Below are 244,037 nucleotides of genomic sequence, written 5' to 3'. Positions count from 1 at the left end.
TAATGAACCATTTAGTTATTCAACTAAATAATTTGGTACATCACCCTTTGTTTTTGGTGGGGTTAGTGTTGCTTATTCTTTAGTTTTATATGTTGTGTCATGTGTAAAATTGTGTGTCTGTTTATCTTTTTCATTTTAAGTCATCGCGATGTCAGTTTATTTTCGATTTATGAGTTTTACTGTCCCTCTCGTATCTTTCGTCCTCTTTTACTGAAAAATGCTAGTGAAAGAAATTTAGTAATACAAAGCACTTTCCATTCCACCTTAGATATGAATATTAAAGTAGTCAAAGTTGCTATTTTTCATTCATTCTTGAGTTTGATCTAATGAGTAGAATGTAACAACTGAAGATATCAAAGTTAGGAAAAATACATGTCATTGTCAATCTAAAAAAACCAAACAGAAATGTAACGACGCACATGATTTTGGATGATGCATACACATACATAGTATACTACCAGTGGCCAAAGTCAGAAATCAGTCAAATTGGACATAGGGTCTTGTTTAAAAAAAGTAAATTAAAGGGAAACAGTTTTTGAAATATTTTCCAATTTAATGCCGTTCGGTGAAAACGCCAAATGTTTTGTAAATGAGTGTCCTGAAGAGCCGTATTCGAATTGTCAAAGACTGACAATGCTTTAACAAAATTACAAAAAGACGAAAAGACGAAAAGACAACATTAACCACAACCAAAGGTTATCCGATCCGATCATGCTCCTCATGTGCCCCCCCCCCCCCCCCCGTGTTTCTCATGTAAGTACACCTTTGGCGATAAGTATCAACTCTCTAAATATACAAAGCATCTGTATTACGAATACACAAAACACAAAAGATTCAGGTGTATATTTTTTATTTTTGCCTTGAAACCATTACTTTCTATCTCATTTAGCTCTTAGTTAAAGTCAATTAGACAAAATATGTAAAACACACATTGATGTTTCTTTAGATTGATTAAAGACTAAATTATCCATAGATAACATTGGACATAACAATTGTATATTGTATATCACAGTGCATATATATACGATATATATGTACTAACACAAACACAATCTTACATCATGTTAAATGTCTCTGGTGTAGGTGATTTGTGGGTCAACGTTTTTACTGTCGTTAGATTATCGATTGGGTCAAATGAAATAAAGTAACCAGAGGGAATAATATGAAAATTATTATTTTCTCTCGCCGTTTCTTCAAGGCCCGGGTGACAACAGATCGCGATTTATGAATGTTAGACTAATAGAACGCTAAAAAGTCTTTGTATAAATAAGAATTAAGAAAATGGGACAGTCTATACCATACCATACTCATTGAAGTATTTCAGTATTCCGGCAACTTGTATGCTAATATGTCCCCTTTTCTGATAATCTAACAGATCACATTCAACCGATCATCTGTCAAATCAATTAGTGATAATCATATCTTAATCAGCTGGCAAAACTAAATTTGCGCATTAACACTAGCTAGCCAATGATCATGGAAATGTTCCAACTATGTCAAGGATTGTGTGAAAGAATTGCAGAGCAAGGAGGGCGATAGAGTGGAAATGTTCTTGTTATATTATTGCGTCATGAATTGTTGATAATGCGAACTTTATTTTATGATACTTGCACCGTATAGCTATAAATTTTGTGACCCCATCCCCCCTCCTCCACATAAAGACTGAGAATTTAAGCCATAAATACAGACTGTTGCATTTGCCAATAATTATAACTAAATCTAGGAGCTCCATGGATGTTGTTTGAATTTGTGTCATTCGACTTTTCTAAATATTCATTAACCAGGAACACAGAGATGTTGCGAATAAGGAATACATACTAATTAAGAATAAAGTAGATTGATAGAAGTTTTCAAACCTTTAAAAATACTGATCAATACTATTATTTCGAAATATGATAGTATTTATTCATTTATTATAAACCCGTCTCATTGTTTTATTTTACCATGTTGTGTTCTTTTTGACATGTAAGCCGGCCCACTAACGTTTCAATCTAGCCTTCGGCTCTTTTCACTAAAGAGTGATCACCATTTATAAAAAAAAAAGATATCAATGACTTTTTGGTGTGAAATGAACAGATGGCTTTCAAATGTCTGGATTTGAGCATTCCTAATACCTGTATTGATAAATCCAGAAATGCGCTCCGGCTGAATGAAATTTTGATAGCATCCTTATTTTCATTCCCTGCAATCTTCATTTTGAATTTTGCAACGAACATGAGATCTTAACAGTTGTTTAAAACGTCTCTTGTTATATTTTACCAGTATTACCATTGCAAAAGTTATCCTCGTCAACGAACCAGTGTCTCCATTTCTTTGCGTTTGAAATTTTAATACTAATACCAATTAACCAGTTATTATTTACGATAATAGGTTGCGAATTATTGCGTTTTAATTCTGGTAAATTGTACCATTTGCCATCTGCAAATAATTCTAGTGATAAATATTTTGGTCTTATTCCTCTAAATCTTTTTCTGACTAGACCAGAAAGATAAACCTGGTCATTCTGTTCTTCACTAATTGTCTTGTTTGATGGCATTGACGAAATCTTGTTATCTAGAGAACTTAACCTGTCATCCAGCATTGTCCATAATTCTTTAGTTCTTATTGTTGGAAACATATAGATAAACCCACCTGCAACAAGGTTTGGTCGGCTAGAAACATGAGATACCAGTATATCGTAGCCTTTTTCTTTGGACAACAGTGGTATTGGGTTATGAAACCATACTGCATCTACTTCAAACAACAGAAGCTCTATATTGTCGAATAGCAGCTTCAAAACAATATGTGACCGGAAGTTGAGTAGTCTGATATAGCCAGCATGACTGTATTCCTGTTCACCTTTAAAAGACTTGCTTGATATAGCAACTACTGTCACATCTGACCAAAGATTCTGAATTTTATTTCTTGTTTCCATATCGGTTGTGAGAATCAATACCTATAATTTTAAGAATTTGTACATTTTATTTTCACAGTAAATTAAACACTGAAGTATATAGATGAAATGTTGTTGTTCTCTAAACAACCAGTGATTGTCTCATTGAAAGGCTGTGTGTTTTTATATCAAGAAATCATATAGTTTTACTGAAACTACAGTATTAATTTGCAAAATTGACGTTTTATCAATATTGGTTAATATCTAGAATAGTTATTATATTGATCTTAAAAGAATAATCACAAAAAAAATAACTCCGAGGAAAATTCGAAACGGAAAGTCCCTAATCAAATGGCAAAATAGAAAGTTCAAACACATCAAACGAATGGATAACAACTGTCATATTTCTGACTTGGTGCAGGAAAATGACAGTAACTAAAACTTTTAAATATATCAGACATGTAACTTAATCAACTGTTAGAGGACGACTTTACAGCATATTACAATTTAATGTGTCTCGTCAATTTGAATGCTCTTGCATTACAATTTTGTTTAAAGGAAACCAGTATGACAATTATTGGACATGTAAACTTCAAAACATTCACCAAGCAAGGCATGCATAATGCATATCAAGCTGTATACGTATACTCACTTGTGAATGAATACCCATGTGTTTTGTATTACAAAGCCAACTACATACAAATGGAAAGAAAGCTTCATTAACTAAAGTCACCAAGAGGGGTTTGACATTCATACGATTGGCAATCCCTACAACTTCGTCCATTGTTTGGCTTCTTTGTTCCGTATATTCTTTTCTAGAGGGTAACTCTTTATTTCGGTTGATACTAAGGTTAAATGCAAATATCAGCAACAATACGGACATGTGAAAGATAGCGAAGTAAACCAAAACATTTGAAGAAATTTTCCGCATTTTTCTTTATCATCGTTAAGTCTGAAAAAAAATATCTCTCGTTGCTTTATTCAAGTCAAATATATTTGCTTTTTTATGAAGTTATATATTTTCTTTTAAATTCGTTCCTAAATTTATTTTTAAGATTGATGAAGAGAATTAATACAAATCAGGCATGTACTATTACATTGCATGATGATAAGTTGCATGTTTTGGATCGTAATCATACACATTTTTATTCATAACTTGCAAATGTCAGTGTAAAAATTGATTAATGGCTATTACTTTTTTTTAGTAACGTGCCAAATATGTTATGCATATTAGGAACGAGAAAATAATAACAATAAATACATTCAGAAGTTTGGAAAGTGAGTCAACCAGGATGAAGGAAGGATCATTTTCTAAAAACTTTACATTTTTTAAATACTAAGGCTTTTCTACTTTAGGCATAGATTACCTTATCCGTCTTTAGCACAACATTTTGGAATTTTTGGTCCTCAATGCTCTTCAACTTTGTAATTGTTTGGCTGTTTGACTATTTTGATCTGAGAGTCACTGGTAAGTCTTATGTAGACGAAACGAGCGTCTGGCGTATTATTCTATAAGCCTGGTACCTTTGATAACTATTATTGAACTGTCAGGAGGGAGGAAAATAACTATGTTTGATAGGACCAGACATTTTGCAAAATTGGCGAAGGGATTCAGCCCTTTGGTTTTGGTTCAATATATATATTGGCGCAATCAAACCGAAAAAAGAGACTAACTTAGGTTAGCGTCTTCTATATAAAACTCCTTTGAGATCAATTATTATAGAATTATTATTCGTTCCTTAAATAAATGAAAAGTTTGGATGCATAAAATCAATACTTACAGTTTGCAAATGGCCGACAAAAATAAGTGTGTAGCAAATAAGAAGATACAATATAAGTATTTTAAATGACTGCACACATTGTTTTAAACACATTAATTTAATATTAAATGTATCCGAGTGTTAGAAGTCATAGTTGCATGATATATATACATGTAATATGATGGACACACCAACCTTTAAAGATACATGCCCTTCTATGTTGTCTAATCCTTGGAAATCTTATATATCTTCTCATTATATAATGGTTTCCCCTAAAAACTCTGCCAAAAATTAAGATAGTTCTGTTTTAAAATTTTAACTAACTTTCTTATCATTTAAAATATTTAAAGGTTAAGCTTTTTGATGTCCACCGGCACATATCACAGTGTTTTTGGGATTCATCGGTACACGATGCGGGAAAAAATTCGATTGTCAAATTCAATTTCAAATAAATAGATGCGTGTTTAACAAAACTATGATCTGATGTTTTCATTAGTGGTCTTTAATGCCACTTTTATCATTATTTGTAATTTCATGGCGCCCAGCTGTTTCTGATTGTAGAAAGCTGACACGCCCGGAGAGAACCACTGACCTTCGGCAATGAAACTGTCAATCATAGTCGATTTAGATTGGAGTCGAACCAAGCTACTACGCGTGTAGGGTTCGAACTCTGAAATAAGCAGTAAAGCAGTAATTTTTACTAACGAAAGAAACTTGTTTTTCACTTTATTATCCAGTTTTCGTTTGATATATCGCTTTATTTTCTATTATTCAAAATGAGGAAACCAAGACGTTTTAAAAACGAATTGAAAAAAACAAGGTTGCCGAGAGCAGAGCTCTTTCAAACATATCCTTTTGTCGCTGGGAGGATGGGTCGCCGGTTGCGTTCATACTATCAAAAAAGTCAAGAAGTATGAAAAGACTAACTTTTGTATTAATAAGCATGGACAATTACTAGACATTCTCCAAAAGTAAGACTTGCGTCCTAATTGTTCTTGACCAAAAAATGTCATTTTTATAAATTTCCTGATTCCAAATTTAAAATCTAAAAATTTTCTTATCCCAGACATAGATTACCTTGGCCGTATTTAGCACAACTTTTTGGGAATTTTGAATCCTTAATGCTTTTCAACTGTGTACTTCTTTGGCTTTATAAATATTTTGATATGAGCGTCACTGATGAGTCTTATGTAGACGAAACGCGCGTCTGGCGTACTAAATTATAATCCTGGTATCTTTGATAACTATTATGTTAAAATTGTATGAAATTTACTCCACATATTCTCAATATTCTGAATATGGTCTTAAAATTTCCTGACAAATTCTTGACATTTGAATACAGTCTTGAAATTTCTCGACAGATTCTCGACATTCTTATTTTTTCTGAGTATGGCTTGATATATTCTGAACATTCTGGAATGTGTCTTAAATTTACTTGACAATTCTAAGTTTTACAAAGAACTTTTGAGATGGAAGTTTATGCACTGGTTTATATAAGCTCCTCCCGTTCTTTGCTATTCAAATCGGATAAGTCATCAAAGGCTGGATTAGAGAGTGAAATAACTAAAAAAATCATTCAGTTAACGCACTCCTCTAAAAATAACCGAATTAACTCACTAGAAGAATTTACCATTTATGTTACAAGTTTGGTTTAACGATAATAAAAATGAGTAGAGTTATATAACATCAAAGTGTTTTTTAAAACAGTGCGGGATGTGTCAATAACACAATTCATGCGAAATTGATACTGTTGAGATAGTGTCAAGACAGCTTTAAGACCGTCAAGAATGTGTTGAGATATATTCAGACAGCTTTAATTAAGACCGCCAAGAATGTGTCGAGATATATTCAGACAGCTTTAAGACTGTCAATAATGTGTCATGACATATTTAGTCATTATTAAGAATGTCAAGAATTGGTTGAGACTAATCAAGACTCTTATCAGACATGTCAGATGAAACAGAAAGAGCCGCATAGAGAAATTTTTACACAATGTTAGTACTGTCACGACATTTGACAAGAAAAATCAGATAAATTCAGAATTTTGAAAAGTAATTCAAACGAGGAAAGATTTTCGAGCAAAATTTCATGGAAATTCAGACAAAAATTGCTCTTTACAGATTTGTGTCTTTTGTAGTGTATTCCATCCCAAATCCCTTATCCCACATCCTAATCCTGTAACATATGACTTCGCATTCTTATTCAATTTTTAACGTTTTTTTACTGATATTTTCATTTTTTATTTTTTTTGAATGCACATCCCAGATCCCAGATCCAAATCCCATACTCCATATCCCAAAGTCCATATCCAATACACCATATATCATATCCCAATAATAAGACTTAATTTTCTTTAAGATAAACTTCGAAATAAAAATAATTTTTTTTTTTGGTTCGCAAAAAAGATCTTTCCAGTTTTACTTTTTTGTGTGTCGTATGTTCGGTATTTAATCAAATCTTCCCATTGTTTACATCCGGAATTTGATAATCACATGATTCCAACAACATGTTGCCAACCAATCTCAGGATGCTACTTCAAATACTAGCTGTTTTCATTGGAATTTCGCTATGTCAGGCAGCAGACAAAGTTGATTCACGCCCAAACATCATTTTCATATTGGCTGACGACTATGGCTTCAACGATGTTGGTTATCATGGGTCAGAAATCAAAACACCAAATCTTGATAAACTGGCCAGTGAGGGTGTAAAGTTAGAAAATTATTACGTGCAGCCAATATGTACACCCACCAGATCCCAGCTTCTATCTGGAAGGTATCAGGTGAGATTTTTTGAGCCCCAAGGTACCTAATGAAAGTATATTAGTTTTTATTGGAAATGCATACACCTTATCGCTATTCCCGGCTGACCCTTCCGCTTGAACTTTTGACGCAAACAACAATCACTTTTTCATTGTGGCGTCAGCTATTTTGTATTATGACGTCATAATTTTACGGGAACCTGTGTGATATCCAGTAATGGCGGACAAATAGCGATAAGGTGTATTACAGAGCTACACTTGAAGGGTATCAGGCCCTAATAACATGTTTGCCCTAGGTCAGTTCGTCTTTGGATCGTTTGCCTTACTTAAAAAAAAATTATCAAGAATTATATGAAGAGCATCATATTTAATATCTAATTTAGATATTTATATTGTATATATATTCTTGGAATTTCTAAAAACACATCAAAAGCTTGTTTAATGACATGGTAATTCTCACTGATTGTTGAAATACTTGTCTTTGATGGATTAATGATAATAAACAAAAACAATAGACCACTTTCGAGTTCATCCATCACCGGAAAAAAACCTCATCAATTATACGTACCTTTATGACGTCATTTACCAGATAGAGGGGGTCGCCTGTATCCCTGCACTATTTACGTTCATCAAGCGTCTTAGTGATCGTTATTGTGCAGGATAAACTAGAAATAATGGTTGTTCTGTAGGTACTTAATGACAATTCCCTAAAAACAGCAATGCTGATTGTCAATTTTGAAAATTCAATTTGCCGAAAATAATTCGTACATTTTGTACAATATAGAATTATAGTTTTCCAACCACTCACTCAACATTGGACGGAAATGCATCAAACTTGAAAGTTGTCTATTGTGTTCTGATAAAGTAGTCAACTTGACATTAATAAAAACAAAGATGTACGGTCGGAGTTGTAAATCATGAAAAGGATTTACAAGTTCATTTATTATTTTATTCTGAAACTACTTTAACACATGTGATTAGCAATCTCCAGATTACTGCTTAAATCGACTGAATATAGACTGGTTTGGCAACAAATACCTGGAAAAATTATACTATTAGTATAATAGTCCCAGCAAATACCAATATAAAGATAAATTGCACATTGTATTCCAGTATTTTATTATGTAAATCAACATGATCAAAAGGGAAACTTGGAAAATTTTTGACAAATTTTAACATATTCTGGTCAAATAATAAACATTCTGCAACTAGACAACAATAAAAAAAATTAATAATCAGGGCGAATGGACCCTGGGCGAAAAGGTATCAGGGCGAACAGGTACTAGAGTGGACAGGAATCAGGGCAAATGGACCCTTTCTAAATTGTAGGAAGGCGTCCCAGAATGCCAGACTGTATAATTATTTGAACTACATTTGAAAACTATTTGATTTCCTTTTGTGATTCTGTGTCCTGATGTTAAACAAATCAGAAATTCACTCTGAACATCTTAACAATATCAAAAGGAATCAGTAATCTAGAACTGTATTAGTCCGAAATATTATGATAAATTGAAATGTTTTATTTTGTTGCTGTGAAGCCTTCTATGTCATGTACATTTGTCTGTCTGTTTGTTTGTTTGTTTTGTTTTGATTTTGTATTGGTTTGATTTAGTAACAATCCTATTGTTTTGATTTTAAACTAATACAATTCTTATTCTTATTCGGTATTTATGTGTTGTAGGAGGTAGTTACTTAAAAATATTGAAATAGCTTTTCAAGACCTCATATGGTCTGACCGTCACACAATTTAGCGACAAGAATAATTTAGTGCGAAGAAGAGACAAGCAGAAAAAATAAATGACAAGTAGACAAATTTAAGGACAAAGAAAAAAGGTTTAAATACATGTACCATACAATACAGATCAAGTTTGAATTTTGTTGCTGTCACTCTAACCGTTATATAGTTATGCCCCTTTACACAGGGAAAACATGCTGAATTTTTTGTTTCCCTTCTCTAACTTTAGTTTGCCTCAACCAAATGGTATATGAAACTTTTACACATTGCTTAATACCTCAACAAACAGATCAAATTAGAATTTTGGTGGTGTCACTTTTTAAAAATAGCATTTGATCTCTGGCGTATAGTTGTCTCATTGTCAAATCATAAGCATCTCTATATTTTATACATTGAATTTGTTTTAAATTACATATACATGTACATATACCAGTAATGATAAAATTAAACAGTGAAAATGAATACACATGCATGCTTGATGAAAGATATGACAATAGACAATATTTTATTCCCACAAACACATTTACATTAAATGGTTATGGCATACAAAATTAAGACAATAAACTGACAATAGTTAAATTGATTATAATTATATTAGAGTGAGAGTGGTATTCACAGCGAAGAAGAGAAAGGCTATAAATATCAACAGTGAACAATTAAAAAAAGAACACCAACAAAAATTAGGTTGCATATTAAAAGAAATACAAGTTATACAGATGTTATGTGACCAATAAAAAGGTGAAAGTTCATGAACTTAAATACCAGGAAATTACTGTATTTTTTTCTTCTTCAGATTCATACTGGATTACAACATGGAATTATATGGCCACTACAACCAAGTGGTTTACCTTTAGACAGTCCAACCATAGCTGATAAAATGAAACAAGCTGGTTACTCTACTCATGCAGTTGGAAAATGGCATCTAGGATTTTATAAGAAGGAATATTTGCCTACAAGCAGAGGGTTTGACTCATATTATGGTGAGATTTGACTATGAGGTTTAAGTTCATATCTGATAGGCCAGTTAAATATTTTAGACTATTTTATAATTCTTTACTATTTTATTAGGATTAAAAAACAGGTGTGTTATGTTTTGTTTTGCAGTTATAAGAAATTTAATTGTTGTGGTCCCCAATGTATAATCAGCTTATGCTAAAGGCCATTTTTTAAGCGCTCTAAAATATTGAACTTGACCACAGTGACTCTGCCAGTTTGGTGATATATAGTTGCCTGGCAATATATTTATTAACTTAAATTAAACATTACATGCAGTTCAAATATATGATAAAACATGGTTTCATAACATCAAAAGCACATTAATTTTGTGTGCTAATGAGTTATGAAGTATTTCATGTGAAAGTAGGATCTGGGATTTATGTTGTGGACCTTTCAGTTTGAAGTGTCAAGGGTCCTGGACCTTTCGGCACCAAATGTTAGTTTGAACCCCTGAATGGTATTTTAAAAGGAAAATGCATTCATACATGTATTCATCATTTTATTTATATGTAAACTTTAAGTTTACTCTAAACATACATTTGTACAATGAATTTATTAAAAAAATATTTTTGAACTTAACTCACCATGAGCAGAAAAATCTTGTACAGAAAAGAAAAAAATACAAGTACATGTAGATCTGTTTTGCAGTTAGTTTGAATTTAAAACTAGCAGTGTCAGCAATTCATGGTATTACCTTGAACCTGAATTGCTGACCTTGATTTATTTTTGTCAAAACACCAAAAGAAACCAAGTAATCACATTTTGAACATATATGGCAAGTAAAAATAGATTTAATTAGTTCAGTTGGTCTCCATAAGAAGATCTGTAACAATTTGACCTCTCGTACCCCTTTTTGGCCCCTTGATGCCATATTAGACTTTTCATCAGGACCAATAGAAACACTTGATAAGTACCTGTCCTACAAGTGAAGATTTTGCATGTTTTGTTCCATAGATATGTACCTGCTCTTAAAAGGAAAAGCAAAATGTAATGTCTTATATGGTTTTGATGTAAACCTTTACATAATATGGGGGCCATTTTGAATTTGAGATTGGCTTCAAAGTAACAGTTTTTAGGAACCTATTCACAGGAACATGTCTGGCAATTTTTATTTCAGTTGTTAGGTAAACAGCAATTGAAAAACATCCTCAAAACAAATGTGTATTAAAAACAGCTACTTAAAGATACATGTACTTGGACATTACAATCCCTTATCCAGTGGGCAAATGCCATAATCAATGGAAAAGTGTTTATTATCTATTTAAGTCAAGAATTGATGTATTTAAGATACAGTTTTAAACACTGAAAATTCAAGATCTGGATAAAAAAACCAGTCTGTAAATAAATATAAAGGTGATCATGATATTAAACATTTTTGCTTTTGATATAGGACTGACAATAAACATCTAGACATCTTTTGGTATTTGTGTTCCTGGGTTTCTGTCTAATTAACATATTACCCACATCTCTTAATTTCGTATGTAATGATATAAGTTTGTTCTTATCTTTTCTAGGCTATCTCACTGGTTCAGAAGATTATTTTAAGCACTCAAGATGTTATGGTGGATTTTGTGGAATGGATCTCCGTGACAACACAAAACCTGCAAGTGCTGATGGGAAATACTCAACACACTTATTTAGTGAGAAAGTCATAGATATAGTGAATAATCATAATACTGAGAAGGTAACAGAAAAAGTAATGTTCATTAATAATTGAGGTAGAGAAAATTCCTTATATTTGTTTTTGAAGGGCTATATCAAATTTGAAAAAAAACTATTATAAATGAGATTTTTAACAGAGTTCCATATCTTCAGACAATGGAGAGATTTCAATAGGACGGACCTAAAATTAATAAGTTGTCATTTTGTAAAAGAAGAAATTTATAGTCTTAACACTTGATATGCTTTTCAGCATTTAAAGATACAAGTCTAAAATTTGCAAATTGATAATATCTTAGAAAAATTGTATTAATGCTGAAACACAAAAAAAACCATAAATGCAGGCGTTCGTTTTAACAAAACCATACAGAAAATAAGATGTCTTAAGGTAAAAATGCTATCTATATTTAAGCTTAATTCTATACATATTTCAGCCATTGTTTATTTACCTTCCATTCCAAGCCGTACATTCTCCCTTACAAGTACCAGACGAGTATGTTACTCCCTATAGTAACATTAAGGACAGAAACAGGAGATCATATGCAGGTACTGTAAATACAGAAATAATTACGATTTTTATAGAAAATTGCAAAAAATGCGACAGGGTAATAATCCTCATAATTTAAACTTGCATTTTGATGATTTTTCCAATTTGAGTTAAACAGGATTTTTCTCAAGATTTGCAAAGATTAAAATTGTATTTTAGTCCAAAATGACAAAATCGCAATAATAAATGCACACAATAATTTCTGAACTTACAGTTATTCAATAGAATTTCATTTTTTGGTGATTACTTTTCAGTCAAGATTTGGGTTAAGCATTTGTAAGTTTGAATTATGTTAATGTCAAGGTCTAGGTCAAAACTTTGTCCATGGCAAGTTATGCAATATGAATGTATGTCTGTTGAAGAAATTAGTACCTGGTCAACATATAAATAGACTGAATTTATAGACAACTTTCGAGTTCGATGCATTTCTGTCAAAAACTCTGGTTTTAGTGAATGTCATTTGTGCATTTAGGGACGTCGTCACTTCCATTCCAATGTTGAGCAAGTGGTTTGAAAACTAGAATTCTATGTTGTATGAATTATACGGCAAATTGAATTCTAAAACATTGACTATCAGCACTGCTGTCATTAGGGAATTGTCATTAAGTACCTACAGAACAACCATTATTTCTAGTTTATCCTGCACAATGACGATCACTACGACTCTTGATGAAAGTTTTAAAATAGTGCAGGGATACTGGCGAATCCCTCTATCTGGTAAATGACATCATAAAGGTGTGCACAATTGATGAGTTTTTTTCCAGTGACGGATGAACTAGAAAGTGGTCTATTCAGAAACACACACAAAAAAAGGGAAATTCCAGTATATGTTTGTTTTGATTTGTTAGTTAAAGATAAATAAATGAAAAAATTAAGATGAGAACATGTTAGCAAAATGTCATAAAATTGAGTATCTTATGACAAAGTCAAGGAACAGTAGTTGGGCTATGTAACAGATTTTGGTGAAATTATGCATACAACTTTGGCCAATATTGAAAAATGAAAATTGAATGTATATCTCTTATTATCAGAAATATTACTGATTGTATTCTTTCAGAATATGTGAATTTTTTATTTTTCTTAATATCCTATATGTTGATAATACATAATAATCTGATGTTTTAAGGATGTACAATAAGAGGGCAATACATTATATTATGTTATTTTATTATGTTATAGGTATGGTATCAGCAATGGATGAAGCTGTCGGTAATATAACTCAGACATTTAAACAGAAAGGGCTTTGGAACAACACACTACTTGTATTTTCAACTGGTATATATAACTTACATAGTTATCAATTTTTGTTGTTGTTGATATAGGACCTATGTCTGGAAATTATTATTTTTTAAGCCAATCATTATTTAAGGATGGAATATAAAAAATATGCTATAAATTTGAAAAATTTACTTAAACATTGTTATCAAAATCATTGAATTGCAAATGTTTCTAAAAAAAGATGTAAATAAATCTGAGTTTCTTCAACTGAAATTCCAAAATAATTTGCATCAATGCTTGGATTTTTTCATTTAAGTCTGTTTGAAATTTCCTTTAAGCTAGCTGCTTATAAGTTGGTAGGGATAGCACATATAAAATAGATACATGTCAAGTCATTTGATTTTCTACATGTTACATTTCCCCATTCAATACATATGTGTTCACGAAAATCATATCCAAGCATACAGGTTCTTACAAAACATCAATACCTCAGGGTTCATGATCAAAGCATCAATACCTATGGATTCATGATAAAAACAACAATACCTCTGTGTTTTCAAAAATGAAATTTTTCTAATATTCCCAATTAATATCACAAATGAATAATGTTCAAAGGGGGACTGGTCAATCTGATTTTTAGTGTTACATATCCTGTTGTGCAATCAGTAAACTTTTATGTAAATTAAGCTCAACTTTGGTAGAAATGGTTAATGTTTCTAAATACATGCCTGTCACACTTTCAAAATCTGTGTACAACTTAGAAAATGCAGACATTGTTCTCAGCCATGGGTACAGAGTTTCAAAGGTCACTCCATGAAATTCTGTTTAAGACCTGTTCTTCATTAAACAAAAAAGCAACAATTATATTTATTTTATTAGTAGATATAAGAAGATGTGGTATGAGTGTCAATGAGACAACTCTCCATCCAAATCACAATTTGTAAAAGTAGACCATTTTAGGTCAAAGTACTGTCTTCAACACAGAGCCTTGGCTCACACCGAAAGCAAACTATAAAAGGGCCCAAAAATTACTGGTGTAAAACCATTCAAACAGAAAAACTAATAGTCTAATCTATATAAAAATAATGAGAAAGGAAAAACATCTACAAACAACAACCACTGAACATCAGGTTCCTGACTTAGAACAGGTGCAAACAAATGCAGAGTGTTTAAAAAAAGTGTATTAAATTTAATTTCTTTTGACTTCATATTCAATAACTCTTTTCAATTATGATTAGACAATGGTGGACAAATCCTTTCTGGAGGAAACAATTGGCCATTGAGGGGATGGAAACACTCATTATGGGAGGGTGGAATGAGAGGGGTTGGATTCGTTCATGGCAATATGCTGAAAAATAAAGGGACCAGTACAAAAGAATTGATGCATGTAACAGACTGGTACCCAACACTGGTTGGTCTTGCTGGGGGAGATCTCAATGGAACAAAACCTCTGGATGGCTTTGATCAGTGGAAAACAATCAGGTTAGTCAAAGAATTAATGGCAAGTCAACAAAAAAAAATATAGGTGTTTCCTATTTCACTACATACCCTTTATTTTAAGCTCAGAAAAAGCTTACCTGAATGTCTTTTTGTCATTTTTCAATAAGCACTGTTAAAGTTAGAATTTCTCTCCTATAGACTCAATGTGAAAAGAAATTCAAAATAAAATAAAAATCTCTATCTACCTACCCTTTTTTTTTAAGATGTAATAGGAAACTCATATTATTTTATTTGGCTCATCTCAAAATTTCCTTATTATATAAAGACACTCCTGAACTGCCTTAACATTTGCATTTTAAAAAGGACCACTGTTACCATGGACATATGTGAGAAATTGAAAAGTGTTCCAAACTTATAGAATCTTTACAGCATTGTCACTAACTAGTTACTGTTAATTGTAGATGCGTATTTTGACTTGGGATTTTCAAAATGGCTTCTGCTTCCATAGTAAAACATTTTTTTTTTACATTTAATAGATATGTGACCTGTCATGTTCAGATGTCTCATCTGATTCCAGAATTTTTAAAATGGCTTCTGTTGTCTTGGAAATAATTAGGGGTTATTTCAATCTTTCTTGCAAAATGCAACCATTTTTGTTTTGTTTTGTAGAGAATAATTCTTTGAGTTGAAATGGATTAATCTGATGAATATTATTTTTGCTTTATCACCCTTGTGTGACATTCATTTGCTGTCTTAGCTTCACTAAAAAATGCAAGACTCTCGGCTGATTAGATTGCTACACTTTCCAAACATATCTTGTTGACATATTTAGAAATTAACTATATTATTTAAACAGAAATATACTTTCACAAAATAATATATTATGTGTTTATTTATTTCAGTGAAGGAGTTGAAGGTCCTAGAGAGGTTCTTCTCCATAATATAGACCCACTTTTTAAAACAATTGGTGAACCAGCATACAATGACACATTTGATAGTCGAGTAAGAGCTGCCATAAGATACAAAGATTGGAAGTTAATAACAGGAAATCCAGGTAACTAACATACAGTTTAAATTTGAATAACAAATCAAACTAAATTTTTGAGGGTTAAATTCCCTCTAAGATTATGGATCAAATAATTTAATTTTGCAGAAATTATACAAATTTTTCTGGTAAATAAAAATGTTAATTGCATGGTCAAAAAAGAATTAGAAAATTTAGGATATATTTTATAAGGTCAGAGATTAGTATTTTTTGTGGCTGTCTCTTTTTAAAAAGTGTTTTTAACTTCAATTTTACTGAGATTATTTTCAAAGGTTTAAAATATGGTTTTCATAATAAATAAATTTTGTGTATTTACTGTCTTCTGATTGGTTAAAATTATTAATTTTATTTTCAATGTTGTCAATTTTTATGGTGACACGCCCACTCTGACGTTGTGTATTCATACGCCAACATGTGTGAACGTTGTTATTGTCAAGGTAAATAATATAAAAAGTTCTTTGAGCCGTATTTTTGATAGAAATTTATTTATAATGAATGGCAATAATTTATTTTGATTTTATTGAACCATAAAACAAATTTTTGACTCTTCACATTTAACATAATCTGCTTCGCGGATTATTCAATGTGAAGAGTCAAAAATTAGTTTTATGGTTCAATAAATTCAAAATAAATGATAGCCATTCATTAAATAAAAGAAATCAACCTTGAATAATTATTTATCCATATCAGAAGCTACAGAGATGTTTCCCAATTTAATTGATTTATGGAATTCTAATGTATTTCCTAAATATTGTATAGTTACCAGTTTTGAGTGAAATTAAGTGTTTGAAAAAGAGAGCATTAATCAGTTTTTGGTAAAATATATTGGTTTATCTTGTTTTACCTGATAAACGGTTTAGTTAAGACACAGACCTTTCATCCTACTTAAAGGCATGTTTTTTTCCTGATGTTTTTTCCTTAAGTTATATTAAAAAATAAACTTTTATTAATGAGATACAGAAACAAAAAAAGTTGTCTCTATTTTTTCTAACTAAAATTTTCATCATAACAAACTGTTTTTTTAACCTCCCTTCTGAAACAAATGATTATATTCTCGCAATAAATTAAGAATCAAACAACATGAACAAGTAATTAAAAAACCCAAACTAATTGCGTCCTCCTATTACAAGAATGTTAGAAGGAAGATACAAAGCTGGTGCTGAGCATGAACGTTTTAATTACACAAGTCATCATTGGATATTCCATAGAACTTCAAGGTATTGAATCTTTAAAAACATTATGGAATTAAAAAAATAACCCAAATAACCACTTTATTTTTTGTTTTACATAGAAACACAAGCAGAATGACAAAAACTATATAAAATACATGCTACCTTTATCTTTTCAGGAAATGGTAGTTGGATACCTGAACCATCCTCACATCTGTCAGTAATAAACCAGTATGAAAGTGAAAAGAAAAATATCTGGCTGTTTGATATTGCTGAAGACCCAACTGAACATACTGATTTATCCAATAAATACCCAGAAATTGTAAAGACAATGTTAGACATGTTACAAGGGTTTAACCATAGTTCTGTCCCATGCTATTATCCTAAGGAAGATAAGAGAGGCAATCCTGAACTTCTTGGTGGCTACTGGGGTCCATGGATGTAATATCATAGCCTTGATATTGTGTGTTAAAAGTACCAGGACTTGTGCAATATGTTGCATTTACTCAAAAACAAAGTTTATATTGACTAATAAAGTTTGCAGTTCTAATTGACTGTAATGGTGTTTGCTATTCTAAATTACTTAACCTTACATTTTGTAGAATACTTTATGTGTGTGCTCATTGTATGACAGAGGAATGAAAATCTTGTAGTTATTTAATAGACTGTTTACGTCAATGAGGTGATGGTATTATTTTTGAAATTTTTGGAATTATTTCCTTTAAATGAATCTCACTTGTATTGTTTTTAAAAAACATTCCACATATATAACTATGCATTTTGTAGACGGAGCTTTATATAATATGTTTTCAATTATTTTTTATTAAAATATTTTTTATGTTACTTTACAATTTGTATATCATATGTTAGATTAAAAAAGTTATATAATCATTTTGTTATGTTGACAAATATTTTAGCCTATAATGAGAGATTGGTGCAACAGATGTCATCCTGAAACTCTAAAACACCATTTATTTTCTGAAAATATTTCAGATGTTCTACCAATAGAGAGAGAAAGAAACAATTTTTCTACTTCATTCTAAAAATTTGTTTAAACATGGTGTTAAAAGTGTACCCTGATTGTATCGCCAGCCCAGTAGTCAGCAATTCAGTGTTGACTTGAGTAATCATTGAAATATTCATAATTTAATTTAAAACTTTACTGTTTACAAAATTTTTGAAACACTTAAGCCTTTTTACCTTAGGAATAGATTACCTTTTAGGTATATTTGGTCCTCAATGCTCTTCAACCGGTACTTTGTTTGGCCTTTAACATTTTTTGATTCAAGCTTCACTAATTAGTCCTTTGTAGACAAAACGTGTGTCTGACATAAAAATTAAATTTCAATCCTGGTATCTATGATTAGTTTGTTTGTACCATCTTATTCTGTACTACAGGAGTGTTTTCTAAGCTAACTCCCTTGTAAAGTAGTTGAACACATTATGTGCAGGCACCTAATGAAAAATCTGGAAAGACAGGAAGTTTTTGTTTAAATCATGAAACCATGGTTTCAGATCTGGCTACTCATTCGAAACCTAATTACTATTCACACTATAAAACGACTTCATGAAAGCATATGACAGTCTCCATGAATATCAATAATGTGGTCATTTTTATAAATTTCCTCTTACCAAACTTTGAAGTTTTTGAAATACTTAGGATTTTCTTATTCCAGGCATAGATTACCTTAGTCGTATTTGGCACAACTTTTTGGAATTTTGAATCCTCAATGCTCTTCAACTTTGTACTACTTGTTTGGCTTTAAAATATTTAAATATGAGCGTCACTGATGAGTCTTATGTAAATGAAACGCGCGTCTGGCGTACTAAATTATAATCCTGGTACTTTGATAACTATTGAATACTTTGAGGATACCAATAATGGCTTTAATACAACGCCATCGATTAATTGACGTTACACAAGAGCAGTGTTGAAACTCTCAACGCTCGGTGTGCGCACTACAGTGTCTTAAAAGTATGTTTACTCGATCACTGCTTTTACGAGGAAAAAGTTGAAATAATGCTCGCTGGAGTATCAAAACCCTTTGAGTTGTTCGTGACTTAAAATTCCACAATATTCATTATATGGTAATTGAGAAATTTCTTGGCAGTCATAATTCTTTTGGAAAGTGCTTTTCTTAATATTTGTCTGGTTCTTTAGCAGTAACCAGCCCCTTAATCTCTTTGTACAAAAATATTATCTTCCGTCTTTAGCGACTTGTAATCCAGTTTGGCGAGCATATTAGAGACCCAACTATTTTCTCTGGATTTGTAGTCTCCTGTAATTAATCTCACAGTTTGTTGATGTTCGAGGTGTGAAGGGGTCACATACTATTGCTCCATACTCCATTGTTGACCTGACGGGTACAAGTCAAATCGGCACCTGGTAAAATTCCTACACAGGAAGCCTAGTGCTTAGTTTGCCGTCTTCGCTATGTTGGAAATATTGGTAGTTCGTTTCAAGTCATCTAGAATTTGTTGGCCCAAGAATGGTTTATTTTAGACTTGTTGTAGAATATGTCTGTTTAAACTGTAATTTTTGGCTCTTGTTTTTTCATGCTTAGAATGTAGCATTTCTTTGTGTTGAACCACTTACCTCAATTATTTGCCCATACTCTTAGGTTCTAAAGATCTTCTTGGAGTGTGTCATGGTTTGTCTGTCTTTATCGGTCTGTGTAGTAGGAAGTCATCTGGAAGGTCATTTATATGTCAAAAGAAGAGTAACGGTTCTAGGACTGTGCCTTATGATACACCAGACTCCACTGTTACTTCTTTAGATTGTTCTACTTCTACTTTCATCTCTGTTTGTAAAGAACATATTCGGACAGTTGTGTATTTGACCTATATATTTCATATATTCGTCAGTTTTTTTTTAAAGCGCTTCTTATTGGGTACTGTGTCGAAGACTTTGGAGAAGTTTAGGATGGCAATGTCAGTGTGGAGATAGTTATCAAAGGTACCAGGATTATAATTTAGTACGCCAGACGCGCGTTCCGTCTATATAAGACTCAACCATTGTTAAAATGTCCTCTACCAAGTCAGGAATGTGACAGTTTCTTTTTAAAATTGTTCGTTTCTACGTATGTTCGTGTTTGTTTGTGTAGCAGTTCAGTGTTTCTTTGTTTTTTTTCTTATAGTTGATGTGTTTCCCTCAGTTTTGGTTTTTGTCCCGGATTTATTTTCGCTTAATCGATCTATGTCTTCTTAACAGCAGTATACTATTGTCGTCCTTATGTGCACGTGTTTTACTTTCAATGTTTACATTATTTTCCTTTTAATAACTGAACACGCTTACTCCATGCGTTGATAAAGGCAACAGAAGTATACCACTGTTCAAATGCCATAAAATCGCTTGAGAGAAAACAAATCCGGCCGGTTACAAACTAAAACTGACGGAAACACTGTTTAAGGTTTTGCCAAAGTGTCTTGTCGCTGGCAAATTACCAAACAGTTAATCTAGGAGCTTTACAGTTAATGCAACAACATATATTATAACAGCTTCATGTTTTAGATTCATACAGGACTGCAACATGGTGTTATCCATCCTAGACAAGCAATGGCCTACCACTTGAAATTCAAACTATAGCTGATAAGATGAAGTCGGCAGGTAATGCCACTCATGCAGTTGACAAATGGCATCTTGGATTTCGCAAAGAAGAATATTTGCCAACAAACAGAGGCTTTGACACATTCTTTGGTGGGTGCATTATATCATAAGTATTACTGTAGATTCATTATTATTCGTTGTATACCAATTTTCGTGGATTTCGTGGATACAGGTGAAGCACGCATTCAAATGTTCAACGAATTACATATTTTCAAAAGTCTTTGTATACAGCGATATGCAATACCACGAAATCAAATATCCACGAATAGGAAACTTTTCAGCATTCCACGAAAATTGATTACAACGACAATAAATGAATAATGTGTTTTTATTTATCAGAATCCAAATAGGATTACTCGACTTTTCAATTCCATCCGACGGCTTAAGACTGTATCAATCTTCAACACCCTTGAGGGAACCCTTGGGGTTAGGAATTTGACAAAAGTATTCAAGCCGACGAATACAAATTACCATGCAAGGTTATAAGATTTATCAAATACGCAATAAATCCTTGGTAACGGTCTTTAGCGAATGGTTAACTTAAGGAGAGACCTTCTATGCAGGAAAACATCTGTAAAATTATTTTGTCATTCTTGATCCTAAATGACTCAGTCGAGTTCATATTAAGGTTATATACATTTCGACGGTGCCAAAATCTTTAAAAAATGTATATCGTTTTGGAGGTCACTCATCGTTCCTTTTGAAGTCTCATCTCATTCAATTTACTAGTAAACTTTATATCATATTCATTTCATGTTATGCAATTAACATGTATTTCTTATCGTCTTTCTTTTCTTTTCTGTAAGGGCGTTTAACACTCCTATAATCAAAATATAGATTGGTAATCTAGTTGATGAATGATCGAAAACATTGACAAATGGAACTTTTTAATGCTTGCTAAATAAAGGCAACAATATTATACCGCTGTTTGAAACTCATAAATCGATTAAGAACAAAACAAACCCGGGTTACAAACTAAAACTAAGGGAAACGCATCAATTGTAAGAGGAGAACAACGGCATATTAGAAATAACATTAAAATATTATACACACAGATACGTACTATAATATAACAATGGCCATTTTCCTGACTTGAATTGTTCTTCACAGAAGTGCAATTGATCATTAGTTAAAAAAAAGTAAGCAGTCTAGTTAATATTAATAATAAAAACATATTGAAAAATTAAAAGAGAATTTGATTATATATGTTATAATAACATTAACGGTACCAATATTCCTGCACCAGATGCACATTTCGACAATGCATGTCTCTTGAGTGATGCTCGTGTCCAAAATATTAAAAATCCAAAGCTTATACAAAAGACGAAGAGCTTTAATCCAAAAGTTCCAAAAAGTATAGTCAAATCCGTGAAAGGAATCAGTGCTTTGCATGAGGGAGATACATTCCTTAATTTATAATAATTTCTAACATTTTGTAACAGCACATTTTAATGACACAAAACCATCCGTATTTTCATACCAGTACCAAAGTTCTGGCTACCGGGCTGGTGATGCCCAAGTGGTAGTTTGACTTCTTAATATGTTAAGAGATGAGAACTCCTTGACGTACTAGTTTTATTTATTTTCTAAAACAGAGAGATGAAACGCAAGGAAATCATTATCATAGGCCAAACAAAATAAGTCAACTCCATAGTCAAATAAAAAAGAAAAAACAATAAGAAAACAAATAAGTTACATCAAAAGATGATTGAGGAACACACCATGCCATACACAGAGGGTTGAACATAGGTGCTCATGACGTCCTACCAGATTTCACTCCACTAGTGGACCTGTCTTGTTATTCACTTGGTCTGATAAACTTCCTGATAATCTGATTGATATCTTGATTATTTATATTTCAAAGGCTATTTACTTGGAGCAGAAGATTATTACAATCATACAAGATTTGACAATACTGTGGTATGGATCTTCGAAATAACACTAAACCTGCAAAGGCAAACGGGGTATACTCGACACACTAATTCACCGAGAAAGTCGAAGGAATAATAAATGACCATGAGTCTTCTAAGGTGAATAAATACACAAATATTTTTTTATATTCAAGAACGTGATACAATTGTTTTATAATTATTTAGTTTTATTTGAGGTGACTTATAGGTCCATTGGGCCGGGTGTATAAATATTTTTCATATATTGTATGTTTATATTTTGTACATATTTACACATGTCACTTTAATAAATGATTTACTTACTTACTTACTTAACGGAAACGTCAAATGAACACCATTCCGAAGATCAGTACTGCACGTGTACAAAAACCAAACATTTGTAAAACTTCGTACAGCCTACTACAATGTATTAAAACCTAGACCACAAGCAAGTTTAAATATTGCGATATATGAAAATTATTGCATACAGTCAAGCAAACATACCATGACGTAGATATCATATATTGTTACTGCTATTAAGCGATACACACTAAGTCTTGGCAAAAATTAAACACATATTTCCGGGAAGATTTTTTTGTAAACACAACAAATAAGAGTTAGTTCAGTATTACAGAAATATCCAGGAATTTGTTCTTTAACAGGATAATCATTTAAAATACCGTCATTATTTACAAAATCAAAACCTCTGATTTTAATAAAGTTTTTTTTAAATTATCTTCAGGGCAATCAATTTTTAGAAGCAGTTAACAATAACAATATGCAATTATAATGTGAACAATTTCATACTCAGGACTGTACTTTTATGGTTTATCTTTTTAGTTAAAAGATATTGTCAGCAAACAGAAATCAAGTGCGTGATGACAAATACCAATTCAGGAATAGGTTTTCCTTAATTCGACAAATTAAAAATATAAATCATTTTTTTGCATTTTAAAACCGAATGTTAAAGCGACAATTTGAACGCGAGAAAAATCAATACATACACATTGTCCCATATCTATACTGATTATGTATTTTTAGTTGATAAGCAATTAAATAAAAAAGCTCTGTAAGACTCACTTTTCTTACAAGTTCAAATAAATGTACACACATTGTATAAATATTGGAGACAACACATACTTGATATAAGTTTAACATTTACAATTAATTGTTAAGGTTATTGAACCGTAACAAAACACCAAGCGTTGACATATGTGCACATCGTGAGATACGATTTTCATAAATACTGAGAAATAATGCCGTGTCGACGGTATGAAAAAGTTAAATTATGATACGAATAGCTATTGCTATATTGTGCTTCACAACTACGGTAAGGACAAAACGACAACCAAATATTCTGTTCATAATAGCCGACGATTATGGATATAATGACATTGGGTATCATGGATCAGAAATTAAGACACCAGTTCTAGATAGGCTGGCAGGAGATGGTGTAAAACTAGAGAATTACTATGTCCAGCCGATATGTTCACCTTCAAGGTCACAATTAATGACCGGTAGATACCAGGTAAGATGTTATGACAACCTAAGCCACGTGTTAGTTTACCTGTGGTTTTTATACCAAAACATTACACATTGTTACAGTACACACTATATATATATATATATACATGTCAATATTAGTATATGAAATTTGTGTATTCTCAACATACATGTGCAGAACTAGTAAATTTACAAAAAGCATATTGAATATAACGTCCAGTCTATATATATTGTTAATATCAAAATGTTTGGAGAATAAATAGCCTTTTTGGTAATTTATATGCAAGTAATTATTTTCTCATCACATATTTCAATGCAAAATAACATGGAAATCGACAGTTATTTGATTTATTAAATTAAATCCATCAATACCTTATGTATACAAACGAATAATTTATAATAAAGAAAATAAAAGTGAGTGATAAAAATTTGCATTTATAAATGCAAGGCAAGTTTGCATATTTTAGGAATGGATTTCTGATGATATATCATAATAGTTCATCAAAAGTACCAGGATTATAATATAGTACGTCAGACGCGCGTTTCGTCTACATAAGACTCATCAGTGACGCTCATATCAAAATAATTATAAAGCCAAGCAAGTAAAAAGTTGAAGAGCATTGAGGATCAACAATTCCAAAGAGTTGTGTCAAGTACGGCTAAGGTAATCTATTCCTGGGACAAGAAAATTCTTACTTTTTCGAAAAATTCAAAGTTTTGTAAACAGGAAATTTATAAAAATGACCACATATTTGATATTCATGTCAACATCATATGTTGATTTAGTGAATATAAAAATAGGAAGATGTGGTATGAGTGCCAATGAGATATCTCTCCATCTATGTCACAATTTATAAAATTAAACCATTATAGGTCAAGGTACAGTCTTCAACACGGAGCCTTGGTTCACACCTAACAGAAAGCTATTAAGAGCCCTCAAATATTACTTAACTTAGTGTACAACCACTCAAACGAGAAAACCAACGGTCTAATCTATATAAAAAAACGAAAAACGAGAAAAACTTATGAACTACATTAACAAACGACATCTACTGAACATCAAAATACCTATTATATTATATTAGACAAAATCGATAGACCAAAGGACAACGGTTCTAAAAGTCAGCGTACGGCCTTAAAGATCCTTACATAATGGGTTTATCTCACTTCATTGTAAGCTATAATAGGCCCTGCTATACTCAAATGTGAAATAATTCTAAATAAAAAACAACCAACGCGGACACTCACTGGATTATAGGTATATGGTTTTAAACAGACACAAAGATTAATTCGAGGTTTAATATGTTTAGAGCTCTCCCCTCGCCTAACCTAGGCAAGTACTGAATCAACTCGACAAAAAAAACTGCATAAAAAGGTTGGAAGGGGGCTTGAGTTTTAAGATAGGAACACAAAACAAATAAATAAATAAAACATCTAGTAAAAAGACAAAAGACAAAATATTGGAAATTTGGTTTTATAGTACTCACAGAATAGAAATAAGCTTTCGTACAAAAGTAAACCGAAAAAGAAATTGTAAAAGGTCATTGAAAAAAATATTGATTGCAAAAAACTTGTCATTATAAACTCGTCATAGAAATAAATTTTAGCATAACCATATACTAGCAAAGGGACATAGAAAACATAAGTCGAAAAGACATTATCATGACTAAAACAAAAACAGAATCTACAAACGTCGGTCTACATTGCTTCACAGAAAATCTTGGGTAGAAGTAAGATCTGTCCGACTAAGAGCATTACTTTGCGTATCAGGACGTTAAACATCCCCAACTAACTTAAGTAACTAATTAAGAATTAGATAGAATAAAGTGTACACAAAAGAAAAAAGAGACTTGCTTCCACTTTAGTTGCACATATTTCATAATCGCTTATTAAAATTTATTAGCAATGCTTCCACTATGAATGCTTTCATATAGAATAAGCAACCAATCCGATTTTTCAGATACATACAGGAATACAACACGGCATATTTTGGCCATTGCAGCCAAACGGCCTTCCACTACAAGATCCAACCTTGGCAGATAAATTTAGAGAAGCAGGCTATTCCACTCATGCTGTAGGTAAATGGCATCTTGGATTCTTCAAAGAGGAATATTTACCAACAAACAGAGGATTTGACACATTTTTCGGTACGTAGTTAATATAAATATAATTTGTTTCTTTTCCCCTAGATCAAGCACTCTGCTTTACGAAGGCAGTATTTCAATTATGAAGTAACTGTGTTCATGCAAATATATGCAGCAACATTCTAGAAGTATTTGCATATGAAATATAATGTATCTCGGATACCACAAGATACGTTAAGAAGTTGTTTCCATAGAGAATATCTAGAATTGTCTTACTGTGGTAAGATGCCAAGAAGGAAAGTTTAGATGGTAAAACTTAAACCATCAAATGAAACGTCTAAGGTCTTTTTACCATCACGTAATATCTGTTTCCCTTCCAAGTTCTTGACTTGTTAAACATTTCAATTGCAATATCTATAATACTAAAATTACGAGGTCCAATTTGTCAGCCGTCATCACGTAAAAACGACGAATCAAAGAATTCAACTTTATATATAACTAATATAGTACAAAAGTGTAGATTAAAAGTTACACCACTCAAGGCCCTTTTGTTTTCCACGTAATTGATATTGCCAATAATTAAGAAGTTACGGGTCGAGTCCGATACCGATACCAATAGTATATTCACCTGTTACCTATTACCTTATCTGTATATTCCGCATCTGACAGGCGCACCAACAAACGGTGTATTCAGAATTAATATACTATATACACGGGTCATAATCATAGGGTTGACACTACTAAATTTTCAAATTGTAACCTATTGCAATATTTTTATCAGTTAGACTTTCTAAGATAACAATACGAATACTAAAAATCTGGACTAAAAATAAGGTGTATAAGTACATTTTCAATTTGTTAGCGGGCATGACGTAAAACAGCGAATCAAAGAATTCAACTTTATTTATAACTTATATAGGACATTGCTGTTGATTAAAAAATACTCCATTCCAGGACCTTTTGTTTTCCAAATAATTAATATTACCAATAATTGATAAGTTCCAGTTCGACGGGTTCAAACAGAAAGATTTGAAATCTTTATCAGATGATAATACTAATACTAAAATAAGGCTTGCGCATAGTTATATACTTTAATTCAGTCACGGACCCGCGATATCACGGGTGTGTTCTAGTTAATTCAAAAAAATCACGGAATTCTTATTTTTTTGAGAAACAAATTCGCGGTAAATAGTCTGCTCCTTTATGGCGTCTTACAAAAATCTCTCAAAAAGGACTGAAAAACAAAAATTACTGTTTCGATAACAATGTTGAATCTGCAATTTGATCGTTAAAAAAAGAACTTAATATAGCTTTGAACGCGAATCAATTCTTCCTTCTTCCATTGCGGACCCTATAAATAAATCTATGCTCTAGTGATCTTTTCTGTCTACGGACAGATGAATATCGAATATCACATTCAAATGAAAAGTTAATTAAGTTGTCACAAAACTACCTAGTATAATACTTTCAATTTCATGTTTTTCAACATTGTATGCGAAACTACTTCTATCACATAAGTAAGTAATACAAAATATCTTATTAATAAGATTCTTCGAATTGAAGGTATTCTTAATGGAAAAGCCGATCATTACCAGTACAATGACTCGGCAATGGGAATAAATGGACTGGATCTAAGGGATGGAATTCAGAGAGTAAATAATGAATATAGAGGACAATATTCTACTAATTTGTACACGAAGAAAGCTGTCGAAATTGTAGAAAAACATGATTCAGAAAAAGTACGTATTGTCCCTCTTAACCAGTCCTCTCCTGTCTATGTGGAAACTATTTCGTAACCTTTACTTATTATCCAGTGTTTTTTGATTTAAAACAATGGAAAGTAAAATATATATTAATTTCATTGTAACCATGGAAAACAAAAAGTAATAGCTTTCATTCAGTTTTTGATTTGTTAATAAAAGGCAATATCTCTACTATCATGTTAGAGTAAAATACATTCGAATTATTCTTGGGTCTTGTTTTGTATAAATAGCAATTACATGATGTTTAATCACACAGATGTTCTACAATTATTTCAAATAACTACTTACAAGTTCGTTTTACTTAACACATGTTCAACCCTGCATTTATAAAAGATATTCAGCAAATTGAAAGGATTGCTTTTATGGGGAAATAAAACACAATAATCTGTAAATCATTGCAAATTCGCATTATGGAGACAATTGTGAATTGGATTGGTTTTAAGGTTTTTGAATTACAAGTTTCAACTTTGTGTGAAAATAAGGTGCACTGTATCCTTTCATATGATGATATTGAAGTGTTCTTAGTTCAAGTGAACATGTAAAATAATTATAAAACAATAATTAATTTAGTGTTTATCATGTTTAAAATATCATTTTTGCTAGCCGTTATTTATGTACCTGTCATATCAAGCAGTTCATTTACCATTACAAGTTCCAGACAAGTATCTGAGACAGTACGGACATATCAAAGATATGGACAGAAAAATCTATGCAGGTAAACACTAATACTGGAGATAATTGTTGTTTTACATGCTTGTTGACCCTTTTATAGTTTGAAATTCCACATACAAACCTGTAAATATAGCTTTTGACTGATTTAATTCATCGTACGTGAACAAGCCTGCAATATTCAGATTCTTTTGCTGTATTTCATTTGACCTTTCTTTTAATATATTGGATACATTTGACCTTTTTAATATATTGGATACACAGTGCACTTTAAATGTATATAATAAAATTGTAATTTGTTGTGAAGTCGTGGTAAGTAAAATTAACTGAATTTACGACAAACAAAACACAGGTGGTCTACAAGGTTGGCCATTTAGCTTTGTCACCATGCAGACAAAACACAGGTGGTCTACAAGGTTAGCCATTTAGCTTTGACAGACAAAACACATGTAGTTTTTAAGGTTAGCCATTTAGCTCTGTCACCATACAGACAAAACACAGGTGGTCTACAAGGTTAGCCATTTAGCTCTGTCACCATACAGACAAAATACAGGTGGTCTACAAGGTTAGCCATTTAGCTCTGTCACCATACAGACAAAACAAAGGTGGTCTACAAGGTTAGCCATTTAGCTCTGTCACCATACGGACAAAACACAGGTAGTCTTCAAGGTTAGTCATTTAGCTCTGTCACCATACAGACAAAACACAGGTGGTCTACAAGGTTAGCCATATAGCTCTGTCACCATACAGACAAAACACCGGTGGTCTACAAGGTTAGCCATATAGCTATGTCACCATACAGACAAAACACAGGTGGTCTACAAGGTTAGCCGTTAAGCTCTGTCACCATACAGACAACACAGAGGTGGTCTACAAGGTTAGCCGTTAAGCTCTGTCACCATACAGACAAAACAGAGGTGGTCTACAAGGTTAGCCATTTAGCTCTGTCACCATACAGACAAAACACAGGTAGTCTTCAAGGTTAGCCATTTAGCTCTGTCACCATACATACAAAACACAGGTGGTCTACAAGGTTATCCATTTAGCTCTGTCACCATACAGACAAAACACAGGTGGTCTACAAGGTTAGCCATTTAGCTCTGTCACCATACAGACAAAACACAGGTAGTCTTCAAGGTTAGCCATTTAGCTCTGTCACCATACATACAAAACACAGGTGGTCTACAAGGTTATCCATTTAGCTCTGTCACCATACAGACAAAACACAGGTGGTCTACAAGGTTATCCATTTAGCTCTGTCACCATACAGACAAAACACAGGTAGCCTACAAGGTTAGCCATTTAGCTCTGTCACTATACAGACAAAACACAGGTGGTCTACAAGGTAAGCCATATAGCTCTGTCACCATACAGACAAAACACAGGTTGCCTACAAGGTTAGTCATTTAGCTCTGTCACCATACAGACAAAACACAGGTGGTCTACAAGGTTAGCCATATAGCTCTGTCACCATACAGACAAAACACCGGTGGTCTACAAGGTTAGCCATATAGCTATGTCACCATACAGACAAATTACAGGTGGTCTACAAGGTTAGCCGTTAAGCTCTGTCACCATACAGACAACACAGAGGTGGTCTACAAGGTAAGCCATATAGCTCTGTCACCATACAGACAAAACACAGGTGGTCTACAAGGTTAGCCATATAGCTCTGTCACCATACAGACAAAACACAGGTGGTCTACAAGGTTAGCCGTTAAGCTCTGTCACCATACAGACAAAACAGAGGTGGTCTACAAGGTTAGCCATTTAGCTCTGTCACCATACAGACAAAACACAGGTAGTCTTCAAGGTTAGCCATTTAGCTCTGTCACCATACATACAAAACACAGGTGGTCTACAAGGTTATCCATTTAGCTCTGTCACCATACAGACAAAACACAGGTGGTCTACAAGGTTATCCATTTAGCTCTGTCACCATACAGACAAAATACAGGTAGCCTTCAAGGTTAGCCATTTAGCTCTGTCACTATACAGACAAAACACAGGTGGCCTAGAAGGTAAGCCATATAGCTCTGTCACCATACAGACAAAACACAGGTGGTCTACAAGGTTAGCCATTTAGCTCTGTCACCATACAGACAAAACACAGGTGGTCTACAAGGTTAGCCATTTAGCTCTGTCACCATACAGACAAAACACAGGTAGTCTACAAGGTTAGCCATTTAGCTCTGTCACCATACAGACAAAACACATATAGTCTTCAAGGTAAGCCATTTAGCTCTGTCACCATACAGACAATACCGATAAATAAAAGCAATACTCGGCTAACGAAAGCTATATTTGTATAGCCTAGTTGTTCGAGTGGTAGTTGGATGGATACAGTGCAGGCGAATTCGCTCCGATAGGTCAGATGCATTGGTCGAATCCCGATGAGGGACACATCTTTTTTGTGTTTATCTTGCAATAAAAGTTAGAAAAAAGAAGACTCAATATTTAATGTTTCATGCAGCTGTACCATTTTGCAGTTAAAGTCAGTCAAATCAACCTGGTTTTAGATGGGCATGGCTAAAATAAAAAAAATGGTGTAATAACAATCAAAATAAAATCATATACTAGTACAAGTATATTGGATATTTTTATTTTAATTTTATACCGATTGTATATGAAAGGGGCGAATTGTATAATTTTATGCCATGATACAGCAACACATCAAAGTCCCTGAAATACGTCTACTCGTCTAAAAGCTGTCTCTTTCGTTATAGGTATGACATCGGCAATGGACGAGGGAATAGGCGATGTTGTGATGTCTTTCCAGTCCAAAGGGTTATGGCAAGACACATTGGTGGTCTTCACAACAGGTACACATAACGGCAAGAAGTTAAATGTGATATCGCCGACGGTGGAGATTGTGTCTTTAGTTTTATATGTTGTGTGTTGTGTTCTACTGTTTGCCTTTTGGTCTTTTCTTTTTTAGCCATGGCGTTGTTAGTTTATTTTCGACTTTAATATGACTAATTTTTTGGATAATATCTTTTCAAGGTATCTGAATTTTACAAATTTTTCAAATAAAAAAGATTGAAGGTCAAAGTCAAGGTAAACAATAAGCCTTGACCGTTAGGTCAACTTTCAGGTCATTGAATGGACAACATCTCCCACGTGATTTTTATTTTGTATCTGTCACTGTTTTAAAGCTATTTAAATAACAATGTCAAAATTCTATTACAAAATACAAAAAATGACGCTTTTATGTTTCCATAGCAACCGCCCTATCAACCGTTTTCCCATACCTTTATTGATAAATTATACATTTATTATACTTGTATCATTTGTTGTGGATGCAAAAGTGTAAAATTATGTCATGCAAAATGCCTATAATTTGCTTTCTTGAATTTATTGAAAACTCCACTCTTTAAATCAGTGCTGTTTCCTTCTTCCCCTTTTTTCAGATGATTTTTTATCTTTCATAAATAGTTTTATTTTATGTCAAACCAAAAGTCAAATATATTTTTAAAACTTGAAATGTGTGCTTGATAACTGCTCTAAATATATCAATTGTGTTTGTTAAAATGTGCATTTTTGAGGCAAATCCAAAGGGACCCGTTACCCTGGCAACGGGGGCGTAAACAAATTGTTTGTTAACATATTTCTTGTTTGTTTATCGATAGCTTCCAACAAACCAAATTTCAAGAAAATCTGAGTGTATGCGTGCCACAACTTGGTTGGTGGTAACAGAGAATTGATATTTATCAGACAAAGAGAAAGTCCAACTTGTAGTGGTTGGTGTGTTGTATAGTCCACTATTTGTTTTTTAAGATTCCGGTTACTTATTTCTGGTACATATGCGAGAATAGACTATTTATACAAATATATACATCAAGTGTTATATATGATTATTCAAAACGTTCGGAAATACAATAATACCCAAAAACTAACCACACGCACCATCGCATTTTCAAAAGTTATCTTCAGACTTGTACAGTATTTGTTTTTTGTTGCACTTGATATAATTTTTTATTATACTTCACGTTAAAATGCCATATTTTGATTGGCTAAGACGAGGGTGACAATTTTTTTGAATGTTACCCTCTCGTCTAAACCAATCAAAAATCGACAATTTAAAGGACAATGGATTGAATTTACATCAAGTTGTTCAATAAAATGCTTAAGTTTTACGTTTTGGATCAAATTTTACTATTTAACAGTAAAAATAAATTAAAAAACATCTTGTTGTTTATGTCTAATACTCGTAACGTTGTTATGTACATGACGTCATATAAAATCCTTTTGAAATAAAATTAATCTGTAAAAGACAAAAACGGTAGGACGTTCAGTATAATAAATTAAATAACACATATCTGAGAGGGTGATAGAGCAGATTGTTACCCCTCGAAAAGACATTGTCAACCTTGGCTTCGCCTCAGTTGACAATGTTTTCTCGGGGTACCAATCTGCTCTATCACCCTCTCAGCCATGTGTTATTTATATAATGTTTCACAGACAATGGAGGACAAGTGTTGTACGGTGGAGATAACTGGCCATTAAGGGGATGGAAAGGTTCCCTGTGGGAAGGAGGTGTCAAAGCTGTTGGATTTGTTCATGGTCAAATGATACAAAAGAAAGGCGCCATTTCAAAAGAACTAATCCATATTTCTGATTGGTTTCCAACTTTAATTAATCTCGCAAATGGATCATTGAAAAGAACGAATCCGCTTGACGGTGTGGACCAGTGGAGAACAATAAGGTATAGAGTATTTGTTAATGTGGCCATTTGTTTAACATATAACGCTTGTACCTCACCAACGCGTGTTAATATACTTTATCAAAATCACTGAAATGAGATTAGGATCTCTGAAAGAATTTTTTGTGTCTTTTAAACGACGAAAAACTCTGCTTTCACCTTCATTGAGACACGATATCATATTCCTACAATACATTCATCGGTTTCAGTCAATCATGGCAGCAGGCATACAATCTTTCAAATGTGAAATGTTTCCCTCCTACTTTGATATGTTAGTAAACCACATTTGAACAATATAAAATAAAAAAAACTAATGTATGATTGATAAGTAAGTGTCCGTCCCAAGTCAGGAGTCTGTAATTCAGTGGTTGTCGTTTGATTATGTGTTACATATTTGTTTTTCGTTCATTTTTTCAAGATAAATAAGGCCGTTAGTTTTCTCGTTTGAATTGTTTTACATTGTCATTTCGGGGCCTTTTATATCTGACTATAAGGTATGGACTTTGCTCATTGTTGAAGGCCGTACGGTGACCTTAAGTTTGTAATTTCTGTGTCTTTTTGGTCTCTTGTGGAGAGTTGTCTCATTGGTCACCGTAACACCTCAACAATGAGAAAAACCAATACCTATTGACATCCTATTTACAAGTGGTAGGGTATACAAATGAACAACTCTCCACCAGTGTTCAAATGACATAAAAGTTAAAGTTGACAACTAAAGGTCACCGTACGGCCTTCCGAAATTTGCCAAAATATGACTTATTGATATCCTATCTATATGTGCTTTATTACCGCTTTGTTTAGGAATTGATATGTCTCTGTCACATTTCTTCACAACTTTAAGTAATTAGGATTCAGAGCATTGATGTACTGGATAGTTATTCTAACTTATCTAAGTTGCTCATAGTAACTCACAAGTTGTAATATCAACAATATATGTCCCTTTGAAATCAATGATATAATGGTTTCGATACAAGGCGAATGAGTGAGTCTTAGTGAAGTTACAATCAAGCTTTTGTTTTGAATGAATGCATGAATTATTCTCGCTGCGTTGAATACCCGTAAGTGGCTTTTGGTTGATTTCTGCTCTTTGACAGGGTTGTCGTCTCTTTGAAACATTTTCCGTTCTAATTCTCTATTCCATAAAACTAGTAAATGAATTTGTTCTGAAGGATTAAATTTTGGTCACAATATGTACATATTTTTACAGGTCTTTATCCAAGCTAAATATGTTTGATGTGATTAAGTTATAAAAGGTGTTTTGATTGTGCTTCAAATTGTAAAATGTTATATGAAATCAAAATTAAAAGAAAAGAAGTTAGAAATCAAATAAACATACTATTCGCTTATCAATCTTTACCAAAAGTTAAAAATTTCCTTTGAATTTTGTCTAGGTTTTGCTATAGTTATTTTTACCATTTTTGTTTCAACCGATTGCCAATGTTAGTTTTAAGGTTTGTATTTTGATACTATTCTATTATGACTGAATAAATTTGCATTATATTTTGCAGTAAAACTAGTAACATTTAATGTTAAAAACTGAAAGACAGACTAGTGAATTAATTTTTATTATCAAAAATTATGATCAACAGATAACAATAGATTTATCTATTCTAGATCAAAATCGTTACAATTGGAATAGAATTGGATTAAATTGGTCGAGTTTTGTCATACTTTTAAATTGGTTTATTGGTATCCAGAATGCAATAACGTAGTGCATATGTTTATTTCTTTAAACTAGTTACGGTGAACAAAGTCAACGAAAGACTATTCTACACAACATTGATCCATTATTTTCCCATGCTGGAGAACGAAAATCTGATAATCAGTTCGATACCAGAGAAAGAGCAGCACTTCGACATAATGAATGGAAAATTATTACAGGCGATCCAGGTATGAACCTCGAAAAGTTCAATTTATTGATTTAGTCAACAATTTACCACAATTTTCGTCAATAGCCAGTTTTTATAAATTTATCATCATAGGCAATGTACAAACACACTGATAGAAAGGCACAATTCCACCAAAGTGGAAGGAAATCAAAAGTGGTGTCCATCGGATTCACATTTCTATGTAACTACTGTCTAGATAGGCCAATTAATAGTCTTACATATGATCTAATCACGAGTTCGAGGATATAACATTTTCTATGAGATGTACGCCCAGTCTTTGTCTTTTGTTGTTTCGACAGCATATGTTGACTGCACATTTTTTTATATGTTCAATAAATATTATAAAATACTTCTTTTTATTCAATTGTGTAAGACCATGCTTTTGATTTTATGTAATAAATTACTGTCTTCTTATACCAACAAAACCAAATAAAGAACAACAGAACATTTGTGTAATTTAATAAATAAGCCAGAGAAATTGAAGACTCCGAAGTTTGAATAAAAAAATAAGATTTTAACATTTCTCGATATATTGTAGGAAATGGATCGTGGATTTATACTTCAATTCGAGGACGGAACCAGAATAAACTATATGCAAGGCCAAATGATAAAAACGTTTGGCTTTTTAACATTGAGAATGACCCATATGAAAAGCATGACTTATCTACCAAAAGACCAGAGGTTGTGAGAGATTTACTTGAGATGTTGGCAAAATTCGCATTGACTTCGGTACCTTGCTTTTATCCTGAAAATGACTTCATGGCCGATCCGAAATACCATGAGGGATATTGGGGTCCCTGGATTCAAAGTCAAGAGATCACGGAAGAACTTAAACTTCCTTCTAACACGAAGATATTTAGATATTCATTTCTGTCGATTTTTATTCTTGTGCTATATTGTCTTTATTATCGATATAAGAAAAAGCGTTCACACAAATTAAATCCACATTAGATATGAAAAAGGTCGAAACGGAGTATTTGTGTGAGAGAGAAATGAGAAAATGTAATAAAAAATGTTTGAAATATTTTGGAAAATGTGTGCGAAAGTTTGATTTTCATGTGCGGGAACTATAGTTTTTAAGGTTCGAATGAATGTAAACAACTTCAACGTATAAATAAAGTTTTAAACCATTAAAACAAACTTATAAAAAGATGTGCTATGTCACTATTTTTGAGTGCTTTGTTAATCAATATATGACGTGTAGTCCGCAAGAGGCCAATCGCATTTAAAGCCTGAATTATGCTACTTTTGAGATAATAAAATCCAAAAGTATTCAAATAATGAGACAGTAGATTAACTTTGCCTGATGAAATTTTATATGCCCTGAACCTCTCAGGGTTTAAACTAACATCGAATGAAAGGTTACCACATATTTCAATGTAAACAATATGCGCATGTAAATTTACTGGTAACATACCCAAGTTGTGTCTCTGTGAGATGGAACAAAGAGAGCATAACTGGGAACCAGTATGTAAACAAAATTAATTTTCTATGAATATTCAACATCTCCCCAAAAGAGGCTGTATTTACAAAGTAAAACCTAAACGATTTTAGGTGTTCTGCATTAACTGACCATAGACGAATTTAGTTGTTCTCCATTTAATGGCCACAGACGATTTAAGTTGTTCTGCATTTACTGACCTGGACGGGTAAGACGTACTGCATTAACTGATATCAGACGGTTTGATAATTGATCTGGTATAAACTGACATAAGGCGGAATTAGCTGTTCCGTATTAAGTAACCTGTAACGTTTTAGTAATTCTACATAACCTGACTTGACTTATGTGGTTTGAGCTGATTTTCATTTTTTTTATGGTTTCGATCATTTTACGGATAAGACTACCCAAACAACTGTGGAGCAACATTAACTCTTTTTCATACATTCACGTTGTAAAATAAAGATCAACCGAAACATATTTAATAACTAAAACTTTTATACAGAGGTAGACTTGGATCCTCCCACCTGCAAAAACAAAATGTACAGAATAATTCGTTGATTACAGGTAGATATTCGTTTTTTCTTAGCTCTTAAAACGAGAATGAACAGAAGCTATTCACATTTTTAAACAGACTGAGAATATAACCGCTCGATACACAAAATGGTACAGCTATATATGTTTCCGCATATTCAAATGACAGAAAAAGAAATGATATGAATAGAAAAATAATTCGTAGATTTAAGAACTGAGTTAATTGAAACCGTTTTTCTTAAAGTGTTCTGTTCAGAGTCAGGAAAATAGCTATTGTTATCGTATAATTCATTTCTGTGTGTGTTGAATTTTAGTGTTTCTGTTGTGTCGTTGTTTTCTTGTTATATTTGATGTGTTTCCCTCGGTTTGAGTTTGTGACCAGAATTTGTTTTTCCTCAAACGATTGGAGAATTTCGAACAGCGGTACTACTGATACCTTTATGTAGATGGTTATTAATTGATCACATTTTAACTGATTACAATCGATAAACATACTTTTTAAGAACCAGATCAACAACTAAAGACTTCAACTATAATTATCGGATACATTAAGTGGCAAGTCATTTAATTGAAAATTTTAAAATCGAAGACATGTCATGTTTTTTTTTTTATATCAATTGGAAAAAGTAACGCTTAAATTACCTTATCTTCCATTATGGCCGTGAGGAATATGTCCAAGATGCTTCATTATCTACAGATGACAAACAATAAATAAATATAATCACATACTAGTAGATTTGTCAAACAAATAAAAAGTTTACTCAATACCATTTAGTAAAATCACAAAAATACTGAACTCCGAGGAAAATTTAAAACGGAAAGTTCCTTATCAAATAGCAAAATCAAATGATTAAAGCATCTTTTACTCTAAACTCTAATAAAAGTTCTAACATTAAATCCAAATGCTTTAATTCACTCAAATTCAAAATTATCACAAATTTAAAAAAAATACATGTGCAATTAATAGAAATAAATGTTGTATCGAACAATATGTGCTGCCAATGTAAATTATTTATACTTTACCTGTGTGTAATAATGTTCAAACTCGTGTTCATTCACAGTTCCATCACCTGTTAAAACAGATTTTGTTTATTTTTTTTTTTATTTCTTGAAGTATTTGTTTGCAATTTTGTCATCTAAGCATAGATTTGCTTCTTCGTTCCAATTTTGCCATTAAAGAAATAATTTGTGACAAAGCTTAGATGGCTCAACGGAAAATACATTTTGGTAACCTTTGTAGTGTCTTTACCGCACTTGGTTGAAAACTTGAATGCAACAAATGAGAGAATATTCTACTTATAAAGTTCATAACTACAGATATAAATATATCCGTTTTCTCTTTGCGTGAGAATTGTTATCAAATATTGGATTTGTAGACAAAGAAATTGGGAGAAACTGGAGAAAAAATATGGCGGAATAAAACGATAACAAATCAATTTAAAAAAATACAAGACGATTGCGAATAGCTTTTTACTTAAAATAATTTCGCATTTTGAACAGATATATTATGTTATGGAAGGGTATTTGCGAAAAATACCAGTCAAGGGACTGTAAAATTTTCATTGCAGCTAGTCGAGCTAGGGAAATTCAGTCCCAAGACGGGTAATACCTCTCCATAACATGATATATCTGTTTAATTACACCGAATAGATTTGGAATGAAACTCTTTGTAACGGTGAAGATATCTTTTACTAATTGAAAGCTATAATTCATTAACATGTTTATGCATAATTTTGAGGATAAGAGGAATTATCATAAAACCGCGGGAAATATACATGTACTATTACGCGTTAGCTCGCATTTTAATGTAAAGTTATCTCCGAAAATGTTTGGCGGGAAGATACTCGAGAGGGTAAAAAAAAGGATTATCCATGGTTTTTGAGACAAATTCTCCGGCAGTGGTGAAAAACAGGTAAATTTGTTTGAAATAAGGAACAAATATTAGAATATGCGAAAAATACTCTGGCTATCAACCAATCAAAATCTGGCTTTCTCATATAAGGTGTAAAATTAATACATAACTACCGTTTGAGTCGATTTGACGAAGTGTAGCCAATGCATCTGCATGACTCATGATACAATCTCCATCTTGATCATAATGGTGGAAAATCTCAAGTGCTAGAGCATGTGGCTGAGAAGTTGCAGCGGCATATTCAGCACAAGTTACGTTTCCATCACCTGTGAAATAATTTTAAATCTAATTTGATTTTAATATGCATAAGACTCATCGTTGTAGCGCGAATAAAATAAAGTAAAAATGACCAAATAAAGTACGAAGTTGAAAACTCCTGATCTTACATCCTGCCAATATATATAATGTAATAATATTTTGGCATTGTATTGCACAATGTCATGATTTTGTCAAAATTGTTGAATACGCCACTAATTAAACCCTTTACTGTGTACTAAATGATATTGGAGTCTTGTATATAAAAACATATTACATGTTCGGCAATTTAAAAACTTTAATAAGAAACTGCATGTCTTCGTGGGTTTAAAGAAGACATTTTAAGAGAAAGTTAAATGTTTCTATTATTTTCAAAGTTTATATATTCATTTGCAACTAACTAACCACTTTATTATACTTAAATAAACCTAAGAACTGTCAATGGTATTTAATTTTCGTAATTTTTCTGGTTTAAGCTTTTTTTGGGTCTTTTGTACAAAATTGTTATCATGATATCTATGATGAATTTATATTTTTCTTAATGTGTATTTTTTCCTGATTATAACCATAAATCAATTATTTCCTGAAAATTTTAAAGCTCGATATTCTCTAATATAAGACGTTTAAAAGTATGAATGAGCAAATGTGTAAAACAAAAATAAAAAGAAGTATTACTTGTGTATCTCAATGACCGCTGTCTTGTTAACATTTCACGGTTGATTTTTTTTAAATGAATTTATAGTATTTTGTCATTTCAAAATTCACGAGACAATATTCCACAAATGATGTAAGAATACAAACCATTGGTGTCAGTGCCATGGACAGAAGCTTCAAATTCGTCCATCTCTAGAATACCATTGTGATTGTGATCAAAGCCATTAAACTGACTCTGAGCCAATACTTTCAGTTCATGACCATGGATAGTCTGACTGCAAAACAAAAACAAAAGGAAGTAAAATCACAAAAATACCGAACTCCGCGGTAAAATTTGAAACGGAAACTCCCTAATCAAGTGGCAAAATAAATGATAAAACACATCAAACGAACGGACAACAACTGTCATATTTCTGACTTTGGTACAGGCATTTTCAAATGTAGAACATTGGTAAATTTAATAGCGCTAAACCTCCTCTCAACTGATTTGAACGGGCTAATTGTAAATCCTTTGAAACAAATTCGGAAACACATAATTTAACAAACTGCAAGGCTTGGACTCAAAGGGTTAGGCTTAGTTAGACTACTAATAAAACGCAGATAAAAATACCCAGATTTTTATCCATTCGTTTGGTGTGTGTAAGCCTTTGATTTTGCCATTTGATTAGGGAATTTTTCGTTTTCAATTTATCTACTTTTCTACTTTTTACTAAGTCGTCTTATTCTGATTAATAAAAACCTTGCAATGATTTTAAATATAGTATTATTCAGTTTGATGTAATAGGGAAACATAATTATAAAAAATATAGATGCTCTCGTCAATTATATGCATTGTAATCAATTTTTCTGCGCTTCTTTGTTGAAAAAATTGTAACAACCTAACATATTTTACTTGCATTCGACATGTTATCTAGATCCAATAGCAGAATTTAGAAAAAAATAAATAAAATTACGCCGTACTAGATCTGTTAGTCTCTGAATTAATAACTAGCGCAATAGTCAGTGCTTGGGTACGGACACGATTTATAACATATAGATATAGGAAGATGTGGTGTGAGTGCCAATGAGACAACTCTCCATCCAAACAACAATTCAAAAATTAAACCATTATGTTTTAAAATTCCCTGTTAAAAATTTAAGGAACTACTGGGAATCTCAGGTTAAATCGTCCATAAAAGAATTTTGGCTCTTCTTTTAATGCCGTGTATGTTATACGCTTTTACATGTCTTTGCCTGTTTAAATAATTGGCTTTTAAATGTTCCGGTTTGAGCGTTCCTGGTTAAGCTTAGTCTCAAAAAGTACTTCGTACGTTCACAATTTATAAAGCATAATTTTTTCATCATACATACCAAGTGACATATCCAAGAAACAGAGACAAAGCAAGTATCAGTTTCATTCTGATCTGTGAATATAAAAGTACATAATCTTCGGTTAAATCATTTACAAGGTAGTTATCAGTTATTTTGCTGTTAATCATTATTTATTTTTCGAAACACTCCGGATTTTCGACATAAGACAGGGATTTTCTTAGTCGTAATGGGCACGTCTTTTTGAAATTTTAGTTTTTTTTAATGCTCTTCAGCTTCGTATTTGAGTTGCTATACTAGTACGAAGCAGAAAACGAGCGTCTAACTTAATAATTTATTAGCTTAATGTCTTTCATGAGTAATCTACTTAATGAAATGAATGTATCTGGTAAAACGTAAAATATTCATAAAACTGAACAAAGCATAACATTTTGGTACTGCTATGTTATATGCAACAACTTATCAACATCGATTATAAAATATCAACAACACTGCTTAAATATGCTCATTTACGGAAAGTAGGAAATAACTTTTTTAAAACCAGGTATCACTTTATTAATCTACCATTATATAAACATACAAAAAAATACGTATACACTGTACTTGAACAAAAAGAACCATATCCTTTTCGAAATTATAATTCGTCTTCATAACTAGTGTCACTGGTATTTGTTTTACCAGTAAAACGACCAGTTGTGCCGAAATTCGTTTTTGGCAATGATATTATCTAAGATGCAAGTTCTCAGATTAAGACTGACAAATGTCCACATGTTTTATGGTATTTGGCAGTATGACTCTCGTATAAGCATTTGAGCGATACCGGTGATTATATGCGCACACGTTTTTTTTTGTAATGAACTTCTGCATGTCATCTCAAGAGTGTTAGGATAATAGCTCAAAGCCGATACCAAACAGCATGACGAATAGCCACACTTTTCCTATTTGGCACTTGTTTATAAAAATTATACCAACAGCATACACTAATTATGAAAATAATTTGAAACGATTCTGCAAAAACGATCTAAAATAAGCATAGAAAATAAATATATTCTTACTTTACAATATTCTCCTCTTTCTTAAAATATTGATCACAAATGGTTAATGTCACAATGGTTGAAGGTGTATTTATACTCTGTGATCGTGGACACCTTTAACCTTCAATCTTAAAAAGTCCGCTAAAGTACGCCAACATCGTGCTTTTATTTAAGGTAAATTTAAACTTTACAAGGAAATTGTACAACTCTCTGGTACAAATTCGAATACGGTAGTAACAATAAGATATCAGTATATTTTACTTAAATCTGAACTTATAAACCAAAACATTTCAAACCTAGGTTCATAAAACTTGGACATTTTAAACGTGACTTGATCCGACCTAAACAAGGACTATACAAATACTACTGAGGCATCAATGTCAACACTTCCTGCATAGAATCAATCATTGAAGCCTTAGCAACCACATCAACAACTAAATAATAAGACTTTTAACCACAAAGAATTTTATACTTTGTACTTGTTTGGTTTTATAAATATTTCGATATGAGCGTCACTAATGAGTCCTATGTAGACGAAAAGTGCGTCTGGCGTACTAAATTATATATTTCTGGTACCTTTGATAAATATAACATGTCAATCGATTTATTCAACACCATCGGTAAATGTTACAAACGTATGCCATGTCGATTTAACTCAATTCTCTTTTGAATAGATCATGCATGGATAACTGCACTCTAAATGATATGTTTTCTTACTATTTTGTGTATAATAAATAATAAAACATGTGTTGCAATTATAAGCATGGTAAATAGGTAGAACCGATTTGGCCTTTACAAAAGTATGAGTTTTTCGAAATAGTACAGATTTTCTTATTCCAGGCATAGATTACTTTCGATCTGAGCGTCACTGATGAGTATGATGCAGACGAAACGAGCGTCTGGCGTTTTAAATAATAACTCTGTTACCTTTAATAAATATTTACTCTTTCAAAATTATTTATCCCATAAGGTCGTCTCCAAAGTTTTACATCAGTGTTCCTTATTGAACTTCTAATTTATGTATTCGAATTTTGGTTCTACAAACGAAGATACACATATCTTGTTAAAAAGGACAAATCAAACTTTGACTGAACATATACATGAGATCCAATGCACAGTTGGCAGAGAAACATCAGCGCTATGCATGTTTTAACCAATATGCTGAACTCTAAGAAGACCATAATGTTCTCTCATGATGCCTGAAGTTTTATTAACACCAAAACTATAATGCGAGTTGGATCATGTATTTACCAAAAGATCGTCGGATTCCTATTGGAAACAACTAGGCTCTTCTTCTTATTGACTTGTTTTTTTACTCATATGAGGTAAACATTAACCATTTGCTTCTCAAAAGAATACAATAAGTATGTATTTATCTCGAGGTCCTGTCACTAGATTGGCAAAAGCTTTCTATATGTAATTATATTGATTACATCTATTGCAAACTTCCCTAAAACAGGGATACTACAGAAAGAACATGCGACTGATTTGAAGGGAATGCTGCAGTGCGATGATCTGTACTGAAGTGTGATGGTTATTTCGCTGAAGTGCAATGGTCAATATGACGCGTGGTGGCTAGTTTTAAATCTACAGATTTGCAATCATAATGGAAAGTATATTTGTTTTATGTTCGCATATTAATTTACATTCAGTATTGTCCATAAAAATTTAAGGCATTTCGATATCGATTATATATATTTTTATGGTTAAAATGATAGACTCGTAAAAAGAATTGCAACAATTTACCATACAAGTTTGGATCATGTGCAAATATGCTTCTAACAAACCATACACCTCAACGTTAAAATTAACGCACTTCGGCAATACGATAGCATCACAATCCCACGGTACCATCGCCCTTCAGACTTTTCTTGAGCGCACATCAGCGTCAAACCATCTTACTTCATGACCATTGTCAGTCGGATTTCCATCGCGTTTTCAGAGTCGTATATGTATACTGTAAGCCATCGTTTCGTTATGTTTGTACACAATTGAGGGTTTTCAAATATGTTTACACTCGAGCATCACTGAACAAACATTACTTCTTGAAATACTTATTTACTGTAATACAATTGGTAACGTTTATCGTATCACTACCACTGGGTCTATACCTATAGTGAACTGTGAGTTTCAAAGGGTATTACCAGCATGATATATTATATTGACAACTTCGTATCGTCTCCTGTTTTTTCCATTATCTTTCTACCTGTACCTAGAAATATGATTTCGCCAGCTGGAATTTTAAATGGGAAAAAACTATAATTATTCTCCCTATATTATCACCTGTTAGAGAAATGCAACTTTTAATTTTGTACCAATACATGTATTATTTCTAAATATGTGTCAATGTCCCTGAACTCAGCCTACATATCAATCCTAGCCGTTATCTAATTTAAACGTGACACTTATATTACAGGCTGTCGAATTTCCAATGCAGAATTTGATCTTTTGCTAAAGTCAACAATGCATAGCAAAATTGATCTTCTCTCTTAAAATGTAGTCATCTATTTTAAGGTACGTATGTAAATTGCTACTGGCATTTTGCTGTAAAACTATCTTACATGTCGAGCTAAAATAGCATAAATATGAAGAAAACAAAATATAACAACAGAATAAAAGCAATGTTTGTCCATAAGACTATCAATCCAAAATACTTTGGTCTATTTATCTAAATCAACACTTGCAGGTGTTATAATCAAATGGGAGGTGGTTTAAAGGAAATAGTTGTGAAATTTTCTTGAATGTATGAGCAAAAACCCCAATGTGTTTATTCTGTTAAAAGAAGAATGATTGTAAAGATCTGAATTATGAATGATATGGGGGAAGTTTGAAGATTTGTTTTCGCAAAGCTCTTTGCAAACATTCAACGCAGTCAGGGATTCTTCTCGCTGATGAAATACATATTGTGAATGCACGTTGTTATTCATTATCTGTATTTAAATTTTAATTGGCAATTGACACGTGATTTTAGAACAATCATATTGAACTAAAAGTAAAAGGTGACTTATTGGTCCCTTGGGCCGGGTGTATTATATATGTAACTATATTTTGTACACATTTATATATTTATGCTGACTTACACATGTCACTATAAAAAACAATTTACTTACTTGATTACTTACTTTATACATTGAGATATTCTTTATTGATGCAAAGGTATGTTTAAAAATAAGGATGTACAAAGAGATTCCATTGAATCAAATCTCCAAAACCGACAACTATGTTGCTAGACAAAACTGAAAAACATCTACCGGGTTGATATCCGTATAAATTAATACATAATAATATGTTGCAAGATATACAACAGTATTTAGAGTCTGCGATTTCCGTTTTTTTTTGTGTAGAAAAATCATTGTTAAATGCAAAGATTGATCAGTTGAGCCTGAGGAATGGTAGTGTTATGTAAACAATGTTTTGATATCATTGGAAATCTACAATTGTCGTATTTGAAGATGTATATATGATTCTTAATAATTCACATCTGATTGCTTATAAAATCACTATAAAATAAAAGCCATATCTTTCCAATGGATTGAAAAATGTAAAATACTTTGGTCTATTGATCTGGATTACCAATTGCAGGTGTTGCTATCAAATAGGACGAGGTTTATTCTGAGCAACAACCGCGTTGCGCTTATCCTGTTTCAAAAAATGATTGCTAGTAAAATCGTCTTCAGGGTTAAAATCAGTGTGAAGTAATACAGAATAATATTTTGCAAGTTATAAAACAATATATTAGATCTTGCGATTGCCCTTTTTTGTAGAAAAATCACCCTTGAATTTTTCAATTTAGCATAGGGAATGGAAGTGTTGTGTAAATGATATTTTGATATGCAATGATCGTAATTGAACATGTCTCATCGGATTTTGTCTAATGTTTAGTTCATCTCTATGTGTGTTACATTTTAATGTTGTGTTTCTGTTGTGTCGATGTTCTCATCTTATATTTAATGCGTTTCCCTCAGTTTTAGTTTGTAACCCGGTTTGGTTTCTATCAATTTATGAGTTTAAAACAGCGTAATACTACTGTTGCCTTCTTAATTATCCACTTTTGTTATAAAATACAAAAGAAATAGAAAAGAGTTGTGATTTATTTAACATTTCCCTTAAAATGAATAATGTAAGTGTTTTAAAAGTAGGATTCTAATAATAGAAATGAATCCCAATTTATTTTGTTCAGCAATCTAAAAACAGGATTTTTCATTTGCCTTCTGGAATAGAAAAATAATTGTTATAACAGAGAATACGCATATTTAATCTCAACCGTTTTAAAATACAGTCAGAGAGTTTGGACTGCAGTTTGAAATGCAAACCCGAACAACTTTTTATATATTCAGGTGTTTGCTTTATTCCCATTTTGCTCGCGTTCAGATGTTTCTGACATATTCATCGGTTGCACCAATCAGTAACTTTATTTTTCCACTGGATAGGCTGGGGAATGTAGCAGGTTTAGTTCTTGATTGACAACTTCTACAGTTGTATTCTTGTTTACGATTGCCCCGGTACCCGGATAATTGGTACCCGGATAATTACATGACAAGTATGAAAACATTTGTATGGGGAGGTCTTAGGGCAACAGTAGTTTACCGTTCTTTAATTCTCTTGAAGCAGATGAATCTCATGAATCGAAAACACACACTCAAAATCGCAATAAAACGGAGGGAATCGCATGAACTTACCCCTTCCGGAGCACCTGAGATCATCTCTTGTTTTTAATGGGGTTCATGTTCAAGTCTTTAGTTTTCTATGTTGTGTCTTGTGTACTATTATTTATTTGTCTGTTTGTCTTTTTCATTTGTCCTTTTCGTTTTAGCCATGACATTGTCAGAATTGTTTTATTTATGAGTTTGAAATTGTGTAAAGGAGACAATCGGTGAGATAACAGAGCAGACCACTATCCTTTTATCTAAATATCTAAGCTCGCAAAAACAGGTCATGTCGCTAGTGAGTTGTTACACAGAATATCGCATTGATAAACTAATTTTTGCTAGTGACCGTAAATTTATGTCGTGTCGATTTAAATCGTTCTTCCACGTATGTTAGATAAGGAGCACTGCCTTGGTAATGAAATTCTTATAGTGTGAACATACAAAATCGTATTGTATATTAATTTAGATATCTAAGCGCTATAAGAAGAGGCAAATTTTGTGATACCGATAGGAAATTACTTGATAAATAAGATATATATATATATATTGATAGATTTTTATTTTGTAATACTTCCCATAGGTTAAATTTCTGCTAATACATCCGGAGCACCTGAGATCACCCCAAGTTTGTGGTGGGGTTCATGTTGCTTAGTCTTTAGTTTTGTATGTTGTGTTATCTGTACTAATATTTGTCTGTTAATATTTTATTTTTAGTCATGGCATTGTCAGTTTATTCTCTATCTATGAGTTTGCTATCTTTCGTCCCTCTTTTTTACCTTTTGCATTGAAATGTCTAAGATGCAGTGGGTTTGGTTTTGATATAACAAATGACAGGTGAAGTTTTATCTTTGAAGAAATTATGTATTACTTGTACATACTTTGGTAAAAAATATTACTTATATGTATCATCAAACTAATCAGTGAATTCTACTTTAAACATAAATAGGTTTTCGTCATCTTTTGAAATAGATTGACGGATTTGAATAGTCTGCGATTAGCAAAATCTATTAGCAAAATTCTGTGTCAAAAAAAGTTTTTGTTTGCCTCTTGAAATAGTTAATTGAGCTTTGATAACTTTACATATGACACTCTGTACTTATACATACCGTCATTGTGCTATTTAGCCATCGTTAATGTTTGTTATCATATTTGTTTATTTTAGAGTGATTAAGATAATAACACAATGTTGAATGCTGCACCCCTATTATTAACATTTTTATCTATTATGTATTGTGGTTTTGTTTACACATCGTTGTCAATATAACGAAATTTTATGCGACTGTCATACAAGTGAGAGATTAAGCTACCTATAAAACCAGGTTTAATCCACAATTTTCTACATAAGAAAATGCCTGAACCAAGTTAGGAATATGCCACTTTTGATCCATTCCATTCGTTTGATGTGAATGAACTTTTGAGTTTGCCATTTGCTTAAGGATATTTCTTTTTAAATATTCCTCGGAGTTCAGTAATTTTGTAATTTTACATTTTTTAATAATTGAAGGAAAACAATTTGAAACGAAAATGTTTATAGACACTGGACAATAGATTATCCATTACACGGTGCGAGACTCAGGTGGCGTGTAGTAATAGCTCTGGCCGCTTGTGATATTATCCAGTATACGGTACGAGACTCAGGTGATGTGTATTAATGGCCGTGACCGCTTGTGAAATTATCCTTTACACGATATGAGACTCAGTTGTGTATTAATGGCCGTGACTGTTTATGATATCACTGCATTTGACAAAATATCTGAACCATCAAGTTCATTAGTTCATTTTATAATTACAGATAACAACTTTTTACTAATTCTCGAATCCATTTTCCCTCTCGTATCATGTGTACTATAATATTTATTTGTCTTTTTGTCTGTTTCGTTTTAAGCAAAGGCGTTGTCAGTTTGTTTTCGATCTATGAGTTTGACTCTGGTATCTTTCGCCCCCTTCTTTTTAAGTCATCATGCTATTAAAATCGAAAGAACAAATCTAAGGATATAATGCTAGTCCTTTATTAAAACTTGGTCTGACTCCTATTTGGTATCATGTCGCTTTAGTAAGGAGAGCTGAAATATGAAATGTTGAATATCGTGCGTTTGTTATTATTATATCATATGAAAAAAAGGTGATATGAAATAGTATTTGACAAACAAAACAAATACAATCGTCCATTTTATGTTTATTTAAACCTTTACAACATTGAAAAATGAAATTCTAATAAGTGGACGAAAAAGAAACACCAAAAACAGATCTAGAGGAATAGAGGAAGAAAAGGTATGAATATTGCTTCTACAACGAATGCAGCTTCTACTTGTACTGCAACTGTTACCACTTCTCTGGTACTGCTACTGTTACTTTTTATTCTAATTTACCGCTATTTTCTAAGCTTCTGTTATATTATTGCAGTTTAATTATCTAATTTATGATCCTTATATAGCACAGCTATTTCTCGAATGACTTTGACTATGTTATACCACGGTTCTTTTGGTAAATATTCTTCTTGTTTTGTCTTTCAGTAGTCCAAACAACAAACAACATCCCCATGCGGAGTATACATAATATTAATATTGCTATTTGCTGATGTCATGTTTGGTAATAAAGCTTTCCAACTGATTAGGTTCTTAAATATCCTTGGTTTTCAAATGCTTGAAATTTGTATCGTGTAGCTTCATTTATTACAGAACCATCAGTCCCCATGATATTATCAGCTTGTACTTATTCATCTTATCTTATAAGAAAACATTTAAAAATTGTTCGTTTATAAGTTTTGAAATTATAAGTAACTAAGGTTTCAACTCCCTCAGCCAAAGTTGCATTTAGATTGAAAAAAGTATTTGGTGAGGCCGATTTTCCGTCTGTAGTGCATTTCAAATAAAATGTTTTAAGGGGCTAAAAAGTCTACGAACGGTTAAAGTAGGACAATATCTTATACATTCTGTGTGATAAAGTTTTTATGGTAATAGTATCTTTTTGTGTTCAGAAATAAATATAATACAAGAAAACAACATTGAATAATGTTAATAATCATAATCAACATAGAACTTACAGATCAACCCACTACTTGGTGACCATGGTCCACGTGACCGAGGTGTTTCAAGATCTGAAAAAAAAACATATAATATAATTTTGTTTCGATCTTGAACAATTATAAACAACGCTAGATTAAATCAACGAACAAAGTCATTACATGTAAATCTACCCCCGAAAGCTATATTTTTTTATGTAGCCAAAGTGGTCCAAAAGTAGGGCGTTGATAACGGTTCAGGAAATATTGCAACAATGTCACAGACGGAAATGTCCGAACCCCGCTGAGGGAAAAACAAAACTTTCTAACACAAAGTAAGTGATCTTAGTACAATGTTTGGTTAAATTTGAGATGAAACATCTAGGTCTATAGAAAATAACCGAACAACAAATTTAATATGTACAGGACGATGCTGCGCAAATACGGAAAATGTTACAAAGTTTAAAAAATTGCGCAACGGTATTCAAATAAATGATAATATATGAAGATAACGTAATAAAATCGTTTTGACAAATAATTCAGCTGAACAAATAGCCTTCGGCAGGCCATATGTAAATAGAATAATTTTCATAATAACGTGGACAAGATTTTTTTTGGCGCGCTCCGGTTATCAATTGACTGGGTCAGATTGGGTGAACATTCGTCTGTAACACCCACTTTTCATATCGAACGTGTTACAGACATTTAAACTGTGGGGTTGCTACTAAAGGTTATAAACGCCTAAATCAAATCATACGAATAACGTGCAGAGGACTAAACCTTGTGTGTTGATTTAAATGTTGCATCCTTAAACTTTCATTTTTTTCTCGTTCATTTGCATGTACTTTACTCTTTTATTCTATTTTAATCACTATTTGAAGCTCTGACACACTGAATGAGCGTAAATTACTGTTAAAGATAGATAAAGGCAACAGTAGTATACCGCTGTTCAAAACTCATAAATCCATGGACAAAAAACAAAATCGGGGTAACAAACTAAAACCGAGGGAAACGCATTAAGTATAAGAGGAGAACAACGACACAACACCGAAACGGACCAAGCATCAGACAAAACACCACGAGAATAACAAATATAACATTAAAACCAAATACATGAATTTGGGAGAGACAAGTACCGTGCCACGTCTTATCTCAATATCTCAAAAATAAGAGAAAACACAAACGACTCAACGTTAAAATGCAACACACACAGAAACGAACAATAATATAACAATGGCCATCTTCCTGACTTGGTACAGGACATTTTTAAAGGGGAATAAAAGTGATGGGTTGAACCTGGTTTTGTGGCATGCCAAACCTCGCACTTTAATGGCAAAGTTAAATAAAACATTGAAATGACAACATAATATTACAGGACTACAATAAAAATACATAGGAGAACATATTAGACAAAGAAAAACATGATTAATAGATAACAAAAGCATCAGGTTTAAAATTCAATACGCCAAAAACGCGCCTTGTCCACACAAGACTCACCATAGATAGCCGATGACAAAAGAGTTACAGGTAAATGATTCAGTATCATTTAAAATAAAAAAAAAAGTAATGCGGTTGTCCACGCTGCTATACAAACGATTATATATATATATATATAAGTGTGTGTCTGTGTGTGAGTGTTGAAAGAAAGTATTTCGATAAGAATACTAATACTATTTTAACAATATGTATTCACTACTGGGACTTAAAAGTCGGAAAGAAGCCGCTATAAATTTGATCCTGCGATGCGGTTTCCACGAACCCACAGACATCCTTAAAAACATTTCCAATAACAAACAAAAGTCATGACATTATTGTACTAAAAAATGATATTTTCATAAAGGGAGCTACAATTTCATTTTCTTGATTTTTTTGTGAGGGAGGCGGGTGATCTAGGATGAAAATTTCTGCCCTGTATTTTTGAAATTGTTATCTCTGTCCTGCCTTATTATGTGTTGCTTTGGTCAGTCCCGCCTATGTTCATTCTGACTTTTAACATAAATTGTCATCCTGTCGTTTTTTGGAAAAGTTGCTCCCTCTGCATTTTTTTACTCAAAACTCCTGTTCTGTTTTTTACATTACTCAAAACTCCTGTCCTGTCTTACGTTCAAGCATGATTAAAAATACTCAAACATTGGGAGAATACTATTGTTGTCAAATCTGTTTTATATGTATAAATTAGTTATTTTAAAGATTAATGCTGATGTTTCTGCCATACAAAAAAAAGTAAAATCACAAAATTACTGAACTCCGAGGAAAATTCAATCGAAAAGTCCCTAATCACATGGCAAAATCAAATGAAAAAAACCCCACATCAAACATATGGACAACAACTGTCATATTCCTGACTTGGTACAGACATTTTCAAATGTAGAAAATGGTGGAATGAACCTGGTTTTATAGAGCTAACCCTCTCACTTGTACGACAGTTTCGTCAAATTCCGTTATATTTACAACGCTGCGTGAACAAAACAGACATAATAAATAAAATAGTCAAAATATGGGTACGGCAGTCATCCCTGTGTTAAAATCATAAAACATTTTTTTTTTACAAAAATTACTAAAGCATCTATTAAATTAACACCTGTTTGTTATCTTTGTCATTAGGTGGCTAGTTCATTGACGTTGTATCCAAAATATACTGTTATGTACAGTTGTATTTGATTATGTCTGTAAACATATGACTGTTAAGATATGACAGACATAAACAAATACAACTGTACATAACTATATTTTGGGTACAACGTCAATGAGTAAGCCGCCCAATGACAAAGATAACCACACAGATGTCAAGAGGACGACACCACTTTGTAGTAGGCACGGTATATAGTCGTATACAAAAGCAACCGTAAATAGCAATTTATAGAGGTATCAAAATGCAATTTACAGACGTATTCAAAAGAGATATTCAAATTTTATGTTCCATATATGGGCATTATGTTTTCTGGTCTGTGCGTCCGTCTGTTCGTTCGTTCGTCTGTTCGTCCGTCTGTCCCTCTTCAGTTTAAAGTTTTTGGTCGAGGTCAGGTTATAGTTTTTGATCGATGTAGTTTGTGATGATTTTGAAGTCCAATCAACTTGACACTTCGCACACATATTTCCTATGATATGATCATTGTAATTTCAATGCCAAATTAGAGTTTTTACCCCATTTTTAAGGTCCACGGAACATAGAATATGATAATGTGGATTGGGCATCCATGTACTTGGGACACATTCTTGTTATTAATGACATACATAATCGAAGCAATATGTTGCTTTTGGTATTTTTTTGAATTTGAAAGAAATGCATACATGGCCAGTATCTTGAGCACTGGAAGTTGCCATTATAGTCTTACCTGAACGTAAAAATGTTCAAACTCATGTTCGCTGACCTGTCCATCTCCTGAAAATATGAAATATATTCATGAAAATAAATACACCAAATCAACAAGCACATTTGGTTACCATAGTAATTATCATAACTATATTTTAGGCATAGAAACTCCTTGATCAGTGATGGCGTTGATCACGGGTTCCTAGATAATGTAGGTGTCAGTTTTTGCCTTTGTTTGGTCTTTTTTTCATCTACTATATATGTATTTTCTGTATAAAAATTCATTGTAAATATGTTGTTTTAATTCGTGTAACATTTGTCTGGAATAAAAAAAAATTATTGGACTTCCAAATGCGTGAGATAAGTAACGTTGTATTTCTGATTTCAGTAGTGCTTCTGCTGTTCATTTACCAATGTGTATGTGAACATCTTTTCTATTCATTTGTCAAAATGAAGGGTATAAATAAACAACATTTCCAACCGTTAAATGTGAGACATGATACATGATGTCGATATCACATAAAACAGTCATAGTACGCATCTCCAAGATTATTCAATACTTGTATTAGACTTTTCTATGATCTGTAAATAAACAAATACCTGTTTGGTCCATTTTTGTAAGTAAGCTCAAAGCTTCTGCATGAGTAAGAGAACAGTCATGATCAGGGTCAACTGCCGTAAATATTTGTAAAGCAAGTGCCTTTGGCGCAGACGAGTGAGCTACGTATTCATCACAGGTAATCGTTCCGTCACCTTTAATAATAGAAACATTATAACTGTACAAATACAATGTAACGATGTCTTAAGGTTTACATCCCAGCTCCTTTGTCCTAACATGGGTGATCTGAGCCGAATCACCCCTGCCAGATCACCGCAGTTTGTGTTTCTTTGTTATGCATGCATTCCTTTGTTCTGTAGCATTTTGGCGGGAATGTCAAATCCACTATAAAACTTATAATTAATATACAATTATACGGAAAAGACTATCTATCAAAATTCACGTAGAAAAAAATCCAGTGTATATAATAGGATTCGAATTCAAGACCTTTAGCATATCAAGCCACGACACAACCACTACACCAGGACGACTGGATACAAACTGTCAGTAAGGAGTAGGTCCGATAAGGGTCGAATTTGGCCTCAAATTTCAGGTTCTTCTAACGAAAGATTTTGGACACTTTTTAAACACTTAAGTGTCTATTTAAATTGATTCCATTTGTTTATGTGAAATATTTTAACTAATTAAGTCATTAAAAACTCTCAGATTCAAGCTTAAATATGAAAAATCTATCTAAGCCAAAAAACGTCACTTTTTAGTTGGTTTTTGTTAAAAATAAAAGTGGCCTCATCCGTGTTCATCCTCAACCTTCATATATGTTATGTATTATCATCAAATACAACTAACATCTCAATATTATAGATAAACACAAATGCCGCAACTTTCATTTAAGACGGAAACCGTCTAAAATTTAACTAAAATGCTTAAATTGTGAAGATTTCAGTAATTTAGCATGACTTTATGATGCTAGTATCCGATATATGCGCATGATATGGTCAAAACAGTCCATATTTATGAAGCAGAAGCATTCTTCTTTCCAATAAATAAATAGCTAAAAGATTATATTTTCACAATTTTGTAAAACTGTTCTATTTTGGGGCCAAAAAAGGGCCTTACTGAACCTACTCCTTTAACATACTTAAAGGAAGCAATATATTTTAAATAAGTGGGGCGAGTTGGCAGACCTTTATTCAGTGGGGTTTAAACCCTTTTCGTTAATAAGTGAGTTGTCAGTGATTTTTCAGTTTATTTTACACTTTTTCAAAAGTGGGGCGAGTCGGTAAACAAGAGTGGGGCGATTTTTTTCATAAAGTGGCGATATAGGTTGGAGCGAGTTGACATTGTTTGATATCTACTCATCTTGTTCGGGTGTCAAAAAGGGTATACATCATACAGTAATGTATAAAGTATATTATAATGGTTGTGTGGCGTTCTAAACTAGATTTTATGAATTGTAAATGATGTTTCGTCTAATCTAAAACAGCTGGGATGTAAAATAGTTATCACACTCGGACTTGGTGTGTCAATGTTAGATCAGCTTCTTGCCTCCGGCCATCGGGATGATCTTACACTGACACACCGCGTCATCGTGGGATAACTATTAAACATCCATGGTATACCGCCATCTTGGATTGTACAATCGCAGTATAATTTGGCAAAGTATAAGAAAATTCTATCTAAAATATTATATACTTATGATCTACTTTAAAATAAAATCTTGTATTTAAAAAAAGTTTTTGATCGGTTTCAAATAAACGCACAATTGGAAATTAATGACGCCAATAAATATTGTTCATTCTCTTATCATAATCAACTATGACGTCATGTATTACAATTACAAAAAGATGTCCAATCGGTTATAGACTATTGGGTTCTCCCCTAATCGATGAATTATATATGATATAATAATTCGTTTTATTTACAGTTTAGTCTTTACTAATTTCTTTTGTATTCATTGTTTTGTTTTTGAAGTTGTGTCGCCTAAAACGGCATATATATATACAAATCATACTAACGTATTTGACTTATGAAAAATGAACAACACAGGACAGATTCCCGTCCCAAAGAGTCAATTAAGGAAGTTTGTTACTCATTTTCAAAATAACAATCTTTTCATATTATCAGTATATATTTACGTTGATTAATAAAGGAATCAAATGAGCGAAAATAAAATATAGGTAAATGTACTTGTTCTCGATATATTAGCCATTGTTCTCTCTTAATTTTGATAGCTTTATCATTGACCTTTATCATTGACACCTTTGATAACTATTTACACCACTGGGTCGATGCCACTGCTGGTGGACGTTTCGTCCCCGAGGGTATCACCAGCCCAGTAGTATGAATATCATTAATGTGGTAATTTTTATAAATTTCCTGTTTACAAAACTTTGAATTTTCGAAAAACTAAGGATTTTCTTATTCCAGGTATAGATTACCTTAGTCGTATTTGGCACAATTTTTTGGAATTTTGGATCCTCAATGCTCTTCAATTTTGTGCTTGTTTGGCTTCATAAAAATTTTGATTTGAGTGTCACTGATGAGTCTTATGAAGACGAAACGCGCGTCTGGCGTACTAAATTATAATCCTGGTACCTTTGATAACTAATTAAGAGGGTGTCCATGGAAAACCCGGGCAGTGGATGGCACATGACATATTTTGTTTTAAAAATTTGTTCATCTATTTCATATCAAAAATTCATTCTTTCTCAAAGTTATTTTTTTTTATTTTATTAAGTGCAAAAAATAAAGAGAAAAAAAAATACATAGAAAGCACTGAAAATTCATTAAAAGGGGAGATAACTCTTCATTTTGTAAAAAATTTGGTTGCATTGTTAGTGAACTTTAAAATCATTTTCAGAGCCATCCACTGTTGATTCAAAAATATCTTTCACATACATATCCTCTGTATGATATAAAAATTGCATTGGAACCAAAAACTCAGTGGGGAAAAAATTATGTTGTGCCACCCATATCATAGGATTTGCCTGATATTTACATGGACAGCCACTTAAGTTCTCAAAAACTGTTAAAAAATAACAAAAGTGTTATAAGACTTTTACAGATGGCTTATAAGTATACATGTAAAAGATTCATAAAAAGAAAAATGGGGGTCAATGGGCGAATTGTTTTAAGGCATTAAAATAGATAAAAACAGGGGATTTCGAAAATTTGACAAAAATCCAAAATATGACAAGCGAACTTCCTTAAACAAGATAAAAGAACAAACATGGGTTATGAAAACGACAACATGACAATGAATGACAACATACTATTAATTTGATTAAATAACATTCTATCATGTTTGTTTCACCTTTTATTTTTCAGAGTCGTGAGTCAAAGATTTGGACGTCAATTTGTGATTTGAAAAAAAAACCTTTGATTAGAGGGGTATAAAATCGGCCATCGATTTGGGAGTCCTATCGAATTATGTATTATATATTATCACAAACCATTAGTGTCGTCAACCTTTAAAACAGCCTCATATTCGTTGGCTTCCAAAATTCCGTCTTTATTCGTGTCAAGACGAGCAAACCCTTTAGCTACCAATACATTCAAATCATGTCCATGGACTTGGATCTGACTGTGAAAAAAAGCAATGCATTTGCAAGAACATGTGATTTTCTCATGGGTTAGTTTCCCTGATATAACTTCATTAAAGGCAACAGTTGTATACCGATGTTCAATAGTTATAAATCGATCAAGCGAAAACAATTCCGGTTCACAAATCATAACAAAAGAAACCACATCTACTTAAAGAGGAAAACAACAGAACATCAGATTATTAATTTGAAATCAACAAATTGAAAAAAAACAAAAAACTTTATAATCTATATATCAATATATATGATCTAAATATATTACATTTTCACGAGACATACCACATCTTCTTTTTTATATTAGAAAGAAAATTCATTATGAATATAACTTAACATGTGCAACTGCTTAATAAATAATGAATTGTCAAATTAACAGGGTAGTAATCATTTAAAAAGAGAAAATTCGTGAGAATATACACTGCAGAATATATAGACTTTCAAATCTTAAGTATTCAAATAGGTGTGTATTTTCGTTAAGAAAATGTTATGTATTCTAGGAAAATGAAGTAGGAGTCGTTTGATACTCAATCAAACGACTCCTGCTACAGGTATTGTTTTACTGATCATAGTCGCTTTTTCAATTTAGGCTATATTTCGGTTGATTTTGTTTAGTTCACAAAATTGACTCATTGGCAATCCTACCACATCTTCATTCTTATAAATAACTATATACCTTTTTTCAATGTTAACTTTGTTTATTTGAAAATCTTGAGGTTTAACTATAAAGAGTCTATTGACAATATCTATTAGATTGACCTTTTAGTAAATCTTATGCTTTTGAAGTGTTTTGCTGTAAAATGCATCTGTTTATCTATCATATTTTACTAGGTCGATGCCACTGCTGTTGGGCGTTTCGTCCCTCAGGGTATCACCAGCCCAGTAGTCAACACTTCGGTGTTGACATTAATATCAAAAATATTGTCATTTTCATAAATTTCCTGTTAACAAAAATTAGAATTTTTCGAAAAACTAAGGATTTTCTTATTCCAGACATAGATAACCGTAGCCTTATTAGGCACAACTTTTAAGAATTTTGGATCCTCAATGCTCTTTAACTTAGTACTTGTTTGGCTTTATTTTTTTTTGAGCGTCACTGATGAGTCTTATGTAGACGAAACGCGCATCTGGCGTACTAAATTATAATCCTGGTTCAGTGCATGAAAAGTCGCCTATCAATTTTGTTCTACATAGATAAAAGTTGATCTAGTCAACGAGTTTAGTTTTTCAAGAATTTCAAGGCAGTATATAAAAATACGATTATGACTTACCAATAAGCATATCCAAAAAGAAGGGATAATACGACGAGCAACTGCATGATGATCTGAAACAAAATGTCAAACAAGTCTTTAGTGCTTGAATATTTCCCTGACAACATTAGATTGAGAAAGGAAATGGGGAATGTGTCCAAGAGAAAACAATCCGACCAGATAGCAGAAAATAGTCAATATGTCGTCGCTGGGCTTCCAAAATGTCGTATATGACTTTTTTGGCTAAAAATACTTTTTGATACCAATGGTCTGGGCGGGAGGAAATCTTTGGTATTACAAAATAAGACCTATTACAAAATTGCCAATGCCAGTGTTTTGTAAAGTTTTCTTCCAAAATGTTGTATGAAAACTTGAAAATCGTTGTGTCATGGCTTTGGGAACAATATAGTTATACATTTCTTTATTTCTGTTAAAATAATTTAAGTTCTTCTAAGTAATTCTAAGTATATTTATAGGTTATCGCTGATCATTTCAACGAGATTGATGTTCTCGCTTGAGCCGGGACGGCGAAATCGAGAAATGCAATCGAGTTGAGATGACCGATGACAATCTTTTTATCGCTATTTCACCTATGATGACGATGTCAATATCATGTCAATGTCCTTAGTAACGCCACGTGCCTCCTTAGTTTCTAGCGATAATTTTCCATCTCAAGCGAGTAGCATGATATGAAAAATTATCACAAAACAAGATCAAAGGAAAATGCACAAAATACCAATAAGAACGTATATTTACGTCTACATGAACGTATTTCCAAGTCTACATGAACGTATTTCTATGTTGAAATATACGTCTTTCTAAGTCTACATAAACTTATTTATAAGTCTACAATACAAATTCTTTCATTTATAAGTGTTTATTCTAAGAATAAATGTGCATGTTGATGTTGTCTCAGTCAGAAGTATAAATGGACACGATAGTAAGGTTATAGGGGCGTTTTCCTAAGTCTTTATACCTATATAATTCAAGTGGTCGGGCAGTTCGTATTCCTATTGAACTAGTTGTCCTCATGATCCAGTTGTTGATTGCACATGTATTCATGTATTGCAGGAATTGCCCAAGTAACTTTTAATCTGTTGTATTCTAAGGTCAGGGAATATATGTATATATGCATTACCGTCGTCTTTTATTATAGTAATACGTTTAATTTTATTTACTTTTTTTCTATTCTAGAAAGAAATGTTTATTTACAAAAATCAGACTGAACCAAATTCTTTAATAATTTTCTCATATTTTGAAGAAAGACACACAAAAAAAGCCAGCAAAATCCTATCGTATAGAAATTTAAAATTTGATGAAATTAAAATCTCGAAAGAGACAGTAAAATTTGAAGTACACATACACATTACTGGTAGTATAAGTTTTACTATAAATTTGAAGGTATCTAGAACGATATAAATTTAGGACTCACCTTGATCCAAAGAGCAGACTTACAAAGACTAGACTAGACTGGTATTCAAAGCTAAGTAATTATTCTTATCTGTATACAGGTATTGACAAATCACGTTTTCTTTAGTTTGCCTGACCTTAGTTATACTTGAAATTCCATATTTAGAAATAGTTTTCATTATTTCAAGTCATGATGTCGTTGATGCTATTTGTGTTGTAATTTATTTTGTCTCCACAGATTAATCTTGTGAGCTAAAACGAAAATCAATTACAGGCAAAATAGCATGCGTTATCCTTTTTTTGGTCAATCATATGGCAGATTAAAAAGAATCCGTACCAACCATACGAAATTATCACTGTTATTACAATTGTTAATTGTCTAATAGTTATATTTTCAGAAGATGACAGTGCACATGTCAACCAGAAACCATATCAACTGCTTTTAAAGATCAGAAAGAGCGAAGGCAAAACAGAAAAATTGAAAAATTGAACAGTCAAGTCCAGACTTGACAGTAAAATATAACGAAGCCGGTATATTGTTGAGGATATATCTCAAATGATAATATTGCTAGCATTCGGAAGCTATTGTATTTCAGACAGCAGACAGTCAAGTGGAAAGAACACTTTACATCAACATTATTTTCTATACATCACAAATATGCTTAAAAATGATAAATCCTATTTTTCTATGTCAAAATATAGATATTGATATACATAATTGGATTACTAATAAAGTATTTCTATTTCAAATTTTATGTCTATGCATGATCTCTATTATCTGTAATGCCTTTTATTTGTACAAACCATATATAAGTAGGTGAAAATTGATGATCAGTTCATATGGGGAATTGTTTTTATGTTTACCAGTTCAATCACAGGTCATTGTCCACTGTTCAACAAAACAATGGAAATATTGGGTGGGAAAACATTTAACGACTGGCCGATTATATTGAAATATGTTCAAATGAATATTTATATTGTCGGGTTTTTTTCTCGATTTTTGCTTAGTCAAATCATCTTTTAAATAAAAAAAAAGTTGAATATGTTATATCTAATGACTAAGGTTTTAATTACTATGAAACACGCTTATAAGGCATGACCTTTAATGTCTTTGGCGCAAATACAAAATTTCAATATTGGTATCTATGATTTGTTTGTTTAAATGAAAATCTTTGATATTATCAAAATCTACAGAAATAAACTACTAAATTATTGTCTTTCCGTACTGCCACTTCGTCGAAAATAGTTCAATATGCAGTGACCTCTCTTTTGAACTTCGGCAAAACCAATGTTTTCAATCACCAATAGTTGAATGAATTTTTTTTGTTGATTATAATAATACTTCATTGATTCGTTATAAATTTTATGAAAAAGCGCGCATAGAGGACTTCGTTTAGTACATATGAATACATTGGTTCAATAATTTACTTAAACGAACTAGTTTAACATTGTCGCATAAGCGGGCGATTTGGCTAGCCATAAAACCAGGTTCAACTCACTAATTTTGTCTTATAATTACATGTACCAAGTCACAAATATGGCATTTGTTATCTAATAGTTTGTTCTTTGTATGTTGTCTTTTGTTTTTGTCGCACTTCAGTATTTTTGTTGTTCCTCTGTTTTCCTCTCTCAGTTGGTGAGTTTCCCTGGCTTTTAAGTTTGATACCCATTTTTTTTTCTCTCAATCGATTTATGACTTTTGTACACCGGTATACTACTGTTGCCTTTCTTTATTCATATTACTTTAAGAGTTGAATCATAGCCATACGTACATTAACAGTGATATATAGTACAGCCCTTTTATTTAAACCCCACAAAAAAATCTTTTTATACCTGTCAACGATTCGTGCCATACTGATCTTAAACATATTATAAACCCACATAAACCATCTAAAAATATAACACAAAAGTATAAGATGTAAATTGTTGTGAATATGAAAACAAAGACATAAAAAGTCATGTAGTATTACTAATGCATCGATGTTTTCGTTACAATGACTGGTAAATACTTTTGAAGTTTTAACTATGACGCCATTTTCGTTATATCCGTTTTTGGAGATGTTTTGCAAACATGCATGCAGAAGGAACAAGAAAAACACTGAAAAATAATACATTGCTAAAAATCAGACAGTAATACATGTATTTATCAAAGTTGTACAAAATCGAACATGTAAAATGTTGTTTGTTTATAGTTAACACGTGTTTGTTCGGATCGATTGGGATATTGGGTTCATGCACGAGTGAACTCGGGTGGTTTAAGGTTCATCACAACCTTTTGGCTAAAATGGCCGTATTTACACCCCAAATTTTACTCTAAGTACAGACTAACCTATGCACCTGCAGCAGTTTTAAGGTATGGCAGGAACTAGATATATAAATTTTAAATGCATTTTATGTTTTAGAAAATTATAAACTTTTCTAGATTTTGTCTTCCAGTTTTTTCGTGCCTGTAGAAGGTGCAAAAATTAACTAAGTAGTGAAAACGATTGAGAAGCTCCCCTCATATAATCAATGTTGTGAGTAGCTATATTGATTTAAATGGACAATGGTTGGACAATACACACCTGTAAACAATAGGTGATTTAAACTGTGTAACTGAGTGGACCGTATCAAATGAAACTCAGGTGTTTGTTTATTTTGCTATCTTCTGCAGACTGAAAAAAACTGGACATGAAAATCCAGGTAAGTTTTTAATTTTCTGAAACATAGACTTCGTATAACTTTTATATATCTAGTTCCTGCCATGCCTTAAAACTTTCCTGGATGTACCAGTTTGTCTGTACTCATAGTAATTTTTGAGGTGTAAACACGGCCATATTTTTCAATTCCTTATGATGAACCTTAAAGTCATTCGAGCCATTGCAGTCAAAGTGTACAGTAGCATTTTATAAGTTTCTCTCCACTTTGTACTTTTCGTAATACGGCAAGTTATGAACGTGAAGAAAGTCACATCTATGACATTATGATACTGACATAACAGATAGGGACATATTAACCAAAGTTGCCGACAATCTTTGAACAATTTCTTAAGCGGAACAAGTTTATTACGGTTGCTGATAAGTCACCAGCAGGATGGGATACAGTTGAAAAATACCTGTCAGACGAGCTTGCTTAGTTTTCCGATGATAAGAAGATTGGGTCCGCTGTAACACGGACTTTGACGCACCAAGTAAAACAAGTAACAAGAGCGTTTTAAAGATCAAGGTGACAAGTATTGTTAACATAATGTATGGATTTTCATCATATTGAATATAAAATTTTATTATATAAAATGAACATTTAGATACAATTCAGTACATGTCATTTGAATATAAAAAAAACCAAGAACTGTATAAAAATGCTGAATATGTTTCAGAAGCTATTCCAGAGAAAGGATTTGTAAAAGGGGACCATTTTTTACCTACATGTAGTTAAACAACACGTTTGGTAATAAATTCATTCAGTTCTAAGACCTTTTTCCGTGGTATCCAGTTCAGTATACATCAGATTTTTAATAAGTACTAACTCACTGGGCAAGTTGTTATGGACGCCTGTTGGCGTGTCATTGACGCCACTTTGCAGGTTGTTATCGACACCATTGTGCGTGTTGTCATTGACACCTCTGGGCGTAATGTTATAAACGCCACTGGGCAGGTTGTTATTGACGCCACTGGGCGTGTTGTTATCAAAGCCACTTGGCAGGTTGATATTGAAGCCACTGGGCAATATGCTGTTGAAGCCACTGGGCAGTTTGTTATTGACACCTCTTGGCGTATTATTGACGCCACTGGGCGTGTTGTTATTTAACGCCACCGGGCAAGTTGTTGGTGACTCCACTGGGCACATTGTTATTAAAGCCACTGGGCAGGTTGACATTGAAGCAACTGGGCAAGATGATGTTAAAGCCACTGGGCAAGATGCTGTTGAAGCCACGGGACAGGTTGTTTTTGACGCCTCTTGGCTTGTTATTGACATTACTGGGCGTATTGTTATTGACACCACTGTTGTTATTGACGTGATGTTATAAACGCCACTTGACAGGTTGTTATTGACGCCACTGGGCAGGTTGTTATTGACGCCACTGGGCAAGATGCTGTTGAAGCCACTGGACAGGTTGTTATTGGCGCCTATTGGTTTGTTATTGACGCGACAGGGCGTGTTGTTATTGACGCCACTGGGCGTTGTTATTAAAGCCACTGGGCAGGTTGACATTGAAGCCACTGAGCATGTTGTTATTCAAGCCATGGGCTACAAGTTATCTAAGCCATCAGACAGGTTATTATTGATGCCGATGGACAGGTTGTTGTTGACGCCACTTCGCAATTAGGTATTGAAGCCATTGGGTAGGTTGTTTGTAAAGTCAATGAACAGGTTAATATAGGCTCCACTTGGCATGTTGGTATTGGAGACAGTGGGCTGGTTGTTTGTAAAACCACTTGGCAAGTTGTTGTTGAAAACACTTGGCTGGTTATTGTTGAAGCCACTAGACTGGTTGTTATTGATGCCGATGGACAAGTTGTAGACGTAGCTGGGTGTGTTGTTATTCAGGCCACTGGGTAGGTTGTTATAGACGCCACTGGGCGGATTGGTATTGAAGCCGCTTGAAAGGTTGTTTTTAAAGCCTGTGGGCAGTCTGTTGGTGAAAACTCTTGCCTTGTTCTTATTGACTCCAATATATGGGCAGGTCTTTGTTTATGCCACTAGGCAGGTTGTTGAAGCTCGGGCGTGTTGTTATTGAAGAAACTGTAGCAATTTGTAATTAAAGCTAATGGACTGAAAGTAATTAACCACCAACTGGACATGTTTTTATTGAAGATACTGCACTTGTAGTTATTGAAGACTCTTGGTACGTAGTTGTTGTTGACGACACTGGGCTTGATGTTGAGGACATTCGGTTGGTAGATATTGAAGACACTAGGATTGGTGTTGAGGACATTGGGTTGGTAGATGTTGTAGGCAGTTGGCTTGGTGTTAAGGACATCGGGTTGGTAGATATTGAAGACACTGAGCTTGGTGTTGAGGACATTGGGTTGATAAATGTTGAATACACTGGGCTTGGTGTTGATGACATTGGTTTGGTAGATGTTGAAGACATTTGCAGTGACTTGGCTGGTTGTTGTTGAAGCCACTGGGCAGGTTGTCATTACAAACACTTGACTGATAGTTAATCAAGACACTGGACATGTTGATGTTGAAAACACTGGGTAGGTTGTTATAACAAACTCTTGGCTGGTAGTTATTCAAGACACTGGGCATGTTGATGTTAAAAAGACTAGTGAGGTTGTTGTTGAAAACACTGTGTATGTTGTTATTGAATACACTGCTGATTGTTGTTGAAGACTTTCGACAGGTTGTTTAGTTATTGAAGACAATGGGTTTGTTGTTATTGAAAACACTGAGCTGGTTGTTGAAATTCTCTGCTGGTTGTTAAAGATATTGGACTGGTTGTTGTTAAAAACACTGGATCAGTTTTTTGTATACGCCACTGGAGATGTTATTAAGGGTATACGATACAGTTTTGATCCTGTATTTACAAGTTCGTGAAAATTTGCATATAGGCTGTTTTTTACATAATTAAGTCAAATATGTAATAAAAAATGTACCTTAATGTGCTACTTTTTGAATAAAATGAGGTCGAAATTTGGTATATTTGCTCAAAATTCAGATTTGTGGCCGTAATTTCTTTTTCGAAAGAAAGACATAACTTTTTTGTTATAAAGGATAAACACAAATTATTTTTTGTTAAATAATTGGTCATTTCTGTATTTTATAAGTATCATAAAACATTATGCATTTTTTATTCAGAAATAACTCATATTTATCAAATGTTCTTCAATTGTTGAAAAATACGTAATTTTTTGCTGCATGTTTATCAAAAATTAAAAAAATCCTCTATTTACAGTTTTTTAAAATTTGGGTCACATAATCGCAAAATGAAACAAATTGCTGGTTTGAAAAATAGGGGTCCATGAACTCGTTTTCAAATTAAATCAGTTTGAATGATAAAAATCAGTCGAAACATGCATCTTTTCCCGATATGTCATAGTTTGACGTCGCGAAAATAACATTTGACCTTAGCAACGTCATTACCTCCCCTGTAACTGTGTCGTATGCCCTTAAGACACTGAGGTTGTTGTCGTTGAAAACACTGGGCAAGTTAAATTAAAGGCACTTGGCTGGTTGTTGTTGGAGACACTGGGTATGTTGTTATTGAAGACACTGAACTGTTTGTTGTTGGAAAACACTGGACATGTTGGTTTTACAGATGTAACAGTTATTATTGACGACATTATGCAGGTGGCTACTAGACTATTTAATTGTTTAAGTAACTTAGCATATTATTATCTAAGTCACTAGGGCGAAAGTTTACACAATGCGAATTGTTACTGAAGCTATTAGGCTGAATTTCAGACATGTATATTGGTTTAGTATTTAACTAAATAAATTTCTTTAAATAGTCATATTTAAGATGCTGACATACACCTTGATCAATATATAATCTAAAATAAAATTCACCAAGTAGTCAAATGTTCATAAGTTTTCAAAATGATTCGTCTTTCGTATTCAAGAGCAAGAGCTAACACCTGTACTTCTGATAAGATTTTTCTGAAGCATAACAGGTTAAAATCGGACAGAGGAAAGGATGGTTACGTTAGAAAAGACTTTCCAGCACAGTTATCTGTTCATCGAAATTAAGAAATTAAAACAAATATCCAATGCTATTTCCCCCGTTCTTTGTGTTTCGAGAGCACTTGTCTCTGCACGCGGCGTCTCCCATGTAAGAGTTTGTGGTTATTTGATAAATATTTTATGTTCGTTTGAGTTTACGAATTAGAATTTAAATGCATTTATCAAAGTTGTACAAAATCGAACATGTAAAATGTTGTTTGTATATAGTTAAGGTTTATGTACCCTTCTGTAGCCATTTTTGTACGAACTTTTTAAACTTCAATTGTATCAAAACTACGAGATATAATGAATAATAGAGATAGGCCATTGTGTACATATTCAAAGGGAAAACTTGATGCAAAGAATTATTTTTTACTGTTTAATTGCATTTAATTGAAAAAGAGGACTTTGTGGCAAATAAATCAAGATTTTTATAGAAAATCCACAGCCTTTAATACAGAGATTTTTGTTATAAAATTTGAAACATAAATTACTCACTTGATTTTCTATGATGTGCTAGTGTTTATATTTTACAAAAAGTTCTAAACAACCTGTAAATTCCAAAACACCTCGTGCTAAGTCACTAAAGTAAAGCGCACCCTAAAAGGTGTACTTGATTTTGGCCATATTTATATTTGTTTTAACCAATAACTACATTTATAAACTTGTTTTAAGGAAATCAATGCTAGCACTGCATGCAATAATCCTATAATAATACTACAATAAAGGATTTCTGAAATTATATAAGTCAGCTATAACGTGTGATGCGTTTTCAGATTCATCACTCGACAACTTCCAGTTTACCGAACACTTGCATATTTTTACACTATTAATATTATCCACTTGCGGCAGGGGTATCATCAGTGAGCAGTAGCTCGCAGTTTCACTTGTTAATCATATTATTTATTTTCAGATTTGTGGACCAGAAGTATGGGGAAACCAGTACAAGCGACTTAATAGCTATATATACATGTATATATATGAACTTTCAACAATATTAATACGGTTTATCGCTTTTATAAGATAAACCAATTTAATTAAAGAGAAATGATTATTGCCTCATTCGGATCCGGTTCTTGTTTCCCGCCAATCAACGTCACATGACTCGTCAGCATTACATTGCACTAGCCAATCTTGTAGATATGTAAAAGTTTCAAAAAATGCAATCGTAAAAAATCTTTGACATCCGCATATCATGTTCTAATATTTTGAAATGAAACTATCGTAGAGACCAGACAATTCTCCAAGAAAGGATTTTCATTTGCAAGGGTCAGCAAACGACGATATTGAAAGGTAAACCGAACTTTCACCACACATCCGATGCCACCAACCGAGCCATCAACACGAGGAACACATCCAGCTTCTTTCGACATGTTAATGTTTGTGAGATTATTAGAACATTTTAATAATGTATCTTCGCCATAAAAGTTATACAATGCTCGAATGACAGGGACAGCTTCCAATTTGTCAGTGGCTCATTGACCGGTGATCAATTTAATGGCAGAACAAAATCTTCACACCAGGAGCCCCCGTTTAGAATATCACACAGCACAAGATGCACTTGTAAGGAAAACACGATTTAAAAGAAGGAAAACCACTGATCCAAAGAATTCACTACCTGCATGTTCCAGCGGTTTGCAGATTTCGTCAAGCTTTAACCTCGGTATGTTGAATTTATATATAAAAAAGAAAAAAAAAAAAAAAAAAGTTGATGTTTTGTGGTGTATAATTATTCTAAATTAATTGATATTTATCTCATTAGGAATGAGATAATCTGATGGTGATAAGATAAGATTACAGAAAGAATTATTTATTATTATAATTTGATGTCATATATTTAATTCGTGGACTTTTTTACATGTCTGCTTTAATGTACATAAATTATATAACCATGCAGTCGTTTTGAAGACGCACATAGCGTTATTACACAAAAGATACACACACGAGGGCAATAAGTGCAAATTCCTCATCTTTATTTACTTTATAGATTCTACCACTATTATACACAATTTTACACTATGTGTTAGATGGCTAAGCTGACGTGTAATAGATGAAATACACTATTTGAGAGTTAGAAGACAAATTTTGTGGCGGATGACGCGATAGCTTTAGATTAAATCCATCAGAGTCGATGGCTTAGATTAAAATATTTACAAGTGGAAATCCTTTGAACATGTACAGTCTTAAATATTTCCTAAACTGTTTGATACACTTAAATCGGCATTACTATATAAAAAAAAAAATGTACATACATTATGCCTACTGTTTTCTCGTTTGACTTGTTTAACATTCTTTCTTTTTGGTTTTTAATTACTCTTTAATGCAGTATCATGGGCTCTGCTCATTGTTGAATGCAGGACAATGACTTCGTTTAATGCAGTATGGACACTGCTCATTGTTGTAGGCAGAAAAGTTACTAAATGTTATTAATGCGACTTGGGCTCTGCTCATTGTTGACGGCAGTACACAGACTTATTGATATTAATGCAGTATGGGCCCTGTTCATAAATGAAGGCAGATAAGTGACTAATTATAGTTAATGTGGCATGGGCTCTGCTCAAAAATGAAGGCAGAAAAGTGACTACTAATAATTATAGTTAATGTGGCATGGTCTCTGCTCAGTGTTGAAGGCAGTAAAATGACTTTTTGTTATTATTTTATTTGCCGTTTGTTCTACTGTGAAGAGTTGTCTAATTGAATCATACCACTTCTATTTACACGAGTGAGCTTGTTATGTATATATTTATACTTTTCAATTTGCGTTATTTTCTTGTTAGCTTGCTTGTTTTAATTTTTGCATGTTTGCCTAGCTATTTTCCTTATGCATGTGTTCCTGTTGTAAATATGCTTATATTAAATTTGATATATGATTTTGATTTGAAATATCACGTCAGTTGAACTTGTGAGAGATTTGCAGAGCTCATGTTTACGTTGTTGAATCCTACATACCAAGCCCGACCCTAAATTTTCTGACTTGCGTAAATATAATTCATATAGTGATACAAGCAAATATAGTTATACAAGCAATAGTCTGTACAGGTTTCAAATAGCTTACTTATGCTCATGGACAGGACAATAAGTTTACCAACAAGTCAACTTAGAGCAAATAAGAGAATTATGTGCACTATTCACACAATTATCAAATTACTTTATAACTCACGAAGCAGCAGACAGAGCATGGTACACAACATCCTCTATACTTTGAAGTGCGATAACGTTATTGTATATATACCACATGATACATGTACATGTATTGTTTAGATTATTTTTGATTGTCTTATCTAACTCAGATATGTGAACATTGATGTTTTAATACGTTTGTATTTTACTATCATATTTATTTTACATGCCGGCACGAACTATAGGCTTCCCCACATCTATTTTTAGAAACAAAACAAATATGCGGTATATAAGTTACTGTTAAGGACTTTTACAAACGAACACGCATATTATCCAGATGGGAAACTCGATGAAGTTTTAAATTTATTTCAAATACTCTTGATTCTATCAAAAGGAACAGTTAGCATTCTTATCTAGAAGCTGATGGACACAATCTTTTTAATTCTAGTCGGAATAAATCAACTATCCATTACTTAAAGTAATACCATGGAATTTTACTTTAACACCTCGTTCTTTTAGGTCACAAAAAATATTCGACGCAAAACTATTCAAGATAGAACTTTCCGAAAACATGTATTCGAATTTTTAAGTACTACTAGGAATGCATAGGGTAGCCAATTTAGTATAGGAAACGCCTAGTTCTTTTAGGTCACAAAATATATTCGACGTAAAACTATTCAAGTTTGAACTTTCCAAAAAAGCGGCACATACTGCTTAGTTGTATCCGAATTTTAAGTACTACTAGGAATGCATGTGATTGCCAATTTAGTCATGTTAGTACATGATATGTGGTACTTTCTATGTATTGATTGATATGATTTTTTTTTTTTTTTTTTGTGTACGTTCTACTCCCTTGGTTTCTAAAATATTGGTCACGTTACTTGTTTAAATTAATATATAGATTAGCCTATACAAATGTACACGACTTTGAAGGAGTGCCTAGGATATAGCACTTATTATATATACAGGTAATGTATTTTCGTAAACTTTGTAGAGGACAATAAAATTGAAAATGGAAAACTAAATTATTAGTGCATATTACAGATTAACAAAGCAATTGAGTAGATTCATGGCATACCACCATCTTGCATTGTACTTTTGCAGTGACCAATCAGTCTAGTTATTACCCAAATCTCCGAATGTGTACACACTAACACAGATGTTCAGTTTTATTGATTATACATGTACTGTTTATTTTTATGAAGAAACTTCCTGATTTATCGCATTATATCTCTTAGAAATATTTTACAAGTTCCAAACATATATGTGCTTCAGAATACATTTTGTTCAACTAAGCCGGTTAAGGCGAGATAACTCTTTTAGTAAACCCATTTGTTATTCATGATCGGTTTATCAGTGGATGTATTACTGATAAAATAAATTAATGCGTTTTATGATGATAAATATATATATATATATATAACATGGATAATACAACGAAAGAAGTGATATCTTCAAAAACAGCACCTTTATAACAAAGCTATTACAAAAGGAAAAATATGATTGTCTAAGATTCAAACATATTAACAAAGAATAATGCCTTCTTAGCTAGTTCACCTAAATGGACCTTTAGGTTGTAGGAAAAGGGGGGGGGGGGGGTTCTTGTGAGTGTGTATAGACACACTCAAGTGGCAAGATTAAGGGGTTATGATCGTTTCCCGTAATTGTACGTCGGATCATATTAGGTTTTTACTTTCCTGCGGTACCGCAGGAAGTTCTGTTGAGACCATCTCATGTCTACCCTGAGTGGCCGGTTCTGAATTGGTACCAGTTCGAGATTGACTGTTAATGATACATAGTATGGCCTATGTATTCAGTGTTTTATAATATAAAAAATGTTAATCTTTACTCCCCTGAAACCAGGGGGTGATGCGAATAAGACCCGACGTATTTGGGGATCATAACCCTCGTTCTCTTTAGAATTTAACCTGGAGGAACTTGAGCATCCATTGCTACCAATGGTGCACAGATTTGTCAGTTAAAACTAGCATGTCGGCATTCTGTAATCATGTCAGACCTCGTCATTCTAAGTGAACTGTGGCCGTTATTTCCACAATAGTTATTTGTTTGTTATGTTTCTGCCTAAAAATGGATTCTGTGATTAATACGGTTTATCGCTTTTATAAGATAAACCAAAAGTTTCAAAAACCCACCCACCTCCCCTTGCAATCTGCCATCTTATAACAATTCTTGTGTCTGTTGCTGTTTTATTTATCTTTTCAGAATGACCAGAACATGCCGGATTCATAACTTTTTGGACAAAAAAGAGGAGACAATCAAGCCGATGGATTTGCTAGCTGAACCATACGCTCGAGAACTATAATAATTATGTCAATGCTAATTTTCATGAATGGCTACCACCTTTATCTAAACATTTAGACACATTCAGTGCGAAAATGGAATTACCAATACCTGGTATTAGTTCTTCGCCTAGATGCATTTAACTTTTGACTTTATTTGGATAAAAATCATGCAGCATTTATTTTAATTACTCGATTCTAATTGTTCATTGTTTTGTAATAAAATCATTCGTCACAGTCAAAAAGGATGTCGGGATCTGGCAAGATTAAGGGGTTATGATCGTTTCCCGTAATTGTACGTCGGATCATATTAGGTTTTTACTTTCCTGCGGTACCGCAGGAAGTTCTGTTGAGACCATCTCATGTCTACCCTGAGTGGCCGGTTCTGAATTGGTACCAGTTCGAGCTTGACTGTTAATGATACATAGTATGGCCTATGTATTCAGTGTTTTATAATATAAAAAATGTTAATCTTTACTCCCCTGAAACCAGGGGGTGATGCGAATAAGACCCGACGTATTTGGGGATCATAACCCTCGTTCTCTTTAGAATTTAACCTGGAGGAACTTGAGCATCCATTGCTACCAATGGTGCACAGATTTGTCAGTTAAAACTAGCATGTCGGCATTCTGTAATCATGTCAGACCTCGTCATTCTAAGTGAACTGTGGCCGTTATTTCCACAATAGTTATTTGTTTGTTATGTTTCTGCCTAAAAATGGATTCTGTGATTAAACTCATATTTATAATAAAATGTGCGCTTGTCTCTGCAAGTGGCGTCTCCCATGTAAGAGTTTGTGGTTATTTGATAAATATTTTATGTTCGTTTGAGTTTACGAATTAGAATTTAAATGCATTATATTGATAAGGCACGACAATCGCCATTGGAGCAACGTCAGTCTGATTTATTTCGAAATCTCTATGTACTACGGCCTAATAATATCCACTGCACGAAAACGTCTCAATAATTAAAAGCTTACTCTGACACAGAAGATCATATGTCAAGGTCAACGTGTGACAATGACATAAGTGTATATGTATAAGCACCTCACCTCATTAACAATATGATCCCAAAATATGTCTTGTTCCAAAGTAGATTAATTCTTTTACTTTTTCCTTTTTTTTTTTTCAAGTATTTTAATATGACGAAAGAAACAAACATATTTTTAAAGATTTACAGTTGATAATAAATGAATTATTTATACCGTCTTAATAATGTTTTAAATGCATCTGCAATTGCTCAACAACAATATAAATTTGCATTCGTTGCTGACGGAATATTTCAGCTAATAGTTATTTTTATAATCTTTGTCAATCGATTTCCACTTTCGGTAAAACTTCGGTCTTTTACACTTTTGTAGGAAATGACATTTGGTCGAATTTATTTACCATAAGCTAACAAGGTTAATATGTTTGTGCCAACTACAGATATTGTAATTTATGTTATCTGAGACTTCCTCGCTACCTTTCTCTTCTAAAAAAGGATAAATATAACATATTTTGAAGTAAGTTTTGTGTGTAATGCTAGTTTCTATACACTCTGAAATTCTTATAAGTCTTATAAGTAGAGAGTCGAGATACAGTAGGGGAGTCGATGGCACAGAATAGAAAGAAAGAAAAAAACGTACACATCTTCATATTATTTATATAGTTTATTGGTTCAATCATGCATAAGGCTTTTCATATGTATCTTTTGTTATACATTCATTTGGTTGAAACAAACGAATGTTTATCTTGTAATATTCACTTTCCAGCAACTTTGACTTTCATTTCACTGAAACATTTATATGGACGATTTAACAATTCAATTCAAATGGTCATTATTTACTTGGGACCACGATGTAGCACCAAACAATAATACCAGATTTCAACTAGATTTCAACCAGATAGTGATAGTGATATTTCAAGTGAGACCTGTATAATTGAGAAAAGACAGAGAAAATATACCCATTATGTAAATCAAAAGTCCTATAATAGAAGACAACACCAGAACCAAAAAGAAAACTACAAAAAATCAAACATTACAATAAGCTACACGAACCACAACCAAAACTACGAGTAAACTCATGTTCTCCATTATGGTTTGTAGTTTCTGCTTCATTGGTGGCACCCGTTGTTTCCCTCTCGTCATGAATAATTATCACATTATAAAATAAAATTTTATGGTCAACCTGAGGTCGTAGTAAACTTTCATAGCATTAACAATATCGACATGATAGTAAAACCAATGACCATTACATGTAACAATGACATGGTTTAATCAAAATATCTTTTATTCAAGTGCTCTTTGTTGTTTGTCCATGATCAGTAAGTCCAAGATTTTTCAAAACCTGAAATAAAAAGAAATATGATGTGTTAAGATATTTGGAAACCGTAACCCAACGACGAAAAATAATCAAAAGACACTACACAAATATCGACACAACATGTATACCGTTGATTTGTTTATTTAAGTGGGTACCAATTTTCGTCGATATAAGGGAAAACGCATTTTTATGTTTTTTTATTTTCTGCTTTTGGCAACAGTCGGCATTTACAAGCCTATGAACAATTTGTAATTCGTTGAATATTCAAATCTTTGGTTCACCTATACCAACAAAACCAACCAAAATTGGTATCCAACATACAACAAGATGGTGATGACTGATTTAAAACAAACAAAACAAGGACAAAATTATTTCCATTTCAATCTGTATATAAAACTTCATAGTGACGATTCATGTCTTTTTGTTTTGAAGGTGTTAATAATGATAAATAACAATACATTTATTAAATTTTATAAAAATAATAGAATATAAACACATTAATTGGTATGCTGAATGAGCAATAAAACTATGAACAGTTTTAAAGTTCTCAAGAAAATTTACCTGAATGTAGAAATTTATAAACTCAATCTCTTGAAGAATCCCATCCCCTGAAATAAATAAAAAAATTGTATATTCTTTTCTTAAAGCACCATTTAAACAAGATTAAAAAAAAATCTAAATTTATAAAGAGGGATCATTCCAGCTTTGATAATGACCTAACACATAACTTTGCGTCAAGAAATACGATTTTAGTTATTCTATTATTAGGAATTTTCCATGTCTATGCAACAACATACTAACAGAACCTAAATATGAAGTAAATATTTCCCTATAAGTAGTTCTATAATACAAGACTTTCCTACAATGATTATTTTGAGAGGAGATTAATGTTTAGTACATTGAAAACTTTACATCAGGGGCTCTGAAGAGTAAGTTAGAGTCATTAACATTTGTATGACTGGTGTTAATAATTTCACAGACGTTTTTAAAAGATTCTTTTGATTGTGACCCATCAGACAGGAATTTATTACAGTACTTTACCTTCCCATGAACAACACAACAAGTGTCATTATTCGAGTAGGAGCGTCTGAAGAATCTGAGTATCTGCCATATGTACTTTGGTGGGCTCGAGTTGCCTGATATTGTAGCCTGTGTAGTTTTTTGTGGACTTTTCGTATTCTTTTTATGCCATGGTGTGTTTTCTTTTAAATGTTACCTTAGAGTTACTTGTTTCTCTTTTCGTGTATCTGAACTTCATTGGCTTTTAAATATTTGGTTCTGAGCGTTCCTGATGGAGATCATCCAAAAAGAATGCTCTGGGCGCATATAATTTATTAAGTCTTATTTTACATTTATATCCTGATTTTCATCCCTTTTCATAATAATACTAATTGAAATAAAAGTTTATTGTACTTTAACAATAAAAATTTAATAGATGATAATGCTTAACCTACTACAACACTGAGTCAAAGGCGCATCACCTGGCTTACACTCAAAATATAAGTTAAAATTTACCGTTTCCGTCCATGTGGTGATATGGAACCAGTCCTTCATCGTGCGTTAACTTACAATCGCCGCCATTGAATTGGTTCAGTACTCCCAAAGCAATGTCATGTGGTGATGTGGAATGACGAACATACTCGTCGCAAGTTATGATTCCGTCACCTGTTGGGAAAATGCAATTTTGTTGGCGTAGAAATAATATCAAGTATCCAACCAAAATTATCTCTTTCAGGGCATGCAATTATGAAAATATTCATACAGAAAATAAGACATACGGGGAAATAAATATTCAAATTATTTTACTATTTCGGAATATTATTATTTTTAAAATATTTTATAGAATAACAAATGTGTAATACATTACATGATGGACAGTGTGTATAAATAATAAGCTATCATTGAAAACTGTACTTGCCAATAAAGTTAAGTCGTCAATAACAAACAAAAAACCCCAACTCACACAGTGACAAAGATGTATTAGTAACATAGAGGTTGGCTAAATTTAATTAATTACGTCACAAACGTTTTTTTTAACCGAAATCTATTAAATTAGCTATAAAGATCACGTCTAAGTTACTAAAATGGAAATCTTGCCTTCTCATTATCTCTTCTGCATATTCTGTCAACGTCAACTTTACTTAGCCAATTTTGTACCTAACGTCATCCTTGTCTCCTCTGAGCACATACTTTATCTCAAAAGTCTCCTCTGAGCAAAGACTACATATATAAAACATCGTCGTTTCCTCTGAACATATATCGTACCTATTGTCATCGTCTTTACTGAGAACTTGCTGTACCTACCGTCATCTATCGTCTCTTGTGAGAAAATTCTGTACATTCAGACATTGTCGTCTCCTATGAGCATAAACTGTATCTACCATTACCATCGTCCCTTTTGAGCACATACCGTACCTACCAACATCACCGTTTCCACTGAGCATTTAATTGACTTACCATTATCATCGTCTCCTCTTAGAACACTTTCCCATTCGCTTAAAGTAATGGTTCCATCATGATTGCCATCAAACCGTAAAAACTCCTTGACGCTCAAAGCTTTCAGATTGTACCCTTGTGTCGTTTGGCTAAAATGAAATACATATATTACTTCTTATACTTGACTGACTTTGAGTAATTTGTAATTTTTAAAAGAAAAATGGGTTTTGGTGAGTCTTTCTTTTTAAATCTGAACTCAGCTCCCTAACAGCTGACCCCGATAACACTTAAAAGACACGCGTTTAAATTTTTCGATTGCATAAGACAATCTTGACGCTTTCCAATTGCTCATGTACCAGAAAAGATTTAAATTTTCTTGGCAATTCATGAAAACGTGGATAACCATTAAAATATTGTTCTAACTGACACTTTTCATTCTCGATGTTTATTGATTTTCAGCACGTCTCTTCCCATGGTCAGATATTCCTTCTCTCGGAGACAGAAAATTGCCAGAAATATATTTAAGGCGGTCAAAAAGATGCATTTTAATGTTATAAATTGAAACTTAAAACCGCTCATGTAACCTTATGACTATTAAATCAATGATAACTCCCTATTGGTGCATACGCAATTTATTCTGTCGTTTATTTCTTTTTGTGTAAGTCAAAGTGAATATATATTACATACATGTACTGACCTGTTAACATACACTAAATCTGCAGTGAGCAAAATCAAAATAAATAAGTGCATTTTGGTACAGCCTGCACGAAACATAGACAAAATGATCGTGCATCTTCTTTCACAATCATTGTTCTGTAAGTAAAAAGATAAGATAGCAATTATTCTCAAGTTTTTATGTTCCCATATTTTTATAATTGTCAAACTCAGGCACTTGTCTCAGAATTTTTTTTCTTATTTACCTTAATATACTGCGAGACGTTTCTTTCCAACTTTTCAGCGGTTGGCAAAATTATTATGATTGACATACTTAGGTATGACTGCTACGAATGATTCCGACAACAAAATTTAATGTAGGCGTGTTATGCACCATTGTAAAGATAAATCAATTTAGATTAACGATATAACAAGTTTTAGCAGGGTTGACAGTCAAGTAAGAGGCATATAACGGAATTTCGTCTTATCGAACTTATTTGTCAAAATGTGGCCTCTGTTCGGCTGTGTGGGATGTAAAGATACGCAGCAATGTCATGTTATAATGTGGATATATTTAATCAGATACCTCCTGTAGGGAGATTCCCTACTCTTTACATATTCAAATCCTTGTAACAATCTCTCAAGGTGCCATCGGTGGTATGCTGAATTGTAACATTTTTGTCCCTTTTCATAAATCCTTATTATCTAGTGGAAGTTAGAATTTCCCCGACTTTTATTTCAAACAACCACGATCATATTAAGAGGAATGAAGGAGTCATACTGAAGTCCTGAAAAAAAAGCGGTAATTCACCGTTTCCAAAAAGTAATTTTAAATTCCGAGTCCCGATTATTGTAAATTTGTACTAACCGTACAAATTTAGGCCTAATCCCAAATTCCCGGAAAAATTAACTTTTTTAAGGTACAATGCAAAATTTCCGGAAAATATTCTTCCGCTTCTCATTATAGAACTTATCTATTGTATTTATTATTAGTATGTTGTTGTCCTGGTAATGTATGAAATACTTAACACTGGACTTATTGCCTCTGGTTTGTGTGTTTTTAAGTGATACTCGAAACCCAAAATTTATAATGAAAAACCTGAATGTCAGTTTTCAATTTCAAAAACTTTTAGAACTGTTTTTTTTTTAAATGTAAACAACTCTGCAGGAAGCCGGTCGTGCACTGTCCTCATACACGATTAATATAGTAATCCTGCACCACTGCAGTTTATTAATACAAAATAAATCACTTGAAAAAAGTAAACGATTTATTTAAATGTACTATAAACTCCTTTTTTTATGTTCGATATGCATGAAGTAATTGATACTATTTTTTGTGGCATGGGATTCCAATTTATAACTGTACGTGGATAAAATGGATATTTATAACTGTCTTTAGATGTTTGTATTTGCCTAAATGAGTGTGGATTGCTATGTCTGGTTCTATTGTATAGTGGGATCTAAAAGTTATTTGTAGGGACTGCAACAACTTCATGCATAATTTTGTAAAAGACAACATGTCTGTATCGTAAACACCTAATGTCAAGTGGGTACCAATTTAGGTCTGCCGTCATTGCAGTAACTGAGCGTGTGTTATGGAAGCGGTTGCATGAGAAGCGTGCTGCTCTTCTCTGAACTTTTTCAATTTGTGAAATTTGCTGTTTTTGAGAGCGTGAGCTTTGACTTTTGGTGAGGCTTTTTTTTTTTAAAGATTTCTACGAATAAATTTAAATGATTGATTTGCTTTTGATGTCATGTTATCGATATGTTTGTCCCATTTTAAATTTGATTGAAGAGATAGGCCTAAATATTTTGTAGAGTCGACTTTTCGTAGAGAGTGATTATGTAATTTATAAGTGAAGTCTAAAGGTTTGCGTTTTTGAGTTACACTGATAATAATGCATGAGCCAGTCCTGCTCAAATTTGCCAGCCGCTTCTAAGTCAGACTGTATATGTGTCATCTGGTCAAGTTTTTTTTTAATTTCCCTATGAATAATACTATCATCTGCGAATAATCTTAAACCTACTATGTCGCCAAAGAGGTTCTCGAGGCTGATTCAGGATAAAAACCGTTAAATGATAGACAACATGATCAGGTTTTGTAGGAACATATCAGAAACTAGAGGCTATTAATAGCATGTATCGCTCACTATGGTCTATATGCATATTAAACGGTAAGGACACAGATCATGGATTTATGACAAAATTGTGTTTTGGTGATGGTGATGTCTTTGTCGAATTTACTTTACTGAACATTCTTGCTACTTACAATTTTCTCTATCTATAATGAACTTGGCCTTTTAGTTACAGAGGAAATGTTTAAAGATTTTGTAAAAAATTACAAAAATTTACCAAATTAATGAAAATTGTTAAAAATTGACTATAAAGGGCAAATGCCAATACTTCCTTAAGGGGTCAACTGACCATTTCGGTCATGATACTAATTTGTAGATCTTACTTTGCTGAATATAATTGCTGTTTACAGTTTATCTCTATCTATAATAATATTCAAGATAATAACCCAAAACGGCAAAATTTACTTAAAAATACCAATTGGGGGGCAGCAACCTACCAAACAGTGGTCCAGTTCATCTGAAAATACTTTGCATGTTCTTCATATAAATGATATCATTTTATACGCTATGAAAATACACTTGGTTAAAAAAATAATGTATAATCCATAACTGAAGAAAGAACGTCCAATACAAAATAAATTGAATTAAAAATTTCCGCATGTTAATCACCATTATTTAGTTCAGATTTTATTAAACATCCGGTTCATTATTTAGCACGTTGTCAGTGTTAACATTGGACTATTCACGAAATGTCAAGTGTTCGTTTTATTACAACTGCCAGCCTTTGTGGAGCTTCTATGGGAATTGGTTTATTTTTTGGTACCAAATATGAAAGGCTGAAGAAGGGAAATAAAGATCACCTAACTCATCTGTTACACTTGACCGACACCAAAGCATTATTCGTTCCGTCAGTTTTTGCCTCGTCGTCTATTCCTGCCACTACAAGTACAAGTATGCCTGCAACTTTTCCACAATCACAGCCTGTAAATCGCGTGTCAGAAATCATGAAGTTTGGCTTTCCAAGTTTGGATCAAGTTCGATCATTTGACAATTTTGTACTGTCTTATGACAGAAGGAATAGGAATGCACAATGGGTATTTGAACACATTAAACCAGAACATGTTATGAAGAATGAAAACATCAAGAGAGGTAAATCAGAATTCCTGGAAGACAACATCATCCACACATTCTTTCGGGCTACAAAAAATGACTTCAAAAACAGTGGCTATGATCGAGGACATCTTGCAGCGGCAGCTAACCATCGCCACACACAGAAAGCTATGGACCAGACTTTTACTCTCAGCAATGTATCACCACAGGTATTTATATTAGTTTCAGTGTTTTCGCATTTCACACATAGATAAAGGCAGGATTTGGGAAACACAAAAGGGTTCTGGTGTAATATACAATAAAAAATAGGTGTAATATACAACAAAAAATAATCTGGGCAAGCTTTTTAGGTTGACTAAAAATGTATCTTGCATGCAATTGAACATGTATGGAAGTCATCAAGCATTGTCAAGCAAAATGGTTTCTTTATTTATCATAGCTTGATATATTTTAAATAAGAGCATACACGTACAGTTCTGCATGTACATTGTAGTACTATATTTTACAGGTCCAAATATTTTATTAATTTTAATTTTTGCTTAAAAAATAATAAAAATTCAGTTTACCATATCCAAAAAAAAAATTCCAGATTTTCTTAGAACAATGTACAATTAATTATAGATATAAATACACAAAAAGAACAGTTAAAGATAAATTAGGTGAAACTTAACCGAATTATAATATATAATTATGTGTGAAAAAGATAGCTCAACTCATTTGTCAATGATACATGTATATGTAAGCGATAAATTTGTCCTTGTAAAATATGTCCGGGCGGACCCAAATTCCTAGTATAAAATGTCCATGGTTACAAATTTTACTAGTAAATATAGTCTGATGTTAGTAAATTTTGTCCCCAGACTAATTTTCCTAGGAATTTAAGTCCATGTCATTAATAATCCTAGGTAAAAATGTCCATGTCCTTTTTTTTTTAAATCTGAAACATAATTCATTTACATAATTGAACATTTTTTTAAGAGTTATTATTTTTTGATAAAATGTAAGTAACCAGACTAACTTTCCTAGGAAATCATGTCCGTGGTATTAATATTAATAGGGCAAAACGTCCATGGTTTTTATAATTTAAATTAAAGGTTAAAACTTATTTTTAACCAAACTAACTTTTTCCAGTACCTTTCATATTTGATTTTGTTAAAGAGTTATGTAATAATATATATGAAAAAAAATATGTACCCAGACAAATGTTCCTAGGAAATCATGTCCATGTTATAATTATTCCTAGATAAAAACATCCATATCATTGTATTTCAAAGGTTTATTTACATAAATGGTTTTAATATTGTTTTAGAGTTATGTATTAATATTTTTTAAATTTATGTCCCCAGACTAATTTTCCTAGGAAATCATGTTAATGTCATTATTATTCCTGGATAAAGATTAAAGACACCCATATCAATTATGTTTAAAGGTTAATTAACATGGCTTGTGTTGTTTTAATATTGTTTTAGAATTGTGTATTGATAATATGAAGAAAGAAAAAAATACCCAGACTAATATTTCTAGGAAATCATGTCCATGTTCTTATTATTCCTAGGTAGAAACGTCCATGTTTGTTATTTTTAAGTGTTGTTTTGATATTGTTAAAGAGTTATGTATTTAGATTTAAAATAAAATAATTCCTAAGACTAATTTTCCTAGGAAATTTGGTCCACTTTCTTTATGTTAATTGGAAATTATTATCAAAACTTTCAATTCTTAACTAAGATGGGGTTGTTTATTCAATAGTTTTCATCATTTAATTGTTTCTAGTAGAGATTTTTGTTTTTAAGATAACCAATGTTTAAATCACCAGTCATGATTTACTGTTTATGTTAATCTATTGCATTGTACTTATCCATTTATCCGGTAAAAAGTGTTCATTTTCTTTTGCTTCCAGAATGTAATTTGCTAACAGACATTTTTTCTAGGTAAACAAGTCCATGATCATAATTTTACTAGAAAAAACATGTATTAGGACAAATTTTCCTAGGAAAATAAATGCCAGACTTATTTTACTAGCTATGGACTTATTTTCCTAGGAGAATTTGTCCTAGGACTTATTTTCCTAGTAAAATTATGGCCATGGACTTGATTACCTAGGGGAAAATGTCCGGCGGACAAATTTTCCTACCGGACCAAATTTACTGTTACATATACAGGAATTATTTTATTAGAAAACTCAATATTGTATATATCCCCCCCCCCCCCCCCCCCCCATTTTTTTAATGGAATTAAACAGCTATTTTGTAAATTCGCTTGGTTCTAAAACATTTTGTTTTAAGAAATTTCGAATCACATCAATGAAAACCTGCAGCCAAAAACGACCTATCATCTCCAACATAAGCTATATCAGTTATAATCTGAAACTACATTTGTAAAACAATTAATTATGACGATAATATTTCGTGTTTGTTTTACTTACAATAATTTTGTATTTTAGTCAAATTTTAATGAACCCCAATTAATAATCTTTAATACTAGTAACTAAAATAATAATCACAGTTACTTAACTATTCAACCTGCTTATATACAATCATGCCGTCCTACATCAGTTTTTGTACATTCTAATATTGTTCACTGAATTACCAAATAAAACGGATTGGTATCTGTTATCCCAGATGCTTAGTAAGACCAAACAACAAATTGGCAGTATTTGGCCACAGCCTTTAATATTATTATTCTCATAATTTATACATGTTGTATATAACTGAAAAATGAGGTTACCCGCATATTGCTGATTATGGCAACCGTACTGTCATATATAATATATATCACAGGCACTTGTCTCAGAAAAAAAATCACCTCTATACCTTAATATAACACAAGGTACTTAACTAATTTTTTTGAAAAATGACACCCAGTCCCGAATTCACGTTATTTTTTTATTTCTCGGTTGTCAAACCTACTTAAACTTTATATGCCGTAAATCTAAATTGATTTATCTACACAATGGTGTATGACACGGCTATCATTGTTGTCGGGATCATTAGTAGCAGGCCTCACAAGTCGGTCAACGGGATGTTTCTTTGCCTTCGTCTAATTTTTTGGCAACACCCAGTCCGCATGTAATTTTATACTTGTTTCTCATTGGTCAATCGTCTGGCTAAAAATAAAAGTGGGAAATTTTGGTCAATTTATAACTCTACATTAGTGTCGTTGTGTACAGAGTCGTGTACACGCGTGTTTCATAACAAAATGAATGTTAAACAGCTAATAGCATTAAATGAGGTAAAAAATGGTCATAACCTTTTGGTTTTGGGGTAAAGTGGAACGGGGAAGAGCCATTTGGTCGCAGTCACAGGAGCAACAGGAGTGGCTTCCTTGAATATAGGTGGGATTACTGTCAATTCCTGGTCCGGTATAGCAGATGGTCATTATTCTAACGACAAACTATTACAAAAGTTGACTATTGATGAACATTTTCAAAAATACAAATTGAACATCAAGCAAACAGATGTTTTAATTCTACACTGCTACTTTTGCATAGGTACTTTTTCTGTACAAAAAGTCTGTGGTACTGGAAAATTACTTTTAAAATATAGTACTTTTTTAGTACTTTAAATTTATTGTAATATTTAGGTACCTGTTTTTTACAGTACTTGATTTGTACTTAAAATTTAAGTACATATCAAGCACTTTAAAATAAAGGTACAAAATGAGTACCTAATATTTGAGGTACACATTTAGTACTACACAATTAAAGTACAAATTGAGTACTTAAAATTTGAAGTACAAATCAAGTACTGTAAATATTACAATAAATTTAAAGTACTAAAAAAGTACTATATTTTAAAAGTAATTTTCCAGTACTACAGATTTTTTGTACAGAAAAAGTACCTATGCAAAATTAGCAGTGTAGATGAAATATCAATGCTTTCTGCAAAAATGTTTAATCAGATTGAATTTATATGTAGAAATATCAGCGATAGTGATCTTTATTTTGGAGGTATACAAATAATTGGGTCAGGAGATTTTTTTCAGCTCCCCCCAGTTCCAGATTTACTTAACAGAGACCCTGGAGAATTCTGTTTTAAGTCTGATGTTTTTAAAAATGTATTTAGACATAAATTTGGTGCAATTATCCTCAATTGATCAGTTACATCTGTTTTTTGCTGGGTTGCTGGATTAACATTTTCCTTGTCAGAGTTTTTTTTATCTTTGACTGATCATATTTTTTATGACGCTTGTGCTCCGAACATTTAATACAAGTATGAGATTGAGAATTTATTTGGACAGTTCTCAAACACTCTACATGTCTTATTACAGTCTTAGACTTGGTGTCTGTTAAGCAGATTTCTTTAACACACAGTTTGCTCGAAGAAAATATATCAGAATCATTTGTTTCAAGAGTAGCACCATAACATAAACCAACTGTTCTTAAACTTTTAAATAGACCCTTTAACGATTTTAGAGTGAATGTGATACTTTTGCCAATGAAAAAGTCAGAAAGATTTATGGCTTTCCCAGCCACAAAAAGCCCAATTAGTCTATCACTTCCTATTTTCAACTTCATAAGAACTGAATTTCCATTGAATTTTTCAATAGAAAGATATCCTAACGTTAGTGTAGTGGTTGTATTTTCTAAAACATTCCATTGCTGGGGAACATATTTGTTAATATCTGCAAATCTGATATTTTCACTAGGCTGTAAATCAAATTGGAAAAAATGGAAAAATAGCTTTAAGCAATTTGAATATGCAGTTCTGATTGCAAATTTCCTTTACATTTGGGATATCACTGGATGCTTTGCTGTATATGCTCTCTATGGATATGTTGGGACTTCTCAGTAGTTTATTTTCATCAATATCCAGATTTTCAGATAGCCTACAAAATGTTTGTTATTTGTAAAAGACAAGGCTAAAATATGTCTTGGTTAAATATAACCTCAGAATAGGTGTTACATATTACATGCATAGTCAGGAAAAATTGAAATGAATGGTTTTCCATGAAATTTTATTAAAGGGAACATGTCAGGCTCTGATAACTAGTTGACTGTTTTAAAACCCGGTTCAAATATTTCATGCAAATTCAAGACAAGAGATTGGTTATAACACAAAGGTTATAATTCAGTTAATATAATGAGGCTCTAATGGAATTTGTAGCAGTGGAAATTGCATCAGATATCATATGCCCCACAAAGCAAAAACATCATGCAACCAAATGTCAAGGATGGAATTATAGATCATTGTATCAGTGCCACTGTTGGACCACATCCATAGTTATATGTCCACTTGATTTGAAGGCAGCTGCTAGAGAGTGGCATCAATTGCAATTATACCATATCCCCTTAATTTGTGGGATTAGAATGTATATAGAATATAACCATACTCATTTGATTTTCCAGCTCCAAGGGGTTGTGCAAGTTTAGGATTTTAAAAATGTCAATTACCATTCAAATAAGAATTGACATATGTTTTTGTTTTGTTTTCCCTACTCAAAATGATATTAAAGTGTTAATAAAAATATACAAACCATGAACAAATAGCATTATTAGCTAAATACATCTTTTCATTCAGTTCCATACTTCAAAATTTCCCGCTTTTAAAACCCTTTGGAGTTATCTCAATATCTTATGTAAAATCCAGAGAGAGTCTGAATGATATCAATAAAATGGGAAAATCTGAGTTCTAAAATTAGAAACTCCTGACACATTTGACAGACCTAAAAAAACACTTATTTGGGTTTGTTTCACATAATCTGTAAAGAATTTACAATAAAGATAATAATTGATAGTCAGAGGGAAGCTGACAGTTTTTATTTTAATATTTTTTATAATAATTCAATCACTGCGGGCTGGGTGTTGCCAAAAAATTAGACGAAGGCAAAGAAACATCCCGTTGACCGACTTGTGAGGCCTGCTACTAATGATCCCGACAACAATGATAGCCGTGTCATACACCATTGTGTAGATAAATCAATTTAGATTTACGGCATATAAAGTTTAAGTAGGTTTGACAACCGAGAAATAAAAAAATAACGTGAATTCGGGACTGGGTGTCATTTTTCAAAAAAATTAGTTAAGTACCTTGTGTTATATTAAGGTATAGAGGTGATTTTTTTTCTGAGACAAGTGCCTGTGATATATATATATAAATTACTACCACAGATAATGGTAACTGAAGATAGGATTAAAACAATTTGGAAATCACCGTGGGAACACAGGTGATGGATCGAAACCCTTACATTGTTCATCTAGATCTGTAGTAAATGATCCTATTCATAAAACAAAATGTTTTTTGATGCAGAGAATTATGCAAATCACAGGCCTAATAAATTCAAAGTCTTTGTTGGAAGGTTTGATAACTTCAATAGACTTCTTCTCAGGTCCTGTCTGTCCAAATGGCCAAATACATATACAAGTAGGTGTTCAAACAATTGACGACTGAAACATCACCTGAAATTATAAATTACAACACAGGCAGTATCTTATTCTAATACATTGTATTTACAATAAATATACATTTTGGGAGGAGGGAGGGATTTTGAATAAAATTTTCCTCTGATAAAAACAAGTTATTTTAAAAGCAGCCTCTCCTGTTGGACCCGAATTAAAAAAGGATCGTGACGTCAAATTGTATGGTTCACTAACCACCAATGAAATTTGAGTTTTCTTAAACTCACTAATAACCAACCAATGTAATAGTACAGCGCACCGTGATAACTGAATTTAAGTACAGGACTTAAATTCTATTAATTTACAAGTAACACACGTAAACACAAATGTAAGGTAACACCCAATGTATTTTTTATATATAGGAAGGTTGGAACACAGGCACTTGTCTCAGAAAAAAAATCACCTCTATACCTTAATATAACACAAGGTACTTAACTAATTTTTTTGAAAAATGACACCCAGTCCCGAATTCACGTTATTTTTTTATTTCTCGGTTGTCAAACCTACTTAAACTTTATATGCCGTAAATCTAAATTGATTTATCTACACAATGGTGTATGACACGGCTATCATTGTTGTCGGGATCATTAGTAGCAGGCCTCACAAGTCGGTCAACGGGATGTTTCTTTGCCTTCGTCTAATTTTTTGGCAACACCCAGCCCGCAGTGATTGAATTATTATAAAAAATATTAAAATAAAAACTGTCAGCTTCCCTCTGACTATCAATTATTATCTTTATTGTAAATTCTTTACAGATTATGTGAAACAAACCCAAATAAGTGTTTTTTTAGGTCTGTCAAATGTGTCAGGAGTTTCTAATTTTAGAACTCAGATTTTCCCATTTTATTGATATCATTCAGACTCTCTCTGGATTTTACATAAGATATTGAGATAACTCCAAAGGGTTTTAAAAGCGGGAAATTTTGAAGTATGGAACTGAATGAAAAGATGTATTTAGCTAATAATGCTATTTGTTCATGGTTTGTATATTTTTATTAACACTTTAATATCATTTTGAGTAGGGAAAACAAAACAAAAACATATGTCAATTCTTATTTGAATGGTAATTGACATTTTTAAAATCCTAAACTTGCACAACCCCTTGGAGCTGGAAAATCAAATGAGTATGGTTATATTCTATATACATTCTAATCCCACAAATTAAGGGGATATGGTATAATTGCAATTGATGCCACTCTCTAGCAGCTGCCTTCAAATCAAGTGGACATATAACTATGGATGTGGTCCAACAGTGGCACTGATACAATGATCTATAATTCCATCCTTGACATTTGGTTGCATGATGTTTTTGCTTTGTGGGGCATATGATATCTGATGCAATTTCCACTGCTACAAATTCCATTAGAGCCTCATTATATTAACTGAATTATAACCTTTGTGTTATAACCAATCTCTTGTCTTGAATTTGCATGAAATATTTGAACCGGGTTTTAAAACAGTCAACTAGTTATCAGAGCCTGACATGTTCCCTTTAATAAAATTTCATGGAAAACCATTCATTTCAATTTTTCCTGACTATGCATGTAATATGTAACACCTATTCTGAGGTTATATTTAACCAAGACATATTTTAGCCTTGTCTTTTACAAATAACAAACATTTTGTAGGCTATCTGAAAATCTGGATATTGATGAAAATAAACTACTGAGAAGTCCCAACATATCCATAGAGAGCATATACAGCAAAGCATCCAGTGATATCCCAAATGTAAAGGAAATTTGCAATCAGAACTGCATATTCAAATTGCTTAAAGCTATTTTTCCATTTTTTCCAATTTGATTTACAGCCTAGTGAAAATATCAGATTTGCAGATATTAACAAATATGTTCCCCAGCAATGGAATGTTTTAGAAAATACAACCACTACACTAACGTTAGGATATCTTTCTATTGAAAAATTCAATGGAAATTCAGTTCTTATGAAGTTGAAAATAGGAAGTGATAGACTAATTGGGCTTTTTGTGGCTGGGAAAGCCATAAATCTTTCTGACTTTTTCATTGGCAAAAGTATCACATTCACTCTAAAATCGTTAAAGGGTCTATTTAAAAGTTTAAGAACAGTTGGTTTATGTTATGGTGCTACTCTTGAAACAAATGATTCTGATATATTTTCTTCGAGCAAACTGTGTGTTAAAGAAATCTGCTTAACAGACACCAAGTCTAAGACTGTAATAAGACATGTAGATTGTTTGAGAACTGTCCAAATAAATTCTCAATCTCATACTTGTATTAAATGTTCGGAGCACAAGCGTCATAAAAAATATGATCAGTCAAAGATAAAAAAAACTCTGACAAGGAAAATGTTAATCCAGCAACCCAGCAAAAAACAGATGTAACTGATCAATTGAGGATAATTGCACCAAATTTATGTCTAAATACATTTTTAAAAACATCAGACTTAAAACAGAATTCTCCAGGGTCTCTGTTAAGTAAATCTGGAACTGGGGGGAGCTGAAAAAAATCTCCTGACCCAATTATTTGTATACCTCCAAAATAAAGATCACTATCGCTGATATTTCTACATATAAATTCAATCTGATTAAACATTTTTGCAGAAAGCATTGATATTTCATCTAAACTGCTAATTTTGCATAGGTACTTTTTCTGTACAAAAAATCTGTAGTACTGGAAAATTACTTTTAAAATATAGTACTTTTTTAGTACTTTAAATTTATTGTAATATTTACAGTACTTGATTTGTACTTCAAATTTTAAGTACTCAATTTGTACTTTAATTGTGTAGTACTAAATGTGTACCTCAAATATTAGGTACTCATTTTGTACCTTTATTTTAAAGTGCTTGATATGTACTTAAATTTTAAGTACAAATCAAGTACTGTAAAAAACAGGTACCTAAATATTACAATAAATTTAAAGTACTAAAAAAGTACTATATTTTAAAAGTAATTTTCCAGTACCACAGACTTTTTGTACAGAAAAAGTACCTATGCAAAAGTAGCAGTGTAGAATTAAAACATCTGTTTGCTTGATGTTCAATTTGTATTTTTGAAAATGTTCATCAATAGTCAACTTTTGTAATAGTTTGTCGTTAGAATAATGACCATCTGCTATACCGGACCAGGAATTGACAGTAATCCCACCTATATTCAAGGAAGCCACTCCTGTTGCTCCTGTGACTGCGACCAAATGGCTCTTCCCCGTTCCACTTTACCCCAAAACCAAAAGGTTATGACCATTTTTTACCTCATTTAATGCTATTAGCTGTTTAACATTCATTTTGTTATGAAACACGCGTGTACACGACTCTGTACACAACGACACTAATGTAGAGTTATAAATTGACCAAAATTTCCCACTTTTATTTTTAGCCAGACGATTGACCAATGAGAAACAAGTATAAAATTACATGCGGACTGGGTGTTGCCAAAAAATTAGACGAAGGCAAAGAAACATCCCGTTGACCGACTTGTGAGGCCTGCTACTAATGATCCCGACAACAATGATAGCCGTGTCATACACCATTGTGTAGATAAATCAATTTAGATTTACGGCATATAAAGTTTAAGTAGGTTTGACAACCGAGAAATAAAAAAATAACGTGAATTCGGGACTGGGTGTCATTTTTCAAAAAAATTAGTTAAGTACCTTGTGTTATATTAAGGTATAGAGGTGATTTTTTTTCTGAGACAAGTGCCTGTGGGTTGGAAGTAAACAAAAAACTATAATTTATTGATATTTCTAAAGGATTTGATAACGTTTTTGATGTTTTTTGGCAAATGAAAACTGATGGGTGATAGGTATGCCGCGAATGGCTATAAAACTACAAGGACACGCTATTTGCTCTGGAAATGCAAATGAAAATAAAGTATTCCAGGTACTTTACAGTTTAGTTTTAATATAATTCATCTCTGACTAACTTTTGCCAGAGTTATAAAATTAAAGCTAATTCCTTTACGGAACTATATATGCTTAAGGTGTCATACCACCAATTACTCCCTCAAATTTAGAACGTATGTGAAAGTAGGCCTACTCGGACAAAAAATAGTGCATTTGATGTCATTGTTTACTTAAACTAACCAACAAATTGGCAGAAATGAAACTTTTGGTGAAAGAGAAATATGTTAAGACCATTTTGAGCTAAAATTTACTTGTTTATGAGTTTGCATTCAAAATTGAGGATTAATGCACTCCATAGTATACTAATTTAAGATTTCCAGAAAACCAGGGGTTATTTTTAGCGGTACTTCTATTCGGAAGACCTTTTCTTTTTTATATGATTTTAAACACCTGTTGAAAATTGGCATGTAGAAAGCTGATACATGTGCGATTCAGGATATACCTGGTTTCTACGAAGTTAAACTTAAGGTAAAATATTTAGAAAGCTGTGAAAATTGTAAAATTTGGTTGAACAGATAGGGACTTTTAATTGGTGGTATGACACCTTAAGTACCCGGCCACGTCCACTTCCACTTGTATGTTTTGTCTATCAGATGAGTTAAGCCTTTTTCAACTGATTTTGATTGTTCGTTCTTATGTTGTACTGATATAACACTGTCCCAGGTTATGGGGGAGGGTTGGGATCCCGCTAACATTTTTAACCCGTAACATTATTTATGTATGTGCCTGTCCCAAATTAGGAGCCTGTAATTCAGTGGTTGTCGTTTGTTTATGTGTTACATATTTGTTTTTCGTTCATTTTATTACATAAATAAGGTCGTTAGTTTTCTCGTTTGAATAGACCACTTTCGAGTTCATCCGTCACCGGCAAAAACTCGTCAATTATACACGCCTTTATGACGTCATTTACCAGATAGAGGGGCTCGCCTGTATCCCTGCACTATTTGGAAGGAAGTGACGACGCCCCTAAACGCACAAATGACGATGATAAAGGCGCGTATAATTGACGAGTTTTTTCCGGTGACGGATGAACTCGAAAGTGGTCTATTGTTTTACATTGTCTTATCGGGGCCTTTTATAGCTGACTATGCAGTATGGGCTTTGCTCATTGTTGAATTCCGTACGCCACGGTGACTTATAGTTGTTAATGTTTGTTTCATTTTGTTTTTTTGTGGATAGTTGTCTCATTGGCAATCATACCACATCTTCTTTTTTATATGACAGTATAGTGTAAATCGACTATTGCCTTCTCGTGAAACATGTATTTTTATCCAAAATCGACTGTTGATTTCTCATGACACACCAGTTTTTATCCAAAATCGACTGTTGCCTTCTCGTGAAACACCATTTTTTTCCCTCCAAAATCGACTGTTGCCTTCTCATGACATACCCTTTTTTTTAAATCCAAAAGCGACTGTTGCCTTCTCATGAAACACCATTTTTTTTTTATCTATATAGAAAGTGTGTATTGTCATGATTATAGAAATCGGGATTTAAAGTCGCAGCCAGGTCATATACTGAAACTTAGCTAAGAACTAAATGCTAAAATCATACCAAAAAATAGTAAAAGTGAGTTGCATTTTTTTTGCTTTGTCAAATTCTAGCACAATGTATGTTGTTGTACATGAATTTTCCTTCTAATTAATTTTCATTAATTTTGTCAACTTTTTTCAAATAGGTAGGAGAGGGGTTCAATAGAGATGCCTGGAATGATTTGGAAAAGTATGTCCGAGCGAAAGCCAGACAAAGCAGAAATGTGTATTGTTGTACAGGACCTCTCTATCTCCCAAGGTAATATGCAATACGTTTTTTTTAAAACCCCCTTTTTTATGATTTGTTATTTTTATATAAAGTACACATTTCTAAATATCAAATGATATCGGAAGAAAAAAAACACATATTGGTAATTTAATCCTTCCTTTGTCTAGGTTATACCTTTTAACTTTTAGAAATTGGATGAAAAGAGTTTCGGTTGCCTTTTGTCAACTCTTTATATGTACCCAGTTATAAAATTAAGATGGGAAATGGTCGATCATTGCCGTTGTAATTTTCTACACATGTCTATTTTAGATAGCTGTAGAAGTTAAATTATCATTCACACAAAGTAGCAGCAAGCAGTCTGTAATGAAAATTTAGAACATATGAACACAATCATAATATCTATACTGAAAACTTATACTTTTCCCGAAAACTATATAAAAAAAGCCAATAGTCAATAGATATAAAAAAAAAAAGGAAGATGTGGTATGATTGCCAATGAGACAAACGTCTCCACAAGAGACCACAATGAATCAGAAGTTAACAACTATAGGTCATCGTATGGCCTTCAACAATAAGCAAAGCCCATACCTCATAGTCAGCTTTAAACAGCCCCGAAAAGACCCTGGTTTGCAACATAATTGTTTCGTTTGAATTACAATAACGAAATGTCATTATGTGTTTTATTCGTTTCTTAGGAGTACATCTTTTTCGTATGCCTACATAGAGCTGGACAAGTAAAATCTGATTAAGTCTTGAAATTAAACTTTCCTAAATGATGCATAAATAAAAAACAAAACAAATGGGTGGGTATGTTTTTTTATCCTCGATTTCGGCGATACTCGGCTAAAAGTGTTTGTTCAATGTCGTTGTGTATGATAACATAGATATAGGAAGATGTGGTGTGAGTGCCAATAAGACAACTCTTCATCCAAATAACAATACATGTATTTCTACGTTCAAATGATTTTGGTTTAGTTTACCATAATACATAAAAGTGACATATGTGCAGAGTGGAGTTTTGTAATGAATTTGTTGGTTCTTCTCAATCTTTTAATGTGTTCATTTAGATAATAAAACTAACCCAAGTAAAAACCAGTAGAGACTTTTCACTTTTCCGTCACGGAGATCTTCATACGCACAAATTGAACAGAACGGAGAGGAATTTTGGCTCAAATTGTTTCATGTGTTTACGTAGTTGACAAAGATAGACTTTAAAGAAAAAAATAGTAGGGATCTACTACTTTTTCTGTCTTAAGATCTTCATTCGTTAAATTTACAAAGTCAATACAGCAGAACACAAACACAACCATACACTATAAATATACAAGTTTTGCTGAAAGTTTATAGAAATAAGAAAAAGACGTTAAGTATACATGATCATACAAAAGGAAAGCATCACAGCAACATAAACAGATTGATTGATTGGTGTTTACGCCACTTTTGTGACTTTTGAAAACAGCGGTTTACTACAGTTGCCTTTGTTTAGCACTATTGTGTCATTTCGTGGCGGTCAGTCTTTTAATGGAGGAAGCCGGATTGCCCGGAAAGGACTACAGACCTTCGTCAAGAACACTGACAATCCTAGTCATTTTAGATTGCAGTCGAACGTACCTGTCACTTGCCGTTTTCTAACTCAGTATTTGCAAGCTAGTTCAATAGTTCGGCTACATAGAGAATTCGGACAGTGAAAAAAATCATCCAGCCCCCTTCCCAAAAAATAAAAGAAAACCAGAAGATATTGACTTGGGGTCCTTTCATTTGGTAGGGTGTTGACATGCAATTGGATAGTTATTCAAATTCAGAAAATCACTTATATATGTCATTTTATTTTTGCAGACGTGAAAATGATGGCAAAGTGTATGTAAAGTATGAAGTTATTGGTAAAAATAACGTAGCCGTTCCAACACATTTTTTCAAGGTTTTGTTGATAGAAAACAATCAAGGACAGTTTGAACTTATGCCTTTTGTTATGCCGAACCAACCGTTACCAAAAGATGTTAAATTGAAGAAATATCTGGTACCTCTAGAATCGATAGAGAGGGCAGCAGGCTTTTTATTATTTGACAAGATTCCAAGAAACAATATTAAAATTATAAGTGGGTGATACATATGATGATTCCAAGTGAATAGACTTGTTTTGATAAATTTGAAAGATATAACGTGAAGAAAAGAGTTATAACTCAATGTTGACTGTTGTAAACGTATTTTTGAAATTTTTACTTACTATGTCTGTTTGTTTTGTTCCCACAACATTATGAATATGATGAAATTTTATGCGACAGTCATACAAGTGATAGGTTTAGCTCGCTATAAATCAAAGTTAAATCCACCAATTTCTATATATAAAAAATTCTGTACCCATTCAGAATTATGACAGCTGTTATTCATTCGTTTTATTTGTTTGTGCTTTTGATTTAGCCATTTGCGTAAGGACTTTCCGTTTAGAACCTTTCTCGGAGGTCGGTATGTTTGTTATTTTACTGTTTGATTATTTACAGAAAAGTAATATCACAAACACTGACAGTAAATTGTAATGTTTGATCAAATCAACATTTTAAGAAAAACTATTTTATCGAACTTTTATTTACAATAATATATGATATTGGTGCAAATTCATATAAGAAATTAACAAAATATATATAACAGAAATGGTGTTAAAGTTTTCTTTTTATAACTTTTGAATAATGACACAGTATAATATGGACCTGAATATTTATAATACTGACGAAAATTCAAAATGTATCATATCGTTTATGTAGTCAAAGTCTGATAACTCAGTTTATCGAGGATGAATATTTCTATACATCTTTCAAACAACGACATTAAGGAAAGTTTTTTTTCAATTTGCTGTATAAATGTACAAATTCAAACTTTTTAATATGGATTTTGTAACTGGCGTTTTCTACATTAGAAAATGTCTTCACTAAGTCAGGATTCTGATAGTTGTTTTCAATTCGTCTGATGTGTTTGAGCTTGAAATGTTGCTATTTTTATAAGGCCTATTTGATTTAATTTTCCGTTGGAGATTGGCACAGTTGTTATTTTCCTTTTTTAATAGATTTTTGTTATCGGATAAACATTTTCAAACGCATTTATTCTTTTTTTTTTCTTTTTTTTCATTTGATTGTTTATATTCCATTTACCGTTCATAATAATCATGTGAGACATATATTTTTATTCCAACTAATGTTTGGGTGTGTCCCATTTTGTAATAAAATACATTTTATGGTGGAGTTATGCCGCAATATTTATTTGAGAATAAATGTGGCATGTTGACTCTAGGTTATCATCGGTAAAAACGTACACAGTTTGGCCTTTATGCATTAAATGTTCAGTATTTTATAGTCACAGAAATCCTAACACACCATAATACTTAAAAGAAATCTATTAAAGAGAGACGAAAGATACCAGAAGGACAATCACACTCATAGATTGAAAATATAAGTCATGATTAATTTATATCGAATATATTTTTTGGAAAATTCAAAACCACTAAAAATAGCTTTTTAATTACATTAGAATATTATACACATAAATAATATTCTCTGTAGTATCTAATAAGATTGAACAAGTTTCAAAATACAGTATGTATAACGTAATTGCCAATTTCCTTTTCTTGTTTAAATGTGTGAACTTAAAAGGAATGATTCATTTAATAAATATTTTATTCTTAGCTTTAAATTTGTTCCTTTCGAACCGCTCTTGATGTAGTCTGCTTATCTTGCCTATGAGAGGGTTCAGAATGAAGTGTTTCCGCTTTGTTGTCGTAAAACGTGAACAATTGTAAAACACATAATAATGATATTAAGATTCACGAATCTTTTTATCGTGTTAGTATTTTAATCATTGGGACATTTCGAAATAAACTTATACAACAACATGTTTGAATAAATTCGAAAGGAATCATATGTCTTGCTATTTAAATTCAATATTTTTAAATAATTGAAGAGGTATTGGTTTATTTTCTGCCATTGTTCTTCACAAGTTGTCGATCGTTTCAAACCGATTGATTTTTTTCTCAATTGGTAAGTATGCTGCACTTGGTTGTTAAAAAAGGCATTGTTACACCTTTTTTTTTTTTAAAGCTTGAAGAAAAGATTTATTGACATGGCATTGATTTCCGTTTTATTTGTTTTTACCAAAAACTAGGATGTTTTTAAATTTGATTTCATCTTTTCGTAATACGAAAGAGTAGGTTGGTATCAGGGGTTCACTTTTGATTAAAAACTCATAACTAAGACTCAATGCATTAACTTCTACCTTATAATACAAACAAAAAAACAGGATGCTACATCACAAATCTGAATAATTACAAAAGTTCGGAAATTATAAATATTGTATACGCTGATGTATACGTCATATGACAAGAGAAATGGTTATGAATTATAACCATACAATAATAAATTAAATGTATATTCATTGTATCTTCATGGCCATTTATAAAGTTTAAAAGTTTGACATGTCAGGAACTGTGTTTTTCTTTAAGTCTATTTCTGGTAATGTTGTATCCCTAGGACCAAGAAGGTTAGACCGTTCACGTGGAAGCGTAATAAGGGTATCAGGAACGTCTTGAATGGTCCCAGGTAAACTTGTTTTTTCCTTTGACATGTTTAAAATGCCAGGTTGAGAATTGTTTGAATTTGAGGATGAATTTGAAGTTAAAGCGGGTTTATCAGGGGCAAAAGATACGGATTTTCTTAATTTTTCTTCCCGTTTATCTTCTTCTGTTGGTTGTGGATTCTGTTTTGGAAGTGTGGACTTTTCCTCTGTGTATGGATTTATTGTAGCAATTGTCGTCTTTTTCTCCGTAGGAACAGTTGAATCAGGCTTGTCATTCAACGCTTCACCGTCTTTAGTCGTAGGCTTCATGATGGATTTTTCTCTTCGGATTCCACTTGTACTATTATGCACGACTGCATTCGTCACTGATGTTGGCTGCCCAGAATTGACGGCTTGATTTGTCTTATCTCCTGGTGTATTTCCATTTGGAATATGTCCGTTTAGGTTTTGTCCCTTGCTAACTGGTTGTTTTGCCATATCTCCAGATACATGTCCATTTGGGATATGACCGTTCAAATCTGCAGCTGTTCTTGGCGTTTCATTCGAAGTTGTTCCTTGCATATTTGCCGAGAATCCAGAAGTTATCTTTGGTTTTTCTTTCGAGTTACCATTTTCTGGTACGGAATTAGGATCTGAAAAATCAGCATCGACACCACTAGGCGTTGCAGGGGTGGAAGTGCCAATAAAACTTGCACTAAGCTTCATATTATTGTTATGTTCCCGGAATTTATCGGGATTTATACCAGTTATGCTACCCTCTATCCCATCATCATCATCTATGTCTACCATATTTATCATATCAATCTTCTCTTTATGAATTCCTCCACCAATGCCAGAATCCACTGCTTTCCTCATCATTCCAATATGACTCCTAGGTTTCTTTTGCTCTGAAAGAAATTTTAGATTTATGTAAATATCAAATTTGATTACAGAGATAGACAAGAACAATAGATATCAAACTACGAAAGATGTGCGATGAGCAAAAACGCTTTACATAGTATCGGCGACTAATATTTTGTTATTATATTTGTACGTTCAAAAACGATAATCTTCTTGTAATGTTCGTCCGAAATGTAAGTTTGTTTCTTTGATTTCTACATGAGATATGCTATCAAAATCGTTAAAGGTACCAATTTTACATCACCAGATAACTGGCGGAAAGTTTCGTAACACGAAAATACACGAAAAGAGGAATGTTTATGCTTCATAATCTTAGTTTAATTTATTTACCTTCAATGAGTCTCTTCTTTTCATCTTGCTTTGGTTTATAATAAAACTTATAGAACAAGATTCCTGCTACAACAGCAATTATTAGCAGTAACAGTATAACAACAACAGCAATGATGACTCCAGTATTAGATGAGTCACTAGAATCAGTAGTGGGAACTTGAAAAAGAAAGGAAAAGTGTGATAGTATAAAATCATATTATACCCTGTTTTAAATGTGCTCACCTTCCTGCATGTATCTCTTTGCTTAAGTGTTCAGTGTGCATATACAGTATTTCTCAAGAAGAATTTAAAGAAGCTAGGATTATTTTGTAACTTTACGTACCACTATAGAGGCAATTTCGTCTCACTTAATAATAATTCCTTTGATGATGTTGATCGCGTCTATCCCATTACGAACTAGAAATAAAGGATATCGAATCCACAGTTGTATGGTTATGTCATCTTCATATTTGGCTCAAACTGTCTTTTAAGGATATAAACTTGGACAACAGATATGTTTCAGCTTTTTATTAATCTCGAAATTTCAATTCCTGAACATTTTTCCAGCTCTTTCAAATGAAGTACATATCTCCATAAGAGCGTGCATATTTTATCCTGATTTTCAAAATGGCAAGTTGGTCATTATTTCGAAAGTATCAACGGATAAAAGCTTGTGAAGCAGGATCTGATAATCCCCCGAGAGAAGCCAACTTCAACTCCAAATTTTGGTGTTTAATATTTGTAGAGTAACATTTCAATTTTGAATCTTATATTTCTTGCCATGGTATTTCGTATTTTTCTTCGATTTAAGATGGTATCCTTTGTTTCTTCTGCTTCTATTTTTAGATTGTAATACAGTAAACTTTTTATGACAACATTTTTTTTTGTGGCAAAAGTTTTATTGCTCGTTGTAAATTTGTAATGGAACATTCTTGTTTTTATTAATACAGTATCTTACCTCCTATATATTTCTAGGAATTTGATTGTTTAAAAGCGCCCTCGTGGAGGCCCTGTATATTTCATGTTAGATTAGTAGGGAGTCGGGGCTTATATCATACAGGTTAGTAGCGGTGTTACGTTCCTTTATATTCCTTATTAGGTAGTAAGGAGGCGGGGCTTATTTCATACACGGTATTGTGGTACGTTCCTTCATAAAAACAAAACGGTACATGAAAAAATCGTAAAGGTTTCAACAGACGAAGACGGTGATGATTAAGATTAAAATAAATTCATTAAACACATTTAAACCTAAAAAGTTGTTATTGTTGGTATCTGTTTTTGTAATATCAATGGAAGTAGTTTCATAATGCTAAATAAAGGAAATAGTAGTATACCGCTGTTCCAAACTCATAAATCCATGGACAAAAAACAAAATCGGGGTAACATACTAAAACTGAGGGAAATGCATTAAATATAAGAGGAGAACAACGACACAACATTAAAATGTAACACACACAGAAACGGACTAAGCATTAGACAAAATCCTATGAGAATAACAAATATAACATCAAAACCAAATACATGAATTTGGGATAGATAAGAACTGTGACACGTCTTATAGTAATGTGAGTTCACACTCAAAATTAAGAGAAACAAACGACACAATTGAAACACAACGTTAAATTGTAACACACACAGAAACGAACTATAATATAACAATTCAAACTCAACAAAACAGTCATTTTGGTCTTTTGTGGATAGTTGTCTCATTGGCAATCATACCACATCTTCTTTTTTATACAATCGGGAATAACACGTTTGGCTATTAAAAGATAAGACGACGTAATGACAAACCACAATCTATCATTTGGTAAAATTGTCCTAGTTTGGTCAAAGACACATCGTATGGATCCACCAATTCGTGATGGTGTCTATAAAATTTACGGAGTGTAAATTTTAATCTGTTCTCCTCATAACTTTGTTGGAGCAGTTTCTGCGTAAGGAACACACTCCTGTATACGAAGGCCGTATAGTGCGAGCAAGCACGAGAATAACGTATCAATTGTGAACAGTATTGAAGACATGCTCATTTTGATAGGTTACTAGTCTAAATTTTACACGTTAAGATAGTCGGTAATATACATTCGTTACATAGCGTGCTAGTGACTTAATACGGTATATATATACCATTTTAGGTCACTAGCACACTATGTAACTAATAATATTAGATTGTGGATTCCTGTACCATTTGCTATTTATATCCAAGGCTACGAAGATTTTTTTTGGGAGAATGTAGACCTTAACGTGACACCATTGATGACATAGGATCACATGAAATAATTTCCATAAAAATGTACGAAAAATCTGGTTCACGAAATGATTTTAATCCAGAAAATTGCACTCAAGTCTGAAAACGATGGAGAAATGATTGCGAGAAGGGGGCACTATGTACGCCTAGTTTTTATTGACAAAAAATTGGTACTGTCTGTGCAATATAGGATTTATTAAGAACTTTATATTGAAAACATGCACCATTCTGGACTCAATCGTCTGTTCTTTGCTTCGAAACCACCAACCCTTGTGACACATAACCAATACTCCACCTGCATGTGGCATTATAAACGGTGATTTTTGTTCAAATATTATATATATGAACTATTACAATTTCATGCTTTTGGTGATGTTTTTTATAATAGAATTTCCTGCACAAAATCAGCTCTAGTAATAAGATCTTCCGATTTACAGTGGTATACCACCATCATAATTACCCACGCAGACGTGTACTATTTATACTATATATATACGTGACTATTTAATGTCGTTGTCACTATTTCATAATTGATTTCTTCTTAAGTTTACTTACTGCATGTCACTGTAAAGAGAGAGAGAAAAAGAATAGGATTATTAGTATACAATATTTTGAATATATTTGAACATAAGTATGACATGACCGTTTTATATAGCGTCAACAAAACATAGAAATCAAGAAATATTTGTTGACCGTGGATATAAATATACAAATCCGTCTTGTTGTATATGTTTTATATACATTGATTTTATAATTTAAAAAAAAATATCAACTAGCGGGGGTTAAAATCAAGCTGTAGTAAATAAACCACTCTCCAGGTTAGATGATGTACTTACGATAAGGTGTCAGATGGAGAAAGCCACCTGATGTAATTGCTGTCTCAGGATGCAACGCTATGTCGCTTGTTGGTTTACCAGTAGCAGTTTGACCTTCATGGCACATTCGAATTCTCTGTGATGCTGTTACGTTAGTACTATCATATTGTGCTATCTAATTTAATAAAAATAATAACACTGATGCAGTATATAACAATTATTGATGTAGGAATGAAACATTAAAACAAAATTTAGGCGAATGTGTCTTTTATGATTTGTTTGAAATTTGGTTCCATGAAGAATAACATCATATTTTACCTAAATTTGGTTTTAAAATTGCCATGTTTAATTACAAAATATGATAACTAGTTGTATGTCTTCCTAAAAAGCAAACATCATAAGTGAGACACATTAAATAGTTTAAGTGGTCACCCAAAGATAAAAAATTAACATATGTCTATAAACAATGCCAAATATCCGATTCTAAAAGAATAATGAATAAATTTAACAGAGACTATTCTGACCTGGTATTGAAAAAAAACAAAAAAAACTCTCTTTCTTTAGCAGTGAATATAATTTTTTAATATATCAGGTATCAAAATTTAACGACTCAAACCGCAAAAAGAAAACAAAACATAAAAAAAGGAAAGTTTCCTGGATAGGCACAGTTCTACAGGGAGTATAATGAATAAAAAGCATGTAAATTCTTCAAATTTAACATCAACGTTTATATCCATATTAAACAACACTACATTATCAGACAATTTCGATACAATTTAGAAATCATTTTGTCATATGATGTAGAGTTACTGAATGTGTTGATTAACTATCATGAGTTCTTATCAATGGTGTGGCCAAGAGAAAAAGACAAGGCACACGAAGATCGGAAGTGTCAACTCCAATTGCTTGATATTACGTGTGTATTGCTTTTATGTAGGTAAACTGCTGCGTTCCATAGCGTTAGTACTCAAGATCCGTAAGCTAATGAAAATCAAGAATGCTGATATATTGTTTGATCCACATATTAGTAAAAACAATAGGATGAAATCGGCCTTACTGGTTCAGTATAGAAAATTGAACAAATCTACAAAAATCTTGAAATTAATTACAAGTGAACGTACAATCGAGTCTTTTTTCATTTATTTCGCTTCTTTTCTAAACGTACCATATAAAATTAACTTGTTTATTCTAATAAAGTAACAAAAAAGCAAAAATGCTTTACAAAGCGACTAGAGTTTTGTATTAATGTTTAAAAATCTTACCACGCATGCAAATCGGGGGTTGAATAAATTGGTTGTTGCTGCATCAAAGTTATACCATGATGAGTAGTATGTAGAACCAGACTCTATATTCACAACACATCCAAAATAACCACCGCCTGAAAAAGTATATACATATGATAACATGATTCTTCTAAGTATGAATTATACTATGAGGCTCTTTTTTTTCGCTTGTGAAAAAGTCGTGTTCTAAATCTTATTAGATGACGTTGATATTTGTCGTCAGAATTTAATTTACAACGTCAGATTTATTTTTATGAGCTGGATTTAAAAGTTATACATTTTGTGGGAGTTGCTGACCATGAAATGACATTTTTTTTTACTTAAAAGCATTTTTCTTATTTTCATCTTTGTACATAAATAGTGAATCTGTTGGTTGTTAAAGAGTATATTTGGAGAAAAAAACAGTACTTACATAAATGTATGTAAAGCATAGGTGCTTGAGGACAGGATCCTGTAATGAGCCCCCGATAGTCCCCCCCCCCTTTATTAGCATAAATCTCAAATTTTGAATACATATCACTTATTTGTACCACATATATACTAATATACCATATTTTTACTTTAAATATGCATGTTTACTATCAACGTGAATCTCGACTATAGAGCGAGGCGAAAGGTTGCCAACTTCGTTTCAAGAAATTGGGGCAATGGTCAGGAAAAATTGTTTTAAAATCTAATAAAAGGTCTCTTACCGGTCTAATCAACGAGTACTTGCTGTTCCAATATAATTATCCTTATCGAATATCAATATCCAGACATAATATATTACTGTTTAAACACTTTTAATTAGTTTTTTCGCTGGCGGTGTTGCTGTTTATTTGTCCATTCAACTTCGATCAACGGAAGTTACAAAACAACGACATTTGTGTGGTCTTCAGCTCAAGAAGGATAACTCCACCTGAAAACGCGAGATATTAGATGAGTTCCGGGGTAAATGCAGTGAAAGAAAACATACGAGAATTTCGAATGTATGCATTTCGAAAATATCTGTCTTTTTCTACCCCGGAACTTATCTAATTCTGCGTTTTCAGGTGGAGTTATCCTTCTTGTAAACTTACAGCTTGTTAAAAATAGCTAATACAATAATCATGTTTCTGAGACATAATACTTGTATCAATTTGTATCCTTTAACTCTACTTTCCGCTATATAGATGACGTTCTTTCACTAAACAATTCAAAATTTGGTGAATATGTGGAACGCATCTATCCCATCGAATTGGAGATAAAGGATACTACAGATACAGTACAGTCGGCTTCATATCTTGACTTACATCTAGAAATTTACAATGAGGGTCGGTTGAAGACAAAACTTTACGACAAAACAGATGATTTCAGCTTTCCAATTGTGAACTTTCCATTTCTAAGTAGCAACATTCCAGCAGCACCTGCATACGGGGTATATATCTCCCAATTGATATGATATTACTGTGCTTGCATTTCCTATCATTATTTTCTTGATAGAGGGTTACTGCTCACAAAGAAGCTTTTAAACCAAGAGTTCCAAATGGTGAAGTTAAAATCATCCCTTCGTAAATTTTACGGACGCCATCACGAGTTGGTTGACCGTTATGGAATAACCGTTTCACAAATGATATCGGATATATTCCTTACGTCGTAACTACAATCCCCTTCCCTTTCATAAATTTGACCTACCGAATTAGACTATTCACCGGATTTGTAATCACATAAGCAACACGTACGACGGGTGCCGCATGTGGAGCAGGATCTGCTTACCCTTCCGGAGCACCTGAGATCACCCTAGTTTTTGGTGGGGTTCGTGTTTTTTATTCTTTAGTTTTCTATGTTGTGTCATGTGTACTATAGTTTTTCTGTTTGTCTTTTTCAGTTTTAGCCATGGCCTTGTCAGTTTGTTTTAGATTTATGAGTTTGACTGTCCCTTTGGTATCTATTGTCCCTCTTTTCTTGTACACATTCAACGGATTAATTGAAAACGTTGCTCGTCTAAACTTACACGACCTTGTGCATTCCCAAAATATAAGTATCAACATAAAAACCATATTAACTCTTATTTTTCTCTTTCAGTCAGTTTGATTAAATTTCTGTCCAGTTATCTAGCTTTTGTTTTAAAATATTCAGCAATTTATTGTTACCGTATTTGTCCATCACTTTAAAACAATAGTTGTATGATTAGATAGAGTTGAACAGAGACAAGAGTGTCAAACACAATGGAAGATAAATCCTTGATAAACCGAGCATTACTTACTCACTAAGAAAGTTACTCCAGTGCGCGATAGCAAGGTGGAAAATTTTCAAAAAAAAACCCCAAGTTGAAGTGTATTGTTAAATACTGATCGATAAAATTTCGCATGTTTAAAAATGATATTTAAGAAATAATTCATGGAAGCCATAGATTTGTTGGACATTTACACATGGGCTAGGCTGTGATATTCGAATTTTATCGTGAATGTTAGGGAGGGATAAAATTAACGAGTTTCACTGCCCAGGCCATGTGAAAATTTTCAACAAGTCTATCGCTTCTATGAATTATTTCGATTCTAATAGGACGAATGAGTTCATTCAAATACTGAAGCGAGGATGGGTATGCCGTGTGTGTAGCTGTTCCTTTTTACTCTTGGTAAGATAAAGCGCAAATATTCTCATAAATCTTTAGCTTGCTTTGATTACTTCGTTAATAACCGATAGAAAAATATGTTTAATTCTCAAACACAATATTTGCGATTATTTTACATGTTTTCTAAAATTCTTTTGTTTTTATACTGCAACTTAAATTAGTATAGTTATTACATTGATAGCTTTTAAAGTCGTAACATAACTTTCAAGATCATTTTCATCCCTTAATGAACCCCTGATTTTGGAGAAAGTGTTCCATGATGAAATGACATTGCACATAATAAAGCTGTGTTACTTTATATAGTATGCACTCGAATAAAAATAAATATTCTTTTGTTTTCTGTTTTATTCAGTACAATTTCTAATACAATAAAATCGGCAATGCGTTTTCAAATAGGTTCAATTACATGTGGATTTACGTGGGAGGTAACATCCATTATTATGTATACTTCTGCGCTTAGAATAGATATATCGAGAACTTTCACACTGTGTTGTTTACAATGCGAAAGAAGCACGTCTTATTCGAATCTTAATTTTTAAATGCTTGATGACATATCATTAATTGAATCACATGTTAACGGTTCGAATGACCGCCTTCAGTCTTTTTCATTTATTTTTTAAATTTCTTTCACTTAATACAGATGACAAAACGGTGACATCCCATTAGTCCGACAACCATTATTCCGACAGCCCATTACTCCGACAGCCCACTATTCCGACAGCCCATTACTCCGACAGCCCACTATTCCGACAATCCATTACTCCGACAGCCCATTATTCCGACAATGCATTTTTCTTAGGTGTATGTATCCACAAAAGACCAAAATGACCAAAACATTAACAACTATAGGTCACAGTACGGCCTTCAACAATGAGCAAAGCCCATACCACATAGTCAGCTATAAAAGGCCCTGATAAGACAATGTAAAACAATTCAAACGAGAAAACTAACGGCCTTATTTATGTAAAAAAATTAACGAAAAACAAATATGTTACACATAATCAAACAACAAATACTGAATTACAGGCTCCTGACTTGGGACATGCACATACATCAATAATGTGGACACAGCGGGAACACCAAAAAAGTTGACAGTCAAAGAAGTTATGGGAACTTTAGTGTCCTTATCATATATATCTGATAGTTTTCTTAACTTTTTACTTATTTCAAGCTTAAAAAGGTCAACTATTCCAGAAGCACGTTCTATCACCTTGTAAATAAAAGTCCCCCCCTTTTCAACCCCAACCCCTACCTAAAACATAACTACTGTAATTGAAATACACGGACATTTAAAAACACCCTTTAATGCATGTGTCTGTATCTATTTATTCTAGATAATTGATATAAAGATTTCTTAGCGCTATATATGTGTTCTTGTCTTTATATTATTCTTTTTGTCGCTAATAAGTGAGACTCCACCCGGCACTAGATGCACAATCTGTATATATCAGCAATATAGGTGTTTTGTTTTGTTTGTTGATGTTTCAATATTGCTTTTCCCCTTAACATTTACTTTGGAGTTTTACAATTTGCATCTTAAATTGCATGTCTGTTGCAAAATATTTGAAATTAAATCTTGTAAAATAGAAAACAAATTGCAGTTGCTATGGGCACAGATGTGTTGCTAGGGAGAAACAATAGTGAATTTGGCAAAAATGTGCATTTAATTATGTAAAATGTACAAGTGTAAAGTTCACCACATGCTTAAAACAGGTTTAATTTCAAATATAGATATATTAAAGCTGTATAATAATCATATTTGATGAGTTTAACTCCGCCATTATATTGGTTGCTAGGCAACAGAATAAACGAGCTAGACCCAAAATTCAATTATTTTCAGAAGCTCTATGGTATAGACTTACAACATGACAAGTTAAATGAAATTTGGGGGTGGGGCCAAAAATGACCCTTATAGCCCCTACTCCTTTTCTCTAAAAAAAACAACTCCGTTCTCTGTGATATTTGTGGTTGACCGTTTTGATCCCAATTATTCTTTCCATGCGGGATATTAGTCTCAGTATATTGGAGTTGATACACATGCTTATTGCAACTGCACAGTCCTTACCATGGTCGCTCTTCCGTTTCACGTGTCTGGGTATTTTCTGTTTCTTTACATTGTCCACTGTCAGTCTGTGCTGTTCTAGTTCGCTGTGTTTTTTGTGTGTGTTTTGCTCTACTTTCTTTCATTAGATCTTCGGTTACCCCCTTTCGCGTATCAGGGGAGTGAGGTTCCATGCCGTCAGTCAAATTGAGAAAAACAAAGAGACAAATACATACCCAGATCCTTAAAAAACAAATGATGAATAGGACGAAATATGTGCTCAGAAAAGATAAGCAATTCCAATTACGATTACGGTATCATGTTCGGGAATGTGAATCCTCGAAATACGGATACAGCACACAGCACTTCCAATAGCTATGGTCCGAGACCACAATTGTCGTCCCTTGATTTTCGTTATAGTCCCTAGTGTTAACAGTGGGTTACTTGCCAATAATTTTTATACCCCTTCCAAATTTATTTCTCCATGTTTAATGCCTCAAATTGTAAGTAGGGGGGTGAAATTACACTGTAAAATAATTTGGGTCCAGAATTTTACAGGAAAGTAGTGATTTGGTCCAGCTGAAAAAGGTTAAAAATTAGCACTTCGGAAGCTGTCAAAAGATTTCAAGACACCCTAAACACAAAATTGTCCATATTTTGAGTTAGAGGCGATGAAGTTTTCTATAATTTTGATATAATTTGTCCCAAAAGTAGTACAACACACTGTAAATATTTCATTGAGAAAGCGCAGGTGGGATTTTTTTAATTTTCATTTATGTTCTAAAAGAAATGCACTACGAATTAATTGTGTTCTCGGACCTAAGCTATCTATCAGACATAGTCTGAGAGATGCCACTCAATTTATTTGTAGTGAGACCAATTTTATATCCCGATCTAATTTCAAAAAATCTAGAAAAATATGCCTCTTTTATAATGGTTGCAGGAAGTGCAGGACTGATGATTTACAACCAAACTTATTACGAAAAACAAAAATTAATATGACTGACATGAACATTTCGGCAACTTCTATTTTCAAAAATATTCATGAGGAAAAGTGATATCGGGTCGGTGATTGTTTATGACATAGAAATATACAGTCAACGTACTTTAACTGTTCAAATAGACCGAGTGCAGTATAAAAGCCAATAACAATTAGTAAGAAATCTAAGACATTGTGTGACATTCTCATCCTGCTTGTGTCTTTCTCAAATTGGCTAATTGTAAAAACTTACTACCTTATGTGTTTTGTGGCAAACTTGACATTTATTTTTCATTTAAAGATTGTTATCAAGCAGAAACATATTTAGATATCATTGATTTTAAGAAAGGAAGTTCATATGTTTTCTATTTTGTTTTGGCTCCGAATGTGACAGGCTTACGGTGTTATAAAGAAAATTATATAATATTAATATGATATCTGTATTGTAAAGTCTTAATGTTGACCCAATCATTATACCGCCGCTTCGCAAAAGTTGGAACACACGGTTTTACCTCTGTCTGTCCGTCGATTCAACCGTCAACTCGCCGTCAGTTCGTCCGTCCGTTCCATGAATATTTTCGTTGCATCTTTTTCAAGAACGACATTAATAGGATTCCTGAAAGGTTTATTGAAGTCGGCTACATCGTGTGATGCGTTTTCAGATTCATTATTCAACAAATTGTTTACCGAACACTTTTCGCACGACAGCCAAGTTGAAAATGTTCGTCACATATTTCGCAGGAACTACAATATAATGATTTCTGAAATTGGTTTCAATGTTTATTTAAGTTATCTATACGGTGTGAGGCTTTTTAGATTCACAACTCAACAACGAAGTATTTGTGCAGGGGCATCATCAGTAGCATCTTCGCTAGGCAAGAGTTACGATCCACTCCCGTTCTCTTCACAGCTGGCACCTTCACTGATTGTTCTTGATTTATATGCTGTTTATATACCCTTTAATTTGGAAAATGAAATAATATTTTCTGTTCTTTTTTATATACAGATTTCGAATTTAGTGTATAGAAAGTATTCGAAGTACCTCAGTCTTATGTTATATATACGAAGTTTTATTTCACCCTGATACCCTAATACTTGACTTTATAAGTGTCGGACTTATGGGTTGTCGGAGTATTGGGCTGTCGGAGCAATGGGTTGTCGGACTATTGGGTTGTCGGACTAATGGGTTGTCGGACCAATGGGCTGTCGGATTAATGGCGTGTAACCGACAAAACGATATCTATATTGAAAAGCTCACTTCAGTTTGCAAGTCATACAATGCATGAAACTACTTTCCGTGAAATGAATACAATTGTTAGACCATTAACTTTAATTCCCTTGTAGTAGAAGCATAATTTGTGACAGGGAAATGGTGTTTACATCATGTGTTTTTAAGTTCATAACAGTAATTTTGTTAGTTGAGTTTTGAGCTTTTGATTTTTCAATTTGATAAGGGGTTTTTGTTTTGAATTTTGCAAAATTTGGCATTTTTATTATTTTTCCTTTTTGGTCACTGCGCGATAAGGTTTTACTCTTCATCATGTAATTAAGCTAGAATTTGTTGAACTTAGATTATTCGCTGAAACAGCATATTTTGAATATTCATACTTACTAGAAAATGCTACATTTATTTGGTTTGTTGATCCTGTTGCAAATGATACATTGCCGGATTTGTGAGTATCACATGCAGTTAAGTTGCCAGTACTTTCTTGATTGTTTAACGTATCTTGGAAAAAGAACTTAAAATTACCAAGGAAAGGAGTACCACACTGTTGCAACGCACTGCTTGTATAACCTGAAAATGCATTAAATTTAGGCAGGTATAACAAATCATAGAGACAATGTATATACTGTAAACCAAATAAATCTCGGGCGCGATTTATGTTCACAACTCTCTAAAAAAAACCACCTCGAAATTAAATCGTCACGAAAACATGAAATTTGGATATCTAAATAAAAAAAGTCAGTATATAGAAAAAATTGCGGAAACAAATCGTCGCAAAGTGGCCTGGAAAGGGCTTAAAATGAAATAAAATTTCTTTGAAAAAGGTTGGTTTACAGTATATTCAGAAGCATATTCATACAATGTAAGCAACTCAATAAAATCATATTGAATTTTCGTAATCTTCCGCACGATTGGTGCCACTAGCAGGCCTTTTACTCTGTCAAAACCCCTGAGATCACACCCAGTTCTTGTATGGTGGTGTTTGTGTTGCTCTGTCATTATTATTTTTATGTAGAGTGTTTAAACTTTCCGACGTATGAGATTTGAATGTTCTATTAGTTTCTTCCTCCGCTTCTTTCTAACTTATTTCCTGCATTATATTTACAAAATATGACAATAGTTTTGCCGTTTAAAAATATATAAACATATTAGTTGCTCGCGTGATTTTTAGTTGTAATCTATGTCCTGCCTTTTTATTCATTATATATATATATACTATCTGGTCCTGCTTTTTGTTTAGGGTATCCCGACTTTTATTTGCAAGGCTCCCCTCCCCCATAAAAGTCTAATATTTGGTTGTATTCCTATGAATTAATGATGTTGGATGCACAGCGATCCAAATCCAAATTTTCAAAATATACTACATGTAGTAATGTAACTCAACGGACACTATTGAGGCAGTCTCTCGTAGTCAGCATTTTTGTGTTGATTAGTCCAGTCGATTTGTGCAGATTTTTGACAAAATTGCTCAGATTGTGGTAAAAGCAAGAAATTTGGAATACTGGTAGTATATGTCATGTACAACATTTTAAGCTATGGACCCACTCTGAAAGTCAACATTTGCGGAAGAGGCGGCCATTTTAAAATGGCGGCCGTTTAATCTCTATAAATTAATAAAAAAAAATCTAAAAAAAATATTAGAGAAGATATTGACATGAAACCTGGGTAATATAATAACAGTGCTGATTCAAATTGTCTTGTTGAACAAAGTTTTTGGACATATTACCCATATTTAATGGCGGCCATCTTGAAAAAACTTAGTTTTTTAAGCCAAAAAAGGTAGTCATTATTCGATGAAAATTTAAAAAAAAAATAATGTCGAAGATATACAAATGTTTTTGTTTGAGCTATATAACCAGGACGAAAAGCGAGCCTTTCAACCCCCCTCCCCGAGTTTTTCTTCTGCTTCGTAGAGGGTACAAACTACTTTATATTTTCCGACAATGTACATGTCTCTAATGTTCAAAAGTAATCGACATAGTTAAAACGCGACCACGAAGAAGATCATAAAATGAACTATTACTCTAAAAGCAATATTCCTGCCACCGCTTGTTCAACATAGAGTAACAGGAGAATTTTATTTTCCAAGTGTAAACAAAGCAAGAAAATATATGTATACCTGTCATTTATAATAGTTGGCTGATTACAGGATAATTCGTTTTGTTGATATTAAAATTGAGAAAGGAAATGGTGAATATGTCAAAGCGACAACCACCCGACCATAGAGCAGATAACAGCCGAAGGCAACCAATGGGTCTTCAATGTAGCGAGAATTCCCGCACCCGTAGGTGTCCTTCAGCTGGCCCCTTAAAAATATGCATAATAGTACAGTGATAATGGACGTCATACTAAACTCCGAATTATACACAAGAAACTAAAATTTAAAATCATACAAGACCAACAAAGGCCAGAGGCTCCTGACTTGGGACAGGCGCAAAATTGTTCATTTGAAACAACTTTCAAAAACCTTGATTGCAGACATAATGAATTGCATATCATACACGTAATTAATGTTATAGGAAGATCAACTGCTCAAATGTTCTCAATTATATTTAACAAAAATGAAATGTACATGACTTGTCAAACCTCACTCTGTCTATCATGTTCTATCACATTGTCCTCCACATTTACATACGTGATACACATTTGCATTTCCTTAGTAACCGTGTTCACTTTGACTTATCAGTTAAGCGCTTGCTGCAGGAAGTTAAAGTCATATGGTATATTCATCTCAGATGACAAGGACTGTCATCTGAGGACTTCATATGTATTGATTTTTTAGTAGCCATTTTGAATGATGGCCATTTTGAAAACATGAATATCCAATATAACATTCTTCGCTAATCTTATGTATTCACTGTTTGCATTCACACTTTTTTTTACTAATATGCATTACATATTTATAAAATGGTCAGAGAAGGCATGCACATGTTTACAAAATAAAGATATCAGTATAAGAATTTCTAACTGTTACTTACACGTTTGCCTAAGTAACTTTGTAAAACAGAAATTTTTGACTGAACGTTGTTGTTGGAAAATATCAAAATTGTAGATTTCCAAAAGACTGGAGCTAGATATCAGAAGAAAACAATGAGCGTTTAGACTAGAAGGAATGTGTGAAACGGCAAAAGAGGACATTTGGGGGTTTGCATGTAATGGCAAGCAGATCCAAACAGAACAGACATAGACATTTGAGCTGGCAATCACTCTTTTTGATGCAGGCATACAACAATGTTGGGTCTTGAATTTGTTTTTCTTCCGCTCAATTTGAAACAGTTGAATGAGGGTTATGGAACTGCAGAAGCAGTCCAGACGGCACAAATCCTGTCAAACAAATTTTCAGACCTCAAAATATTTCATCAGTGAAAGGGAAAACATACTTCTGATGTTGAAGATAAATTTCCAGTTGAAAGAAAACAAGAAGTATCTAGACACTGTTAAGTGATACTGAATCAACACAAACAATGACTGCAATGTTTGTTTTTTCTGTGGTGATGTATCTGAAGATCTCCATGATATTTCGAAATTTAAAAATCGACAAAAATGGGACATGACTGTGCACCTGTACTACAAGACATATTTCCTTAGCCAAAGTAAGAGCTGAAGATGTCAAATCACAAGTATCCTGCTTAATGATTGATATAACTTGAAATAGCAAATAGGCAGAATAAAAGACATAGAAAGAAAGCCAAGAATCTTTTATCCTTAGAGTTGTGCTTTTCAAAATAATAAAATAGATTGACGACACACGGTCTGGCAGAGGTATTGTACCAATCTCAAAGATTGCAGATCACGCTATATTGTACAATAAACGTCTTGAACAATTATAGTTATCATGGAAGGAAGGACTGATGCAACGCATCTAACAAAATAGGAATGTAACTAACAAAGGATATCTGCAAGCATACAAGGTTCCTTAGTATGAATGATACAGGATGGCCAACCATCGAGACACAATCCAGTAATATCAATGAGTGGAAGACGTCATCGAAGGGATGCAACTGCAACTGATCAGTCCTCCGATAGAGAGTAAGATGTCTCAAAGATTGTGGAACGGATTAATTTTGAAAGCCTACAATGAATGTCCCTGTAAACCTTTCTATAGTAGCAAGCCTAACCATGCTAACCCTTCAAACTATTCTAGTTACTTTGACTATGAAGAGGCATTCCCCATCACGACTTAAACATTTTGTAAAAGACATGGCCTGTTTCAGAACTCCCCCAACATATTCATTGAGAATCCAGAGAAAGACGCAACCTTTCATGTGTGCTTGCATATCATCTATGGTAGCTTGTATTCAATTTTTCATAAATGTTGTATTAATTATTCCTTCCATGACAACTAATATTTACTTAGGACGTTTACTGTACCATTTTTCCATATCATCAATTTCAAATATTAAAACAATATCTGTTCCTGACTGTGAGCCGTCTCTGTTTTTTTTTATTATTTTGGCAAGCCCCATTGCAATGGATAACAAATTTTTGACTTTCTTTCTGTGTCTCTAATTCTGTCGTATTGACTTGTTGTGCAATTTTAACACACATTAAGAGATCTACTCCTGAAATGTTAATCTTCAGCACTGTATCTGGCTAAAAGAACAATGGTTAGTAGTTCAAGTGACAGTCACATACCCTATTGTCAATCACAATTGTTGATGTTTCAAGAAGATAGTCAGATACCTCATCACGAAGAAATAAAGAAATATCTGCAATCATTGTTCTTGTTGATTCATCACAACTGTGGCTGGTTATTCTACTGGGTTTTTTAAACCTTGACTCATTTTGTTTTTCCTGACTATATATATTAAGATTTGCTTTGACAGGATTAGTACCTTTTGCCTTGTGATTCTTCCATTGTATGGCCTTCATCAACGTTGAACAGTTGTATGCTTACAAAAAATGACTGATTACCAGCTCAAATGTCTATGTCTGCTCTTTTTGTATTTGCTTGACATTGTAAATCATCACGTGTCCTCTCTTCCCGTTGCGGAATTCTTTATTTATTTATTAGATTTGTTCAACTCTAGTGATTTTGATACCTACGCATTTTTCCTGTTAAACATACAGTGCTCATATTTTATATACGGATTTTTTTAATGATAAAAAATTACCTAAGCCCTACATACTAAACTGCAATTAAAAGAATTTACGTATTTCATTTATTTGTTAACACAAGCATACCTATTTGAGCACTTGGTGAATATATCTTATATGAAAAGCAACAGTCATTAATAAATGATTAGCATAACTAGTTGTAAATGCATATAAAACTTAGTATTAATTCAAAAAACAATTTAGGATAGCGAATAATAATATATTGCAAATTTACGTTTTCAAAATGACCACCATTCAAGATGGCCACTAAATACTTCAATAGTCCTCAGTTTATATTCTTTGTCATAAGAAATACGAAAGTTTATCAAAATTAGTTAAGTAACATATTTTTCATAATTTTTCTAATAATTTTTATTGACTTTTTAGACATGATTTCAAAATGGCCGCCCAGAGCCGCCATTTTGATTTTCTGAATTGGGTCCATAGCTATAAATGTTAGTTATGACCCCAACTAACACTCTGCAAAGTTTGATGCTTTTACCACCTTCTGAGCAATTGTTTCACATTTCGACTGGACTAGATGTGTCAACTTTCTTTAATAGATTTATTGGTTATGAAATGTTGAACAATTTGAAATGCTGTGGGATTTCTTTTCCTATTAGTAGATTTAGTTAGCTGTTACGTGTATGGCACAACTTTTCTGGATTTTTTTCTGTTTCTAAAGCTCAACAATATTTTAATTGAGGTTGCACTCCAACTGTTAGTTTAATTATAATTTCGTGAAAATTATCATTCATTTATCATTTCATTTAAAAAAAAATTAAATCTTTTTTTAATGGTAAATGAAATAAAAACGTCATACGATTACAGGTGTCTGTCTGTGAATTTGTATTTTTGTTTTTGTCTTTGACACTGAGTCCTATAACAATCGGCATTCTCAGGTTGTCATCACGGTAGTTGATAAGATGGCTCTAATTCAATAATAAAACCAAATGGAAACAACAAGTTATAAATTTTATGTGTTCAAAGAGCTTTTCTGGATATACCTTCATCAGGAACGCTCAAATTCAAATGAAAGGCAAGACTGTATAAGGACCGGAAGCGTTGAAGAGCTTTAATCCAAAAGGACATGAAAAAGACAAATCAATCAAAGGTCTACTTTGTCCGAAATAAAGGCAACAGTAGTGTACCGCTATCCGAAATTCATAAATCGATTGAGAAAAAAACAAAACAAATTCGGGTAACAAACTGTAAAACTGAGGGAAACACATCAAATAAAAGAGGAGAACTACAATGCAACAGAAACACAATTTTAAATGTAACACCCACATAAACGACTACAATGAGTGAGTTGAGGCTTTAATTTCGGTGTAATTTCAAAATGAATACACGGGCAAGTTTAGATATAAAAAAGAAGATGTGGTATGATTGCCAATAAGACAACTCTCAACAACAGACCAAATGAAACAAAAATTAATAACGATAGACCACCGTACGGCCTGCAGCAATAAGCAATGCCTTTACAGACGGCATAGTCAGCTATAAAAGGCCCAGAAATAAAAATTGTAAAACAATTCAAACGAAAAAAACCAACGGCCTATTGTTTGTTAAAAAATGATCGAAAAACAAATATCAAGCTTATACAGAAACGATTTGGTCTGATTTAGAATAGTTTTACACAGAACATGATGACCCGTAATAACGAATCCATGCATTGCTAAGTACAAGTATTAGAGGTCGGTCATTTACAAACGTATCAGCCGTATCGTATACGTTGACGTATCCGCATCTGCAGATATATCAAAAAGTATTATGTGATCCCGAGCTTATTAATAAGACCATACTTCATTTAAAAAAAAATAATTGGAATCTTTTCGAAACGATCAAACATACACTTTTAATATTTGTAATGGTGGTGTTTTGTAAAACAAAAATAAGGGGTTCTAAAACTACTTTTACATGCCCTTAAAAAGAAGCCAATGTAGGGCTGGTACACGAATATCCTTTATTAATCTAGTTAAAAAATATTTCAAGATCGTAAATGAATAAACACAAAAAAATCAAATGTACTACTTATATAAATGTAAGGAACTTTGAATATTATTCATTCGATATTTTATCATAAAAGGTAATATAACGTACTGAGTATCACTTCATTAGAGCATTTGCATTATTCACGTATCAGGATACGTGCACGGATCGACGTAAACGTATCGGTTAGATTTGCTTACAATAATGATTTTACCCCGATCTCAATAAAATTTTAAGGCATTATAAAATGTTTTCATCGGGACCAGCTAGCCTTAATTTATTCTTTCTTCATATACGTGTTATACGATACGTCGATACGGATACGCCAGCAAATACTTGATTAATGCAAATGCTCTATTATACGATACGTCGATACGGATACGCCAGCAAATACTTGATTAATGCAAATGCTCTATTAGAGCATTTGCATTATTCACGTATCAGGATACGGACACGGATCGACGTATACGTATCGGGTAGATTTGCTTACAATAATGATTTTACCCCGATCTCAATAAAATTTTAAGGCATTATAAAAAATTTTCATCGGGACCAGCTAGCCTTAATTTATTCTTTCTTCATATACGTGTTATACGATACGTCGATACGGATACGCCAGCAAATACTTGATTAATGCAAATGCTCTATTATACGATACGTCGATACGGATACGCCAGCAAATACTTGATTAATGCAAATGCTCTATTAGAGCATTTGCATTATTCACGTATCAGGATACGGACACGGATCGACGTATACGTATCGGGTAGATTTGCTTACAATAATGATTTTACCCCGATCTCAATAAAATTTTAAGGCATTATGAAATATTTTCATCGGGACCAGCTAGCCTTAATTTATACTTTCCTCATATACGTGTTCTACGATACGTCGATACGGATACGCCAGCAAATACCTGATTAATGCACATTAATCAAGTATTTGCTGGAATAGAGCATTTGCATTAATCAGGTATTTGCTGGCGTATCCGTATCGACGTATCGTATAACACGTATATGAGGAAAGGATATATTAAGTCAAGTTGGTCCCGATGAAAATATTACAAAATGAATTTAATTTAAATTGAGATCGGGGTAAAATCATTATTGTAAACAAATCTGTTCGATACGTACACGTCGATCCGTGCACGTATCCTGATACGTGAATAATGCAAATGCTCTATTTGTCAATTAACAATTTGGTTCTACGTGAGCACAAGTTCATACCGGCACAAACAAACGATTTTACCGTATTCACTCTTATCATACCTGTAAACTGTTCAAACTATCCGGAATATCTTTAAAAGTAGGGTTACATATTCCACAAAAACTCGATATTTCCTTATTGTTTGTAAATTTCTACATTAAAAATTAATCAGTCGCCCATTTGAATTATTGAAAGTACATAAATCAAAGCTCGGGATCATATACTATGTAAATCTGCAGATGCGGATACGTCAACGTATATGATACGGTTGATACGTCTTTAAATAAGTTTGATATACGTTTAAGTATGCTATAATTCGATTATGAGAGTTCGAGTCTAATCGATGCATATTAATTTTACAGCTAATATCCCTTCAAAAATCAAGTAAGCGAATCAAATCCGGGTCACAAATCAAAACCGAGAGAAACACATCACTACAAGAGGAAACCAACGGAACAATAAAAATACTTAACTGCAACTAAAACAAATGCCAACATACAAAGAAACGAACTACTAGTATTTGATAGCAACTGTCATACTTCTGACTTTGTATCAAATTGATCATAAGTTTTACTTAGTGTTCAGGTCTGAACAGTATTCATTCGTGAAAATAGTAACTAGTTTTATAAAAAAGTTTGTACTCAGATCAAAAAGAAATCTAAAAGAGCCGGGGGAGGGTTGCAAAAAATATATATGGTATCTATGAATATCTATGACCTGTTGGACCATCGAAGAACAGCGATTGTTAATTGATATTTTACAATTCTTGTTAAGTAATAATAATTCTTATTTTGGCGTTAAGATTCTCATCATATCCTCAAACTATGGATTTAAAAAAAAGCTAAAAAAATTAAACACTACCTTGACGAACCATAACTTGAAACAGCTCTGTTGCTATAGTGGTCGTACAAATGTCGTTTACGCCTGGTGCATCAGTACTTATAATTGCTACTGTCCTTTCTCTATTGGTATCTTCATCTGTATAAAGAAATATATGTAAACAACATAAACAAAAATGGAAATTATCTCTTGACTTAATAACACACTTGGCAATAAATATACAGAGCAATTTGATTAATATTGACTCTTTACATTGCTTTATGCATATGACAATTGAGGGTCTGACTGTTAGACATATTCACTAGGATTATTTTGTCTATAAAATTGTTATATTGGCAACTGAATTACATCGTATCAATCATCCCAGACTGCAAATACTAGTATTTGCATCAGTTGGTTTGATACAAGTGACACCTTGTCGTGCCTCCCTCAACATGATGTAAATTGTCTGTATCATTGTCTCATATTGACAAGAAAGGATCATACAAATACCAAGCACATAATTTAGATCGGCGAACGCGAGATTTATGAGTGAGCATGTGGAACAGGATTTGTAAAATGTGCACTGGAGCACTAATATTACCCTTATTTTGATAGGGATCAGGTTACCCAGTCTTTAGTTTTCTGTATAGCGTTATTTAGATTTTCGTCGCTTTTCGATATTGTGCCATGATTTAGTCGGTTTTGATCAAGGAAAATTTTAAAATGATTGACTCGTTAATGTTGTCATTGATCTCACAGGTCAACATTGTCTATCTAACATACTAGTCCATCAGCTAGTTCTCAAAAGCGCGCTAGTTAAGGAGTTTGTGTTACACCCCAGGGTACCGCGATTTTTTTTGATAGAATTCAACTTCATTATCTTATTGATAAAATACAAGGTGTTAGACTAAAAGAAAAGTGTCCAAAAGAGGATTAAAAACGTCCCTTTCAATGGTCCCCTCATTTAGCAATCACGACTAAGTAATTTGTAATTAAATATTTTAATATAAAGCGATTAAGAAAAAATAAAGTATAGGTTTAAACAACTAAAGAGATACAAAACTTATCATATTAAATGTAACTCGGAAGATTTTTTGTTTAAAATGAAATGTTTTTTACATTACAAACAATCCGATTTTTAGGGTTCAAATTAAGGTATATTTTCACCTTTCATACAGAAATTCGTTATACAATTACCCGTTTTAGCTAATTAAACTTGAGAATTAATCATTATGCAATGTTTAAATCATTTGCAGTATTTATATATCGTCTAAAATATGAATTATTTAATAAAATATATGTACGTGCAAATACTCGTGAAATACCGGAAATCATCAAATTACCGTCTTTGATTCAGTATACAACATGTACAATGTATTCACACATAAGCATTATCAATTTGCAACTGAAAACAAACATTTAAGTGTCGGTTTATGATGTTTTTGTGAGACAAATTATTTTATAAAGTGAATGTGTAACGAAATATTTATGAAAGAAATACAAATTAAGGTGATTTTGTTTGCGTTCAGAAAAGGTGCACTCTATCGAACTCAATAAAGGTGTGCTTGATAACATTTTGTGTTGTAGCTTTGAAGTGATTGACTTACGATTGTTAAGTCATTCAATCGACAAACAACGCTTTGAACGAACGTCAAATAGTTAGTTGTGGGGTTTGGCAATACTTTTCTCTCTCTAAGGTTTCTTAGAGATACAAAAAAATGGCTTGGTTGGTTTCAGTTTAAATAAAGATTCTGATAAACGTTGGTTGCTTAATGAACATGAAAGAGCTTCAATATCATTAAAAGGTCGAGACTTGGTAGGAATGGTTAACCCCGAAACATCCGCCCAAAAAGAACTCAGAAAAACTCGAATGAAGCGAGACGAATCTGATGTTTTGAAATTGTTTCAGACACTGCAGAGCTGGCCAATTTCATTATAACATCTGAGCAGTAAAATGGCTTGTTCTCGAGTTCTGTTGCTTCTTCGGAATTAATATGCGACCTTCTTAACGCGTATGAAAAGGGAAAATTTGCTTCAGAAATTTTCATTATGGAACGGCTTATTCAAAAGTCAACCGATATATTCAAAACACTCAAAAGAAATCATTGCTTACATTTTAAAAAAAGGAAATAAAAGGTAAGCAGTAAATGGCTGATAAGAACAACAAAACATTGAGAGCAGATGAAAAAAATGTCGCCTGCTTGTCATAGCCCAGACAAGATAGTTGGTTAAGCGATAGGTTCTCCAGTTTGATTTAGGTCCTCTTCCAATGTCTCTTGCAAACTTTGATTGTACACAGGTAATGAAAAATTAAAACCTGTCCTGAGTGGACTTTTTGAAAAGGCTCATTCCTTAAGAAAGCATGTGGATAGTTGATGACATGGCAGTTTTTCAAACAATTACTATGATACCAAGCACTGTTTTCGATTTGGTAATTGTTATTTTAAAAACCATCCTTTTAGTTTCCAAAAGTGGTACTGCATTGATTTTGTCACTGAATAGTATCGCACAATATTCATAACGAAATTAGAACGGCAGGTCCTTGGGAGGGCAAATCATTACGATAAGTTCTAAACCATCAGTCACAATCGTGTTCTTGGGAATGGAAGAAATGTTTGTTAGTTGGGGGAAACAAAGTTGCTTTTGTTGAATTTTTTTGTTTTAAAAAAGTAAAGAATCCTATAGATTTACACTTGCATGTATTGATTTATTTGTATCACATGGAAGGATGTGCCACAAAATATATGTTGACAATGAAATAGCGTGAAATGGCTTTAGCTTATAATCAAACAGGAAGCAGCCGCTAAAATAATGTTTCTTAATAAAATGCAAAAACATGCAGCTGACAAAGGTTACGACTCCATAGTTAAAAAAAACCTTCTGACACTGTTGTGGAAGTATTGGCTACTATTTTCACAGTTGCATATCAATTCTAACATTGTAAGTCTGACATATACATCCTCCAAATGCAGATTATTAAATGTGCAATCAATGCGTGCAAACTTGGTGAGAATTTTTGTAGAAAACTGCCAGGATTTCGCGCAAAAACAGGTTGTGATTCAGTTAGTGTTTTGTCTGGTAAAGAAAAAAAGCAAAGCATTCGGCTTTTTGACACGTTATGTGGAGTTTTCAGAAGGTCTATTCCATCTTGTGAAACCTTGGAAGAGGTTGGCGAAGAGTTTTCAAAACACTCGAGAGGTTTTCGTGTTCTATATATGGCTACGAAATTAAAAATATCGATAAATAAAGATCAGAACGTTTTGAAAAGCAGAAGATGCAATGTTAAAGCACATTAAACAAGCCAACTTTCAGACGAAGATTTGGAAATCTGCTCTTAAACACAACACTGGTATGTTGCTAAACAACTATGATTGGATTGTTTAGAGCGCTATGATCAGTATCAATTTGCTAGACCAACTACCAGCGTTAGATGTTTTGGTAATTCTGATGTGCTGTTAATGTAAAGTTGGTTGTGCCAAAAAAAGATGTTCATGTGTTCAACAAGGTTTATCCTGAACAGATAGCTGTATGTTAATGCTCGAAAGATTGTAGATATAAGCATTATCAAATTGTTGATATTGCTAACGATGACGATGAAGATGATAGAAAAGATGATAATTCGGTAGATGCAGGTGACCAAACTGATGATGATTCTATTGATTGACCTTCTGCGTGACCTTAAAATGTGGTGATGCGGTTGTTAAATTAAAACAAAAAAAAAGAAACTTAGAAACCCTGACAGTTTTGTGTGTTTTAATATGTGAGTTAATTCATGAATGTGATGTATAAAGTGACAGAAAAGTGCATTTCTGGTTGCTTATGTTTGTGTTTGTCGTTGATTCTCGTTGTTTGTGTTTCTTATCTTTAATTTTTTTTTCAACAGCCTTTATATACTTTATGCTGTATGTTTCAATGTGAAACAATATACCATTTTATCAAGAATTAGTACGTATGCTTCTTTTCATTCAAAATCATGACTTTTGGAAATTGACCCTCCCCCTTTTTTTCTTGGTCCTCTACGATTTGAAAAATAATTAAAAATTAGCCTGCGTTTTAATAAGATATGATGTGTTCCATTTAATAAAAAGTAAAGTACTGAATACTTGGTTATTTTTAATTTTTTCTGTAATAGAGTGCAAAACAAAATTTTTGATATGCCCTGAAATAAGTCCCCTTTAACCCCTTTTGGACACTTTTTCAAAAGTCTAACACCTCTTAAAATATTCTTCAGATATTACTCTTTAAATGTATTCAAAAAAATTGCAGTACCCTGGGGTGTAACACAGACCTGAATTTTTACCCTACCAGCTGATGGACTATACGTGTTACCTTTTTCATCATTTTCTTTATGTAGGTTTTTAAGAATATTTTCTATTAGCGGATGTGGTAACCTTATCGTCAGTCTTTCTCCCTCAAAGCCTGTTAATTCCATCTGACAGCAGCGTTTACTTATTCACTTATCGAATGGTATGTTAACTCATAACAGTTGGAATGGGTTTCAATTCGACATTTCGTTTGGTCAGTTTAAATATTTACCCACATCCTTCAAGTACTAGTAATTACGAAAAAAAATGCTATGTTTAATCAAACGATATTCATATAATATCTATATTTATTGTTTACAGGCTATGTATTCAAACTTACCTGATTGTATGTAGTAGTAAAATGAATATTCTGTTATCTGAGTAACCTCCATACATAAATAATAGCTGTATTGTCCATTGACTCCTGAAATCTCTGCTGTAACTGTCTCAGTTTTTCTGTCGGAAAATGAACCAATTTATAATGATCATAATTTTTATCTAAATAATATTCATATAGAAAGAACATGCTCTATCCTTTAAATTAAGCTTCGGTTATTTCACACGAAGACTGTAATGTGTCAATATTTGTAGTTTAAACAAACGGACTGTATCGTAAATAAAAAATCCCGTCTATTTTTTTTCTCTTGCTGACTTCAATTAATGGCATAGGTATAGGAAGATGTTGTGTAAGTGCCAATGAGACAACTCTCCATCTAAATAACAATTTAAAAAAGTAAACCAATATAGGTCAATGTACGGTCTTCAACACGGAGCCTTGGCTCACACAGGCTATAAAGGGCCCCAAAATTAATAGTGTAAAACCATTTAAACGGGAAAACCAAAGGTCTAAAAAAAGAGAAACGAGAAACACGTAAACATTACATAAATAACCGACAACTAGTGTATATTAGATTCAGTATATGCATACTTTAAAAAAAACTTTTCAAATAATTCGGGATATCTAAAATTGAGAATGGAAATGGGTAATGTATTAAAGAGACAACAACCCGACCATAGAAAAAACAACAGCGGAAGGTCGCCAACAGGTCTTCAATGTAACGAGAAATTCCCGCACCCAGAGGTGTTCTTCAGCTGGCCCCTAAACAAATATATACCAATATACATGTAAAATTACAAGAATAACACTGAATACTTTGCTGCCTTTTATTGACATTTCTTGATATACCTTTATATGAAAATATTAGAGTAGTGTTAGTAAATATGATGAGTTACCTCCACAGATTGTCATAAAATCACAAAATTAAAAGTCAAATTTGCATGAAAAAAAACTGAAATCGTAATTTTGAAAAATGTTCTGAATTACAAAATGAGTTCAGCCTATGTAAAAATACGAATATAAATCAAACATTAGGAACCAGGGGGATTGTTAATACCAAACACAGTATACGTGGAAATTGTTAATATCAAACATAACACAGAGGGTAGAATTAACTTAATACAAGAACTTTAAGACGAATAATCTACAAAGTTTGACTAATCAACATTAACGAAAAAATTTCAGAACAAAATTTTGGGATATTTGTATATGACTTCTTTATAAAGGAAAGTAAAGTAATGTTAGTGTAAAAAGAGATACATCAATAAGATTGAAACAGAACAAACCGATAAAAGGGAACATAAAGGTCCACATATATAAGAATCTACAATAAATAACTGTATATATACCATATCTTGAGCTTTTAATTGTCCATGCAAAACTTGATACTGGTGATGTGCCAACTCAGTTCGTTAAAGGTTGGTTTGATTTATTCACTTGTGCACAACTAAATAATCTCATAAAGAATAATAAACAAAGCGTTCTAGCTAGCTTTTTGCTTCAAATGCATACCAACTTATATAAGAGGAATAACACACATTTAAATCAGTATATTTACAGGAGTAGATATCAGTATATCGATTGACAACAAAGATTTACGTTATATGAATTACTCATTTGAAAAAACCCATCACAACATCAAGACAAAAATCCAAAACCTTATCAATGAACGACGAATATTCATTGATACTGAAAAAAGATATAACTTAGAAATTTAAGCTACCAGTATATTGAAATACAATTAACGGTTCCAATTTTCTTGCACCAGATGCGCATTTCGACAATTCATGTCTCTTCAGTGATGCTCGTGGCCAAAATATTTGAAATCCAAACCTTATATAAAAGATGAAGAGCTATAATCCGAAAGGTCCAAAAAGTATAGCCAAATCCGTGAAAGGAAAGTAAAGTAATGTTAGTGTTCAGTAGAAATTCAGAATTCAGTAGAAATGTGAAAATTAACCTTTTGAATGAATCAATGCTATCGTGAGATAAAAAAAAAAGGTTGTAAACATATGTGATATTAGTCTGAACGCTACATACTTTTTCATATTGTACCCTCTGAACTATATGCAAAAGGCATTTTTCGCCGCCGTTTTAACTAAAAATTTCGTATGTATAGTTTCAACTAAAGAAATGAAATGATTCTTTTGAATTCACAATTACATCAAGAATACCATTAAACCTTACTTAAGTATATACTTGTTCCCACTATTCAAATAGCACGTGAGATTGGTTGTTGATCCTTTTCGAGTTATATCGTACTGGTTCAAATACATTACAGAAGAACTCGGAAACTCCACCTCTATAAATTTGTTATCATACCAATTCCCTGTCATATATGTAGGGAATGTACAATCTGCGTCTACAAATATAAATTAATAATTTCAAAATATAGGACACCTCATAAACATCTAAACTTTGCCTGTATTTTTCGACCTATAATGAATCAAGTCCTTAACTATGGGAACATATAGATATAGGAAGATGTGGTGTGAGTGCCAATGAGACAACTCTCCATCCAAATAACAATTTAAAAATTAAACCATTATTGGTTAAGGTACGGCCTTCAACACGGAGCCTTGACTCACACCGAACAACAAGCTATAAAGGGCCCCAAAATTACTAGTGTAAAACCATTCAAACGGGAAAACCAACGGTCTAATCTATATAAACAAAAATGTTCTTTTAATAATACTTAACATAAACGCACTGTGTAAATTGTAAATAAACTTTATATTGTTATGTGGTGGCAAATTCGGTTCTAGGAGTGAACACTGACTTTTTCCAAAAATCCGGAGGTCTGCAAGACGACTTTATTTCATTAAAATTGGTATAGACGAATACTGTAACATGTAACGTTGAGTCACGAATAAACTGTTCCTGATGCGTAGCACGTCGAGAAACGTTCTGAGTCCGATCTACTTTGTATATTTTACGTGCTACATTTATAACGACCGAATCTGTCTGGACAGCGTCTCAATTTGACCAAAAACCCGATCAAATTCGTCAAGATCTAGATGCAATCTGCACTCCAGTAGCAATTCAATATTTTTCCAGATTATAAGCGTGCCGCAAGATAACATCAAGACACCGACAATCCAACACGGGACGTATTCACGGTTTTGATCCGATACACCACACATATTCACGATTGAATTAAGAATAGACGTCGATAAAATCGGCCGAGATTCTCGAATGTAGTGGGAATCACCTACTGTCGGGATTGCTTGGTCGACTTTACCAGACCTTCCTGATCCAAACGGCACTGTGACGAGCGTTTACGACTGCATTCAAAAAAGGATATGAATACAAGATAACTTATACCATTTGATTCGGGACTTTCCGTTTTGAATTTTCCTTGGAGTTCAGTTATTTTTGTGATTTTACTTTTTTACGATAGTAATCTGTTGGATTTTTTTTTTACTTTTCGTGTTGTATCATTATCTTATCTGAAAAGGGAGCCATTATCGGCACTGTGTGAAAGCCAAATTATTTGTTCTTCTTGGAACTAGTATCAATTAATCTAAGATCTTTTTCAACATCACAATAACATTTATGTGACATCTCGTGTTGCGACTTGACTTTGTGCACGTTGTCTTTCTTCTACTATATGATAAAACTAAAAGGTTAAACATACAATTCTTGCTTTATTAATTAAAGTTTACAATTTATTCCACAAATCCTTGTTTGTGTTTTGATGACACTGAAAATGCTACAGTTACAGAGTTACATGTAGTACACGACCTTTTGTATTTGTAAGATATTATATTAAATCAAGTGACTTTGAGACCTTTCATATCATAACAATGTGTTTACTGACAAACGTTTTCGTCTAAACCACATACTCTCATACCGTTCATCAAAATTTAGAACGTTATTAGTAATTGATGTGGTGGTTAATTAACATGATGTTTCCATTGCTGTTTTTTTTTCCTAATTCCTTTGGTAACTGGCTTGTCTAATTACATTTGACTGCTTCCATTTGTTTCATAGTTACTGAATCGACACCAATATAATCGCTTTTAAGCCTCTGTGAAAACTCAACAAAAATACTAGTAAACATTTTCTTCATTTTCTATTTGTTAAACTGGGTTGCGTTCAATATCGTAGCAGCTACGTAGTGCTACGTAGATTTTGACTATTGAACGTGTAGCTATAGACTAGTTGTTATATATATACTGATAGCAGCTACGTAGCCGCTACGAAACAATTTCGTATTTCAAACTCCTGCTGAGTCATCTGAATACACATATAATGTAATGTTATACGAAAATATCAACAAAATTTCAGTCTGTTTCTATTAACTTCTTTTATCGAGACCAATCAAGTCAGTAAATACCCCCTTCTTGTGATCTTATGTAGACGAAAAGCACGTCTCGCGTACTAATTGTTATCAAGGGTAAATTATAATCCTGGTACCTTTGATAACTATTAGTCACTATCATTTTACTTGTCTTGTCTAGACTCTCACAGCTAGCTGTTGTGAAATAGTAAACCAAATATCAACACAATTTGTCATATTTGGCGTTTTTGTTCTGCATTCAGTCTGTTTCTATTAACTTCTTTTACCGAGACCAATCAAGTCAGTAAATAAGCCCTTCTTCAGATCAACACTTTGCAATTGCTTGATAGAATCATAATCATGTTTATCCTTCGTCAACATACATAAACTCCACAATATACTTCTAATAGTAACATAGATTATAATGGTTTAGATCTTTTTTTATCTTCATTATATTTCATGTTCTTGTTATTTAACTATTTTGAGCTTTTGATTTTGACATTTGATGAGGGACTTTCCTTTTTTTAATTTTCCTCAAAGTGCTGTATTTTTGTGATTTGACTTTTTTTTTAACCCTTTTAGTAATTGAAGTTTTGGATGCTCAATGTTCTTCAACTTTGTACTTGGGGGTCACTGGTGAGTCTTATGTAGACGAAACGCGCGTCTGACGTACTTGGCACAACTTTTTGAAATTTTGGATCCTCAATGCTCTTCAACTTTGTACTTGTTTGGGTTTATCAATATTTTGATATGAGCGTCATTGATGAGTCTTATGTAGACGAAAAGCGCGTCTCGCGTACTAATAGTTATCAAGGGTAATTATAATCCTGGTACCTTTGATAACTATTAGTCACTATCATTTTACTTGTCTTGTCTAGACTCTCACAGCTAGCTGTTGTGAAATAGTAAACCAAATCCTACACTGTGTTTTGAAATTCTCCAGGTCCACATTTTTACGGTAAATGCTATGATAAATCTTTAATTCTCCCTTTTGACACCCGTGCTGGCATTCACCTTTTCTCTCAATCAACTTGACTAAAATCTTTCTTCTTCTTTGAAATCATCACCGTAAGCCCTTATGGTTTGCTGAACGTTCTGCAGATTGTTTTTGTGAAAGGGGGGGGGGGGGGGGGGGGGAGGAGGTTCATCACTATTTCAAATGTTTAGGTTTGAGCGTCTCGGCGCATTAAATAGAAAATGAAGCGAGTTTTATACTAAAAATATTCGTATCAACACTTATAGCTAGAATGTTTAGGCTAAAATTTATGATCATCGTACAGAAAACTTTTTTGTTCCAAGTGTTTCTTCAGCTTTTACCTCTTAATTTGTTAGGGCAGCGTTTTTTTCCTATTCTGTTAAGGCTTAATTGTCTCTACTCATTTTATCGGTTTTTTTCCAAAGAATATCCGTTTAGTTTTTATAGAAAAATAATGATCAGAGGATCATTCATGTATCGGGTATGGTTAAAACTGCTTGATATAGGTCGATAAACCGCACAATATTTATTTCTAATTATCGTTCTGTGCAAAAATATAAATGGAAAAAAACTTTGTAGAAAGACAAAAAAAGGAGAAGTAAGCTAAGTTTTTGAAGACGAGGACTATTTGGGAACATTATTTATTACTTTATTAGAGGAATATTGAAAACTCACTGAATCTCTTCCCTCCTGCTTTAGAAACTTGTATAGAGTAACAGAAATGATATGATATGCGCATGTGTGTACAGAATGGACGTTATTTTTTTGGCTCGTTAAAAAATTAACGAAATTTATAGAAATGAACATTAAAATTATATTGTGAGAATTTATTCGTGTGAATATACGAATGAACTGACTTGTGTTACTGTATGAATCCAAAAAAGGATGGAAATTGGACTCGAAAAAGGAAGGATTCGAAGGATCAAAATATCAGCGGCGAGAAACCTCAAAAACAAAAGCAACAGTGTAGTGCTCACAACGTTAAAAATGTAAATAAACAATCGGCAGCAGTACAAAAACAAAATAGATCCTATATTACCTTCTACTTCTACTATGACCTCTTATGACTCTTTCAAATGATACAAGGAAAACAAACCATGAGGTACTTTACTCAGCTTCAACAAAATTTCGCCTCCCCGGTTTGACAGATGTCTCTTATGTCAGGATATTATCCCGTACCCTCTCAGAGCCCGAGTCACCCAATGCCCCCGCCATTTAGGCACTCTACTTTAAATTAAGACAGCAGATCCGGGGATAGAATAGATTTTTTTGGTTCTGACAGAGACACTTATATGAACAGACCAATAGTGTGCAGATTTAAAAATTTCAAAGATCGCGAACTAGTCAGATCTTTTGCGCGAAACCTCAAATATACTAAATTTGGGGGAATGAACAGTTCCCGAAAGAGGTTCATGACCGCCGTAAACTTCTCTGGCCATACTATAAGGAGGCAAAAAAAAAAACAAGGACAGAAGACGCACTTCAAACGAGACAAGCTGTTTATTAACGGCAAAGAAATTGGACCACCTATTGATCGTGACATGGAAACAGGCATAAGAAAACAACAAGAAACAGAAGGCGCACGACAGAAAGAACTATCCCGCAGAGGTCCTCAACAGAACAATGACCGTTACCGTGGAGTCCCTCGTAGACGTGGAAAACATAGCTAGGTAAACCGTAGAGGATTAACGGACACTTTAAATGACAGTTTAAATCATTCAGATGGAACTAACTCTCACATTAACAGACACTTTTATTCATGTAAATAAATATATATATTGATTATCTATTGTCATTAAATGTTTGTGGATTAAAACGGAAACTACTTTATCAAGAATTTAGAGATTTATTAAAATGTAATGATTTATTATGTCCTACTGAAACAAAATTGGACGATTTAGATGAAATTAGTTTTAAAGATTTTACATTTCATTATAAAAATTACTAGCTTTATATCAGGTGGATAGCTTTAGGCTATAGATCACAGTATGCAAAGTTTATTCATTGTATCGAAACAGATTGTCCTTTTGTTTTATGGTTTAGAGTAGATAGAATATCATTTAGAACTGAAAATGATATAATGATGGGTATAGTGTATATCCCACCTGAAACTACTCGTTATACGTCTGAAAATGCGATGTCAGAAATTGAAATAGAATTTCTTGAATTACAAAAGAATAGTAATTGTATTTTTCTTCTTGGTGATTTCAATAGTCGCACTGCATAGGAATTAATTCAATTTTGTAAAAAAAATAACATATATATTTTAAACGGAAGAGTCGGTAAATACCGAGTACTTGGTAAACAAGTCGATGTATTCGTGTAGTAGATTTTATACTGCACTCGTTCTATTTGAGCAGTCAAAATGCGTTGACCGTATATTTCTATGTCATATACAGTTACTGAAATTGTCGAAATTATATTTAATTATTCATACGACCTCTTCAACCTGTTCTTGTTTCCAATGTAAACAACAATGCGTTTAACGACTCAAACTTGTTTCTTTTACAATTTTTGTGAAAACATATTTCACTTATTAATACTTTTTGTTTGCAACCTTTAAATCATTATGTTTTATGTTTATTGTTGATATTTTAGGTAATGATGTACATTTCATCGTGTTGTATATTTCTCCGCCTGTGTGATATGAGGCATTTTTAAAGGGGTATTTTTTCCAATATTTAAATCAAATAAATAACATTAACACACTAAACAACAATTGTAAATGTGTTATTTTAGATTGCAGTATAAAGACAATAATAGTGCATTGACTTGACATATCAACGCTATAATGATTCGGCCCGAAACGCGGAAAATGCTCGGCACAGTCTCGCATTTTCCCGTTTCTAAGCCTCATCCTTATATCGTTGATATGTCAAGTCAATGCACTATTATTGTCTATATATTTTATGTACTGCTAATATTTTATGTAAAGTAGATAATTTTTGTAACTTATTCTCAGATATACACGCTCCTTTGTGCTTGTCTCTAACCGCAAATGGTTGTAATGAAACACAAGGTGAAAGCGAAGTAAATAATGACAAAAATGTACACATTGGTAAATGGAAACATGAAAAGACAATTATTGAATACAAAAACAACATTGATGTTGATAGAGTAAACGAATTATTGTTAAATGTTATGTCTAAATATGATGTTGTAAGTTCAGTTGATCAAGGTGTTGTAGATAGTATTTTAAATGATATTACGACTGTATGGAAAGCTGCAAAAGACACTTTTGGGGTATTTACTAAAAATTCAAAAAACCTTGGTCGGGAAGGGAATTTTTCAAACAAAGATTGGTTTAATAAAGAATGTACAAAAGCTAGACAAGAATTTCAAAAAAGCAGAAGACTATATAAACACTATGGCTCTAATTTATTTGAAGAAAAAAAATTCGACAGTCAGAAAAACATAACAAAAAAGTCATGGACGAGAATATTAAACTATATAACGAAAACTTGCGCACTAAGATGAGAAATATGCGATTCAGAAACCCCAGGGAATTTTGGAAAATGTGGAATAAAGTTAAACATAAAAACACTTGTAATATCACTACTGAGTCATTGGTTAATTTTTTTAAAGATATAAACAAAAATAAGTATGAAGGAGATACTTATGATATTAACAATGATGTTAGCCAAGAATCTTCAAATTCTATGTTAAATGAAAGTATTACAGCTGAAGAAATATTGAAAGCTACAAAACTTATAAAAAATAACAAATTGTAGGGTGACAATATGATTATAAATGAATACATTTCCTCGTCTATTTATTGTATGATTGATATTTATGTGTATATATATTTAATATTATTTTTTAATAATAATAATAATAATGAAAATTTATAAAGCGCCCTATATAAAAAATAAAAATTACTCTAAGGCGCTGTACATACACATGGTAATTAAAACAAATCAATGACAATAACATAAAACATAAAGAATACATCGTGTAAGATTCAAATACTGAAATAAATTTTTTCTTGATTCGGGTATTTTACCCGAAACATGGATCATAACCTGTAATGTCATACCAGTCTTTAAGAACAAAGGTAGCTCTGCCGAACCACAGAATGACCGTCCTATCACTCTTTTGTCCTGTCTTGGTAAGATTTTTACTTCTGATTATGTGATTAGATATCTTGATGAGTTCTCTATTTTACTAGAAAAAATTAAGCCGGTTTCAGACATGGATATTCAGATACTGATCTTTTATTTTCAGTATATGCACAATTCGAGTTACTAAGATTAAGGAAGAAGAAACTTTACTGTGCCTTTGTCGACTTTGAAAAGGCCTTTGATTTTATACCAAGACTTTTTTTTATTATTTAAACTTTAAGAGAATAATATAAATGACAAATTGACCGTATCATACAAAATATGTACGAAAATGTAAAATCACGCATTATATTTAATGGTGAAAAATCAGAGTATTTACTTGTGAAATGGGTGTAAGACAGGGAGACAATCTTTCCCCTGCTCTGTTTGCAATATTTTTAAATGATTTACAGCATTTTTTTTAAGGCAAAGATGTAGCCTGGATTTGAACCATATCGAGCATATATGGGACACTATTGAGCGTAAAGTGTGCGGAAGGACACCCTAGTTCAACCACATCATGAAATAAACAATGCTTTTTATCAGGAATGGTTGCTGCTACCTAAGCAACAAATTAATCGACTTATGGCAAGAATCAGAAGACGTTAAGAGGCGGTTATCCATTTGAATGGAGGCTGCACACAAAGTACTTATTCTTTGGCGTATAACGATCAACCATGATGTGAACAATCATCTTAAGATTAATTTTGGAATGTCTGACTTTGTAAAGTTCAACTACAGTAAAAGTTGTCAAATGCATTTTTTGTACAAAAAACACTTCATTTTGTTATCAAAATTGTGGTTAGATAAACACTTTTTTTCATACTTTTTTTGTTCGTTTTATTGCCAATGTTATCATTAACTATGTTTCAATATAAATTTACAAATATATTATTATATTCCATCCAAAATAAGAGGCTGTTTTTTCAAGTTTTAAAAATTCAAGGTGTTGCAATACTTTTTTTCATGTTTAAATGTGGCAACGAAAGTAAAATTTCGTGTCTTTTATATAAACTATTGTATATTAATTTTCATAATTATGGTCTTAACTGTAAATGTATATCATTTGTAAAAAATGATTTTGATACATGTGGAATGTAAAATATCTGGTTGAACCAAATGTTAGATAAATGGATAATTAAAAGTATTGAGTTGGAACTTAAAAGACCAGTTTTTGCAGAATTGCCTAAGCGAAATTAACACTACTCCTAAATGCTTATGTTATAGAATTTTTAAACTGATATTAAATTAGAAAGCTATTTTTTCCGAATTTTCAATATATAATCAATTTATATTGTGTAAATTTAGATGTGGAAGTCACCGATTACCTATCGAGACGGGAAGGTGGAATAACATATCAAGAAATGATAGGTTGTGCCATCTTTGCGAATCAAGAGACGTAGGTGATGAATATCATTATTATATGTCATGAAATGCTCTAAATCAAGAAAGAAAGAGGTTGTTACCATACTATTGTACGCTTCGTCCAAATATTTATAAACATCATCAATTGATGAGCTCTGATAATTATATTGTTCTTGAAAAACTTTGTAAATTTATAAAATGTTTATGTTTGTATTGTTCACATGTGCTTCAATATTTAATGTAATTGCTTATATACTCTCTGTAACTATGTAATTTGTAGTTTATGAGAAATAAAATTCATTCATTCAGAAATTCATTCAGAAACAGAAACAGGATATGAAAGACAATAAAGCTGTGTAATTGTTCATTTTCTAGATTTACGGTGTTGTCTGGAGGGTTTTGTGAAATTGAGGTTTTCACTTGGCTTCTCTGTCGTGTATTCATGGTTGACAATAATTTGTTTGCCAACATTTAAAGAGGTTTTTCACACATAATGATAATCTCTATAGCTCAAAAAAATAAAATAGAAGTCTTCTTTGATAATTTGACTTGTTGGTGTGCTGTATTTAAAAAGAATTACTCCAGTTTTTTTGTCTACACTTACCTATTCTAATAGGCAAAATGGACAAGCATCCAACATAAATTAGAATGTAAAAGTATATTCCCATGTTCCTCTTTTCCTGATGTATGTTTATACTGAAATAATCACATATAAGAAGTTATAATAGAACCAACATTTTTTATAATATTCGTTTTTCGGCTTAAATCTCACTTTATCGCATTATTTAAAAACACAGCAAGAAATTAAAACAAAAGAAATTAGTAAGCGGAAAGAAATCTTGTTATTTATTATAGCGTTGTTAAAACAATTGAATAGCTGTGTGCATTAAAACATGAAATGACTAAAAAGTGATTTACCAGCTTAAACGATATTTGATCTGATTATTTAAAAAAGAATTATTCATCTGTGCCATTTTTATTCACAATACAAATCAATAAGTGAAACATGTAGTCTAGTTTTCTGTTACAATAATTAGTGCCAATTTATGTTCACCTATCTTTTCCGAATGGACACAAAAGAGTTAATAACATTATTAAGTAAACGTCAAGATTTTATAGGAAGATCATTTGATGTGTATAATACAGTAAATTTTTAATTGTTTTCGAATTTACGTTTAAATAAATTATTTTCCAAGTGCAAATGTAGGTTATTATTATAGAATCATGTAATTTTGTTTTTCACATGACAATTTTAAGTAATGTTAGATTTTTCAACTGAACTTTGTATATTCTTTTAATTCCTTTGTATAACATTTCATTTATTTTTTTAAAAATAAATTAAACGTAAACAATTGATGGGAAGGTCATTTAATGTGTAAGACACAGTATATTCTAAATTGTTTTCAAAAATATTGAACTCCGAGGAAAATTCAAAACGGAAAGATCAAATGATAAAACAAATCAAACGAATGGACAACAACTGTCATATTCCTGATTTTGTACTGGCATTTTCAAATGTAGAAGATTGAACCTGGGTTTGTAGCGCTAAACCTCTCACTTGTATGACAGTCGCATATAATTTCATGATATTTACAACGATGCGTGGATAAAACAGACATAATAGGTAAAATTGTCAAAATATGGGTACAGCAGTCATCGCTGTGTCATAATCCCAAAACAAACAAATATTTAACAAACAAAAAAACACGTATCAAATTTAAAGAACACATTCATAACTTTGCTTGTTTTACGTCAGAAAGTGTATACGTCACATAGAAAGAAATATAAAATAATTTTGTCGTGCAAAGTATTTTCAAACAAAATAAAATTTCACATGGGGAATGATGGTGCATACAGGGTTTAAGCATCAAAAGTTATGTTGGAACTAATTTAAGAAACAGACTGAGATTTAAAATTATCAATAAGTTCTTTAGAAATTTTAAGAATCCACACTCGGTTAATACCACTACGCGAATAAAATAATTTGGTTGTTCATTTTTTTTTCAAATTAAGAAATAGTTCATGGGGATTGAATATATCGTGATTTTACCACGGGTTGGCCCTTTATCACAAATTACCCTGAGCGATAGCGAGGGGTAAAATATCGGCATAAAGGGAAAACCCATCGTAAAATCTAGATATATTCAAGTCCCCATGAATAATTAATCTAATAGGACAAACACGGCAATTCTTTTGGATCGAAGCGCTCCAGGTAAATATTTGACGTTCTCATAAATTAACGCACTTTTAGATTGGCGTAATAGAACGGAGCAAACAGAATAAGTGATATGCTCAAACTATTCACAGAACTTATTTAGATAGATTTGATGAATATTAATGATAACTTACTTATATGTCTTCTATGTAATAAAATAATGGGCTTATACCAAATTTTAGCATCGTTTATTTACGTTTCCTTGTTGTGATGATTTTCGGTATTAGAAGCGTGTATTTTCCCGTAATATAAATAGTTATCAAAGGTACCAGGATTATAATTCAGTGCGTCAGACGCGCGTTTCGTCTTCATAAGACTCATCAGTGACGCTCATATCAAAATATTTATAAAGCCAAACATGTACAAAGTTGAAGAGCATTGAGGATTCAAAATTCCAAAAGTTGTGCCAAATACGGTTAAGGTGATCTATGTCTGGTATAAGAAATTCCTTAGTTCTTCGAAAAATTCAAAGTTTTGTTGACAGAAAATTTATAAAAATGACCACATTATTGATATTCATTTTAACACCGAAGTGTTGACTACTGAGCTGGTGATACCCTCGGGGACGAAACGTCCACCAGCAGTGGCATCGACCCAGTGTTGTAAATAGTTATCGAAGGTACCAGGGTTATAATTCAGTACGCCAGACGCGCGTTTCGTCTACATAAGACTCATCAGAGACGCTCATATCAAAATATTTGTAAAGTAAAACATAAATAAAATGCTTGAATTATTACGTCATCATTCTATGACGTCGGGTACTTCATTCATAAAAAAACATATGACGTGGGAGTACGATCGGAACAGTTAATGCAATATATTCATATTTTACCACGGGTGTGTACTCGAAGCGTTTGAAGGAGGTCATGTTAGAATCTATAATTATAATAAAACAGAAAATAAAGTCAATGACAGTGCTCCTGTTCACAATTCAAAGTGTGATTACCTGGTTGTTAACAATTATTTATGTCTTAAAAAGAACAGTATAATAATTCACCCATCGTAGATACGGGGCGCCGAATGGGACTATCGTGATTTTGTACAAAATTCAATAGACCACTTTCGAGTTCATCCCTCACCGAAAAAAACTCGTCAATTATACGCGCCTTTATCACCGTCATTTGTGCGTTTAGGGGCATCGTCATTTCCCTTCCAATGTTGCGCGAGTGGTTGGAACACTTTAATTCTATATTGTAAGAATTATTCGGCAAATTGAATTCTCAAAATTGACAATCAACACTGCTGTCATTAGGGTATTGTCAGTAAGTACCTACAGAGCAACCATTATTTCTAGTTTATCCTGCACAAAGACGATCACTAAGACGCTTGATGAACGTAAATAGTGCAGGGATACAGGCGAGCCCCTCTATCTGGTAAATGACGTCATAAAGGCGTGCATAATTGACGAGTTTTTTGACGGTGACGGATGAACTCGAAAGTGGTCTATTCTGTCATAACAAAATCATTTATGTCTTAAAAACTAGATGTGATATAGACTTGTTCTATGAGAACTTCAATTTTGTGATGACAAAATTCATTTTTGTAGACAAAATTCATTTTTGTGATGACAAAGGTCAATTTTGTCAAAAAGGTATGCAAATTTAAACTTATTTGCACACAACATTGACTTTTGTTACCTGATATGGAAATTAAATCACAAAAGTCAATTGTGTGAGACAAGATTCAATTTTGTTAGACAAATTTCAATTTTGTCTATTATATTCAGTTTTGTCTATATTGACTCACAAAACTAAATTTTGTGATGAACATTTAATTTTATCTCACAAAACTCAATTTTGTCTCACGAAACTCAATTTTGTGACGAAAAAGTTCAATTTTGTCAATTTTGTCTGTCAAACTCAATTTTGTGAAGACAAAATTGAATTTCGTAAGACAAAATTGAATTTTGGTAATTTTGTCTCACAGAGGTCAATTTTGTCTCACAAAAGTCAATTTGTCTCACGAAAGTCAATTTTGTCAATTTTGTCTTATAATGGTCAACTTTGTGTTACAAAAGTCGATTGTGAATGCAAATTAGTTCACGGAATCAAACTAAACTAATTTGCATACAAAATTGACTTTTGTCACCCAATTTTCAAATTAGGTAACAAAAGTAAAGTCTGTGTTACAAAAATGAAATTTGTCATTACAAAAGAAACTTTTGTCCACTGAAAGATAATTTTGTATGACAAAATTTTCAATTTGTAGTATGCTACAAATTTTGTTAAACTAAACTCATATTAAATGAACAAAACTCACTTTTGTCCGTACAAAATTGAATTTTGAGTACAAAACCACAAGAGTCCTATTCGGCGCCCCGTAGAAGATACCATGAAAACATATATAGAATTTTCTTTCAAAGGATTTTGTTTAGGTCTATATAAAATTGCATATTTTGGGGAAAAAAAGCATATTTTATCGTTTTTCGTTGTTGAATTAGACGATTATTTACACTTCCTTTGTCCTCTTTGGCGTATTGTGACAAACACGAAATGAATATATAAAATAGAGTTATTAAATAATTTGACAAATAATATTCGTCATATTTTTGTTCAGTGGTTATATCTTCCAACTAAGGCGTATATCTGACCAGAGGCAACGTCATTTCTTCGCTGTGTCATCATCAACATAAATATTTTGTATACCCAACAGCATGTTGTTGTTATAAACACTAAGATTAATTATGTTTATTTCAAATCAATTTCAGTAACATACAGATGATGATCTTCATAAAGAACGCGTCAAAGCTATAAATATTACACTTTATCCGTGATATATGATAAACTGTCATATTGTGTATAGCTTTCATACATAGAAAAATAGTGAAAACATGCAGTCCTTATTATTTCTGGTGGTATTTTTACCATTTGTCAATGGATATTGCTATCAAAGTTCTGGTAGAGTCGATAAAACAGGTAAAGTTTAATCAAGATTTTTTTCTGCTTTTTTTTTTAACTCTTTATAAGAATACTATACTTGATATTGTTTTAAAACTTCAAAATAAATTGCATTGCATATTTTTCTATATATATAGCACAGCACTTTTCTACACCACAGCACATGTAATAGCAATATCAAAATATACTTTTATGTTTCCAGTGACTGGACGATTGATACCAGTATGTTCATACAAAGGACTCGATATATTAGATGGTTCCAGTTTTCGGACAGCAGATTGTATGGACTGTAAATGTAGAAATAGCGGACAACTATCTTGTTGTGGGCAAGTTAAATTACTTTTTATTTTTGTCAGGACATTTTATACCGAAGTCATACAGTGCAAGTGGCAGGGACAAATAGTGCTATTAATGTCCATCCAAGCGCCATTCCGAAAACGCATATATACATTATAAAATCATTAAGTACTTTTCGTAGACTAATTGTTTGCTTTGTATTAGGAAGCAAAAAAGAATGGGGAGGGGACAATTGCTTATGATAACAATCCACAACTATTTTGATCTGAGCGTCACTGATGAGTCTTATGTAGACGAAACGCGCGTCTGGCGTTTTAAATTATAATCCTGGTACCTTTGATTACTATTAACTCATCAGATCGATTCAAAGCAGAAAAACGTCTACCAAAAACACGGACCGGACGTGGCAGGGTACTTATCAACCCCTCATACACATCCAACATCCATAAGTTCTAACGACATTTTTTATATTTTTCAGATACGGAATCAACTCAGGAGTGTATCTAGCACCGGTCGGCTGTAAAGTAATTGCTGACGGTTGCGATCCAATTTTTGTACTACAATCAGACGAAACACGTGACTGTAAAACTGGTAAAAAGATAGATTTAACACTGAAGCCAGAAATAATTCAGCCATCTTTTCCTGGAGTGTATCCGAGTACTAATATGTTCCCTAACACGAGGCTGCCAGATTTAAGGGACATGATGAGAAAGGGAATGAATTACCAATACAACTATCATAGTAAAAATGTAAACCCGTTTGTTGGTGAAGATACTACCGGAAATTCATTGAGAGATTTTATGTTTAACAATGGCCTCTTCGTCTAGTAAAAACTAAACTGAACGTACTTATAACAACATTTATGAAAGAAATTGATTAAGTAAAGCTATATAACTATCATTATATGTTATTTTTTTTTGAATTGTAATAAAAGTGTTTCGTTACATTGCTTGAAGCAGTCTTCTTCTTTTTTTGGATTATAAATGTCCTTTTTATGTTTCGATAACATACATTCAAATGTTGTTGATGTGCAGCATAACATTAAACGTATTTTGAACGACTCCTGAACATCTTATCATGTAAGGAGCACCCATGTCACAGGTGACCACTGATATGTCCAATTGGTCGTGGTCTTTTTCTCGCTTTTTCTCTTTCTTTTTAAAGTTCATAATATATCAACAAATACCGTTTTACATGCCAGGAGCAAATTAATTGTCCAAATATTGAGCAGAAGCTGTTCGCCAATTTGGAAAATCTGTGAACATGTGTATGTTCTGTCGTGTAGCGTTCAATTGTATGTTATTCCGTGTTTCTTTTCTACTAACCATAATATTTTCTGCTCTTCGACTTTCATTCATTATCAATCTGAGTGACAATTCCAAGAGCATAGTACAATTTAAGAGATGTCGGTTGAAGGAATTTGACGAGTAACATTTTTGGTAAATAAATCAAACATGAACAAAACTATAACAATTCAACTGAAAGCCTATATATATTAGGCATGTTAGATTTAAGAACCCTACCCGCTCAAAATAATAATAAAATAGTCGTACATGTATGTACTCACAATATAAAATAAACAATAGCACCACAAATCGTTAAGTGGCCGAAGAATATGAAGAATCCTTCAATCTTACTGTTACTTTTATGTCGATTTATTAAGTAATTTGGTGTTGACGACTACATGTATAATCTTGTGTTGTCACTTTTTAACTCATTCACATTTTCTCTAAACAAATGAGCTTGACATACATTTGTACTTATGTTTATTCTACGTTATACACGAAAAACCACCTGACGTGTAAAACGGACGGCATACAATGGAAGAACATTCATCTTTCTTCTGTGCCAATGTTGTTTGCCAGAACTTTGAGCAACTCTTGCAGAACATTATTCACGTGATGTACGGTTTCATTTCCTGTTTCTTTACTTTAGCTGAATGATTTTTAGTGTTTACCTTAAAATGACATGTATGATATTTTAGTCTTACACATATGTTTTTATTAGTTGTCATTGGCTTTGAAATATAATTATAGCTGTAAGTAACTGTATTTTATGTCTTTTTTGGTTTAAGTGAATCCAGATGTATCTATACCTAGCCACGTCCGTTCTGTGGTTTTGATAGACATTTTTCAGCTAAGCTTTGTTCTGATGAGTATTAACCCTTTCAACTGGTTTTTATCGTGTGTTCTTATGTTGAACTGTTACGCCACAGTCCAAGATTTGAACAGGGTTAATCCGAACAATGTCATTATAAGTCATATATACAATTTTATGCTTTTCTATTAAACGGGCTTTTAATCACAATCCTAAGAATAGTAAACGTCTTACCACGGATCTTTTCTATTTGAATTTTTGTTTCTCGTCAGAAAAAAACAAACTTATGCCAACAATAAATTAATTTTCGATTAATAATAACTATAAATGGATACTAATTTTTAAAATACCATGGAGTTTTGTACATCTGTATATAATCTTATTATGTTAATCGCTATTCTTAGTATTAAACTAGTGAGCAACGGAACACACATTGATAGAGATGGGTAAAAAGTAAAATCACAAAAATACTGAACTCCGAGGAAAATTCCCCTATCAAAAGGAAAACCAAAGCCCAAACACATCAAACGAATGGGAAAACAAACTATCATATTACTGCCTTGGTACAAGGATTTCTGATGTAGAAAATGGTATACTGAACCTGGTTTTATAGCTAGTTAAACCTTTTACGTGTATGACACTCGCATCAAATTCCATTATATTGACAAGGATGCGAGAACAAAACAAACAAACACAGGTAAAAATGTCAAAAATACAGCAGTCAACATTGTGTTACAATCCCAATCACTAAAAACAAACGAAACAAATATGTAAAAAAAGAAGCACAAAAAGGCAAAAACCAAGCACACCAGCAAAAATTAAAGACAAGAATACACAAATTTACCATAGAAACGACAATAGGAAAATGTCAACCTAACACATACGATCCACTAGTAGATGAATATCATATTGCAACTTTGAAAGTTCCAAGACCTTTTTGGACAGACAGCTCCACATACTAGACTTTCGACATTCGAAAAGAGTGCCCTTGTAATTTTGTAATTTATTTCGTTGAATCAGTTCTTTCATAAAGATCCTCTTCCGGAAAATGTATGAAATACTTGCCACTAGACGATAAATTAAGCACTGATTAATCATAATTAAGATCTGCTGCTCACAGTTAGCCCGATAAAACAATTTAAAGATTATTGGGTTGAAATGTGTCATACGTTGTATGGAAAATGGCGACAAACATAAATAAGACATTAATACAGTATAAACAAAATAATGAACTCCAAGATATATTTAAATAAAGAGAGGTCAATAATAACTGACAAATTCAATTGGTCGTCTATATCGACCAACGAAACGAATGAAAATCAACTGTCATATTCCTTACTACAGACAGGCATATATATCGAAGGCCACATCGTGATTTTGAGCTGAGGGACAGCAAATAAAGCCCACTTTTTTGCTTTTTGTACGTTTCTGCTGTGCATCACGCATACTGATTCGTGTCATGGGTGGATGGATTCCTCGTATCCCTTTTTCCTCCTCTATTCTATCAAAACAAACCCTAATGAAATCGAGTATGCCAGTCTATAACTAACATCATGTCACAAAGAAAAGAAAACAAACCAACTGAGAAACCACACTTCATTCAATGTCATCAAATTCACCCAAAACCCCCAAATATATGTATTAAGGTATGACAAAACAACAACTGACGAGGTACTTTACTTTGGACAACATATTACAAACTATGGACTGAAAATGCAGTAACTGAAAATATTTCGAGGAAGCGAAATATCATTTAAATTCCATTTAACCTTTTTGCTATAAAGAAATGCATTTTAATCTTGAAATCTTGTAAAATAAACAAAAGTTTGTAGACTTCATTTCATTGATAAATAATATTCATTCAAAATAAATTCCCTTTTTAGTTTCAACATATTTGTTTAGTATAGTGGATTGGGACACAAGTAATGGCAACTTATATTTAATCCCTTTCAACTTTGAGGGTGAGAGTGCTGCCTTGTAGTGACAGAAGCTTGCCCTTTTTCGTAATCTGTAAGTGTGTCTTTTACGTGCAAGAGATACAATGTGTGGCTCTCTCTTAACAATCGTTTTTAGAGCACTTGGAAAATCGTGTGGACAAACGAGATTTACCTAGGAGACATCTTTTAATCGAATGGAATTGTATTTAATATGTACATCAAATTATTATAGATAAACAAATTATTATAGATAAACAAATTATTATAGATAAACAAATCTACGAAATATACGCATTCTGCTACAAATGACTCATAAATAACGCTCGAATAAAAAATAAAAGGCCAAATATAGTACGAAATTGAAAGTATTAAAAACTTAAACTCTGAAAGGGTTTGCCAAATCCATGATGTAATCTAATCCTGGGGTAGAAAATCTTGAGTTTTATGAATACTTCAAACCAATTTTACTCGTATGATGTGACCCAATTAGAATCTTCATCATATAATGCAATTGTGTGCTTCCTATTTTGTTTTTGGTCTTTATTATTCTGTCGTTTACCCTAAAAAGACGTGAACTATTGAACTTTGCAAGGTCGGTGGTATCATTTTGTTAGATTTGTTTACAGTGCCTCTAGATAAGACCCAAGCCTTTGTATATATATAAAACATTTCACTTAAACTACCTTACATAACACCCCCTTTTATTTTACATCTACACAGAAAAAAATACGCATTAAATAAACACATGCTTAGAGCTAACGTCATGTGCTATAGTCATATAGGAAAAGAATTATTATCAACAACTAGTAGGCTTGTTCTCTAACACGTCTTATAAATCAAATGAGTCCACATAAAAGATAAAAGATAAATAACCACATGAACTGCTAAAAGGGTTTTCTTCAGTTTTACTAAATTTTTATCAATTAATAAGCCATGCTTAAATTAACGACTGTGGACTTTCATTGACATTTCGACAGTGTAACGTTTTTCACAGTTATTCGAAAATGTTACTGATATTGTGTTTGGTTGTGTTTCTTCCTCTTATCGAAGGATCTTGCTCCACAGCTAAAGTCAAGACTCGACAATTAGGTAGAGTTTATTAATATTTCATTATTCCAGATATGTTTTTAAATTAGTAAGAATGGCAAAATTGGAAACTATTTGCACAAAAGGAAAAAAATAATTGCTGTTAGTTTTTTTCAAAAGCTTATGATAACGTTTTCTTTATGAGCATGATATAATAGTTAGTTGTCTTGACTTGACAATACCTGTCAATATTGAACCAAACTTAACAAATTTTATTTAACTATTATAACTAGTATTTATTTGTTAAAAAAAGCCTGTTTTCTCGGTTGAACTTTATCTTAATTTGTCAAATTTGATATTTTTTTCCTACCTTTCTTATCATTTGTTTGTATTGCTCTGCTCGAGAAACCAAATACGGATGTATGTGAAGAAATCTGATAAAACTTATTGCTTCGCATCACGGTGCGGAGCTATTAGTTTCAGTAGATATACACGCCATCTTGAAATAATTACTGATCTTTGATTGGTTACTTTATGATGTGACTGAGAATCAGCAACAGTCATTGGTTTAAATGAGATGAAGAATTAGACTTTTCTCGTTCAGGATATTTCATTAAAGTCATATGAAACGAGTGAGTGGTGAAAAATAATGTTTATCCAATTCTTGAACCAATGCATGTATATATCATAAACTTAGTCCTCGGTGCACGAATGTATCATTTTTTAAGCAAATATATCGTTTAACCGTCAATTTTTCTCTCTGTCTGTTATGATTTAACAAATATGGCTGCTCATTAAATGCCGTGTTTTGAAGCCGAAGTTTACCGATTGTGACCTTAGAGTAAACAAATAACAAAAAGTATGGGTATTGAGCACGTGTTTAACATGTACAATCAGATAATTGTTTATTTTAATTACAGATTCATGCGTATTGCGATCACCGAATCTTTACGATGAGGGTTACGCTCAGGTCACTATGAATACGGAAATTATGTCGGCGAGTTGAAGGAAGCAATTAAAAAAACGAAAACTTCTTCTAAATGTGGAAAAATTAAAGAATTTTCCTCAGAAAAAAGTATATGTACATAAGTTGTATAATGAAAACTATCTATGTAGTTACAAAAAACATATGCATATTTTTTTTTGAGGTTTCTTATGATTGTTAAAGCCATAAATTAACTATGTGATTGTATATCAGTTCCGATCTACTGTCATTAATTCATTTTCGTTTTATTATGCATATTATGCACACTGAAATACAATATTGAAATATCAATTATCAATACACGTTTATTTGATTTGTCAATCTGCAATATGCACGATTTGTTTTGCTAAAACAATGTTCTTAGATGTGTAACGTTTTCAAAAAGTCATTATCTCATGTATTTTACAACTTCTCCTAATCTAGGCAAACCTCAGAGAGACACACTCATAATGCACACTCTTAAAGTAAATCCATTTTATATCAATCAGCTATTATATAAAAATACCAGATGCACACAAAGTACATTAAATTAGGATAGAGCGAAGTAGTTCACAGCTTTTAAGAGAGCTAAATTGTATTTACTAGTAAGATATAAGAATATGGGGTATGAGTGCCAATGAGACAACTCTCTCATCCAAGTCACAATATGTAAAATCCATTAAATGTGAAAGTACGGTTTCCACACGGAACTTTGGCTAACACAGAACTTCAAGCTATAAGGGCATACGATGCAGTTTTGATTCCATATCGAAATTTTGTTGAAAGTATGTTATAGGCTATTTTGTACCTGATAAAATCAAATATGTAAAATAAAATATTCCTTTATGTGCTACATTTTGAGTAAATTGAGGTAGAAATTTCGGATATTTGCTCAAATTTCAAATTTGTGGACGTATATTTCCTTCCGACAAAAGTACATAACTTTTTTGTTTTAAAAGTTAAACACAAGCTAGAAAGTCCGGAGCGCTTTTCTTAATTTTGTCTATCAGGGACCTTAACGCCCAAACTTGCAAATGAGTTTACATGCGGATCATTTGAGGACACTACTTTTTTTCTCTCAAAAAACAACCCAATACTTAAATATATTACTTTTATTCTTAGAAAAATATCCTAAAATTCAGTACATGTTACTTATATGTTTTCAGCATCTGGACGTAATATTACTGTTTGTACTCTTGAAAATGGACTAGAAATCTTAAATGGATCTACTGTAAACCTAGCCAGTTGTGAAACATGTTCATGTGGAGAGAAGGAACTTTCATGTTGCGGGTAGTTATTCTTTGTCATTTGAAGTTTTTATGTTTTCTACATGTACATAACGCCTTTTTTACCATCTTTTCTTAGAAAGTACACACACATATAAAAATGGTTAAAGTAATTATTGTTTTTCTTTTTTTCATAAAATTATCATGCTTGCTTTAGTTTAAACATATTCATTTATAGTGGATTGGAAAACAAGTTTTACAACTTATTTTAATCCCTTTCCACTCTCCGGGTGCGAGTGCTGCCATGTAGCTGCACTTGGATAAATGATCGTAGAATTTCAAATATTTCTCCTTTTAAAACACTGGGCAAAAATCAGACAGCAATTTTTTTTCAAAGTTTAAATGAAAGAAAATTTTAGGCTTGACACCAATTTCAAGTATGGTCTTGATGGAACGTTGATAGTCCGTCGGAAAGGGACGATAAATGGCTGACCCGTATTAAAAGACAGCCATATCGCTTGCACGTTAAAGACACCCTCGCAGATTTCGAAAAAAAAGCAGGCTGGTTATGGAGCATTCTTCCTTATAACATGCAAAGCACTTAAACTGACCGGCTTTGACTTTATTTTGTCTTTATTTCTTTCTAACTCTTCATCCTTTTAATGAGCTGTTTTATTTAATGAATGGCTATTATTTATTTTGAATTTATTGAACCATAAAACTAATTTTTGACTCTGCCTAACATTGAATAATTATGTAAAATGTGAAGAGTCAAAAATTAGTTTTATGGTTCAATAAAATCAAAATAAATTATTACCATTCATTATAAATAAATTTCTATCAAAAATAAGGCTCAAAGAACTTTTTATATTTTTTATATTAAAATAATAACAACGTTCACACATGTTGGCGTATGAATACAAAACGTCAGGGTGGGCGTGTCGCCATCAAAATTGATAATATTGAAAATAAAACGAATAATTTTAACCAATCAGAAGACAGTAAAAACACCAAATTTATCTATTTCTAAATGTCCCCGAGCATCACCGAAGAGATACTGTTTACTAGTAACGAAATGCACATCTGGTGCACGAAAATTGGATACCGTTATGTTATTATTTAAAAGATTCTATAAGAAATTATTCTGATTTACTGTTCTGATACATTGTATATCATGATTTGTTTTTTGTTGTTGTTGATAAAAAAAAAAAAATCAACATAAAGAAAGAGTAATACTGTATTTTCTTTCAGAGTTGGTGCGTCAGCAGGTGTAGGTCCGACACCACCTGAGCATTGCAAAAATATTCGCGATGGATGCGAAGACGTCATGGTTTTAAAAGCCGATGAAACGCGGGATTGTTTCACGGGGAAAAGTATTCTTCTTCCCAGTCATCCACTGTATAGTTTACAAAACATGTATGATATGGCACAACAACAGTATATGGGATCAAATAATATGAACCAAGGAACACAAATGGCAAACATTGCACCCCAACAATTCTTCAGACCACAGCAAATCAACAGGAGTAATGCAGGCACCGGACACATGTTCGCCGGAAACATGATCCAGGCTAATAACTCCAAAGTGATAGGTGGTATAGCTCCACAAATGGGAGTAGGTATAGCTCCACAAATGGGAGTTGGTATAGCACCACAAATGACAGCTGGAATAGCACCACAAATGACAGCTGGTAATACGCAACACATGGCAGCTAATATAGCACGACAAATGGCAGCTGGAATAGCACCACAAATGGCAGCTGGTAATGCGCATCAAATGGCAGCTGGTATATCACAACAAATGTCAGCTGGCATGGCACCACAAAAGTCGCCAGTCGTCAAGCATTATTTTGATAGAGATTTTGTCTATCCACACAGTTATGACCGAAACTATAACTCCCTTGGAAATAGCCAGTACTATAATAAACTTGGAAATAACCAGTACTATAATTCACTTGGAAATGACCCGTACTCTAATGCACTTGGAAATATGCTATACTCCAACGCAATGTTTACCTAATTGGAATCTTGATAGAAGTAGGATGTAGTTTTATCTGCATTTGCCAAAAGAACCCACAAGAATATGAATATTTTAAATTAAAATTATGATGTAAAATGTACTTATATTCTTATTCGTCACCTCAAACGCATATAAAGTATTTATAAAATAAAAACAAACACTTGTTACATAGGAATAGCTCGCCAGCATGTGCAGCTATTTTAAAACACAAACCTGTTTATCCAATATAAACACCAATAGATGACCACTATGCGGACACACAATCACGTGTGATTGTTTACATAATATAAAACACGTGTATGCTCAACTTTAATAAAATACATTTATATTCTTATTCGTCACCTCAAACGCATATAAAGTATTTATAAAATAAAAACAAACACTTGTTACATAGGAATAGCTCGCCAGCATGTGCAGCTTACTGTTAAATTTTATTAAATAAAAAAAAAAAAGTCCCGATGTCATGATATCGGTCACACCGCTGCGTAGTACACGACAGCCTACAAAATAGAAAAACAAAATCAGAAATCATATATACATATAAATCTTAATAATCAAACAAACACTGTCCTACTGATAGTATAAATATCTTTCTATCTATGCGTGAAAACATTTCAAATATACAAGAATCTTAATCCGGGTGGGGGGTGGGGGTCTCTACCTAAACTAAGCTGCCTAACTGAACGGTATACGAACTTCGAATGACCATATATCTTAAATTACTTAAACAAGACAACTATTCGCGCTTTAAAAATCCCGTGCTATTTACATAACAAACATCATACTCAATATATTTACCCAATGCGACAAATATTGACCAATCCGAAATATCATATATTTAAAACACAAACCTGTTTATCCAATATAAACACCAATGGATGACCACTATGCGGACACACAATCACGTGTGATTGTTTACATAACATAAAACACGTGTATGCTCAACTTTAATAAATACATATGTTATGGTCTCAGTTGCTCGTAGTTGGACTTTTAAATACAAAACAAATCAACGGTATTTGGGTTTGTAGTTTATATGACCCCATATTAATGGTTCATTGGTCTATATTAGGTTTTTATGATTTTGTCTATTTCTTGTATTCTGTGAGTAAAAGGTCAACGATATATGGTTAATGAAATAAATGTAGCGTTTATATGTATGTCTGGCTTGATTTTTCTGACCTTGACCTCATTAATATTGATCTTTATTATTGCTAAGTTTATGTGATACTTTAAGTTAAACTCTGTTTTGACTATCAGAGAATTAAAACCAATCAAGTTCGATAAACCTTGTGAATTCTTGTTTGTGCTTATATGAATTTAAATTGAATGTTATAGCCATTTTCAGCTGATGTTAAAGTTGGTTCTAATTTTGTATTGTTACATCATTATCCTAGTTGAGAGGAAGGTTTGGCGCCAAATAAAATGTTTACCCCTTCCACATTATGTATGCATATGTGCTTGTCCCAAGTCAGAAGCATGTATTTCAGTGGTTGTCGTTTGTTGCTGTATATCATACTTGCTTTTTTAGTTTATTATTGTGCACGCAATCCAGGCCGTTAAATGGTTTTACGGTGTTATTTCTGTGCCTTTCATAGCTTGCCTTGCGTAATAGATTGTGTTCATTGACCTATAGTTATTAACTTCTGATTTGTCTCATTTGCAACCATACCACATCTTTTAATTCTTAGTTTATAGTGAATTGCATTCGTTTTAGTGCACATTTATGTTAAATAAAACGACCGGAAAGTAAAACTGCTAATCATTTAGATAATGTGACATACACGACTACATTTAGTATATATATAATAACATCTTCATGCCTTATATATCATGAACTGCAGTACGCCGTTATATTAAAACTGACGTGGACAGGTAACACACGGCCAGCGAAAGCTCTATTATTGTAGAGCCCAGGTGGTCGTGTGGTCTAGCGGGACGGCTCAGTGCAGGCGCTTTGGTGTCACGATATATATATATAAACGAGTCTAAATTGAAAACAACGTTCAAACCTATGATTGCGTTGGATAAAAACCGCAATTTTTATACGTGTGCATGTCAAACAAATTTCGTTGTAGAAACAGCGCAAATAACATTTTCCAAAAGACCAGAAAAGTGAAAAAGTATATTTGAACAAAACGCATTTGACTAACAGGTCGAACAACTGATGTTCCTTAACCCTGCTGACTGCCATTGGCGATTGCCAAATGAAATTGATCACAAGATGTAACAAAATGGATCTTAATATAAATTTTATACCAAACAGAAAAAAAAATTGTTAACCTGTGGCCACGATGTTGTGCCACAAACATTCTATGTCAATATTTCTATAGTACACCAGATCCGGATTTCGACAATACTTGAATGTCTCTTCAGTGATGTTAGGGATCGAAACGGTATTTGGAAGACCATATAAAAAGTACTCTCATTTTTAGAAAAAGTACCCTCAATTTTAGATCAACTCTTGAAATATAGGATGAACGGATCATATAAACCGGAGGGAAAATATGATACATGCCCAAACAAAAAATATAAACTAGTCTAAATTGAAAACAACGTTTAAACCTATGATTGCGTTGGATAAAAACCGCAATGTTTATACGTATGCATGTCAAACAAATTTCGTTGTAGAAGGGTCTAAAAACAGTACAAACAACATTTCCCAAAAGACCAAAACAGTGAAAAAGTATATTTAATCAAAACGCATTTGACTAACAGGTCGAACAACTGATGTTCTTTAACCCTGCTGACTGCAATTGGCGATTGCCAAATAAAATTGATCACAAGATGTAACAAAATGGATCTTAATATAAATATATATATATATACGAGTCTTAATTGAAAACTACGTTCAAACCTATGATTGCGTTGGATAAAAACCGCAGTTTTTATACGTGTGCATGTCAAACAAATTTCGTTGTAGATGGGTCTAAAAACAGCACAAACAACATTTTCCAAAAGACCAAAAAGGTGAAAAAGTATATTTAAACAAAACGCATTTGACTAACAGGTCGAACAACAGTTATTGATGTTCTTGGACCCTGCTGACTGCCATTGGCGATTGCCAAATAAAATTGATCACAAGATGTAACAAAATGGATCTTAATATAAATTTAATAATAAACAGAAGAAACAAAAAAAAATGTTAACTTGTGGCCACGATGTTGTGCTACAAACAAACGGTGTCAATATTTCTTTAGTACACTAGATCCGGATTTCGACAATAAATGTCTCTTCAGTGATGTTAGGGATCGAAACGGTATTTGGAAGACCATATAAAAAGTACCCTCATTTTTAGATAAACTCTTGAATTTTTAGTATAACTCGTCTAAACATCAACCCAACAATGTTAGATCTGTAAATTTGCTTTCGCAAAATTTTTGGTTCTCCCTCGCCGGGATTCGAACCCATGCTACTGTGATATCGTGACACCAAAGCGCCTGCACTGCAGCCGTATCGCTAGACCACACGACCACCTGGGCTCTACAATAATAGAGCTTTCGCTGGCCGTATGTTACCTTTCCACGTCAGTTTTAATCTAACGGCGTACTGCAGTTCATGATATATAAGGCATGAAGATGTTATTGTTACATCTGTTGTAGAGTTGTCACTGACTCAGACGTACTTACATATATATATAGTGTCTAAAAATAGCAACAATCAACATTCAATCTATCTAGGTGTGAATCAGTTTGTAAATAAACTGATGCAGTTACTAAATGGAATTATATAAGTGTCTAAGAATGTAACTTTAACACACTAATGAGTGTTATACAATTAGGTGTTAGATTTTATATATTATTCACGCAATATTTCGCTAAACAAATTAGCCTCATCGGGCGTGTGCATCTATCTAGTTGAAATCGGATGCATGACAAAAAATATCTTTGTAGCTTGAGCTACACAAAAGTTTAACATATTGATTGATGATCTGTATAAAACAAATTTTTACCGTTTATTGTACATTTAATGTTTATGTACAATAAACGGTAAAAATTTGTTTTATATATATTTGTTAAACCATGATTGTTCAAAATGTAGACATGAATTGCAAAACGGTAAACCTAATTTACTGTATTGTAGACAGCACTTGCAAGGAATGGTACATAGGACAAACTGGCAATTCAATTTGTCAAAGAGTTCGTGTTCACAGACAACAGATACGAGACCCATCCACACGAATGCAAGATGTGAGCAAACATTTCGAAACGAAACGAAACCGAACAAATATAAAAGACTGGCAAAGGAAGCACACTTTTTAAAGGACTTTCAGCCAAAATTAAACGGATCTACGTAAATACATTGGATTTATCTACCCTTATCGTTATTGTAACGTAATAAATAAAGGCAACAGTAGTATACCGCTGTTCAAAACTTATAAATGCATGGACAAAAAACAAAATCGGGGTAACAAACTAAAACCGAGGGAAACGCATTTAATATAAGAGGAGAACAACGACACAACACCGAAACGCAACACACACAGAAACGGACCAAGCATCAGACAAAACACCACGAGAATAACAAATATAACATGAAAACCAAATACATGAATTTGGGATAGACAAGTACCGTGCCACGTCTTATCTCAATATCTCAAAAATAAGAGAAAAAACAAACGACTCAACGTTAAAATGCAACACACACAAAAGCGAACAATAATATACCAATGGCCATCTTCCTGACTTGGTACAGGACACTTTTAAAGGGGAATAAAAGTGGTGGGTTGAACCTGGTTTTGTGGCATGCCAAACCTCTCACTTTAATGGCAAAGTTAAATATAACATTGAAATGACAACATAATATTACAGGACTACAATACAAATAAATAGGAGAACATATTAGACAAAGAAAACATGATTAATAGATAACAAAAAGCATCAGGTTTAAAATTCAATACGCCAAAAACGCGCCTTGTCCACACAAGACTCACCAGTGACGCCCAGATATAAAAGAACGAAAGTGATAAAAGTACAAAGTTGTACAGCACTGAAGATCAAAAGTTGAAAAGGTTTCGCCAAATACGGCATTGTTTTTATGCCCGGGATAAGAACATTCTTATTATCTAGAACAATTCATGCTATTGCAAACAGTAAATTTTAACAAATGCATATGAAAGAGATATACATAATGAAACTGAAGTATTAACTAATTACAGAAAACTAAACCCGAATACATAATGCTAACAAGTTTATCACAGAATAGACACACCCAAATCAGTCCAGGCGTCAACGTAATTAAAAAAATGTGACGTCACATACGATGGCAAAAAGGCACAACGTTATGCCACATTTGAATTTTATGAAATTTAAAAACAGCATGACGTCACATATGAAAAACTATCATTCGAAAGTGAGATAGAATTAGGATTGATTTAAGATTGCATTAGAACTAAATACTGATAATTCATTTAAACAAAATGCATATTGCAATACATATTAATAGCAATTAAATGTAATATATATATATGTCCAGTTTGTTATGAATCCAACTTCAAACGTAAATAATCGTACAAAATTTAATATAATTAATAAAGAGGCGGTGATTTATTTTTCTATCCGTAACACCTAAATATAACAAAAAGACGTCAACACATTTGACAAAATCCGATGAGAATTACAAATATAACATTAAACATGTAAACTAAATACATGAATTTGGGATAAACAAGTACAGAAACACGTCTTATAGTAATGCAAAAATTTAATAAACGTTACCAACGGCAGTGTCGTCAAGGACATTGTTAAAACGTCGCCTGAAGATTGCCAGAAGGCATGAATGCGCTAGTGACAATATTTTAGCGAACTGTTATTATTTGATGTGAAATGTAGTTTGCAAACTTAAAAAATTTATTATATATATATATATATATTATAAATTATAAGTACGTCTGAGTCAGTGACAACCCTACAACAGATGTATCCATCGGATCGCCATCAATGATGGTGATACAAGGCTGTGTACATAATGTATATACAACTCGTCTAAACATCAACCCAACAATGTTAGACCTGTAAATTTGCTTTCGCAAATTTTTGGTTCTTCCCTCGCCGGGATTCGAACCCATGCTACTGTGATATCGTGACACCAAATCGCCTGCACTGCAGCCGTCCCGCTAGACCACACGACCACCTGGGCTCTCAAAAAAAGAGCTTTCGGTGGCCATATGTTACCTTTCCACGTCAGTTTTAATCTAGCGGCGTACTACAGTACATGATATATAAGGCATGAAGATGTTATTGTTACAGATCAGCTAAATTATCTATAGTAAAGGATCCTACAAATTAATGTAAGATACAGTCACAGAAAATAATTATATTCATAAGTACGTCTGAGTCAGTGACAACCCTACAACAGATGTATCGGATCCGATGGATACATCTGTTGTAGGGTTGTCACTGACTCAGACGTACTTATGAATATAATTATTTTCTGTGACTGTATCTTACATTAATTTGTAGGATCTTTTACTATAGATAATTTAGCTGATCTGTAACAATAACATCTTCATGCCTTATATATCATGTACTGTAGTACGCCGCTAGATTAAAACTGACGTGGAAAGGTAACATATGGCCACCGAAAGCTCTTTTTTTGAGAGCCCAGGTGGTCGTGTGGTCTAGCGGGACGGCTGCAGTGCAGGCGATTTGGTGTCACGATATCACAGTAGCATGGGTTCGAATCCCGGCGAGGGAAGAACCAAAAATTTGCGAAAGCAAATTTACAGGTCTAACATTGTTGGGTTGATGTTTAGACGAGTATTATATATTATATATATATGTGGCCACAAGTTAACAATTTTTTTTTCTATGACGTATTAAATTTATATTAAGATCCAGTTTGTTACATCTTGTGATCAATTTTATTTGGCAGTCGCGAATGGCAGTCAGCAGGGTTAAAGAACATCAGTTGTTCGACCTGTTAGTCAAATGCGTTTTGTTTAAATATACTTTTTCACTTTGTTGGTCTTTTGGAAAATGTTGTTTGTGCTGTTTTTATACCCTTCTACAACGAAATTTGTTTGACATGCACACGTATAAAAATTGCGGTTTTTATCCAACGCAATCATAGATTTGAACGTAGTTTTCAATTTAGACTCGTTTATATATATATATATATATATATATATATATATATATATATCGCCAATGGCAGTCAGCAGGGTTAAAGAACATCAGTTGTTCGACCTGTTAGTCAAATGCGTTTTGTTTAAATATACTTTTTCACTTTGTTGGTCTTTTGGAAAATGTTGTTTGTGCTGTTTTTATACCCTTCTACAACGAAATTTGTTTGACATGCACACGTATAAAAATTGCGGTTTTTATCCAACGCAATCATAGATTTGAACGTAGTTTTCAATTTAGACTCGTTTATATATAATTTAGCTGATCTGTAACAATAACATCTTCATGCCTTATATATCATGTACTGTAGTACGCCGCTAGATTAAAACTGACGAGGAAAGGTAACATATGCCCACCGAAAGCTCTTTTTTTTTGAGAGCCCAGGTGGTCGTGTGGTCTAGCGGGACGGCTGCAGTGCAGGCGATTTGGTGTCACGATATCACAGTAGCATGGGTTCGAATCCCGGCGAGGGAAGAACCAAAAATTTGCGAAAGCAAATTTACAGATCTAACATTGTTGGGTTGATGTTTAGACGAGTTGTATATACATTATGTACACAGCCATGTATCACCATCATTGATGGCGATCCGATGGACACATCTGTTGTAGGGTTGTCACTGACTCAGACGTACTTATGAATATAATTATTTTCTGTGACTGTATCTTACATTAATTTGTAGGATCCTTTACTATAGATAATTTAGCTGATCTGTAACAATAACATCTTCATGCCTTATATATCATGTACTGTAGTACGCCGCTAGATTAAAACTGACGAGGAAAGGTAACATATGCCCACCGAAAGCTCTTTTTTTTGAGAGCCCAGGTGGTCGTGTGGTCTAGCGGGACGGCTGCAGTGCAGGCGATTTGGTGTCACGATATCACAGTAGCATGGGTTCGAATCCCGGCGAGGGAAGAACCAAAAATTTGCGAAAGCAAATTTACAGATCTAACATTGTTGGGTTGATGTTTAGACGAGTTGTATATACATTATGTACACAGCCATGTATCACCATCATTGATGGCGATCCGATGGACACATCTGTTGTAGGGTTGTCACTGACTCAGACGTACTTATGAATATAATTATTTTCTGTGACTGTATCTTACATTAATTTGTAGGATCCTTTACTATAGATAATTTAGCTGATCTGTAACAATAACATCTTCATGCCTTATATATCATGTACTGTAGTACGCCGCTAGATTAAAACTGACGAGGAAAGGTAACATATGCCCACCGAAAGCTCTTTTTTTTGAGAGCCCAGGTGGTCGTGTGGTCTAGCGGGACGGCTGCAGTGCAGGCGATTTGGTGTCACGATATCACAGTAGCATGGGTTCGAATCCCGGCGAGGGAAGAACCAAAAATTTGCGAAAGCAAATTTACAGATCTAACATTGTTGGGTTGATGTTTAGACGAGTTGTATATACATTATGTACACAGCCATGTATCACCATCATTGATGGCGATCCGATGGACACATCTGTTGTAGGGTTGTCACTGACTCAGACGTACTTATGAATATAATTATTTTCTGTGACTGTATCTTACATTAATTTGTAGGATCCTTTACTATAGATAATTTAGCTGATCTGTAACAATAACATCTTCATGCCTTATATATCATGTACTGTAGTACGCCGCTAGATTAAAACTGACGAGGAAAGGTAACATATGCCCACCGAAAGCTCTTTTTTTTGAGAGCCCAGGTGGTCGTGTGGTCTAGCGGGACGGCTGCAGTGCAGGCGATTTGGTGTCACGATATCACAGTAGCATGGGTTCGAATCCCGGCGAGGGAAGAACCAAAAATTTGCGAAAGCAAATTTACAGATCTAACATTGTTGGGTTGATGTTTAGACGAGTTGTATATACATTATGTACACAGCCATGTATCACCATCATTGATGGCGATCCGATGGACACATCTGTTGTAGGGTTGTCACTGACTCAGACGTACTTATGAATATAATTATTTTCTGTGACTGTATCTTACATTAATTTGTAGGATCCTTTACTATAGATAATTTAGCTGATCTGTAACAATAACATCTTCATGCCTTATATATCATGTACTGTAGTACGCCGCTAGATTAAAACTGACGAGGAAAGGTAACATATGCCCACCGAAAGCTCTTTTTTTTGAGAGCCCAGGTGGTCGTGTGGTCTAGCGGGACGGCTGCAGTGCAGGCGATTTGGTGTCACGATATCACAGTAGCATGGGTTCGAATCCCGGCGAGGGAAGAACCAAAAATTTGCGAAAGCAAATTTACAGATCTAACATTGTTGGGTTGATGTTTAGACGAGTTGTATATACATTATGTACACAGCCATGTATCACCATCATTGATGGCGATCCGATGGACACATCTGTTGTAGGGTTGTCACTGACTCAGACGTACTTATGAATATAATTATTTTCTGTGACTGTATCTTACATTAATTTGTAGGATCCTTTACTATAGATAATTTAGCTGATCTGTAACAATAACATCTTCATGCCTTATATATCATGTACTGTAGTACGCCGCTAGATTAAAACTGACGAGGAAAGGTAACATATGCCCACCGAAAGCTCTTTTTTTTGAGAGCCCAGGTGGTCGTGTGGTCTAGCGGGACGGCTGCAGTGCAGGCGATTTGGTGTCACGATATCACAGTAGCATGGGTTCGAATCCCGGCGAGGGAAGAACCAAAAATTTGCGAAAGCAAATTTACAGATCTAACATTGTTGGGTTGATGTTTAGACGAGTTGTATATACATTATGTACACAGCCATGTATCACCATCATTGATGGCGATCCGATGGACACATCTGTTGTAGGGTTGTCACTGACTCAGACGTACTTATGAATATAATTATTTTCTGTGACTGTATCTTACATTAATTTGTAGGATCCTTTACTATAGATAATTTAGCTGATCTGTAACAATAACATCTTCATGCCTTATATATCATGTACTGTAGTACGCCGCTAGATTAAAACTGACGAGGAAAGGTAACATATGCCCACCGAAAGCTCTTTTTTTTGAGAGCCCAGGTGGTCGTGTGGTCTAGCGGGACGGCTGCAGTGCAGGCGATTTGGTGTCACGATATCACAGTAGCATGGGTTCGAATCCCGGCGAGGGAAGAACCAAAAATTTGCGAAAGCAAATTTACAGATCTAACATTGTTGGGTTGATGTTTAGACGAGTTGTATATACATTATGTATACAGCCATGTATCACCATCATTGATGGCGATCCGATGGACACATCTGTTGTAGGGTTGTCACTGACTCAGACGTACTTATGAATATAATTATTTTCTGTGACTGTATCTTACATTAATTTGTAGGATCCTTTACTATAGATAATTTAGCTGATCTGTAACAATAACATCTTCATGCCTTATATATCATGTACTGTAGTACGCCGCTAGATTAAAACTGACGAGGAAAGGTAACATATGCCCACCGAAAGCTCTTTTTTTTGAGAGCCCAGGTGGTCGTGTGGTCTAGCGGGACGGCTGCAGTGCAGGCGATTTGGTGTCACGATATCACAGTAGCATGGGTTCGAATCCCGGCGAGGGAAGAACCAAAAATTTGCGAAAGCAAATTTACAGATCTAACATTGTTGGGTTGATGTTTAGACGAGTTGTATATACATTATGTACACAGCCATGTATCACCATCATTGATGGCGATCCGATGGACACATCTGTTGTAGGGTTGTCACTGACTCAGACGTACTTATGAATATAATTATTTTCTGTGACTGTATCTTACATTAATTTGTAGGATCCTTTACTATAGATAATTTAGCTGATCTGTAACAATAACATCTTCATGCCTTATATATCATGTACTGTAGTACGCCGCTAGATTAAAACTGACGAGGAAAGGTAACATATGCCCACCGAAAGCTCTTTTTTTTGAGAGCCCAGGTGGTCGTGTGGTCTAGCGGGACGGCTGCAGTGCAGGCGATTTGGTGTCACGATATCACAGTAGCATGGGTTCGAATCCCGGCGAGGGAAGAACCAAAAATTTGCGAAAGCAAATTTACAGATCTAACATTGTTGGGTTGATGTTTAGACGAGTTGTATATACATTATGTACACAGCCATGTATCACCATCATTGATGGCGATCCGATGGACACATCTGTTGTAGGGTTGTCACTGACTCAGACGTACTTATGAATATAATTATTTTCTGTGACTGTATCTTACATTAATTTGTAGGATCCTTTACTATAGATAATTTAGCTGATCTGTAACAATAACATCTTCATGCCTTATATATCATGTACTGTAGTACGCCGCTAGATTAAAACTGACGAGGAAAGGTAACATATGCCCACCGAAAGCTCTTTTTTTTGAGAGCCCAGGTGGTCGTGTGGTCTAGCGGGACGGCTGCAGTGCAGGCGATTTGGTGTCACGATATCACAGTAGCATGGGTTCGAATCCCGGCGAGGGAAGAACCAAAAATTTGCGAAAGCAAATTTACAGATCTAACATTGTTGGGTTGATGTTTAGACGAGTTGTATATACATTATGTACACAGCCATGTATCACCATCATTGATGGCGATCCGATGGACACATCTGTTGTAGGGTTGTCACTGACTCAGACGTACTTATGAATATAATTATTTTCTGTGACTGTATCTTACATTAATTTGTAGGATCCTTTACTATAGATAATTTAGCTGATCTGTAACAATAACATCTTCATGCCTTATATATCATGTACTGTAGTACGCCGCTAGATTAAAACTGACGAGGAAAGGTAACATATGCCCACCGAAAGCTCTTTTTTTTGAGAGCCCAGGTGGTCGTGTGGTCTAGCGGGACGGCTGCAGTGCAGGCGATTTGGTGTCACGATATCACAGTAGCATGGGTTCGAATCCCGGCGAGGGAAGAACCAAAAATTTGCGAAAGCAAATTTACAGATCTAACATTGTTGGGTTGATGTTTAGACGAGTTGTATATACATTATGTACACAGCCATGTATCACCATCATTGATGGCGATCCGATGGACACATCTGTTGTAGGGTTGTCACTGACTCAGACGTACTTATGAATATAATTATTTTCTGTGACTGTATCTTACATTAATTTGTAGGATCCTTTACTATAGATAATTTAGCTGATCTGTAACAATAACATCTTCATGCCTTATATATCATGTACTGTAGTACGCCGCTAGATTAAAACTGACGAGGAAAGGTAACATATGCCCACCGAAAGCTCTTTTTTTTGAGAGCCCAGGTGGTCGTGTGGTCTAGCGGGACGGCTGCAGTGCAGGCGATTTGGTGTCACGATATCACAGTAGCATGGGTTCGAATCCCGGCGAGGGAAGAACCAAAAATTTGCGAAAGCAAATTTACAGATCTAACATTGTTGGGTTGATGTTTAGACGAGTTGTATATACATTATGTACACAGCCATGTATCACCATCATTGATGGCGATCCGATGGACACATCTGTTGTAGGGTTGTCACTGACTCAGACGTACTTATGAATATAATTATTTTCTGTGACTGTATCTTACATTAATTTGTAGGATCCTTTACTATAGATAATTTAGCTGATCTGTAACAATAACATCTTCATGCCTTATATATCATGTACTGTAGTACGCCGCTAGATTAAAACTGACGAGGAAAGGTAACATATGCCCACCGAAAGCTCTTTTTTTTGAGAGCCCAGGTGGTCGTGTGGTCTAGCGGGACGGCTGCAGTGCAGGCGATTTGGTGTCACGATATCACAGTAGCATGGGTTCGAATCCCGGCGAGGGAAGAACCAAAAATTTGCGAAAGCAAATTTACAGATCTAACATTGTTGGGTTGATGTTTAGACGAGTTGTATATACATTATGTACACAGCCATGTATCACCATCATTGATGGCGATCCGATGGACACATCTGTTGTAGGGTTGTCACTGACTCAGACGTACTTATGAATATAATTATTTTCTGTGACTGTATCTTACATTAATTTGTAGGATCCTTTACTATAGATAATTTAGCTGATCTGTAACAATAACATCTTCATGCCTTATATATCATGTACTGTAGTACGCCGCTAGATTAAAACTGACGAGGAAAGGTAACATATGCCCACCGAAAGCTCTTTTTTTTGAGAGCCCAGGTGGTCGTGTGGTCTAGCGGGACGGCTGCAGTGCAGGCGATTTGGTGTCACGATATCACAGTAGCATGGGTTCGAATCCCGGCGAGGGAAGAACCAAAAATTTGCGAAAGCAAATTTACAGATCTAACATTGTTGGGTTGATGTTTAGACGAGTTGTATATATATATATATATATATATCGCCAATGGCAGTCAGCAGGGTTAAAGAACATCAGTTGTTCGACCTGTTAGTCAAATGCGTTTTGTTTAAATATACTTTTTCACTCTTTTGGTCTTTTGGAAAATGTTGTTTGTGCTGTTTTAAGACCCTTCTACAACGAAATTTGTTTGACATGCACACGTATAAAAACTGCGGTTTTTATCCAACGCAGTCATAGGTTTGAACGTAGTTTTCAATTTAGACTCGTTTATATTTTTTGTTTGGGCATGTATCATATTTTCCCTCCGGTTTATATGATCCGTTCATCCTATATATTGACTCTTAAAATTCAAGAGTTAATCTAAAAATGAGGGTACTTTCTCTAAAAATGAGGGTACTTTTTATATGGCCTTCCAAATACCGTTTCGATCCCTAACATCACTGAAGAGACATTTATTGTCGAAATCCGGATATGGTGTACTAAAGAAATATTGACACCGAATGTTTGTGGCACAACATCCTGTCCACAAGTTAACAATTTTTTTTTTCTGTGACGTATTAAATTTATATTAGGATCCATTTTGTTACATCTTGTGATCAATTTTATTTGGCAATCGCCAATGGCAGTCAGCAGGGTTAAAGAACATCAGTTGTTCGACCTGTTAGTCAAATGCGTTTTGTTTAAATATACTTTTTCACTCTTTTGGTCTTTTGGAAAATGTTGTTTGTGCTGTTTTAGACCCTTCTACAACGAAATTTGTTTGACATGCACACGTATAAAAACTGCGGTTTTTATCCAACGCAGTCATAGGTTTGAACGTAGTTTTCAATTTAGACTCGTATATATATATATATATATATATACAACTCGTCTAAACATCAACCCAACAATGTTAGATCTGTAAATTTGCTTTCGCAAATTTTTGGTTCTTCCCTCGCCGGGATTCGAACCCATGCTACTGTGATATCGTGACACCAAATCGCCTGCACTGCAGCCGTCCCGCTAGACCACACGACCACCTGGGCTCTCAAAAAAAAGAGCTTTCGGTGGCCATATGTTACCTTTCCACGTCAGTTTTATATATATATATATAGAACTCGTCTAAACATCAACCCAACAATGTTAGATCTGTAAATTTGCTTTCGCAAATTTTTGGTTCTTCCCTCGCCGGGATTCGAACCCATGCTACTGTGATATCGTGACACCAAATCGCCTGCACTATATATATATATACAACTCGTCTAAACATCAACCCAACAATGTTAGATCTTCGCCGGGATTCGAACCCATGCTACTGTCATATCGTGACACCAGCTAGACCACACGACCACCTGGGCTCTACAATAATAGAGCTTTCGCTGTTATTGTTACAGATCAGGTAAATTATCTATAGTAAATGATCCTACAAATTAATTTTTAAAAGATACAGTCACAGAAAATAATTATATTTATAAGTACGTCTGATTCAGTGACAACTCTACAACAGATTGATCCATCGGATCGCCATCAACGATGGTGATACATGGCTGTGTACATAATGCACATACAACTCGTCTAAACATCAACCCAACAATGTTAGATCTGTAAATTTGCTTTCGCAAATTTTTTGTTCTTCCCTCGCCGGGATTCGAACCCATGCTACGGTGATATCGTGACACCAAATTGCCTGCCCTGCAGCCGTGCCGTGTAAACAAACTCATCACAGTAAGCATTTCCTGCTTGAGTGTCAGTCTTGTAATACTATTTTTTCATATTCCCGAACTTTTATTTTCCATTTAACTAGATCACATCACTGTTTGGTCTGTATTGACGACCTCAATATCTTAGAATTGAGAGGGACAGCCTTGATCATAACATGCGTCGCCGGTAGGATCAAAACGATTTATGACATGTTCGTAACTTTTATTTTAAATAAAGAGTTATTTCCTTTTTTATTTAAAACAAAAGAAATGGAACTTTTTGTTCGAGAAGGTGAAAAAGGCGAAGTTAGTAAATTTTTATTGTATACATATGTTTCTCTAGGCTTCAAAAATTTAATGAATGTGCCTTATTTAGGATTTTATGCATCTTATGTATGTTTTTACTTAACTTATTGAATTGAGCTTCGAGATATTTGTTAAATTCAAATTTATAGACAATTGTTTTACAATACAGTCGATAGTGGTAGATGCAAATTCATGAGGATCTTTTTTGTGCATAAGCATAAATTCGACTTGAAAATCATTCTAAAGAAAGAGAACAGAAATACCTTTTTAAAGGATCAGTTTTCATCTCTGCCCCCAGTGATATTTGTTTTTAGAAAAAAATCCCCAAAATAGTCAATAATTTCATCGAAAAGAGAAAATCGAGTACCCCTTTTTAGGTTCAGGCGTGTTTAAACCTAAATAATTCTACAGTAAGCAAGCGATATGCAGTCAATAAAATATATAACATTAAGATAATGAATTTATCTGAATTTCTACTAGGATAACGGCTTCGAAACTTTCAGACAGGTAGGGCTAGATATCAGGAAAAAAAACCATGAATGTGTAAATTATAATAGCAACAACTGTTTTTGCAATGTTTGTTTGTGTGTTCGAATAACAAATGTTTCATAAAAGTATTTGACGACAAGCTTTTCTGGTGGATCTTAAAATGTATATTTTGTCCATCTGATGAGTAATCCTTTTTCAACTGATTTTTATAGTTCTTTCTTGTGTTGTACTGTACACCTGTCCCAGTTTAGGGAGAGGGTTGGGACCCTGCTAACATGTTTAACCCCGCCACATTATTTATGTATGTGCCTGTCCCAAGTCAGGAGCCTGTAATTCAGTGGTTGTCGTTTGTTTATGTGTTACATATTATTTGTTTTTCTTTCTTTCTTTTTTTTTACATAAATAAGGCCGTTAGTTTTTCTAGTTTTAATTGTTATACATTGTCTTATCGGGCCCTTTTATAGATGACTATGCAGTATGGGCTTTGCTCATTGTTGAAGGCCGTACGGTGACCTATAGTTGTTAATGTCTCTGTCATTTTGGTCTTTTGTTGATAGTTGTCTCATTGGCAATCATATCACATCTTCTTTTTTTATATAACTAAAGCAAAATCCATTTATCGTATGTTTTATTTATTATAGTACTTATGATTGTAGTGTACTGTTGTAGTGTATTCAAATTTTTATTATTGTAGTGTATTCAAATTTTTATTATTGTAGTGTATTCAAATTTTTATTATTGTAGTGTATTCAAATTTTTATTATTGTAGTGTATTCAAATTTTTATTATTGTAGTGTATTCAAATTTTTATTATTGTAGTGTATTCAAATTTTTATTATAGATGTATCTTTTTTAATATGAACATATTAAAGATGTTTTTTTTAATAATTTTATATGATTGATTTTGAAACATAAAGTGTCACATCTGTGACCTGTATCATCATAACATGTGTTTATTTTACTTCAGCGGACCATAAAAATATCAAAAAAACAGACAGGCTTGTAAATTATACTTAATTTTTAATACAAATTTATTTCCTTTCAGAAATGACGCCACGGATGCGGCACAAGTATTTTTTTGTGATTTTTTTCTTTTTACTGTTTATACTCATGGAATCTGGTAAGTATCAATGCTACTACGTTACACCTGGTAAATATATTAAGTTTCAATCTAAACATTATTCCTAGACAATATAATAGATTAATTCACTATCATGTAAGTGGCATCCGGTATTCATTTGGTATATGTTTTGTAAATCAAGCTGTCACTATAAAGATCCCTTTGTACGTGCACAAAATTATAATGTTTCCACAATTTTTAAACAATATCTGTTGGGCACATGACGTTTGTCCTTTTTTCATCGGATGTGGTTTTGAGAGGTCATATTGGTGTTATGTTGCCACAGAAAATTCAGCGCACGTCCCTTGCGCTTTTGTCTTATAACATATAACGTATTTCGTATAATTACGCGGACATAATCGAGTGCAAAATATCTTTCCATGTCGTATGTTCTGTATTAATTTACTAAATAAATATTCCTGATAACATTTTTTTAAGAGCATAGATAAATGATAAACGACGAGTGCTTGTGACATCCACCAGAACTTGAGATCATCCGATGTTCAGTACTTCAGTACTTTGATTGTTTTATTCACACTTTTTTACTTTAAAAAAAAATAAAAATGCATGTAATAAACCCCAGCTATTATGAATTATGTATGATATAAGACATCGTAGATACATATTATTTGCATTCAATGTTGAACCTCGAAGTCTTATCAATAGCATTTTTTTCGTCGCACGTTCCCAACTATTTTTTGTGATTTAATTTATTTATAAGCTGAAATGAAATAGAACTTTGAGCTACATTTTCATTACAGTAACTGTTGGAACTCGGGGTCTGGAACTCTTATGTGTACATGTATACAATCTAATTAAAAACCGGTCTCTCATCGCTCCCGTTTTCTGATCCCACGCGAATATCAGATTAATTAGATTTACATGTATATATAGTAAGTTCTACATTCCTCATACAAAGTGTCAAGCTGTTATATTTCAGATAATATTTTCAATTTATATGTAGACGTCATTTCATACAATTCATTAAGGACAAAAAGCGTTTATACAGCATCCAAGAATTTCCAGAAAGATGGAATATCAGAAAACAGAATGTACCAAACACCTTTCAAAGCAAAGAATTCAGATGAGAAAAGTGACGTGATGTTATTTGCATATGCACGAGGAGGATCAACGTACGTAGGTCACATGCTTGGACAGCATGAACATTCGTTTTATTTCTACGAACCTCTGTTCGACGAAGAAACACGTCACCAATACTGCAGAAATGGATCGGTGTGTGAATTCAATAACCCCTCTTGCAGGTAGGAAAGAAATTTAAGTTAATTACAGCTGTTAGACCTATTTGTGGTACATTTAAAGTTGTTAATAACAGTGTTAGTTATTAACGCTTTCAATTACAGAAAAAAGGGGAGATTGCTAAGAAAAATACAAACACTTTTATCTCGTCAAAAGAAAGTGATGTGGTTAATATTATAAATATAGAGCAAACATAAACCCAAAACAATCTAACTTTAATTGTGTAATTTGAGATTATCTTCCTGTTGAAATCAATTTAATTTCGGGTAAAGCTTGTGCTTTTATAATTTCCTTTTTTTCGAATGTCATAAACACGTTTTCTTTTTTTTTTCAGGCCGGTTAACACGAATATAATGAATAAATATTTAGATCAAATATCATTAGTATATCAGTGTGCAGATAATGTATTGAATAGAACCAGGCAGTGGCAGCGAATTTTCGGAGGTAAGAAATGGAACCGGAAAGAGACTCGTCAAATGCATTGTCTCCGGTCGCAACTTCGAGTAGCCAAAGTGTTGCGTATTGCAGGAGACTTATTGGAAAATTTATTAGTTAAGAACTCAAAGCTTAAAGTGATATATTTATACAGGGATCCAAGGGGCATTATTAATTCAAGATTAAAAGCATGGGAAGATTTTAATACAACTGAAGATATAGCTTTTGCCGTTTGTCAGAAAATGAATATTGATTCGAAAAACATATTTAATTTAAAGAAAAAATACCCTGAAAGAATATTCACTGTAGCATACGAAGCTGTAGCCAAATATCCACTAAAAAGCGCAAGAAATTTATTCAAATTTTTAGATGTCAATGTATCAAAAGAATATCAAAATTTTATTTCCAAGATGGGAAATAGAAGTGAAAAGGAAGATAAAAAATGGAATTCAGCTTTCCGATCAGATGGGTATGCGACAGCAGTAAAATGGAGAAAAGAACTGTCAAAGAAAGACAGGAAAATTATTGACATATCGTGCAGAAATGTTTATAAACAACTCGGATATCCCTGATAACGTCTTGAGAAAGTGCATATCACGTAACTAATAGTGTGAAAAAACCTAGCAGTTTATTTAGGTTGCTAGGCACATCATTTACGCATAAATAAGATATTGTGTACCAGTCAGATTTACAATTAGACAAATCTTAGGTGGTTATTTTTTCTTTTAGTTTGCAAAGTATACTCGATTCAACTAAATTTTTTAGTAAAAGTTAATAATGTGTTTTTGTATTTATTGATCCTTTACCGCGTTGTTTCATCTATTTGTTCGGGAGGTCGAAATGGTCAATCTAAAATTTAATCTTTTGATATAATATACAAGTAACTAATCAAATATATACTGAACGACTTTAGAAACGCAACACTCATTTTGTTGATTTTTTTTAACTAAATCTTGTTTGATTTTCTTACAACTACTTCGCATGCTTATCATACTTCTTTCTCCGTACAAAAAAATCAAAATCTGACTAACCTGAGGTTATTGAACTTACCGAATTTTTGAAGTCGCACGAATTTCTTAAAGCGAAATTTTGGACCCATGAAAGATTGTTTCGGTTGTCTTGCTTTGTGAAACAGTTCTTTCAATCCTTTGCATCACTTAAACCAGTTTAAAAATCTCCATTTGACCAAGACTGAGAAACAAAAAAACTGAATTACCCTTTCAGAATACTGCAAACATTAAAACATAAACGTACTGCAACCATACTGTATGACTTCAGAAACTCGTCTTTCTGTCCTTCCGACAACAATACAAGTAGACAAGATTTGTTGCTGGCCATCAATGAACAGTTTTAAAACGTTAAGAGACAATGAAACGTCAACAGAATTTGATTACGCAACGTCATTTGTCAGACAGGTTTACGGCCGCAACGTCAACTGCTAATCAAATTGCCGAGTGCCATTGAGTACAGATTCATGCCATAAATGTTTCCCATCAACTGAATTGACAAAGAATCGACTGAAGGAAAACCTTAAAAGCCCTCAAGTTCTAACCGCATAATTGCCAAAACCAATTAATGGGTTGAACAAATGCAAAACAAGAAGGTGCAAAAAAAACAACCCCAAAACATATCAGACAGAATTTGTTGATCTTTCTGACAATTATTTTGGCGTTTGCAACATGCAGTCATCGCTTGTTTGACGAGGACACATTCTTTCAAAAATAACACAAAAATAATCAAGTGTTGCGTTTCTAAAGCCGGTCAGTATACTACATTTGACTGAATGAAATGTTGAATACAAATGTTGTTTTGCTTCTTTTTAACCTTAAAAATAGATAGAGATTGTTCAAAGACAATTATATTATGGTATGAAATTGTTATCCCGTTTGAATGTTTTTACACTAGTATTTCGGTGCCCTTTATAGCGTGTTGTTCAGTGACCGTGTGAGCCAAGGCTCTGTGTTGAAGACTGTACCTTAACCTACAATGGTTTACTTTTTTAAATTGTGACTTGGATGGAGAGTTGTCTCATTGGCACTCATACCACATTTTCCTATATCTATGTATATTTTTATAAATTATCGGGACCTTTTATAGCTGACGGTATAGGTGTTTCTCTCATTGTTGAAGGCCGAACGGTTGCCCGTAATTGCTCACATCCTTTTCATTGGAACTTTTGTTGATAGTTGTTAACCATTCTTCGTCTCCTTTATTTTTAAAAAAGTAAAAAGGAAACCATCCTGTTTAACTATTTAATGAGGTACATCTTTAACATAAAAAGTGCATCTTAGTTAATTGTGTTCTTTATCAAAGTATAAAATGTAACATTAACAAACTATTTAAAAGTACTAACAAGCAAGATATTAACTTGAAAAAATTCAACAGTAAACAAACAGCATGAAACAAACACTTGAAATACAAGCATTTTATCAATACATTTACATGGAGCCATAGCGTCATAGAGACGCATATATATATATTTAGTATTAAATGTATAAAAAACACACTTAGACAATAATACGGGCTTGTCATAATTATTATTCAGATACATAAGTATTGTTGTAATAATTTTACTAATGCATTATTATCCTTTTTTGTTTTGGACTCTTATTGTTGAGGTTTTAAACGTAAGTGTGATTATAAAAACCAGTGATATTTTAGAATTATTCTCGTAATCCTATCTTGAATCCTTACACCCTAGCACCACTATTCCAACGCTTTGAAATCGGTAACCATGCATGATCAGTATCAATTTGGAAATATTGGAGCACCAAGAAAGACAACTCAATTTTATTTTTAATGGATAAAAAATCTTCAAGCCAAACAAATAGAAATGATAATATTTACTCTATTAGATTTCTTTTGTGGGGGATACCAAAGGAAAAAATTGATAATGTCCAAGTGAGGTCGAATGTTTAAAGACAATAAACTAATTGAGTCTATTCATCGTAGTATTTTTCTCTATGGCTACCATTCAAACGAGGTTAAGTAAAATGACACAAAGTAAGATTATTTCGAATCCGCCATTTTCAGTATTTTGTCCTCAGTCCGACACCTCTATTCTAGTGTCGGTAGTTGTTAACCTTTATGTTTCATAATTTTTATTTGAGTAAATGATTTACTGTATGGTTGTTGATTTTTTTTTATTTTAAATTGTTTTACATTTTGCCATGCCGCAGCCCTCCTTATATCTTACTATGTGGTACGGATGTTGATTATTGTTGAAGGTCACATTGTCTTCTGTACTCGTTCAGATCCTTTGGCGGGTATAGTTAATTTCATTGGCAATTCATATTTTTCACATCTACTTTTGTTTATATACAGAGTATGTCGGAGAAGTCAAAACGGTGGTAGAAATAAAAATGATTACGCCACAGGCGCTTGTCTCAGATTTGTTTTCCTATATACCTTTATATAACATAATCCTATTTAACTGTTTAACTTTATATAACATAAAGGTATATAGGGGAACAACTCTGAGACGAGTCCCTGTGGATTACGCCCTTGAAAATCAAGAATATATCTTAAGTTATTATGTATGGTTAGTACAAACATATCACATTGAAATCACATACATATAGTTACACATTGTAATAGTTATGTTATGTTAAATATTAGAATAAGAATACACATTTTTTGGAACAAAGTTTATATATATTATAAATCAATTAGTATTATATAACTATAACAAGAGTAGAAAATGTTACTTTCATCCCGACATATAAAGATGAAAAAAAAATATTGATAATTAGATACATATAAATGTCAAATGAATGTAATGATATTGGAAGTTATGATAATAAAGCACTGTATATATTAGGTTAATATACTCAAAAACTACTCGACACACCATTTGCATCTGATATATTGTAACTTCGTTTCAACATATTAAAGATTCAAACAAAAAATGTAATATTTAGCACATCATTAATCATAAGCGGTGATCTTTCAAACAATTTATATTCATAAAAGAATTCTTAATCTCGTAAAAAAATGGGTGTAATTTTGTATGAGAGTGTTTTTAAGTGTTTTCAAGTTTTCAAGTATTTGAAAAATTCCCATTTGCTTAAACATTCCATTTAATCGTGGAAATCACTATAAAGAAACAAAAAAAATGAACCCTTTTGTTTTTTTAGTAAGGGTATTGTGTTTTAATCGAATTGTGGAATTACCATTAATACATAAATAGATATAGGAAGATGTGGTGTGAGTGCCAATGAGACAGCTCTCCGTCCAAGTAACAATTTAAAAAGTAAACCATGATTATAGGTTAAAATAAACCCTTTATTTCCCTACTAGTTTATCTAATTGCATTTCTCCTTATTCCGTTTTATTTTTATTTTTTTGTTAGTAATAGGACCGTATTAAATCAAGATCTTAGACTAAGTGTACATTGTACATGGTGTATTAAATACGACTAATTGGTACAAAAAGAACCACTGAACTCCAATTCAAATTCAGAAAAAGGGAAGTTCTAATTTTTTTTAACATTTTTAAAAACAGCTACCCATCCAGTACGACGATGAAAGTTTTCAACGACCTTGACTTGGTATAGCCCTTGCACGGTCGGTACCATCCAGTAATCAATCAACCACTACACTTATATCAAAGTCTCATGTCAAAATCAACCCCTTTCATCACTAAAATTATGAGTAATGCCCATCAATGCCATTGTTTGCCTGGCAATTTGTCTAAATCAGATAACATACAAAAATCGTGTATGCCTAATAAAATATGAATCCAATTACTTATCATTGAGGCATTTTAGAATCTAAAGTTAAAATCCACTTTTGATCTACATTGATAAAACATGTACATTTTGGAGCTTTACTACATATCCAGCGTTACAAGTTTTCGTTTTTGTTCAAAATCGTACAGCTCCTTAAATTTTTCACGATCTTTGTTCTTTTGGTAATAGTCGTTGAAATTAGCCACAATCATGGCAACCGGCATTGCGAGAACAATAATTCCACAAGTTGCGCACATGGATCCAATGAGTTGACCTCCAGCTGACTTTGGCACGTGATCCCCGTAACCAACAGTTGTCAAGGTGATAATGGCCCACCACAGACCACTAAGCATGTGAGGAAAAGTTGTTGGTTCTCTATATTCTGCATAGAATATACAACTGGCAAATAAAAGAGCAAATAATAAAACGGTACAGAAAAGAAGAATAAATTCTTTCCAACTCGACCTTAAAGCTAACAACAGAACGTAAAGACCACTAAATTGTCTTGCTAATCGAAAAAATCGGAAGAGACGAAAGACTGTCACGCTGTATGTAACTCCATATAGTATGACGATGTCATACGATAATAAAAACCACTCTGGATTTTGTTCGATTGTAAAACGTATACAAATAGCTACAAATAGAATCACATCCATTATATTCAACCAATCTCTAAAGAATTCTTTTTTGTTTGGACAAATCATTATACGTACAAATAATTCAACGGAGAAAAACCCTGCCAGTAGCAAATCCAAAATTATCATCCATAATGGAAATTCCTTGGTACCCATATCTACCTCCTTTCGGTTGTTTGTATTGATGCGCAAAAGAGCATATATCTCCGTTCTATTCAGATCTGTGTTGAAGTCTCGATCACCTGATCGCAGCTCTGGAATCGTATGAAATATGGCAAGCAAAGCAGATAAAAATACCATCAGGAAATATAGACAGTTGTAAATCTGAAATACAAAATAGACAAATATTTCATTATACAAATATTTTCCATAACAATTGCATAATTCTCAAATGTATAAATTTTCTTAAAAAGATATTTTTAAAATGTTTTCTGATGCTTTGTTCTGATGCATTTTGCGACTATTGCAAGTTTTCCATCCGATCTCGTTTCTTTACCTTTTTTCATGACCATGTTCTCTCTTTTTTTCTCTAAGGACCTAATCTGGTTTGATTTTTGATACTTTTGGTGAGTGTTGAAAAAAAGTCCTAATCCTGAAAACAACACGTACGTTGTTATATACTTTTTTTAACGTGATCTTTTTTGCTAGTCAATCAGATGGTTGGTCGCTGCAGTTACTCTTCATGAGTATTAACCGCTTGTTACCATGCTCTGTTAATTGACAATTATTATATTGTATTTTAAGGATACCAGGAATGATAAGAAAAATATCTTGAATGTATTGTAACGAGTGCGTGATCACATCACCAACCAAAAACCGACTCATCCAAAGAAAAACGACGTACATAAAAGTCAAGCAATTGTGTCAAATAGTAATATTTTATTATGGCACACAGATATAAAATATCTTTTTATATAAAATCGATAAAGGAAATACCCAAGGACATCTTCTATTACATTTTTCCATTATTTACTCTGGCAATTTAGATGATGATTATAGCTTGATTATTTTGATGAACATTTTTATTACAGAAAACATTTAACTGCTACCGTTTTATTTGTTGTTCGAACATCAGAAAATTGAAATCGATTACACAGCAGATCTAACGATATTCGTCACGCAAATCTTCCGAACTGATGGTTGTGAATGTTTGATGATAAATCTTCAATGTTGTCTTCCGAATGGATGGTTCTGAATGTTTGATGATAAATGTTTAATGATGTACTTCAGAAAAGGAGAAAACAACATTTGATAAGGAGGAACAAAATTGTGCAATCGATTGTAGGCTGTACATCATAATTTTATATCGTTTTTCTAATGTCAGAAAACCATCTTTAACATATTGGACCAAAAGCTAAATGAACAGATTAACAAATATGTAACTCTGATCTTCAAGACATAAATCGAAAGGAAAACAATGTCTAAATATCTTCATTTTTATCTATGAGCTCAGTTTTATTTGCTGTAATGACTGTTGTTTTGAAAATAGGAAATATGGGTGTTTACAGTCTTCATAAGCATGATACAAATATTGTAATTTTTATCGGTCTTTTTTCTTTCACACACTTTTAACAATCATAGAAATAAAGTTTAAGGTTTAGGTTTCCAGAATTTAATGACCTAATTAACTTATTAGGTATCCTACTATTTTAAGGTACCACATTATATTCGTTCTCGTTTTTTTTCAACATAAATCTAGCCGTTAGATTTTTGTTTGATGTATTTTACCTTTTATCATATTGGGACCTTTTATAGCTGACCATATGGAATGGGTTTTGCTCATTGATGATATGCTAAGTTATAGTTGCTTTTCATTTCTATGTAACAACATTCCGTCAGCGACAACTTATGCAGTACAAAGCTCCAAATATTGGTACCATATTCCAGAACTTGTATGTTATATCATGATTTCCTTGATAGATGGTTACTGTTCACTAGGAAGCTATTAAACCAAGAGTTCGCAGTGAAGAAGTTGAAATGGCCACTTCGTAATTTTACGGACGCCATCACGAGTTGGTTGTGCGTAATGAAAATATCTGTTTCTAATACCCCGAAAATGACCTACCAAATTAGATTTATCACAGGTTTGTACTTACATCAGCAACACTACGGGTGGAGCATGTGGAGTGGGATTTGCACACCCTTCTGGAGCACCTGAGATAACCACCGGTCTTTGATGGCGTCATTGTGCGTCTATGTTGTGTTTTGTGTACTGTGTGCCTTTATGATCTTTCCCCTTTTTTGCAATGTATTTAGTTTTCTATGTTGTATTTTGTGTACTGTTTGTCTTTTGATCTTTTCCCATTATTGCCATGTATTTATTTTTCTATGTTGTATTTTGTGTACTATGTGTCTTTTGATCTTTTCCCATTATTGCCATGTATTTAGTTTACTATGTTGTATTTTGTGTACTGTGTGTCTTTTGATCTTTTCCCATTATTGCCATGTATTTATTTTTCTATGTTGTATTTTGTGTACTGTGTGTCTTTTGATCTTTTCCCATTATTGCCATGTATTTTGGTTTTTATGTTGTGTTTTGTGTACTGTAAATCTTTGTGATCTTTCCCCTTTATTGTCATGGTTTTTAATTGTCTATGTTGTGTTTTGTGTACTGTAAATCTTTGTGATCTTTCCCCTTTATTGCCATGGTTTTTAATTGTCTATATTGTGTTTTGTGTAACGTTAATCTTTTGATCTTTCCCCTTTATTGCCATGTATTTAGTTTTCTATGTTGTGCTTTGTGTACTGTAAATCTTTTTGATCTTTCCCCTTTATTGCCATGAATTTAGTTTTTTATGTTGTGTTTTGTGTACTGTAAATCTTTGTGATCTTTCCCCTTTATTGTCATAGTTTTTAATTGTCTATGTTGTGTTTTGTATACTGTAAATCTTTGTGATCTTTCCCCTTTATTGCCATGTATTTAGTTTTTTATGTTGTGTTTTGTGTACTGTAAATCTTTGTGATCTTTCCCCTTTATTGTCATGGTTTTTAATTGTCTATGTTGTGTTTTGTGTACTGTAAATCTTTGTGATCTTTCCCTTTTATTGTCATGGTTTTTAATTGTCTATGTTGTGTTTTGTGTACTGTAAATCTTTCTGATCTTTCCCCTTTATTGCCATGTATTTATTTTTTTATGTTGTGTTTTGTGTACTGTAAATCTTTGTGAACTTTCCCCTTTATTGCCATGGGTTTTAATTGTTTATGTTGTGTTTTGTGTACTGTAAATCTTTGTGATCTTTCCCCTTGATTGCCATGTATTTAGTTTTTTATGTTGTGTTTTGTGTACTGTAAATCTTTGTGAACTTTCCCCTTTATTGCCATGGGTTTTAATTGTTTATGTTGTGTTTTGTGTACTGTAAATCTTTGTGATCTTTCCCCTTGATTGCCATGTATTTAGTTTTTTATGTTGTGTTTTGTGTACTGTAAATCTTTAAGATCTTTCCCCTTTATTGCCATGGTTTTTAATTGTCTATGTTGTGTTTTGTGTAATGTTTGTCCTTTTATCTTTGTCTTCTTTATTCATGGCGTTTTCAGTTTTTTTTATCGACCTTTGAGTTTGCATGTCCCTTTGAGATCTTACGCCTTACTTTTGTATCTACCTTATTTGTAAATGAATGATAGTTTTCATTTTGTCAATCATATCTCATTGTTATACAAATGTAATGCAAGTATTAGTGTGGATCTTGGATACCTGGATAATACAAACGTAGAGTTTTTAAGCTCTGGAGAATCTACAGTGTCAGTAACTTGCGTATATACAAAAATTGAAACATTCGTGTTTTCTGTTATAGGGGAATTCACAAAAATGGTGAGCTCCGAGGAAAATTCAAAACGGAAAGTTCCTAATCAAATGGCAAAATCAAAAGCCCAAGGATAACAACTGATATATTCCTGACTTGGTACAGACATTTTCTTATGTAGAAAATGGTGGATTGAACCTGATTTTATAGCTAGCTGAACCTCACATGTGTATGACCGTCGCATTCCATTATATTGACAACGACGCGTGAACAAAACAAACATAAAAAAGTATTGCAACACTTCCATGAAAACAATGTAAAATGACATGATTGTAGAATGAGTATAATTTGGGTTCTGCTAAACACTTTTGATCCGTTTCTGGTTTTAAATTGAATTCATGGTATTAACTTACTTTTCATATAATATTGATGCTGCACTGAAATATGACATAACAGCTGCACTGAAATAGTTTTTTGCACTTTTCATATACAAATAAAAATACACATTTTGCAGGACTATTTTTTTTCCAAAACATTGGTTCTGCAACAAATACAGTTTTTAATCCATGAAACTCATTCAGAACTTTTCGAATGTAAGTACAAATTCAATTTTAAACCATAAACGGATCAAATATATTTGGTAAAACCCAAATTATACACATTCAACAATCATGTCATTTTACATTGTTTTCGATGGAAGTGTTGCATTATTTTTTTCCAGGTCACAGTGTATAGGTATAAATGTCAAAAATACAGCAGTCATTGTCACTGGTGACATTGTCAACAATGTGCTATAATCCTAATAAAAAATTAAAAAACACCATACAAAGTGTTTGATAAAGTATCATCTTATGACCACAAAATCCATATCAATTTTATTTTATAAATATAAAAAATACTAGAACACACCCGTGATATCGCGGGTCCGTGACTGAATTAAGGTATATAACTATGCGCAAGCCTTATTTTAGTATTAGTATTGTCATCTGATAAAGTCATGCCGATTATAAGATACACAGTTTTTCTCTGCTTTCAAATCTCTCTGTTTGAACCCGTCGAACTGGAACAATTATTGGTAATATTAATTATTGGGAAAACAAAAGGTCCTGGAATGGAGTATTTTTTAATCAACATCATTGTCCTATATTAGTTATAAATAAAGATGAATTCTTTGATTCGCTGTTTTACGTCATGTATGCCCACTAACAAATTGAAAACTGTTCCTCATTTTTAGTTTAGTTTAAACATATTTTATTTACTCAAAGTAAAATGGATTGGACACAAGTAAGCCATACTTATGAAGTCCGCTCCGAATGACAATAATTTACAATACAATATTAATATGAGCATGCAATATCAAAATAAACAATATTTTACGAGTCTATCAATTGAGAAAAACAAATGAAACAGAAGTAGATGTAAACATTGAAAACGTTGATGATGATGATGATGATGATGACGTGAATTTAACGTAAATACATTTTCTACATAACAAGAAATCTCTCAGACCTTTTGATAAATTCGAATACGTGTTTGAATATATTCACATTTTGTTCATACGAGAGATTCGGATTACCAGATGTAAGTAACTTAACATTTAATATAAGGTCATCAGGAAGCCATCTTAGATTATTCATCAGAATTTCTCTCTGGTGTATATATAAAGAGCAGTCGAAAAGGAAATGGTGTACAGTCTCAATGTTACATCCACAAAAGCAAGATGGATCAGCAATTATATTGACTCTAAACAAGTCATAGTTCAAGAAAGATGAGTAGCATCTGAATTGTGTTAAAATCATATTTAGTTTCCTCGGTCCATATAGAAAGTGTTTTGGTACATCTTTATTTGTGGTATTTAACCTTTTTAATTGGTTTTTAAACTTTGCTATAGAGTCTGATTTTCGAAGGGACAAATCGGTATGATTCCATAGGTTAATAGTTGATTGTATAAAAGATTCTTTAGTAAGAGATAATCTACAAAAAGGAACAATGATGTCATTGCCATTTCTCAAGGGATATGTAGTTGTGCTCTGTACACTAGGTGGAACAAGTTTGCATAGATAATCCGGAGCTTGGTTATGTTGAATGTTATAAAACATTTGTAATTTTCGTCTTTTCCTCCTGTCAGCTAAAGTTTCCCACCCAATTTCCTCATACAGAATTTCAGATTTTGTAAATATAGGCAAACCAGTAACTATTCTAGCAGCTTCTAGCTGCAAACTTTCAAGTTTATTAACATATCCTATCCCGCAATTATCCCAAACTTCAGTTGCATATTCAAAAATTGGTCTTATAAATACTAAATAGAGTTTTTCTAAGTTTTTCCTACAAAGCTGATACTTGAGTTTTCTCAGGATATTTAGATGTTTCGTAACACTGATAATCAGATTGTCTATATGACTGTTCCACCGAGCATCAGAGCAAAACGTTACCCCAAGGTGTTTGTGACATTTTGTTATAGGGATTTCTTTATCATTTAAGCAGAATTTTAAAACGGGTGCATCTTTATTTGAAAAAATCATTATTTCTGTTTTGTCTGGATTAAAAGACATTAGCCACCTCCGTGACCACTCGTTTAGCTCTTCGAGGTCACGATCAATAACAGTTTTTATTTGCTCTTGGTCGTTCCCCGAGTAATTAAACGAAGTGTCATCCGCATAGAGTCTAGTTAGAGATGTGAGTTTCTCTGCAATGTCATTTATATATATTATGAATAATAAGGGACCAAGTACTGAGCCTTGAGGTACTCCAGCTGAAAGACTGCAAAATGAGGATGATGATGTATTAATCACAACTTTTTGTTGCCTATCACAAAGATAACTCTCAAACCAGTTAAGTAGATTACCATGTATTCCGTAAGCTTTCATTTTATGCAAGAGTCCTCTATGCCAAACCTTGTCAAAAGCTCTCGAAAAATCACAAAAGACAAAACAATTTATTTCCTTCTTTTCTAGTGAGTTAAGAATACAATTATACATTTCTAATAGCTGATGTACAGTTGAATTTTTTGGCAAAAATCCAGACTGATATTCATAAATTAATTTATTCATATGTAAATGATTATATACATGTTTAAAGACAATTCGTTCCATGATTTTACCTACACAGCTTATTAACGAAATTGGTCTATAGTTTGAAGGTAATGACGAATCACCTTTCTTAAAAATAGCAATAACATTTGCAATCTTCCAGCTAGACGGATACTTACATTGTTGGAGGGATTTATTTAATATTATTTGTAAAGGAACCGCCACTTTCTTAGGGCAAATTTTCAGCATTCTGTGACTAATCAAATCTGGTCCTGATGCCTTATTCGGATCAATAGTTTTAATAATATCAATTATTTCATTTTGATTTATGTATAAATTTTGAATATAAGTATTGGTTTTTTCTTTAAACTCTGGAATGGGAACATTTTCTTCCTCGAGTTTAGATATCAAACCAAAGTATTTGTTCAATAAGTCACACTTCTCGCTATCCTCATAAACTATGTCACTGAACTCCTCATCTTTTATTATGTTTTGTAGAGGAGGAATATTATTTGAACTCTTATTCGACTTTATCAACATTTTCATTATTTTCCAATAGTTTTTTGAATTTGGGGCATTACTCAATATAAGGTTATCTAAATTAGTTTCAAATCTTTCCTTGGCAAGTTTTTTTAAATTGTTAACTCTGTTTCTCTGTTTCTTGTACTTCGCAATATCCGATTCTCTTTTAAATTTCAGGGCATATTTTCTAAAACGGTCTCGTTTTCGAATTTCTCGTTTTAATTCACCATTAAACCATGGTTTATCAGAACTACGTATAGTAACTAATTTAGTGGGAATGCACTCCCTCGCGATATTTAAGAATGTTTCAGTAAATATTCCAGATAGTTCGTCCACGTCTTTATTATCAGGAAGCAGTGCATTCCAGTCTACGTCGTCCATTTTTTCTGAGAATTTAACTTTGTCAACTTTTTCATATATCCAAATTTCTCTTTTATACGAACGTGTAATAGGTGTCGGACACTCGAGAAAAATTATTGGCGCATCGTGGTCACTTATATTAGAAGGCGTTGGTAAAACATCTGAGATAAAGTACGACAAAGTGTCACTTAAAATAATGGGATCAAGTAGTGTGCTACTGTGATTTGTCACTCGAGTTGGTTTATCAATAACATTTCGTAAATTAAATATATTTAAGATTTCAATTAATTTGTTGTTTTGCGCCTTGAATAAATCACTGTTCAAATCACCCGTAATCACAATATTTTCATTGAATTGATAAGCCAATCCTATTGCATGATTTAAGCGTGTCCAATAATGACCGTCGTTCGATTCGGGAGGTCGATAGGTATTGCAGAGTAAGAATGTTTGACCTTTCGCACGGATTTCAACCCAGAGAGTTTCATCTGATTGATTTTCAAGATCATTTCTACGGAGAATACCAATATCGTCTTTAACATAGATGAGAAGGCCGCCGCCAAAATTGTTACGATCTTTTCTGATGATTTTGTTTGAAAATGAATTAAGTTCGATGTCTTTGTCGCATATATTTGGATCTAGGTGAGTCTCTGTGAGAGTTAAAATATCAAATTCATCGCTGAAATTGTCTAAAAACTTTAGTTTATTCCTTATACTACGGATATTTAAAGTGCATATAGAAATAGTTTTTTCATTGACCGTTAAAGGTGTATTCGATTCCTTCATTTCACAAGGACCAGGATTTGTTTCAATATTCCCTATAATTAGGATTAAGTGAAGTACAAAAAACAGAAAAACTATGTCGATGTTTGGATTTACTGATTGTAGAAGAAAAAGTGAGAAGATTAAACAAGTACAGCGTAAGTTGTTTATCAATATTTCGTAATATGAACTTGACCGAAAGTCGAAAAATTTAAAAGTCTTTTTTCTTGTCATATGAAATGAACCTATGGCTGCCCTATAGTCTTCTATACTGTTACCCATTTGGGTTCAGTATAGCAAATAAGTTAAAGCAGTTGGCAGCCACACGATCCAAGCATACATACAAATACACATACAGCAGCATCATCATCATCATAGAAACAAAATGAAAAAATATATACAAAATAACACAAAGTATAAACAAAATTGAAAGAGAAAAATACAAATAGATGTGGAAAGTCATTTTTGTTGGCTATGGGATTTATATACAAATTACATAAATAGGGATGATGAAGATATGTTTACAACATTCTTACTTTGAAGTTGGGGTAAATTTTGGATATATAAATAATTTTAACATTATGTTATTAAAGCGAAATACGGTGAAGAGAGAAATACAAACGATACTTATACCTCAACATGATTTTACTCTGAAGTATTGAATGATATATAAATGTAAGATACATGCATGTGGACTGTTCACCCCCCCCCCCCCCCAAAAAAAAAAATAATCCTACATTGTAGTTTATGTTAACACCATTAATCAATTGGCCTTGTTTATTTACGTTTTTACATGATGGAATTGAAACGAAAACTACATTATCAATTTAGACTTGAATAAAAAGAACAATTGGAATAATAGTAAGTAAAACGGGACATTTTTTTTTTTGTGTGATAGCATTACTAATATGTGTACGTGGATGCTACTACCAAGCATCCAATTTTAATCTGAAATTACTTCTTTTTTTTTTTACAGTACCGGTATAACATTACATAAAATATAATATAACATGTTTAGGAAATGACTTGGGTGTATATTCGCATTCAAAGGAACACGTCTTGATATACATATTATTGAGACAATAACCTATAAATACAACCCACAATAGAGACTATATTTGGACTATAATAACTGTTGTTAATAAGTTACATAATATACAATTTTGTTGTCAAATTAACATGCATGATAATCAAAATTTACATATCCTTTTTTTTTTTTTAAGTATTAGTAGGACTGGTGATTTATTCAAAAGCGATTTTTTTTTTTTTATTTAACATGGAAAATCATAAACTTTATGCTTTATAGAAGTTTTTGAGAAATAAACCATGATTGGTTATAGATATATAAAATTAAAGAAAAAAGCTGTCCTGGAGAGATACTGACACTGACTGTTTAAAACATTTTTGAACGCTTTAACATTGACTGTCTTATAATCAAATAGCATTATGCCGATTGGTTATACAAAAAATTGGATGAAATTGATTTGTTTTGCAATATTTAGCACAAATATTGAGTTACTGTATTAAGACTGAAACCACAGATTCACAACCAAATAGGACATACAAAGTTGTAGCAAATCTACACATAGTCTCGACATTGTCAGAGAAAGTAAATATGAACTTATGGTCTTTGACCTGGTATAGGTTCACTAGCTCGTGCCTCAGTTTGATCATCTTGGTCTCTCATTGGACGGCGAAGAGCATGAATGTCCTCCCATTCAGTTATTATTTTTTTCTGGCTATTTTCTGTTCTTTTAGCAAAGATTTTTCCATCAGCAGTCCAGTAGGCAATTATGTTACCATCATATTTCATCTGGGCTAATGATTGTACCAATGTGGTTCGAAATTTGGTCAAATTTTCGGTGATAAATGTACCATTTTCATTATATTTTAGTAGTTTTTTATTCGAATAGACCAGATGCTTTTTCCGGTACGAAACAAATCTAGCGATAATTTGCGATTTGCCATTTCGTGCCTTCCCTATTACATGGGTCCTGCCAATATCATTGATGTTGATGTCAAGATTCATTTTGTTTTGGCAGATATCAAGTATCAAATGGTCAGTGTTCACTGGGTGTTTGATTTTACCTTGTTCATCAATAGGGACTGGAACATTATGGAATCTGACGCTGGTTCGTCTGGAGTATTGCTCCTGATTTTCAAGTCGAGTCTCGAGATCTTTTATTGCATTACATTGTGCATCGAGCTCCTTGTCCTGTTCCTTGATTTGATCAATACGATCTTTGCAACACTTTTCTAGGCGGTTTACTTGTATGAACAGTTTACAAATATTTTGATAGTTATTTGCAATTTCTTTTTCTTGACTGATTATTTTTTCAGACATGGCATTTTTAGTCTTGTTATCTTAGAAAGTCTTACTGATTAAAATACTACAATAGGTAGCTATTTGACAATTTAGTAGTGTCAATCCTGTGATTATGACCCGTGTATATGGCATATCAACCCTGAATACACCGTTTGGTGGTGCGCCTGTCAGATGCGGAACGTACAGATTAGGTAATAGGTAACAGTTGAATATACTATTTGTATCGGTATCGGACTCGACCCGGAACTTCTTAATTATTGGCAATATTAATTACGTGGAAAACAAAAGGGCCTGGAGTGGTGTAATTTTCAATCTACACCTTTGTACTATATTAGTGATATATAAAGTTGAATTCTTTGATTCGTCGTTTTTACGTGATGACGGCTGAAAAATTGGACTTCGTAATTTTAGTATTATAGATACGTGGGTTGTATTCAGAGAGGAAGCCATCAAACAACATGATTGAATTAATAGGAACACCTATGGCTTTGAGTGAAAGATACATGTGAGCGTTTTCATCTTGTGCCAAACACTAATAATCCCCTAGAGATGATACTTTACCAACAATAAACATATTCCTATGCGAACAATTTCTTTTAATAACTACGACAATATGTTGACTATATTCCAGATCTTTGATAACATATTGATTTCTGATTGGTCTAATATGATTCTGCAAGATCCCAATCTTTCATTATGGTTGGTTTAAACTGGTTTTGCAAGATCCCAATCATTAATTGTGGGTGGTTTACACTGGTTTTGTAATAACCCAATTATTCAGGGTTATCTAAGAACAATAAAAATACATATACATAGTAATATACTGTATAAATATTCCCATATGACCATTAAACAGTTCCACTAACATATTTTTTAATTTTTCTGACAAAAAGCAATTATAGAATTATATGCATTGTTCTTATATTTTAGAGTTTTAAAAAAGCATTAACCCAACTGATAATATTGCATAATTAACTAAAAGTAATAACACTGCTAGACATGCCGGACTTCCAAGGTATTGTTGAAACGGTTTAGGATTGTTGGTCCTCAATGCGCTTCAACGTCGTACTTTATTTGGTCTTTTTAACATTTTTTATTCGAGCGTCACCGATGGGTCTTTTTTTTTTTAGACAAAACGCACGTCTGGCGCAAATTCAAAATTTAAATCCTGTTACATGTGTAACTGTGATGGTATTGAGTATGTTTGAAGTACATTGAACCATTTGCTCTAAGAAATAGATAGAAAATCAAAACACCATTAAATGCGATTTGTTTTGCAGACATTTAAGATTGAATTATTTATTGTGTTTATATGTGTCAATATTATTGATCATTTTGACCAGTATTGCAAGGTTGTTAATTAAGTATGTCGAAGTTTTCTTTAAATTTTCTACGAGTATTGGATTTTTACATTTTTGTTCGATATCAACTATAATCCTAGTTTTGATGACACGGAACATCCCTGAATCCTTAACAGATTGTAAATGATTAAACGTAATACATAGAGATAGTAATCGACTTCTTTTAGAAAATGTCAGTTTTGGGTTTATAATAATGGCATAAATAATAAAAACATGAAATGCATGAGGGAAATATAGCAAGTTCTATTTCACACAGGGTAACATTTATTAAAGCTTTGTATGACAATTTATAATTGTGGTATTTCGAGTTAATTGATATTCGTTAATTTATTCAATGATTATTACAACTGGGGTTGAATTGTTTGTGAAGCGTATAATCTCCAATGACAGACGCTGTAATGACATTTGATTCAAAATTCATGAGGTTTTTATTGCCGATATTTTAATATAGGGTGTTGCTCGTTCATACTTTTTTCATTTGATATGTGATCGATGCTTGATAGTCAATCTTTTGCAATTATGGACAACGATGAAATTTTTCTATACTAAGTAATTCTTTTTACATTCCAATTTCCACGCAATAATGTCCAGGGATATTGTTTGATATTATCAACGTCATTATTCGGTCATTGGTTTTATTTGGTTTAAACTGTTATTTTTTTCTTTACATGACTATAGTGTCATCGAAGTTTACTGATACAGTTTACACAGGCCTACATTGACTTATTATTGTCAACTTTATAGCAGTGAGACGAACTATGTATTGCATATATCATACCGACTATCTGATACATTTACTACTTCTAACTATGCACATTTAACAAAAACCTTGTATAGTGCAAAAAAAAGACTATTACTCGTTCACCCACCGTGCATTTTAAATTTACGACCAGCCCGTGACTTTTAACAACTAATTGAATTCTCTTAAATCTTTAGACAGCAACATATTGTCATATCTTATATTTCTTTGAAGTTCATAAATATGTCATAGCTGACATATTTTACCATACAGAGCAGCCTTATAGCAATTTTTTTTTATATAATTAAAGAGTAAATTACAAAATAAAGCATTTTCGTTATTTTCTGTTGTAGTTATAAAAAAGCACGACTCACGATTTGAACGCATAAACCGAATTTCAAATATTTCATTACATTTCTCTAATGTCTGTGCTTTTTTCACATTTCTTGTGCGATGTGAGAAACATATTTCTCTTATTTTGGAGCTATTTTCATATTTCCTGACCGGTGTGAGAAAAATAGTTCAGTCTCCTCACTAGTGAAAAATCTGTTCTCGCCAAATGATTTGTTGAAATTTAATTGTGACGTTAAATTTTCTTGTTTTCTTCTGAATTTTCTTATTGTGACGTCATGAAAAAAGACGACCATCCATGATGACGTCACATCAAAAGTACACAACTTTCCTCAAATTTTTTAAAAGGAAGGATTAAAATCATTAGAGAAACAGATTCCACCACTTTAACTTGTGTGTATTACGATATTTCTCAACTCTCAACAGTTCAATTTTAATTATTTAAAAAGCTCAGCAAGCCTCGCGCTTTGAATATTAAAATTTAACTGTCTTGAGTGGAAAAATATCTTAATATACTTGTTGCAGTTGTAGAATCTATATTTCTCCTCTCAAGTTAACTACTAGTATCTGTTTCCCGCAAATGATTGGTCGAAATGTAATTATGACGTTAAATGCTCTTCTGAATTGCCTATTGTAACGTCCGGACAAAAGGCGACCATGCCTGCTGACGTCGCATATAAAGAACACAGTCTTCTACAAATCTTTGAAAAGGAAGGAACAAAAATCATTAGAGAAAATTACAGACTCCACCACGATAACTCGTGTATTACGATATTTCTCCATTCTCAACAGTTTGATTTTTATTATTTAAAATACTCGACAAGCCTCGCGATTTAAATATCAAAATTTAGAACGTAGAACCACACGTAAACCTATCGTAAACTGATACTATCATCGTAAGTTAAGAAGGCTTTGTGAAACGGTGGCCTGGAGTGGAGAAATACCGTAACACACGTGTTGCATTAATGGAATTAATGTATGTATGATAGACTATTTGTCCCATCTGAATGACATTGTTTATTCTATGCGCTCTTAATTTATATGTCGCATCATTCATGCAAAGCCTCCATATGCAGTTAATCTTTTCAAGTTGATATGATTTGATTGAACGTTCGTTTTAACATGATCATGTTTTACTTGAAACAGGGTTGATGCTCACAAGGAAGTTTCTGAATCTAATTGTAAAGTTGAATTCAAAGACTTCGCAGATATACCAACGCCATCAATATATAGATGAACGTTACACAAGGAAGCTATTAAACAAAGAGTTCCAAATGGTAAAGTTGAAATCATCCCTTTGTAAATTTTACGGACGCCATCACGAGTTGGTTGACCGTTATGGAATAACCGTTTCACAAATGATATCGGATATGTGCCTTAAGTCGTAACTACTACCCCCTTCCCTTTCATGAATGTGACCTACCGAATTAGACTTTTTACCGGATGTGTAATCACATAAGCAACACGACGGGTGCCACATGTGGAGCAGGATCTGCTTACCCTACCGGAGCACCTGCGATCACCCCCAGTTTTTGGTGGGGTTCGTGTTGTTTATTCTTTAGTTTTTATGTTGAACTATGATGGTGGTGGGGTTCGTGTTGTTTATTCTTTAGTTTTCTATGTTGTGTCAAATGTACTATTGTTTTTCTGTTTGTCTTTTTCATTTTTAGCCATGGCGTTGTCAGTTTGTTTTAGATTTATGAGTTAGACTGTCCCTTTGGTACATTTCATCCCTCTCTTCTTTTACTAAATATCTGTGTCGCATATAGCCATGGATATAGCAACAATCACGTACCTTTCTTTCGATTATGATATCACAGAGCTAGAAGTAAAATTTTCACTGAAAATGCATTTGCTAAGAGTGACCAGATGGGTGTAATATGTGGAACAATAGCATCGATGGTTGGGTGTGTGTTGTTCATTGTGTAGTGTTTTGTGGACCGGTGATGCTCTTTTTTTCGTTTTTATTTTTTTCCATGGTATTGTGTTTTTTTTCTGTTACGATAGATTGTTTATGTACTTCAAACCAACATTCCTTTCTTTGTGATTTCTTTTCTAGTAAACCCTTGGATCTTGTAGATGTTGAGTTATGTTAAGTGTTTTCGAGTATTATGTACATTTCTTGTGTATTATATCACAATTATGTTGTTGTTTCTTAATGAAGAGAATTATCACAGTAAACTTTTAGTTATATTAACGCAAGATGTCTTTACATACCATCAATTATAAATATAAAGTACTAACTAGTTTTGAACTTCCCTTGTATTTGTTTTTTGATTTTATCTTGATAGTAAGAAGTGAATATTTCTAAGTATTATTTTAAGGTTAACAACAAAACTGTGGAACTTGCTTCACAATTGACGATCGTACTTTTAAAACAATCCATTCGTTACTCTATGTGTTTATTGATGAACCTTCTTCGTTTACTTTTAGCGCATAAGCTGCTCTATTCTTTATACATGTATCAAGCAACCTGTTATTTTCATTTTTTTTTATTCTATTTGTTTTCTATTCTTAATTTTCTTGCCCTTTATTCTTCACGTCGTGCCCATGATTCTCTACTTTGTAAACCCAATTCAGATCCTTGGTTATCCATACAACACTTTGAAGGATAAATACAGTTATCATATACTACAAGCTTCCATTGATTCTCTTTGGTCGTGATATAGGATAATGCATATATTTACACCATTACTTTCATATACAGTCTTACTTCAAAAATCTTTAAATCCATGTAACTTGACTTCTTTGAGAAGTAAATAGTTCCCGCTTTGAAATATTATTGTGCAATGTAACATACATATAAACTTTTGCCAAAATATGCGAAAGATATCAAAGGGAAATTTAAAACCCATAAGTCAAAGATAAATTTACCTATGAATTCGGTATTTGTTTTATTTTACCATTTGACAACGTCATGGCAAACACGAAAGACGCCGAAAAGACTAAATACTACTTAAAAATCATTAAGACTGGACAACATGAACCTCAACAATAACGAACTCAAGGGTGGGATATCAGGTGTGCCACTAGGGACAAACGGAAGGTTGTATAAAGGAAGTGCACATTTGGTGATTAGTCTTATTGCGTTAACGTTCTGTCACAATCGAAAAAAAGAGGATAGGATTTTGGTCAGACCTCTTTTCCAATGACAGTTTGACCTATCTGCTTATGTTTTCTTTTGCTCGACGCACTCTTCATCAAGAAAAAACCGTTTTAACCAAAGATATTTATTACATTTTGTTTTACTAGAACTGGTTAGAAACCACTGCAAGTTGAATGTTAGTTCGATAAATTTCAAAATTACTAAGAAACTCAGGTTACAAATCTTAAGATAAATTGTGCTATTCTTTTTTGTTCCGATTTGCTGATATAGAATTCCTTTATGTGTCTACGTATTTATAAATTCCTGGCTATCCAATGTTTATATATGAGCGTTCTTGAAAAGGCAAATCAAGATGATTGTACGAAATTTATAAGTTTTCTATTTTCAAACATTTGTCTCTACACGTTTTAGAAACAATTTAAAATGAAATTTAAATACAGAATGATTATTATTTTCGTAGCTGAGTAATATGAAGAGGTTGATACATTAAGGAAATTATAAATATTGTTTTAACCATTTTTGGGGCCAAACATAGTTCTAAATGACCTACTGTTTATTCATTAGCATAACAAAATAAGCATACAAGTAGGACATTGGGCAATCATTAGACATACACACATCATTGCATATATCTATAGTTTTTGGTATATAACATTTCTTTATTTAAAAGTCGCGGGAAAATCGAATCGAATTTCTGTTTATCAGAACAGAAATAAGAATTAAAATTCGTACTTCAATTTAGAATGTTTTGTCGATATTCATAAATAATATCAGCAAATTGACAACTACGTTTGCTAAGCTGATCTTCATTTTAGATATTTGATTTAGTATTAAGTATGACGATCAACCGTAAATAATGATTAATCTGACAAAAACACGTTGTCTCTCATGATTAACAAATCTTTTGATCTTTAGTGATTTGTACTATAATGCTCAAAATGGAGTAAGCAATTGATTTGTTGCTAAATTGAAAATTACCTGTGCTATTGTGGAAGACCGTGGATTGGATAGACATCTCCAGAATTTACTTCGCAGGTTAAGCGACTGATCGGAAGGATTACTAACGTCCAAATCACTTTTGCTATCGCTAGTATTCAGTGATATATGTCCCTGAGTGAATTCACTTCCCTCATCTAAAGTTCGACGAAGATTTTGTATAACTATGTCATCATTGCTATATTTAACATATGTAGAGTAACAACATTCTGAGATTGCACTGACTGAGAGTCCCCAGTAACGTAACTCTTGATGCCATAATCCACTACAAACATGACTTGGAAAATGAAGAATGTCATTTCGATAAAAATCTAAGATTGTATTAAATAAATCTGGATTACGATCAAAGAAATAATAATTTTTACGTTTCCGGTAATATGGAGAGCTGTCACTCAGAGAACCAAGTTTAGTAGTAGGATATTTACTTAAAGTTTCCCGAAATGTAACAAATAATGTCCCTCCAACATTCAATGTTATCTCATCTTCCTCCATTCTTAGTAAATACCAACACACACCGGTATCGATCCTTCTTACACAACGTTGACATTTTATCTAATTAGAACACAGAGCAAGCTAATAGCACTATCGCTAACAGCTCAAGCAAATGAAATATTTATTGATTAATCTAAGCAAAAGCAATGTCCTGACACCAAACAGTGACACCTGTAGTTAATGTATCTATTTAAAAGAAAGCGGTGAGAGCTGCACAGACTAATGAAACATGAGAAATGTATCAGCTACGTCAACGTGTGTATGACCATTAGGGAAAAGGCACTAGAGATTATGCGTTTAGATAGACGCGTCATCACTTTTATATCACAAAAATAGATTTTTGATGTAAAACTATTTTATTTCAAAATATATTGAAGATAAATAATCCATTTAAAAAAAAAAATCACAGAGGGCATATTTATTTAGAGGCAACAGTAATTACCTGATATTCAAATCTCATCAATTCATAATGAAGATACAAATCAAGATTTAAAACAAAAACTGATGGAACCGAATGAACATCGAATCAAACCATCAAATTGAAATATTTACAGCAATAACATCTAATTTGTTATTAAATTTCTGAGGATTAATTCTCGTGAAAGAGTAAATTAAATCTCGTCGATTTTCACGTACTTTTTGTACATTTGTAGACTTATTTCAGAATTTTTTAATTAAAAGTAAGTCTAAACATGTTTAAATAGAGATGCATTTCACAAGCAATGCCTAAACAATTATCAATATCTTCATATCCTGTTATTGTGTTATTGTGGTAAATGATTGTATTCTTGTCTTTAGATTTTGCTAATGTAATTTGTCTATTATATGCCTTCAGGTTTGTCTTTGTGCCATATTTGCTTATTTTTGTGGTAATTAAGATAGAACACAAGTTTGACTGCTGTTCCCCTAATTTTGACATTTCAACCTATTATATGTTTTGTTCACACGTCGATGTCAATATAATGGAAATTTATGCAATAGACATACAAGTGAGAGATTTATCTAGCTTTAAAACCAGGTTTTATCCATTTTCCTTCAATCGAAAATGGCCGTATCAAGTATTATGCCAGTTGTTATCCCATTTGTTTGACGTTTTTGAGCTTTTATTTTCGCCATTTGATTAGGGACTATACGTTTTGAATTTTCATTGAAGTATTTTCATGATTTTACTTTTTGCAATATTTTGCATAACGTTTATAATCCTGGTACCGTTGATAACTATTTGACATTTTTCGTTTTGATTATCTGAATTTTTTTATTTATCTCGTCCAGCTAACTGTTATGATTCAACGACATTGACAAGTTTTATTTAGACGGAACGCATATCCAACTTACCAAATTATGAGCGTGATATATGTCTCTTTTAAAGGGTTTTCATCATTATTTGTTTGTCTTCTTTAAACCAATTTGATTGTTATATTACGGAAGCCCATAGGGGACCTACAAAAAATAAAATTATTTCGTTATCTCAATATATATATCGTTATTTCGATATAATTAAATCGTTATTTCGATATAATTAAATCGTTATCTCGATATATTTATATCGTTATCTCGATAAATATTTATTTCGTTATCTCGATATAATTATATCGTGATCTCGATATTTAAATCGTTATAACGATATTTAAATCGTTATAACGATATTTAAATCGTTATAACGATATATTTATTTCGTTATCTCGATATAATTTCATCGTTATCTCGATATATTTATTTCGTTATCTCGTTATCTCGATATTTAAATCGTTATATCGATATATTTATTTCGTTATCTCGATATAATTACATATAATAATTTATTGCAATTCTTGTCTCGCCTGCGACGAAGGTTGCAGTATGCGAGACATAGGTATTACTATCAGGTGGCGTAAACTATTTGTTTAAAGCTTTATATTTCAGAAGCCAGAAGACCTGTATGCTTCATATCTTGTATGCATATACCTTATGTTACGAAGTTTCCGTCTGTCATATCTCCTTTGTCCCTGACCTCATTTTCATGGTTCAGCGACTGCTTGAAAAAAAAACTTGTTTGTCCTATGAATTTCTCACTTATTATGAGTAATAGGATAACCATATTTGGTATATGGGTTCATTGCAATGTCTTCAAGTCTGTCAGACAAGTTTCACCTGACCTCGACCTCATTTCATGGATCAGTGATCAAGGTTAAAGTTACGTGATTAGGTCCGTTTCTCAAATACTATAAACTAGGTCAACCATATGTGGTGTATGGAATTACTAAAACGGGTACATGTCAGTCTGGCAGGTTTCATTTGACCTTGACCTCATTTTCATGGTTCATTGGTTATTGTATTTTTTTATTTATTTTTTAGTCTGTTTTTTTAGTACTTTAAGCAACAGTTCAACTACAAATGTATATTAGGTGTATGTTATTACTGTAATGGGAACATTATCTAGTCTGTTTTTTTAGTACTTTAAGCAACAGTTCAACTACAAATGTATATTAGGTGTATGTTATTACTGTAATAGGAACATTATCTAGTCTGTTTTTTTAGTACTTTAAGCAACAGTTCAACTACAAATGTATATTAGGTGTATGTTATTACTGTAATGGGAACATTATCTAAGGCAGAAAAAATCTTCATATCATCAACAACCTTCCTTCTTGTGTTTTATGATAAGCTTAATTAGCCCACATGTGCCGATGGGCTGCGCCACCTTTTTATTATTCTTATTTAATTCTTATAATACTTAATTTAACTTTAACTATAATAACACTATTATTAGTGCAATTAAATGAAATAATGAAAAATGTTTTCAAATAAAAATTAAACATGACGACGAATAGTGATCCCTATATGTCGCTTCTGCGTGCGCAGGCGACATATAATGAGGGTCTACCCAACAAGCGCATGTGAATCAGTCTGCGACATTTCTAAACGATGGCAGGGTTCACCTGACATCCACCTCATTTCATGGATCAGTGATCAAGGTTAAAGTAACATGATTAGGTCCGTTTCTCAGATACTATAAGCAGTAGGTCAGCTATACGTGGTGTATGGAATGATTGTGAGGGGTACATGTCAGTCTGGCAGGTTTCATCTGACCTTGACCTCATTTTCACGGTTCATTGATCAATGTTAAGTTTTTGTGTTTTGGTCTGTTTTTCTAATACTATAAGCCATAGGTCAACTATATTTGGTGTATGGGATGATTGTAAGGTGTACATGTCTGTCTGGCAGGGTTCATCTGACCTTGACCTCATTTTCATGGTTCATTGGTCAATGTTAAGTCTTCATGGTTTGGTCTTTTTCTTGTATACTATAAGCAATAGGTCAACTATGTTTGGTGTATGGAATGATTGTAAGGTGTACATGTCTGTCTGGCAGGGTTCATCTGACCTTGACCTTATTTTCATGGTTCATTGGTTAGTGTTTAGTTTTCCTGTTTTAGTCTCCTTCTTAGATACTATAAGCAATAGGTCAACTTTATGTGATGGATGGAATGATTGTAAGGTGAACATGTCTGTCTGTCTTGTTTTATATGACCTTGATCTCATTTTCATGGATCAATGATAATTTTAAGTTTATATTATATGTGATACTTGTAGTGAAACTTTATCTTTAGGACTATCAATATTAAACCAATCATGGTTAGTAAAGCAGGCGAGACATTTCAGTGTGTGCACTCTTGTTTAACGAATCCACTACAAAGTAGCAACAGGACCTATATAGTGAACACCTATATCAAGTTTGGTTCGATTCTGATTAGTGATTCTCAAAAAGGGAGATGCAAATGTGGTTTTCCATAGGGTTTCAATGCAAATTTTGACCTCCGCTAGTGGCCAGACAGTTTGAATTTCGGATCGGCTCAAAAAGTAACAACACTTGTTAAGGACTTTGGTAAGAACATATTAACTTATAATTAGATTCAATCAAATCAATTCAGTAGTTATAGAAAACTCTAGAAAATCGACCAAACAGAATGTTCAAAGTCCCCTGGTGGACGTACGTACGGACGGGCGGACGGACAAGGGTAACACTATATGCCAGAATACCCATAGTGGTTCCAAAGAAGATTTTTAAACTAAACGGTTAATGGACGGAAGACGGATGCATGATGATGGCATTGGCTGAGGCTCATGTGATTCTTCAGATGAGGTGCAACAAAACACAAACCAACATATAAATATAAAAAAAGAAGATGTGGTATGATTGCCAATGAGACAACTCGCCACAAGAGACCAAATGACTCAGAAATTAACAGATATAGGTCACCGTACGGCCTTCAACAATGAACAAAGCCCATACCGCATAGTCAGCTATAAAAGGCCCCGAAATCACAAATGTAAAACAATTCAAACTAGAAAACTAACGGCCTACTTAATGTACAAAAAAATGAACGAAAAACAAATATGTAACACAGCAACAAACGACAACCACTGAATTACAGGCCCCTGACTTGGGACAGGCACATACATACTTAATGTGGCGGGGTGAACCATGTTAGCGGGATCCCAACCCTCCCCTTTTTTTTCAAGCAGTCACTGAACCATGAAAATGAGGTCAGGGACAAAGGAGATATGACAGACGGAAACTTCGTACCATAAGGTATTTGCATACAAGATATGAAGCATACAGGTCTTCTGGCTTCTGATATATAAAGCTTTAAACAAATAGTTTACGCCACCTGATAGTAATACCTATGTCTCGCATACTGCAACTTTCGTTGCAGCCGAGACAAAAATTGCAATTATATGTAATTATATCGAGATAACGAAATAAATATATCGATATAACGATTTAAATATCGAGATAACGAGATAACGAAATAAATATATCGAGATAACGATGAAATTATATCGAGATAACGAAATAAATATATCGATATAACGATTTAAATATCGAGATAACGATATAATTATATCGAGATAACGAAATAAATATTTATCGAGATAACGATATAAATATATCGAGATAACGATTTAATTATATCGAAATAACGATTTAATTTAATCGAAATAACGATATATATATTGAGATAACGAAATAATTTATTTTTTTTGTATGGGCTTCCGTATTATATAAATGCTCAGATGAATAATTTCTGATTAAAGACTTCACAAATTAAGTATATTCTAATTTCTTTATTTTTTGTAACTTGAAAACGAATGAAATAAAGTTGAGAATTGAAATGGAGATAACAATCCGACCATTTCATTTTAATACATTCGTTCTAAAATAACTTTAAACAAGATTACATTTGACAGGTACTAAGTAAAATAAGTGCCCACCCAGATTGTTGAATCTCTTTGAAGTTCGAAAAGATAAGTATTAACACACGCATTGCTTCTTTAAAGCTATTCAAATTTAATTTTACTTAGAGAAAGGGGCATGATTTAGCATGAAAGCGAAATAGTAAAATGATAATTTGTTTTAAACAGTCATTTTGATTAATTTTTGTCAAAATTATCTAAAAAACATTGCTACTGAATTATTAATTTGCAAGTGAATAATTCGACCTAATTGAATACGTATTCCTGTTGCCTTCGTTATAATCCCTTAGTTAGAGATGGAATACACTTGCACTTGACATGTTCAGCTTTTGAAAGGAAAAGATTGAAAACTTTCAAAGTGAAACAATAGTAAACCATTCGGTCAACTGATTCGATCCACATAACCCTATTCTCATACAGATAAAAACGATGATTAACCTTTTGTTTTCCCGATGATATGAATTCAAACAGAAAAAAGAAAAATCAAAATGCACGTGTTTGCTATCAATTTATATCTTTATTTAGCTATATATAGGTTTATAGGTAAAGGAAGATGTGGTATAAATGCTAATGAGACAACTCTCCATCAATTTAACAAACTTTAACAATAAACCATTATAGATCAAGGTACGGCCTTCAACACGGAGGCCTTGGCTTACACCGATCAACAAGCTATAAAAGGCCCCACAATTTCAAGTGTAAAACCATTCAAACGGGAAAACCAACGGTATAATCAATATATATCTAAAAAAAACGAGAAACGAGAAACACGTATGCATTACATAAAAAATGAAAACTACTGTACATCAGATTCCTGACTTAGGATTGGTGCAAACATTTGCAAAGGGATCAAACGTTTTAATGATACCAAACCTTCTCCCCTTTACTGAGACAATAGAACAACATCACAACATAGAAAAACACACTATAAAATATCAATTTGAAGGCTTAACTCTATAAAAAAACGTACATCAACGCACTACGAACGAAAAAAATTGAGATTCGATACCTGAATGCATATACATAGTTGATAAACTTATTAGGGATAAATAGTTGAGGTCAAAATTAGATAGACAAGTTTAAACAAAGCTATTGTAAGATATCACTGTGAAATATTGAACAATTTATACAATCCTCATTTTTGAACATTTATATATTGGTTTAAATTACCGTCGGCAGTCTTCGGAAGTCAAATTGATGGTTGATTTAATTGCGTTTAAACTGAAATACACACGAAATGATGTTATATATTATCGAGTTCATGCATGTTTATATTATACTTTCTATAATTAAGATAAATGGTTTAGTACATTATAAATCAGATATTTTTGTCAAATCGGTGAACATCAATTTTGGCAGCTAATGAACTTTAAAGAACACGTACGTGCATAAAGAAAGTGTATATCGAAACTTAACAAACACACCAGAAAAGAATGTGTAGCTACTTAGTTTTCCAAATGAATTAAAACACAAGTTTCATTCCTGTACTTTTCGAATTATTTGTTTTAGACATTGAGAACCTTTTCGGTACCACGCTGTTAAATTTCTAATATAAATACGACGTTATAAGTGGGCGTTACAGACAAATGTTTACCTAATATGACCTAGTCAATTAATGACCTGAGCGCGCCAAGAAATTGTCTCCGTTCTGTTATGAATTCAATGACATTTGGCTTCTGCCCATTCTTATGTCATTATCTATTTCTTACTTTTGAAACAGTGAAATATTTGTATTCTACATGTGTTTAAAGATGATTGATGCACTATGCCTTATTAGTATCTTATTCATATTGTAACCGTAGAAAAGTATATGATTCTTATGTAATGATTAATGACCAAGAAGTTGTCTGACTATTGGCATCAATCTTTCTTTAAAGATTTTCAAATGCATGTCTCCTTTTTTTAAATCTTTTTTCAGATCTTGATAAACACTCAGATGAATTAATGCTGATTATATTTTGCTTGCTTCCATTTTCATATCAATCTTTCGAAGTATTACTTTTTAAACAATGAAAGAATACTTGTAAAATTGTAATTTCTACATCAGTCTAATGATGTATACATAATATAACTTAAAGTTTTTATTTATTGTGAAATCGAAGTTGCAGAACTGCAACGTCGATAAATATTTGAGAAGACAATCTTTCAAGTATATATTATTGTATAATGATGGATTACCAGGCATTTGTCTGGTTATTTGTTATGCTCTATCCTTTGGGAATTTTCAATTACATTCGTTGAAAGTCAATCGATATCACGCATTCTAGTTTTAATAAAACTTGATCTAATTGAAAACCCTCTAATGTGGATAAATTGTGAAATAAATGCATGTTATTGTTTAATTATTTGTGATATAGTTATTACAATTTGTTGAGGTATGACAAATATCAAATTTTCATCGGTTTACTGCATCTAGGGATCTCTAAACAGAAATTATATAAATAGGAAGAAACAATATACGTCTGCATTTCACAGAATTCAGGAGAAAAGACGATTTTTAAATTATCAAGAGATAACGTAAAATCAATTAATATTTAAATTGTATTCTAATATAATTTTCTCACTCATAAACCAACTTTAATTTTAGCAATTTGTTCATTTGATGGAACTTACAATTGATTTTCAAAGATCTTCTGACGCGTGAAAAAAAAAAAAAATGAAATAAAACTGCTATTATCCTTTGATTGGTCATAAGTTGTTATTTCCCGATGGATTTCGAATGTAAACATTGACAATTTAACCCAACCACAAATATCATGTCTTATATTCAAAATCGATTTTTAACCGTTATATTAAAAGAAACATAAGATAAAAATCCGATCATGAATGATTGCCAATGAAACAAACGACAAAGTTAGATCAGCGAATAGCCTTTAGCATTGATCAATTCTTATTCAATATAGCGACAAAAAATATATGAAAAGACTCGAAATAACAAATGTAAAACAATTCAAACTAGAAATGACAAATATAAAACAATTCAAACTAGAAATGACAAATATAAAACAATTCAAACTAGAAATGACAAATATAAAACAATTCAAACTAGAAATGACAAATATAAAGCAATTCAAACTAGAAATGACAAATATAAAACAATTCGAACTAGAAATGACAAATATAAAACAATTCAAACAAGAAAACTTATAGTCTGATTTCTGGACGAAACAATAATCGATCAACAAGTATTAGTAACAGTAACAAACGCCAACCACGGAATCACGTATACTTCTGACCCCAGGGCCGCCACATACAGAATGTGGTGGTAACAAACGCCAACCACGGAATCACGTATACTTCTGATCTCGGGCCGCCACATACAGAATGTGGGGGATTCTAACAGGTAAGTTTACATCCAACCCTCCACAGAGAACAAAATAATACAGGTACAAAAGAGTAAATAACAATTAACGAATTAACAAATATTAACAACAGCAACAAACGAAAACCATTCAATTAAAGTCTCTTGACTTGTGATAGACATATACAAATGTTGCAAGGTTTCATATGTTCTGCCGATGTGAAACCCTGTCCTTGACTTTGAATTGTGCTGCAACACAAACAAACAAAAAATTAAATCAACTTAAAAAGTCTACGTCATTTGTTCACTGGTAGAGAAGAGTTTCTCGTTAGCAATAATGCCATATCTACTTATTTCTTTATTTACTCATCAGATCAACAATTATTATAAATTTATCACTAAAGACACAAAGTATTATTATATACTAGTATCTAATCTGGAGTAATTGTTTGGGATCTGGGTTTAACCTGTTTATAGGGGATCGACACGCAATATAATGTCATATAAAGTTCACACGTATATGTTACAATATGTGATTAACAAAATTGAGGAGAAATGTGGATACTTTTCACATTAAAAGTATAAACAACTATAACTGGGAGATGGCTTAATTCAACCATACAAGTACTAGTGTACTACACATGGTACCTCCATGATACAACAAAGTGAAAATGAACAAGTTCATCTCGTGCTGACATTTCCTTGATCTTAAATATATCTTTAGATGATAAAACATAGGAACACTTATCAATTCATTCGTTCATAGTTTGATTGATACTTATTTGAAGAAATAACACATAATACTAATGAGCAATCTTCAAATACTTAAATGAGAAATGAGATTGGTCCGTTTGAAAGGTTTTTTCTCTGTTCACACTTTGATAGACAATGTTATCAAAACTACTTGCCTAACGTATGCAAACATTAGATGTAGATTTCACAGATGTGTTCCAATGCGATACATATGAATGGATTTAGGGTTCCAGGAAAATTGAAATTAAAACACAAAAATAACAAATGTGTTAGTTAAGAAAGAAACCGATTAAAAACGTGTTATTCTTAATGTAATTTATGTTGAAATAAGGTCCGGGTCCCCTGTTGGTTCGCCTTTACACTGCCTCAAAAACTTTACATAAAATGCTTCGGAATCAAATTCAGTAAGTGAGTTTTCCATATTAATAACATTTCGAAAAAAATGTATGTATTCCTATACATCAAGTACAAGGAGCACATCGTAATTATCCTTACATCTGGTAAATAAAGGCAACAGTAGTATGCCGATGTTCTAAACTCATAAATCGATAGATACTGTTTACATAATTGTGTATACATTATATTAATCATGTTGAATGAAATAAAAATATCATTTTATTTCAAATATAAGTAAAAAGTGATCAAACTATTACTGAATATCCGATATTTGTACCATTTTGTGGTTATTCATGATAAAATAAAATATAGTAAAAAGGCTTTTGTTGCATATTATTGAATATCAAACTTGCAAATCAATGTTAAAGCTATAGTAATATCGTAAAAAATGGGTTATAATGATATTGGAAAACATTCCAGATCTCATGGGACTATCGAGAAACTACAACGTAATAGTATTGCATTCTGATATTATATACACAGAGTTAGCAAAGGTACCAGAATCATAACTTAATACACAAGACGCGCGTTTCGTCTACATCAAACTTCTCAGTTACTCTAAGATCAAAATAGTTATAAAGCCAAACAAGTACAAAGTTGAAGATCATTGAGGATCAAACATTCTCAAAAGTTGTGCCAAATTACGGCTAAGGTTATCTATGACTGTATAAAGAAAATCCTTAGTTTTTCGAAAGATTCAAAGTTTTGTAAACATGCATTTTTGGCTCTCAATAATGACGACTTCAGTATGTATATTAATGAAATTTATCCTGGTGAACTCACTTTAAATAAAGCTAATACTAACAATGACCACTGCCCTTTCCTCGATCTTGATATCTATATCACTAACGGAAAGCTGAATACTAAAATTTATGATAAAAGGGATGATTTTTCATTTCCTATCGTTAATTATCCGTTTTTAGATGGTGACGTTCCCTTGTCACCATCTTACGGTGTTTATATATCTCAACTTGTACGATTCGCTCGTGTATGTAACAATGTTTTAGATTTTAACGAGAGAAATTTATGTATTACTGAAAAATTATTACACCAGGGTTTTCGATATCACAAACTAGTCAAAACATTTACTAAATTTTATCATCGGTATAAAGACATCATTCGAAAATATAGCTCAACATGCAGACTTTTTATACGTTCAGGTATTTCACATCCAATTTTTTATGGAAATATTCTTTATAAAGCACAAAGGTGTCAGTATTCACCTCATAAACTTACAAAACCTTTGAATAGACTTATTAAGAAGGGATATAATTACGATACTGTTGTCAAGTCATTAAAGATTGCATATTTTGGAGTTAATATTGAGTCACTGATAAGGTCTTTGCGTCGGAACTAAACACATTTATTCTAAAAACAGTTGTTGGCATGACACGGGTTATGTTCTTCTCATATATGTTATGATGGTATGATACTAAACCCCTTACGGGAAGGATTGTGCCTGATGTTCATATGATGAAATCATAATCTTTCAGTCAGTTTAATTGAAGTCTGGAGCTGGCATGTCAGTTAACTGCTAGTAGTCTGTTGTTATTTATGTATTATTGTCATTTTGTTTATTTTCTTTGGTTACATCTTCTGACATCAGACTCGGACTTCTCTTGAACTGAATTTTAATGTGCGTATTGTTATGCTTTTACTTTTCTACACTGGTTAGAGGTATAGGGGGAGGGTTGAGATCTCACAAACATGTTTAACCCCGCCGCATTTTTGCGCCTGTCCCAAGTCAGGAACCTCTGGCCTTTGTTAGTCTTGTATTATTTAAATTTTAGTTTCTTGTGTACAATTTGGAAATTAGTATGGCGTTCATTATCACTGAACTAGTATATATTTGTTTAGGGGCCAGCTGAAGGACGCCTCCGGGTGCGGGAATTTCTCGCTACATTGAAGACCTGTTGGTGACCTTCTGCTGTTGTATTTTTTTATTTTGGTCGGGTTGTTGTCTCTTTGACACATTCCCCATTTCCATTCTCAATTTTATTTTATAATGTATAAAAATAACCATATAATTGATATTCATGGCAACATCGAAGTGCTGACTACTGGGCTGGTTGTAATATAGCTAGTTAGGCAATAAGTATACGTTCCAGAAGATGACTTCTTCTACTTTATCGACAAGTTGTGTAAAGATATCAATTTCTGTTAATTTAATGACGAGAAATAAACACTTTGTTTCCGTAGTCTCGCGTTACAAGGTCGAGAACAGCTAAGGAGATCATTCAGAAAGGTGATGAGAAAATAAATAAGTGAAAAGATCCCAACAAATGCTAGTTATCTGTAAGTCGATCATTTAAAACAGTTATTGATATTTACTACAGTTTTAAAGAAAATAAAGAAACACCTGCCTCAAAAAATAAAAGAAACAAGAATCTGAAGGAAAAGTTACAATTTCATGTTTTGAACTGAAAATAAAAAAAATAATAATATCACTAAATACATTAAAGTACAGAAGTGTGTAGTTGTGGTTCGAAAGAAATGTACTTTTTTTTAATTTCAGACTATACATAATGCATTATAATCTTTCAGGTAGCACAATACAAAGATATTTTACTTCCAACCACTCCCCTTTGAAATGCTAAAACTTTCTTATGAATGCATAAAAAATAATAAAAGAGGTATATATAGATATATAAAAGATTAATCTTTTAAATGAATGCAATATTTTCATTATGCAATCATTATGCAATCAATTATTATGTAATTAGTGGCAAAATCTGGGTAAGTTCACTTGAATGAATTTAGCTCTATCATCCCTTTAACTATGCAGAAAATTTTAACGAAATCTTAATCAAAACATAATGGGCTTCAAAAGGGTGTCTCAGATTGTTTCTATGTTATTCCATTCTCTCATAAATCTCTAATAAGTGTAACCACCTAACCATATAAAAGAAGATAATGTTAAATTAGGTGTAAAATGTGTTCTATACATTCTATCTGAAATCTGAGACACCCTTTTGTAGATAATGGCCATAGGAACAACATACTATAAAACCAACCCTCTAGAGATACCTATGCAGCAGCTAATTTCATTTGAAAGTTGAAACTATTTAAGACATAGTTAACATTACAATTGGTTACATAATTGTTGCATAATACTAACATTGCATTAATGTGAAAGAGTAATTTGTTAGCTATCCAAAACTACCCCTTTTATAAATTTTCAAGCATTATTAAGAAAGTTACAGCATTTTAAAACTTTAGAGTTGGAGTTATGAAATCTTTGTATTGTGATACCTCAAGCAACATCAAATGCGATAATGTACTGTTTTTATCTATGACGAAATTAAAATAACTTTTGGTTATAAAATATTAATTAAAACGTAAAGGCCAAAAATATTATAGTACATATTTAAGATGAATCCGTCGTACAAAAGTTCATAAACACAATTATGTTGAAGTACTTATTTGATATTGGACACTTATGAACAGAGGTTAGAAAGTAGTACGATTGTTAAAGCATTGACCCCGTTAATGACGAAACACTCAGCTCATATGAAAACATTGCCACATATTTAAAAAGGATATGATGAAAAATAATTAATTGATAGACTCATTATTATTTTCTTAACGTCCAGTGTCAGATACCCAGCCTCATTAGAAAAAAAAGTCATTATAAAGCCCGAACAGTGCAAAAAAATTTCGTGCACACTCATAGTTAGACCACTATTGAAATACGAAGTTGAATTTGATATCCAAACACCTGATATAATCGTGCTGCAAGATTCAAGAAATATTAATACAACTCTAGAGAAGCAGGATGCGTCACACACATAATCTCTCAATGAAAATTACAACTCCTCCAAAAAAGAACAAGCACAACATTGTTTGTTTCTAAATCATATAACAATCTATATAGTGAAACAAACAAAAAGCGAAGTAATACTATTTCTTTGCAAAGAACATTAGCAATACTAGTCATATTAATTTATGGGCATACATACACTTGAAGGAGTCAGAAACGCCCTTCAACAGTTTGGCTATTTTCTTTCAAGTTTGTCAAACATTGCGATCAGTTTTTGCACTGTGTACCTGTATCAATATTTTGGCATGTTGAGAGAAAGTAAACAAATTATACAATATCTCTAATGAGAAAAAGGGTAGGGAAGAAATGGGACCAATTTCTGTGTATTTTACCCCCTCATAGGTCAACTCGTAACGCGTTGTTTATATTTACTCATGTTTGAATATTAAATAGTATATATACAAAAATGTCATTGATAAATTTATTCAAAACTTGCAATCTGTGGTATACATTTTTTTTAATACAATATAGGAAATTCTGCACGTATTTGTAAAATAATGCATTCAAAAATACAATAGTTATTAACCTAAAACCTGTATCTAAAATGCGATATGCAGATTTCTTTACTGTTGTTTACCTCAAACAATGAAATATCACTTAATTTCACGCTTTTGGGTGTTGAATGCCAATGTGTAAAAGATCTGAACCTTATGAAAGGAATTTAAAATTACATCAAAATCTGTCACCGATCAACTTCGTCTAAAGAAGTCGAATCATAAGTTTCTTTATAATTTGTAATTCTATAAATGGATGTTTGTTTTAAATCATGTTAAGACCGAAGTGCTGACTACCGACCTGATGATAGACTGATAACCCACCAGCAGCGACTTGACTCAGTGCTGAAAAAACAAAAACAAAACTTAATGAATTAAATGAGTAACAAGCGCTTTCTGTGTTTTTTCTTCATTAGGTACGCTTAATGCCGAATATATGAAACAAAATGTTGGTAAGAAGCATTTAGATAGATGCAATTTCTTATATTACAAAACATTTATAATTGCATGCCATAACAACTATATCTTTCACTGATACTACTTAGTAGTTCATGTATTTATATAACATGACATCTGTTTTGATAATACAGCTAAAAAGAGCTAAAATATGAGACTGACAATAATTTCGCTGTACAAAAAGCTTATAGAATATACCGTTAGTCATGAGGTACGAGCACGTTGTTTTCTTGGAAAACTGTTATGTCCAATATCTTGTGTGATATTCACAGCTTATCACATATTAATTTTCTAATCAATGATTTAAAATAATAGGGATAAATTAACCCTTAAACGCATGATTACCCTTTACTTTTGTGAAGCTGTAAATAAATTTAGCAAATTTGACAGGGTAGGATAAGGATAATTTGAGATAGATTCATTGTTAATCAAATGGTGAAATATTGTATAACGAGATATTACTGTATGACAGCTTTCGTTAACTGTGCTTGAATCTAATAATACAGGTATAAGCTGAGAAGATCATTCTGGGATTCTACAATAATATATTTACATAAATCAACGACTTCTAAAGTATAGCTGAAAAACGTCCAGCTAGACGATGTTTTTCTTATTAAACTATTAAAAGAGAAGGGAAGTAAGGATCAGACAAACAGAAAACGTTGTTAATAGGTTGGATTATAAGTCATTGAAACTAATTAGTCCAGTTTACATAAGCATAAAACACTTAAGTGTACTATTATAAAACACTTAAAAATCACACCAACTGTTCAAGAGTATCTTATGATTTCCACAACGGATCACTTCATTGAAGTCATGGTCTCACAAAGGATGGCAATCTTTGCTCTAGGGTTTGCTGCTCTTTTTGGATATTCTTTGTGTGCTTCAGTAGAAGTCAATCAATGCGTAACACATTTGGATGACGTGATTGCACAGACAAATTTTGACATCAAACAGGTAATTTATTTGGGCTATTTTTTATACCTTCTTAACGTCCATTAACAATTTTACGTTTACTAAAGAACATTTTGTATTCAAAGCTTTGGAATGGAAGAATGAACAAAATAGATACTGATTTCCTAAATTTTTTTTCTTTTGGACTTCTGAAGCTCCTCCCCTAAAACAAAGCCTACACAGCGAGACTCTCATGTGTTGTGAAGGTCGATCACACCATTATAAGAAAAGAGAAAAATTAAACGATGCTCACGCAAAGAAATAAAAACTTTAATTTTAAAAACATAAGGTTACATTGCAGTATTTATTATCAAAGGACAAATGTAGGTTCTGATATCATTACCAACTATTCACGTAAGCAAATAAGTCAGAATTTAATGTAATAGAATTCCATTGTACGCTCATAGACGATATACTACAATAGACCAATCGTTTTGCCTTCTACCAATCATAAACAAAGTACTACATTACATGACGACAATGGCGTAGCATAACTAAAGTTCGAAACACCTTAATAATAATAAAGTCATGTGCAATTATAGAACTGTGTTGCAATGAGTGAAATTTAAATCGTACTTGACGCAGGCTAAGGATCTTTGACTGTTGAACCTTATATCAAGCTTATAAAGCTAAACACAAAGATTGCGTACATAACATCTTTGTACAGCTAACATGCTTTAGTAAGACTGTCATACACATATTCTTAAATTTATATACTGTTGTGATGTAGTTTATAGAGCTTTTAAAGTTTAAACTTATTTTAAAAGTGAATTGGCTTTGAACTAGTTTTCAGTAACTACAAGTACTCTCAGTCGCTGTAGCAAAATTAAGATTTATACTTTGATTGTTAATTTGTGACATTTCATAATGTAATGTTAGTACTGCGATCTGACTATGAGCTACTGATTTTCTCATTACAGTTCGCCGGAGTATGGTATACTTACGCAGGTACTACTTATGTGTATGGCGAGAACACGTGGGATTCCATGATAAATATTATATATGCCAATGAAGATGGGTCCATCACCAGGGTCATTACAGGACATTCGTATGTATATATTTTTTAAAATCTAGGATGAATATATCTTAAAGAGTTTAGACACTTAAGCAACCTTGGCTTTGTTATATCATGGTATGCCAATTGAATTTTAGAGACGAAAAAACACTTATACAGTGAAATAATTCAAATTGTTTAATCTGATATAACAATACATAATGAACAATGATATATAAAATCAACTTATTTAACGACTCAATCGATCTCGTTTCTTTTGCAGTTCATATAATTTCCTCAGTTTATGTAAATAGCTTGCACTTGACTTTACTTTTAGGTCATTTTTTAGTAGCAATAAACAAAAAAACTATGTCAATTGGAAATACTTTGATACTATATATGCCCTTGAATTTTTACTAGATAACATTTGTGTTCGCTTTGGTGATTCTGTATATCGTCAGGTTATCGGAATTCCAATGGGGACTAACTGTGCACCACTTATTGCGGATCTGTTTTTGTATTGCTAAGAGTCACAATTTATGACAAAAATCAGCAAGACCCATCAAAACAACATCTGATAAACAAATTTAATAATACTTTTAGATATTTGGATGACATTTTGGCTCTCAATAATTACGACTTCAGTATGTATACTCAAGAAATTTATCCTGTTGAACTTACTTTAAATAAAGCTAATAGTAACAATGACCACTTCCTTTTCCTCGATCTTGATATCTATATCATTAACGGAAAGCTTAATACTAAAATTTATGATAAGAGAGATGATTTTTCATTTCCTATCGTTAATTATCATTTTTAGATGGTGACGTTCCCTTGTCACCATCTTACCGAGTTTATGTATCTCAACTTGTACGATTCGCTCGTGTATGTAACAATGTTTTAGATTTTAACGAGAGAAATTTATGTATTACTGAAAAATTATTACACCAGGGTTTTCGATATCACAAACTAGTCAAAACATTTACTAAATTTTATCATCGGTATAAGGACATCATTCGTAAATATAGCTCAACATGCAGACTTCTTATATGTTTAGGTATTTCACATCAAATTTGTTAAGGAACTAAACACATTTATTCAAAAAAACAGTTGTTGGCATGACACAGGTTATGTTCTTCTTCTCATATATGTTATGATGGTATGATACTAAACCCATAACGAGAAGGATTGTGCCTGATATTCATATGAAGACATCATAATCTTTCAATCAGTTTAATTGAAGTCTGGAGCTGGCATGTCAGTTAACTGCTAGTAGTCTGTTGTTATTTATGTATAATTGTCATTTTGTTTATTTTCTTTGCTTACATCTTCTGACATCAGACTCGGACTTCTCTTGAATTGAATTTTAAATGTACGTATTGTTATGCGTTTACTTTTCTGCATTGACTAGAGGTATAGGGGGAGGGTTAAGATCTCATAAACATGTTTAACCCCACCGCATTTTTCGCCTGTACCAAGTCAGAAGCCTCTGGTCTTTGTTAGTCTAGTATTATTTTAATTTTAGTTTCTTGTGTACAATTTGGAAATTAGTATTGAGTTCATTATCACTGAACTAGTATATAGTGTTGAGGGGCCAGCTGAAGGACGTCTCCGGCTGCGGGAATTTCTCGTTTCATTGAAGACCTGTTGGTGACCTTCTGCTGTTGATTTTTCTATGGTCGGGTTGTTGTCTCTTTGATACATTCCCCATTTCCATTCTCAATTTTATGATTTGTTTCTTCTTTAGAAAAGGGTATTTTTGAGCAATCTCATATATGACACTGAATACGCTCACTTGACAAAGTGAAATGAAAAAATCTCTTTTGGTGAATAATGTTAAAAAGTCGATAGATTATTCTGTTTCGTAACAAGCCTTATTTGTTTGTTACAAAAAATTCTTATCAGTGTGAAAATTATCTATCGTGCTTATTCATATAAAAAGAAAACCCTGTCTGTCGTTTACAAGAATACTGTAGGATTCCCATGCAATAAATATGTTCGATATTGATAAAAGATTTAATTCGAAAAATTTATATATTGATATTCAACAAACTTATTTGCATTTTCTTACAGAAAATATAAAGACAAATGTGTCGTACATCCTAGCGTTATGACAAAAGATGACACAGCAGAATATTCCGGAGCTCTGATGCAGGGAACAAGTAAGTTAATTTTCAACCAATATTAATGATCTATTTATTTCGGCTGATAAAGTCCAATATCAAAAAAGATAGATGTACTTTTCATCACTTCATTTAATAATTGAGTGCTTCTTTTTGTAATTTTTAAACGCTTTTACAACCCTATAACATTACTGAAAGAAGCATTCAATACTTCTTATTTCAATTTGTTGCTAGGATCATGAAAACAAGATTTCTATCAAGTTTTTCTTGTATTTACTTGTGCACTTCATTGTGGAAGCTCGTAACATCATGAATGTTACAATTCACTTTGAAATGAATGTGCATTGCAGAATGACGCGAGATTCATGTAAGTCTACCATAATAACGTATCAAATGAAATATACATGTCATGTAATTATAAGCTGTTGTAATAGAACACCGTTTTTTTAAGAATCAAATGTTCATGGTAGTTGCTTTTGTTGTCCGTTTAAAATGATTTCAAACTTTCACCTGACTTGTCTCAATTAAGAGTCTGAAATAATGCATAATATCTACTTCCTTTGGAAGATGATGACCTATGCTGGCAAAGTGTTTATGTACAAACAGTCATTTGCTATTTAGTTAAATGTTATCGTCAAGTTTACCTTGGAAAATAAATTATAGGATAAATCCACACGTTGATGTTTGTTTTAAAAAAAATCTAATGATATCAAATTTATTATTTGGTAATGAATACGTTATGGTTTGTGATATTAATGATAGTATGAATTTAGAATTTTTCATCTTATTCCAGCCTTATGGTAGCATTTGTTAATTTAGAAATACGTCTGAATGTTAGTAAACCGCCTTTCTATAAATTTGATACATCCAAACCAAAATTGTGGAAATATTATAAATATTTCAGCACTGCCAAGCTTACCGACACATACTAACACTGCAATTAAAACTTATATACCTCAGTCTCTAAATATTATATATCAAATTAATGCTTAACTAATAAAAACCTTTACATATTTTTATCTCATTACAGTAAAATATAAAATTATGTTTACTGACTACAGTTCTGCAGCCATGTTTTTCTGTTTTGATGTCCAAGCTGATGGCACATGTGCACATGAAAAGGAACAAATTGAAATTTGGTCACGCTCAACAGATGAGATGACAACAGATATTATGAACAATCTGCTTTCATACTTTGGAGGAATTGAATGTACTGACGTGAAAGACATGAAAACTACGGTACAAGGTAGGTAACTCTAATTGTTGAAGTAATTTCTTTTAAAAGCTAAAAAAACAGAGCAATTTACCAAAATTGAAGATTCTAGGTTTATGTAGACTAGTGTGTAAACAAACTTGTTGTCAATTGTATTCAGTAAAACTAAATCTAAATGTTCTCGTTGAATGTTATCTGAATTTTTTAACAGTATTGGACAGCGGTATATTATACTGTCTTTATTGGTTCATTGTCGAATTATTATTGACAAATCTACAGCAACAACAGTCACCCGTATGTATTGAAACACACACTAGAGCATATATTAAAAAAACAAATCAGAATTGATTAAACTATGTAAATTTATAAAGATTATTAACACAGGTGATGTGCTCCTGGCTAAAATGGACTTCATATATTGTCTTAGCAACTACTTTGTTTGTTCTGCCTTGTTGTTAATATTGTGCATAATTGTCTTCGCTATACCTATGTATATGGTTAATTGAGAACAAAGATATATATAGCAAACGTCTCTGTTGAGGGTAAGAGAGTATTTGCACGGGATATTATTAGTTACATAGTGTGCTAGTGACCTAATACGGTATATATGAGGTAAGTAAATCCCATATGGAATTTACTGACCCCATATATACCGTATTACGTCACTAGCACACTATGTAACGAATTTATCTTACCGACTATCTTAACGTGTAAAATTTAGACTAGTGACCTTTCAAAATGAGCAAGTCTTCAATACAGTTAGCATTAACATGATTTAGAAACTACTTCCTTTGATCATACAAAAACAGATGCCAACAATTACAACATGTTCGATTAAAATGTGTTTTATGGATTTATTTAACTTAATCATCACTTTCTTCGTCTGTCAAAATCTTTAAGATTTTTTCACAGTACTGTTTTATTTTTCTAAAGGGACGTTACACCACTACTAACCGTGTATGATATAAGCTCCGCCTCCTTATAACCTTATATGGAATAAAATGGGACGTAACTCCACTACTTACCGTGTACGAAATTAGCCCCGCCTCCCAACTAACCTTATATCAAATATACACAGTATCCACGAGGACGTTTTTAACCAATCATATTTCTAGAAATGTATAGGAGGTAAGAAAAAATAAGTTGCATTCCACGTATTTACCAATATGACATTTTGACTTAAAAAAAAATCAATACCTTGATCGTTAACTTTTTTTTTTATCGAAATGGATAATACAACTGTGACGTAGAGAATGGTAAAAAAATCTTGCTAACTTTATACTCATCAAAGAATTCATCATTTTCAATTATGTACGTTTCAGGTCACTGTGAAACTCCTTCATCATCGGAACCAGTTAAACCAGAAGGTATGTTTATAACCATATACTCTATCTGCATTGAAAGCATAATAAATTTCTTGAATCAATGATAAAAACAAAAGTTGTTTAAACTATATTTTGGTTATATCGTGTCACAAGTTCTATCGAGTTACTGTTTGTAATTTCATCTACATATGGAAGAATATCCTTTTAAATTTGAAAGACGCTAGATCGTTCAAAAAGCAGCATGATAAATAAAAATACCCTTATTTATGTTGTATCATTTATGTTTCTTGTTTTACATATTGTAGGTGGCTGTTATTTCGCTCCTAATGAACAGCATGTTGCTCTTTCTGAAGAACGGGTAAATAATGCAAATACTTGGTCAACTGTTTATAAGTTTGTTTTATTAGTTACTAAACACAATCAAAACGATATATTCATAGATGTTCTGAAATCTTTAGCAAGCTGCAGCTGTCCTGTAAATAAAGCAAAAGTAACAGAATGCATGCATGACTCTAAGCGCATTTCACATAAGAAGTCGAAAGCACTCGGTTTTATATGTTTGTATACCAAAATTAAAGCTGTCAGATTGATTTGTGTAAAATAAAGTCAAACATTTCATTCAAGTTCGTTTTCGACTTATGAGTCTGAAAATGCCTTTAGTATATTTTTCTATCTTTTGATTATATAAATGTAACATAATTTTAAAAGGATAAATAATAAAGAATTGATTAAGATTGCAAGGACCAAATAAATATTATTCCTACTCTTATCTATTGGTAGCCAACTGGTGACTTTTTCTCTATGTATGTTGCTGTAGCCGAAGGGGAAGAGCCTATTATGTCAACTTATAAATTCACTGTAAGCCAAAACGATAATATCTTGTATGTAACGAGCTCCACTCGAAGGTAAGTGTACCAATTCATTAAAATATAATGTACGTCCTCTCCTCATATCAACTATGTATTACGGATGTTCTACCCCTGGAATAAGTTAACTATGACAAAACCTGTGTGATTTATTGTTCCTTACGCACTTTATTTTTTTGACTTTTTTTAGACTTAAATTTTGATTCGTATAAATACAAAACATGCGTACACAAAATAGATCCTGGTATCTACATGTATAATGAATTAGTTTTTTAACCTTTCTGTTATGTAACCGACATATACCATAACCAAAAATATTTATCATTTTAACAATCTCTCAAATTTTATATCTACTGTTTAATCACGAAATGTTAACTAGAAATAGTTATCAAAGGTACCAGGATTATAATTTAATACGCCAGACGCGCGTTTCGTCTATATAAGACTCATCAGTGACGCTCAGATCAAAACAGTTAAAATGCCAAACAAATACAAAGTTGAAGAGCATTGAGGACACAAAAATTCCTAAAAGTTGTGCCAAATACGGCTAAGGTAATCTACTCCTGGGCGTAAGAAAATCCTTAGTTTTTCGAAAAATTAAAAGTTTTGTAAACAGAAAATTTATAGAAATTTGTAGAAAAATAGATCTTGATACAAGTTATGATATAGTATTCAGATGTTTATGGCTAATATTATATACGAATAATAACATAACGTATTTGTAATACAATCTGGACACAAATGAAAACATTATTTTTCAGGGATAATGTTTGCTCAGAAATAGAGTTGGGGAAATATTTTAGAATTTCCGAAGGTCATTATTTGCAGATAGGCAGTTCTATTCCAAGTAAGTTGATCCTCAATAGTATCTGTATATGATATATAATTACATTTTCATTTGTTTTGTATAAAGTAAAATAACAAACATAATCTGAATATGAAGGAAATTTATAAAACTGAGACTCCATTCACAATACATAATCAATAATGTTTTTTGTTCAAGTATACCAAAAGATCTAAGCTGTGTTGAAGACCCATTGGTGTTTTTCTTCTATTTTATACTTTCTGGTCAGGTTGTTGTCTCTTTAAATCTTCTTTTCCATTCTCAATTTTATTTTCTTATGTATTCTCTGCAGTAACTTATGATTGATGTAGAAAAAAAGTTTCTGTGTACAAAATAAAAGTGTGAAGTTGTGGTTAATATGTTGTAAAGACCAACAAATAACCAATGTGTCGTTGAAAATTTCAATAGTACAGAATTAATAAGATAATAATAATAGTAAATTAATTGTAAATGATGGTTTTAAGACCAGTACAGACAGAAAATCAAAAAAGTTCAATTAAAACTCATCCTTTGAACAAAAATTTAAAAGTCTATTGCATTTGGATTTTACTTCAGAAAAAAGTACCGTAATTGTTATTACTTGAATCCTGGAATATTCCCGTGTTTCGTTTCCAGCACACTGAAAACAAACACTCATTAAAGTAATCAAAATTACAATTTAGTACATAGGAAGCCCGTTTCGTCTACATACTACTCATAGACTTGTCAAATAAAAACGGTGGAAGATTTATTCAAAACAGTTTTATATATCTTGTATGTGTATTCTATAGATTTTGTAAGTCAACTAAATTGAATTTTATAGGGGAAATTTGGATAGCTGAAATCGAAAAAGGTGTCATTGGGTTATTCATATGCTATGAGAGGAAAGGAGGAAAATGTACAAAAAGTCGAGTACAACGTCTTGTTAAAGACATCAAACCTATTACTTTGGATGTCCTAAAGAAATTAGAGGACAGGCTTGCTGATCACTTTTGCACAAAATATGACATATGTGTTGGTCAAAATGCAGGTAGAAGATTTTTTAAATCAGTTTTTCAAATGAATTCGATTTAATTGTAAGAACTATGAACTGGTTTGTTCTAAACGCATGGTACATACGTTCAACACTTATTCTTTCTTTATATAAACTTCATTATTGATGCTTAAAACCAACATTTGTAATGCAGATGTCTATAGCTTAATAGGGAATAAAAATATAAGCTATGAGAAAAATAAATACCGTTTTTTGTCAATCAGTAATGGATTTGTTTTTTTAATGGAATAAGCTAAAAACATCGATAATGAATTATTCACTTCCAAGTAAATAATTGGCCTCATTGAATCCGTATACATATGACCATTTATTCAACCCCTAGCTAGAGATTGAGTATGCATGATATAGGCACTTGGTTTTCCCGTTTGAATGGTTTTACACTAGTAATTTTGGGGCCCTTTATAGCTTGTTGTTCGGTGTGAGCCTATAATGGTTTACTTTTTAAATTGTTATTTGGATTGAGAGTTGTCTCATTGGCACTCACACCACATCTTCCTATATCTACTTAATAAAAGTAAAAGAATGTCAACATTAAAAGTGAAATAAGGGTAAACTGTTTGATTGACTGATTCGATCACAAAAACCCATTCTCATACAAGTAAAAACTTGTAGATATAAACATATAGTTTAACCTTTCATATGAAATCAAACATAACTAGAAAAATCTATTGTACGAGTTAGTTATCTATTTATAACTATTAAATGTATAATTGTAATTGTTACATCTATGTCGATAATACTTTTAATAATCGTGAACCTTCCATTTTTTAACTGAACTAATTATCAGTGATAAGGGTTAACATACAGATGCACATTCGTTCTATAAATCCTGTTTATTTATAGTTCAGGTTTAGATAGTTGTTAGGGTCATCTTTGAAGTAGATTTTAAATGTATCTTCTTCGTTTTGTTTTATGAAATAAAAAATCTGTAAGAAAAACATATTCAGTGAAACTATGACAGTTTTTCATCATTGAGCTTGTCATTAAACAAAGTGTCTTCATTGTCAAGACGATACGCAATAAGGTATATCATATTATTCAAGTCACGGTAATTTTTAACACTTCTATTTTTGAAATCAGGAACTAATTTATTAATTCATAATTGAATAATAAAAAACTTAATACTTAAATAAAATTAAAGACTTTTATAATTTGCTAGCGGCCAATACTTTTGTAAAAAGTAAAATCACAAAAATAATGAACTTAGAGGAAAATCAATTCGGAAAGTCCATAATCACATGGCAAAATCAAATAACAAAACGTATCAAAAACGAATGGACAAGAACTGTCATATTCCTGACTTAGTACAGGCATTTTCAAATGTGGAAAATGGTGGATTAAACCTGGTTAAGATATGGTAAAATTCGTTCGGCTCTAACACATATGACAAGATCCCTTTTATGACATAATGCTTTATAAAAAAAAATGCAATGGTGATTTCCAATATGAACAGACGTCATTTGGTCTCTGGTGAATAACTGTTTATTTGTTAATCGTACTACACCTTCTAATTGTACAGAAATTGTCTCTTATCCATATACTCTAAGCAATTTGTGTTATAGCATGTACATATTATAATAGTGCAATACAGTTGTAAGTACGCATATGTATCTTTCATCAGAGAAACCTGATTTTTCAATTTGGTATTTAATCATAACATATTTGAAATATTTATCGGATATTTTGGGACTCAATGAACCACACTAAACTACACTTTATATACTACCATTGTGAACTTTATCTTTCATTCGTTAGATGTGTGTAAGCTTGTGATTTTGCCATTTGATTAGGGACTTGAATTTTCCTCAGAGTTGATTTTTTTGTGAATTGACTTTTTTTTAATAATTCAAACGTAAACTTCAGACAGTCAGGGTATACTACTTTTTTTTAACAACAAATAAATATTCTTTTTTTCAAATTGCTTGTTACAACTTTACTTCATTATCCTAGTTTCAATAAAGTACCCCTGTGAAATACTTTCTGAGTATCCAGGGAAAATACACAGAATATAATAAAAAATAAACCTTATTTTTTATTCTCATCAATTATATCAATCTTTTTAACTTTATAAAAAATGCATTTTGAGATACTGTTTTGTTCTCATTCATAAACCTTCGTGAATCCTTTATAAGCATAGCATACACATTTAAAAATTTCAGTTTTTGCTCGGGTACATAGTACGACTTGTAAATACAAAAACCTATAATTGTCAAGAAATAATTAAAACCGTTATACCCTTGATCTGATATTTTGTATCCAAAATGTTTTTCTAATATCTTGTTTTGAAAATTCATTTTTGCTAGAAGATTATGTACTTTTTCCGAAAAATCTTTCAAAAATGAACATGAAATAAAGAAATGCAAATAATCTTTTTCTTTTGTTTTACAAAAATTGCATTTATCGTTCTCAGATATTTTCCACTTTAATAGTAGCTGCTTTGTAGGAATAGTATATTGAAGCAGTTTCCATCTGAAAACTTTTAACTTATTTTCCGTTAAAATTTTAAATATAAAATCGTATACAAATGACATCTGTGGTATGCATTCTAATTTTGAATATCTTGTCCAAATGTTGATACCGATTGGCTTTGTATATTTTTTATCTACTAAAGATTTATAGAGTATTTTATTGTTAATATCTTTTGTTTCAATTTGTTTATTTTGCCATCTTGGGTATACTACTTTATAGTCGATTACTGTATTAAAGTAATATCTGGAAACTTTGAATTGAACGTTCGTTGCAACGAATGTTCTCACGTTGCAATTTCTATGAAAAAAAACCTATACAAATAAAATCTTGTGAAAATCTGAATGATGGACACATGATCGTATATCAAATGTATAGAATTCAAAAGATAGAAAAAATCTAGAGGACATGCTTGGGCATGCAATTTTAGATCACTTTAATGTATGATATACAATTTTGTCAGTAAAAAAACGTATAATTTTCATATTAAAAACTAAAAAAACAATTATTGAAATATTTTAGAGTCATGCAGAATCCCAGATCTTATCAACAGTCTCATTTCGTTCAGTGACACGATGCTTTATACCAAAGAATGTGAGTATTGTTTTCAATCCCATCACCCTTTTCAAAGTAAAAACAATAATAGTTGCGTATAAAAATTACTCTTGATTAATAACAGAACAAAGAAGTAAAAACTTTTTAAGAATACCTAAGTTATCTGCAAAAATATATAATTAAACTTTTTAAAAACAACATATCAAACTGCATCATATGTTATTCGATTTTTATTTTTGGTTGTAGTTTATTTGGCATTTAAAACATAAATGAAACATACTCAAAAAATTGTCTTATTAAATATATTTAATATACATTTACATTTGATATATAATGGTAACCTTTTTTTACAAATTAATTCATCCATTTTCTTTTGTATCCAAATTCATTTCTCAATTACTAGAAATAACTTTAAATGTGCAATACATGGACACAAACATGAAACCATATAAAAAAAACCAAATAGGACCAGAAAGTGGGGGAAAACACTTTACATGTGCATACGTACGTTATCTCAATAAACATTTACACATCTACGAAAAATAGGATGTAAGATAAACCTTTTTTTAATTTGTTTAGCCATACCTCACCATATAACATCAAGACTTGCAAGAATGCAAATTGGATCTTGTCAACTCAGCAGTATACCGGTTGAAGAGTCTCTTCAATTATCTCAGGTACCTGTGTTTAAATGTTATGTCAACTATTGTAGAGAAAGCGTTCGAAGAAAAATAGGATTTATGAGATACCGTTTCTTTAACATGTTTTAGAAAAAACAACATAGCGACGTTTTATCAAAATATCGATTTCTAGCCCAGACGCTTCAAATTTATCAGATAGGGGAAAAGACATGCAATAAATCAAGGCAATGCATAAAAGCGGTTTTCGAAAAAAAAAAATAATAGAAGGAAATCCAGATCTGATTTAAAACACAAAGTACGAAATAGTTGTACAGAGATTAAAAGTCATTCTGGTACTATATTCAGGATTGATTTAATGTTCTAAGGACGTACGTTTTCTCATGCAAATGAACGTTTGAAAATTCGAAAATATTGGAGGTCTGTGGGTGATTTACTAGTAGTAGACTCAAAACTAGAACTTTTAAAGCGGAAGATACCATAGTCGAAAATAACATAGAAATTAAGGTAATTAAAGACAACAGTAGTATACCGCTGTTCAAAAGTCATAATTCGATTAAACAAAAGACATCCGTGTAACAAACCGAAACCGAGGGAAACACATCAATTATGAGAGGAAAACAACGGAACAGCAAAAACACTGAAGAACAAAATAAGGAAGCGCTAATAAACATAGAAACAGAGATGTCACCGGAATCCAACAAATAATAGTTATTAAACAGTATTCTTAATTTTTATACAAAACACAATGCTTATAAAACAAAATAATGTTTCCATCCAGTTATCGTTTGTATTCATTTGCGAATTGTAGCTATCAGGACTATGGTATGAACTAGCAAGACCAATGAATGTTGCAAACCAATTTGAGTCTGCTGTGGTTTATTTCCAATATCAAGAAGATGGTACATTACATAGTACATATTCAGGAGCAATGTAAGTTAAAATGTTAAACTAAATACGTATGTGTTTCTTCGGTAGAGCGCAAATAAAACACGAACATATAACTTACTAAAACTTAAAGCCATCAATGATAAAATCACCCAAAACCCTGCAGCATAAAACATGACAACGAACGCGAATTCTAATGAATTAATGTATCTTAAAAGTATTTTGCGTAATAAAGAGGAACTTACTCTCCTGTTCTTAACTTAAACTTAGTGGTACTCTGTTATTTATTTAAAGTGAATAAAAAAACAAGTTTCTTATATGTACATTTCAAACAAAATTATTTTAGAAATGACAAATGCAGTCCTGCAATTTCAAGCCATACCAAGCATTTAAAAGGCAGTGCACATGATGCAGAAATGATGGCGAAATTACATGGACCAGACGAGGTGTTTATTTGGAGTATGTTATCATTTTAATTATACATAATTTAATTTTTTTTTGTTAATTTGTTATAAGTTGTATTCTTTATTTTGGTTTGTCTTCCTCATCCACAATATATATGTTGGTATACTATTGAAATTCAAGTCTACACACACATCGAATTAACATAGATCTAGCATTTTAAAACTGTAATGATTAACTTATAGTAGAATCACTCATAGTAATTTAAAGACTAACATGTAGATATTTGAAGATGTGGTATGAGTGCAATGAGACAACTCTCAATCCAGGTAACAATTTATAAAAGGAAACCATTATAGGTCATGCTACGGCCATTAACACGAAGCTTTGGCTCACATCGAACAGCAAGCTATAAAGGGTCCCAAACATTACTAGTGTTAAACCATTCAAATGGGAAAACCAACGGCATAATCTATATAAAAACGAGAAAACGAGAAACACTTATTAACAACATAAACAGACGATAAACATGATAAACACTGAATATGTTTGAGAAAATTAAAAAAAAAAACCCAAACGAACCAAAAACAATGTTGATGTGATTATGCTCACACAAATTAAGTAACAATGCTCATATCGTTTAACAAACTGGATTATTTTTTTAATTCTTTAGTGGATTACAAAATAGTCTATTATGATGGTACATACTCTGTACACTATGGATGCTTCGGAACTGACGATAATGGTAACTGTAAGCATGCAGAGGCAAGTCTGTATGGTAGAAAGCGGACGATAGATGAAGCAACAAAGGAAAGAATTTTGTCACTATTCCCGTCTTTGTGTTTATCAACTGACTTCCTACAAGACACAGTACACCATGGTACATGATGCTTTAATGATTAATATAACAAAATACATTATTACGACTGCTGCTCGATGCCATCCTTTCTTTAAAAAAAATTATTTTAAAGTCTCCTATACTTTCTGTAAATGCAAAGAACTTATCTTATTAAGTATTGGTTGTTCAAAAGAAGAATACCATTTTATTTGCGATTACATGTTTTAACAGACATTTTGTACATTTTATGGAAAAGAATATAAGTATCCGATTCGCCTTTTCAGAATCTAAAGGACTATGGGTAATCTCATTGTTCGTACACGAAAATAAAAAATAACGTCAGCTCCTTGGTTGAATTTCCATTGTTAAGAACGTTTTAAACCAATCAGATCGTTTTGGTGTACGCATTTGAAAATATTACCCAGAATGCATTAGATTCTGAAACGGCAAATTGGTAAAAATAAGAACATTATTTTTATTGTTTTAAATATAATGTCAGTTTAATACGTATACCTTACTTGCAACTGAAATTATATAAAACGTAGAAAAACTTATAATTAAATATATTGCCATTCATCTTTTGTAGTTGATTGTAGTGATTGGGTTATACCACAGACAGGTAATTTGGTTGCATTAATTTTATAAGATGACAAATGAAGCTTTATGTTGAGACATTTTCGAAAAGTTGTCTACACAGACATTTTAACACCGACACATATCCATGTATTGACTACACCATATACATGACTGATATTTAACTTATAATACAAGTAATATAAGCTTTATTTGGAGACGCGCAAAGACAAACAATACCGTAGTTTAATCCATGAATTACTATGGTATTATGGCCATCATTGTATGCACTGATGTTTATTTGGCAGAACTATTTGAATTCGGCATTTGTACCTTTATTGTACGGGTGTATAGCTATTACAGACTGTAAATGTAAACTAAACGGTTGAATAGAGCATTGTATAGCCAATGAAGAAAAAAACAAGAAAATAAATATAAAAAATAATAGTTTGGCGATGTAGTTTCTTATGAACGTCTAGATATTAATGCCGTTGAGGAATTGAAAAACACCATGTCTTCCTACTCGAGTAGAACATAACCATTATTAAACTTAAATGTTTCTATATGCATTCATGTTATAATTTAAGAAAAACAGCGAATACATATTGTGTTGACATATATTACAATGATTGAAGTTATATACGCAAATCGGAATCAAGTACACTGTCTGCTGTAATATGAACCTGCAAAAAAGTATACAAACAAAAATTAAACATACGGAACATGCTTCTAATTGAGATATGACAGGATAGAGTACTTTAAATAACACAGTAAAAAATTATTATAATGTTACTCCTGAATTTAACCAAAGAAATAAACACGTTTAACATATACTAGAAGGTTTGATAGATTTGAAGGTATTTAATTTATGAATTCAAAGTACCAAGAAGTGTGTAATGAAAGTAAGTTTATAAAGTTTTTTTTATATATATGATTGATATATTAATTTTGGTGTCTAGATCGTAGAATAAATAATGGGTACTGCAATGTAAAGGACATTCCTGCACAGAAAGTTGTTAGTTTGAAACAGGTAAGGATAATGTAAGCTCTGGTCAAAAACTCAGAACTGTGATTAGACCAGTTATTTAGCAATTGTTATTTTCATTTACTGGGTTGACATCACACGTCATCACCTGTTGTTGAGTGGAAAGTGCATTGGTACTTACATTATTTGAAATTTTGTCTGTTTGTGAGGGTAAAATTATACAGACAGCAAGTTGGTCTTAGCCACAAAACCAAGTTCAACCCACCATTTTTTTTAAATGTCCTGTTCCTAGTCAGGAATATGGCATTTGTCAGCTTATCGTTCAATTCTATGCATTTTGAAGTATTTTTTTTTTGTTACACTTCTGTGTTCTGTTATTTCTGTGTTCTACTCTTATAGATGATGTTTTCCCTCGGTTTAAGTTTCTAACCCGTATTTGTTTTCTTTTAATCGATTTATGACTTCTGAAGAGTGGTATACTACTGTTGCCTTTACTTATAAGTATTTTTGTACGTTGGGTTCAATGGTCTTAAACTTTTTATTTGATTTCACTTTTTGTGTTTTTGTGCGTCACTGAGAACCTTGTGTAGACAAAGAGTACGTCTGGCGCAGAAAATCATAAGATTGGTATCTTAAATAATGTGTACCTATCATTGACTGCAACCTGACATATATGAAGAAGAAAATAAGCTGTAGGCAATGAACTGATTACAATGATATTCAATAAAAAAAACATTTCAATGCATTCAACACATTCTCTGGTAGACGCTCAAAGAAGCCACGACCAATAAGCGAATTTGTAAAATTGAAAAGAAAACATAAGTTACTAGAAGTGAAAAAGACTTTTTATATATACATTGAACACCCATCTTAATATTCATGTGTGGCTACGCTGATTTAAATATATTTGGTAATAACGTTCTATCAGAGGTCGATTGTTAAAAATTCTAAAAAAATTACAAATGCGATTGAACCACATTTATCTTGTATTATTGTGTTTAAGATGGCAGGTAGCTGGTATGTGATTGCTGGTACAAACCCTATGTTCCATCGATTTGATATGAGGCTACATGAAGACATTCTCATAACAGAAGGCTTTGGACGAAAGGACGGGTAAAATCTTGTTTTAACACCAAAATGTATTAGACATACTCATGCAGAAGATAAATACAGAGAATCGTTTAGGCCGTACCAAATTTATCAAGTTTTTTTTAATTTATTAATACTAGGCTGGTACTCCTTTTGAATGACCGCTAGTATTCGGGGTATTATCAGATCATCACGTCAATGCTAACATTATTTCTAAAGTAACGTGTTTAAAAATTCTCCTTTGATGAATTCAGAATAATTAGAAACTCCCTGGTCAAATTTAACCTAGGCCTCTATTGACTTTCTACATTTTAGAGGTTTTATACATTCCTAGTTTGAGAAAAAAAGCTAACGTTCTAGCGTTCTTCATTTAGGTAATTAAAGAAAAGCTTCGAGCGTGCCATATTTATGGAGTGTAATTTTCATTTGTTTGGTTCTTTCACAAACACCATAGACTACAGACGTTGCATTCTGATCAAGATCTAAATACATTCAAAGGATAATAGGACCATTTCAAACTTTTACTACGAACTCCTTAAAAAAACGTGATGGGTTGAAAGTGTTCCAGTATATGAGGCATTTCAATCTTTAAGGTTTTTTTTGTCGCAATGTATCGATTTAAAATATCTGATCATTAAGTAAACCAAACATTTAACACAGCACATTGTCTAAATTATTCCCGTGTTTTTCGAAGAACTTAATAGTGCAAAAATACACCAACCGACAGAACAGAAGGCATGGAATATGTCTTTATCAAATCCAAACAAAGCAAACCACACTGATATGTTTTGTCAACAATATTGCAAATACCACGGTCCAATCTTGATTTTTGAACTTGAAAAGACTGGCAAATTATTTTTTTGTTAAAAATATCATATTGATCAAATATGTATAAAATATGTTTTAAAATGTTGTTAATAAAACAATTCATATTAACAGTTTATTACGATGGATAACAGTTTACAAACATAACATAAGTAATAAACTAAATGTTTTATTTTTTTGGCAGAGTATGCACCTCGCTTTTCACAAACACTGGAACTAGTGTTTTGCATAACAATAATGGGGAGATTTTAATCTCATTTCAAAACCAAAACTATAGAGGATACTGTAAGTAAACATTAAAATAGTTTAACAATCATTATAGAATAAAACATATCTAACATATATACTACTTGTAGTTGTTAATTTCTGTGTCATTTTGTCTCTTCTTTTTATTCATAGAATATAGGATGGGAACTGGAAGTTTAAGGAAGAGTATTATGTTTAAATACGTACTTGTTTTAAAATCTTAATAAGATGAAAAATATATTGATTGAATTTAAAAACACTGAGAGTAGTGAAAATTCAGAACTTATTGCTAGCATTAGTTTTTGCGTTTTAAAATAGTGATTAAGATGGGATGGGAGTCTAAAATAAAAACGATAGAATTTGTTTTTACCTAGCCAATACGTAGTATCTATTGATATATGTTCAAAAATATAATAAAAATGATAGGTCACCGTGTATTTTCTCAGGCTACAGGTTGTGACAAAATGACAAATTTTGTATGGATTATACAGGCAAATTCACCATTTTTTTTAATTAGAAACTAAACCAAATGATAGAGTTATAAAATAAATTACGAAAAGATAGCTTTCCGCCAATGCTTTGAGAATATTAAACGAAAAGATAGGGTCACAGTACGTTTTTTCCAGCTAAAATACAAAACAGAAAAATTCCATGTATATTCCTTCAGAAAATGCACTGTTTTAGAGTTACTTCCCCTTAATTAATGATTTTTTTAAAGCAAATTCTGGCGACGATAAACTCAATATACATAGAAATATAGAAGATTGTAAATTTTCCCGAGTAACATACGAGTTTTTCTTCTAGAAATATAAACGTATGTCATAATATCAGACTAATCTAAAATTCAAAAGAAAAGTCAGAAAACACAAAATGTTTTTTTTTTTATTACAGTTACAGGTAAAATAATTTACACCGATTACCAAGTGGCAATATTATACCTGTGTGCAGATGAGACAATACAGGGTGAATGTTTGCAGTACAGAGTCAGTATACTCAGTAGAACACAGACTCTTGACTCAATGGGACGTTCATTATTAGACGCAAAACTCAAATTACCATGTGGAGATCTATCCGCGAACCTAACACAAATAACAGGTAATGAAGAGTATAATTACCATGTGGAGATCTATTCGCAAACCTAACACAAATTACAGGTAATTACGATTATGATTACCATGTGGAAATCTATCCGCAAACCTAACACAAATTACAGGTAATGACGACTATAAATGCCATGTGGAGGTCTATCCGCGAACCTAACACACATTACAGGTAATGACAAATATAAGTGCCATATTGACAAGCTTTTATTCTTGTGATGAATACGTTTTCTGTTTCTACAATTGACTTGGATAATCTGAAAATACCTTAATTATTATAAACAGTTCTTGCTCTGGATCAGCTAATATTCTTTTCACCATACTATCCTGAATATAGAGGTCTGGTTTGATTTAAACAGTAATATTTTGCCGTTCAAAAACTACACTACGAGTATGGGTATCTATCATAACTAGATCACTGTATTTTACATGTTAGCATAATATCACAATTCTAAATAAACTCATGAAAGATACCAGGACTAAATATTATATATACGCTAGACGCGCGTTTCGTCTACAAAAAACTAAAGACATTGCTAAAACAATAAGATCTTATTTGTAATAAAATTGAGAATGGAAATGGGGAATGTGTCAAAGAGACAACAACCCGACCATAGAGCAGACAACAGCAGAAGGTCACCAACAGGTCTTCAATGCAGAGAGAAATTTCCGCCCCCGGATGCGTCCTTCAGCTGGCCCCTAAACAAATATGTATACTAGTGCAGTAATAATGAACGACCTACTAAACTCCAAATTGTACATAAGAAACTAAAATCAAAAAGTAGGTAGTTTACATGTTTATAAATCACCTATGGAAAGGTGTTCCTAAAAAAGATACAAAGGAACAAATTAAACAATTGAACATAATTTGATGAATATAATTATAACTATCTTTCAGTGACTCATATACATATACTTTCCAATGACGGAAAGGTTCACAGGAATAACTATGTCTTTCCATTAGTCCGTATGTCTATCTGTCTGTATGTGCATGTCGTGTCTGATTAATAACTTCTGAACATGTACTGTACCTGAAAAAAAAATAATAATCTAGAAAAGCTCTTATTACGTACCCAATTTATTAATTGTTATTTGTAATTTAGCATTATGTCGATTCCGATGTTGGTGCTCTACTGGTTACCGGGATATACCTTGCTTATTATTTAAGTATTCTGTAATTATGATATATAAAATATCTTTCTTTAATTCTACATCCCCCTAAAAAAGTTCCAGAACGTTTTGAACATGTTTTTATAATGGTATTTTTAATCAATGCAGCTTGTTATTATTGTTGCACTTTACCCTTCCGGAGCACCTGAGGTTACCCCTAGTTTTTTGTGGGGCTCGTGTTGCTTATTCTTTTGTTTTCTATGTTGTGTCATATGTACTATTGTTTGTCTGTTTGTCTTTTTTCCCATTTTTAGCCATGGCGTTGTCAGTTTATTTTCGATTTATGAGTTTGAATGTCCCTCTGGTATCTTTTGCCCTTCTTTTTTAACATATGGTATGCTGTCGATAAAGATAAAATGTATGCCTTCAAAGTGAATGCCAATTCTCCTTCTTAAAATTAAGATACAAACAAAGGCGATAATATCTTTTTTGATTTTTTTCTCGGTATAACTCAGGTTGGAGAAGACTTGATTTTAAATTGTCGAATAAAAGATGTAAGACTAGAAAGCTTCCCAATAGTAAGGTCTGTCTTATGAATAGATTATTCATCTGGTACATGTACAATTTTAACGTAATGAATAATGAAATCTTTAAATTGAATTAACACTCCGACACTTACAAAAGTTAAAAAGACGTATTTGAATATCTCAAAAACATATTGTGAATTGTATTTGTAATTCTTTGTTTTAGATCATTGTGAAAAGGACCAGAGTTGTCTTATTGATGACATACCGGCAGTGGAAAATATTGATATTCGAAAGGTAGTAATAAGTTGATCGGTATATTTAAGTTTTGCCAAGGATTAAGAAAGAAAAACTAATTTACATACCATCGTTGAGTATAGCCTTATAGAAATGTTAATTTGAAATCGACATAAAATACTTATTAAAAGCTGCATCGTATGTTCCATAATCATATTTGACAAAGTTTTCTTTAATGAATAACAAATCTCACTGGAAAAGCTTTAAAATGTGAACGTCGTTTAGAAGCAAGTTACATTTGATAGATTTAAATTCCACTATTTTGTTTAAGAGTGGTTTATTCTGAGTAGCAAAAGTTTATTTGTTTTACTAATTGTAATGATTAATTGAGGACAATTATTGCTTTAGATTTTAGGTTTATGGTATGATATTATGAGTATGAACAGGTTTAATAATAGTGATTCCGCTACATTAAAGTTCAGCTTAGATGAAGATGGACATATCAATCTTAAGCTTACTAAATTGCAGTAAGTTTTTATTCGAGTTAATTTATATTTCTTCACAAAATAGCATCTTAAATAGACAATGTACATCTGGTATAATACAACAAACGGAAATATCAACTAAAAAAAAGGGTATTCTAATTACTAGTATATTATGTCTTCTAAATAAAGAGATTCATCGGGTATAATGTCGGAAATTTCTTTCTTGGTGACAATTTCAAGGTTTTAATACATAATGTTCTTTTTAAAATGGCTTTAATGAAAATAACAAGAGATAATGCTTAAAATTAGAAATTCTTTTTAATATGTTCTTTGCACTTGTCATGCATTCAAACAAATTAGTAAGCTTTTTTCGTCAATATGCATGGTTCAAAGTTTTAACTTGCAAGCAATTATCAATAATAGGTCAGATGGAACATGCGTTCAGCCACCATATTATACTAACATGAAAAGACAAAATGAGAATGGTGATTTCCTAGCAACAACACTTTCTAATTTCAATAAACCAGGATTCCGTAAGTTTTTAGTAGCGTAAATTCATTAGTGTTTCGTGATGTTTTTATAATAACTGCAAGAATTGCAACGGGAAAAATTCCTAAAAAAATGTCTATGTTAAATCTTCTTTTGTTTCAAAGACAAACAAATAAATCTATTGTATGTCATTAAAAAGTAAAATCCAAAAAGACAATAACAATCAAAACCATAGAGTAAACAAAGACTTACAAAAAAGGAAATTTACATCAAAAGTTATAAATAATAATTAAGAAACAACACGAACTCTACTAAAACTGAATTCCGAGGAAATACAAAAACGGAAAGTCCCTAATCAAATGACAAAATCAAAAGTTCAAACACATAAAACGAATAAATAACAACTGTCATATTCCTGACGTGGTCAGGCATTTTCTTATTTAGAAAATGAACCTGGTTTTAGAGCTAGCTAAACCTCTAATATGTATGACAGTCGTATCAAATTCCAAAAACATTGATGATAATTTAAACATGGACTCGATTATTTCAAAAACAGACGTTATCAGTTTCTTCCGTATTCCCAGTCTTATTGTCTCTACGCATGTTCTTCATTTATAAATAAATGCTTGTATACCCAGGTGGTCGTGTGGTCTAGTGGGACGGGTGCAGTGCAGGCGATTTGGTGTCACGATATCACAGTAGCATGGGTTCGAATCCCGGCGAGGGAAGAACCAAAAATTTGCGAAAGCAAATTTACAGATCTAACATTGTTGGGTTGATGTTTAGACGAGTTGTATATACATAATGTACACAGCCATGTATCATCATCATTGCTGGTGATCCGATGGATAAATCTGTTGTAGAGTTGTCACTGACTCAGACGTACTTATATATATATGATATGTATTATTTTGTCAAAATAGTATAGTAGATGAAATATCGGTCAAGAGCGTCGTAATCTCACTAAATATATCGTTATTGTAACAGTAGAGTAAAAAATAAGGAAAATAATAAGAAACGATAGAGTATAACTATACTTCGAAACAAGATTGATAGATTAACGTAGCTTCAGTTCAAAAAGCCTATATCGAGGCGAGTTTGTTACAGAGTGAAGAGAGAAACTAGAATAAATGTGATATTATGAAATAAGAAATGACAATAGACCGTAATCGCATCACATAATCATGTTTTCAGATCCATTTAAAATACTGTTTACTGACTATGATACTACAATGGTAACATACATATGTACAGACATTCAGGAGGATGGACAATGTAGTGAAAAAGGAAAACGTTTGTCAATTTTATCAAGAACTCAATCTATGACACCAGAGACTAGAGCTAGTGTTTTAAGATTTGTGGACCTAGCATGTGTAGACAGAAATGTCATGATTGAAGTAAAACACGAAGGTCAGTATAATATATTACAAAAAAATACTGTACAATAACTTTTAAGGACTAATGATTTAATATTTTGTCCAATAGTATATATTTTTTTCAATCAATGTCCACCTGGCATAAGAATTCAAACAAATAGAAACAGACAAACGTTGCAGATATGATTGAAAGTAAAAAATGTCAAAACTCTTTTTTGGCATTAAAATTAGAAAGATCGTTTCATACATTTCATACATGTGTACTAAGTGTCAAGTTGATTAGACTTCAACTTTATCAAAAACTACCTTAACAACCAACCTTGAAGCGGAACAGACGGATAAACGAACAAACGGACCGGAAAGAAGCACTCTGCGAAAAAAACGTTATGGACATAAACAGAAAGCAACATCGTTAAAATAAGAAAAAGCACAATCATAAATAGGGTGCCGTTATTTTGATTAACAAAGGCATTTTCAAAAAGAAATTTATAATACTTTATTGCTCAATTAAAAGCAACATATGTGTGGCTGCACTTAGCTTCTATGACAAAGTTTAACAATTCATTGAGAAAATAAAAAAGGAAAGGTTGATTAAGCTCGAGATTTCATAGTTTAAAAGACCGAATGTTGGTTTTATTAAAATTGAATATTTATTTATGTTTGTAATTGTGAAGGGGTGTAATAACGTTGAACGTACACATATAAAGCACTACTATTCTCGCGATTCATACAAAATGTTCTCCAGTGATAGCTTCTCTTCACCAAGACAAATCACAAAAGTTGCTACATAAACGCTATAAATTAGTACTAAAAATGTAAACCAGCTGAATTGTTATTGCAAAACTTTATTTTCATATTTTATGATTTGGACATGATCTATGTACATATATTACTGCATTATGATTGGGACATAAATTAACTTTTTTAAATTGTTATTTGGATGGAGAATTGTCTCATTGGCACTCACACCACATTTTCCTACATCTATATACATGAATAAAGCTAAATCAAATCAAAATTTCTCAAAGGCTTATACAGTCCATTTGTACTAAAATCATTGTATATGCTGAATTATTACAAAGATGAATTTTATGAAATGATAGCCAAAGTGAGTTAAGCATTCAAGAATCACTGGTATCAGAAAAAATGGATAATCGAACAAATTTTATCATGAGAAAATGTCCAAATGTATACATTCAATGTTTTTAATCTAAACAACTTATATTTGCATTTGATGAGCAGACAATTCTGAAATTAAAGCTTAAACATGTCAAATATAGAGTATTGTCGTATAAGGTTGGTATGTTTTTAAGTGAATGTTTTTTTCATTTCACTTTTTATACCCCCGCTTTAAAAAAAAGGGGGTATACTGTTTTACCTCTGTCTGTCCGTCCGTCCGTCCGTCCGTCAGTCCGTCCGTCCCATGAATATTTTTCGTCGCATTTTCTCAGGAACTACAATACAAGGATTTCTGAAATTTGGTTTCAGGGTTTATCTAAGTCAGCTTTACCGTGTGATGCGTTTTCAGATTGATCACTTGACAACTTCCTGTTTACCGAGCACCTGTATGATTTTACACATGATAGCCAAGTTGAAAATTTTCGTCACATTTTTCTCAGGAACTACAATACAAGGATTTCTGAAATTTGGTTTCAGGATTTATATAAGTCAGCTATACCGTGTGATGCGTTTTCAGATTCATCACTCGACAACTTCCTGTTTACCGAACACTTGCATATTTTTACACTATTAATATTATTCACTTGCGGCGGGGTATCATTAGTGAGCAGTAGCTCGCAGTTACTTGTATTTACATTGATATAAAATATAATAAGGTATCATGCTTTGATAGCCAATGAGACACAATCATGACCAAACCTTATACATCATAGGCAGCTATAATGTGACCCGAAATGACACATGTAAAACAATGCATTTGGGTCCATTACGTAACCAGTGTGACTTAAGTAAAATTAAATGATTAATAGAAAAAAATATTGAGTTCGTGTGACAGTCAATATTTATATATATTTTGGGTAGATTTTTGTAGGATGGAATAAATTAATTATATCGTATTATTCTTGACGTTAATTGTTAGTAACACAGATTAAATGTGTACAATGCTTATATTGGCCATGTTTAGCATACTTTGCACTCATTGATACAAGTTTCCTTTTCTTTCAGTGGACTGTTCATCATTTTAATGACAATAATTGGAGCTTTAGACTTTATTCTTCCAATATACGTGTATGTTATCCACAATGTTAACACACTGTTGGCGATAAATTGAATATCTGATATTTTGAGTAAATAATTTGAAAGAACTAGCAATTTGAATGTAAAGTTCTTTAAAACAAAAAACTTGCTTTTTACGATATTTATTGTAAGATTCATTGTATTGTTAATGTACATTTTTTGTGTTTTCGTGTTAGGAAAAGAGGAATTAAACATTTATTTTCAAGTATGTTGTATCTTTTATTTGATTATAATTATGAATGTGTTAAAGGTACAGGACTCTTATTCCTTGTAAAATCTGAACGAGGGATACTCGAAGTCTAAAGTTAAAGAATTATTAAACTTAAAAATTGGTATGTGTTTCCTTAAAATTCTTTCACATAAGAAAAGGAGATGAACAAAAACCATTACCAATCGAAAATCGACAAAAGACTAAAATTGTTCAACAAAACAAAACAATGTACATGGACACTAACAATAAACAACACAAAACTCACAGGTTGTCTTACATACACATAATTATTACATATTTCGTCTATATTTATCTCAATATATGTATAACATCAATATTCTTTATACCATATATTTCTTTTAGTATTTGAAAACAATATTGTACTGAACTGCTGCACTATCAAATGCATCTGAACAATAAGTATTGCATAGGTACATGTCTATGATGTTAAGAATAGATATGTGTCAATGGATTATCTTTCGTAGACAGTAAACAAAAATATTGACAATAAATGAAGCCTTTCATTGATACATAAGTACATATTTGTTTGAACTTTCAAAGGACGTGTATTTTGTTATTAATCCAGAACACAACTCCTGAAGCAAACTTATCAATTTCTACAGTTTCAAGTGTAAAAAATCTAAAATAGTTATCATATAAAACATTAAACAGATCCAGGATTATTCAAGTATTTTTTTTTAAATTAACCTACAATATACAATACATAGTTCCTATTCCTTAGATAATTTTTAAATCTGTTATATAACTAAAAAAAGATTCAAAAACCAAACCATATTTTTTTTTTATATGTTGTGATGTTATGCTATTGTTTCAGAAAAAGGGAGAAGGTTTGGGCCCATTAAAACGTTTAATCCCGCTGCAAATGTTTGCACCTGTCCTAAGTCAGGAATCTGATGTACAGTAGTTGTCGTTTGTTTATGTAATATATACGTGTTTCTCGTTTCTCGTTTTGTTTATATAGATTAGACCGTTGGTTTTCCCGTTTGAATGGTTTTACACTAGTAATTTTGGGGCCCTTTATAGCTTGTTGTTCGGTGTGAGCCAAGGCTCCGTGTTGAAGGCCGTACTTTAACCTATAATGGTTTAATTTTTAAATTGTTATTTGGATGGAGAGTTGTCTCATTGGCACTCACACCACATCTTCCTATATCTATCTCACCTAAGTAAGCACGGTAAGCTTGTCTTCAATAAACTTCCTCTGGTTTTTCTGTATGGCATGCAGAATCGCATTTTTACATTGTCTGTAATAGATACCAAGAGACAAAACAAAACAAAAGTCGAAGTCTCTACAATTATCTTAGATGCTCATAAAAAATAACAAGATTGTTATTGGCAGGAAATGGCCACAGCATTTATCAAAAGATATGATATATGTACTATTATATGAAATGCAATTTGTGATATGATATATGTACTATTATATGAAATGCAATTTGTGATACATGTAGATCTATGAACTAAAATTAACTGATAAAAATGAATATGTGTCTTTGAAAATATTATATGATGATCGACGAATATGTTTGAGGTGGCAGACCATATATGAAAAGGGGAAGTTCAAGATAAGCTATTAACCCTGGAAATCAGAGGCTAATGTTATCATACGATTACAATAAGTCTGTAAACTGCAAATATTTATCTAAGCGCAGAGAAATCTGCCATAAATCAAGCGACTAACCCTGGATATCAGAAGTTATCGCTACTAACACAAAGTTTAATAAAAAAAAACAGAAAAAAAACCAACAAACTAATAAATTTCTTTCCAAGTTATCCATTCCATTTCTATATGCATGCAAGTCCACTCCTCGTCCAGGATTCATCTTTTTTCTTGAATGACCGTCTCGTCATTAGAACTTTTGTACATTTTCCACATTGAGTGATGATTTAATTGATGTAGTCTAGACAATACAATTCTGAAATAAACAAACAAAACCAAACAGCAGTATCTTCCGTAGGAATTGCATTCTACTAATAAATTTAAGGGAGGGTGGGCGGGTTTTAGAAGATAAATCTATGGCTAAAAAATGCGTATGCTTTTCCTAAATGTCAAGGTCAAAAAGGAGGATTATGGGTAAATCAATCACTTGCAAAGATCGATAATCCAACTAGAAACCAAATACATTACTTGACGATGTAGTATAACGACGGACAGTGGTATGAGCACTACCGTAACTGATTTTAAACTTTAAAGGCAAATTGAACAAATAAAGATACAATATATTTTTCAGCAATACTTTTGTTTTTGGTTTTTTTCTTCGAAAGGGTTAAGTCATGCTCGACTATTTTTAATATAACTACTTGTAAGTGTACTACCTGATGAGGTAAAACTTGAAAGATTATATATAGAATAGATTATATATAGAATATAGAGTTGTTTCATATTCATAGAGTACATACAAAAAAACCGAGGTTTACACCCTTTTTTTTTAAAGATTAAACGTATGCACATGTATAAATCCATTTAAAAATGATGTAAGAGTTTCGTTCAAAATAAAGTAAACGTGTTTAAGATTAATTATTAATTCAAAGTATATGTAATACATACGCTTGTCTCAGTTTACTCAAGTGCGTCTTTTAAAATTTGACGGAAGTTGTTAACCAAATCGTTATGATTGTCAAAGTCGTAAAGCTTCTTCTTAATTGATAAATTACCTGTTTACAAAATTTTGATTTCTTTAAATACTAAAGCTTTTCTACCTCCGGCATTTATTACCGTAGCTGTATTTGGCATAGGAATTTTGGTCCTCAATGCTCTTCAACTAAGTACTTTATTTGACCATTTAAACTTTTTTTATTTGAGCGTCACTGATGAGTCTTTTGTAGACGAAACGCGCGTCTGGCGTATATACAAAATTTAGTCTTTGCTGTGAATTTGATTTTTCCCTTTTTTATTTGCTTTCAACTACTCAAAAATATTTCGAAACTATATCTTACTCCGTCTACCAGAACAGAGTCGTTTTGCAAGTCTGAGCATCTTCAAAATCTTTGTTTTATGTTACTTGTCTAGACGGATTTAGAATTTCGTAAAAAACTTGCAAAATGATCTGGTCCAAAATAGATTTAGCATTTGCTGTTGAAAGTCAAGCATTCAATTGTCAATCATGTTATCTTGATCATTTAGATTAACAATTTTGTGAGCGATTTTACGAGCTCGCACACTTTGTGTGCTGTATTGTTTAATGTGAATTGCTCCTAAATCAATAATACAAGTATTTCGAAATGCATGATGTAAAAACAAGGTTTTTGGATTATATGGAAGATTTAATTAAGTATTTATTTCTAATCAGTACTTTTTGTCAGTCTGATGAGGTTCAGATCGCACCAAGTGACATAACATTATCAGACTAATGAGGAACTGGTAATATCAAGTGATATGACATATTGTGTCTTATGGTAGCTAATTTAAGATCAGCCATTAACCAATAGATGCTTGATAAAATGAAAATTAAGGGAAGTATAATAAAAAAAATGAAGATAAAAGAGGCAAAAAAATAAACTAAATCGGATAGTACGGCTGAACTATGGTCAAACACATAAAACACGAAACATTAATACTTCGAAATCAAAAAACACAACCAAGCGACCTCAAAGTTGAGAAAAAGGTGAAAAAAGCAAAATAACAACAATACCGAATTCCAAGGAAAATCCAAAACGAAAAGTCCATAATCAAATGGCAAAATCAAAAGCTCAGTCACATCAAACGAATGGAGAACACCTGTCATATTCCTGACTTGGTACAGGCATTTTCTGATGTAGAAAATGGTGGATTAAACCTGGTTTTATAGCTAGCTTAAGCTTTCATTTCCTTCAAATGAAAAGAAATGAAAATTAGTGTGTGGTCAATGCAGTACAAAAGCACACCTAATATTAGAGATATTAAATCAACAACATTTATCATAATACTATCTAGTATTAAACCCAATTGGAAAAAATGCATGGTTTTCATGGGTTAACTTATCTTTTGTATGAAATTATTAAGCATTGCTGAATCAAATTTCATTTGAGACGTTGAACCTTAACAGATACAGCGTTACTAGACAGACGCTTTAGTTATTGAGAAGTAATGAGTTGATGACGTTTTTTAATTAACTATAAAATCATCTACTTTGTGATTTCGTATATTCGTTTAACTGTGTTTTTTTTGTTAAAGCTTTTTTTTATATGCATGATACAAGGTCTTTGGAAAATCATTTACATTTGTGTTTGTAATTTAGTCAGTCTGATGAGGTTCTAATCGTATAAAATGACATTTACTACATATTATGTTTTAAGCAAGGTTTCTCAAACAATACCACACATTCAATTGAAGATAGATCATTGAACTATAGATGCTTGGTAGAGTTATCTTGTCGTACTTGTACTGGGTAACTTTGTTTAGTCAAGGTTAGTCTTAGGAATTCCATCAAACTGTTTTTCAATTTATGAATTATGACATTGAAAAGTTAAGAACTTTAAGATAACAATAATATATTTGAGTTCAGGTGAGTACTGATTACACACTATAGTGTCTATTGTCAGCACCTGAGATCACCCCTAGTTTTTGGTGGGGTTCGTTATTTTTACTCTTTAGTTTTCTATGTTGTGTCAAGTGTACTATAATAATTGTTTTGCTGTTTGTCTTTTTCATTTTTAGCCATGGCTTTGTCAGTTTATTTTAGATTTATGGGTTTGACTGTCCCTTTTGTATCTTTCGTCCCTCCTTTGTGAAATACAATATCAACAAACAATATATGAAACATTTGAAAAGATTTAAAACATCGTATTGTTCACCAGAAATAAAACTTTGACATATATTTTTCAAACACGAAACAATTTCTGTATATACTTCATCTGAAATTTAGCATTGCTAAATTGCGAACTGCATATCATGCCCAGTGTAAGATTTAAACCCAAAATTCTTTCAAATCGTGCATTTCTGATCGCACTCTGTAGAAATATTTGACAGTAATTGAATGTGACCCATTGTCTATAGATACTGCTGGCAAGTTATTAATCATTCAATTATCATCATATGTAGATATATTGTCTGGATAGAAAGTTCTTACAAATCATATCATTCGTGTTATATTTTTACATTGCACGAACTACGTGATCATTTGCATTAAAACGAAATTGTACACTTCTGGAACAGCAATTTAACAGAAGTAAGAATCTTTTGCAAGGTGTTACATGTCTAACAATATACTGACCATTTTTAGAAATGCATACATTTACAGACGAATGATATCTCAACACTAAATGATATTAAATTAACACAAATAGTGTCATTAGAGATGCAGAACTGTTTTCTTTTCAATGCACCAGAATCCACAGTTTTTTTCAGGAACACTTTATGTTGCTCTCAAGTTTTTGTTTGCCGTTTCATAAAGAGGGACGAAAGATGCCAAAGGGACAGTGAAAATAAACTGACGACGCCATGGCAAAGAATGAAAAAAACCAGACAAACAACAGTACACAAAAGTCATTCAATCTGTTATAGAAATCTATAAATAATTATGTGAATGAACCGTTCACAACTCCTTATTCTAATGAAGAAGAAAACTGAAACACTTCTAAACTTTTTACATAAAAAAAATATTGTGAAATCATCAAAAGTTAAAAGTTTATTCACAAGTTCTTGACTTAATCATGTTAATGTCTTCCTATATTTCTTTCCTAATTTAATGCGTTTGTATGCATTCTATCTCATAAGTTGTCTCAAATGTAATGCAAACAAGCGTATTTATGATTGCCTCATTGAATTGTGGGATTGCTGCGCCATTGATGTTTACACATATTTCCCTTTGAAATTCTAGTATACACATATGACATATATACAGCGAGGGAAAACACGCCCTTATTAGGTAAAAAATAGGTTGTGGTGTGAGCTTTACTTCATCATGATGGAGATTAATAACCTTTTAAGTCTGACAATTTCAAATTCTTTTTATGTGGGAGAAAATTATTTTAAATTTAATTTTCCTGTCGAAAATAGAAAATAAATATAGTTATACAAGAAAAAAGAAAATTGTTTCTGAAATATGTTTTATTAGATCGTAGTTCTAATGTCTACGTTTACAGGGTTGAATGTTAAATATGTCACTGATGGAAATGTCATGTTACAGAACTAAGAATTAATTCAAGAGTATATTGAGTTTGGTGACAAGGAAAACAAATTGATTACATATATTTTTTTCTTGAGATCGTTTTTTTCCATCATTTATCAGCTAAATTGACATCTCTTGAACCAAATCAGTCACTGTATGTTATATTTTGAAATTACAAATATAATTTAGTTCAGAGTTATTATAGACATCTTAATAGGAAAGAATACACACATTTGTAACTATGCATCATATTGAGAATGTCTGTCCTAAAAATAAAAATCTTCCTTGTCATTATTGGACCTTGCTCACCTTTTTGTCTGTCTTATTTCATTTCTTTTCATTTATAGGAATTTGGAATTAAATTGTGTATCTATTTTTATAGATGTGATATGAGTGCTAATGAGACAACTCTCTCATCCAAGTCACAATTTGTAAATGTAAATTACACCGAAAACAGGTTATAAAGGCCCAAAAATAATGCATGTGTAAAACCATTCAAACGGGAAAACCAACAATCTAATCTATATAAAAATCGAGAAACGAGAAACACTTATGAATCACATTAACAAACGACAACTACTGAACATCAGTTTTTTTGACAAGTGCAAACAAATGCAGGTTTAAACTTTTAATAAATACCAACATTCGCCCTTATCTGAAACAATAGTGTAACATCTCAACATAAATTGATTGATTGTTGGTTGCTTAACGTCCAGTTGCAAATATTCAATGCATATTCAGGACGAGAACAAGTTCACAATAAATACTCTAGGAAGGTCTTGGAATAATAGGGGCAATCTGGGATGATGGTCGGGGAAATTTGGACTGCAACTGGAAAATGAAGGTATATTGGATAGGGACAGAAATTTTGCCTTACAACAGGCCACCTACAGACCCCTTAAAGAGTTGTTGCAAGGGTTCTTAACGTGCATAGAGCGTGGCACTCTCTTTACACGAGGCATCGGATTTAACGTCCCCAATTTGAGCGATAGTGACTGCGAACGTGATACATCTCGCACAGCCAAACGGAAGCCCCACTTAGGCAAGCGTTTTACTGCCGGCCGGAAGAAGACCAAGTGACTATATTTCTATTCCCCAGTAACCCAGTCTCAACATAAAAAAGACACACTATTAATATCAATTTAAATGGCTTAAATCAATTAAAAGACACATTAATATAAGTTAACATACACTGAACGAATAAATTTGATCTATGACACAATGTAAATACAAATCAATAAAATAAAGGGTTATATGTTAAACAATTTAAGAAAAACAAAATTGAACAACATGCCGCTAAAAAGAATAAGGTACACAGGAAAATGGAAATAATTTTGTTGTAAGGTATACAGTATAAATAGAGAATGATAAAAAAAAATTAAAACTAAGAAAATGTTGTTGTTCATAGTTCATAGAACAGAAGTGAAAATTAATAGTCAAATAACAAACAAAAAAAACATTTCAAATTGAAATAACAGGTCAATTTGAAATATAATTAATGTAAGCTATAATTTATTGTAGTTTTAACATGGGTAAGCAATATATTCGTGATTATTTTTACAAAAGTGAATTGCAACACATTACAGTGATAATAAATCTAACAACATGTGCATCATTTAAGAGTTTGGGAGTGTTTTAAGTGAATGAAATATATTAAATGCATGTCAATTTGATAAAAAGTAATTATTCTGCCGTAGTCAATATACGCATGTGAAAACAAATTGTATTGGATGTAGAGCATGATATTATTCACAAAGCGAAAAAAACATGTCATATTAGAATTAACTATAAAGTACTATTTGAAAGTACTCACAGTTACTGAAAGCTAGTTTTAAAAAGCCTAAACCAATTAATAATACAAAATCATGCATCAGAGATTAAGTAAGTTTAGATTTTAATTCAGTGTAAATTGTGAAAGTAAACCCTTTTTAGATACCAGAATTAGTGTTTTTTACGTTGACGCGCGTCACTTCTGCAAAAGACTCTCCAATAATTACTGTTTTTCTATTTCAATAATGTCATTCTCAGATGAGTTTATTGTACTCGTTATGGGTGATAATTTTGTTCGTAGTTATACCCTTACTCTTAAATATGTTCTATTATTTTATATATTGTGTTGTATTACATTGTATTGCATAATATTGTGTATAATTGTATTGCTTGACCCTTATGGGTGTAATTTTGCAATAAAGATATTTTATGTTGATGCGTCATATGTTTGATGTATCAAAAAACATTTCGAACGAAAGCATTTGTGAATAAAACCATCAATAACCAAGTAGACCAGCGGTAGAATCCAAAAATATATTTTGTAATGCACCCACCGAACACACGGCTAAATTATATATCATTGAAAAGATAAAATTGTTAACTTTAATATTAATGATGCCGTAAGCATGAGAAGTGGTCGGAATTTTGCATAATTGAGGTCAAAGGTCAACAATTGAATAGTACAAAATGTTGTCTTTAATGTCTATTTTGGGCTAAATTTAGGAACATAAAACATATTAAACAATCAGGGGACAATATTTCATTCAACATATATGGAACCTGTTGTGAATACCAATTTTTTTCTATACATCGTCATTTTTAACGTTAAAATTTACGTTTTTCGTTATATGATACATTTTGTTTATTTATGACTTAATTTAGTTTCCATACAAGGATGACCTTGAACTTTGGTAATAATTTTTTCCCATAAAAATGAAGTCTGAAGACGACTTGCTACTATACAAAAAGTTAAAGTCAGGTAAAGGAGGGATAAAAGTTAATTTCATTGATTTCAGTTTCAATGGTCATGATGGTTATTTTCGTAAATTTTTTACATTTTTTTTTTCAAATAAAGGCTGCCATATATATTTTTGCTGTAAAATCAAAATGAATTCAAATAAGGTTTATAAAATATGTTAGCATCATATCAACGTTTTTTGACGTTTTTTAACATTCGGAAGGCCCGATCGTCCTTCCATAATAAACGGAAATAGCTTCAGTGTCAAAGTTAACTAAACGTGTATTAAATCAACAGAAAAGGTGGACAAAACTAAAAGCAAAACAAATGTATGTATGAATTAGCATTATTAAGACGTAAATAGGTCAGGTTATCAAGCATCATCATCATCATCTATATCTTCCAGCTGTGTATTGATGGTTTTACAAAGGTCTGATGCTTGACATTGACAAAGTTCAGTACAGGACAAATTCTGTTCAAAACACAGACAACTTTTTCTGCAAACTGATTTTCCTTTCCATGTGCACACCAAATCTTGAAGGAAGTCAGATGACATTTGACCTTCAAACAAGACAGGTTCAAGACCACACTATCCTTCTTTCCAACCAAACTGTAGAAGCGATCCAATAGCAGACTTGGCGATATGTGTAGTCATTCAGATATTTGGTTTTGAAAGAAGACCTAAGGACGTGCTGTTTGAAAGATGCTTCACAAGGAGGGAATCGGACCAAGCTAGAATCTTTACATGTGGCTAATTTCACCCAGAAACTGTTCAGATTATTATGGCAGCCTTTGGACTTTCCTTTAGGATCATAAAGCCTAGTTACGAGTTTCCGACTGACGGCTACTGAATCTTCTATATCTAATAAAGATATCTGGGACAAGTCAATGAAATCAACAGGCACTTCTTTTAGTGCCTTTAGCATGATTGGATTTCTTGCTTATGCGAAATAAAGACGATGTAGTATCACATCCTGTAATAGCATGTGCAGCTGGTAGAATTTTGCACAAAACTGAATTTAACGACCCACACAGCTCGTGAACAGGAATATAACGCCGACAATCCTTAATGCTAGGGATCATTCCTGTTTGAAACCACAATTCAGATATATGAGTCATCTGTGGGAAATAATGTACTAAAAGTACTAGCACGTCCGTATCCGGAGACTTTACAATAATGCGACCGTTTACACCGTTTTCCCTGTACAGTTTGTCAGCATTCAATGCATGCAGAATAATATGTGTATCTGCCTCTTCTTGTGTACTTGACAATTCACTGCAATCTGATATACCTTTTGGACTTATAATTTTCACTATTTCTGGATTGGGAAATGATCCAGCAAGGTAGGTTTTGTCCATCCATTAGACAACTATTTTCTTTAATATATTGCAAAGTGATTTCACCAAGAAACTTTATAAGTGATTGCTTGTTTTCACCTGAACTAAGAAACTGAGTCTTAAGAGGCTTCACATCTTTCTGAACAAGATTGTTTATCACTATATGCATTCTCACGACGAGGAGGCTCATGACGCTCTTTTGGCTTGTTGAATGGTACACAGTTTATCAAAGACATTGTCTGCTCGTCGACTGGTAACGATTTTTTCTGTCCTCGTTTACCTTTAACCTGTTCAGCATGTACAGCGCTTGCATCTGTCATTTAAATCTGCAGTTGGAAAACAGCCCTAGCCATAGAATGGAAAATATCCTTGTCATCCACCGTTTCCGTGTTTATGTCAATGTTATCTGATCCTTCCTGGATAAGACAACCATTGGACGACAGTGGTACAATACCGTTTGGAACATACACGCAATATTTGATCCTATCAATTTCCTGACTTGATAAGCTTGTTAGGTAACGCCTTACCTCATCATACGAACTGCAAAACCCATGAGCATTTAATGTTTCCACTAATTGTTTTGATCCAAATTCGTGATACAATTGGAATGCAAGACCAATTTGAAATGGAGTGATAACATTAGTACTCATTGAAACTATGTTTTCTGTAAGCGACATACATTTTCGCATTTTTTCTACGGTAGTATGATTTTGGTTTGTAACGGCCAGAAAAGACGTTTCATCTATTAACCATGAAATAAATTTGGTCAGGTTGGGGGGGGGGGGGGGGGGGGGCATTGATTGAATTGACAACGGCAGAGAACATTCGGAAGGTGTTGGGTAATAATCATTGCTTAGATCAAGGCTATGTATATCACGCCTTAAAATATTGGCAGCGGTGTGTAAAATCTGTTCTTCACTTGTTGTATTTTTGGAACTTCCAATTTCCAAATCTAACTGTGCTATTTTGAGTTTAGATTTTGGCTGACTTACAGCTTCGATTGCGTCACCGAAAGATATAGAGCTGCTGAACATGATATTTGATTTACCCTGGCCTTGTTGTGGTTGTATGACAATTGCATCGCCGTAATAATTCATTTACCTATTTTGCAATTTATATGTTGTGTATTTATCGGCATAGTTTTGTGGAAGCAAGACATGAAATTTCTCAAGCAAGGTGGACATCATAAAAGCCTTATGCTTTACCATCAGGTCTGAATTAATTTCTGATACCAGCTTCACAAATGCAGTATCGTGGTCAGAAGATTCTGCTTTTGCTTTTTGGGGTGTTTTCAGTAGATATTTAGTTATACAGGCCGAATGATAAAGGGCATTTTCAGTAAAATTTTCATGTAAAACCATTGACTCAATTTCATGATCCGAATTTTTTCTAGCTGCCTCAAGTATATTCTTAATTCTGTCTTCTGATTCCAATTTGTGCAATTCAGCATCTTTTTTGTAAGTTTAGTTCTTACAAAAAAATGAAGGCCGTACTTTAACCTATAATGGTTTACTTTTTAAACTGTTTTTTGGATGGAGAGTTGTCTCATTGGCACTCACACCGCATCTTCCTATATCTAGGAATACCACTCTGATCGAGTTGTGATTCTAGATGTGCTTGCAGCAGGTGAAAAAATGCTAGCACCACCTATATTCTCCGTTTCCATAAATTCTTGTTTATAACAAGATAGATTCTGCTTACTGGTGTAAGATTTACAACAAGATCTATGGTATTTAACATCAACATTTTCCGAAAAAAAAATGATTAATAGAAGACAACTCTTCTTCAATCTTCAATTAGATCTCATCTTTCCGTAGTTTAGTAGCTTCAATGAAACTAACTTTGCCTTTGTCAGTGAAAATATATAATTTTTCCGGGCTTTTAATCTGACAAATAATGCATTCCAGCCAATCTAAGGAAGACTTC

The 244,037-nt window shown here is 32.5% G+C and overlaps 13 protein-coding genes across 13 annotated transcripts; 7 read left to right on the top strand and 6 right to left on the bottom strand.

Annotated features, from left to right (window-relative positions):
• Positions 1–1,632: 1,632 nt before the first annotated feature.
• On the bottom strand, positions 1,633–3,818 carry LOC134707384 (uncharacterized). The gene is made up of 2 exons (XM_063567096.1): positions 3,525–3,818; positions 1,633–2,935 (listed from the first exon to the last, which is right to left on the bottom strand). Exons 1-2 carry the CDS (start codon positions 3,801–3,803, stop codon positions 2,249–2,251), a joined length of 966 nt encoding a protein of 321 aa, XP_063423166.1. The 5' UTR covers positions 3,804–3,818; the 3' UTR covers positions 1,633–2,248.
• A 3,294-nt stretch (positions 3,819–7,112) lies between these two features.
• Positions 7,113–18,014, top strand: LOC134707375 (arylsulfatase B-like). Its single transcript, XM_063567085.1, has 8 exons — positions 7,113–7,411; positions 9,919–10,105; positions 11,636–11,805; positions 12,215–12,326; positions 13,507–13,602; positions 14,784–15,027; positions 15,888–16,039; positions 17,379–18,014. The coding sequence occupies exons 1-8, from the start codon at positions 7,139–7,141 to the stop codon at positions 17,642–17,644; spliced, it is 1,500 nt and encodes a 499-aa protein (XP_063423155.1). The 5' UTR covers positions 7,113–7,138; the 3' UTR covers positions 17,645–18,014.
• Positions 18,015–23,810: 5,796 nt separating this feature from the next.
• On the top strand, positions 23,811–36,457 carry LOC134707374 (arylsulfatase I-like). Its single transcript, XM_063567084.1, has 8 exons — positions 23,811–24,223; positions 26,159–26,345; positions 27,846–28,021; positions 28,649–28,760; positions 31,441–31,536; positions 33,176–33,419; positions 35,155–35,306; positions 35,844–36,457. The coding sequence occupies exons 1-8, from the start codon at positions 23,984–23,986 to the stop codon at positions 36,254–36,256; spliced, it is 1,620 nt and encodes a 539-aa protein (XP_063423154.1). The 5' UTR covers positions 23,811–23,983; the 3' UTR covers positions 36,257–36,457.
• A 752-nt stretch (positions 36,458–37,209) lies between these two features.
• On the bottom strand, positions 37,210–42,532 carry LOC134707396 (uncharacterized). The gene is made up of 7 exons (XM_063567108.1): positions 42,462–42,532; positions 41,449–41,501; positions 40,246–40,373; positions 39,303–39,455; positions 38,301–38,347; positions 37,920–37,968; positions 37,210–37,270 (listed from the first exon to the last, which is right to left on the bottom strand). Exons 2-6 carry the CDS (start codon positions 41,493–41,495, stop codon positions 37,921–37,923), a joined length of 423 nt encoding a protein of 140 aa, XP_063423178.1. The 5' UTR covers positions 41,496–41,501; positions 42,462–42,532; the 3' UTR covers positions 37,210–37,270; position 37,920.
• A 6,550-nt stretch (positions 42,533–49,082) lies between these two features.
• On the bottom strand, positions 49,083–60,373 carry LOC134707395 (uncharacterized). Its single transcript, XM_063567107.1, has 7 exons — positions 60,241–60,373; positions 58,830–58,882; positions 57,415–57,545; positions 54,004–54,156; positions 53,426–53,472; positions 50,133–50,186; positions 49,083–49,152 (listed from the first exon to the last, which is right to left on the bottom strand). Exons 2-6 carry the CDS (start codon positions 58,874–58,876, stop codon positions 50,136–50,138), a joined length of 429 nt encoding a protein of 142 aa, XP_063423177.1. The 5' UTR covers positions 58,877–58,882; positions 60,241–60,373; the 3' UTR covers positions 49,083–49,152; positions 50,133–50,135.
• Positions 60,374–74,540: 14,167 nt separating this feature from the next.
• LOC134707389 (uncharacterized) lies at positions 74,541–78,078 on the bottom strand. The gene is made up of 6 exons (XM_063567102.1): positions 77,948–78,078; positions 77,725–77,840; positions 77,049–77,176; positions 76,107–76,256; positions 75,153–75,199; positions 74,541–74,615 (listed from the first exon to the last, which is right to left on the bottom strand). The coding sequence occupies exons 1-6, from the start codon at positions 78,011–78,013 to the stop codon at positions 74,562–74,564; spliced, it is 561 nt and encodes a 186-aa protein (XP_063423172.1). The 5' UTR covers positions 78,014–78,078; the 3' UTR covers positions 74,541–74,561.
• A 2,398-nt stretch (positions 78,079–80,476) lies between these two features.
• LOC134707385 (endonuclease G, mitochondrial-like) lies at positions 80,477–97,274 on the top strand. The gene is made up of 3 exons (XM_063567097.1): positions 80,477–81,075; positions 92,817–92,929; positions 94,736–97,274. Exons 1-3 carry the CDS (start codon positions 80,506–80,508, stop codon positions 95,001–95,003), a joined length of 951 nt encoding a protein of 316 aa, XP_063423167.1. The 5' UTR covers positions 80,477–80,505; the 3' UTR covers positions 95,004–97,274.
• A 19-nt stretch (positions 97,275–97,293) lies between these two features.
• Positions 97,294–123,401, bottom strand: LOC134705805 (uncharacterized). The gene is made up of 7 exons (XM_063564521.1): positions 123,299–123,401; positions 119,009–119,125; positions 110,240–110,422; positions 102,994–103,109; positions 101,753–101,906; positions 98,690–98,845; positions 97,294–98,346 (listed from the first exon to the last, which is right to left on the bottom strand). Exons 1-7 carry the CDS (start codon positions 123,399–123,401, stop codon positions 97,346–97,348), a joined length of 1,830 nt encoding a protein of 609 aa, XP_063420591.1. The 3' UTR covers positions 97,294–97,345.
• Positions 123,402–139,276: 15,875 nt separating this feature from the next.
• LOC134707391 (uncharacterized) lies at positions 139,277–140,691 on the top strand. Its single transcript, XM_063567103.1, has 3 exons — positions 139,277–139,463; positions 139,648–139,771; positions 140,221–140,691. Exons 1-3 carry the CDS (start codon positions 139,379–139,381, stop codon positions 140,567–140,569), a joined length of 558 nt encoding a protein of 185 aa, XP_063423173.1. The 5' UTR covers positions 139,277–139,378; the 3' UTR covers positions 140,570–140,691.
• Positions 140,692–144,726: 4,035 nt separating this feature from the next.
• Positions 144,727–149,112, top strand: LOC134707382 (uncharacterized). The gene is made up of 3 exons (XM_063567095.1): positions 144,727–144,865; positions 146,933–147,056; positions 148,244–149,112. Exons 1-3 carry the CDS (start codon positions 144,781–144,783, stop codon positions 149,010–149,012), a joined length of 978 nt encoding a protein of 325 aa, XP_063423165.1. The 5' UTR covers positions 144,727–144,780; the 3' UTR covers positions 149,013–149,112.
• A 16,877-nt stretch (positions 149,113–165,989) lies between these two features.
• LOC134705804 (carbohydrate sulfotransferase 1-like) lies at positions 165,990–168,530 on the top strand. The gene is made up of 3 exons (XM_063564520.1): positions 165,990–165,999; positions 166,964–167,261; positions 167,591–168,530. The coding sequence occupies exons 1-3, from the start codon at positions 165,990–165,992 to the stop codon at positions 168,261–168,263; spliced, it is 981 nt and encodes a 326-aa protein (XP_063420590.1). The 3' UTR covers positions 168,264–168,530.
• A 2,897-nt stretch (positions 168,531–171,427) lies between these two features.
• Positions 171,428–191,072, bottom strand: LOC134707376 (potassium voltage-gated channel protein Shaw-like). Its single transcript, XM_063567086.1, has 2 exons — positions 190,327–191,072; positions 171,428–173,379 (listed from the first exon to the last, which is right to left on the bottom strand). The coding sequence occupies exons 1-2, from the start codon at positions 190,834–190,836 to the stop codon at positions 172,522–172,524; spliced, it is 1,368 nt and encodes a 455-aa protein (XP_063423156.1). The 5' UTR covers positions 190,837–191,072; the 3' UTR covers positions 171,428–172,521.
• Positions 191,073–206,063: 14,991 nt separating this feature from the next.
• Positions 206,064–232,060, top strand: LOC134707371 (uncharacterized). Its single transcript, XM_063567077.1, has 24 exons — positions 206,064–206,250; positions 207,168–207,295; positions 209,315–209,403; positions 210,395–210,610; positions 211,900–211,944; positions 212,208–212,260; positions 212,683–212,807; positions 213,530–213,615; positions 214,415–214,621; positions 217,634–217,705; positions 218,246–218,343; positions 219,116–219,237; positions 219,539–219,651; positions 220,268–220,474; positions 221,019–221,051; positions 221,965–222,035; positions 222,994–223,103; positions 224,089–224,189; positions 225,042–225,245; positions 227,111–227,181; positions 227,530–227,648; positions 228,030–228,139; positions 229,290–229,505; positions 231,656–232,060. Exons 1-24 carry the CDS (start codon positions 206,077–206,079, stop codon positions 231,673–231,675), a joined length of 2,790 nt encoding a protein of 929 aa, XP_063423147.1. The 5' UTR covers positions 206,064–206,076; the 3' UTR covers positions 231,676–232,060.
• Positions 232,061–244,037: the final 11,977 nt, after the last annotated feature.

This window comes from Mytilus trossulus, chromosome 2 (assembly GCF_036588685.1).
Source record: "Mytilus trossulus isolate FHL-02 chromosome 2, PNRI_Mtr1.1.1.hap1, whole genome shotgun sequence".
NCBI lineage: Eukaryota > Metazoa > Mollusca > Bivalvia > Mytilida > Mytilidae > Mytilus > Mytilus trossulus.
This window is presented reverse-complemented; position numbering and strand designations above follow the sequence as displayed.

Bases quoted from the DNA above. Each gene is read 5' to 3' on its own strand.
- LOC134707396 (XM_063567108.1), bottom strand. From the start codon at position 41,495: ATGAAACTGATACTTGCTTTGTCTCTGTTTCTTGGATATGTCACTTG. The intron at 40,374-41,448 runs GTATGTATGATG...TTTGTTTTGCAG, and splicing joins TTTCTTGGATATGTCACTTG to TCAGACTATCCATGGTCATG. The intron at 38,348-39,302 runs GTAGTTATGTAT...CTGTTTTAACAG, and splicing joins TCGTCAAATCGACTCAAACG to GTGATGGAACTGTGAATGAA.
- LOC134707374 (XM_063567084.1), top strand. From the start codon at position 23,984: ATGATACGAATAGCTATTGCTATATTGTGCTTCACAACTACGGTAAGG. The intron at 33,420-35,154 runs GTATAGAGTATT...TCTTTAAACTAG, and splicing joins GACCAGTGGAGAACAATAAG to TTACGGTGAACAAAGTCAAC. The intron at 35,307-35,843 runs GTATGAACCTCG...GATATATTGTAG, and splicing joins AATTATTACAGGCGATCCAG to GAAATGGATCGTGGATTTAT.
- LOC134707375 (XM_063567085.1), top strand. From the start codon at position 7,139: ATGTTGCCAACCAATCTCAGGATGCTACTTCAAATACTAGCTGTTTTC. The intron at 12,327-13,506 runs GTACTGTAAATA...ATTATGTTATAG, and splicing joins AAACAGGAGATCATATGCAG to GTATGGTATCAGCAATGGAT. The intron at 15,028-15,887 runs GTTAGTCAAAGA...TATTTATTTCAG, and splicing joins GATCAGTGGAAAACAATCAG to TGAAGGAGTTGAAGGTCCTA.
- LOC134707385 (XM_063567097.1), top strand. From the start codon at position 80,506: ATGTCAAGTGTTCGTTTTATTACAACTGCCAGCCTTTGTGGAGCTTCT. The intron at 81,076-92,816 runs GTATTTATATTA...TTTTTCAAATAG, and splicing joins TCAGCAATGTATCACCACAG to GTAGGAGAGGGGTTCAATAG. The intron at 92,930-94,735 runs GTAATATGCAAT...TTATTTTTGCAG, and splicing joins GGACCTCTCTATCTCCCAAG to ACGTGAAAATGATGGCAAAG.
- LOC134707371 (XM_063567077.1), top strand. From the start codon at position 206,077: ATGATTTCCACAACGGATCACTTCATTGAAGTCATGGTCTCACAAAGG. The intron at 207,296-209,314 runs GTATGTATATAT...ATTTTCTTACAG, and splicing joins AGGGTCATTACAGGACATTC to AAAATATAAAGACAAATGTG. The intron at 227,649-228,029 runs GTAAGTTTTTAT...TATCAATAATAG, and splicing joins CTTAAGCTTACTAAATTGCA to GTCAGATGGAACATGCGTTC.
- LOC134707382 (XM_063567095.1), top strand. From the start codon at position 144,781: ATGTTACTGATATTGTGTTTGGTTGTGTTTCTTCCTCTTATCGAAGGA. The intron at 144,866-146,932 runs GTAGAGTTTATT...ATATGTTTTCAG, and splicing joins AGTCAAGACTCGACAATTAG to CATCTGGACGTAATATTACT. The intron at 147,057-148,243 runs GTAGTTATTCTT...ATTTTCTTTCAG, and splicing joins AAGGAACTTTCATGTTGCGG to AGTTGGTGCGTCAGCAGGTG.
- LOC134707391 (XM_063567103.1), top strand. From the start codon at position 139,379: ATGCAGTCCTTATTATTTCTGGTGGTATTTTTACCATTTGTCAATGGA. The intron at 139,464-139,647 runs GTAAAGTTTAAT...TTATGTTTCCAG, and splicing joins TGGTAGAGTCGATAAAACAG to TGACTGGACGATTGATACCA. The intron at 139,772-140,220 runs GCAAGTTAAATT...TATATTTTTCAG, and splicing joins GGACAACTATCTTGTTGTGG to ATACGGAATCAACTCAGGAG.
- LOC134707395 (XM_063567107.1), bottom strand. From the start codon at position 58,876: ATGCAGTTGCTCGTCGTATTATCCCTTCTTTTTGGATATGCTTATTG. The intron at 57,546-58,829 runs GTAAGTCATAAT...TTTTTTTCACAG, and splicing joins CTTTTTGGATATGCTTATTG to TCAGATCCAAGTCCATGGAC. The intron at 50,187-53,425 runs GTAAGACTATAA...TTTTTTTTTCAG, and splicing joins TTGAACATTTTTACGTTCAG to ATCTTGAAACACCTCGGTCA.
- LOC134705804 (XM_063564520.1), top strand. The intron at 167,262-167,590 runs GTAGGAAAGAAA...TTTTTTTTTCAG, and splicing joins TTCAATAACCCCTCTTGCAG to GCCGGTTAACACGAATATAA.
- LOC134707389 (XM_063567102.1), bottom strand. From the start codon at position 78,013: ATGTCAATCATAATAATTTTGCCAACCGCTGAAAAGTTGGAAAGAAAC. The intron at 77,841-77,947 runs GTAAATAAGAAA...TTTTACTTACAG, and splicing joins ACGTCTCGCAGTATATTAAG to AACAATGATTGTGAAAGAAG. The intron at 76,257-77,048 runs GTAAGTCAATTA...TTTTCCCAACAG, and splicing joins AAGAGGAGACGATGATAATG to GTGACGGAATCATAACTTGC.
- LOC134707384 (XM_063567096.1), bottom strand. From the start codon at position 3,803: ATGCGGAAAATTTCTTCAAATGTTTTGGTTTACTTCGCTATCTTTCAC. The intron at 2,936-3,524 runs GTGAGTATACGT...TTAAAATTATAG, and splicing joins ACATGGGTATTCATTCACAA to GTATTGATTCTCACAACCGA.
- LOC134707376 (XM_063567086.1), bottom strand. From the start codon at position 190,836: ATGGAGGAAGATGAGATAACATTGAATGTTGGAGGGACATTATTTGTT. The intron at 173,380-190,326 runs GTAATTTTCAAT...TTTGTATTTCAG, and splicing joins GGTCTTCCACAATAGCACAG to ATTTACAACTGTCTATATTT.
- LOC134705805 (XM_063564521.1), bottom strand. From the start codon at position 123,401: ATGGAATTAACAGGCTTTGAGGGAGAAAGACTGACGATAAGGTTACCA. The intron at 103,110-110,239 runs GTAAGTATGAAT...ATACTTTTTCAG, and splicing joins AATAAATGTAGCATTTTCTA to GCGGTGGTTATTTTGGATGT. The intron at 101,907-102,993 runs GTAAGATTTTTA...TTATTAAATTAG, and splicing joins ACCCCCGATTTGCATGCGTG to ATAGCACAATATGATAGTAC.